The sequence below is a fragment of the Vipera ursinii genome, assembly GCF_947247035.1.
Source record: "Vipera ursinii genome assembly, chromosome: 6".
NCBI lineage: Eukaryota > Metazoa > Chordata > Lepidosauria > Squamata > Viperidae > Vipera > Vipera ursinii.
In genome coordinates this window covers 60134723-60423080 of record NC_139515.1, presented here as the reverse complement: position 1 = coordinate 60423080, position 288358 = coordinate 60134723, and the positions used below count along the sequence as shown (strand labels likewise).

At 38.7% G+C, this 288358-nt stretch overlaps 7 protein-coding genes across 14 annotated transcripts; 4 read left to right on the top strand and 3 right to left on the bottom strand.

Moving 5' to 3' along the window:
• The first annotated feature begins 16544 nt into the window (after positions 1-16544).
• On the top strand, positions 16545-42675 carry ADSL (adenylosuccinate lyase). Its single transcript, XM_083366404.1, has 13 exons — positions 16545-16850; positions 26955-27158; positions 29046-29090; positions 30434-30513; positions 31529-31700; positions 32700-32746; positions 33298-33388; positions 33927-33996; positions 34535-34682; positions 36489-36579; positions 40426-40515; positions 41263-41439; positions 42536-42675. Exons 1-13 carry the CDS (start codon positions 16689-16691, stop codon positions 42620-42622), a joined length of 1464 nt encoding a protein of 487 aa, XP_083222530.1. The 5' UTR covers positions 16545-16688; the 3' UTR covers positions 42623-42675.
• Positions 42676-53600: 10925 nt separating this feature from the next.
• Positions 53601-86806, top strand: SGSM3 (small G protein signaling modulator 3). Of its 2 annotated transcripts, XM_083365690.1 has the most exons (21): positions 53601-54988; positions 62158-62243; positions 63885-63955; positions 64963-65164; positions 65244-65351; positions 68042-68185; positions 68689-68884; positions 70228-70373; positions 71916-72140; positions 72843-72897; positions 73686-73813; positions 74045-74200; positions 75502-75556; positions 75653-75702; positions 78270-78422; positions 79232-79302; positions 80142-80190; positions 80442-80527; positions 81798-81920; positions 84818-84878; positions 85110-86806. In XM_083365690.1, exons 1-21 carry the CDS (start codon positions 54982-54984, stop codon positions 85191-85193), a joined length of 2256 nt encoding a protein of 751 aa, XP_083221816.1. In that variant the 5' UTR covers positions 53601-54981; the 3' UTR covers positions 85194-86806. The 2 variants fall into 2 exon arrangements, with proteins under 2 accessions (XP_083221816.1, XP_083221815.1); XM_083365689.1 differs by lacking the exons at positions 53601-54988; positions 62158-62243; positions 63885-63955 and having other exon boundaries at positions 64696-65164; positions 85116-86806.
• A 209-nt stretch (positions 86807-87015) lies between these two features.
• MRTFA (myocardin related transcription factor A) lies at positions 87016-156537 on the bottom strand. 4 transcript variants are annotated; one of them, XM_083365686.1, is made up of 17 exons: positions 156397-156537; positions 142740-143001; positions 130038-130088; positions 117817-117882; positions 110682-110737; positions 109804-109879; positions 100898-101059; positions 99886-100061; positions 99074-99232; positions 98086-98339; positions 96842-97010; positions 94891-95991; positions 94347-94442; positions 94059-94223; positions 91030-91212; positions 90671-90731; positions 87016-89918 (listed from the first exon to the last, which is right to left on the bottom strand). In XM_083365686.1, the coding sequence occupies exons 4-17, from the start codon at positions 117821-117823 to the stop codon at positions 89422-89424; spliced, it is 3162 nt and encodes a 1053-aa protein (XP_083221812.1). In that variant the 5' UTR covers positions 117824-117882; positions 130038-130088; positions 142740-143001; positions 156397-156537; the 3' UTR covers positions 87016-89421. The 4 variants fall into 4 exon arrangements, with proteins under 4 accessions (XP_083221812.1, XP_083221811.1, XP_083221813.1 ...); XM_083365685.1 differs by lacking the exon at positions 130038-130088; XM_083365687.1 differs by lacking the exon at positions 130038-130088 and having other exon boundaries at positions 99886-100058.
• Positions 156538-162849: 6312 nt separating this feature from the next.
• SLC25A17 (solute carrier family 25 member 17) lies at positions 162850-184976 on the bottom strand. Its single transcript, XM_083365692.1, has 9 exons — positions 183972-184976; positions 180614-180674; positions 179344-179410; positions 177590-177741; positions 173160-173276; positions 167254-167399; positions 166996-167091; positions 164702-164784; positions 162850-163247 (listed from the first exon to the last, which is right to left on the bottom strand). Exons 1-9 carry the CDS (start codon positions 184023-184025, stop codon positions 163100-163102), a joined length of 924 nt encoding a protein of 307 aa, XP_083221818.1. The 5' UTR covers positions 184026-184976; the 3' UTR covers positions 162850-163099.
• Positions 184977-190313: 5337 nt separating this feature from the next.
• On the bottom strand, positions 190314-221824 carry ST13 (ST13 Hsp70 interacting protein). The gene is made up of 12 exons (XM_083366402.1): positions 221579-221824; positions 214777-214834; positions 212804-212873; positions 212614-212684; positions 212038-212104; positions 206298-206382; positions 202958-203068; positions 202573-202675; positions 200369-200485; positions 197572-197623; positions 197044-197132; positions 190314-191646 (listed from the first exon to the last, which is right to left on the bottom strand). The coding sequence occupies exons 1-12, from the start codon at positions 221686-221688 to the stop codon at positions 191518-191520; spliced, it is 1062 nt and encodes a 353-aa protein (XP_083222528.1). The 5' UTR covers positions 221689-221824; the 3' UTR covers positions 190314-191517.
• A 476-nt stretch (positions 221825-222300) lies between these two features.
• XPNPEP3 (X-prolyl aminopeptidase 3) lies at positions 222301-242251 on the top strand. Of its 4 annotated transcripts, none has more exons than XM_083365196.1 (10): positions 222301-222537; positions 224898-225014; positions 229026-229424; positions 231551-231753; positions 232272-232334; positions 236762-236875; positions 237365-237450; positions 238001-238184; positions 240130-240250; positions 240862-242251. In XM_083365196.1, exons 1-10 carry the CDS (start codon positions 222477-222479, stop codon positions 241026-241028), a joined length of 1515 nt encoding a protein of 504 aa, XP_083221322.1. In that variant the 5' UTR covers positions 222301-222476; the 3' UTR covers positions 241029-242251. The 4 variants fall into 4 exon arrangements, with proteins under 4 accessions (XP_083221322.1, XP_083221323.1, XP_083221321.1 ...); XM_083365197.1 differs by having other exon boundaries at positions 222346-222537; positions 224884-225014; XM_083365198.1 differs by lacking the exon at positions 222301-222537 and adding an exon at positions 226704-226843.
• A 4844-nt stretch (positions 242252-247095) lies between these two features.
• Positions 247096-257397, top strand: RBX1 (ring-box 1). Its single transcript, XM_083365541.1, has 5 exons — positions 247096-247255; positions 248651-248729; positions 254857-254927; positions 255456-255541; positions 257249-257397. The coding sequence occupies exons 1-5, from the start codon at positions 247178-247180 to the stop codon at positions 257259-257261; spliced, it is 327 nt and encodes a 108-aa protein (XP_083221667.1). The 5' UTR covers positions 247096-247177; the 3' UTR covers positions 257262-257397.
• Positions 257398-288358: the final 30961 nt, after the last annotated feature.

The following is a 288358-nucleotide window of genomic DNA, read 5'->3' as shown; positions in this document are numbered from 1 at the left end:
TGACACAAAAAAAGATGAAGGGGGTGCCCACATTTATATTTGCCTGTTCAGTATCAAGTAAGTAGGTCAACATAAGCAGGTGTTATGCATTTAAACTTTAGTATCTGCATATGTGGATCTTCAGCATTTTCCCTTATTTTGCTTTTATTCTATCTTGTTTGTCTAAGCAAGATGATTTTTTATTAATCCTGCCAGTTATGTTTCCATTATAGCCCATAAACATGCCTGTTCCTAAAGCAACTATGTTTGTTGCTAGACATTAGCTTTTAAAATCATGCAGGATGAACTATAGGAAAAAGACCCGGAGTTAGAAAAATATCAAGGTGCAGCACCTCATGGCCCCCAAGCATTTTCCATATGTGACATGACACACAAGCAGGTTCACTATTGTGTTGTCATTCTCTCCCAACCTGCCTTTTGATCCCTTTACCTGCACTTTGGATTTGTTGAATTCATTACAATATTATGGTGAAAGCCAGGTGCTAGAGCCCCTCTTGTTTACAAGACATAATGAGGGAACTGAAATATTTTTTAACAAATGAAAAGCTAAAATGTTCTTCCATCACAAGCTTAAAGGGAAAAAAAATTAAACATAAAAAGACCAAAAAGTGTGTGCGTGTGTGGGCATGTGCACATATGTGTATCTCATATAAATATTCACACACACGCACACATATACACACACACTCATATGTATGTATGTATATCTCAATGAAGATTAACTCTGGGAGCATTTAACAGTGTTTTGAGTTTAACATTTATTTTCCTGCTTTACCTTTGCAAGCATTCTCAGGAATTCTAGGGTAGGAAGCCAGTTTTTCAAGATGGTTTATTTAATCTTTACTTCTACTAGATAGATGGCTGTTTCTTAAAATTTTACAGGTTCCTGATCACTCAGAAAATGCAAGGTTTTTTTTCTTTAAGAAAAGCAAAAAATTGAAAAAATACCTAACAAAAACAAATTCCAGTCTTCAAAACTGTGGATCGATCTTTTAAGCTACAACTCAATTAAAACAGAATTCTCACATGTAGCAGTAAAAATTCATTGTATTCTTAAAAGTCCATTTTGTGAGAAGATTTATACTTGTAGAGCTTAATCTCAAGTGGGACTGTATATGCCATTGAATAGGAGAGAGGATTGTGTATGAATGGATTATAATCATCTAGTTATTTCTCAAAGAACATAATCTTCTCCAAGCACCTTTTTTTTAAAGAAAAATTTAAAAATAAAAAATAAAAATGTTACTTGATTATGTAAGTAAGCCACAGATAACAGAAGATGGTGGGAGTAAGGGTTAATGCTTCCTGAAATCTGTTTGCAAATTGACAGAATGCTTCAGAAGTGCTGTGTCTTTATTGTGTCCCAGCAGTGAAGCAATTTTAGCATGTGTGTGTTTTAAAAGAGGAGTGACTAAGAGAATCCAGTGAAATGTGCATTGTAAAAGATTTGGCTTGCATGATTTTAATACTAATTTTGAAGTTCACTTTTTAATTTCTCTGCCAGATTTGTGTAAATGATAAAGTTTGGAATTTTGGAAGAGATAAATTAGCTGTTGATGCCAGATACTGATATTCCCCTGTTTTAGAATAAGTCTATTGGTGCCGTGCTTAGAATGATTAGATCTTATCTTCCAGTACAAACAGGAAGGGCTTAATTGGCTTGATGCTTTTAGATGGAATAAAATTACAAACCATTTTAGTGCCTTTGTAAAAACATCCATATATCCTAGAAAAGGACAAATGTAGTCTAGTACTTGCAAGGATATAAGTGACCCATTGAAATAATTGTTCTGAGCATGCAGAGAAGCCTCAAACACCTATCATTTTAAGAGTTATATGCACATTTATATGTGTTTTCATTGACTAAGGCAATTTTATATTTCAAAACTTTTTGTTTTGCAGTATTCTTCATATTAAAAAAACTACTAAAATGTGTAATGAGAATTCATCCCCATTACTATTATTCAGATTTTATATGATTTTTAGAGGCAAACACAATAATGGTTTCTCAAAGTAGGGAAATACTAAGTTGTAAACTAGTGTTTGGTAACATCAGTTCTTTTCTGTAGCTATTGACTTGTTTCCTTCAAGTGCATATGTAAATGATGTATCAACTGGAAAATATTATGATGGGGCCAGTTGGGCAGTGTGTGTGGGTGTGTGTGTGTGTTTGGATATGTGCTATCTGAATACTTGAGTTTTGATTTATTGTTGACAGATTCTTCAAGGACAATTAGTGAACAAATCAATTTTTTTAGAATATCTTATAGAAACATTGACCACTGCTCAAGAAATTATAACGGTATACAAACAAATTACATTACACAAAATATCTTTTACCTCCAAGCTGTGCATATGAAAGCTGTCAAAATTTTAAAGAGGTTAATTAAAAATATTAAAGCTTTAGCAGACTTCTACCTTTTAATGTATAAAATGTTTCATTTCTGTTGTGGAGGAATGGGAGGATGACAATAAAATAGTACTGCTTTAAAAGCTGCATGCTCTGTCTCACCGGTAGAAGTGATCTATTTGGATACCAGAAGCACCTAACCATACTCAAAAGAGATTTCTGTAGGCAAAAAGAAAATTGTGTCAAGAGAGGAAAAGATAGTGAGCAAAAAAGATTTTCAGTTAATAGCTTAATATAGATTTTGTTACTTTCAAGGATTATGGAAACAACAATAATCAAAGTATTTTAAGCTGTTTTGTGGGCCACGTTATTTTGTCATATCATTTGACAAAAGTCCAAGGGCTACAAAAGATTCTGACAGAATTGCTGGTCTGTACTTCACGTTTTAAAGCATTTTAATGTGCATAAAAATATCCTTTTCACCAAGAAAGGGAAAAAGCTCATATAACATCTGTTTGATTTTGGGGCCATATAAACTAATAATAAATTAATCTACAAAGCTCACTTAAATCAGGTTTTAAACTCTTTAACAGTCCTGATATTTTTCCTTACTTTCTTTAAAATGTGCTCTTAAGCATGAATTATTTAGAATTTGGTTTTAATAAGTTAGATATTAGAGGGTTTTAGTCTTGTCCTAAGGAGATTTTTTAAAATTCAGGATGTTTATTTTAGAACTTTCCTCAATATAACCTCAGAAGAAGATATAACTCAGAAGAAGAAGCAGGCTTTCCCAATGCATCTGTATAGAATTGCTCTTGATTTTTTTTAAATTGTTGGTTACTTTTGTCAAGGGATATCTGAAAGCAGGTTTCTCCTCTACCATATATCCTCAATATAGCTACTAATCTTCTTTATAGCACCCTTAACAGGAATTAGAAACCCATTTATTGTTGTATGATTGGACACTTTCTTCAAATTTTATTTTTGAAGATTTTTTTTTAAAAATAGTATAGGTAACTGCATATATAACAGAAGTTGATTCCTATTCAAGATAACATTCATTTTTATTGCTACAGTGGAAAGTGAAATAGTGTAATTCTGGCTTGCATATTTAAACATTGAACATCCAAATAATTACACACTAGTATATTTTTATAGTAAACGCTGACTAAGAATTCCAGAGAAGGTTCTGTTTAGTTTAGCTATATTACTTGTTTATAAATATACAACAAAAACATTCTATTCTTAGTACAAATTTATTCAAAATTAAGCTTAAATGATGCTTTCTCAATTTAATGCACACTCTCAGGAGCATGCATTGATTTGAATCATACTTATTAAAGAAATTCCAAAAAGTCTTTGGAAAAGTCTTTGTCAAAAAGTCTAGTTGTTTGTGACAGTCTTCATATTAATGTCAGCCATTGTATGGCTTGATAGTATGCTAAAATCTTGCAGTTGGACCTAATGTACAGAAGGGATTGGATCTGGTTTTAAAGTTGTGAATCTTGTTATGTTAGTTTCAATGTGATTTTATTGTAGGTATGATTAAATTTGTATCCAACTTTGTTTTACGTCCTAACGCTCTTGCATTCATGTATTCCAGGAATATATTGCAGAATTTCCTACTGTACTGTTTCATCTCAAAGCTTTAAACTTCTAAAAATGCAATAGCATTAAGTCCCTATAATAGGGCTGTGCAGAGATCATAATGTATTTAGACATATACGTAGCATCTGCTAGGAACAATTCAAATAAAGCGTGATTTTTCCCTGAATCATGTGCCAGCTATAGAGAATGGCTCAGTGAGCCCAGGAAAAGATACCACTGCTTTAAAGTCTTTCTGACTATGTGTACGTCAGTGTGAGCTCTAAGTTACATATGCCCTTCAAATCTGAATCAACTTTAATAATTTTTAATTTGTTGTGAACATGAAAAGTTCTAAAGAAAAAATCCACATTGCTATAAATACCCCGAGTAAATGGTCTGAAGTGAATTTTGTGCTGAAGACGAGAACACTACTGTTAAAATACATACAAATAGTAACCAAATTAAATTCTTTCCCTGAAATTTTTACCTAGATCTGATTGGCAGGCCTAAAATGGTGGCAGTTACCAGACCAACATAAGTGTCCTTTCAAAATTCTCTGAGTCATTTGGGGTGCTACATTTAAGGAAGAAGCCCATCTGATTTGCTTTAGTTTACCAGTACTGTAGATTTACCTATACACAATCCCTAGCTACAGCCATATGATAGGCATCATAACAGAAGTAATCATAAATGCAAAAATGTCAAAATATTGACTTAATGAATTTGTGCAGTATAAGAGGCATTTGGAAACCTCAAAATGGGCCATAGAAGGATCAAAGGAAACAAACTCAATTAAGAGCCAATTTTGTTTCATGCAATTGATAATGGTGATAGCTAGAGATGCTTATATATGTATTATTTTTAGCCATAGAGTTGGAATGTTTTTACTTGAGTGACTGCCATTAATGTTAACATAAATCCATGCACTTCAAGCTATTGAAGATAAAACATTGTCCTAGGGTGTCTGTGTGTGTGTGTGTGTGTGTGTGTGTGTGTGTGTGTGTGTGTGTAAAGATGTTCCATGGATATAGAACACCACAGATGGGCAGTGTTGAGGAAAAGCTGTTTTTAAACGCTTAGTGCCTCATCTTAGGTATTAGTATATCAATCAATGCATTCAAATAAGAGAATTGCTTATTTCTTGCAATGTTTTGACCATAAAGAATAAATTGATTTTTCTGAATTTAAAGAAAAATACAATTTTTAACTGAGTCCTTATAGATTGCTTAACTTGCCGAATGCTTTTTTTTTTAAATGTGGTTGTGAATATCAAGTGCTTTTCTTATCCCATCCAGATTTACTCACCCTCCCTTTTTATAAACATGCAGAGACTTCTGTAGTTTGGGCCAGAGGGGACAGGGAGATAAAGGTAATAAAAAAGGAGCCAAGATAGAGCAGCCTTACTTTAGGGACTAGCCTTACAACAGAGCTTTATAGTGAGAGTGTGGTGTATTCCAAATTGTGTAAGCCAAAAAAAGTTTTAAAAATTATGCAAAAAGAGGTGTTAACTTCTTAAAGAAATATGAACCTTCTGAAGGTAGAATAGACTTCCACGAAATGATATATTGTGATGCTTCTTGCTGGGTCAGTAGGTTTGGGATCTGGGATATAAGCGCTTAACATTCCCTTGTGGGTTCTTTGGTTGTTTTTGTTTTTATTATTTTATTTTAAACTAGCAGTAAGTTAAATGCGGTATCGTTGAATGTGCCTTTTTGAAGATGTGACCGTCAGCTCAAGATGAACTCTGGAGCTTGACAGGGAGTGGTGGTCAGTTTGTTCTCTTTAAAGGTCAAGTGAAAGATTCCAGCCTGTGGATACCTTTTAATGAAAAGCATCTTTTGTTGCTGCATCATCCGCAGTCGAATATTGCAGATGTTTCCAGGTGCAGATGGGTTGTAATTCACATAAATTGATATTGTTTAGGCTAGTTCTCAGTTGGTGGTTGCATTTGTATTTGTATTATGTATCATTACATTTGTGTATGTGGCTTGCTTTAATTTTTCTTTTAAAGCACTGGAATATTGAAACACAGTGAAGTTTGAGATACATTTATGCATGTAGAGAAGAAGGTATTTTGTAGCTTTTGCCAGTTATGTTGTAGGCACATTTTTGCCCTCTCTGTCAGTGTCTTGATGATGGAAAATAAAATCTACCCTATAATTTCTAGCACACTTAATGTTGCCATTTAAAGGAACAGGGTATTATACAAGAAAAGATGTTTTTGAAATGGTGAGAAAGAAGTGTTGTGTGGTGTTGTTGTTTTTTTTTAAAAAAATAATTGTTTTCCTTGAAGCTGTTCTTAGTTAAACATGGGAATCTGCAGTGTCTCTTTTCATTTCACATATATTCCACCTCTTCTCTTCAGCTCAAAAGCATGGTGTAAAAAGAGCTGCTGTAGCCCCACTGGCTCTGTTCCCAAATGAAAGCAAGCTCCAGCAGGCTCTCTTCAGCTTCATTCAGGAAGACAAAGGGAGGAGAGATGCTGCAGCTTCCTTTGCTTCGCTCTCATTCCTCTCTAATGGCCTTGAATTGTATTATTATGCAAATGTGAATTTTGATACTAAACTTTAAGAAGAGGTTGTTTCTTTTTCAACAAAAAGGTCCCATATGTGGTCAGCATTGCTTCTTTATCTTGTAAGTGAATTGTAAACTATGCATTCAATAAGAGATGGTTTGGGGGAGAAAGAGAGCCCTGCTAGTTGAAACAGTTTCTGTGTCCATGGAATTCCCACTTACCTATAGGAGAATAAAGGCTGAGTTCATGGGAAGACTACTTAACAGGCAATTATTTTTAGTATATTTAAAAATTATTCAGAAATAATTGATTTATGCCTGTTAACACAGGACTATACATTCTTGCCATGCAGCATTACACCAGAGACAACAGCATGACGTGAAAAGTCCCCTAATTTTTCCACTCAGTCCCTCCAGAATCTATGAATCATCTTCTCCATCTTCCTTTCAGCCTCAGGAATTCACAAATCAAGCACTATCTTTAGGGGTTTATTGTTTGCTTTCCATTAAAATTGTCTTTGTCTTGAAGTTGCAGCGTATTTTTTCCTTACGGATTTCCATAAATTTTGCCCTTACATTTTCCACCATTTCCCATCACAGATGCAATTGAAGTAGCAATGCCCACTAGGAATTGCTCTACTGTAGAATATATACTGTACTGGCTTTATTTAATGGCTTGTAGTGATCTTTAAAATTGGGCTACTAGCCATCTATGGCGTAATAATACCACTGATAAATGGAGGACAATAATTGTAGTGATAAGTGGGAAATTTATATAGAAGTCCTTTTATATTAAACTATTACTTTTACTGTCAAGTTACTTTAGAAGACAAGCATTTCACATGTTTACCTCCAAAATACAGAAGCTGCTTCCTGTGTTAATCGAGGTATGTTGCCTTGGGTTTGTGAACTTTGGTCTACCTTGGTTCGCTTGGCATTATCTTGGATGCAGTATCATAGCCAAGAGATTCTCCTAAAATTCAGTGTTTTCTCATGCAGATTCTTTTTGTTGGATTTCATAGTACTGTAATGAATAATAGACTTGATCACACATTTTCTTGTGCATACTAGCCTTGCAGATGTCATCTGATCAGGATTTTACTCTGATAGATGCCTTTTTTTAAAAGGAAAAAAGGAGAAAAGGTTTTAGCTCTTTGTTGCAAAATACCTCGTGGTGCTTATTCTCCTTTAGTGTAACCAGCCTTTTGAAAAATCTTATATTATCTTTAATACTGAGGTTATAGCTTCCTGTAGTGATTTGAAGACCGGATTGAAAGAATAAAAGCCCTAATCCTGGCCTGTATTCGTCCTTCTTTTTGCCTTATGCAAAAGTCAGTTAACTTTGCCTCTGTTTCCTCCTCTGTAAAATGAGGTAGTAATACTTATTTCTGTCACATAGATTTTGTGAGGACTGGGGTTTTATGAAGTGCTTCAAAGAGAAAGTACTTTCTCTAAGTATTATTATGTGGAGCTGTAATTAACAAGTCTTTTCCCATACTGTTCCTGAGAAAATGGGAAAGGACACTCTGTGATCCTTTACATTTTAAGTTGTCATATATGCTGAATTAACTTTTACAGTTAAGGCAAAATTAAAATGCTGAACTGTTCATATTGCTTTATTATCTCTTATGTTAGAGCCTCCATATTTTATACACACACACACACACACACCAATCTTTTAATAGGTACATTTTTTAAAAAAAATACACTCTTGAGTTTAACTATGTATAATTTGCCATCTTTTATGTATTCTATTTACAATTGCTTTTATTAGACATGGGCTTTTTGCTATATTGACCATTCAATGGTATAGCATTTGTCCCTTCTATTGGGAGAGGAAACCTCACTTGCAGTTTGCAAGAGGATCACAAGATAACAATACTTGTTTGAATGATCTGCTTAAGGATGAGGATGCTGTCTGATTTTCTTACCTGTTTATGTGGTTAAACATAATGCCGCCTCATTCCCAACACACACAAGCCATTGTTTGCCAATAGAACATGGAAACACAGTAAATTTCATAAATACAAGTTGCTTGTGAAATGCCTTACAGCCTTCTCAAAATCTTTGGGACAGAAAGAGAAGAAGTCTGGGGTAAATTCTGTAATTGTCAGGGAGCTTTTGCTTCTTTTTCTCTCTTCTGATCATATTATTCAACTGTAGGCATGCATCTCAGGAATGTGCATATTGATCCCAGATGTTTGGATTTGAATTTGGTTCTCTTTGATTCCATTATATATTTGTTCCATTGTATATTCTTTTAATTGTATGAATTCTTCTAATTATGCAGTCATCTGAATTTTTCCATCCTTTACTCTTCAAGAAGGAGCTCTGGTCGAAGCTGTTGTGATCAACAAATCTGTAAAATCAGACTGTCATGGTTCCGACTAATGAAACACTTTTTGCTTTGACAACAGACTCCATGTGATGTGGATGTAATTAGAAGTGGATGTATCCCTCCCCCCAAAAATCTCAATTGCTTGTCTGTGTTCAGTATAGATTCCAGTTTCCTAGTGCTACAAACTCATTTGTTTTATTAATAATTACGCACTGGGTTGGGGGGGGGAATATGTAACATTTAAAATAAAAAAGCAACATTGGGTGGGACAGGACAAAGAAAACTAGGATAAAGAGGATAAAAGAAAAAACTACTACAACTTCCACTATTTAGAGACAGTTGACATGCTGCTTTAATTTTAGCCCTCCTGTGGGGCTGTGTTTACAGAAATGATTGGGAAACTATTGATGTCCAACTTAGTAAATTTTGCTTCATTTCCATTGAGCAGACCCTCTAGCGGAAAATATTTTATCAGAAAATGGAAGAAGTTAATTCCATCTAGCCTTATTTATAAAGCAAATTACCTTTATGTCCAAACTATCTGGAATAAAATGGCAGCTTTTCTGCTTTGCACATAAATATCTAACTTGAAGGTACAGTTAAAATGCTAATCCCTAAAACACTGTCCCTTCATGAAGCAGGCATAATAGTGGATACATGTATTGAGGCTCTTTGCAAAGATACCTATTAGTATTTTTCCTTATACTTGAAATAATGTACCCATCTTCTTTTGTCTGTTGGCCAATTAAACAGTGTAGGACAATGGGAATTAGGAAGAGGCACGCTATATATTATCATACTAGGGTTTATTCTTAATTTCCTCCAGTTTCACCTTCATTTCAGTTTACTTTTTATCCCTGGGATTCATGTGGACACAGAAACTTGGCACTTTGTGCTGTTGCATGGCATGCTGCCCTCCCCCTCTCCCTCTCTTCTTTATTTTTAGTATAGTGGTACTTAAAATCACTGGTTCACTTAAAGACAATAAAATGTTTAAACTCTATTAATGTACAAATAAGCTGAAATGTTGCATTTATATGTATTTTGCCATAGCAGGGTACTGTATTTCTCATGCTGGATTTCAAACCAACAAAAGGGTGGTTTTATTAGAGTGTAACAAGTTGAGGGTAATAAAGAATCAAGTCGTCGTCATTTCATTGAAATTGAGAGATGGTAATAAAACATATATTATGTTTTCTGAAGGTTGTTTTGCTTTTAAACAGCTTTTGTTTCTATTTTGTTTTATTTTTTTAAAGATATGATTGTATTATGTGCAACTCAGTTGCTTACATTATAACTACAAAATATTTTTGGGTTCCTGGAAAAAGAAAGACTAATAAATGTGTTTGGCTGCTAAGCATTTAAACTGGTGATCCATGTCTGTCTTTTTTACATTATTAATTAGAGCTACATAATACTGCCTTGCAGAATACACCTCTTCTGGGTTTTGTATCACTTCTACAAGACATCACACTTTCATTATTTTTTTGTTTATTAATTGCAAAGTCCTGTTTATTACTGGCTTTACCTTCTATCCCAATTTTCTCAATCATGCAGATAAGATACATTTCCAGTACAGCATTATGCAGGTAATGTTCTATAGCCAATCATTTGCAAAAAAAAAGCAGACTCTTACAGTGTTTTAAAGTTTGGGAATCCTTTGAATTTTCAATATTTCTGCATAAATATGATTTCAAACATGATTCAAATTTGACAAATTTGTATGTATGTTTTATTGCTCTATTTTATTTGATGTATTTTCTTTCTACTTGAGCAAGTACTCAACACTGTTTAAAAATACAAAAGGATAAAAAAATCAGTTAAAATCACAACTAAAGTTAATCAACAATTAAACACCTGGTGAAGGATAATGCATCTTTGCAGATTTTCTAAAATGGCAATGGGAACTCCTAAAGAAATGCATTCCATTGCCTGGATAACAAGATTTCCCATACATCAGGTAAATGAGCCTCTCACCAAGGCTCATTAAGAAGGGTCCCTTCAGATCTTGAGAAATTTGGTATGGGAAAACCTATCTGTCAGTACTTGAACTCTGAGCCAATGTAGTTTTAAATATTAGCACAGCTATTGTCTGCATATAAGGATACCTGACTGTCCTTTCAGAGGAAGTGCAGTCACATCCAAGAATTCTGCAACTTAACAGTAACTTCAAAAGCTGCTTTAGTGAGTTTTGAGCAATGACTATTTTCTGAATTACAGTTCAGTGTCAAAACTGTTCTAAATTCTAGAAACTGACAGGTGTTCTGAATGTGGTACTCATGAACACCAAATCTTCACAACTTCTTTGCCAGCCCTCAGTTGATAAAAATTGTGAACTTTCAAAGCATTATTTGGTGTAGTTAGTTATCCCTATACAAGAGAGGACGACATTTTATTCCCATGTTAGCACATGGACTAATTTCCAGCCAATCTAACACATGATTTCTTTACTTTGTATGATTTATCCAGTGCCCTTAGAAATGTCCACATTAATGTGGAAGTGTCAGTCCTTCAAGGTAGATCAGACTAGGAAACTAATATCATTTTGTCTTGATAGAGGCTCTTCTTCCTATCATTTAAGTTCATTCTCTTCAATAGGAAGTGACTGTTTTTTATTCATATACACTGAACTACATGTGGATTTAATATAAGTAATAATATACAGAAATCAATATCAAATCCTGCTTTAGGAGAGCATAAATAAGATGATTCAATTTCCAGAATCCATCATTGAGTATATGATTTGGAATAGTTGACAACCATACAACATCTAAAGAGTCGTACTTTCCCCATTATATACTTTGATTAAAAAGGAAAGAATATAACCTAGACTCCTACAGTGATGCAGGTGCTGATAAAAATAAGCATGCTATAATGAAGTTCATTGGGTGTTCTTGGATTGCTACTGCTGCTTCCAACTTGATAAGGTAAGGCTAAAATTATTGCTCCAGGCTGCTTGGTGAAGAGAGTTGTGACTATTCCATGATTTTGCTGCCTGTCATCTCTTGATCATAGATCAGTTCCTTGGCTTATTACATTGCTGCTGAATGAAAAATAAGCTAAGCATGGCCAGTGAAGACCTCTTAAAAGAATGAAGACGCTCCTGAAATTACAACCAACGGTCCTAAGATATGAAAGAAATTTCAATATATTCTGAAATTCCAGTAAATAAAATCACACCAAGAATCTCAACCATCTATTGTGCAAAAAAGAAATGAAGCAAAACAGCAACTAAAACCTGATCCAGAACTACTGAGAAGTAGAACATGCCATCTGATGAAGAGCATCCTAAAACAACCTCTATGCTAACAAAAGGCTCTAAGATTGAGTTGATTGGAAAACCTCTTTCTGATCTACTTTGTTGGCTGCTGAAAACCCACCACTTTGGTTCCAAGATGGGTTGGTTATTTTTTCATCCTCTGTTCCAAGCATAGCCCTAGAATTCAACCAAATTAATCCTTTAAAAACTATAATAAATGTCCCTATTACAGGCACTGACCAATTATATCACAAGCAAATTTTTAAAAATCTTTTCTAAAAACAAAATTCATAATGTAACCCTATAAATGCGATAATACAAGGAAATCTGAATACTAATGCTAATTAACAATAACATTATCTGGTGAATAAAAGGTTTACATTTTATTTATTTCATTAATTATGGTTTCTCAGTCCAGCAAATTCTTGGCAGCTTACAATATATAATATTAATAATGTGAGAGTGGGTCTGGTACAATACAACAGGACTAACATAAAATAATGACATTTCAGAAAAGGAAAAAAATGAATTATATATTAGTAGAGTTCTGTAAGTCAAAATAGTTTCCTATGTAAGGCAATAATAGCTGAAAGAAATGTTGCAATTCTCCAAAAGACATTAGTGCTCTTGTCTACCGATAAGCAGCAAATGGAATTGTTCTTAAACACTAGTGAGATTACAGAATTATAAGAGTAGAACACAAGATGATCTAGAAATTGTCTCTAAGAAATATATGGGCTAGGAATTTTGGTTTCTCCAAGTCACAGTGACAGGTTTGCATTGCAAGAGAGTTACTAGACCTGCTCTCCAAAACTGCAAAGAGGAAGACATTAAAGCTGGCTAAGGGAAAGGTTCTGCAGTGTGTTGGGGAAATAACAATGAATAGTTAAATTGCTGGCTTGAAAAGTTTCAGATTTATATGTTGCGAGTGTCTGTCTAATTTATCCTGCTTTACCTGGAGAGTTATGTCAAACATCCACTGCCAGACAGTTTTCGATAACCCTATACTGGACGGCTGAAGTCATACATTGGCATAAATTATTCTAGTTTTTGCTTTCTAGAAAGAAGAAAAATATCCAGAATGTTCATGGCAATCAGGGAGCTTGAGCCAAAAATAAAACTGGCATATGCAAGCATTTGATTTTAGTGGAATTAGCTCAGTTTCTATTTCAAGTGGTGCATTTGAGATTCAGCAAGGTACTTAGAATAACATTCTTAGAAATCTGGATTCTCTAAAGGCTTTAAGTTATACACATGTATCTGACATAAGTTTAGTACTAAAGAATTGTATGGCTGCAGGTATGTTCTTAGCTCTTTAGGTGTACAGGAGAATGAATTCTGGTTTATGAGATTACCTCCCAAAGTTTTTTTTTTTTACATCACCAGAAGATTTAGGCTATGTACATTAAAGGGGTAGCGGGTAATGACCTTAATAGAGAGAACAAGATCCATTACATTCATCTGTGGTTTATCCTAATGCAACCTCTTTAGTCTGGTAGCGTCAGCCCTTTGAGCCATTTGAAAAAGATTAGGCTGTTTGGTTTATAGTTTTTTAGATCTTGAGATTTCACTCGGAACCTTCCTTCACTAATTTTCATGTACTTATTCTAGGTTTCAAGTACAATATTTTTGAGTTCTGTGAGTAGTACAAGTACCATAAGTGATATTCAGAAGTAGTCTAGGACATACGTACACTTACTGTTTTAGAAGCTCCTGTACTGCACTTATACCAACTGACTTCTAAACCAGTTTACGAAACCTTCTCTAGACTTGCACATTGTTAAATCTCAACTGCTGGCTACATATCCTCTAATTCCCTGCTACTATGACCTACATTTGTATTTTAGGAAAGCAGTGGCCAACCACTTTCTTTCTTATGCACATTTCTTTTTGGACTTAGCTTTTCTTCAACACACACATACACAAAATTGCTAAGTGTATATTTACAAAATTAAAACATCAAAATGCAAAAACATGAAGGCACATTATTTTAAAAAATCCTTCTTTCCAATATGTGTGTGTGTGTGTGTGTGAAGTGTTTGTTAATTATTTAGAATACCTTGCTAGGCCCCAAACATCTTATTTCCTGTTTCAGCCTAACTCAAGGCCATCAACAGGCTGTAGTCACACAGTGACAGCTCATATTTGTGTAAATTTTTTTGGATTGCTAACACAAGAATTAAAGGGAGACTGATAGTTTGAAATAGCTATATCAGTCTCCCTTTAATTCTTTGTTAGCAATCCAAAAAATTTACACACATAAATATACACACACACATACTCTAAAGTACTATACCTCTCTTTATTAGCACTTAAGAACCAGCATAGTGGTTAAAAGGAATAATAACTTTTAGAGCAGAAAAAGATGTAGAAAGGATCAATATTTCTGCCCTTTAGAAATGGTTACCAGCCAGTTTTGACAAAGAAGCAAGAGATAAGTCTAAATGCAGTCTCAATATGATTGTCCCAATTTTTGCAGCCCAGATATGGTAGCCATAATGTTCCAGAGACAGATTAAAATCATACAAGTGCTTGTACAGATAACAAATATAAATCAATATAACATAAAGGTACAAAGAAGGGAAGTTTGAATTAATGATATCAAAATAAATAATACACAGATGCAATGCCCAAGCTACTGACCCGAACAATTGTATTTATCTTCCATGCTAATAAGATAATAGTCATGATTTTGCAACTTAGAACTTAAGAATGCAAAGAATGAGAATTTCTATAGAAGTAGAAGTTTGTTTGAGAAAACAGAATAGCCAGGATCATACTGTAAACATCCAATGGAAGCAAAGCTAAGCAAAAAAATAGCTACTCACATTTTTCCTTTATTGACTATAAATTACCAAGGATTTTGTCTGCACAACAAACTGCAGATAGACTCTACGAGTCTACGTACTTTAAAAAAGGCCTCTCAAGAAATTGCTGGTTAATGGTAAATCCAAGCAACTTAAAATGTCTCCAGATGTATGTGGTTTTGAGAAAGCTGGCTATACCAGGAGCCAATTCAGGTGCAGCCACAAGCTGCATTATACAGGGTTGGCCAATGGTGTGACCTGTTCTTTCCTCTAGAAAGGAAAGTGGTGGCTGAGATGACAGGCTACAGAGGCATCTGCGGTGTGTGTGTGTGTATGTGTAGACTACTCCAAAATGAGTCCAAATCTGAGATTCAACAACAACATTAGTCATTCTGATAAAAGCAGAAAGATTCTGCGGGTACCACTCCATGCCACACAAGCCTGAAATGGCCAACTAATCCTGCCCCTGGGAATGTGATTGGCTCCCAGCCTCCTGGCCTGCCACAAGAGCTTGAAGACCTGGTTCTCCCAGTTGGCCTGGGGGGCTCCTATGGGGGAGTGTCATGCTGGAGGTGGTTGATAGATTAATAACAGATTCCACACACCCCTGCTCATCCCATTCCCTCCCCATCTTTTAGATATAGTTGATAATTTGTATTTTTATAGTGTTTTATTGTATACATGTTTTTTGTATTTTTTTTCTTTTTAACATGGTAAGCTGCCCAAAGTTACCTCATGGCAAGATGGACAGCAAACAAATTTAATAAATAAACTAAAAATAAAATATATGCCAGGATACTTTACTGTGCTGTGGACATAAAGGACAATTTATGCCAGGTAGAACTTGATGTATGGCCACAATTGAGCTCAAAATTTATGTTGCTAAGTGAAGCATTTGTTAAGTGAATTTTGCCCCATTTTACAACCTTTCTTGCCACAGTTGTTAAGTGAATCACTGCATTTGTTAAGTTAGACACATGGTTGTTAAGTAAATCTGGTTTCTCCATTGACTTTGCTTGTCAGAAGGTCGCAAACGGGGATCACATGACCCCGGGACACTGAAACCATTATAAAATATGAGTCAGTTGCCAAGCGTCTGAATTTTGATCATGTGATCACAGGGATGCTGCAGTGGTTGTAAATGTGAAAAACGGTCATAAGTCACTTTTTTCAGTGCCATTGTAACTTCAAACTGTCACTAAATGAACTGTTGTAAGTCGAGGACTACCCGTATTTCTAATGAGTTAAAGGCGAGAGAAGGAAGGAAACTTTGTGGAGATATAACAGTTGCCTAGGTAATTTCATATCATATTCAAAGACAAGCGAGACAAGTGAGGGGGGGAAAAACCTATCACTATACACAAATGAAAATATATTCCCCAAAGACACAGTTCTATCATCTGCTTTGAGTAATAGCATCTCTCTTCAGAAAGCAGGGATAGAAATACGGCGGATTCTGGATTTACCTTATTTCAGGGAGAATTTGGCAACTTTAAGATGTGCGGGCTTCAATGCCGGCTGGGGAATTCTGAGAACTGAACTCAACGCATCTTAAGAGTTGCCAATTTTTGACAAACATTGCTTTTATTCGTTTCCTCGCACCCCAAGGCGTTCGGGAGCAGCAATACCGAACGCGCCGCCGCCCAAGCAGCAGGGGTCGCTGCGGCGATCGCTCGTTCCGGACCAATCTCTCGCCTTGAGGAAGGGGTGGGAAAGGTAGGAGGCCAAACGGAGGGCGGACTTTTGCTGCTCTTTTTATTCCGACCTTCAGCGCACTTCAGCCTTTCCGCTGAGTTTTTGATCGACGGGTCTTCTCGGCTGCAGCCCGTCCGGATGGCTTCTTTGAATCCCGCCGGCGAGGAAGACGCCTTCGGCCGCTACCGCTCCCCTCTCGTCTCCCGCTATGCCAGCCCCGACATGGCGTATAACTTCAGCGAGAGGAAGAAGTTCAGCACCTGGCGGAGGCTCTGGCTTTACTTAGCCCAAGCTGAGAAGGTGCGGGGCCCGCATGGTTGCCAGATTAGGATGATCTAGACTGGGGCTTAGAGGTTTCAGGGTCGCTTTGCTGTTATTGAGCGGTCATCAATCATCGGGAGAAATGGCCCTAATGCTGTATGCCAGTGTTTAAATGGCGAGGCAGACAATCGCTTGGGTGGCGGGCAGCGTAGGCTTTTGGACTGGCGTTGCTGTGCCGATCAGCGTTGCTTCTTCCGCCCCTCTTTGCTCCATTCATGCATATTTGCCACTCGAAACCCTCAGAAGCGAATACTGTAATCACATTTCTTACAATCCGGTAACTTCTAGGCCTGATGTTGGGCTTCGGGCCAGAATTTCCTGCCAGCCGGGTAGGCGATACAGAACCTGGGGTCAGTATATTTTGGTGAAGATTGTAGAAGTTGACCTGGAAGGCATCAGGTATGGGGGAAAAACAGCCTTACATTAGGCACAAGGCACTCCAAAATTTTTGTACACCTTCTCATTAATTTTGTTCTGCTTCCCTGTATTGATTACTCTCTTGACCATATCAAAACAATGGGTATTGGCCACAATAAGTCACAATTAAATAAGGTAAGGTAAGATACAATAAAATAAGATAAAATAAAAAAGAGATAAAACAGTGTACAATTGAATAGAATACAGAGACATACAATGAGTACTAAAATATAAAACAGAACGTGTTTAGGTGAATTAATCAGCTTTACATGCAAAGCAGCATTTGCATTTCTTGCAGAGGAGGAGAGCACATCTTTCTCCTTCTGTCCTGGCCATTTTTTACAGAGGGATGATTGAAAGCATTTTAACAAACTGCATCTCTGTTCGGTTTGGCGGTAGCAGTGCCTCAGGTAGAAGGTCCATACAGAGAGTGGTAAGGACAGCTGAGAAAATTATAGGAAGCTCGCTTCCCATTATTAGGATACCGCTTAGAAGCATTATGTGTTTAGAGCTCGAAGCATTTTTAGAGACCCCACACACCAACTTCATGGTCTGTTTCTGTTGCTCCCCTCTGGGAGGAGGTTTTGAAGCATTTATAGCAGAACTAGATTCTTTAACAGCTTTGTTCCTTATGCCATCTGTCTTGTAAATTTGCAGGATCCTTTTTTTGCCATGTATATGTATACTTTCAAACTAGACTGTGATGTTTGTGTCATGTATGTGTGTGTATGTGGGTATATGCATAATGGTATTTTTCTGAGAATTGAATGCAACAAAATTTAATTTTAATGTATGCTGAACAGTGTACATTTAAAGTGACAATAAAGGTTTTATTCTATTCTAACTGCAGTGTGGTGTATAAAACATATTCTCAGTTGGACAACCCTAACTATAAATTTAACAGTTCTAATGACTATATAAGATTGTGTCATAAAGGAAATAAGACAATCTTTTGTAATAATCCCATTAAATAGTTCTGTCAAGTAGAGTTGTTAAGTCCTGAGCTCTTGCTGGGACTTCCTGCTTAGTAAAACAGTTACAACTCTGCAGTTAGGTCCTAGTGTTCTTGAACAAAGTATCATTCTTTGCTATGCATGATTGCTTTTCTTCTTGTCTATCGCTTCTTAAATTTTATATTATGTTCCTAAATTGTTTCACTTTTTTATCTTTTGATAATTCCACCTGCGCTGAATTGTCTGTTCCTGTCATAATTTTACTGTGTATGTAATGTTTAAAAAAACAGTGACAATTGGGACCAGAATTGCTGTTATTAAGCAACAAGGTTGGAAAGGGTGACATCATGTCATTGTGCCACTTAGCCATGGTAATTCTGACAATCCAAAATGCCATAATTAAATGACCACATAGGTCATTAAGCAAGGACCTCACATGATACTAACTTCAGATTTCCTGGTGGACTTTGCTTGTGGGAAGCTGGCAGGAAAGCTCACAAACGACAATCACATGACCGTGGGATGCTGCATTATAATCATGAGCTGGGTGCTGAGTTCCCAGATCACAATAATATGACTGTGGGGACACTGACAGCCAGAACTCTGAGGATAGCTACCACTCATTCAGCATTATCATAAACTTCAACAGTTGCTGGACGAATAATTGTTAAAGAACCGCCTGTATAAAACAACCTTTATTAGAATAAGAGAATATATCACTAACAAGCATATTGTTTAAGCAATACTTCTTATGTAGCCCAAAGATCTCTGAGCAGAGACGTTTTGTAGGAATTCAAAGGCATACATATAGTTAGGAAATATTAACTGGTTTTATCTGTTGGTTCTCATTCTTCCCCATTTTCGTTCTAGGAATTTTTAAAACTTCAGTTAGCCTTGGCTAAGTATATTGTCCTTAATAAATATTTTTTCTACCCTCTTTCTCAAACTTCTAAACAAGTTTGGAAAATCTGTATTATGTTCTTTACCATCATTACTGTAACTGGAGAACAGTTTTGACGTAGCTACACTTTCTAAATACATAAAAACAGATTTAAGCAAACAGATTTCATATGTAGCTGCGAGATAACTTGATAATGGTAAGTCAACACTCAGAGTTGCAGTCTGTGAATTGCATCACCCGCAGCAGTTTCTGTTTTCCCGGCCTGTGTTCAGATTAATCATTACAATGTCATATTAGAGAATGGTTTGAAGCAGATGTATTTCAAAATAGTTCATTTTTTTGCCAGGAGGGTAGTAACAAAAATCTAAACATAATTTCCCCTTCATGGTTTACTGCCTTGTGGCGAAGGGGCTTGCGTAATTCAATGAAGCTATGAGCTATCCTGTGCAGGGCCACCCAAGACGGACAGGTCATAGCAGAGAGTTCTGACAAAACATGATCCACTGGAGAAGGAAATGGCAACCCACTCCAGTATCTTTGCCATGAAAACCCTATGGACAGTACCAAAAGGCAAAACGATATGACGCTGGAAGATGAGCCCCTCAGGTCAGAAGGCATCCAATATGCTACTGGGGAAGAGCAGAGGGCTAGTACTAGTAGAGCGAGAAAGAATGAAGCGACTGGGCCAAAGCCGAAAGGACGCTCAGCTGTGGATGTACCTGGTGGTGAAAGGAAAGTCCGATGTAAAGATTTTTTCTCCATAGGAACCTGGAATGTAAGATCCATGAATCAAGGCAAGCTGGCCATGGTCAAACAAGAGATGACAAGACTGAACATCGACATCTTAGGAATCAGTGAACTAAAATGGACAGGAATGGGTGAATTTAATTCAGATGACCATCAGGTATACTACTGCGGGCAAGAATCCCTCAGAAGAAATGGAGTAGCATTCATAGTCAATAAAAGAGTACGAAAAGCAATACCGGGATACAATCCCCAAAATGACAGAATGATCTCAGTTCGAATCCAAGGCAAACCATTCAATATCACAGTAGTCCAAGTCTATGCCCCAACCACTGGTGCTGAAGAGGATGAAATTGACTGGTTCTATGAAGACCTACAGCACCTTATAGAACTGACACCAAAAAATGATGTCCTTATCATCATGGGGGATTAGAATGCTAAAGTAGGAAGCCAAAAGATAACCGGAATAACAGGCAAGTTTGGCCTTGGAGTACAAAATGAAGCAGGGCACAGGCTGATAGAATTTTGTCAAGAATACGATGGTCATAGCAAACACTCTTTTCCAACAACCAAAGAGACGGCTCTACACATGGACATCACCAAACGGTCAACACAGAAATCAGATTGACTATGTGCTCTGCAGCCAAAGATGGAGAAGCTCTATACAGTCAGTAAAAACAAGACCAGGAGCTGACTGTGGCTCAGACCATGAGCTTCTTGTTGCAAAGTTTAGGCTTAAACTGAATAAAGTAGGGAAAAGCACTAGGCCATTCAGGTATGAATTAAATCATATTTTGCAAGAAAGCAAAATAGCTGTCTGAGGAAGCTTTGAAAATAGTTGAGAAAAGGAGGGAAGCGAAAGGCAAGGGAGAAAAAGAAAGATACGCCCAATTGAATGCAGAATTCCAGAGAATAGCTAGAAGAGATAAGAATGGCTTCTTAAATGAACAGTGCAAAGAAATAGAAGAAAACAATAGAATAGGGAGGACCAGAGATCTCTTCAAGAAAATTGGAGAGATGAAGGGAACGTTTCATGCAAAAAATGGGCATGATAAAGGACCAAAATGGCAGGGACCTAACAGAGGCAGAAGAGATTAAGAAGATGTGGCAAAATTACACAGAAGAACTATACAAGAGTGAGCTTAATGTCCCTGATAACCACAATGGGGTGGTCACTGACCTCGAGCCAGACATCCTAGAATGTGAAGTGAAGTGGGCCTTAGAAAAGCTGAGCAACAACAAAGCTAGTGGAGGTGACAGTATTCCAGCTGAGTAAAATCTTAAAAGACGATGCAGTAAAATTGCTACGCTCAATTTGCCAGCAAATTTGGAAAACTCAACAGTGGCCACAGGATTGGAAAAGATCAGTTTACATTCCAATTCCAAAGAAAGGCAGTGCCAAAGAATGTTCAAACTATCGCACCATTGCACTCATTCCACATGCTAGTAAAGTTATGCTTAAAATCCTACAAGCTAGACTCCAGCAGTATGTGGATCGAGAACTACCAGAAGTACAGGCAGGATTTCGAAGAGGCAGAGGAACTAGAGATCAAATTGCCAACATATGCTGGATCATGGAGAAAGCTAGGGAGTTCCAGAAAAACATCTACTTCTGCTTCATTGACTATGCTAAAGCCTTTGATTGTGTGGATCACAACAAATTGTGGCAAGTTCTTAAAGAGATGGGAGTACCAGACCATCTTATTTGTCTCTTGAGAAACCTATATGCAGGTCAAGAAGCAACAGTGAGAACTGGATACGGAACCACTGATTGGTTCAAAATTGGGAAAGGAGTCCAGCAAGGCTGTATACTGTCACCCTGCCTATTTAACTTATATGCAGAGCACATCATGAGAAAGGCAGGGCTAGATGAATCAAAAGTTGGAATTAAGATTGCCGGAAGAAACATCAACAACCTAAGATATGCAGATGATACCACTCTAATGGCAGAAAGTGAAGAGGAACTAAAGAGCCTCTTGTTGTGGGTGAAGAAGGAGAGTGCAAAAGTTGGCTTGAAACTTAACATTAAGAAAACCAAGATCATGGCATCCGGCCCTCTCAATTCCTGGCAAATAGATGGGGAAGAAATGGAGGTAGTGACAGATTTTATTATCCTGGGCTCCAAGATCACTGCAGATGGGGACTGTAGCCAAAAAATTAAAAGACGCTTGCTCCTGGGGAGGAAAGCAATGGCAAATCTAGACAGCACACTAAAAAGCAGAGACATCACCCTGTCAACAAAAGTGTGTATAGTCAAGTGTGTATAGTCTTCCCAGTTGCAATGTATGGCTGTGAAAGTTGGACCATAAGAAAGGCTGAGCGCCAAAGAATTGAAGCTTTTGAATTATGGTGCTGAAGAAGACTCCTGCAAGTCCCTTGGACTGCAAGGCGATCAAACCGGTCGGTCCTAGAGGAGATCAACCCTGACTGCTCTTTAGAAGGCCAGATTCTAAAATTGAAACTCAAATACTTTGGCCACCTAATGAGAAGGAAGGACTCACTGGAGAAGAGCCTAATGCTGGGAAAGGTTGAGGGCAAGAGAAGAATGGGATGACAGAGAATGAGGTGGCTGGATGGAGTCACTGAAGCAGTAGCCGTGAGCCTAAATGGACTCCAGGAGATGGTAGAGGACAGGAAGGCCTGGAGGAACATTGTCCATGGGGTTGCAATGGGTCAGACATGACTTTGCAGCTGACAACAACAACAAAACATAATTTCTCAACTGTTTATAATATTAAGCTGTTCTTTTTTTGTATATATTTTATTGGTATTTTTTAACATAACATAAAATCATTCAGTAATTTGTAAACAGTATGTTGTCTGGGTAACATTTATAAGACAATGTTTAACAATTGATTTCTATAATCTATATTCCATATGTAAATTTCATTTGATTTCCCCTTTCCCCAAAGTATCTTTATTTGCAAAACATTAGATTAAGACAATTCTCATTATTTTGATTAACAATAAATAAGTATATAGTTTTTTCAATAATCCTATTTGTCATTTTAGTTGCCTTATCGTAAATCCTGTTACCGTGCTTATTTCAGTTTATTTCTCCCCCCAAATTCTAAATATTCTTACTAGTGACAATTTTTTCAACAATTAACTACATTTACATTGGTGGATTTAATTCTATTTTTTCCATATAAGCCCTCTCATACTTTTATATTTCTTAATCAATAAGTAAAAAAGTAGAAAGAAAAAGGAAAAGAGGAGAGAGAGAAAAACGAGGAGAAAAAAGAAAAAGACAAAAGCACTGAGATACAAAAAATAACATCTTAAAATATTTATCCCTCCTAATTTTATATATATTTATTCCCTCAATTTCTTATTCTTTTTGACCATAGCTGAGAATGTATTTAATTTATTTAAACTTTAAGCATTCCATTCAGTAGATCTAATCCTTTAACTCTCATTCAAAATACATTTTTATGCTTTTCTTATCATCACATTTAAATAACTAAAACGTTTGCTTTATTCAAATCATATATATATATATATATAAGGGACGCGGTGGCTCAGTGGGTTAGGACGCCGAACTTGTCGATCGGAAGGTCGGCAGTTCGGCGGGTCGAATCCCGAGTGCCGCGTAGCAGAGTGAGCGCCTGTTACTCGTCCCAGCTTCTGCCCACCTAGCAGTTCGAAAGCACGTAAAAATGCAAGTAGAAAAATAGGGACCACTACGGTGGGAAGGTAACAGCGTTCCGTGCTAGCCATGCCGGCCACATGACCACGGAGATGTCCTCAGACAAGCGCTGGCTCTTCGGCTATGAAACGGAGATGAGCACCGGCCCCTAGAGTCGGAAACGACTAGCACGCACGTGCGGGGGAACCTTTACCTTTATATATATATATATATATATATATATATATATATATATATATATATATATATATATATATATATATATATATATATATATATATATATATATATATATACCGTATATATATATATTTCATTTCAGAAACAAATTTTGTAAAACAGAAGTTAATAAAGTTAACTTTATCTTCTATTCCAAATATTAAATATTAAATAGTTGAGCCACTGTTAAGATAAGTTCCTTTGCCTGAAATCTTCATAAATAGTATATTTTCCTTAAATTCATGGAGCATTTGTTTTAGATGGGCAAGTTTGGGGGAGTCATGGCATCCTTTGCAGTCTAAATTCCCCCTCCCCTCTCTACAGATTCATTAAACTTTCTGATTGATCCATTGTTTATTTTCTGCTTGAGTTTCACCCCTGAACTGTCCTAAAGTTGCAGTAAGAGTGTAATGCTGGAAATTTAAAGGATTCTTCAAAACAAAGAACTTTGCCAGCAGTTTTAGGGATATATAATGTAACAAAGCAAATGAGAGCCAGACAAATCCTCCTCACGCTATTCTAGCCTTCCATAATATAGTTTTTTGCTTGTAGTATTACCCTGCTTATACTTCCCTGTCAACAATTGAGTTGTAAATTGAGATGTTCAGTGGGCACCAGGTTGGGAAAAATTATACCAGACTCCTACAGTTTCTGTTTAGCATACACTGAATGCAGTAGAATTTAGGAATTCTTTATTTCTTCCATACCCTAAGTCAGAAGGCCTTTGAGAGCCCGTTTCAGCTCAGTTTTATGTTACCTATTTTATTTGTCCTAAAGCACCATTGCTTTATATATTGTGCCCCAATTCGAAAAGGGAATCTGTTATTTTTAACTATCTGCATTCCCAAGAAGTCACAACTCTGGTCTTGATCTTCAGATTCAAACTGAGAAAAAAACACCATGTGCACCTGTTTGTTCCAACAAGGCTCTGCTAAATTGTTAGTAAAAGTTGCCCCCTTCATTTGTCATTGGAGAATGTGATTTCAGTTATTGGGGAGGGGAGTTTCTTGTTATTCAATTTACTGCCAAGAAAATGCCAGGCAGAAAGAAAACTGAACTAAGCTAAAATTCTTATCCAGGAACAAAGTATTTATGTTGCTGGGTCAGAAATGGACTTCTGACCTTAAATGCAGGATAACAGAATTTGGCCATTGCTAAGGATGTAGAATTCTATTGATGAGGCAGCAGTAGCTTAATATAAAAGCAATCTGTGCACCCTAGAACAGGGGTAGGCAACCTTGGCTCTTTTATGACTCATGGACTTCAACTCCCAGAATTCCTGAGCCAGCTATGCTCTGGGAGTTGAAGTCCATGAGTCATAAAAGAACCAAGGTTGCCTACCCCTGCCCTAGAATGTCAATTAAAAAGTTTCAATAATTTCTACTCTTTATAAAAGAGGCTATATAATAAAATATGACTAGGTTTAAACTGCATTGTGGATACATTGTCATCTTCTCTGTCATTCCTCTGGTCTCTGTAACAGCATCCCCTCCCCTTAAGAAATATATATAGCACCCTCTTAAGATCTATGGAATCCTTGTCATTTTTTTTAAAAAAAATTGCTTTTTAGACCAGGTGGTCACATTTTGTCTTATGGTTTTTGCTGTTTTAATTGTATATTTGTCTATTATAGGCTACCCAGAATCTTCTGGACTATGTGGCCATAATATATTTAATAAATAAATGCAACATGTAATAAATACAACATAATCACTTGTTACAAGGTGGTCTTTCCTCCCAGGACAGCAAGAGGCAAGGTGTCAATAGTGAGTTATGATGAACTAAGTTATGAGTTATGATGAACTAAGTATAGGAGAAAAATGTTATCTTGCTATCAAGACATCAAGGAATATCTTATTTCCTTTTACATATGAGAAACATTCCAACTTAATGTAAAGACATTTTGGATGCACCAAATCTGAATGGTAGCATTAACTATTTTAAGAGAAATGCTAAGTTACTAAAATTCTTTATATGTGATGGTAAAACGAAATTATTCATACATTTCTTTTCCTTTATTATTTTCTTTGTTCCTTTTCTCTTTCTTTTCTGCAGCTTCTGTTTTTCTTTTTATTATTTTTGTACTTTTACTGTTGTAATGGCAATTTTCAATAAAATTACTAGAAATCCTGGGATATTTATATGGTAACAGGTCATATTGATTTGGGATAAATAAGAGTCTTTTCTGCCATGGTTCCTGCCCTCTGGAATATTATCTCCCCCCCCCCCAAGGTGAGACCCACATCTACCCTTTTGGCCTTCCAAAAGGTCCTGAAAATTTGGCTCTGCCAACTGGCCAATGGGAGCATTTCATTCTGAAAGTGGTTATTGGACTAAGTGAGGACCCCTGACCTCCCTGTGTGCTTCTTGCCCCCTTCCTTCCCATCTTTGTTAATTTTTATATCAATTTTAGTGTTCTATTTATTGTTTTAATGTTTCATATTGCTTTCATTGATTATAGCCTGCCTAGAGTCACCTCTAGGAGAGATGGGCAGCATTTAAGTTTAATAAATAAATGTTCTATGTCTGATTATTAGCCACAGGTAGTCTTTGACTTACAACCACAATTGCACCAGAATTTTAGTGACTAGGCAATGCAGCCATTAAATGAATCATCATATGGCCAGATTTGATAACCATTTTACCATAATTGTTAAGGAAATCACCGCACATTAAGTGAATCATATGGTTATTAAGTGAACCATGCATCATTAAGTGAATCTGGCTTCTTCAATTTACTTTGCTTGTTGGAAGCTGGCTGAGAAGGTCATAAAATGTGGTCATGTGTCCTTAAGACACTGCAACTGTCGTAAATACGAGACCATTGCCAAGTACCTGAATTGTAATCACGTGACCAAGGAGATGGTGTGATGGTCATAACTTCAAGAATGGGTTGCAATTCACTTTTTCTGAAGCTATTGCAACTTTGAACCATTATTAAATGAATGGTTATTAGAAGAGGGTTACTTATATTACATTAAATTATATAAGTAGAAATAATACTCAAATTGTAAAGTAGAAGGGCTGTCCTCTGCTACTTGGTAATTTGTAGCTAAATTATGATTTCTTAGTTAATTTTGAAAATTGACAAGTTATTTCTGCCAGAAAATAAAATTCCAAAGTAACTACTTTCGTTCTGTTGGCTGCCTTAAATTGAGGATCATACACCTTCTAATTTAAGAAACTTTTTTTCCCCTTAGTCATTGGGCCTACCCATCACAGATGAGCAAATAAAGGAAATGGAAGCAAATCTGGACAACATAGACTTCAGAATGGCAGCAGAGGAAGAGAAACGATTGCGTCATGATGTAATGGCTCATGTCCATACATTTGCCCATTATTGTCCAAAAGCTGCAGGAATCATTCACCTTGGAGCAACTTCTTGTTATGTGGGAGATAATACGGTAAAATAACACCCCAAAATAAATATATTTATTGAATCAATCTGTTTATTGATGGTCCAGAAGTTCCTTGAGACTTGGTTATGATACTAGGCCTGGGGGTCCCAAGGAACCAGATTCTTGTTTATATGGCTTCACTATTGAGGAGGATGTACTTACTCCTTCTGCTTGGGGTTGTATTTATTTTAGTTTCAATTCTCAATTTTTAATGTTAATTTTTATTTTTAAATACCTGTTTTTATATATGTATTGTTTTCTATTGGGTATTGTATGCCACCAGAGTTACTTCTCCTGAGATGGACAGCTATATACATTTGATGTATTGTGTTAATACATCTATCCAATATGCTTCATGGCATGGAAGGATCTAATGCTAAAATATTAATACTTTATTAGCAAGTATATTTCCTACTTGAAAAATTTTACTTATTACATCCCTTTTGAACTATTTGTGTTCAAGAGTGACTGGAACTATCTTGAGTTCCAGTTCTGTTGAACAGAGTTGAGGCAGAGGGAATGGCCTTGAGGGATGGGAAGAAGAGCCAATAACCAGGAGATGGCCAGATAAAAGGAGTCTGATTCTGGGGTAGAAATGTAACTTGAGTAAACATCTCAGATAAGCCCCCTCCCTAATTTCCACAAAGCTAAAGAGAGGGAGGAGGGGAAGCACATTCAGACTTGTAAAACTGTTGTGCATTTTTCCAATGAGAAAATCAGCCTCTTTAGTTCTATTCTCTATGTTCTGTTCTTAAACCAATTACTAGTTCAGCATCAGTCCTTTTCCTCCTGGTTGCTGAGTTTGCTTAAGGCCTTTGAGGAGGGACTTTGGCAAAAGCTATTTGAAAGTCCAATATGTTTTGGATTGGCTCTGTCTGCTTCCTTGTTTGGAATGTTAATGGGACCTGTTCACAGAAATTATGTTGGCTGCTTTTCAGAAGACTCCTTTTTCAAGAAGCTTGATTACTTTTTTCGTTCTCTCTATCATTTATCACTACTAGAGTTATGCTGGCTATTTTCCAGCTATTAGGCGCAAATTCCAGCTAAATATAAATTGCCTACAGGTAGTTCTGGGGTTGTGACAGTTGCAACTGGAACTTCCATTGCTAAGTAAGGTGGAGTGAAGGGAATCGCACCCTATTTTATGACCTCTTTTGCTGCAGTCATTAAACAAATCACAGTAATTGTTAACTGAATCTAGCTTCCCCCATTGACTTTGCTTGTTGAAAGCCAGCTAGGAAAATCTCACATGGAGATCACATAACCTGAGGATGCTACAACCATCATAAATGCATGCTAGTGGTCATATGACTGGATTTTGATCATGTGACCATGGGGATGCTGGGATTACTGTAAGTTTAAGGACCAGTTGTAAGTCATTTTTTTCAGCACTATTGTAACTTTGAACAGTCTCTAAATCAATGATCTTAAATTGAAGATGACCTGTGCTTTTTTTACTTAGCCCGGAGTGTTCATTTTTTGCTAGTTTGTCAGTTCTTTTGCCTTTATTTGTCTCAGTTCATCTGCTCCTATTCCTGAAGAATCCAGCTCAGATATAGGCACCTGTCTATGTCCTCAGAAATGAATTGATTAAGTTCTTTGGAGTTCCCATTTTCTCTATTTAGCACAATTTTATCCTGTTTTTTAAAATCCCATTAAATCTAATTTAAATCTAAATCATTTGGCAGTTTGTTAAGTGCTTATACTGCAATCTTATTCACACTAGATGTATCAATATTTATCTGAGCATTTAAGTTCATTGAAATTTTACATTTTGTAAAGATATTTATTGTTACGGTAATTATACAGTTGCAACTCACACTGAAAAGTAAATTTCAGCAATCACATTGAACAAAGTTGTATCTGACTTTCTAAAATTTTTCTTTCTATTAGGATTTGATAGTACTTCGAGATGGATTCAACCTGCTTCTTCCCAAGGTAACATGCATTTTTTCATAAGGCAGGTGCTATAGATTGACTAATGGCTGTTTGCTGAAGTTAACTCTACAAATAGAAATAGAAACAGATTCTAAGGGAATGGCAAAACATTCAGGAGAAAAGAGCAGATTCAGGACATTTCTTGATTTTCTATGAAGTACATAAGGGGAATAGAACCCTACTTTCTGACTTGAGCCTTTACTAATTAGTACTAATAATTGGTTAAATATTTTATGCTCTTCTCTATTTGTTACACCTTAATGCATTTGATACCCATTGGGGCCCCTGCAGATTTGTGTTCTGCTTCATGGACTTGTAGGAGAAAATATAGATAATTGAAGTTGTGAACCAATAAATTCATCCTGAAGGCACACTAATTCTAAGGAGTTATTCAAACTACTCTAAGCATCCAAAACTACAGTATTACACCAGATGCAAGAGGGATTATTATTATTTTATTTGTTAATTTATTTGCCTCCTCTCACCATGGGGCTACTCTAGGTGGCTTACAACGATAAAAAGAAAGCAATGAAAAAAGTGTGAGCAGAACAGAAGATAATAGAGTAATAAAATAAACAATGAAAAAGAACACAAGAAATACAACTATGTGATTACCAAAAAAGAAAGATGGATGAGTAGAGAGCAGAGAACAAGGAGAAGGTTGGAGTCTTCCATCAGTCTAGCAACTGCCTCCAGCATAGCCATTTGGATCCCAGGCCGATGGTCAGAGCCTGGTTTTTAGCTCTTGTGGAAGGGTTGAGGGCCAGGGGAGATCTTACCTTAGATTTATAAGAGGGTTTGATCCATGCTGGCATTGAGATTTCCAAGAAAACAAATGACAGTTGAAATTCCAAGCAGTGAGATACAAGTCAATTTAAACCAATGTTTCTAGCAACTGTTTAAACTTCTGATAAAGGTCCTAGTAGTCATCCCTGTCCAAGGTCAGCCAATATTCATTATAATTTTTATTCTGTAGGATGATTTTTCTCTCAAGAAGTCTGACTTGCAGCTGGGAACTCTCGAACGTTCAGTCTTCCACTCAGCCTCTACTTTCTGACTTGAGTCTTTGATCAAAACAGCTTTATTCTCATGCTCTGACATCTCTTCTTCTAAGCAAAAACTTTGTTGAACACAACAATGTTGAACTATTCTTTTCATTTCCAGCCAGCGTGGAAGGCTTAAATTTGGGGAGAAACTATTGTGCAAAATGATTTAAATGGCTTTTCCTCGTTGTCCATATACATAGTGAAGATGAACCATGTAGGCTGCCTTAAATGAGATGATGATGATGATGATATTGCTTCCCTTATTTTCATGTATGTTATTCTTCACTTTCATTATAGCTTGCCACAATAATCAATCGTCTGGCAGATTTTGCTAAAAAGTATTCCAACTTGCCCACTTTGGGCTTCACTCACTACCAGTAAGTAATTATTTAGATTTTTATTACTTAATAATATGACTGCTACTTTTTCTGTTTCATCTATTTTATGCATCAGTGGCTTTCAACTTCTATGGGGCATGATTAAGGACAGTAAAGTTTATGAGTACATCCCTAATTTATTGAATTTCAATAAGGGCAGGGGCTTTCAACATAAAGATTTTATCTGTTTGCAAAAATGCTGTAAATCATATTTAGTCTGATTAAAATATTTGTAACAAGAATATAACTCATCTAAACACAATAAAATCAGCCATGCTTTTATTTCCTTCACTAAATTCCAATTCAGTAATCTGTTATGAATTGCCATTTTTTCTATAACATAGTCTTTTGCTGCACATGTTCTATAATTCTTTAATTTTTTCCAATATGTTTAAATCAGTGGCATATAAAATATGCTACTGTTTAATTAGCAATTATGTAAAATACTTAATATCCCTTCCATAAGTCTTCAAATCTAGAGGTTCTTATTTAATTTAAAAAATAGCTGTTATTAAGTTAAAAGGTCATGGTTTGTTTTTACCAGATCCTATAACTAAGATAGGGACAGGGTGGCTCAGTGGGTTAGAACGCTGAGCTTGTCGATCAGAAGGTCGGCAGTTTGGTGGATTGAATCCCGAGTGCCGCGTAACAGAGTGAGTGCCTGTTACTCGTCCCAGCTTCTGCCAACCTAGCAGTTTGAAAGCACGTAAAAATGCAAGTAGGAAAATAGGGACCACTACGGTGGGAAGGTAACAGCGTTCCGTGAGCCTTTGGCTTCTAGTCATGCCGGCCACATGACCACGGAGACGTCCTCGGACAAGCGCTGGCTCTTTGGCTTTGAAACGGAAATGAGTACCGGCCCCTAGAGTTGGAAACGACTAGCACGCATGTGCGGGGGAACCTTTACCTTTATAACTAAAATGGAACTGCTCTAGGAAAAGCAAGTATAGTCATTTTGTAATAACATTAACTTTTATGCACTTGTCCTTAAATAATTGTCTTTGTGATGTTTTAGGCCTGCTCAGCTAACCACTGTAGGTAAACGTTGTTGCTTATGGATTCAAGATCTCTGCACAGACCTTCACAATCTTGAAAGAACACGAGATGACTTAAGATTCCGTGGAGTGAAAGGCACAACTGGCACCCAGGCCAGCTTTTTGCAGCTTTTTGAAGGGGATCACAGTAAAGTAAGTAAGGATGCACTGGCCTTTCACTTAAATGTGTTCTAATTAAGTATTTATATGTTAAGAATTATATACTGCCTTATAAACATTGATAAAGGCAATATATAAACCCACTTACAAGCATGGAAGAAAACATTGAAAAACAATGTCAGAAGCAGCAAAATGAATACTATCAAGATTAGTAAAAAGAAAAAGAAAAAAAGATGAGAATGTATTCCCAGAGGAGCACTGAGCCGTGGGGCTGGTTAGGCCTCTGACCCACGTTTTATTTTATTTTTTCATGTTAAATTTTAAATATTGTTGCCTCTTACATGATTTTTACATATCATTTTTATGTTTTTAATAATTTGTACACCTTCCAGAATCTCTGTGAGTGAGCTGAGCGGTTTCTAAATTTGATAAATAAAAAGTAAATAAATAAAAACTGTGGATTCATTCTGGCCACATCCCAGAACCTTACGGTCTAGGATAACGTTTTCTCGGTCTGGAAATGCTACGGTGAACCAGAAGTGCAGGCAGTAAAGGAGTTGCCTACAAGATAGTACAGGTAGTCCCCCACCTTAATTGAGCCCAAAATTTCTGTTGCTAAGATCTTTGTTAAGTCAATCACTGCAGTTGTTAAGGTTAGTAACAGGGTTGTTAAGTGAATCAGGTTTCCCCATTGAGTTTGCTTGTCAGAAGGTTGCAAAAGGAGATCACATGACTCAGGGACACTGCAACGGTCATAAATACGAGTCAGTTGACAAGCATCTGAATTTTGATCACATGGCCATGGGGATGCTGCAACGGTTGTAAATGCAAAAATCTGTCATAAATCACTTTTTTCAATGCCGTTGTAGCTTTGAACGGTCATTAAACGAACTGTTGTAAGTCAAGGACTACCTGCCACTTCATCTATAAAATATTAGAATGGTGTTAAAAGGGAAACTATCTGGGTAGCATAAACATGATCTTCTTTTCAGTCACTGTATTCTGAGGTTCCTGTCTGGTTTTTTTCCTAAGGTGGAGGAGCTGGACAGACTTGTGACTGCAATGGCGGGATTTAAGCGGTATATATATATTTTTTAAACCCCACCCTTTAATACTAAGGATATGTTTAAGCATAACTTTCTAAGGAGTATAGGAGACTTTCTTAACTGGAAACAGAGCAATGCATGGCCTACACAGATTGCTGGAGGCTTTTTGAAATTTCAGACAAAATCTTCTCTTGAAATACTAAGACCTGAATCTGGGATTTTATATATATATATATTCTATTAATTAGCCAGGACCTTTTGCTTTCTAAAAATTAGCAACCGTGCAATATGATCATGTTGTACAGCTAATAATTCCTACTAATGTTAGGCCTTGTTTTGAAGTATACCTATAAATAGTTGTTACAGCATTCTAATTTTATGTTTAGCTGCTGCCTATTGCGTTCAAATTTGAATTGTACAACCAGACATTTTTTTCTATGTCATGTCATGCTTATTCAAGGCTAATATAATTTAAAAATCAACTAACCAATGAATCTGGTATGATATTCATGCATTTTTGCATGTTCAGTCTTCCATAGGCATAGGTCTCTTTGAACTTCATATTACTTTATATTTGATTTTAGGGCTTATATCATCACAGGACAAACATATAGTCGCAAAGTAGATATTGAAGTTCTCTCTGTTCTAGCAAGTCTTGGGGCAACTGTACATAAGGTAAGAACATGTACAATTATTGTAGAGAGAAGTTCTAATGTATGGATAGCAAATGAGTAGCTTTGTGATTTTGCTGAATTACAACTCATAGCAGCACCAGCCATGGTGACCAGTAGTGAAAGACATTGGAACAAATTATGGATTAAGTAGCTCCATCTGACAATAAAATACTAAACTTTGGTAGCATGATTTTGTTTGCTTCTTTACAAGCCTCTAGAAAAGTTCATTGAGCCTTGGAGATGCACCAATTTTAGTGGACCTCCCCCATCCTCCCCAAACATGGACTAATCATTGTAGTATTAGTACATTGCAGATATCACTGTGTCATTTCATTTGCCAGGGCCCCTGAAGATGATGATAAAGCACAACCTCTGAGCTTTAAATAGTTTCAATCTTATAAGTCCAATAAATAAATAAGATACAGTTTAAGGTCATTTGCCTGACTCTTCCCTCTAAAAATGTAAATGTCCATCAGTGGAAATGGTACTCCTTTTAAGATTATTATTATTGTGAATTTATATTAATTATTATTTTCTAGATATGTACTGATATTCGCCTTCTGGCCAATCTCAAAGAAATAGAGGAACCTTTTGAGAAAGAACAAATTGGTAAGCACTGAGTAAAAATAAGATTTTGTTCTCCTTACTTTATTTAACTTGCTCAGCACTGTTTAAATTGGTCTATCTATAACATCTTTATTTAACATAATCAGAAGTTTAAAATAAATTATTACAGTACTTAGCAAGTGTTAGAAATGATTTCCTGACAATTTAATTTTATAATTTTTATGTAAAAATATTGCAGAGAAGAATACAAATATGTTCTACTGAAATTTAATGGAATTTACATTGCCATTTAATATATATCTAAACTTACTGCTTTATTGGCAAGTTGTCAAAGGAAAAATTATATCTCCCCTGAAAATCTGAAGTTTATTGATTTATAGCTTTGAAGCCATAAGTATGCACCTTTAAAGAATGCTTCTTTCATTCTTTGAACACAATGATTCCTTACATCCTTTCCGAAGAAAAAGCAAACTGTGTTCCATATTTGCACTGCAATCAGCTGAGGCTTTTAGTTTTTACAGCGTTTTACATTTTCACTGTTCTGTCTCATGATGAGCAATTATTTAAAAATGTTTTAAAGGTTCAAGTGCCATGGCTTATAAACGGAATCCCATGCGTTCAGAACGTTGTTGCAGTCTAGCTCGCCATCTTATGATTCTTGTCCTGGATCCCCTTCAAACAGCCTCTGTACAATGGTTTGAGCGAACATTGGATGACAGTGCAAACAGGTACATACTTAAGAGATGCTCTTGATGTATTTGAAAGTTATAGGAGGAAATTAATTACAAGAAAAATATGGTTGACTGTAACATGCTCTATGCCATCCAGGCCTGAAGGTAAAAGTAGCCCATCCTTCCAACTGGACTACTTTTTCTATAGCACTGACTACTTATTAATATATTATAGTAATTAATATAGCAATAGCATTTAGCATTTACCACCCCAAAGCACTTTATACCACCTTCTGAGCGGTTTACAAGTAGAAGCATTATTTGTATATTGTTCCCAACAATCTGGGTCCTCATTTTCCTGACCTCAGAAGAATGGAAGGCTGAGTCAACCTTGAGCCCAGCCAGATTCAAATTTCAGGCTATGGCTAGAGTTTGCCTGCAATATCACAGTTTAACCACTGCACAACCAGGGCTCCTAAAATATGCAGGGAGTAGGGCAAAATAGTACAGATCCTTGACTTACAACCACAATTGGTATCGGAATTGGTAGCGGAGAAACTCAAGCTGCTGCTGCTCAAATCTCAGTCTCTCTCACGTCTGGGTTTGGATAAAAAGCGTTTGAGGAGCAGCGGCTTGAGTTTCTCTCCTTCGTCCCAAAGGAAAAAAATGGAGACACAGACCAGGATTGCTCTCAAGAATTTGTGGGTGCGCTGCTTGCTTGTGTGCACCAGCCTCATTGAGAGCAATCCTACTGTACGCCTGTGCTCATTTTCACTTGGACAGAGCAGAGAAACTCAAGCTGCTGCTGCTCAAACACCTTTTATCCGAACGGAGATCTTGGGGAGATGAGGAACTCCATCTGAGTGTGAATGTAATGCTTGAAAACGCAGTGATTTGCTTCGTTCTGAACCACCCTTCCATCTGAGTGGAGGAAAGCGGAGGCACAGCAGCAGGATTGCTCTCAATAAGGCCAGCACACACAAGCAAACAGCGCACCTGGGTCTTATTGTTTGTGAGAAATTTTCCTGCTGCGCCTCCACTTTCTTCTACTCAGATGGAGCTCAGAAATCCAAGCTCCTGCTGCCACTTGAATGAGGAGAAGAGCGGTGGGTTTGTGTCTGCTGGCTGGCCAGACAAAAACTAGGTCAGGCAAGGTGGCTGGTTGGCTGGCTGGGAGGGAGATCATGGCTGCTCAGGTGGTTGCTGCCACTCCCGGCTTGGATGCGGGTGCAAGGGACCTGACTCCACAATGCCTCCCCACTCATTTGAAGGCTTCGTTCCTGCCCTCAAACTAAGTCCGGCTCAAACAGCTCAGCCGGGCCACTGACCGTATTGGTTCCTGCACCCAGCCGACTCTGATTCCATGCTTTGCATAGGTGTGTAAATGAAGCAAACACTTCTCTCCCCGCCCCCGGAGAATGGAAGCTTCCAGGGCCATGATCTCTTTTGCAAAGAATGGGTGTTTGAACTCGCGCGATATTACGGCACCCAGGAGCTTCCATTGTCAGCACGAAAAGCATTTGCAAGCTTTTCTCCTCTCCCTCAAAGAAAAGAAACCGTAGCGAGAGGAGACAGATTTTGCAAGGTAAAGGATTCCAGTGTGGCAGGAAGGGAGGAGGAAGCAGTTGTGAGGAAGAAAATAGGGTGAATACTGTACTGCAGAGCCTCTGCGGTCACTCATAAGGGCAAACGACTGCTGTGGTGCTGTAATAGTCGTAATTTCAAGAATTGCTCGTAAGTACTAGGGGACGCTAATCATGTAACTTTGAACGAGCGTTAAGTGAATTCTTGTAACTCGGGGATTACCTGTAACAAACACTGAGCTGTTGCTTTTTGTAATCCTTGTACTGTTTTTTTCTACAGGCGTGTGTGTTTACCTGAGGCTTTCCTCACTGCTGATATTATACTCAGTACCCTGCAAAATATCTCTGAAGGACTTGTAGTATACCCTAAGGTAAGAAGTAAAAGCAGCGGGACAGTGAACACTCACTTTTCCACTAAATGAAATATGTAGAATTTAATCCTCCATGCCAGATGCCATTTGTGGTGATTATAACTATAATCCAGATACAAAACAGGCCTATCCATCAAGAACCATTTCTCTTTTGGAAGACTGACTTCCAGAAGACCCTAGAATACTCCTGAAATAGCAAGATCAGTATGCTCCAGAGGAAGAACTGATATGGAAAGAATTTCCTAAAATAAAGTTGTACACCATCATCCCATTTACAGCATTGGGCTATAAGAAATCTTTAAAAACAATGTTACCAAATTCTTTTATTATGTTATTTGACAACCTTAATTAGAGATGCAGCAATTGTATTGCGTGGTAAGACTGTGAGTAATATTAGGCAGATTCCAGATAGGATTCCTTACCAAATCATCCAAACCAGGGCTTTTTTTCTCATAGAACGCTCAGAACGGTGTTCCGGCACCTTTTTTTTCCCAAAAAAAAGCTCCCTCTATTGGCTTTCAAAAGCCTATTGCAGGGATAGGCAATCTTGGCTCTTTTTTATGACTCATGGACTTCAACTCCCAGAAATCCTGATCCAGCCACGCTGAGGAGAAAGAGAGAGGTTTTCAAGCTGAGCCATGCTGACTCAGGAATTCTGGGAGTTGAAGTCCTTGAGTCATAAAAGAGCCAAGGTTGCCTACCCTGCACTAGAGGAGGATATTAAAATTATTTACAAGGTTACTTCTTTAGAAACTAAACTTTTAGAAACTAAAACAGCTAATTCAAAAAAGCCAACAGGAAAGAACCTCACATTTTTCATCTCCTTCTGTCTTTTGGAAGGTAAAATTAGATAACAAAATATATTTCCTATGTTAACATCTCTGCACTGAAATCAAAAAGGTAACAGGGAAGAAATGAGAAACATTTTTCTCAATGTAATATGTCTAATTTAGCTGATGCTAGGAAAAAAAAATAGTATCTTTTGTACATACTCTTGAAAACTATTTTGAATCTATAACCATGTATTACAACTAAACCACTTTAAATTAAACAATTCTTAAGAATGAAGTATTCTTAATTTGGACTTTACTTTTACTGTTTGGACTGTTGTGTGTTTTGAAAAATAGATTATTTAGAATCTAGTTATGTTGCACTTCAGTCTTTAATTAATTAACCTAGTATATACATAACAATATATGATGTTTTCCATGGTGAGCTTAACATCAATAACAACATTTATTAAAAAGGCTAAAATAATTTCTGGTGGTATTATCTGTACATTAAAATTTTGTTTAGTCACAATCTTTCATTTTTCACATTCTGGAAAAGCAGTGGTCATGTATCCTAGCAAAAGATGTTACATATGTGCATAAGTAGCATATGCCTTTTTAAAAATATCAAACGTGCAAAGAAACAAAAATAAGTCCAAAATATCTGTATTACATCCAGAAATGCCAATTTTGCAACCAATATTTTTCATCCATAATTATGGCACTCTAAGGATACCTGCATACATGCAAATGCTTCTCTGGGATCAGTAACACAGCAGGGATTGCTTTTTCCTTCCAGTAACAGATTGCTGGGAAATACCAAACATGGCCTTGAGAATACCAATGTTTGTAACAAATTTTTCTGGATGTGGTTGGAAAGAGGCCTAGAAATGCCAGCACAAATACATCACACTTGCTGAACGTGCACACGCAACTAATTACAATCTTCAATTATATGTGATATATCTAAAATGAAATGGGGTGTCTCAACTGCAACTTGCAAACCATTCCGTTTTGTGGCAAAACAATCCAGGACAAGCTGATCAGCAGAGCTTAGAGAGGACTCATTAACACAATTTTTGGGAAGGAAAGAAACAGAAGGACAGTTTAACATCTCCCAGTTGATGTTATGTTATGTAATATGATCTGGGAGTTGAAGTCCACGAGTCATAAGAGAGCCAAGGGTGCCTACGCCTGGCCTATTGGCTTTTGAAAGCCAATAGGAATTGCTGCTGAGCACGCCAAAAGACCCGACCGGCAAACGTTGCACAGGCAAGTTGTCTGCAGCGAAGGCAGGAACTTTGCACCTCTCCCTACTGCCCAACTATACCATCTCAAATAGGATGGCAATAAACAATTTAGGCTTTTCAACCTTTTCAGAATTGTACCACTTTTAGGACATGACAATATTCAAGCACCACCAGTGCTTAACAAGGTATCAAAAACTTGATGACTAAAAAAAGGGGGGGAGGGTATTTTGGGTTTCATTGGTTAGATTCATTTATTGTTATAGAAATGGCTAGTTTATTATAGAAAAGCAAAAAGTTGAGGTTCAATGTTAATGCTTCCTTCTACTCCTGTAACAGAGGAAGTCAGAAGTCAGTGCCTTTTCTTTTTCCCTTCTCCCCCTCACTTTTCCCTTTCTCTCACCCTTCGCTCACAAAAGCCCCCCCCACTCACTCACACTTTGCTCACAAAAGCCTCCAGTTGCTCTCACTCACTCCTACATCTCTTTCAAAGGCACCTCGTTCAGTCTCTCCCCCACTCACTCCGTCTCTTTCAAAGGCCTCTTGCTCGCTCACTTACTGCCTCGTCGCTTCCAAACGCCATTTGCTCGTTCACTCACTCATTTACTGCCGTCGCTTCCAAACGCCATTTGCTCGTTCACACACTCACTCACTGCCTCAGTGCTTCCAAACACCATTTGCTCGTTCACTCACTCACTTACTGCCCCATCGGTTCCAAACACTTCCAAACGCCACTTGCTCGCTCACTCACTTACTGCATTTGGAAGCAACGGGACAGTAAGTGAATGAGTGCCGATGCTGGAGGCCATCACCTGTTTGGCGCCGGAGACCGCTGCCACAAGGAACACAGCTCTGGATCGGGGTTTGGAGCAGCTCCAGGTGGGGGCTCAGCATGGGCCGCGACGTGGCAACTGTGGGGAGGAGAATCCCCATGGCAGCTGTGGGGAGGGGAATCCCCGCGGCATGTGGCTCTGAGCCGCAGGGGCGGGGGTGCAAAGGATAGGCGGCGATGCCGTAGCAAGACACCGGCATTGCTCCCAGTGACAGCACCTCTGAGTTCCAGCACCTTTTTAGAAAAAAAGTACTGATCCAAACAATGACATTTACTAAATTGACTTTTTATTTAAATGTGTAAAATAATAAATACAAGTATATGATTTCAGGTATTTTAAAAGGTCATAGAATTCAGTTGAAGTATGAAACTATCTCGCTGAGACAAAAATAACAACTGAAGCAGTTTCTGAGTTATTAATTTCTGCATTTATCATGTACATTTCAAATAGAGGGAAAGCTGGCTTGTTGCATAGAAACAACCTGTTATTTTTTGCTTTGAAGAAACTATCTGCACCTATTCTGTGGTTAATTTTCTAAGCTTGTATTGAGGAACATGTTATCTAGAAATATAATCATTATCTAATATTCTGCAGTTGAGTGGCATGGTGGCCTAGACGTGAAGGCGCTCACCTCCCACTCAGAAAGTTGAGAATTCAATCCTAGGCAGTGGCAGATTTTTCTCTATCAGGGCGCAAAGAGAAAATATCTGTTGTGAACTCCGCATAGGTGTCAGGAAGGGCATTTGGCTAGTAAATACTCAGCTCCACTCAGTCGCCCCGACTCCACCCCAAAACAAAGGGATTAAAGGGTCATAAAAAGGGAAAAAAGATCCAAGACTCTGCAGTTTCCTTCCTACCCACTGAGATCCTCTGCATAAAAAAAAAGAATGTGTTTTATCATAGGGCTATGTTCCATCTGCTGAATAAGTAAATAATTAAGAATAAGAAAACCATATTAACAATCCAGTATATAAAGATTTACATCATATTTTTTAGGTAATTGCAAGGCATATAGAACAAGAGTTGCCTTTCATGTCCACAGAAAATATCATCATGGCTATGGTGAAAGCTGGGGGAAATCGCCAGGTGAGTAAATTATATGTGCTTAGTTATTAGCTCCTAAGAAACAGACATACAAGAAACAGAGAAGTTATAAAAAGTTTATGGAAATCAGCTCTTAAATTACTATACTTGGTTCAACCTATTTGATACCAGTAGATCAAATTATTCTTCACCCTTGTTAATATAAATAACCACACTATTTCTTCATTTTTCTTCTCTATCAGTTCAAAACATCTATGTGTATTGCACATAGCAAAAGATAAATTATCCTAAAAATACTTGTTTTTTTCAGAGTTTGGTCGATAGGTAAGTTCATTTTGTAATCCCTAAAGATAGATAGCAGTCTGATGCCAGGAGCACATAATTCTGACTTTCAATCTCCATTTGGAATGAGCTGCAGAATTATTTTGTTTCTTCTCTATCCTGTTTTTTTCTAATATTTGCCTACTGATATGGTCTGGAAAAAACCTTGCACACTGTAAGTTTTTGACTGGTTTTTAACTTAAATTCTTCTAAAAAAAACAATAAAGAGTTTTAGAAGTATTTTTACTGTCTCATTGCACATTGTAAATTAAAAAGAAAAATATATTAAATCTGATAACCATTTGGGATATCACTGGAGAGAGAATATAGCAATAGCCTTCTCATACTGCTCAAATCCTGTTTGTAAGATGAGCTACCTAGGATGAGCTTCCTAAACTCTGTATTAATAATGGGATGTAGCATTTTCCTAGCTTAGGACTAACACTTTGTCCATTTTTTACCTTTTAGGAATGTCACGAGAAGATAAGGGTTCTGTCCCAGCAGGCAGCTGCTGTTGTGAAGCAAGAAGGAGGTGATAATGACCTCATTGCACGAATTCATGCTGATCCTTATTTTAGCCCTATCCATGGGCAATTGGAAACTCTCTTGCAGCCCACATCCTTCACTGGTCGTGCTTCCCAACAGGTAGGGAAAAACAGAAAAAGCTAGTGTCCTTACTAGATTGCTCTTAATTTTAGCTTTCCTAAAGAAAGCTTTTTTTTTAATCCACGACTGTTATGTCCCAATTCAGATTTACTCTTACTCTTATTAAAATTGATATGCTAATCTGTTTTTTTAGACTAGCCAAATCTTTTTTAGCCAAATCTCCTCCTCTTAAGTTCTTGGGTAATCTATTGCTATTTCATTTTATCCTAATGTATTTTGGACTTTTTATTCTAAATTACTTATTCTACCTTGCTATACTGGCTTAATACAGATTGATAGACCAAAAACAGCCTACTGTATACTTTCTATATAAAGTCTTATTTAATAACAATGAGCAATATTGTTGTTACTTTTTTATTTATACAATTTTATATATTGAAATCATTTCTCACTTTTCAACAAAAATAGCAGTTAAGGGACTAAGAATAAAAAAGAATGAAAGCTGAAAAACTTACTTTCAAAAACAATTAAACTGTAATTAGAACTCATCAGTAAAGTGGAAACAGACACTGGTCCAACCAGTTAAAATCCAAATCAGCAGCCAAAGCAGTTTATCATAGTATAACTGTGTGAATAAAATTGTCTTTGTCTAATGATAGAAAAACAATACAAGTTAATTTTCCAAATTTTAAAGCAGCTCCAAAGTAGTTGCAATTTGTACTTCCCCATATATGTCTCCAATGATACCCAAATTCAAGAGAAGGATCTTTTACAAATATCTTAAATCTTAAGATATCTTTGTATCTTTCAAAAAGCTTGCTTCCAAGTATTGTTGAAATTTAGTTCTATAGAGGTTTATTTTAGAACCAGGAGTTTGAATTGTATCTGTATAAATAAGCCAGCAGTCAGTGAAACTGCTCTATCGGAGTTGCTCAGCTGTTCTATGACTGCAAAATTCTGGACCACCTGAACTTCCAGGACTCTTTAAAACATGCTCCTATAGAATATATAAGACAAAGTAAAATGTCAGGGTGGTCACTTCTAGATAGTTTTCATATGGTGATAAAAACATGGCAAATTGTAAAAGGTTATATATTCATTGGATCTCAAACTAGATCTTGTTTCTTCACAACAGGTGGCAAGGTTCCTGAATGAAGAAGTCAAACCAGCACTGATCCCTTATCAGAGCAAAATGGATGTGAAAATAGAACTGTCTCTTTGAATCAGTAGTTTATGGGTGGCTTGTGCAGAAAGAGTAATAAAATACTTTTAAGAATTAAATCAGTTTAACGTGAACTATTTGATGGTTCTGCTGTAGGGCTGAAAATTATTGTGTTGCAGACTTCTGAAGACATATGAAGATGAATTAATGCTAACATTGTAATTACAAACTTTCAGATGTTTACAAACTTGTCAGGCCAAAATAACACAGCTAGTTTTGCATTTGCAAGTCTCAAGCAAAGTAAGAAGTCTGTCAAGTGTTTCTTGATACATAATCTATTCAGTTTGTCAGCCACAAGATGAGAATGGCTGACGTAAACAATAAGACAGTTCCAGCAAGGAAACAGTTAAAATTACAATTCTTGATCTTTGGAAAAGCATAGATTCAACTCTCCAATTTCTTCTACGTGCTGGTGGAGAAGCTTCTGTCTTTTGTAGAAGGCTAATGATTGATCAGCACACTTTAGGAAGACTTTGCATCTTCTTGTAACAGAACCCTACAAATTTTTCAACATATGTTCAGAGCTGTGTAAAAACTATGGTAGCCTGGAACTTAGCATTTCCACCTCAGCTGCCATATAGTTATCTGTGTGCAAATACACACTTCTGCTTTTTAAAATGAGCCCGAATGACTGAATGTATACTTCACTCTTTGTTACATTTTAGGTGATAAACTCAGTTCAGGAGATTTATTTCTTTATAATATTTTATTAATTTTCCAATTTTACATTTAAGTATTTAAAAAGCAATGTGGTGGCTGGGTTAACCAACAGTTTGATAACAAAATCTTTAGTACAAATCTCAAGTTACAACATCAAATATTTCCTCTTTTTTCCCTTAACATTTATTGTCTCATATTTAAGCTAATATAGTTCTTATTATAGCAACTCAGTAAAAACATCATTATTACATTTATCAATAAATTTTAGCCTATACATATCTTATTTTTACATTCAATCTTCATAAACAATCCATATCCTGTTATTAATTTTTTCCCATTTTACTTTCCCATCAATATTCCAATTTAACCTTTAATATTTATAAATTTCAGGCTTTAGGTAACCAAGATTTCCTTATCTCAATTCATAACAAAATCTAATATCCAAAATACACATTTTATCTATTTGAATATAATCTTGTTCTACTTCCTAAAAGTTATCTATTTCCCACCATATTAAACAATCTACTTAATAATACAAATCAAATAAATAAATAAATAAATAAATCAAAACCATTATATATATTACCTGGGTTAATCAATAAATCAAACATATTCATAATAATTTTTTTCTTTTAGGTCTAATTTTTAAATATTAAACAGATAAAATCCTTATTTTCAACTAATTTACAAATATTTTAAATCTAATGACCAGAATTCCCCTTATCTCAACTTCTCCATCTAACCCTCTAATTAATAATATGAAATCCCCTCTAATAAATAAAACCCCCAATTTTCTTCAGCCTTATTCTGGCTTTCTTCCTTTGCCAACTAGGCTTCCATATCAATGCCTTTAGATAGTCAAATAGATCTCCCTCTATTATATATGTTACCGTATTTTCCGGCGTATAAGACGACTTTTTAACCCCTGAAAATCTTCTCAAAAGTTGGGGGGTCGTCTTATACGCTGGGTCGTCTTATACGCCGGAAAAAAAACAAATCAGTCGAGTATCCCCGTTCTTGCAAAGCCGGGCCGCCCCGCGGAACTGAGCTAACTCCGGCGCGGCTCCGGGACACGGCTGGGCAGGAGCGTCGGGCGGCTCTCCCCACGCGAAGGCGGTGCTGCCAGTTGGATCTTGGCCCGAGGGGAGGGCCTCGCGCCCGCCGGACTCACCTGTCACCAGCACCGCTCTCCCCCCCGCGGGGATGCGTTTCCACCGGGCGGTGCTGTCAGAGAGGAGCCAGCCTGGTGGCCGGGATCGGAGCTGCGCGCCGGACTAAGAGGCCGTTTCGTGAGGTAAGAGGGCGGCGGGAGGGGGGAAGGAGGAGGAGTCCCCAGAAGTGGCAGCTCTTCCCGCCGCCCGTGGAGCGAGGTCGGTGTCCTCATCAGCCACCTTTGCCTTGGCCAGAGGGATGCAGGGTGGGCACTTTAAGAGGCAGGCAGGCGCGGCGTCCCAGGCGGGGCGTGGGCGCGGCAGTCGCTCTCCCGGTTTGGCAAGTTTCCCGGCGGGTGACCGAAGAGCAGCCTCTGCTGGCGCTTACTCCAATGCACTGCAACTAGGAGTGAGAGCCGCCAAGGACGGGAGAAGCAGAGCCAGCAGGCAGCAGGCAGCCGCCGTGAGCGCGGCGCTGAGGGGCAGCGGCAAAACGGCCAGAAGCCCCATGCGCAGCAGCAGCTGCCGGCTCAGCAACAGGTCTGAGCGCAGGAGCCGCACCGCCAGGCTGCCCAGGAAAAGCAGCCACAAACCCGAAGGTAACAGGTTGCGCGCACAGTGGCCGCGCAGATCGCTCTGCCAACGTGCCGGTGCTCGCTCGTGTGTCTACGCACGCCCTTGCTGTTGCAGTCGGTTCTTCTCGGGATGCACGTCCTTCGAGGGTGGCTTGCAATCAGCGCACCGTCGAGCCCATCCTATTTCTCCCCCGCCACGGCGCTATATCTTTGCAAGCACGCGTCTTCAGCCGCGCCAACACGAATTTGCGCCCAGGAAAAGCAGCCACACCGAGAGGCTGCACGCCCAGTCCAGCTCCATGAGGGGCAGGGCGGGAAGCCGGCCGGGAAGAGGGACCGGGAGCCCGGGCCGAGCACGCCTCGGCCGACAGTGAGGGAAGCGCACGAGTTCTAAAAAAGAGGCTGCAGGCGGAGCTGCCCTGCCCTGCGCCCAATGGGAGAAGTTCAAGGCCTGGGGGGGGAAGCAGAAGGGGCACCGGCCGTGGCGGGGTGGCAGCTGCCCTCCGGCGCTGCATGCCGCCTGGGAAACGCTGCGCCTCGGGGGCTGGCAGAAGCGCGGGAGCAGCGGGAGGGCCAGCGGGGCCAGTCGGGCCTTCGCCTCCTCTGCGACGGGCAGGGCATATAAGTATTTTCCGGCGTATAAGACAAAACCTTCAAAATCTTCTTAAAAGTAGGGGGTCGTCTTATACGCCGGAAAATACGGTATTTGAAATAAAGGAGACCATTTAATTGCCATTTTTTGGAAGAACTACTAGCCCATTTGTATTCATTAAGTTGTCTCCCTATTATTCCAATTCCCCATGATTGTCCTGATATGTTCCATTCAATCTGTTCTTCTTTCCCAAATTTCTTCTGATTTATATAGAAAGTTTTTTTCCATTTTCAGTGTTGTCAACTCCACTTCTTCTGTTATCTTCTGCATTGTTAGTTCTTTGGTTGTAGTCAGAGTTTGGGTTTGTGTATCTAAGCTGGCATCCTGATGTTTTATGTTAGGTCTTATTTTATCACAAGCTGAAAGAATGGTTTTATGTATTGCTTTCAACATGGAAAGGATCTTTTCCTGGTCTTCATCCATCTCTTTCATGTGTTTATAAATAGTTTTTATAGTAGAAATCATTTGTCAAACAAGATTTTATAGTCCAAGTTATTTCATCATCTTATATAGTAACCAATATTCCTCAAATAAAGAGATAGGAAGGCAATTCCCTACATAAAACTCTGAAAGTCAGTACAGGTTTACATTCACAGTTCAAGTAGGCCAGTTATGCTGCCCAGCTGTTCTCTTATAGCTGAGTTTCTCACAGGTGGTGCCAGGGCAGAAGAGTCTTATAAGGTCTGAGCTTCGAGCAAAGTCTCTTTTAGGAAATAACAAGTGGTAGTAGCAACCCTCGCCACAAGATGTCACCGATGCCATGTAAGGTTTTTTAAGTCCAAAATTTTTATAATCCTTTTTCCAATTTTATTTCCTTTTTGTAGATAAAAGGAGGTCTCCAATAAAAATAGGAAAATTTTTGGTCCCCAAGTTTCAGGAACATACAAATCCAATTAAAGTTGTTCTTTTATAGTGCTTTAATTTCCCTGGGTAGTCAGTTGCCACTATTCTTAGAGGGTGGGATAGAAATTCCTTCCCTCTTTCCTCACGGGGAAAGATACTTCAGGCAGCTTTTACAGGAAAATAAAGTACTTAGGGTAAAGAGAAGATCAGATCTCACCCAGTTTCATTCGCGTTGCCTTCTAAGTGCATGGTGGTAAGTTTCACTTCGGCTGTTTGCAGCCTAGTGATGGGCCATATTACAATGGCCGGTCTTTCCTCCGCCTGTTTGGAGGGCTGCCACCCTCCAGCGATCAAGCGGGGGTCCCCTCCTTGTTCATTGCCCCTACAGGCAACTTTCGACCCTTTCCAGAGTACCACAGCAGAGAGAAAATGAATGCGGAAGATGGAGCTCACCTTCCAGCATCTGCGGTGGCCGCGATGGGAAACCAGAATAGGAGATTTGATCTCTCCTGAAAAACATTGAATGTGAAGGATGGTAAATAGTACACTGGAGGCTGGTGACAGGGTGAATGCAGATGAAATCACAAAGCAAATATATAAAGGAAAAGCAAATACAGGAAAAGGAAGAGTAAAAAAGTAATGGCTAGAGATCTTAAAATAGATTTAAAGAATAAAGTGAATTAAATAGTAAATGGATGGAAGCAAAAATGGTTTGCAAGGACAGGTAGGCAAAGGAAAATTGTACTGAATGATGTTAATATCACCTAGTTTTAGCTATGTTATCATCTATTTATCTATCTATCATCTAGTTATTTACTTTTTTCTGTGCCCTGTAATGTTTTTCATGCAGAAAGACATATTGTCTATGTATGTCTATGTATCAAATGATTCAACAGTGGCAGAAGCCTGCTCCAGGTTCTAGAGATGTACAAATAGAATTTCAGAATCGAGCTGGAAGGGACCTTGGAGGTCTTCTACTCCAGCCCCCTGCTCAAGCTGGAGATTCTATACCATTTCAGACAAGTGACTATCCAGTCTCTTCTTAAAAACCTCCAGTGATGAAGCACCCACAACATCTGAAGGCAAGCTCTTATACAGGTTAATTGTCTTTGCTGTTAGGAAGTTTCTCCTTAATTCCAGGTTGGTTCTCTCCTTGATTAATTTCCATCTGTTGTTTCTTATCCTGCCTTCAGGTGCTTTGAAGAATAGGTTGACTCCTTCCTCTTTGAGGCAGCCTCTCAAATACGAGAATACTGCTGTCATGTTCCACCTAGTCCTTCTCTCTAGACTAGCCAAACCCAAATCCTGCAACTGTTCTTCATGTTTTAAGTCTCCAGGTCTTTTAATCATCTTGGTTGCTCTTCTACTTTTTCCAAAGTCTCAACATCTTTTTTATAATGTGACCAAAACTGGATGCAGTATTCCAGGTGTGGTCTTACTAAAACCTTATAAAGGGGTACTAATACTTCATGTGATTTTAATTGTATGCCTTTTTATACAACCAAGGATTGTATTTTTTGGCTGCTGCTGCACGCTACTGGCTCATGTTTAAGTGATCATCCACTAGGATTCCAAGCACCCTCTCAGAGTTATTGTTTTTGAGCCAGGCCAGGTTTCGCCCAATCTGCACTTATACCTTTGGTTTTTCCTGCCCAGGTGTAAAACCTTGCTTTTCTCCACATTAAATTTCATTTTGCAGGATAGGGCCCATTGTTCAAGTCTATCAAGATCATTCAAAATAAGAAACAACAACATAACATACAAGAGCTGGGAAAACGTGTGAAGTCTTAAACTTGCCTTTAATAGGATGTTTAGAAGGCGAGATAATAAAGTTGAAAGTGAAATCGGATTAAATCCATTTAGGATTTTAATGGGAATCACACAAAACACTGAAATCTATTGTCATTTATTTCCCATTTTCAATGCAGGAATATCGGATTTTTTCCAGGCTATCGTAAAGGAGTATTAACAGTGGGCTATTTGTGCCAGGTTGTCTTAAACGCTGCCAGATTTAGAGTGCGTTGTCGGGAGCTCTAAAATTATAATCTCCGCAGCCCGTTTCCTCCCTAAATCGCAGGATAGTAGTACTCTTGAGATCTATTAGAATCGACCTTCCATAATTCCCAACACACACACTACCACTTCTATGAATGGAAATCAGGGCACCGGATTGGACAAGATTTTGATGAGCGTCGACCACTTTAACCTCCGACAGAAAAGGGGAAATGACGTCAAGAGAAATTTCGAAACGCTCTCCTCAAGCGAAGTTGCTAGCGCTAGCGCAGCGTTTTCCAACCTTAGGAACTTGAAGATACGTGGACTTCAACTCCCAGAATTCCCCAGCCAGCGGGAGTTGAAGTCCACGCATCTTCAAGTTCCTAAGGTTGGAAAACGCTGCGCTAGCGCCTAACCTACACTTCCCGTCATGCTCTGTGCTGGCCGCTCCTTCCGCCAGCCTCAGATCCCGCGCATGCGTGATGATTTAGGTAGTGCTGACGAGCCTGACGGGGCGGGGGCTGCTGGTGGGCTGCGAAGTCCGCCCGGGCGTCCCAGGTAAGGGTCCGCTGGGAGCGGGGAGGGCGGGCGCGTGGGATGTTCTTTAGCGAGTAGCAGCGCCGTTCAGCAGCGGCACGGAGCGAGGCTCGGAGGTAGTTGAGAGCCCGGGAAATGGAGCCCGTGGAGAGAGACCTACGGAGCAGGTTGGTGGGCAGCATAACCGAGGGCCAGGTCTCCGTTCTTGTGGCAGATTGAGGAGGGAAAGTGGAAGAGTAAACCGAAGAATTGGCCAACCAGATCGTTGAGAAAAAAAAAAACTATGGGTAATCTACGGCAGCGTTTCCCAACCTTAGGAACTTGAAGATGCGTGGACTTCAACTCCCAGAATTCCCCAGCCAGCATAGCTGGCTGGGGAATTCTGGGAGTTGAAGTCCACGCATCTTCAAGTTCCTAAGGTTGGGAAACGCTGATCTACGGTAGACAGGTTTGGCAAAGCAAATATGGGTTGGGAAGTCGTCGGGCTGATCCAAGATTTCATGAATGACCTGATACATCCATTCCTCTCTCCATCAGCGTTCAGATCTGCTGGAAACTGGAAGGAAGCAGCGTATTACAAAGGGTCGGGACACTGCTGTAGGGAGAGATGCTGTTCCCTGAAGCAAAACTAACAGGAAGCATCTGCTTTTGCTTACAGACCATCATAGGAAAAACCTGCTGTCATTTTCACCTTGTTGTTGTTGTTAGTTGCGAAGTCGTGTCCGACCCATCGCGACCCCATGGACAACGTTCCTCCAGGCTTTCCTGTCCTCTACCATCTTCTGGAGTCCATTTAAGCTCACGCCTACTGCTTCAGTGACTCCATCCAGCCACCTCCTTCTCTGTCGTCCCCTTCTTCTCTTGCCCTCGATCTTTCCCAGCATTAGGCTCTTCTCCAGTGAGTCCTTCCTTCTCATTAGGTGGCCACAGTAATTGAGTTTCAACTTCAGGATCTGGCCTTCTAAAGAGCAGTCAGGGTTGATCTCCTCTAGGACTGACCGCTTTGATCGCCTTGCAGTCCAAGGGACTCGCAGGAGTCTTCTCCAGCACCAGAGTTCACCTACCTTATAGATAATAGAATAGAGAGCTGGAAGCGACCTTGCAGATCTTCTGGTCCAACTCCCCAACCCCCCTGCTCAAGCATTTCAGATACATGGTTGTCCAATCTCTTCTTTAAAATCTGTTAAGGAGCACCCACAACTTTTGAAGGCAAGCTGTTCCACTGGTTAATTTTTCTAAGTTTCTTATTTCTAGGTTGTTTCTGTCCTTGATTAGTTCCCATCCTTTGCTTCCTGATTTGCCTTCAGGTGCTTTGGAGAATAGTTTGATCCCCTTTTCTTTGTGGCGGCCCCTTAGATATTGGAACTACTATCATATCACCCTTACTTTTTCTTTTCATTAAATTAGACATACCCAATTCCTCCAACCATTGTTTATATTTTTTATTTTTTATTTTAATTCCATTTATATCCCGCCCTTCTCCGAAGACTCAGGGCGGCTTACAAGCTTAGCAGTAGCCTTCATTCTATGTATATGCCTGCTTATTAGGGCTTTCACACACACCCCAAGCGGCATTATTACAAAGTCAGCTTAATTGCCCCCAACAATCTGGGTCCTCATTTTACCTACCTCGGAAGGATGGAAGGCTGAGTCAACCTTGAGCCTGGTGGGATGCGAACCTGCACTAATTGCAGGCAGCTGGTTTGTTTAGCCTCTGGTTCACTAACCATGTTTGTTGCTCCATTCTGCATTCTTTTTATAGTCTCAACATCTTCTTTATATTGTGACGGCCAAAACTGGATGCAGTATTCCAAGTGTGATCTTACCAAGGCATTATAAAGTGGTTTAACACTTCACATGATCTTGATTCTACCCCTCTGTTAATGCAGTTTAAGACTGTGTTGGATTTTTATTTTAAACAGAATTAGAAACAGCTAAGTCTTTTACTTTTAAGGTTTGTGCGTCTGGTAATGCCTTATTCAATCCAATAAATTATTAGAAAGTTGTAAGCAGTTCTTCATTACTTGTTCTGGTTCTGGATGTTAAGCTAAACATAGGGGAGACAAAGTGAGGTAACCATTTTCTCTTTATAACCAATGAAATGTTGGTTATGCTATCCAATGGTAATTACATTTTCTCCCAACAGCCATAATTTGATCAAATTAACTGTTAGCTACATTAACTTCTTAGCACTTCTGAATGTTTTCTGATCTCAATACTGCTGTTTTGTACGTATTGTACATAGAAATGGGTTAGTCAGGTGTGCACCTTTCTGTTGCCAGTTTTCTACTCTTGCTCTCTGCAAAATGCAAATTTGCATTACATTATTTATTATTACATTTATATCCCGCCCTTCTCCAAAGACTCAGGGACATTAGGGATTAGGTGATATTGTCTAAGAAAAGTTCCTATGAAAACAAATTATTGACTTTTTGAGGACAGTGATAAGGGAGTAATAGTTGCAAAATTCCCCCCTCCCCCATAATGTAGAACCAATATTATTGTGCAGACAATTTTAATTCATGTTATGATGTTACTCTCAAATGCAGTATTCTCTGCAGGGTTGTTTCCCTCTCCTTATTGCTTGAGGTTTGAGATTCAAAATTTGCCAGAACTATACCTATTTAGTAGGAATCCCAATTTTATTTCTTTTTTAAAAAATCAAAGCTATTATTTCACCCAGGATACATTCTCGTAAAATAATCTGTTTATTGCAGAGAAAAACTGAGAAAAGGCAAAGTAGCACCAAATTACAATATGTTAGCATATTGGTTTCTCTTTAATCAATTAAGAATCTATGTTTACATTTTTTTTTTACTTTTTATTCCATTTAGTGACTCATATATCTCACTGCAGTTTTCTGACTCACTTGTTTAAAACATTCAGTGCTGGTTGCATACAGATAGTCCTCAACTTACAACCATTTGTTTAATGACTGCCAAAGTTAAAATGACCCTGAAAAAAGTGACTTATGACTGTTTTTCCCACTTACGACTGTTGCACATCACCATAGTCATGTGACCAAAATTCAGATGCTTGGCAACTGATTCATGTTTATGACAGTTGCAGTGTCCTGGATGTCACGTGATCACTTCTGACAAGCAAAGTCAATGGGGAAGTCAGATTCACTTAACCATGTTAGTAACTTAACAACTGCAATGATTCACTTTAACAGCTCTGGCAAGAAAGATCAGAAAACAGGGCACAACTCATTTAACAACTGTCTCACTAAGCAACACAAAGGTTGGGTTCAATTGTGGTAAGTTAAGGACTACCTGTACTGTTGGATTTTAGTTTTGGTAATTTGCTGTTTCCCTCCCACCCTCCTTTGCTTTCTTTCTCTTTCGCATTTTCAACTTTTGCTTCCTAAAAGGCCATCTGTTTTTTCATTTTGAAGTTATTGGTGACTTTTCATTTTTGTTTTTAAAGTTATATTTTGATGTGTTACTGATATGGAAAAATATAGATTAGGGAAAGCATCCAGAGAAAATCTTTTTGAATAACATGAAAATATTTGTGTGGCCTAAGTATCAAACCTTCAAAACACTCTGAATTCAGCCATATTTCTTGGTTTTTCGGTGGCCACAGAGATTTATTGAGATTTTACCGGGAGCAAAATTACCCCAACCAAAAATGTATTCAATGAAAGAGCTGAGATTATACATTGATAAAACCTTAGCAGGGATTTATCCAACCAGCAAAATCCCGAGTAGTAGCCCCAGTACTGTTTAAAGAGAAAAAAGATGGGTCGATGAGGCTCTGCGTAGATTATAAAGGGTTAAATTGTGTGAGTGTGGAAAACACGTACCCTCTCCCCTTGATGAGGGATATGTTGGCCCATTTAGCGAAAGGAAAAGTTTTTACAAAATTGGACCTAAGAGAGGCCTATTACCTAGTAAGAATCAAGGAAGGAGATGAGTGGAAAACTGCTTTTAACAGCCCCTGAGGAAGCTTCCAATTCAATGTCATGCCTTTTGGTCTGCAGGGGGCTCCTGTGGTATTCATGCAATTGATAAATCAAGTATTGCATAGTCACCTATATAAGGGGTTTTTAGTTTACCTTGACAACATCCTCATCTATACCGAGACCATGGCAGAGCATGTTAAATTAGTACTCGAAGTGCTAAAAAAAGCTGTTAAATGCCAAACTTTACGCAAAACTTTCAAAATGTGAGTTCCATCAAATGCACCTGAATTACTTAGGATATAGGATTTCCAGTGAAGGTGTTGAAATGGACCCAGCTAAAGTGAAAGCAGTACTGGAGTGGCAACCCCCATGAACCCGAAAGCAGCTCCAGAGCTTTTTGGGGTTTGGTAACTTCTATCGGCAATTCATCCCCTCCTCTGCTGAAATTGCCTTGCTACTGACCAAGCTGTTAAAGACAGGAAAAATGGGTGGGAAGCCGCAACTCTGCCAACCACTCCCATGGTCCATTGAATGCCAATCTGCTTTTGAAAATTTAAAAAGACTGTTTGCAGCAGAACCCATTCTCAAACACCCTGATCCTGAGAAACAATTTACCATTCAAGCTGACGCCAGCAATGTAGCTGTGGGGGCTGTTCTTTTGCGAAGGAATGACAGTGAAAATTTACATTCCTGCACTTACACCTCCAAAAAGTTAACAGACACTGAACGAAGGTGGGTAGTCTGGGAGAAAGAGGCTTTCGCTGTGGCGTCATTTTCTTGAAGTGAGCGACTTGCTCTTTGAAGTATGAACTGGTCACAAAAATCTAGAGGCACTAACAACCCCTCGCAAACTATCCCCTAATTAAGTCCGATGGACACAGTATTTTAACCGTTTCAACTTTACATTAAAGTACATCCTGGGAGGAAAATGGTAGTAAGGAATCACTTTCTGCTCTGGTAGCACAATCTTGATAAAAAGTTGCGGTTGCAGTTCTATATTTACATTCTCATCCCAAAAAGGATTTCTATGCCCACTTAATAGAAATAGCAAGTACTTATAAATTGCAATTTAAGTAGCATTACTAGAAAGCAAGTTTTGGCTCTGTTGCTCCCTTAATTTTTAATACCTAATAAAATTTATTTCACACACTGTGATTTTTTTATGCTCTTCTTCCATTTTTGAATAATAATATATTTGACCTCTGTTTTTTAAGTAACTTCTTTGCTGTTCAGGTTTTTTAATGTAAGCTTCCTGGAATCTATTCGATTAGGCAGGACATAAGTGATTGAAAGAACTTCAAAATTTGTATATGCTTATACTTTTATTAATGATCAAACAAGGTTTACAATTCTAATTTTACTATATATTTTGTTTAACCTAATATTATGTTGCAGAAATAAAAATGTTTTAAAGAAATAAATTACTATGTTAATCTACCTCTCCTTATAATTTTTTAAAACTTCTGTTCAATTATGTCTGATTCTCGTAGACTGCCTGGAAAAGTCCCTGCAATTTTCATGATAAGGTTTTTCAGAAGTGATGTGACTTTGCCTTCTTTTCAGGGCTGAGAGAAAGTGACTAGCAGTAGTCACCCAACTGGCCTTGTGCTTGAGGTGGGACTAAAACTCACAGTTTCTGGATTTCTAGCTTGATGCTTTAATTACTATACCTAATTAGCTCCAATTATTTTTTAAAATGCATTAATTTGACTATAACTACAACTTCTTGGGCTATCGAGAGATAGGGCGGCATATAAGTCCCAAAAATAAATAAATAAATAAATAAATAAATAAATAATCAGGATATAAGTTCAACACTTGCCAGATAAAAATAGTATTTAGTAGCATATGGACAAAGTATGTGTTGGAGTTAGAAATTTAATATAATTTTAGTAGAGCCTCTAAAAGTTAAATGGGAGTTATGATTGTTTGGTTCTAGGAATTAATTTGCTATTTCAATATTATGTCTGTATTTTGCAACAGAGTAATGACTTTCTGCAGAGTCTAAGAACCCTCACTGACTATATTCCTCCATAAAAATGTCAGGTAAGCCTTTTATGAACATTGAGTATTTGTGATTTAAATCAAACCATTGAGACTATTATCAAAAGTTTTACATTTTAGCACTGCCTTTTTTTTATTGAAAAGTTTTATCATACATTTTATCTTTAACAATCCCCCCTAACCCTCCCCTATCCCTCCCTCCCTACCCCTCCCCCCCTCCCCCCCCCGACTTCCCAGAGCTAAGTACAAGGTATAAAGAACAAAAAAAAACAATCGTAAACATTCATATGCTAACAACCATAAACTCTGAAATCCATCTCTCTCTAGCTCATATAGGGTAATTACAAACACTATTAATATAAGATATATAAAAAAAGGAAAAAAGAAAAAAAGAGGAGAAAAAAAAGGAAGACTTATTCAAATGCTACATGAAACTTCTTAGTCCCATATTTGTTCTGGATATACTCAATCCATTTTTTCCACTCCATAACATAACGTTCTTGCGAGTGATCTTTCAAATAAGCCGAGATCTTTGCCATCTCTGCCAGGTCAGAAACCTTTAAAGTCCATTCTTCTACAGTCGGCAGTTCCTCCTTCTTCCAATATTGGCCTATTAAGAGTCTTGCTGCCGTAATTAAATTCAATATCAGCTTAGTGTCCACAACCGTAGCATCTGTAATTATACCCAACAAAAAAAGTTGCGGACAAAACTTTATCCTTTGCTTGAAAATCTTCTGCATATTCCATCAAATTTTTATCCAAAAGGCCTTAACCTTTTTACAAGTCCACCACTTATGAAAATATGTTGCATCTTCTTCACCACACCTCCAGCATTTAGGCTGATAGTTCGGATACATACTTGCCAGCTTTTTAGGATCTAAATGCCATCTATAAAACATTTTATAAAAATTTTCTCTTAAATTTTGAGCTTGTGTAAATTTTACGTTCCTCACCCAAATCCTTTCCCATGTGTCCATTGTAATAATTTCTTGGATATTTTGGGCCCATTTAATCATACAATCCTTAACGAGTTCTGTTTCTGAGTCAATTTCTATCAAGGCAAGATATATCCATTTAATATGTGCTGGACCCTGATTTCTGATTTGCTTTATCAGATTTTCATCTGACACTGTAAAACCATTTTTCTGATCTTCTTTCCACCTGGCCCGTAGCTGAATATATTGAAACCAAGTCTGAACAATCTTCTCATCTCGCAAGAGACTATATGGTTTCAAACACCAGACATTTCTTTCCAAGCTTAGAATCTCCTTGTACGTAGTCACATCATGTTTGAAACCAGCATGTATATTTTCTATTGCGTGTTTTGGGATTGCCCACAATGGTATCTTACAATCTAATTTATGTCTGTACTTCTTCCAAACCCTCAACAATGCCTGTCTTAAAATATGCACTCGAAAAACATTATCTACCTTCTTATCATACAACAAATATGCATGCCAGCCAAACAACAAGTCATGGCCCTCAAGATTTAATAATCTCTCTTGTGTCAAATTGATCCAATCACTTATTCCTGCTAAAGCAGCAGCTTCATAATATAATTTAAAATTAGGCATTTTAAGACCACCTCTTTCACGAGTATCCTGTATTATCTTTAGTTTAACTCGTGGCCTTTTCCCTGCCCATACAAATTTATTGATACCTCGCTGCCATTCCTCCAGATTAGAATCTTTCTTAAGAACCGGTATCATTTGAAATAAAAATAAGAATTTAGGCAGGACATTCATTTTCACTGCTGCGATTCGCCCCAACAAAGACAATTGCAATTTTTCCCAACTCTCCATTTCTTTTTGAATTTCCCCCCATAATTTTTCATAGTTATTTTTATATAACTTTGTATTAGAGGGCGACAAAAGCACCCCCAAATATTTAACCCTTTTAACAATCTCAAATCCAGTTAATCCTTCTAAGAGAGCCTTTTGCGAAGCTGTCATATTTTTGGCCAGAATTTTAGTTTTTTGTATATTAACTTTAAATCCAGAAACCTTCCCATATTGTATTATTATCTCCATCAGGTCCACAACAGAGTTCTCCGGCTGGGTCACTGTAACAACCAGATCGTCTGCGAACGCTCTCAATCTATAATCCTGATCTCTAATTTGTATACCCTTAATTTTTTCTGAATTCCGTATTTTAACCAACAATATCTCCAATGTTAATACAAATAACAAGGGCGATAACGGGCACCCTTTCCTTGTGCCCTTCTCAATATTACATGCTTCTGTCAGGCTGTTATTAACTATTATTCGGGCCGTTTGTTTTTGATATAATGCCCTAATTGGTTGCAAAAAATTATCCCCAAAATTCATTTTATCCAAGACTTTCATCAAAAATTGCCAATTCAATTGATCAAAAGCTTTTTCAGCATCTAAAAAAATTAGCGCCGCAGGGATCTGGTTATTCCTTTCCAAAAACTCTAACACATCAACTATATGCCTCACATTATTTTTCATTTGCCTACCACTAATAAACCCCGTTTGGTCCCCATGAATCGTCTGTTGCAGAACCCTCATCAATCTATTAGCCAACACCTTAGCAAATATCTTGTAGTCTGTATTTAAAAGCGATATCGGTCTATAATTTTTAACTTGAGTAGCATCTTGGTCTTCCTTCGGAATCAAAGAAATAAAAGCAGTTCTCCAAGACGGAGGCACCTTTCCCCCCCTCTGAATTGTCTGGAACAGTTCCTTTAACGGTTTTATCATCTCTAATTGTAGATTTTTGTAATAAGCCGCAGTCAAACCATCCATACCTGGCGCTTTGTCCACCTTCAATTCCTTAATTGCTATAAGAATTTCTTCTTCTGTTATCAATTGATTAATCCCCTCTTTTTGTTCTTGCGTAAGAACCGGGATGCTAGCATTCTCCAAGTATATATCAATGTCTTTTTCATTAATCTTCTCCTTAGCATATAATTTAGAATAAAAATCCACAAAAGCATCCTTAATAAGATCCTGTTGAAACACAACCCTTCCCTTATGCTCAATTTTATCTATATTAGAAGCCCTTTGCTTTTTCCTCAGTCTATAAGCTAACCATCTACCTGGTTTATTAGCATTGCAAAAGGTGTTGTGCCTGGCAAACCGCAAATTGGTTGCCACTTGGTCAGCCATTAATTTGTCAAATTGTCCTTTTAATAGCTTAATAACCTCCTTAGTCTTCACATCCGCTGGATTCAAAATCAAAGCCTTTTCTTTTTCCTTAATTTCATTCTCCAATTCTTTCCTCCTGGCTTCCAAAATACGTCTATGTTTATTGTTCATATATATCAACACCCCTCTCATATAGGCCTTGCTAGCATCCCAAACCATGTCCATAGAAGTGTCTTTATTCATATTAATTTCAAAAAAATCCTTCATCCGCTGTTTACATTCTTCCACATTTTTCTGATTTCTAAACAAATTCTCGTTTACGCGCCACGAGCGCCTATCTCTCTTCTCCTTATTAATCTCTAGCCAGACTGGGCTGTGATCAGAAATAGTTCTTGCACATATCTTCACCTTTTTAATCCTTGAAAAAAAGTCATTAGTCAGCAAAATAAAATCGATCCTGGAAAAAGATTGATGTCTGTCAGAAAAAAAAGTATAATCCTTTTCATACAAATGTATTTCACGCCAAATATCTCGCAGTTCCAAGTCATCCTTCATTTCAAAAAAGGATTTAGGCAGTCTAGCATGACTTGGAACGTGTTTAAAAGAACCAGCCTTATCCATCTGTACATCCAAAACACCATTCCAGTCCCCCATAAAAATAAACGATTTATAATCCAACTGAGTAAGCTTTGTGTGAAGTAAACTAAAAAAAATCAGCTTGTTGTTGATTAGGAGCATATAATCCAACTAAAAGCGTCTTTTTACCTTCTAACAGCAACTCTATCATAACGTATCTTCCATGCTTATCTGCTTCAATTAAGTCCACTGTTAAGGCACTTTTAACATAAACAACCACTCCATTTTTCTTATTCATTGCAGAAGCAACAAATTGCGTGCCCAACCTTAAGTTCAATAAATACTTTTGGTCCATAGCCCTAATATGCGTTTCTTGCAAACATATAACATCTATCTTGAATTGTTTTAAATATTGAAAAACTTTCTTCCTCTTCTGTGGTGAATTTTGTCCATTAACGTTCCAAGTTAAAAATTTAGTCGCCATGCATGTCATCCCAAAGCTGTTGGAGCACATCTTTAATAGGCTCTCCTTTAGGCCATGCTCCTCCCACTGCTTGGCTGTAAGTACGTTTTGGAAGTTCCATAGACTTCTGCTGATCTTGTTCTTTTATTTTTTTTTGCTCGTTTTAAAGCAGCACGCGTCACCCTCTGCTCTCCAGGATCAGCCAAAGAAGTTGTAGCTTGATCTCCTCCAGCACCATTCTCCTCTGTCTGTCCAGCTTCAGCCTCTTGAAGTTTTCCTTCTCCAGATAGCTTTGCAACTTCCAGAAGTGATAGTGGGGTTGCTTTTAAAACATTGTTATAAAAATCCCGCGCCTGTGTCACAGTGACCAGACGGTACCTTTTGCCTTCATGCATCGTCACCAATCCAACTGGAATCTCCCATCTGAATCTTATATAGCACTGCCTTTTTATATACTCCTTCCTAATAATATTTGTTCCATCAGAGAATAATTTTTCTACTTTTGCTATTATCTAAAATTGCTTATAAGATGGGATACATAAGATTATAATGAACCACAAATCTATATTTCACTTGTCTTTATTTTACTCTGAAATATAATATTCAGAAAAATATTATAAATTATCTTCTCAATGACTTGATAAGAATTATGTTGGCATGAACTTTATTGGAGTAATTTTCTATATCTCTTTCCTCAACCACTTTCTGGAATAACAACTTTATGGCATTCCAGTTTAAACGAATTTCACATGTTATTTCAGCTGTTTTATCTAAATCAGTTGAGATCCCTGTAATATTTTCTGTTTCTATTCTCAAACCATGTCCATAGTCTCTGAATAGGAAATAATAACTTGCAAATTAAATTCTTAATAATGGAGAACACAATGTTCATGTCAGCTTTTTAGGTTTCAGTTTTAGATTTATTTTTGTAATTTGTAATTCATGTGAATTTGACAGGAGTTGTGGTGCTTGATTTAATGTGTTTCACTGTTGCTTTTACCTTCTGTGGGTTCAGAAACTAAACAGCCTCAGGCCTGGTTAGTACTTGGATGGGAGACTTTCAAGGAATACCAAGGTTACAGTTTGGACTAGAAATTTGTAAAACATCCTGGGAGAGAGTAGAAACAAGCCATCATACTATTTCTAAATAAACTGTGTGGATGCATCCATGAAGTTACCAGATGTAAAGATTAACTTGACCAGTCTTTATCATTATTAACCTTGGCAATACATTAGTATGTTAACTACAGTTTGATTATAATACATATAGAATATTAGTTATTTTTAAGAGCAGCAGGGAGAGAATTTCTCAAGTGCGTTTTTCATGTTTCTTCACCTGATCTATCTTTCCAATATTTTTGTGAAATGAATTTCAGATATGGATATGGAAACACTTTTTCATGTCTTCTTCCAGAATTTTTTTTTGACATCTCAGTTTAGCTTAGAGTGCTGGTTTATTCATGTTTTCCATCCAAGTAGTAACTAGGTCCAAATCTATTTAATTTCCAAGCCCAGACAAGATCATGAAATCACAAGGAATCCAATTTATCTCAAAGAATACTTCTTTTATTTAGTAAAGTTTATGTAGAGATGATGTCATGGTTCCGATTAATAAGACAGATTAATTATACAATTAGTTGAAGTCCTCAAGCTTCTTTTATTTTTCCAGTGTAAATATTTAATACAGACATCCAGCTATTTCTATTGCTAAAGTATCTGTGGAAGACAGTTTTGACATACACAATATGCAAAAACATCACTGGATAGAAAATTGCCCCCCACAATGTCAAATCTTGACTTGCATCTCAAGAAAACCAGATGGATTTGACCAGCCCCATGCAAAATTGGCAATGCTGAACCGAATTCATATTGGCCACCACAGCTGTCCTAACGCTCCCTACCATATATGTGGGGCAAAATACCAATTGTGACTGTGGAGCCCAAAAACAAATTATCCAACATATGGTGACAGAGTACCAAAATAGAGCCTATAATGGAGACTGCTGATTTCCTGGCTGCAACAAATGAAACAAACATATCTGTAATCTAGATATATGTTTATAATACTGTAGATTTTATATTTCATATTTTTATCTTTTGTGCTTTTTTGAAATGTGATGTAAATGTGTCATACAATAAATGTGATATTACATATATAAACTGAATTATAAAGTCAATATGTAAAATATTGACAAATAGAAAGTAAAGCACTCATGAAGCTTTCTTTTGGCATTATAATTATGTTGGATATGGTTTCCATATCTTTGCATTCTACTGATCCCTAATACAAAAAAGACAATAAAAGCAGAAAAATTAAGAATATTAATTGCGTGATCAGATGTGATTTAGAATTATCATGACACAGCAGGTGGTAACACCTACCTTACCTTTTCTGGGTTTGAGATTCAGCTGAATTAGGTCTGGTTAGTAGTTGGATCGCCAAAGAATTGAGGCCCTTGAGGCCTTTGAACTATGGTGCTGGAGAAGACTCCTACAGGTCCCTTGGACTGCAAGGCGATCAAACCAGTCAGTCCTAGAGGAGATCAACCCTGACTGCTTTTTAGAAGGCCAGATCCTGAAGTTGAAACTCAAATACTTTGGCCCCCTAATGAGAAGGAAGGACTCACTGGAGAAGAGCCTAATGCTGGGAAAGATTGAGGGCAAGAGAAGAAGGGGATGACAGAAAATGAGGTGGCTGGATAGTCACTGAAGCAGTAGGCGTGAGCTTAAATGGACTCCAGAAGATGGTAGAGGACAGGAAGGCCTGGAGGAACGTTGTCCATGGGGTCGCGATGGGTTGAACACGACTTCACAGCTAACAGTAGTTTGATAGAAAAGCAAGACGAATTCCATAGTTGTAGGTTAGACAACCATTGGTTAAACATTTTAAAAAAATCCCAGAGGAAGGCAATGTTTCCTTACTGCTGTGAAGAAATGAGTATATCCATTTACTCATCTGGAACTGAATTGAAATATCTTTATCTTAATATTGGCTATCCTCTTACAATGTTTTTGGTCATTTCTGTAATACTCCTGTGTATGCTTACTCTTTTTGTGTATAGGAAGCTATACTCCCTCCACTGGTGGGCCCTTCTCTGCTCTCACTCCCAGCATATGGCCTCAAGAGATTTTGGCAAAATATGCTCAGGTACATAGATAGCAAAGTGAAAATCTGTTTTGTCCTTATTTTTCTTTTGCAAGAATCATTAATATCAAGTAATGATAATGAAAGTGTACAAGAATGGTATAAGAATGCTTTGTAGACTTTGCAAATCAACTCATACTAACCTTTCGGCAGTAAATGAAGAACTGTTTTGCTCCTGCAGCACCACTCTGCCTTTCTATGATGAATGCCAAAGCTCAGCCTGACTCTCCTCTTAGTCATCTGGTTTTTCACCCTTGGAAACGAGGAGAAACCAGCCTGTTCACTATCCTGTAGAAGGTTCTATGCAGTTGCCTGCATACAAATTCCTTCTTTATAGCTGTCAGGAAAGTGCTTAAATACAAGGCTTGTTTAAAGCATGAGCACATTTAATTACTGGCATAGTCATATTATTATGAACTCATACTTGGACAAAAAGATTACAGCCAATAGGTAAGTTATAATGGAGGAATAAATGGCATACATCTTACTTGAAACTAAGAAAACAAAAAAAAGTAAAAGGTCAGTAACTAGTTAATTGCCTCTTAAAATAATGTCTTACATCTGAATATAGAGAAAGTATAAAAGACAGACTTCCCTTATGTTTAAAATGTACATAGATTCTTTTAAAAATACTTTGTGGGATGGTTGACAATGATAACCTATTCGGATTGGCTTATATACGTAGTAGCTACGCCTATTGATGGCTAAAGTGCGCTCCCACAGAGAGGACCTCCTCAGGGTGCCTCCGATCAAAGAATGCCGATTGGTGGCCCCCAGGGGGAGGGCGTTCTCTGTGGGCGCGCCAGACCTATGGAACCGCTTGCCGGTTGAGCTCCGGACGGCCCCCGACCTTCGCTCCTTCCGGCGCGACTTAAAAACATATCTATTTTAGCAGTCTGACCTGGTCTGATGGGTTAGGGTTGGGGTTTTAATATGTTTTAATACTGTTTTAAACTGGGCTAAATATTAATCGTTTTTTAACTTTTGTATTCCGCTTTTTTATATTTATTGCCCTGTACACCGCCCTGAGTCCTTCGGGAGAAGGGCGGTATAAAAATATAATAAATAAAAATAATAAAAAATAAAAGGTTGTCATGGGTCCATTTGTGTTAAGTCAGTTAATCTATTTTAAATTAAATATGATTTGATAGATTTTTTTCTTCTTAATGAAATTGGGACAACTGTAATATAATACAATAGTAATAGTTCATACTACAGCCTCACTGCTTTAATGAATTAAATAATGTATAAGTTAAAGAACTGATGATTGCTAGGTTAGAAGAATGGCTGAGACAAACAACCATAAAAATGTATGCACACCACAGATGGTGAAACACTAGCAAGATTTTTGGTAAGAAATATGTTGGGCAAGGAACAGATGCTAATTTGGAGCAGTGAAAGAACATGTGGTGGTAGAAATTTCATTTAAATTCTTGATTTATGTATCTTGGAGAAATAGATAAGAGTGTGGAGAAATAGCCTTTCTGCTCTTAAGGTGTGTTGGCTGGTGATTAAGAATGAGGGAACCATGTTGGAGGAGACATTTGAGAGCAGTCACTGCTCATTTTGGATATCAGCAGTGTATAAAAGTATTGCATTCGACCATTGCATTAAGTGACAAATAGCATTTCTTTTATTTTCCAGAAAGAAGAGTCTGTTGAACAGCCAGAGATCCAATACGATGAATTTGGTTTCCAAGTTGGAAAAGAAGGCAAGTTCTTCATTTCTGAAAGGCTTGGCCTGTGATCAGATCCCTCTCAGTTTCTCATTCAGAAGTTTTTATTCCCACTAACACTATTTCATTTCTTTATTTTTTTTAATATTTTGAAAGAATATCAATGAAAAAGATATCTCAGACAATAAATATAAAATAGATATGCCCTATGTGATTTCTTGTTTTAGGACTATACCTTAAAATTACTTTGAGTGTGAAGAAGAAAAATGCCATCTTTAACTATGAAAAGTATGAATTTGGGATCTTGTTAGTTATGAGGGCATCCTTATATGTGCATGAATTTTGTTTGAAATGCCCATAAGTGACAGCCAAAAAAGAATCAGATATGCAACATCTTCAAGGATATATCAGGATTTGTCCTACAAATGTGGTTTTGGTGTGTTGTTTTTTTTTGAGAAATCAGATTAATCTGATTCAGTATCTACGTTTTCAAGACAACATTGGTGGAGCAGTGGGCTAATGCCTCCTTAAGTAACACCAGCTGCCTGCAATTAGTGCAGGTTCGCATCCCACCAGGCTCAAGGTTGACTCAGCCTCCCATCCTTCCGAGGTAGGTAAAATGAGGACCCAGATTGTTGGGGGCAATTAAGCTGACTTTGTAATAATGCCGCTTGGGGTGTGTGTGAAAGCCCTAATAAGCAGGCATATACATAGAATGAAGGCTACTGCTAAGCTTGTAAGCCGCCCTGAGTCTTCGGAGAAGGGCGGGATATAAATGGAATTAAAATAAAAATAAATAAACATTTTTCTTTTCCTTTCATTTGAATTCATGGATGCGCATAGGCTTTATTAGGAACAGCTCACATTCTGTTTTTACTTTTGAATTCCTACATCCTTGATTCATCCAATTGTGAATTAGGAATTAACTCCAAATCAAAGTTCAGAAACTTGTTCTCCAATTATCTTTTGGAATACCTAAATATTTAGAGACTTGTTTATTTTTCCGGTGTTATTTTTCCCCCACTGGTTAGGATATACTACAGATAGTGCAGAGCCACTCAGCAAACTTTTGGGGATCTCGCTGATTGAAGAGCCACAGCAGAGACTGAAATGGCAAGCCCATCTGGAGTTCACACACAATCATGATGTGGGAGACCTCACATGGGATAAGATTGAAGTCACACTTCCACATTCAGACAAGCTACATTCTCTGGTTTTGGCCGGCATTCCTCACAGTATGAGGCCCCAGGTAAGACTACTCAGGAAAGAAAACTTGCCTATAAGAATTTCTGACTACATTCAACACTTTTTCAACAATTTTTCCTCAGTTATGGATGAGACTGTCGGGTGCTCTACTGAAAAAGAGAAATTCCGAAATGTCTTACCGAGAAATTGTGAAAAACAGCTCCAATGATGAAACAATTGCTGCTAAACAGGTGAGTACTTCTTAGTGTTAATTCTTTGGGAAATGAAAAGTAACAATTCTGTTCTTGCACAGGGCAAGGGCTTAAACCATGTGGACCCTGAGCTTCCTTTGTGTAGTTCTCTGAACTTTTCTGACCATGATTGCTGAAAATTGCCAGCATAGTTTAAATAGGCATACAATTAAAAATACAATTAAAAACAAATCAAAGAAAGTTCTCCAAACTACTCCCCCCAATACCCAGGCCACATTTGTGCTTTATCCAGTTCACAGTCCTCAGCACTACAAAATGTTACCGATTTCAAGCTTAAAGAGGTAAGCAAGCTCAATCATCTTTCCAGGAATGAGTGGAAAGCATTTGCCAGCAGATTTACCTTTATAGTCTAAAGATCAAAGAGGAGTGATGTGCATATATCATATTATATAAAAAGTGTAATTAACCAAATGTGGGAATATACAGATTTAAATATAGAATTCTGTAAGCACCTGCCTTTATCAACACAGATCTATTTGCTGTATAAAAAGGTAAAGGTAAAGATTCCCCTGCACATGCGTGCTAGTCGTTTCCGACTCTAGGGGCCGGTGCTCATCTCCGTTTCAAAGCTGAAGAGCCAGCGCTTGTCCGAGGACGTCTCCGTGGTCGTGGCCGGCATGACTAGACACCAAAGGCGCACGGAACGCTGTTACCTTCCCACCGTAGTGGTCCCTATTTTTCTACTTGCATTTTTACGTGCTTTCGAACTGCTAGGTTGGCAGAAGCTGGGATGAGTAACAGGCGCTCACTCTGCTACGCGGCACTCGGGATTCGATCCGCCAAACGGCCGACCTTCCGATCGACAAGCTCAGCGTCCTAACCCACTGAGCGAGGCTGAATTCTCTGAGAGAAAGATTTTACATAAAAGATTCTTATGCAACAGCTGAGATTACGATGTGTTAATAAATAGTGATGAAGCACTTTGTTGTTGAATTAAACACTGAGCACTGTTGTAAAATAATTATTCATACTGGCAGAAGTGAGAATATTTTGCAAAAGTGTATAGAGGTTAGAAACAAATAGAAGTACTACCTACCTTTGCACCTTCAACATCTCCAGATGAAGCATTGCAGAATGATTTGTATAGTATCTCTCATTTTGTTTAACATTTACATAAAACAAAATCATCGAGTGAGGTCAGCTGCCAGTTTGGGGTCTGGTATCAGTATGCTGATGATACCCAGTTGTATTTTGCCATCCCAGGCTGGCCAGGTAAAGCTGCTGAAGTTTCCAGTGCCTGGAGTCTGTGCAGACCTGGATGGGGAGAGACTGACAGACTCAATCCTTCCAAGTCCAAGTGGCTTTAGCTGTTGGGACCCACCCAGATCTGGGGATTTTCCACGTTTAATCCTGAATTGGATGCACTTCCCTAGTCAGAGTGGTGCACCACTTGGATATTCCTTTGGACTCACTGCTCCTGCCCAGAGTGGGTGTAGTCTGCGTCCCCATTATTAAACAGTGTCATCTTTCAGACTAAGGAGATACCTCTTCTTTGTAGCAGTGCTTACTCTCTGGAAGGAGGTCCCCTCTGGGCTCCATATGGTTAGGGTATCCTGACTATTTATCCAAGCTTTAGAATAGGGTGGATGGGATGCATGTGTTTGTGATATTTATATTTGCTTTTTTGTGGATTGCCACCTTGTGATTATTTTGTAGTTATTTTTGTATTTTTTTTATCCCACCTTTATTACTTTTATAAGTGACCTAAGTTGGTGAACATACTTAATACTGTTTCCTCCTCCTCCTCCTATTTTTTCCACAGCAAAAATCCTATGAGGTGAGTTGGGATAAGAGAGAGTGACTGGCCCAAAGTCACCCAGCCAGTTTCCCTGCTTAAGGTGGACTAGAATTCACTGTCTACTGGTTTCTAGCCTGGTACCTTAATCGCTAGACCAAACTGACTCTTTATTTTTCGTTAGGGTTAATAATATGTATCTTCTTGTTTTTATGTTTTTTTATTATAAACCAACCAGAATTAGTTGCAGTTGATTGGCATAATGAAAGGAAGGAAGGAAGGAGAAAGAAAGAAAATAAAGAAAAAGAAAGAAAGAAATATAAGAGACTTCTATACAGGGGTGACATGAATATTTATAAGTTAACTTTTACTTTGTGAGCTGTGCAAAATGGGAATGTTCCATTTTGGAGGTGGCTAGAAGATTAGGAGAAGATCCCACCCTCCACCCTATCTATACATTGGTCTTTTTAATTCTTTTAATATTAATGTTTTAACTTTTAATGTTTTAATCCTATTCTAATATTTATGGTATTGTGAGCCACCTATAGCCACTTGTTAGAGAGATGAGTGGTGTACAAATAAAGAAAACTCACAGCATACTGTGAGCTAAATAATATGAAATTAGAGTTAGAACTGTGAAGACCTGAAAAAGTAGTTGGCAAAATTAGGAGAAAAAAGTACATCTTAACTATATATTTCTTAATTTTCTACACCAAACATATTTTTGAATAAACCAAGATAAATATAATGTATTTTGTAAAATAATATAATGAAATAATAAAAAAGGGGGTGAAAAAGTTTTTACATTTTTCTGCCAAAAGAAAGCCAAACATTTTTTTGTCTGGGAAAATTTCTGGGAATGTCTTATCTCTCAGGGAAAAGCTGAACAGTCACTGATTTTAAGTGCTTATTTTTGATTCTTGGTATTTCTCAGATTGAAAAGGATTTACTCCGCACTATGCCCAGCAATGCCTGTTTCTCCAACATGGACAGCATTGGAGTACCACGGTTACGCAGAATTTTACGTGGCTTGGCTTGGTTATATCCTGAAATTGGGTACTGTCAAGGCACTGGCATGGTAAAATATTTTTTCTGATTATGAAATGTATTTGTGTTATGGCCATTTGCTTTAAGAATCTGTTCACAGAAAGGTGAGAAACAAATTCACTCTCAGTGTAGCTCTTGAACTAATTACAGAAAATCACAGGGAATCAAGCTTTTGTCAATTTTTCTTAGTTGGCACTCTATATTTAATTATATTTCAAACTTGCTTATTTAGGTAATATGTAGACTTCCATTTAGCAACACCTGTTAACATAATCACATTGAAATTGTGGCACAGAGTTGTGGATATATCCCAGGGAATCCCAACCTAATGCCACAACTAAGCTCTTCAAGCCTCCAAGATATAGGAGGCAAAATTATTAGAATTCTAATTTTCAAATGCTTCCTTTCTATTCTGCCATTGTACAGATAAGACTGTCTTGTATTTAAATAGTATTCTTTAAGCAGAATGAATTCCTTTTTGTGATCACAAGTGCTTTAGTTCTTACTTTTAAATCTTCTTTTTCTTCATGCTAGGTAGTGGCTTCCTTACTTCTCTTCTTAGAAGAGGAAGATGCCTTCTGGATGATGTGTGCTATCATTGAAGATCTGGTGCCAGCCTCCTACTTCAGTACCACCCTGATGGGGGTCCAGACTGATCAACGTGTCCTGCGTCATCTCATTGTGCAATACCTACCACAGCTGGACAAAATTCTTCAGGAACATGACATTGGTAAGGACCCTTTATCTGCTAACTATTTTGGTTTGCTGAGATGAGGCAGTTGTAATAGATTGCAGTTTAATGGAGGAATAATCACTTGTTAATAGGAGACCATCCAAATTCAATCTTTAGCATAACACATTGTCAATTTTTAAAATCATTCTCAGGCAGAAGATTTTGGAGACCCATTATCAGTTAAAGAAAAACATACTTGATATGCTTTAAAGCAGACATGTCAAACACAAGGCCCGGGGGCCAGATCCGGCCCACAGCATGGTTTCATGCGGCCCGTGAAGCCATCCTGGAAACAGTGAGGGAACGGCCCCCACTGCCTTGGCCCTGGCCCAAAGACCTTCCTTCTGCCAGAGACCCTCAGATCTGTCCCACTCCTGCCCAGGCCCCCATAGGCACCCTTGATGCGAACGTTGTAGAGCTGGCCATGCCCACCCAGTAGGCCATAAGTACTCTAGCCACGCCCACCCAGTAGGCCACGCCCACCCTGGCCATACCCACCCGGCCCCTTGAGGGCAATCGCAATGCTGATGCGGCCCTCAATGAAATTGAGTTTGACACCCCTGCAAAGCAATTCCTAAATACAGTTTCTGTTGTATGTATTATGATAGAGTTCTTTGGCTATTTTACATTCTTCCTATAAGCAGGTAATTTCATTTTTAAAGAAGCCTTCAGTTCAATTTAAGACTTTAACATTCAGTTCTGTGAGCAACAGCATACTGAACAGTGATAACAGTGCTAATAATATAGGTCAGAAATTTTAATTGAAAAATCTATTAGGTCATTGATTGTCTAAAAGATTGTATCTTAAAACAATTAGAATATATGTAAACTAAAACCTATGGATATATGTAAGAAAGTTATTTTTTATGTGATAGGATAAAACTTGTCTTTAAATCTACAAATAGACAATATATATGAAAGGAAAAAGAGAGGAAATATTTATGGTAGCGATTTGAAACCTGTACTAATGATATCTATATGTAATTGATTTACTACTACCCAGCCATCACGTTGCTTTTCAAATATGTGAATGTAATATTAGAAAATCAATACAATTTGTAAAAAAAAGTATAGGTCAGAAATTATTTCCACACAATTTATTTCTGTAAATATGTGTCTGTGAATTCAAGAACATTCTGGTTTTTGAACATTTCATCTATGGAAAAAATAGTGTGTTTAGTTGCTGGGAATGATATATGTTAAGATGACTTAAGAACAGTGTATTTTCTTCTACATTGTTTAAAGCAATAATGTTAATGCTCTTGTTTATGTTGGCAATGAAAGGAGCAAGCATGCAATTGAAAGATCAACTGATGTTATATACTTATTTCTATTCACAGAGCTCTCCCTCATTACCCTACATTGGTTTCTTACATCATTTGCTAGTGTGGTGCATATCAAGCTATTGCTACGTATCTGGGACTATTTTTTCTACCAAGGCTCCATTGTTCTCTTTCAGGTTACACTGGGTATGCTCAGTTTGAAGGTAACTAACATTTTATAAAATTTCTCCAACTCCCTCTTTTTCTTCCTCTCATGGAATGGAATGGACATACTACATGGGGTGGATAGAATTCAAGACTTCTTAGCACTCTGAGGATCTTGGGAAGAAGGCTATCATTTCAGGAAGAATAAAAAGAATGAAAAGTTATCATATTTTGCTCACTTAAAACTCAGACAGTCTTTGGATTCTCAACATCCCCATAGCCTTAACATTTCTCTTTTCGGCCTTCTGTAATAGTGCCACTAGCCTAGTTTATAAACAAGACATTAAATACTATTTACATTTTAAAATATGTGTATTTCTGGATAGAGCTAGAAAAATCAGTAAATGCACATTTCTAACACCAGAATTAAGTATGTTGTTATCTTGGTTTATCTTGACTGCACGATAAGTAGACGCATGCATATTCAATATTAATAGATTAGTGAAACCCATCATTTTATGTGTTATTTTGTAACCTTGAGTTATTCTGATAAAGAATTTTTTTGAAGATTTGAATTTTTTTTCTCTTGGACCAAAACATACCTTTTCTTTTTTGTGCATTCATAAGAATCTGTTACCTGCAACGGGGCTTATTCCAGGTTAGGTGCAGGCAGACTGCAGACAGAAAAAGCCTGTATTTTGCCCTGTATAAAGTATTCATTTGTGTAGTAGTCCTTGCCTTGCAGTTATTTGTTTAGTGACCATTCAAAATTACATAGGCATTGAAAAAAGTGACTTGCAACCGGGTTTTACACTTAGGACTGTTGCAGCCATCCCCATGGTCACATGGTCAGAATTCAGGTACTTGGCAACTGGCATGTATTTATGACAGTTGCAGTGTCGTGGGATCGTGGGATCACCATTTGTATCTTTCCCAGCTGGCTTCCGACAAGAAAGGTCAGTTGGGGAAGCTACATTCACTTAATGACCATGTGATTCACATAAGTGCAGTGATTTGCTTAACTGTGGTAAAAAGGTTGCAAAGTGGGACAAAATTCACTTAACAATTGCCTTGCTTTGCAATGGAAATTTTGAGCTCAATTGTGGTCATAAGTCAAGGACTACCTGTAACTTGTCTAGAGTGGCTGTTGTATATCACTTGTAAAGAAGTGGCTGAAAATCTGGGTATTAGTGAGAAATTACTTTGCATGCAACTTTCATCTAAAGTCAGGAAATATAAGAATTCATACAATCTACTTAAAACAATAGTTTATTTGTTCATCAAGTTAAGCTTAGCCAGAGTTTACTAGAAGTAGTTCCCAAATTCCTGAGAGGAACAGCATTAATAAGACAACATAACTACTTCCAAGATTTGAATATTTGCCTCTGAGAGTAATATATCTTTATCAAGTATCTGCTCTAGGCATCATTGAGTAGCCAATGTGAAATGAGCAAGCAAAGCAGTGACTGATTTTATCTTGCTTTGAACCTCCCTCACCATTCCCCCATTGGATTAGGATTAAGTACAACAAATGGGAGCAAAAATATTCTATAGGATGATTCAACTGAATCATACAGAATAACTTGTCCATATTAACACAGGAAGATGAACTCGCCCAATCTGAGAACTCTGCATCTATCTTCAACACCCTCTCGGATATCCCATCTCAGATTGAAGATCCAGATGTGCTCCTACAGGAAGCTGTACGTGTGGCTGGCTCACTGACAGATGTAGTAGTAGAAACTCAGCGTTGCAAGCACCTTGCTTACCTCATTGCAGACCAAGGGCAGCTACTCAGCCCTGGTGCTGTGGTAAACTTATCAAAGGTATGTTTTTAAAGTCTTATATGTGGCTCAGTGGGTTAGGACACTGAGCTTGTCGATCAGATGGTCGGCAGTTTGGCGGATCGAATCCCGAGTGTTGCGTAACAGAGTGAGCGCCGTTACTCATCCCAGCTTCTGCCAACCTTGCAGTTCGAAAGCATGTAAAAATGCAAGTAGAAAAATAGGGACCACTACAGTGGGAAGGTAACAGCGTTCCGTGCGCCTTTGGCGGCCACATGACCACAGAGGCTTTGAAATGGAGATGAGCATCAGCCCCTAGAGTTGGAAACGACTAGCACGCATGTGCGGGGGAACCTTTACCTTTACCTTTATGCTTCTTAAGTTCAAAATGCCCTGTACACCGCCCTGAGTCCTTCGGGAGAAGGGCGGTGTAAAAATTTAATAAATAAAATTTAATTTAATAAATAAAATATATTTGGCCTTGGTTTCCATTGTCTTTGATAGTAATGATGGTGGGTCACAGTCTTATATACTCTGTGAAGAAATGCTCCCAGGCTCCCCAAATCTGTTACCACTATTTCAACTATATCACTTTTGTCACCTGTATTTCCTCCCCCACACCCATTTCTTGACCATAATTTTAAAAATATACCTTAAAATTCTAAACAAAGTGTAATTGCTCGGTAAAGGTTTTTTAAAAATACTTTTCTCCCTTTTTATGCATTGCTTTTCCATTTCACTCAGATTGTGCGACGCAGAACGCAGCGTAGGAAGTCTGGAATCACATCACTCCTTTTTGGTAATAATAAAAATTACATAAAATATTTAATTCCCTGGAAAGCATAGTTGAAAGTTGCTAATGGCTTTCTGTATTTATTGCTAAACCATGTATTTGCTTTCAGCTAGGTTAAGCGGAATAGTGCTTCTTTGTGAGCCCATCCCTAAAAGCAATTAGAAGTTGCAGCTAATGTAGAACATATGAACGTTTAGACTCTCAATAATATGTTTGAGCTCTTAAATAGTTAGGACCTTGAACTTGAAGAAACGCCTCCTCCAATAGGTGCCTTCTCAAACACGAAGCTCTGCAAGTAGATCTCTTTTCAGCATCCCAGAATTGGGAAGATCATCTACAAGGAATGAACTCTTTTCTGTTGTGCCATCCCAGCTTTGGAATTACAGATAGTTGTCAGAATTGCTTACTTTTCAGTGCTAGATAAAGACTTGAATTTTTTACATTTGTGATTTAACAGCTACAGCAGCCTGGTCATACTATATTTTCTCTTATAAAAATATGTGCCCCTTTGTTATTGTGGCTGTTCAATTAATTTAAAATTTTGCTTATTTTTTGCCTCATTTTACTGTTTTATCATAGATATTGTATAGATTGTAACTCACCTTGGGATTGTTAAAATGTTGGGCAAACTGTGTATTTTAACTCATCTAAAAAACACGAGTTAATATTCTAACACTAGTGACTGCACAACTTAATTCCTTCTGATTTAAATGAAATGATGTTCATTTGAAATTTTGTCAGTACCTGCAATGAACCAATTTTTCTGCTTCATAGAAATTATTTCTTACTTCTAGGAGAAGATGATGTGGAGGCACTGAAAGCCAAAAATATTAAGCAAACAGAGCTAGTTGAAGACTTGCGTGAGGCCATCCTACAAGTGGCCCAGCATTTCCAGTGTGTGGATCCCAAGAGTTGCAGCATAGTGAGTATGAAGCTATCCTCATGGACACATCTATATATTCTGTTAATAACATAGCTACATTTATGTTTCCAATTTAAGGGGAGGCATAGTTTTGTATGATTGTCATGGAGAAAATTTATCCTATGTGGTCACTGAGAGATGATACCAGCTTGATGGCACATCAGTACTAATAGATTTGTATAATATTAGAATGGAAGAATATAGCTTACTGCTGTCCACCCTGCTGTCCAGGACTTGACTCCAGATTATACCATGGAAAGCCACCAGCGAGACCATGAAAGCTATGTTGCGTGTTCCCGTAACCAGCGACGACGTGCGAAGGCATTGTTGGATTTTGAGCGTCATGATGATGATGAACTAGGCTTCCGCAAGAACGATATCATCACGGTATGGTGGTCAGGACCGACACAATATGACATTAGACAGCGGGAAATTGAGATGACCTATTACTATAATATTGTATGAATAAGGAACAACAAATGTACTGAATTTTTTAATTTGTTTTGTTTGTGCTAGACAAAACTATAACTAAAAAACCCCAGAAAATCATATTTACATATTTACATAAATGAGGAATCCTTGGTGCTCTTTGAACTTGGTTATTTTCTTGCAGCCATTTCATTACCCAAACTAGTTAACATCGTCAGTGCTAGGAAGGAGTGGGATTTGCTCTCCATTTATATAGTAACTTGCCCTCTCAGTGTTGGTGGGGGTGGTCTTAGAGGTTCTATGTTTGGGCTGTTTCCTATTACCTTGTTTGGCAGTTCCTTGATTGGGATATTGATTACTTCTTGATTGTTGGTCTGATGTTAATTTTGGAGTTAATCTATGCTCACCTGGGCTTTGATTGTCGGTGGGGAGATGTTTTGATCTTTTTGTTCCCTTTTTGGATTGTCTCTTTTGCACAGTAGTTAGATTTTGTTTATGTGTATGTGTCTATTTGTAGCTAATTTGTCAGAGTGATGACTTCTAAAAATTCTCTAGTGTTTTTGGGCTTGGCTTGGTCTAGAATTGTCACAGTTTCCCATTGAAACAAATTAGGCATCAATAGACATATGGACATGAATCTCAAAATCTGCCTTTTTCATTTTTCCTGAAACTTTTTGTTCTAGAGCAGGGGTCCCCAACCTATGGGCCATGGCCCAGTGCGCTAGTGCGGCTATGTGGGTGCTAGCGGTCCCGTTAGTGCATGTGTGGGGGCGCTAGCACCGCTGCTAGTGTCACACAGGTGCCAGTGGCCCATTTGCATGTGCATGGGCGCTAGTGGCCCGCATACACATGGGTGCCAGCATGCCGCCAGTGGCACTGTGGGGGCTGCTTGTGCATGCACATGGGCCACTTGTGCTTGTGTGCACACTAGCACCACAGTGCATACGCCTGTTTGGGCATGCATGTGCGGGGTCACACAAATGCACATTTCCCTGTTCCTCCCTTTCCTTCCGGGCTGCCAAGCTGGAAAGGTTGGGGAGCTCTGTTCTAGAGTACTCTGGAGAATTTAGAGAAATAGCTGGCTGAATCTAAATTAGCTTTTCTCTTCTTTATGGTCTTTCATAATTAAATAGCAAAGTTGATCCCAATTCATGACAGATACACTTGAATTCTCTTCACCTCTCATTTCCTGTTCTTATTTGCCATTTTTTCTGTTTTTTTCTCTGTGTAATTATTATTTTTCCTTTCCATTTCTATAGATTATATCCCAGAAAGATGAACACTGTTGGGTGGGTGAACTGAATGGCTTGCGAGGTGAGTGAAAATGGGACTTGCAAAGTTCTTTTTTTTTATATTTACCTTTTTTAACTAGCTGAAGTTTTATCCTTTTACTGCTTTTTTTAAAAATAGGTTGGTTTCCTGCAAAATTTGTAGAGGTCCTGGATGAACGGAGCAAAGAGGTAATCTTGTGTACATACCTTATGGCTGAATCTTGGTCAGTCTCTTGGCTCAACACATTCTATTATATTTTGGCCCAAATGCAAATCAAAATGTAAGAACACCAGGGAATTAATTAAATGTACTGTAAGAGCTAATTCGAAATTAGTAAGAAATCTTTTAAGAATAGCAAGTGAAAAGGCAAATAGAAAATTATTTAGAAATACTGTAGCAGCTTTACCCATACATTTTTGGGTTTATAACAGAGTTAGAAGGGACATTTGAGGTCTTCTAGTCCAACCCCTGCTCAAGCAGGAGACCCTATACCAGTGATGGTGAACCTTTTAGAGACTGTGTGCCCAAACTGCAACCCAAAACCCACTTATTTATCGCAAAGTGCCAACACAGCAATTTAACCTGAATGCTGAGGTTTTAGTTTAGAAAAAACAACTCATGTAGTAACTTCTTTTGTTTTAAAAGAACACAATAACAAAGCTTTCAATGATACAAGCAACTTTTTATTGAAAGGTAAAACTTGGCATTTGGCATGCTTTTGAACAATTAATGTGATTTTTGCTGTTGTATGCATGCTGATAATTTGTCTAACCTTGGCTCATACTTTGTAAGTTTGAGAGCAACATATGCAGCACTCAGGTCATCTGTTAGTCTGTTTCTGGTGTCAGATTTGATATAATTCAAAGCTGAAAACAGCTGCTCACAAGCATAAGATGATCCAAACAAAGTAAGGAAAGCAATCCCAAGTGCTTTCATTGACTTAAAATTATTTGGCAGAGAATTCCACACTTTAAGGATTTCATTTTCAGAACTAACTGTGCTGTCCTTTGTCATCCTTGTTTTTGCAGGATTGCTCTCAATAAGAGCAGGGCGTGCTTTGGCTCCATTTTTGCCAGAAAGGGGCTTGGGAAATGGCTTTTCTTGGCAAAAACCAGCCTCCGAGCCCTGATGCTGGCAGAGTGAGGCAGCAGAGGCCAGAGCAGACCCTTCACTGTCTCTCCTCACTTCCCCAAAGCCTCCCTTCACTAACCTCCTTTCCAGCTCTGTTCTCCGCCACCGTGTGCAGGGTAACAAAAGAGGCTTGTGGGACTACCCATTTAAAAAAAGTTTAACCAGACCTTCCAACTTTGCAAGATTTTTTTTTCACGAGAAGTTGGAAGGTCAGATTGATCTCTTTTTTTAGTCCCATGTTGCCCTGCACACGAAGAACGTAGCTGGAAATCAGGTTAGTGAAGGAATGCGGTTGCCCTGGGGTGGGGGTTAGGATTTGACATTGTGGATGCCTTGGGGTGTGTGTGGGGGTTAGGGTTTGGCTTTGTGGATTGTGGAGTGTTCGTGCTCTAGTGGGGCTATTCAAAACGGAGGGATTCCCTGCGTTTTGAAGCACCCTGTGTGACTGCACAGAAAGAGTGCTCTGTTTCTCAAGCACCCCATTCCAGGCAGACAGAGCTTGCCGTCTCTGCCAGATCTCCACTGGGATAAAGTCTTTTAGCTCCTATAGAGCGCTTTCAAATGCAGCCAGTCCCTGCGTTTGGAAGTGCTCCATAGGTGCTGAAACATAATTTGATCCCAGTGGATATCTGGCATAAGGCTCCATTTCTCAAGCACCCCATTCCAGGCATATGAGCTTGCAATCTCCGCCAGATCTCTGGCAGATCTGGCGGCAAGCTCCACATGCCTGGAATGGGGCGCTTGAGAAACAAAGCCTTACGCCAGATACCCGTTTTGATAAAAAAATGTTTCGGCACCTATGGAGTGCTTTCAAACGCAGGGACTGGCTGCGTTTGGAAGCACTCTATAGAAGCTAAAAAACTATCCCAATGGAGATCTGGCAGAGACTGCAAGCTCTTTGGCTAAGTTTTCACAGGAAAAAGCCATTTCTCAAGCCCCTTCCTAGCAAAAATGTGCATTGCTCTTCTTAAGAGCAATCCTGCGAACACTTAGCCAAAGAGTGAAGCATGCTCAGTCTGGACGCTTGATAGGAAGGGGCTTGAGAAATGGCTTTTTCCTGCAAAAACGTAGCCCAAGAGCAAGGCGCGCGTGCACACAGAGAGGGTTCTGAGTGCCCCCCCCTCTGGCACGCATGCCGTTGGTTCGCCACCACTGCCCTATACCATTCCAGACAAGTGGCTGTTCAGTCTCTTCTTAAAAGCCTCCAGTGATGCGAGGGTACTCACAACTTCTGAAGGCAGGCTTAACCAGGTGATAGAACTTGCTGACAATGCATTTGATCTCACTGCACTTGTCACACCTCGACTTAGTGCATAGGAACCAATTGCTGTGAAGTTGTTTTCAACTCCTAGTGACCACAAAGATAGATTTTCTTCGTGACCATCTAGCCCTAATCTGATCTTTCAGGTTTTCCAATGAAGCAATCATTGTTACCACTTTGCTGCTTGTCTTCTTTCCTTTCCTTCTACCTTTCCCAGCATTAGAGGCTTTTCCGGAGAGCTAGGTCATCATATAATGTATCCCAAGAGCTATAATTTGAGCTTCATTATTTTTGCCTTGAGAATCACTTTCTTGGCTGGGCTACCTTCAGGTAGTTAAGAGGCTAAAATCTCATTCCTTTCAGTACTCTATTGCTGGAGACGATTCAGTAACAGAAGCTATCACAGACTTGGTTCGAGGGACCCTCTGCCCAGCTCTCAAGGCTATATTTGAACACGGACTGAAGAGGCCATCTTTGTTAGGTGGTGCTTGTCACCCCTGGCTCTTCATTGAAGAGGTAAAGAAAGCATTCACTATTTGCAGGATCTTTAAAAATAAAAGGGACGCGGTGGCTCAGTGGGTTAGGACGCTGAGCTTGTCGATCAGAAGGTCGGCAGTTTGGCGGGTCGAATCCCGAGTGCCGCGTAACAGAGTGAGCGCCTGTTACTCGTCCCAGCTTCTGCCCACCTAGCAGTTCGAAAGCACGTAAAAAATGCAAGTAGAAAAATAGGGACCACTCCGGTGGGAAGGTAACAGCGTTCCGTGCGCCTTTGGCGTCTAGTCATGCCGGCCACATGACCACGGAGACGTCCTCGGACAAACGCTGGCTCTTTGGCTATGAAACGGAGATGAGCACCGGCCCCTAGAGTCGGAAACGACTAGCACGCATGTGCGGGGGAACCTTTACCTTTACCTTTTACCTTTAAAAATACTGATAGTCCTTGTTTAGTGACCACCTCATACAGTGACCATTTGCAAGTGCAACATTGGGGAAAAATAACTGTGTGACCAATCCTCACCTTTACGACTGCAGGTTTGTAAAGAAAAGGAAAGTTGAAGTAAGATCATAAGCACAGTTGTCGTTTCACTTAGCAACCGCTTTGCTTAACAACCAAGTTCCCAATTGTGGTCACTAAGATAGTATTGTGTACTAGAGTATATCAACTCTGTATTTCTGGACTGCAAGGCATTTGAATAAACTTGGGGACTAGATGTAGCTAATTTTATGGGGTGGATATAGGTCTAAATTAATGGTCACCTGTAAGAGAAATAAAACCCAAGATTTAAAATAAAGTTAATATATGTGTGGGTGGTTCTCGTCTTTAGGCTGCTGGGCGTGAGGTGGAGCGAGACTTTGATTCTGTGTATTCTCGGCTTGTACTCTGCAAAACCTACAGGTAAAGTTTCTCCTCACTGAAATGTTCTATATTTACCAAGGTTTTTCTTGTAATATTTTCATAAGATTCTGGCCTAGTAAATGGTGGAACAGAATATTGCAGCATATATTCCTTAAACAGACAATTCTCTTAATTATTATTTTGGGGCAATCCAATCAAGTTTCAGGAAAACAGAAAATAGTATCTCCCCTACCATCACCATCTTTGTCTGTAACAGCCCCTGTGCTATCATCTGCCATAAGCCAAACTCAGAAGAAAAGAATACTGGTCTTTATATTATCCAGGAAGTAATTTTAGATGTATCACTAGGTAAAAATTTATTTCAGTAAACCACTACCATCTTGTCTTTTAAACCCAAACATGCCTAAGATTTTTTTTTGAAATTGCACTGTAAATGTTTGGCTGTTTTATCTTCTTGCATTTTGTTAATGCTATTTTAGGATGTTGGCCATTGCCTATAAATTGCCAGTGAATGGGACTATGTCCTTGATTTATGAAACCCGTTTTTAGATTGCAGAAAATCATCTTTATCTGGGAGCAGTCTTCAGCGTTGGACATCTAAATATGTTATTTTTGAAAGCACATAAAAATCATCATGGTTCCAGTTACAGATTATTTTGGAGGGTGGGGACCAGAATGGCTGTCCTTTTTAATCCTATATTTTATCTCCTACCCATATCAACATATGACAGCTTCTAAAAGTATCTGTATGATGGAAATTGCAAGGACTATTGAGACTCTATTTAAGAAGAAATACTATTAGTTTAAAGGTAGAAATGGCACTGGGCCTATTGCTTTGGCATAACTAATACATAAAGCAAATTACTTTACTGTTTTAGGTTAGATGAAGATGGAAAAGTGCTTACTCCAGAAGAACTTCTTTATCGAGTGAGTGTACAGTTTGATCCCTAAAATAGACATGGAGAAACTCCTAAATAGGCTGATGTGAGTGACCAAAATCTGTTATCCTACGAGACTGTGGAAAAGCCATTGGTACTGTCAGTGTCAGCAGATGGCATTTTAAGATTTAATCATCCCAGTTGCCTCCAGAGGCCCTAAATTGAGAATGTGAAGTTTTGGTATTTTCTGGTACCAAAGGGAGGAGGGTTATCCACGTATCTTCATTTTTTTTCTGGAAGGCAGTACAGTCTGTGAATATGTCACATGATGCCGCCCATGCTCAGATGGATGTAAAGCTTCGGTCTCTCATCTGTATTGGATTGAAGTGAGTCATACAATTTTGTTTCAAGCTTGCATTTATTAATAGTAAAGAACAACTTTGGATTTCATTTTATTGAAAAAGCCATGGAATAGCAGTTCAGGGTGTATTTGTCAGCTCATCAAGGTAGATCAGACTAGGAAACCAATGTCATGTGGATTAATGCCACTTTTATTATAAAGCTATATTAACATAGCCTTGCAGGTCTGAATGTGCTTCCTCCCTCCCTCCTTTGTGTGAACTATAGAGGGGTTTGCCTGAGATATTTTCCTCATGTCACACTCTTGTCCCAGATGCAGACTGCTCTTATCTGACCCATTACCTTGGTAGCAACTCCTCCTCCTCTTATCTTTCAAGGTAATTCCTTCTGCCCTCCACACTATTGTACCAGTTTATGTCTTTAAGCATGCCAAATGACTCAGGCTGCTTCTGTTGAATGCTAGTCTGTTTAGCTTGCCCCTCCATAAAGTGATAGAGGGGATGGGACAGCAGACTCACAATCTATCGTCAAGACATGGCTAGGTGAGGTTGGAGGGTTGCTTACATCTGAAATCTGTCTTGCTGGATTTTGTATGGCATACAATCATAACTTCAAGACAGAGGAGGAGGGCGGTATTGATGTGGCCAAAACTCTTAGCTAGATGCCCTATTCCTCATGGCCAGATTTGAAGTTCTTTATGAGCAGATGGGTCCAGTGACAGGCTGAGAGTTTTTGTGGTCTCTTCCCCCCAACCCCTTAACTCCTTCCTAGGCTCCTGAATCTGATAGCTGAGCTAGTGATGGATATTCCCAGGCTCTGTGTGCTAGAAGATTTCAATCTGCATATCTTGGAAATAGGGCCAGGGGAATCTAGGAGTCCATGGATACCATGTGCCAAAGCACCTTCTCAAGGGGAGGAGATATTGCCCTGTATCTGGGCTTCACCTCAAAAGCAATTAATATGTAACTTGACAGTGGAGGTGATTCACATCAATCTGTTTTCATGGTCAGGTATGTTACTCAGAATAAATTCTTTAGTTTAGAATTCATGAATTCTGGCTGTAGGTTGTAGTGGGTGGAGTGAATTAAAATAGATTTCATACATTACTTATTTGCATGGCTGATCTAAAAAATCTGGCATTCAGTTCTAATCATTTCAGGATTCTGTTATTGTAAGTTGCATAGAATTGCAAAAAAATAAACTAATGAACAAGATTTCTTTCTTCTTTTTTCACCTGTTATCCTGGATTGCCTAATATGATGGAAGTTGTAACTTGATTTATAACTTGATTTTTAGTGAGCAGGTGCTACACCTGTGGCTTGAGGTACTTTGCTCAAGTCTGCAGTCAGTGGAGAAATGGTTCCATCCCTGGTCATTTCTGCGCAGTCCTGGCTGGGTACAGATCAAGTGTGAGCTCAGGTAAGTGGCTTTTTTTTCTGCTTTCCATATTACTGTACTGCCAGATTGTTTTCTGGAAACTGCTCTCTTATCTAAATAAATTCATACCAATTTGATGCAATGAAGTTAAGTATATTGTTTAAATATCTCACACTCTGATGTCCTTGAGATTCTCTTGTGCTGCCCTTCTCTGTAGAGATTCACAACTCTTTATGAGCAGATGGGAGTGGAATCCTGGTTAGGAGAGCCCTTGCACAACTCCATGTTGTGCACCAGTTGTGCCTTTCTTGAATCAGAAGTTCCTACACACAAGTCACTCAAGCCCTGATCCTCACTCAGTTGGACTGCTGCAATGTGCTGTATATGGGGCTACCCTTGAAAACTATCCAGAAGCTTCAGCAGGTGTGGAATGCAGCTGCGTGGGCAGTTCTTGGGGCCTCTAGGATGGTCCATGTTACATTGTTGTTCCGCAAGCTGCATTGGTTGCCAATTTGCTTCCTGGTTCAAGTCAAAGTGTTGGTCATTATCTATAATGCCCTTCTTATAGTATGGGTCCAGGTTATCTAAGGGACTGGCTCATCCCAACGGGATTAGTTTGCCCCACCTGCACCAACAGAGGCAGCATGCTGCGGACCCCATCAGTCAAGGAAGTTTGGTTGGGAGGGTCCAAGAGAAGAGTTTTTACTGCTGTGGTGCCCGCCTTCTGAAATATCCTGCCCGTCCCCTCTCCCCGTAAGTTCTGACCCACCCTTCTGACCTTCTGAAAGGGCTTGAAGACTTGGCTCTGCCAGCTGGCCTGGGGTCCCAATGGGGGAATGGTATTTTTGAAGTGGTTAATGGATTAGTCAGACCCCATACCTCCCCATTTGCACTTTGCTCCCTTCCCTTCCATTGTAATTAATTGAATTTTATCTAAATTCAGTTAATTTAGATAAAGTTAAAAGGGAACTGCTGAGCATTTGCCATGAATGGCAGAGTTTGATTGATAGGTAATTTGATTAGAGGCTCAAGGCTGCATGTTGACTACCTCCAATATAGATATAGGAAATCTGACAAGAAGCTCATTGTAAGTAAAAATGCTGCACATGTACAGTCAAATTAGAATAAAATACATTCACTTTCAGTGTGCTGGGTGTTCCAGTTTACCTTTTCCTTTGTTCTTTTCACAATTAAAACCATTTATATGAATATCTCCAAAGCAACAGTTTATTGTGAACTGGGCTTTTTTGTTCAATCTTGAGCCATGGTAGTGCAGTGGTTAGAAAGCAATAGTGCAGGCTAACTCTCCCCACTGCCAGGAGTTTGATCCTGACTGGCTCAAGTTTGACCCATCCTTCCATACTCCCAAGGTCAGTAAAATGTGGACCCAAATTTTTGGTGGCAATATGCTGATTCTGTAAACCACTTAGAGAGGGCTATAAAGGACCATGAAGTGGCATATAAGTCTGAATCCTACTGTGATCTGATTGGCTCATTGCCAAAACAAGATGACACCTGATTGGCTCTCTAAAAACTCATGCTCATTGGCTGCAATCAGATAAAGGAAAGCTACCTGATATCAACCTAAGCAAGTTGTGCTTCCTTTTTCTGGTTACCTGGCTATAACTTTGCATAGAATACAGTACAGTTAATTGAACAAACTTTGTTGTATTACATTCTTGATTAAATTATCTTTCCATTGATATATAATTTTATGGTACTACTCCAAAGTAAGTGGTGTTATTAGCCATCAAACCTCAAAAATACATTTTTCCCAAAAGATTTCCACAATTTTGGCCACTACTGTACATGGCACCATCCATCGTCTCTTTGATGGGTGAAGTTGTCCTGTCCCCTTAGCAGAAAAACACCCCCAAAGCATGTTTCCATCTCCATGTTTAACGGTGGGGATGGTGTTCTTGGAGTCATAAACAGCATTTCTTCTCCTCCAAAAACAGCAAGTCGAGTTGATGCCAAAGAGCTTGATTTTGGTCTCATCATCTGACCACAACCCTGTCACCCAGTTCTCCTCTGAATCATTCAGATGTTCACTGGCAAACTTCAGACGGGTCTGTACATGTGCTTTCTTGAGTAGGGGAACCTTGCTGGTGCTGTAGGATTTCAGTCCTTCACGGTATAGTGTGTTACCAATTGTTTTCTTGGTGACTGTGGTCCCAGCTGCCTTGAGACCATTGACAAAATCCTCCCATGTAGTTCTGGGCTGATTCCTCACCGTTCTCATGATCATTGAAACTCCACAAGGTGAGATCTTGCATGGAGCCTCAGACCGAGGGAGATTGAGAGTTATTTTGTTTCTTCCATTTGCGAATAATCACACCAACTGTTGTCACCTCCTCACCAAGCTGCTTGGCAATACTCTTGTAGCCCATTCCAGCCTTGTGTAGGTTATAATCTTGTCCCTGGCATCCTTGGACAGCTCTTTGGTCTTGGCCATGGTGGAGAGTTTTGAATCTGATTTGATTGATTGCTTCTGTGGACAGGTGTATTTTATACAGGTAACAAGCAGAGATTAGGAGCATTCCCTTTCAGAGAGTGCTCCTCATCTCAGCTCATTACCTGTATAAAGCATACCTGGAAGCCAGAATCTTGCTGATTGATAAGGGATCAAATACTTATTTCACTCATTAAAATGCAAATCAATTTATAACTTTTTAAAAATGCGTTTTTCTGGATTTTTTTGTTATTTTGTGTCTCACTGTTAAAATTAACCTACCGTTAAAATTATAGACTGATCATTTCTTTGTCAGTGGGCAAACGTACAAAATCAGCAGGGGATCAAATATTCTTTTCCCTCTATAAACCCCAACCTCAAATAGGTCTGCTACAAATTCAGACTGTAGCAATGTTACCTAATTTCATTGTCTATATTATATATAGTTTAATCTTAAATCCTAATTACTGGGTATATTCTATCACAGGGTTCTCAGTAAATTTGCATTCAGCCTTTCTCAGGACTGGGAACTCCCAACAAAAAGAGAGGTGAGTATGTTACCCTGAAACTACCTGGATTTTTTTTTAGCACAGATCAGAAATTTCTTACTATCCTTGGCCTTGAATAGGAGTGGGAGGTGCATGTGACCGTATCTTCCTGTCCTAGCCCTCAAAGCCTTTCTTTCTTAGGGACCAACTGTCTGAAGGCCCCAAATGATACATTAACAAGAATCACTAAGGTTGTACACTGTTTATAAACTCTCTGCTTGCTTTCTATAGGAGAAGGAGAAGAAACCACTGAAGGAAGGTGTTCAGGACATGCTTGTGAAACATCATCTCTTCAGCTGGGACATAGATGGGTGATTCCTTTATGAGCTCCTGTTTGGACTTCCTGAATGGCAAATGAATGTGACATATATCCTCTCTTCTCCCAGGCAGTTTTCTGGCCCTTTGTGTGTTACATATCTTTCTGTAACCTGCCTCCCTCCAGTAAACGTCTACTAATTACTATTAACATTAGGCAGCCATTTGCAATAGAAGAGGATCGAAGACCCTGTTGTTCACGCATAGTGCGAACTATAATCCAAGTAGCCTACCTAATGGTGAGCAGTGTTGGCCTTCTAAAGGGCCACAGATTTCCCATTCGATAGCAAACAGGAGCAGCATTTCAAGTGACCCAGGTTGTTCAGTAGTGTTACTTTTCTTCATAACTTATGGCTACAAAGAAATGTGACTTTATATCACTTGGGCCCCCGTACTTGTTAAAAACAAACACTTTTACTGACTCATAAATGTATTAGAAAATGAAGGATTCCCCCAAGGTAATCATCTAGCAGTTACATTTCTTCTGACCAGGAGAGCAGAGCGATGGTGGAAAAGTTCTGTTGAAATTTGCCTCCTTCATGGAAGAGGCTTTATTTTGCAATGCAAAAAATGCAAGCTTGCTTTACTAAGAACTTGATAGTGTGGAAATGGTTTTTCTTTTCTTGGTGCTAATATGCACAAATGGCTTTGGTACTGCCATAAAGTGCCTAAAAAGACTGTCCGGTGATTGAGGCTGCCATGGGTATTATAAAAAATAATTGCAATAGCAGTCTGTCCTTTTCATTCTGTTTAGCTGTGATCCAAGCCTAATTATTTTACCTAGATCATTTTTTAAATTATTACGAGAGAGCTATATTATATTCAGAAATTTATGTATATTTTGACATATCTCTAGAATGGGAAATGGATTCAGGCTTGAGCTGGCTCAGGGGATAACTTCAGCTTCTATCTGTGGGTGTGAGCAGAGTGCAGGGCAGAAGCACACTCTTTGCTTCATGGTATCTGTATTAGTCCAAATAAAAGAAATGAAGAGCACTATTGGAGAGCACAATCAAACCATTAAAGGAAGATTAATCAAAATTGTATCATTTTTGGCTTATAAATTGATGGTTTATCTTGTAACTGCCTATGACAGGCTAAATAGGAGTGAAATTTTATATATACTAGCCTGTTGTTCTTGTTCTTCATATGAACTACAGAGTATTAAGTCTTACTGAGTGGGTCTGACACTTTTGTACTTATATCTCTATAGACACTGTATACCACGTATGGGATGAATTATGTGTCTAGATGCAGTGTTTCTAATTCCATAAACAGTACTCTTACAATCAGTTTTTTCCACCCTTTCTCTTCCTACTTATGGGAACAGAGGCAAATTCTATTCAAAAGTAAGATAAAACACAGGTACAGCTAATGCTAGTAGTAGAGAAAAACTTCCCACCTAAATTTTGTGTCAATAGCAATACTGTGAAGTAGTTCCATGTTATTCATGTGCTGAATGCCTTTGTCTGTATTTTCACCATGGCAAATACATGTTATTGATAATGCCATGACCAAAGATAAGATGTACAAAAATGCTAGAACACAATTTTTTTAATAAAATGGATTTTTCAGATATCTGTAAATGAAAAAATAAATTTGATTTATCCATTCTTTACCCTTCCCCAATTTCTCATTACATATCCTTTTCCAGTTGCATGTTCATTCTATGTCAATCCAAAAGCCCTGCTTAAGACTCCTTACGTTGCTAATTATTTTTGTTGATGGATACAGGAAGAAAATGTGCATGCTGATCAAATACATGTTATTCAAATATGATTTTCAGCAGAAAAATGTGTATATTTAGACTAGAGGCAAATTCTTAGTTGCTGTATGAAGTAAAAGGAGAATTTAGAGAGGATAAATGACAGATACTATCTTATACATTGGAGAAAAATGGATGTACACCCCAATTCCCACTTCCATGACAAGTAATATCTCAAAAGCCTTTTTAAGTTCATTAATAGTGTTCTGTCAAAGCTTTTCATTTTATTTTTGTATTTGCTTATGGTGAATAGCTTCTTCTTTCAGAGACAGGCAGTTGTCATAGCACCCTTTGAGATAAAGTCCTCTTGTTTGATAGCTTGTTTACTGTTCTCAGAATGAGGGGAAAATGCAAAAATGCTCACACTGATCTCCCTCCCACTGATATGGCCCTAATGTAGGTTATACAAGTTGTATTATCCAAACTATCCAAAACTAGCTATCTTTGCAAACTAGCCACTAATCTATATGATTGGTTGCATGTCCTGTAGAATATAAAGGATGAATACATTCAGCAATTCTAACAATCTGATTCCTGCAGATTTTTACAGAAATCAGCTTCACTTGCAGTTAGCTACTCTAGGACTCTGGCTAGTCACATAACCGCAACTTTTCAAGATGAGGCTGTTCATCATGAACGGGTATTAGGATGATATAGACTCTATAAACTGTTAGAGAATCGGAAGTAAAGGAGTTTTTGGAATTCTGTGAAACTAGAGAAGTCTTTTAGTGGGGAAGAAACTCATGCCAACAGATCCATGAGTTACACATTCTTCTCTATGGAAAGGGAGATTGACTAATAATATTTAATGGCATATGCAAAAAGGTTAAACTGGTAGTTCAAGGGCAAGGTATGTGTTCCAACTCCCAGCCTAAAATGATTGCTTTGTAACAGTTTTACAAAAAGGAGAAGCTAAAGGAAAGCATCACCTAATAATGATTAATTTCATTAGCTTTCTAGAACAGTTTTGTAGAGATATGTACAAGTTTACTAGGTAAAAAATAAAGACAAGTTTCAAGAGGAAAGACTAGGATTTACAACCACATTTCACAGTAGCAGGGGTTATGGCTACGTAAGTTTCCTCTGTGTAATAGCACGTGCATGTGTTCCTCGAGGTTCTTATGAATTGAATTATGTAAACTGTTAAAATAAGCCCTAGTTTTGGGCGAGGCACAAACCTAAAAATCAAGCTAGGGCAAGGATGGGGGTATGGAGCTGCCTACGCGCCCTGCACCCTCTTACCTTGTAGCCAGGCCTCTCCACGCCAGCCCACTTCTTCCGTGGCGTCCCCAGGCCTACATTTTGCAGTCAGAGACCTTTCCTTTGCAGCTGAGAACCCAGCCATGGATTCAACCCATAGCTCAGGTTCTTGGCTATAGTGGCCTTCCAGAAAGGCCTTTGACTGCGAAATGCAGGCCGGAGCTTCATTCTCAACTGCAGAATGAAGCTGCTCCATTGGCCGCAGAGGTGGGCTGGCTGGGCTGTGCTATTGGTACCGGAGGTGAGTGGAAAAGATACACACATACATACACCTGCTTCTTTTGGAGGAAAAAAATAAAAAAGACCGGGTCTTATTTTCGGGGAAACACGGTAAGTCTGTGAATAGTAGGAAGAGCAGGGCTTACAGCTCAAAGTGCTGATGTTTAAGACTGCCAACCAGTCAGTTCAGAACTCCATTTCCTCAAAACAGCACTATATTCCATAGCTGGAACCATTGGAATAATTTTTAAAGGAATTACAGGAAGCTGAAAATACTGTACTTTGTACAACTGTCTTGATTCATTGCAAATCTTAGCTCGTAAGATACTAGAACCAGAATAATTGGCCCTCTGTTTATTTTACACTGGGGCAATCCAGAACTCTTAAGTTATGATATAATATGGATTTAGCTTTCTTAATAGGCAGGAAGCACATACACTACAGCATTATCAAGAAAAAGGTTATTTTAACTAGACTGTAACCCTCCGAACTGACTGTAAACTTCAGTATGAATTCATCCTAATTCCCCACTTCCTTTCCCAGATGAGTCATATTCTAAGTGAAAATCTTTACAGTGTGGACAAATCAACTTTTTCCAATTTTTTTATGCTTTCCAATTAATCTCCAGCAAGGAGAACTGTGTTTGCCAATGATTTTTCTGGATCCTTTGCCTAGAACTGCTCCAGCTTCTGCAGGATGTTGAAGTATCTGCAGTCACCCATAGAACTCTGATGCAATTGCTAAATGTTTGAGGAAAGAGCCCCATTTTGACAAACCACTGGAAAAAGTGGCAGCTTTCCTGAGATTGAATTTTCATTCAGAAAACATCATGGGTACTTGCCCTTGGCTCTAGCTTTACAAAAACTGGTCAAAATTGGGAAGGGGGGGAGGAAAAAAGAAGGTTCATTAGATGCATTGTTTACTTAAATTCTTGCTCATCTCCTACACCCACCTGTACTCCCTTCAGTTTACTTGGTCAAAAAGTTATAAGCAAGAATCCCAGTGCAGCTGCAAATCATGTCCATCAAGGAAATCTGTGGAGAAGAGGCTAGGGGTTGCAGAACTGAGGGGTGTAAGGCTCATCACTGGCCCTCCTGACAGCTCCAACCAATCCATGCTGTCCAAATTGGGTTCTGCCAAGTCCAAACCTGGTCCCCCAGCAGATTCAGGGGCAAAGTGCAATTCTGATGTGTCCATAGGTGATGATGGATGGTCCAGGATAGCTGAACTGCTTAGCATCTCACTGTAGAGATCAATTAGGGGCTCGGTTCCATCAGGGACTGCTGTCAACAAAGAGAGACCAGTGGTACTCTCTAAGAAGTCTTCCAGTCTGCCTGGTGGATTAACGGAGCTTGGGTGACTCACAGGCCCCTGCAGAGAAAGCTCTGAGGAATGATGATTGCTGGATGGAGACGGGCATTTTGGGGTAACAGTGGGATCTTTCTTTGCTAAGGGAGATTCTTTGAATTGAGCCGAAATCTCTGTTGGGAAAAAATGCAAGTAAATTACATGCACTCTAACACTAATGATATAGCCATTAACTCACCACTACTGCAGCACTTCAGGAATTACATACATCCTTACCACCTTCAGAAGATAATGGTGGTTTCATATCAGTGACAGGTGAAGCTTTCTCTCATGCATCCATTAGCCATTTCCTCATTCCACTCACTCACTCACTCACTCACCCTTTCATCCTGTTATGCTTCTTCAAGGCACCATCACTTACCTCAAATGTTCAGCTTTCCACCTTTTGGGGAAAACTTTAAGTTTCTGTTAATTGACTCTAATCATCAGGTATCTATTTCCCCCAGTTCCCACACACGAAGTAGCAACCAAACCTCAGAATGTAACCCAGTATGATCTCAACAGCTTCTGCAGACTCCATACACTGATTGTATTATGTTTGCACCTTACAACATTTCCTCCCTTTTTCTTCCATTAGCACCAGCATTATGTGGGAAGCCTAAATTTCATAAGAACTGGAGTACTTGCAGACTGCTTCATTCTGACCCAGCACACCTGTTCCTCCAGCAGCCTCATAGTAACGAGGAATGGAATACTAGGAGGGGGGCGGATGGCCCAAAGGGCCTCCAAGGGTATCTTCCACTGGTGGAATGGCCTTTCCTCTTTGATTTGATAAATAAAGCTGATAGGCACACTCTTTTAAACAATTGGGCTAAATGCAGTATAAGCCATCAGAATGATAGACCAGAAGATCCTCTCTTCATACCTCCATGTTCAATTAAAATATCAAACAAATCATCCATCTGCTGACTTGAGCAGCCATTCTCCTAAAAAAGAAAGGGAATAGGTTTGTATCACATTTAATAGTAATGCAGCAATTTATACATTATAATCATCACCCTGTGGCCAAATAATATAAAACATGATGTGCTAACCAAAAGTTTTACCCGTATCTTCCTTTCTGGTATGAAGAGTACATATGAAATATGGCAGAACGTAACCTTCAGTGGTGCAAAGTGGATCGAGTCAATAGATGAATTCCAAAAATTTTAAGATAATTTGCAAAAAGGATAGATCCATACCGAGTACTTTCCTAATTTGTCACAGCAAAGCAGTTACTCTCACCTCAGAGGACTTGGGTTGCTGCTTCACAGCCTCCTCATAGCCTGGTGGTTCTTTCATCACAACTGAGGTGGCAGGGAGAAGCAGTGGTGGCAAAGTGCCAAAGAAGGAAGGGCTCTGCTTCTGCTGCTCAAGGTCCACCTGGGGTGGAGAAGGAGGAGCTGGAGAGCTTGGCTGTGAGAGAAGCTGTGAAGGAAGAACAAGTAACAGGCGGCTGTAATTCTTTTGAGACCAACTCCAGAGCAAATTTTCAACAAAATGTTTGATGATGAACTCTGGCTGCTCTAGTTTATACTTTTTTCCTCTTCTGAGCAGGATGGCCCATTGTTATCACTTGTCCTCGATGCATTCTATGCATCATCCAATTCCTGATGGATTTCTTTTATCTCAGGAAGCTCTGTATTCTTTTATATATTAAAAATAATTTTCTCTTACCTAAATAAAGTTTATATAATAAATTTCCTATTAAAGGGCTAGATAGAATTTCTCTCTAAGAAAACTCTTAATAGGATTCTTATTTCCACACCATGAGACACCATAACAGTAACATCCGTTTGTTTTTAAAATATGCACAAGCCATCAGAAATATATAAGATTAAACCCATTCCTCAAGTAGATATTCCTAATGACACAATTGCATACACCCACCTTCAAGACAGCAGGCCTATTTTCTACATGCTTAATATGATGCCTATTCAAGAAAGTTAAATAAAGAAAAATGCAAGAATCAAAAGAATATTAGTGTATACCCATATTTGTATCTGAAAGCTAGAAACCCATAGGCCAAAGTGGGCAAACTGGAATGCCTTAAAATGTTCAGGTAGCCCTTGAATTACAACTGCATTTGGGACAGGAACTGCCATTGCTAAGCAATGCGATCTGCAATCATAAAGCATAACATCGCATGACAGCATAGCAACAGTAACCTACAGGCAGTCCTAGTTGTCCTAATTCCACATATGCAGGTCATTTAGCAGGAAGTGGAGGAAGTCACAGGAAAAAAAGTGCAGAGGTGCTGCAAAGGTGTGAGGGAGACCTTGGGTGGCCCACCATCAGCCATGTACAAGTTGGGGGAGGGGAGGAAAATTAAGAGGGATATTAAAAAGCAGCCTGAAAAATTAAGCCATGTTTTATGGGAGATTTCAACTAATCTCAGTTTCAATCTACACACTGACTGGAAATTTTATGTTCAAACCATGGCAGAGAGATAACAATCTTTGATTCAATAAATAACCGTAAACTGGAGTAACTGGTTTTGGAACTAATGGGGGGGGAGCAATACTAGACCTCTTAAGCAATGCTTATTTTTTTTAAAGAAATATATGTAATTGAAACAACAGGGAATAATTCAACATTCAAAGAAGCAATAACATAGCAATTCCAACACAGTCATAGTTGACTTCAAAAAGGAAACGCCTCAAAACTGAGAAAATGGGTGAAAAGGAAAATCAGGCATGGCTGAAAGGGCAAACACAAATACAAAATACAGATACTCCACTGAATATTCCACTAATCCAGATGGAATTTTTACCAGGAAAGTTAAGCTTTTTTTCCTAGAAAGGCATCACTTGGCTTAACAATGCTTAACAGAAACAACTAAATTTCATTTCAATATAAAACTACGCCTGTTTTCTGAGAACTGACCTATAGTCTCTATTCGATCCTGCTTTATTCATGTACCCAGCCACACACATACTCATTTGACTTTGGCTCTCCCTCCCACTCTCCACTGATTCTAGACAGGTTAATGTAAGCAACCACTCCCCCCACTAAAACAAAACAAGTTAAAAATGCAATAGAAACAATAAACAAGATGGAGCATCTAACCATCCATCATGTAAAATATATGCAGCAACGAAGTCCATTCAACCTAACCTAAGACGGGAAAATAGCAAGATCTTTAGCCTTCCTGAATGCCATTAGGATGGAAGCCACCTTGAGTTGAGGAGCAATCCTTTCCAGAAGCCACCTGGAGTTGAGGAGCAACCCTTTCCAGAGAACAGACATTGTGACATAGAAGATATGCTTCCTAGATTCCAACAGATGATATTACTTAATCAAGGGGACCAACAGTGTGCCCACTGTTGGCCCTTGCTGGCTGAACAGAAATCAGGGGCAATAAGACAGTTCTTCAAATAGGTAGCTTCATGCCATATAGGGCTTTATAGATGATAACCAACATCCTGAAGCATACTGGCAACTAGTGCAGTTTGTAAAGCAGGGGTGTTGTCTGGACATACTGATACAAGCCCATTACTGCCCATGCTGCTGCATTCTAGCCTGGGTGAACTTTTGAATGGCCTTCAGGGGAAGCCTCTAGAATGTATCACAGTAAGAGGTGGTTAGGCACGAGTGACTATCTGAAGGGCCCCTTGATCCGGAAAGGGGCACAACAGGGATCACCAGATAGAACTGCGCAAAGACCTTCTTGGTCACCTGACACGTGCTCTTCAAGCTGGAAGTGTGAATTCAAAAAGATCCTGATACACACTGCTTTTGAATGGGGAAGTGCAACTCCACCAAAAGCAAAGATAGAAGATCCTAAGATGTAAATGTCTATGGAGATTCTCAGTCATCAAGGTCATGGTTGTCCCAAAGGTGCTTTTTCAAAAGGCAACTGGACTTTTTTTCCCTTAAAGATGTTTTGCTTCCCATCAAAGAAGCTTCTTCAGTTCTGAACTGAAGAAAGCTTCTTGGATGAGAAGCAAAACGTCTTCAAGGAAAAACAAAGTCCAGTTGCCTTTTGAAAAAGCACCTTTTGGACACCCTAAGATGTAGGTGGTCCCAGCAGCTATTGCCACTCAGTCTTGGTAGGAATGAATCAGAGAGAGTTCCTCCCATCCAGCCTACAGGCATCAGGACTAGACCTAGTTGCCTCACTTGCAGAGGCTGGGATCAAACGGTGTAATTAAGTATCATTAGTGCACTTGACGATACAGGACCCCAAACTGCTTAGATGACCTCATCCAGTGTTTTTATGTAGATATTGAACAAGAGGCTCATCTTATGATATTGGGACCTGCTGAGAATACCTTTTTTGTCTCACTGGACTGGCCAGTTTTATCAGGAACTCTGGCATTCGGCGGTCCTTTGTGGAAGCCGTTCAGGAAGAACGGCTGCAAGTTGGGAGATGCAGAAAAAGATAAGATTGTTTGTGGCAGCTGTCCAGTGACCATTTGCAGACCTGACTTCTGATGCTATATGAGAGATAAGAAAAAGAATTCAAGATCAGATTCTGATTGGTCCATTGATTTTAAAAAGGAGGAATACCCTTCAGTATGCAAATCAAGCCACGGTTAAGAGTATAGGTGGTTAGCTACCTTCTGGATGGACTCCTTTGGTGGAAGTTCAGGAGATGATGGAGAGTTCTTTATAAGTGGCTTGCTGGGTGCTATTGTAGATGGAGATGACATTCTCTGGAAAAAAATACAGGTTTTAATGCTTGAGAGTTAGGCTGAAAGCCAAATTTCACAGTCACCTGTTATAGATGTCTGGGCAAAAGTTAAAGTAGTAGTGCAGGAGGGGATTTACTGAACAGGGAGAACAAAAAATGGGCTTGCAAAACTAATGAGTTATCTAGAAAGTGTACAAAAAAGGAGCAGATCTAGTTTAACACAAGTGGACAATTTATGGTTGCTATCACAACAGTATGATTTCATTCTGATAAACTGCTTTCAGCAAGAAACATATGAAGTTTTGTTCAAAATGTTTTGTGTGTCAAACTAAATTATTAAACCAATCCCTGTTGTTCTAACATTATATTAGTTTCTTCAACCACTTTTGTGTGCCTCTGTGTGTATGTGCATTTATGTGTGTGAGAGAGAGGGAGGGAGAGAATGCACAAGAGTTTGTGCATTTACTTACTTTCAATGGCAATGAACTGCTTCCCACTTTCTCCTGAGGTGAGGGGTTCTGCCTTTCAGCATTCTGATTGGTCACAGTGAGGACTATGTGAGTGCCTGTGGAATCTGTGATGAAGGTAGGGGGGGAAGCTCCCTTGATGAAATCACTGAAACCTCCAGCTTGTTGTCCAAGGAAAAAACATGAGGTCTGACATGGTGGCTCAGTTTCAGCAGCTAGCACCTCCTGCTTCACCATCACTGCTTTCTTTGGCACTAAATTTGTATCTGATGTCTCCATTTGGCTGGTGGTCTGTGTGGGTCTTAGTTGGTCAATTTGGCAGTTCAGCTGCTCCACAGATTGGCAACTCACAAAGCCTTTTTCATTCTTGACAGAGGGGCCAAAAATAGAGGGCTCACAGACTATAGCTCTGTCTTCTCCAACAACTGTAGCTGACAGTGGTTGTTGAGATCTCTTTTCTTTCTCCAGCTGCAGCTTTAGCATCTCCACCAACTGCTGTTTTTGTTTTAGCATCCGGGTGAGTTCCTCAATCTGCTTATCTTTCTCCTGCAGCATCTGGTCTTTATCCTGGACCTCCATGTCTTGGTTGCTGTTTATGCTGGACTCTACCCTTGACATTGCATTTGTGCTACAAGTGTTACCTTTGGAAGGCTCTTCTTTTACCAAAAATTGGACTGGCGATGCTTGTAGAGTAAGCTGAGTCAGGGGAGAAGTCACCATCTCCCCAAAGGTATCACCACTAGTTGAATTCTCATCTCCAGCACTTATCAGAGAACGTTCAGAGGGAGTGGGTGACACAGGAGGAGTTGAGCCTGTGCTCCCAAACTTCATGACCCCATTGCCCGTGACAGTGGCTACAACAACCTCTGCTGAAGTAAGGCCTGTATTGACAAGTGCAGGACCTGTACTCAGCCGAGCAGCTGGGAAAGTTACCACCACTTCAGTAGTCTTCGGGAGAATTGCTGTGTTAGCCTTCGGAGCAGCAATTACTCGGCTGGTTATACCATTCTGCTCTTGATAAGCCTTGAGCCGCTCAATTAAATCTGTCTTGGTACCCGAAACAGGCAATGCCCTTAGCTTCAACTCTTGCTTTAGCTCTGCCACCTATCAAAGAGTCAGAATTCTATCAGAAGTTGTTTTACCTAAGATACCCTTACTTACTAAGGCTACATCAAGTCACAGTTGGAAGTAAACCTGAGGGGTCCATCCTTTCAATTCTAATATATTTTTTAAAGAAAGGATGCCACATATTATAAGGCATAAAACAAAGAGCACAAAAGTTCCATTTTCAAAGGACAATTCTATCACCACCAATAAATAAAATGTATGGCTAGCATCAAACTCATCAGTTTCAATGATAGTATCACCATCAACTAACAATGCAATAAATAACTTATACCACATTTTTATTAACAAATTTTAAAGGCTAAGGCGACGTACTGTTTAAATGAAATAAAGTAAAGAATCTGTATTATAATTCATAATATTGAATGAACAACTAGACAAGTAATTACAATACATTCTATATTTAGGTAAAAGAAAGCTGATGTAAACATGCAGGAACTATATTATCTTAAATTTGATCCAAAATTACCAGAACTAGTAGTAATGCTATGCAAGTAATTACAGCCTAAATGATGCTTCTGTTATTGCAGTAGTAATGATAACCCATCCAACAATAATACAAATACAAGATGATTCCTAGATGTATAAGGTGGAGTGCCTCAAGCTTAAGAAGATTAGGCATTATATACTTACAATATTTATCTATTTTCTAATATTTTATCCTTGTTTTATAGCTGCTATATTAGCCACCACACCAGAAGATGGAATCTGAAATACATTCTCTTACATTTTAAATATTTGCTGTGCTGCATATTCACAATAATGTTTATTTTACTTTCATTGTATGTCTAATATTTCTTCTCAAAGCAGCTAACAAATGCTTGGTTACCTTCATGTCATCAAGGTTAGTAGGGAGAGCCCCAGGTTTGCCTACTGGAGAATTGCTATTTTGTCGCAAGAGCCCGCTAGAACTAGAAGAAAGAGAAGAGCCGTTTCTGGCAGCAGTGGAAAGATTACGCAAGGCTGGGGTGCTGTTGCCATTCTGTTCTCCTAAAGGCCTGAAGGGGAAAGAAAAGGTGAATTGAATAGCCAGCTGCAAGAAACTAGCAACAGAACCTTTGTCTTCAGTCTTTGCTTCTGCACTTCCCAGAGGAAGCTGAACATTCACTGCTGAGAAAACTTCTTAATCTAGTCTGACAATGCTTATAAAATGCATGGCAAGGTGCCAAGCACTTAGATAAAGCACAATGCAAATCATCGCTGCTGGTTTAGCATTTGCTTTCAGCTATACTTTGTGATAAATCATGAAAACTTCAGATATTTTCTTCAGTACTTATGTTTTGAATGCAGTAGAAACAGAGAAATATGAAGTAAAACAAAAAGATCATTATAAGGACTTCCATCATGCTTTTCAGCAGGACTAAATGAGGAAAAGCAGCCATCTGGGAAATTCCTATTAACCATTATCTTTTTAGTTTCATTCTGTATTGATTATTTATTGATTACATTTTGATCCTACCACTATTAAGTTAGTCAAAGAGGCAAACATGCATAATACTCCTTCCTCTTCCTATTGTCCCCACAACAAGAACCCTGTGAGGTGGACTATGTGTGACTGGCCCAAAGTCACCCAGCCAACTCTCATGCCTAAGGCAGGACTAGAACTCAGGTTCCTGGTTTCTAGCCTGATACCTGCCCAGAGTCAGCAGATGAGGCTGGGTTATGAAAAACATGTTTGCTGAGTTTACGGAGAAACAAGTAAACAAATGAATATCCAATTAAATATATGCATTACTGATTGGGGGATTTTCAAAACCTCTCTCAAAATTATGTTGCCAAAACTTTTATTTACACTTATCTTACACTTATCTTTACACTAAAATCTTACGACATCTTCACTATTACAAGTACATTTACCATTTTCACTTACTTCTAATATTTGCAAGCTATACTTCCAATCAAGTGAACGTTAGAAAGTGAAGAAATATGGCTATGATTGAGTTGATGATGGGTTGACTTTACAAATCTCATACTTTGATGGGAATGGACAGATAGAGAAATAGGCTGCAGCTCTGTTGATACTAAGCTCTTGAGAAATAAAAATTCAGAATTTTAAGAAGAAGAAACCCCTACTTTGGTGGAGCTGGGAGGATGGTTTGATAGTTGTAGTGCTGTTGGTGCTGTTGATTAAGGATCTGGAGCTGTAAAAAGAGCTGTTGTTGCTGCAAGATTTTGGCATAAGATGAATCCATGGGGGGAGCTTCTTCATCCTGTTTTTGGTCCGGTGGAATATATTGGTGATATTTCAGCTTCTTGACTTTTGGTTTCGGCTCCTTGGATTTTTTGCTACGCTGGGACTTCTCACATGAAGATTTTGGCTGGCTTTGCTGTTTGAAAGAAAAATAGGTGGTTCAGGATAGGATGGTGGCATGATAAATATAACGAGTGACATTTTGAGAAATGATTGGTTGGTTTAATATTTTCCATACAATTTCTTCATTCTACTGATCTGCCCTAATAAATGTATACCTATTAAATAAGTATAACACTGCTAGCTTTTAACTAGACCCGGAGTCTCCAAACTTGGCAGCTTGAAGATTTATGGACTTCTGGGAGTTGCCAAGTTTGGAGACTCCTGAACTAGTATAATGTTAATTTTAAGATATAACAATTATATTACATCAATGCAGTGAACCTGCATGCACAATCCTTAGACCAATTAATGGTCTATTGCAGTTTTTTATTCATTAAATTTCTGTATACTTTATACACGCATAAATCCACAGCATTTACGTACATTTCCATATACGTCATATTCCAAACTGACAGGAAAAAAAGGAATGATACAGCAAGGGAAACACATGTCATCAGCTCTGGGTATTTAAGTGAAAATATTTCCACACTGTGTCAAAACTACTAATCTACTAGCAAAGAAAGGATCCTAATGTATCACTTTAGTAACTATTTACTTAATAAGGAATTGAAAATGGCATTGAATGGTTGATTCATGATCTTGATCAAGATCACATTACTCAGTATCTCACCTAATCGTTAAAGGAAATCCTTGACATAATAGATTTTTTGGCTGATAGTAGTACTTAAGACCTAATACAAAAGGTACCTTTATAAGAGTTGGAAGAGGTTTGGCAGCAGCAGGAGCAATTCCATTAGTGAGATTCAGAGGCACTGGAGGTGGCGGCTGTGTCAAGGGGGTTGGAGGCTGTTCAGACACATAAGTTGTCTCAGTGCAGTCTGTGCTGATTTTTAACTGGCACACAATCTACAAAGTAGATGAATATGAGTATGTCCAGGTGAATTTTCAGAAGACAGAATAAGCAGTTAGCAGGTGACTTCTACAGTATCATAAAAAGGCAGACAACTGCTCAGTTACATTTGTGTACTGCAAAATACAGATATGTGAGCAAAGCCAATTTCCAGAATCAATCCCACCATATAATAAGAGAGTTTACTTCTTTCCATGGTCAAATTTTAAGAAAATAGGAATTTATTTTTTCCACAAAGGAAAACAGCATAAGTGATGTTATTAATATTGTTTCAAGATCCAGTTTGAAAACCACTTTGGTGTAGTGGTGAATGTACTGGCCTAGAAACTAAGAAACTGGGAGTTCTAGTCCACCTTAGGTATAAAAGCCAGTTGGGGACTTGTGGCCAGTCACTCTCTCTCAGCCCAACCCACCTCACAGGGTTATTGTTGTGGGGAAAACAGGAGGAGGAAGGAGTATTATTTATGTTCACCACCTAATAAAAGATAGGATAAAAAGAAATCTAAAAAAAGATTCAGGTATCAAGTGTTTTATTGCTAATAAGCACAAATTCCCATAATGAATCTTTTCTTCCAAGGAAAATACCTTTCTTGCTTGAGCTTCTACAATCAAAAAGTGCAACAAGGGGCAACACCTAAGGTGTCCTCACCTGAGCAGGGGATGCCACTGTGGGAGTAGGAACTAAATCACTCATCAGAGCATCCATTGGGGATGGCACAGATGCCTGGGATTCATGGCTAGCCGGTTGTTCTGGAGACAGGGCATCACTGCTGTCCTCATCAAAGGAGGAATTATCTGCTATCTTAGGATAGTCCACTTGACCTACTAAAAACAACAAATACAAAGTTAATTAATTAAAAACAGAGGATCTGGATCACTGAAAACCAGCAGGACATTTCTGGGCCACTATAAAATCCAAGATGGTGAAAAGTAGAGGAACTTTAGACAACTGTGCATTGTACATATACAATTAGATTCACCAATTGACCAGAAGTTGTTAACAAAAACCAAAATCTAATTCTGAATACAATAAAGAACAGGGGAGATTTTTTTAACAAAACATTAAAAATACTCCTATTTTTGTAAAAGTAAAATAAATCCAGAAGAACATATGTGCAATCTTACAAGTTTACAAGTTCTAAAACTCCTTCAGAATGACCAATCAGGCAGTGATCCACAAATCTTTTAAGCTGTTACAATTCAGGAGTAAGAGACACTTTCTATATATTGTGTGAGGCCTGACTCCTTGCAGTGCTTATGCTTTGTATCCATACATTGTATCCATAAAAATATTTCTGCTCATCTTATCCTACATAAATTAATCTGTATTTAATGCTACTCTCCATCACTCACTTAGAATAGGGTTCCACTTTAATATGACTATAAGAAAACAGAATACAATGCCAGAGGCAGACAACTATTGTACAGCATCTCTTCAGTCTTAGATGTCAGCTCCATTTCTGCTTGTAATTTTTCTTATAAACTTGCTCACAAAATTTTAACTGAAACCATTTATGCAGGATAGGAAGTTGAGGGCAGAAATATTTTATGGTTATACAAAACAGCAAATATATTCTGTTTTCCTTATTTTAAAGAAGGGATTAAAAAAAGAAGCTACTGTTTTATCTACTACAAAGCTTCCCTTTTTTTAGCAGACTTACCAATGAGCGCTTCCTTCAAGCTTGATTCCACAGGCAGAATATTTTTCTCCACCAATTCCATGGGGCCTGGTCTCTGGGCAATCTTCTCATTGAGATCATCAGCCAATCTAGCCCGCTTCAACTTCAGCTGCTTGGCCTGAAGAGAAGGTTCAGCAGAGGTCTCTGTTCAACAGAAACAACAAAAACACGATTATTTCTTAACTATAAAACCCATTACAGAAATCAGTTCTGTAGTTTCCTTTTGGAGAATCTCAAGCAGTACATAAAAAGCCAACCCTAACCATACTGGTACTCTTATACCTAAATAATTTTTAAGAATAACAGACCTGCCCTTCTGACTTGTTCCAAAGGCCTGTTACTCCATTAGCTAACCTGAATTTTGTGAGAAGACCCAAAGCAGGACACACAAAAATATCTGTATTTGTAATAACAGCAACTGGTATTTGAGAATATAAAATATTGACATTATCAGTTTAGCTTAATGTCATCTATCAGGACCCCCAAATTGAGCCTTCTCAGCAGCAAGGCCAGCCCTCTGGAACAAGGATCAGTTCTAAACTATTCTGCTGTGGTTTAGAAGAGCTGTAAAGACCTGACTCTTCAACCAGGTCCTTCAGTGAGAAAGAGTAAGGCCCCCTACTTCATCCCACTTGCCATCTTTTATTATAATTTCTTTGTTTATTTGTTAGCCGTCTAGAGTTGAGAAATGAATAGCATACTACTAATACTAATACTATCATCATCATCACCATTCACAATCATGGTGAAATCACACCTGCCAGTTCTTTAGATGGCCTTAATACACATTTGAGTTCTTCCTAAGAACCTAGGATATTGTAATGAATCGATATAGCATATGTGCTGATCCAAGAGGTGTGGCTTTTGTAATTGACAAGGTACAAATTTTGTCGACGCACAGATTTTCTAAGTGCCCTCAATATTTTTGGTTATCATACCCAACGTATCAATAACCACAACAGTTGATTATGTCATTATCTTTCATCTTCGATTTTCAGATCTTGATGCTTTGTGATCTCCAATTCTTTGTCTTCTATTCTCCTATCCCCTGGAATTGCCACATCAATTATCCATACTTCCTTCTCCTCCTCCTCCATTGATAACCTTATTTTAATGTAATTAATCTCCATTTAATATTATCAAAATTGGAGCTATCACTAATTGTAGAAAAAAATTCAATTTTTACTCTTTTTTTAACCTAAAAATCTGACCATTTTGATTTATTAGATATCCTTGGATTTAACAAATACTAGAAACCAAAACATTTTTTATAATAAAACATACATAATTTTATATAATTAACCTGCTTCCTTGCTCAATATTTTCTAAACTAAAGCATTCCACGCAGTCCCAGTTGATTTAATTTTCTATGCAACAACAGAAAAAAGGGGTGTTGCTGTATAAATTAAAGAGACAATAGATTCTAAAATGTTTTATTCAGATGAAGAATGAAGAATTGTGATGGTAGAAATATACTTCTGATGAGAAACTAATTAAGAAAATGTATGATTTTCTATTAACTTTGAAAATGGAAAGCATACAAGTTAAGAAACCATGATAAGATGGGCAAAAAAAATTGGATACAATATAGAATTAGAAAAATTGTGGCTTCCGGTTTGCACGCACGGCGCCGGCAGATGTGTGGGAAAGACACTCTCCCCGCCATCTGGTTTTTCTTCCTTGGAGGACCCTGAAAAGAGTCGAAAGTTGCCCTGGAGGGGTGACCACTGTGAGGAGGCCCTCCTTGTGATTGCAGAAGGGCGGCAGCCCTCTGTTTGATCCAGAGCAGCTCTTCTGGCCCGAAGAAGAAAAGATCAGCCATCAACATGGCCGATCATTAAGCTGTTCCCAGCCAAAAGCCAAAATCACCATCAAGCACAACAAAGCAATCTGGAGGATTAGGGTGAGACCTTACCTTCCTTATTCCCCTAATTACTTTCCTGTGGGACTCTCTTAAAAATCTTCTCCCTTTTTTTTGAAAGATCGGCGACTGCCTACCTGGGGAACTAAAACTCTAAAGCCTCAAAAGAAATGGAAATAACTAAGCTAAATAATTAAGCAACCTTATTTGTACTTCTGGAATTTTTGGGCTACTAAAAGCTCTTACTTCTGCGGGGACCTGCTACCCTATTTACTGCTCAAGCTGTGAAAGAAGGGGAAAAGTAAAAAAATGGATTAATTGGATAAAAGTGTCATATGACTCTGGAAAGATTTTACATGCTATTGAGGACATCTTGTGGCGAAACCTGGCATAGCAAGTAAACTTTTTCTTTATTATGAGAACTGACTGTAACTCAGATTTGTCCTTGACATTATCTTTAAAGACAAGAATTGGAAACACATGGTACTGAAAAACAACTTTTAGGAATAGTGGAGGTGAACATTTACTGACTCTTATTAAAATAGCCTCCACTAAAGATCTATCTCTAAACATCAAAGAAATGGAAAAATTTTATCCACCACTTGATTATAAACTTATACTTGAAACAATTCTGGCAATGACTGAGCAAATAAAAACCAGATTGAAAGACAAATCTGACAGCATAAACTCACCAAATGAGACCCTGACTTCAACTGATGAATTGACAATCCAAAAACCAACAGAAGAGGAGGAAATCAACATCAAAATAGGGGACCCTAAAGACCAAGTACAATCTACTGAGAGCCTTGATGCCCAAACTTCGATTTCAACTATAAAACTTACAATTCAACAAACAACAGAAGCTGAAAAAAGCAATACTAAGGTGGAAGATGCCAAAGGCCTTCAAACACAGAACTCTGAGAATCTAGCCAACCAAATAATAACTATAACACTGGACATGACCTCTTACCTAAGCCAGATGGGATTGGAAGAAGAATGACAACTATACTGTGTCAAACATGGAGATTTGATCTATTAGAGCAACGTTAATGACTATAAAGGGGTCGCTCTCTGAAAAATTGACAACTGGATGGTCTCCCTGGATTTAAACAATGTGTGTAGGAAGAAAGGGAGACACATTTGAGAAGCTAAAGGCACTGATATGGAAGCCTGCTTGGCACAAAAAGAAAGCTAGAGTTAAATTTAAAAAATGGGTTTTTTCTTAATGTTGGGATTTGTAATAATAGAGCTTAAAATTTCTTTTAATGGGCCAAGGGGAATCGGTAAAAGATATAAACTGATTTTATATTTAGGATCTAGATTTCTAAAGGAATGAAAATTAGCTAATAGAACATAACTGAATTATTTTACAGAACTTGGAATGATGCAACAAAAGATACTTTTTTTAATCATTGATGAATTACTAAGATGACAAGTAGAATGTTTTTGAAATATAAAGAAGAATGCACTTAAATGAACAACGTACATATTTCAGAAATGATAATTACTATACAATGAAATAGGGGAAATGTGTGTTACCCAAAAACTACGTAAGTCTTTTAGATCCTGTAGGCTAATTTGGAGCACTGTATTGGAATTAGATAAAATTTAAAAACAGGACATGGATAAGTATATGTGAAAATGTATTGATAATTGCTCTGACTCTGTCATAACTAGAAATGTATTAATTCGATTTTGATATTATAATTAAGGGAATTGGAGAGGGAGTTTTTGCTGATGTACCCTGAGCTATACGTACAAAAAGATTTTCCTATTGGACTTTTGACTACCCAATCACCACATTGCTTCATAAATATTTGGATGTAAAGTTAGAAAATTAATAAAACTTGTTTTTAAAAAAAAAAACTAGAAAAATGGCAAAATTTATGGGTAAGAAATTACAAACTGACAATGTCAACTTCCTACAAAGAAAATTTATATAAAATGTTTTATAGATGGCACTTGCCACCAGCAAGACTAGCAAAAATGTTCAAAAACATGTCAGAGAGATGTTGGAAATGTAAACATGTCAGGCACTTATTATCATGTTTGGTAGACTTGTGACAAAGTAAAGAGTTATTGGAAAAAGATACATGCCTGGCTAGAAAAGATGTTGGGAGAACATGTAGATTTTAAACCTGAACTTTTTAAATTAGGTATAATACCAGAAAAGACTAACAAACAAAGCATGTATTTGATTTTGCATGTCACAACAGCAGCAAGAATTATATTTGCGCAATAGTGGGAAAATGTAGAAATACCACCAGAAGAAGAAATAATTAAAAAAATACTAGAATGCGCAGAGATGGATTGACTGACTATGAGACTGAAAGAAAAAGAAGAAATGGAATATTATCAAACATAGGACTTATTTTATCGATGGCTAGAGGAAAGAATAAAGGATTAGGAATTAAATATGTATTAGCGAATGTAAACTCAAGACAGCATGTTTGTTGAAAAATTATTATTGAATGTATGGGGGAAAAAACCAATAAAAACCTTTACAAAAAAGAAAAGAAAAATCTACTTCTTTCCCAGGCAATCTTTTCCACAGTTGAACAGCTCTTAGACAATTTTTCATAACATCCAACTGAAATCTACATCCTTGTAATTTAAAGTTATTTTTTTCTTGTCCTATTTTCTGGAATAACTTTAACAATGTTGCACTTGCTCCTAAGTGACAAAGTTTCAGGTCCTTGAAAACAACTGTCATGTCTCTTCAATCCTCTTCTCTGGGCTAAAGGATCCCAATGCCTCCAGCCATTTCTCATGTTCTTCCTTCCAGGCCCCTTACCCCTTGGTTGTTCTACCCTGGATACTAGCAATAGTAATAGCACTTATACACCACTCCACAGCGTTTTACAGCACTGTCCACATATTGCCCCCACCAATCTGGGTCCTCATTTTCCCGACCTCGGAAGGATGGAAGGCTGAGTCAACCTTGAGCTGGTCAGAATCGAACTCCAGGCTATGGGCAGAGTTTGCCTGCAATACTGCATTCTAGCCATTGCAACGCCAGGACTCTTTCTATACTTATTATTAAATGTTCTTCCTAAAATGCTGTTTCCAGAACTGCATGTAATATGTTAGATGCAGTCTAACCAACCTAGAAAAGAAAGAAACAATGACTTATCAGCATCCTGGCACTATACTTTGATTGATGCAGCCTAGGACTGCATTTACTTTCCTTTTTTTTTTTTTTTGCAAGTGCTATTGGCTTCCAGATAGCTTATGATTAATCAAGAGAATATGACCCACCACATCCTATACTTATGTCTTTGATTGAAATGGAGGCTTGGGGGGGGCAATGCACACGTCAACCCGGGGCTCCATTCTCAGCTGCAGAGGTCTTTCCTGAAGGCCTCTGCCAAAGAAACGGAGGCTGGGGGCAACACATGCGAGTGGCAGCGAGTGGCTGTGGAAGAAATGGACCGGCGCCAGCCATACGGGCTCCTGCTGGACGGGATTGTTGTTGGTGCCGCTGCGAGGTGAGACAGTGGAAAAAATAAGACATCCCCCCCCAAAATAAGACCTAATGCCTCTTTTGGAGGCAAAAAAAATATATAAAAAAAATAACACTGGGCCTTATTTTCAGGGAAACACGGCATCACTTGGCATCTCTTTCCAGCTTGATGCAGAAGCACCAATGTACATTTGGTGGAGAAATTGTTCAACCAACTCACTATCCATTTAATGCTATTACAACTGATATACTATATTTCTTTACCAGAATCTCATGACTCTGTTGAATATTTTGTTGATGATAAGTACAATAAGTCCACCTCATTTCCACATTCAACTAAACTGGTCATTCTAACAAAAAAGGAAATCAAGTTGCTTCAGCATGACCTGCTCTTGATAAACCCTTGCTGGATTCTTCCAAGCAATATATTCTTTTCTAGATGCCAAGAAAACTGTTTATTAATCAGCTGGACTGTGATGGAATCTGCACCTGCAGGAGTAGTGGGAGAAAAGTTTGGCAACACTTTTCCAAAAAAAAAGTCCAGATTAAGAGACAAAACAGTCTTGAGCTGGATGGTGATGAGGTTCATGGTAGTCACATCCCCATCTCATTTCATTTTTCTTTAGCTACGAACAGCCCTCCTCTTTCTTCTACTATTTTTATCTTTTCATCAACATTTTTCCTGTTGATGATCAACAAAATCACTGAGGAATTTGAGACGTGGTTTCTCCCTGAAGTTTTTTTAAAAAACAGATATCCAAATACTCCCATTATTAAGTCTCTCTGCCCTGACAGTTCTATAAGAAATAATAAGAGCATTATCCAGATCTTGCATTCTTACTCGAATGCTATTGACTTACTCAAAATGTTCTTCAGTCCATGGTCAAATTCCTTGTGTGTGCACCTCCTTTACATATATTTACCTTCTTTTCCCCTTTTGCCAGGCCTATTCAAGTAAGTGATACCTTTCAATTCTGGCATTCCACTCATATGTTTTTTCCTATTAGGTTTCAACAAGTCCTAAGAAATCATTTTTGCCTTCCTGAATTAGGAATTCAGAAGAGTTACTTCTTCTAATTTTTTGTAAAGAAATTATGGAAACCTTTGTTCAAATATCTTGACTTATTCTTTCCTGTCTTTACATTCTCAATTGTTGCCTTCACATCCTGAATACCCCTTTCAGTCTGTTTCCCAGCACTTCACATAATATTGTTTCCCAGATCTTTCTCTCTTCCACACCGAATTCATTGGAGAGCCTGCTAGATCAAACTTACAAGACACTTTCCAGTTATATTTGGGGGGAACCATCTTAGTAATCTTCCATTTTTCAGAGAAAAATGTATTTTCTTTTTTCCTGGATCACATCCTTCAACAGAAAGGTGTGAAGAAACCACCACCTGTGACCCTCCTGCTCCTTCACTCTCCTGCCCAGTATTCCACCTTGCAACTCTCTCCACAGTTGTATTTTCAGTGCCATTTGTTCTCATGAACACTACTAGACAGAGCAGGCTTAAAGAACTTTGGATACCTTTTAGCCTTGTTCCAAATTCATGCCCCAGGAAAGCAACACAGCTAAATGGTCCAGCCAAGATTGCTGCTTCAGTCCCTCTCAGTAGAGAGAGTACCTGATCACCACTGTTTACTACTTCATGCATAGGCAGACATTACTCCCATGGCAAGGTTTGTATAGTCGCCTTTGCCGCTCTGAGGCTTGGCAGGTGCTTTTCATCCAAGGGTTCATAAAGATCATCAATAATGAGATTATGGAAATTGTTCTGAAGCTTTAAAATATAAGAGCTCACTTGACAGACTTGGGCTTGTGTTTCAGATTCCTGTAACTTTCCACAGTTTGGCAGGTTTTAATCTGGGATGGTGTCTAGTGTTTATCTCTTTCTGCAAGCACTCCTTGTATCCAATTCAAAAATTGCCCATCTTCATTGATCAGCTGAGAACTGGATTTTGTCTTTAACTCTTTCAGCTTCTCCTCCAGCAAACATTTAGATCATGTTTGCATATTTTTGTCATCTTTCAGAAGAAAAACAAAGCATATTCCCTGCAGCACCGGAGAGCAGTACTCTCTATTTCCATGACTTCCTGATGAATGAAAACAATTTTGAACTTGTCTTAAACTTCTGTTCTTTTTTATTTGCTTGATCACTGAACTACTTCTTGGATCTATTAAAAACTGTTAAATTGGCCATTTTAATACTCTATTCCCCCAAAAAATCTTATGGATCCATATTTTTTGCTACATCAAATAATTTTGTAAGCATTCATTGGTGTACAAAGTGATTTAGTTTCTCATTCTTCTTCTTCCCAGCAATCTTTAAATCTCTTTTCATCAGCAATAACAATCCAACTTCCATACCAATTCCATCTCTTCTTAGCATACTATTATTAGCAATGAGTACTTTGAAATCTTTTGCATCTCTTGGGCATCTTATGGAAAACAGTGTGTTTTGTTCTCATTTGGCCATAGTCCAAATTTTAGAGGAAGCCATTTTTCCAATAGCTTCCTTGACATTGTTAATCATGCAGATGACCTCTTGTATTTGATAGTACATTTCCTGATCTGCTTATATTTTAGCTGAGCCTATATTACTAACTTTCCTTTCCAACTTCCTTTTTATGAAAATTTTGAGACACTTCTTCTTTTGAAGAAAAAGATGCTTTTTCTTTTGAAGTCAAATATAAAGTGATAGACTGTGGTGAAACATTCCAATTAGGTGTTAAGAGTGGGACCACCTTAGAGTCTTTGCACTGCAGAAAGTGGCATAGGCTACCCTTCCCCAGAATTCCTGAAGCCCTTATCTGACTATTCTCATTGTAAGATTCTTGTAACGTAGATGACTAACAATAAAGCTTCTGCTTGTATCTATTCACAAGCAGTTTTTGTTGCTTCCATCTGACAAAGACGTTCTGGACAATTTTCAGATTTGCTAATGTTGTGAAACAAGATGCTTTAAAATTTTGCAAAAAGTTGTAAAAACTCTTTAATACAGAATAAATTGCTAATTTAAACTAACATTTAAGAAACTATTTAGAGGTTAATAAAAACAGAAAAGAGTTATGCCAGAGGTTTAGCCTAGTTGTCTGTTCTCACAATGACCAACCAGATGTTGATAGGAAGCCCACCAATGGCATCTTCCCCTTCATATTCTTCAGCAATATGTATATAATTATCATCACCGCAGGCAGAATCTGGTAGCATATTACATCTGGCAGTATATTACATATACTGCAATAACCTATTTTTTTCCACTATAAAAACAGAAGTAATGTTTTTATTCTTTAACAATTATTACATTCTTCACAGTCAGCCAGTTTTCCAGGACCAACAGCAATATATTTAGAAAACTACCTTAAAAATCTTATTCCTCAAGTTGTAAGACTAGCACAAAATAACTGATATTGCAAGAGCTACTTAGGCAAGAAGTACTTAGGCCCTAACTTTATTAGCCTATCCATTTCTAAATGAATAGAAGTGATACATGAGAACAATGAATGTCTATAGTTTGTATGTTTTCAAAAACTTACTAAACAACCATACACCAGAGACTGTACCTTCTAGAATGTGCATCCTCACCAACTCCGACCTCTCTGGTCGGGACCGGATCTTCCGTTTCAAGTAATCCTCTGTCTGTAAAACACAGAAAAATACATTCTAAACTTCAATGAAGTCACAAGACTATAAATATGGAATATGCAAGATTTTCCTGTTAAAATTCATGATGAGATTCTTAAGTAGAAGAAATAACACTGCCTCAGATCTCAGCAGCTATGCTGTTAAAGAATGGAAGAAGCAAAAGGTCCACCATATAACTTTGCTTACTTTGCATGAGTGCACAGCGTTTAATCAGAGATTGAAAACCTTGAGAGAAATGAAGCACAAAGTTTCCAACACTGTGGTGTTTGAAATGTTTAGGATACATTAATTGTCTATTTTCACATCTACTAACAGGGACACTTAAATCAATCTTATTCCCAGACTATATACATATCTTTGTATAACAAACGTAAAGGTTTTGATTGAAATTATAATTCCCCACACATTTTAGTTTTAAAACACGTCAAGCCAACAGTCACTCAGTCACAACTCCTCATCAAACTCATTGAAGGTCTTTATGATTGTAGCCCAAGATATGGTGTATTTATTCAATTCAACCAGAAGTTGTTCCACTTAAATTTATATTAGCAGACAGTTAATATCATAGAAGCAGACAGTGGGATCAATCAAATAAATTGTAGGATTACTGAAGGGGGAAGTTCTCTCTCTCTTTGCTATAGGGATCCTAGGCTCTAATTCTATTAATAATGCTACCATTTCCATCATATTACATATAATGTATAAAATAAAATACTCCAGGAGAATGGAGGTCTCCATTTGGAAAAATCAGAGATCAAAGAAAAATGATATAGCTGCTAAGCATTCAAAGACTTACCCTGGCCCGTTCCAAACTTCTTCTCTGTTCATGAAATGCAGCCGGACTTTTCAGAGCTGTTGGAAGAGAATAATTCAATTACATGCCTTAATTTCCCACGTATATAAACATTTATGGTTCAACAATCATCAAAATCAATTGGACAAGATACTGAAGGCAGCTATTTTGACATATGGTGAATTGTATCTTGCACTCATTTAGTCTACATCGTTGTACTTTTCCAACCTAAGCAAATGATGAAGATTACATTCTGATCACTAAAATACCATACCTAAATGTAGGCAGATTAGCAAAGAACACACCAAGGAAAGGAGCTAGTGAAGTGGTTCAGCAAAAAAATATTTTTTTAACAGAGAAATTCACCACAACGTAATCATAAAGTCTTCTAAAAATATTTGATGACAATAGAATCCCATGTATTTGGATTTAATCATTTAAAGAAAGAAAATATAAATGTCTGAGGAATACACTTTATGCATGTTTAACTAGCAAGATAAAGGTGACAGAAAATTTAAGAATTAAGTTCAACAATGAATAATTTTTCCCCAGTGGACAATTGCCAAAATAGCTCCTGTTTTAAGCCACTGAGGCCCATCTACTTAGCAGTACGCAAGTTTTGGAAGAATCCTCTGGCAGGGTTTCCTCTGCCAGACTTTAGTAAGTTCACTTTGGTTGGAAAAAAAATGGTTGGCAACAATTTTTCTCAGTACATTATCATCAGAGTCAGGATAAAATTCAGCTCTCTGCTTTTACCACTCCAAGGAGAAAAGAACGTAGAAGAATTAATTTAATTTAATTTAATTTAATTTGTATACCGCCCTTCTCCCGAAGGACTCAGGGCGGTGAACAGGGCAATACATAATAAAAAACAAGATACAAAGATTAAAAAGTAATTAAACAGCAATGCCCGTAAATAAATTAGTACATATTAAAAGTTAAAACCGATTTATAAAACCCAACCCCATCCCATCAGGCCAGGCCAGCTTGTTCAAAAAGGAAGGTTTTGAGATCGCGCCGGAAGGAGCGAAGGTCAGGGGCCATCCGGAGCTCAACCGGCAAGCGGTTCCATAGGTCTGGTGCGCCCACAGAGAATGCTCTCCCCCTGGGGGCCACCAATCGACATTCTTTGATCGGAGGCACCCTGAGGAGGCCCTCTCTGTGGGAGCGCACTGGACGGAGGGAAGTTGACGCCGGCCGCAGGTGTTGCCGTAGGTAACAAGAATACACCATACAGCTGTTTATTTTGTTGAATAAGCGTGATTTTTATAACAGTAAATTGAACAGCTCCTATTGTTTCGTTATACATAGTGGGGAAAAATCTGACATATACTAAGTAGGTTGATATGTACTTATTCATTAAGCATTGTCGGGGGGGGAACTGACTCGATCTAGCCTGAGTAAAAGGCAAAAAGGAAGACAAAACTATAGAAATCCATTTAGAACAGGTATATTCTCATATGTTCTGAAACAATAATATGAATTAATTAATTAGTCCTTTTATTTAGGTGAAACCAATTTCTGGTTTAGAAAGGCTTGCTAATGAACATAGCTGATGCACTGTGAATGAACCAACAGCTAGGATAAAATTAAGTTTCCTATTTGGAACCAGTGGGGGAAATGTTTATAGTGAAGTAAAATAATAGGATGAGTATTTGGAGGGGGGAATATTCTAGGGGAGAGAATCTTCACTGGATGCTATAATTCAGCTCACAAAAATACCTTCTATTGCAAGTATCCTTTCCAAAATGCTTCCAATATAGAAGAAAGATATTGTAATGGGGTGTGAGAATGATCTTGGGAGAAAGAATGAATATCTGCACCCAGGTCAATGGTCAGATAAGAGGAAGCTTAGCCCACAGAAGGAATATGTGTGTGACAATCTAGTTTCTTGTGCTGTAAAGATGACAGAGGAGAAAGGTACTTTTCAGACATGGATGATTCTGTTAATAAAACTTTACAATAAAATATAGTTGGTTCACTTGAGTCTGCTTCTTGTATGGAGTATCTTCCAAGGCTAATAGAAGTGGCTTGTATGATTGTGTTTGTTGCTGAGGCTTCTGAGTTTTATATACAGGTAATCCTCGACTTACGATCCCAATTGAGCCCAAAATATCCATTACTAAGCAAGACAGTTAAGTGAATTTTGCCCCATTTTTTGTTTTTTCTTGCCATAAAGAAAAGCAAGTAAATCACTGCAGTTGTTAGTAACACAGTTATTCAGAAAATCTGGCTTCCCCATTGACTTTGCTTGTCGGAAGTTGCAAAAGGTGGTCACATAAACTTTGGACACTGCAACCATTGTGAATACATACTAATTGCCAAGCATCCAAATTTTGATCATGTGACTGACTTATGACTGCAACAGTCATAAGTGTCACCTTTTTCAGTGTCGTACTATCTCTGGTCACTAAACAAATGGTTGTAAATCAAAGACTACCTGTAGTTGATTTGTAATGCTACGTACTGCTTGGAGTCACTGTATGCCACATAACTCTATTTAGTAAATAAACAGACAGACACATTCTGAACTAAGAGGTGAGAAATGATGGATAATGGATGGATATTGATCCTGGAGATGGCTTCCTTGCTATTGAAGGAAGAAAGACGTGTAGTTTCTGAAGTACATGAGCATAGCCAATTTGACTCCACTATACAATACATTTCCTACCTACTTGGAAACTTTTTGTTATCCTGAGATTGTATACAAAATTTGTGGGGTGAGTGACGGCCAAGGCAAGCTGAAGAATAATGCAATAGGCATAGAATCATATCATAAAACAGTCAGGATTTCCCAATTTTTTCCTGGGTTTTTTTTGGTGGGGGGGATAGAAAAAAACTTCTATCATAGTTTTGCCATGATTCTCATCCCAACCCTTCTAATTTTCAATAACACCACCACTGAAATTTGGCAAAATGATTCCAGAGGTTATAGAAAAAAAGGAGATTCAAAGGCCATATGTAGTCATGGGGCTGTGATCCCATATTTTATATACAAATGGATCTCAGCAATGCAGCCTGTTCATTTTTCCAAACCATCCAGAAGAAATGATAGCTAACTAGCAAACTGCCATTTAGCAAACACTCCGGAGGGAAATGCTTTCATATCCTCATGAGAATTTCTTTGGAAAAACACTCTGGTTTATAGTTCTTTCTAGTGCTGGCACTGTGACAAAGAAAATTTCATACTTGACTTTTGAAAATGCCAAAAATGAACAAGTTTCTCTCTATTTCTCCCATAACATTTTCACAAATGAAGGCAGAATTTGAAAAGAATCAGTGAATATGTATTATCAGTTTCCATCCATTTTTCTTGGCTGTATAAAAAGGACATAATAAATGGCCCAGAAATGTCAAACAATTTTACCATGTCAGTTATAAAGCTGAAAGGCTTTTTAAAAGCACGGCTTTAATATGTTTTTTAGTTATAAGTAGGAAGTTATGAACTGTAGTAACACCCATGTTTGGTTATTCTAGAAGGATGATTTAATTTTTTCAAGTTTAATTTTTTAAAAATGCTTCTTTTTTATATAAATAAGAAGAATATATTTTTAAATATGAATCTTTCAAACATTAAAGTGCTTTGATTTCCCAACTTTGCTCCCATATGATGAAATATAAAAGGTTTACTTATACATTCAATCATTAACCAAGAGGTTCGTTGTTCTAACTTGAACAAGTGAAACATGTTATCGCAATAAGATTTAATATTTAGAATTCCAAGGCCTCTTTCACTGGGATTTTGAAGGAGGGTCTTTGAATATATTTTTTTGCTTTTTCTCCATTATGTATAAATTTATTAATCATTTTCCACCTTTTTTCAAATATTTGAGGATTATACATGTAAATCCTCAAAGTCAAAACAAACTACAAACAGAAAAATACAAAAAAGGGGGGAGTTGTATGAATAAGGAAAAGAAAGGAAAAGAGGGGGGAAAAAGATGTAACTTTCCCCTTCATTCCATAAGGTAAAAACAATTTTAAGAGCTTATCGTCATCTTAAAAATGAAATATAATCTCTCTTCTCCCTGTAGCTCATTTCTCAAATAAGGAAAACAAAGTCCAAATACTCGGCCAATCAATCTTTGTCAACAAAAGTCCAGTAAGGGCAATATTATTTTTATTTTATTTATTTTTAATCCCATTTATATCCCGCCCTTCTCCGAAGACTCAGGGCGGCTTACAATCTAAAGCACAAATCAATGTGCTTAGCAATAGCCTTCATTCTTTTAACTCTGATTGAGCAAGCCAATATTATAAGCCTTCCCTGATTTTTTAAAAGTATTCTTTTACACCTTCAAAAAAAAATCCCGGAGGTAATTTGCTGCTCATCTATGTTTCAAAGCAAAAAATCCTTTCAAACTTCCAATAGATTTCTCTTGTATAGATAAGTAAAATTTATCCTTTTGTTTGTCAGCTTTTAAAAAAGTTCTTACATATTGAGAAGAAAAAAATGATCCAAATCAGTTTCCTGATTTAATATCCATTCATCTCCTTTATGGAATAAGTCATCCAGATTCATTTGTATTACATTTACATCCTCTTTCAAATTTATTTCATAAACATCCATTGCAGCTCAATCTTGTTTTACAACTTCATTAGAATATGCTTTGTCAATTTTAACAAGTATCTACCCAAAGGCTTAGTTGAAAGGAATTCAAAAGTTTGCACTAAGCATTTTTGCTCCATTTTCTTTATCATCTGGCTCTAGCGTCCAGCCTTCAAGGTCTCCTTATCATAAAAAAAATGAAAACAATATCCATTTTTCCCATGAGAAAGCATCTTCTAAATAATACAAAACTATAATTCTAAATCCCTCTAGTCCCCTAGGGTCTTAATCTCTCCAATTTGCAAATAATTAAAAAAAAAAACCAACCCAAAAGTAATTAACATATGAAGCTCAATCAAGTTTAGTGTCCATAAAGGCTGTTTTGTGAGTCTGAGCTTGATGTAAATCCCGACTCTGTCATTCCAGTCATAAAGTAAAAGTAAAAATGACAAGTTTTTGCAGTCTACTCATGAGGAACAGCTGTTCAGAGCCACCTGGATAATAATGGATGATCTCAATGATTTCTCCTTCATTCTGGAGAGATTATACTATTTCAAATCAAACATTCAGGGACAATTCTACTTAGAAAGCTATCTTGCTAGCAAGGTGTTTGCTCACCATGGCACTTACAGAAACTCACATTTTACACCATTTTAAGAAATTTTTCATATATATGTATAAAGGGAGGGGGTAATACTTCTCTCCTTGAAAGAAGCAGTGGTATTCCTCTCCTAAAGAAGAAGTCTTTAGACCCAATAATTTTAGGTAACTATTGTTATGTTGTCAAACTTTCCCTTTTAGGTTGAATGTTATAGAAAAGCTGATGGTCAGTCTGCAGTTAAGAATATGGAAGTAATGAATTATCTAAACCTGTTTAAGTCAAATTTAGGGTCAGGGTTTCATACAGAAAAAGTCTTGTTTCATGTTTGTAGCTGACCTGTGTTGGAATAGGAATGGAGATGGCACATCCACCCTTGTGCACCTTGAACTGTAAGTGGCTTTTGATATCATTGACCACAGAGCCTCTAAGAACCCTCAATGACGCATTATTGACAATAACCACACCCCTCCCAAGGTCTTGGCTAGTGCCAAACCTGAAACCCAAGGGGTCATATTTCCGAGCGGGAGAACCTCCCTCTCAGGACACTCTCAGGTCTTAGTTATGCATGCCAGACTGTTACCCTTATCCACAACTAGATTAGATTGTGGATAAGGGTAAATTATTTGCACACCAACCTGGCATTCAAAAGCAGCAGCTGGAGCCTACTTTGTTTCAAGCAATTTAACCATAATGTGATTCCTCAGAGGCTTATGAAAGCCTATTATTAAAAAAGAGACAAGGCACCTGCACACAATCAATAGGTAATTTATCCCTCCAAATTCTAATAAAAGTGGAAAGCATATATGAATACAATTTACAATTACAGCATAAAACAATATTTTAAAATCTGACAATTTTTATACACAAGCACATTCTTTTAAAAAATGTGTGTCCCTTATACAGAAGAGGAAGCAAATCTAGATAAAGTAATCATCATAAATCTAAACTTATTTATTAATATTAAATTCATATGGCCCCCATCTCAATATCCAAGCAACTCTGGGTGGCTTACAATACAATAAAAGCAATAAAACATTTTAATTAACGGGGTGAACAAACTTGAATTTTCCTTTTTATTTTTTAATATTCACAGATCTAAGAGCTATTTTTAAGTACATGTTTGTAACAAATCAATAAACAAAAAACATATTTCCACAATAGCTAGATCTTACAAAACAAAACAAAAATGTGTGCAGTTTAATCTGAAAGAAGGAAATTCTTTCTAAACTGCAAATGAAAGTATGTAGCTCATACTATAAAGTGCAACAAAGTGTAGATGTGTTGGGCACCTGATTACTCAACAGCCCTTAACACCCTTTCTGCAGGCTTCACACCAAACACCAAAACGGAAGAAATTTCTGCTTTACCACTTGCTGAAGCATTATTGCTGCATTTAATACCTAAAATTCTTGCTTTAGTGTTCTATAGTAGTTTTTCGCATGTGAAAGTAATTTTAAAAACATTAATTAATCCTGCATGTATTCATTTCATCATTCTCTTTCCCTGATGAACTAAATGCTGTAGCCGGCCACTTTGCAAAACCTCTGTTATCTAGTGACTCTGATGTACAATAGTTCTTCAGTGTGACTGTGTTGCAAATGCAGAAAAATTAACTTTGTAATTTACCTATCAGCATACTACTAAGCAAGTGTGCAGCCATGTTTACAATTCAAGCAAGACAGCAGTGTATTAAACAGGAAACATGCTAAGGAAATGATAACGTGAATGCAACATTTAAAATGTTTTGAGGATGGCAACATCTTGCCATATATTCTTTTTGTATAGTACTACTTTTTTACATTGTATAAATGTTCAGAAAGCAGTGGCTAGTGTGTTGAGTATCAAAAATTAAAAATGGCTTATGCCTGAAGCTCAGAAATTCTTCACAAAGAACAAACAGATCTTACAAGGCCACACATTTCAAAAAAATTCTTTCATCTGAGTGGAAATGTCTCAAAGAGGAATAACAAACTTGAAGTTATACTTACGAGGCATGATCCCTTGACTAACCAGCTCTTCACGTGTCCGTCGCTGCTGGAGCTTCAACTGTAGCACTGCATAAGGCAGACAAAGAAGTAAATGAGGAGCAAATCACTGTATGATATACAGTGCAGAGCACATTTTCCTGTTCATTTTTATTTTCTTCTATCTCAAGAACATTAGCAAGGAGCAGAGAAGCTGTAATCCCCACCCAACACTTGCAAATTGCAGAAGTGGCCTCAGCAACAAGGTTTCCGTATTCTGCAGCGGACGGTGGGAGAGGAAGTTACAAAGCATTTTAGTAGGCTGATTTTAAAAATCCACAAAGTATGAAAATAGGCCATTACTCAAGAATTCCTATACTAACAAATAGAGTTGCAAATCATGAAACTAGAAAACAAGAAGACACTACACAAAGTGATACTGCTCCAATAGGATGTTATTGAAACAATGGTTGCTAAAATATCACTTAATATAAACATAGTTCAGAAAACCCCTAGAAGATGCCTATTTGGGGTAATTCCCACAATCCTCCCATCTTGGCACCTAGATGAAGCTGATCCATGATGAAACTTAAGTCTGAAAGTTACCAAGATTACCTACTTCTGACATACACTAACACTTATGACGAGTGGATATCCATGAGGCTTATTTCATTCACATCTGCAGATTACACTACTATTGCTATTCCCTCCCTTCCTTCCTTCCTTCCTTCCTTCCTTCCTTCCTTCCTTCCTTCCTTCCTTCCTTCCTTCCATTGTATTTGCATGCATGCATGTTCATTCCAGAAATCTTTTTTTTTTCATTTCAAGAGTTAAGAGAACTTTTAGGTCTTCCTGATTAGGAACATATAGCACAGAAAACATTCTTTGTTGTTTCATTCCTACTATTGTAGTTCTTGGTCAAAGGCAATTTATTCTTCACTGTCAAAGAACAGAAAAAGCACAGATATAAAATATTCCATATATATTCATAGGTAGGCTTATCTAACCCTTGAAATTTTAACCAAAATACAATGAAAAATGTACCATCTGTGGATAAGCTAACTCTCAAAATTTTCATGATTTAATTTTCACAATTGGCTTATCAGTGGTCTTGCATTTTTCATGCTATTTTAGTTAAAACTTTGAGGGTTGGTTTATCCGCAGATGCATTTATCTGCAAACATTCATGGACACTTTTAAAAACTATTACCATATAAAGGTCCATGAGTAGTCCTTGTTACTGACTGCCTGTTCAGTGACCATTCTAAGTTATGACAATGCTGCAAAAGGAGAGTTATGATGAGTCCTCAAAGTTACGGTCATTTGCTCTTTGCAAGCTTCACTGCTGGCTTCCAACACACAAATGCAGTGGGGAAGCAAGCAGGAAGTTACATCATAACTTACATTGTAAATCAGAATAGTTATTTCGCATTTTACTTTACAATCACACTGCTTAGCAACAGAGTTGCTGGTTCCAATTGCGGTTGGTAAGGGAGGACTACCTGTATACTCATAGGTAAACCTATCTATGGATAAGCCAAGCCTATTTGTTGGGGGAGGGTATAACTGGGGATCTAAAATTCTCATCTTATCCATGAGTATATATGGTACCAATATTTCTAGGAAAAGAATTAGAAAATCATTTTTCTTAAAGAATTTCATAACATTAATGTCATTGAAACTATAATGTTTCAACTGTGAAGTTGTGACATTCACAATGTAAGTATGGATGACAAGGAAGTCAGAATTTTTGACTAACCTGATTTAATAGCTTCTCTCTTGGGACAAACAAAACAAAATAGAAGTGTGTATATCTTGCTAAGCAGACCATATTTTTTCTCCTTATGGGTCTAACTTATTCAGGAGCAGATAAGCAGTCATTTGGACATCACAGTAAGGAAGGCACACACATTTTCCAAACCAGGGATTATCCTCATATATAAAGGAAGGAACAGATCAAATAAAACATTGGGACTGGATAAGGAAATTAATTCTAATAATTAAATTAATGAAATACATTTAATGATTATGCCTGTATATTTCTCTTCTGAGACATTAAAAAAATACAAACTAGCAATTTCTGCAGAGATGCTTGGGAAGATACACTCTAAAACTGTGACTAACAATCTACTATTAATATTAATTAATCGGCTATTCACAATTTTTAAAAGTTTGACTTCCTAAGACTTACAAAATTCATTCTCAGATACATTTACACTCTAAGCATATTCTGATTAACTGAACAGACTTAGAAAAATAATTAGAGATGGATAGGTGTAATATTTTCTTTCGGCAAAAATAGAACTTTATAGCAGTGCAAACATTCAAATTTATTAAAGCATATTATTTCCTTATATTTACTCTGTAATCATTTTAACAGCATATTAATTTTATATGTGAAACCATAAAATTATGAAATTACTGATAGTGGCTTCACTTGATTGCTACATTGTACTGAGAGGGTGGATCAAAATTGTAATGACAAACTGTTTGCATAGGAAGTGAAAACATCCATTCTAACCAGACAAAAATATAGAAGACCTGCAGATATGCTGAAAGTAGTTATTACATTAGATATAGATAAAAATTTAAATGATTGTTCTTTTATAGGGGCTATAAGGCTACTGCTTCTCACACATTCTTATTTTACAGTACAAAATTCTGTTACATTCTGTGTTGTTTGCAAAAGTGATTTCTTGGTTTGCGCTAAACCAATATTAGGTGCTATTGATATTATTTTTGCTTTTCATTTTTTGGACAAACAAACCTCCTGGCTGAGATTCCAAACCCTAGTCTTTTAATCAACAGATTGTTCAGTGACCATACGTATCTGGCATTAGATGGGGTGAAACATTTTTTTCACTGAATAGTTATGAACAGTCGCTAGCCCTTCAGATTTTTGCAACAGTCAACTGCAACAACTCAAAATCTATTACAGCACCTTATTTGGGAAGTATAGGATTTGTTCAAGGAGGCAGGAACATTCCAGGTTTTTAGAACCTCTCTATGTGAATTTTCAGAATAGTGGGCAGTGCCTGTTCCTATTTATGTTCCTATGTTCCTATTTTTGGCAAAACATGCAAATGGGATAATGGATCTCTTTCTGCAACCATCAGCAAGTCCTGTACAAGAAGATGGCATCATAAAGTAAGATAGGATGGAACAGATATACATCTAGAGAACAGTGAGTGCTTGCAGAATAAATGGAAGTCCAAGACCACCTTGGAAGAAAATATTTTTTTTATTAAGGTCCAGCTTTTCTTTTTCAGCACAGAAAGCACGAAGTCCACTCATTCAAAAGCCAGTTGTGACTGCAATCAAAATAGTTCCCTTCCAAGTGAGAGTTTGGACAATATGGCTGACCAATGGCTCAAAAGATACTGTAAAATGCTAAGAAAAGAACAAGAGGTACTATGAAATGTGAAAAACAAAAGAAGAGAAATATATTGACTTTCAAAATTGATTTAACCAAAGTTCAAGAGATAAAATAAAGCTACTGAAGCTATAAGCAAGGTTAAATTTTTAATGACAAGCTTCTTCATTTTAATTGCAATAGGAATTTCATAAATATGGGAGACAGAACAATCATAAGGAAGAATCCCTCCTTCTACACAAAGGATATGAAATAGTTCACTTATAATGAAAATGTTAACAATATTGAGAATTTGAAATGTACATTATGCCAGAAGCTTGAGAATAAATTACAGTCAGATACAAAATTGTAGTGTTGTTATATGGACCAAAGGTCCTACCTGATCAGAAGCCAAAGAACTGAGAGAAGAGGCAAATGTACATCTACATCTGATACAATCACTACAGAACTAATCGGGTGCTGTCTGTACAGTTGTGAAAGACCTTGCATAATAAAAGAGGCATGGAACCTACAGTTTCAGCTAAATAGAAAGTATCTCCCAATAATCTGGAACTAAGCTTGCCTCTACTGATGCAATTATGCTAGCAGAAGGCATTAGAATGAATGACCAAGTACTTCTATCTAGACTCTCTTTCAAGCACCACTGTAGAAGAGGAAAGCAAGGACTTCCACTTGTTCTCACTTGAAGTGAATTGATGATATCTGACTGAGTGCATCTATCTTTCCATACATCTTGGATGACTCCCACAGGAGAGGCAGAAATGAACTCTAGGCCATAGCCAAAGGCTATTAGGGAAAGAACTCAACAACCTATTGTTGAAGTATCCCCTTTGAGGAGGAACAGTTTATCCAAGAACGAGTCAGAACTAAAGCTGCATCTGCAACCCTGTGCTGATCAACAACAGAATGATCCAGTGGAATCTTAATAGCTGGGGAAATGGATGCTAAAACAAGATGCTAAAACAGAAAAACATCTACTTCTGCTTCATTGACTATGCTAAAGCCTTTGATTGTGTGGATCATAACAAACTGTGGCAAGTTCTTAAAGAGATGGGAGTACCAGACCATCTTATTTGTCTCTTGAGAAACCTATATGCGGGTCAAGAAGCAACAGTGAGAACTGGACATGGAACCACTGATTGGTTCAAAATTGGGAAAGGAGTCCGGCAAGGCTGTATACTGTCGCCCTGCCTATTTAACTTATATGCAGAGCACATCATGAGAAAGGCAGGGCTAGATGAATCAAAAGTTGGAATTAAGATTGCCGGAAGAAATAGCAACAACCTAAGATACGCAGATGATACCACTCTAATGGCAGAAAGTGAAGAAGAACTAAAGAGCCTCTTGTTGCGGGTGAAGAAGGAGAGTGCAAAAGTTGGGTTGAAACTTAACATTAAGAAAACCAAGATCATGGCATCTGGCCCTCTCAATTCCTGGCAATTAGATGGGGAAGAAATGGAGGTAGTGACAGATTTTATTTTCCTGGGCTCCAAGATCACTGCAGATGGGGACTGTAGCCAAGAAATTAAAAGACGCTTGCTCCTGGGGAGGAAAGCCATGGCAAATCTAGACAGCACACTAAAAAGCAGAGACATCACCCTGTCAACAAAAGTGCGTATAGTCAAGGCTATGGTCTTCCCAGTTGCAATGTATGGCAGTGAAAGTTGGACCATAAGAAAGGCTGAGCGCCAAAGAATTGAGGCCTTTGAACTATGGTGCTGGAGAAGACTCCTGTGAGTCCCTTGGACTGCAAGGCGATCAAACCGGTCAGTCCTAGAGGAGATCAATCCTGACTGCTCTTTAGAAGGCCAGATCCTGAAGCTAAAACTCAAATACTTTGGCCACCTAATGAGAAGGAAGGACTCACTGGAAAAGAGCCTAATGCTGGGAAAGATCGAGGGCAATAGAAGAAGGGGACGACAGAGAATGAGGTGGCTGGATGGAGTCACTGAAGCAGTAGGCGTGAGCTTAAATGGACTCCAGAAGATGGTAGAGGACAGGAAGGCCTGGAGGAATGTTGTCCATAGGGTCGCGATGGGTCAGACACGACTTCGCAGCTAACAACAACAACAACAGTATTTTATTAAGCTGATTTCTGACTGATGTCATTGGGTCCTTTGTGACCACTTTGTATGCATTAATGTCTTCAAGTAAGGATTGAGCCTTATAATTGTATTCAGATTTATCCATGACTACAGTGCCCTGCCCTTATCTGCTGGTAAAATGACAATGGATTTGTCCCTACGTAGTTCTTCTAGTGCCTCCCTCTCCATTTTTGATAGAATATGGTGTGGTCTATCGGCCATGAGTAGTCCTGTGATTCGTTGCCTAATTGAGTTTTTAATCTCTTCGTTAATTGTAATACATTGTAGTGTTGGTTCTATGGCCGCCACAAAATCAATTGGACATGCATTCATAAAGTTGAGGCCCGTGTCCCATTGTAGCAGTCTGGTTTGTTTGTTTGTTTGTCAGGGTTCTTGATGATATATTATGAACAAGCCTGTTGGCATTATTGTGGTTATCTGCTTTTCTCAAATACTCCATTTTTTAAATGCAGTATTTCAGTCTTGTGTTGGCGTTATCCATATAACCTGTCAAAATGCTGAGGCAATAATGTGGTTTGGCAGAATTCTTGGCGTTTCTGAATCTCTATTGTCCAGGTTTTAATGCGTCTGTGATGATCGTTGATTAAAGCATGTAATGTCCACCACTAGAACTGCCGGATTATCGCCTGGCCTTCTATTGAGTCAACAACTGATCTTCTACGAAGCGATTTGGGTGGTAGATCACTGCGAATACAGTCATGTAAAAATCTTAATTTTTGATAGCAAATAGTCTCTTTTTGCAAGTTTTTCCCACCTTCTAGCTTGGAGCAATACTGCTCGTTCATAGTCATTCTTAATAATTTTAAAAATATGAATCCCAGGCATATTTACTTAAAGTATAAAATCTTCGAACACCGGGATGGATAAAACAGTCGTTTATTGCTAAAAGATCATAAGCAATAAAAAGTAACTGTTTAAAGTATATCTACCTAATCTAAGCTTTCGCTGGTCCTCTGCCAGCGTCATCAGAGAAAAAACATTGAAGGTTTGAAAAACTGTTGGTAAGCCTGTTTGGTTCCGTGCTCTGCTCATTGGCCGTTTTGTTTGGATGTTTCTCCGATATAGCTACATTGGCAGACATTGCATCACACCCTAGATATTTTTCTTTTTCAGATAGATGTTCTTTTGGGCGCATCAACTTGGTACGGAGTGTCTGGTTTGGCCGGTGTGCCACATTAATGTTAAGCGGTGCATGGTGACCCTATTAGACCATGTGGAATAGGCAGATGTAGCTGAGAAATAGGCAGATGTAGATGAGAAATATCACCTCGGGAAGCCTTTTTTTGGAAAAAAATGATGGTGAGGTCAATGGTAAAATAATATACTTTAATCAAAGTGAACCTACCCTCAAGGACAAAGAAGAGTTGAAGCCAGAAGCCCACACCTATCATTGGTTTACATATTTACACTGGAATGTTTAGTCAAAAATGTTAAAGGTTTGACTTTGTAAAAAATGAATTTGAAACTGCACTGTTTATAGTGATATAATAATGAAGCTCTAGAAGAAAATGAACCAAGCTCAGAGACCACCAAAGATCCCACATATTCATTCTCTAAATTTATTTTCAGTAACATACTCTAAATTGAATTTAGAGTATGAATATGTGGGGTCTCTGAGCTTGGTGGTTTTCTTGCAGATATTTATTACCAAACTAGATAACATCATCAGTGACTCTACAGTTCAACCCTAAGCTGCAATGGTTGTGTGAAAAATGGTCATACGTCACATTTTTCAGTGGCATTGTAACTTCAAACAGTAACTAAATGAATGATTGTTAAATCGAGGACTACGTGTACTTTCATTTTCATTTTGTACTTTGATAAGTTGAATAAAATTTTAAAAAAGAAACAGTACACTGCAACTATCAATGAACTAATTTTTATTTCTTTTAAATACACAGGTTGACTGAAAAATGTCTCCACTCCTATAATTTTAAAGAGATTTTAATAAACAAAGCAAAAAAAATCTTCGAAATAAGTTCTCGTTATCTGCATTTACTTCTCCAAATAATCACTATCATTTGCCATACTCTTCTGCCAAAGATGGGTAATGAATAAAAGAACTGTGCACTTTTTATCTTCAACCACATTGTCAAGTTCTTTTCACTTTTTCATTTGAGTCCATGTAGGCACAATATTCCTTCAATTTGGGGACATAGCATTGTACCAAATCTGGACTGTTTGTCAAATGGGATAAAACATTAAGATCTTATTTTGCAATTGCTTCTTGAGCAGCTCATGAAGTGTGAGGCCTGTTGCATCATAATAAAAAGTCTGTGTTTTTATCACACACACACACACACACACACACACACACACACACACACACGAGAGACAGACAGACAGATGAAGTTTTATTATTATATTCTATGGACTGATGCCTCAGTCAGCATTCTTTTGTCAGAATTCATGACACTGTGAAAAAACTCTTCATCTTCATTCTCCACGTATGACAGGAATTGTTGGCAAATTTTAACCCTTGAAGCTTTCATTGTTGCCATCTGCATCTGAGAAACCATATCACACAATCGCCAAGATTCGAACTTAACTGAACAGGTAATATTATCATTATATTTCAAATTGTTTTGTTTTGTATATGAGTTGACAGTTCATCAGGCTTATATTTACAACAGAAAATTGCATATTTTGAAGGAAGTAATTGGCTCTGCTATAATAAGTTACCACTTACATTCCATTCTTGCATTAATTTAACATAGAAACAGTTATTGCTACAAAATGGAAAGTTATGTTTATTTTGCTTAAAATGTGTTCTGGTTTTCATAAAGAAGATATTTGGTTTAGTTCAACAGTAGGCAGCTACTGTCATCCAGTTATTTTAACTTTATCGACTTCAACCTACATAAGCCCCATTTATAATGGTAAATAGCAAATCGAGTTACAGAACATAACATTTCCTATCACAGAATGTTAGTACAACACAAAATGGATCATTTTCTATTTGAACCAAACACAAAAGCAGACATGAAATAACAGGTATTACCTTCTGTAATCACAACCATGACAATCAGCTCATCCCAAGATTTATATAGCAACCATGGCATGTTCAATGTTTTACTAGAAAATGACTTAAAATAAAACTGGAGACCTCCTTAGACAAGGCTTGCTAATTCTTGCTAATTTCATTCTATTAGTATGAAATTGCCATCACTCTATGCTTTAACTAACTTCCAAATACTTGCCTTGGCCTGGAGCCTATGCAGGATTGCACTGTAACTTCAGCTAAGAATTCTGTACTTTGCAAGTCGGTTGTTCACAATGATTTTTAAATGATTTTGACATAACATTTACTCCTGTTATGTGTGATGTTTTATTTTTTCCTAACTAATTCCCATAAATTGCATTATATTAATCCTTCTGTTCTGAAGAAAGTCACTCTGCTTTAGCTCTGGAAATATATGAACACTCACATATATGCAGGTCAATTTTCCAACAGCGTCTTCATTTTGAAATGTTGTTCTTCCATTTTTGCTGGCTATATAAAACAACTGATCAAGCCTCAACAAAGCTGCAATTCTCCCTACAAAGGACAGCAATGCTACTTTGAGAAATAAAGTTTAATCAGGACTTGCTTAGCAGCAGTTCATAGATGATAGTTCCCATTTGGAACTCAGCTTTATGACTAAGAATCTGTAAACCACCCTTTCTCCACTCGGGAGACTGTAACTGAAGAAGTTTGTATATGTTTTCTGATTTTTATGTTGGGGTTCCCTAAGACCTGAAAATTATCTTACAAGTTCCTCCAGGGTAAAAAAAGCTGGGAAAAACTAATGTCAGTTAATAGTTAATTTGTAGATATCCATTTTTAAAAAAAAATTATTCATTTTAAACTTTCTAAAACAATATTTAAAAGGCATTTGTGAATAAGAGACATAAAGACATATTTATTGAAACAATTCACTTTTTCACTTCCCTTTTATTACTAAAGGGACGCAGTGGCTCAGTGGGTTAGGATGCTGAGCCTGTTGATCAGAAGGTTGGCAGTTTGGCGGGTCGAATCACGAGTGCCGCGTAACAGAGTGAGCGCCTGTTACTCGTCCCAGCTTCTGCCAACCTAGCAGTTTGAAAGCACGTAAAAATGCAAGTAGACAAATAGGGACCACTAAGGTGGGAAGGTAACAGCGTTCCGTGCGCCTTTGGCGTCCAGTCATGCCGGCCACATGACCACGGAGACGTCCTTGGACAAGCATTGGCTCTTCGGCTTTGAAACGGAGATGAGCACTGGCCCCTAGTCAGAAACAACTAGCATGCTTGTGTGGGGGAACCTTTACCTTTACCTTTATTGCTAAAGAAGTGATATAAAGTTACTTGATATTAAATAAGCTGTTGATGACATGATTCAAAACCAGTATCTTAAACTGACTCAGTGCCAAATTTTCACAAAAATACTTGGAAATAGCCAAACTAAAATAAAGATATGGATATAATCTGGTTACAATCTGCTATTTTATCCATAAAACATAAAATGAGAATTGCATTAGCAATTAGAATTTTTGATAACTTTCACTGAAACACAATCAAATATATCATCATATACAATGTTCCTTAAATGACAGACCTTCAAATATAATATTATCTGTGGATAACTTCGTTTTAATTCTTCCAAATTAAGCTGATTTCAAAAATATGGTTGTTGTCCTTAATAACATAACATTCAATAAGCAACTGCTACTATTTAAATCTATCCAATGTAGAAAAGGGCACTTTTTGAAAAAGTTGGGCAATATTTGCATTTTTATAGAGGATATATATAGTATGCCTTATAGCAATAAAATCTGGCAGAAACATGTTTTTACCTAGTAATACTTAATAATTACAAGCTGGTTAATCTTTTATAAGGAACATATGTAGTTATTTGAATCATGAATATTTAAGCATCAAGTTACTATTTTATTCCACCGGGTCTGAATCAGAACTACAGTATTTAAACATAATGACTTAGATTTGGTGAAGCTCACCCTCGGGTCTGGGACTGCTTCAAAGCCCTGTCTAGGGTATTTCTGTTCCATCAAATTCCCCATTTCATTCCAATGAATTTATTTTTAGCTAACACATACGACAGCAGTCTAGATTTCTTGCACAGCTATTCCAACTATTTCTCTCAATGTAGGCTTTTGGGTTGCTGTCATGAGGTTCTATCATCCATCCCCGTATCCCTAACTGCCATGAATCATCCACTGCAACACCCCCAATTAGATGAAATTAATGTTCGTTATCTTTTACTATAATTATTTTTGTTTCTTCCTCTAATCAATATCCAAACATCTTGTATCACTTCTGTCCCTTACTACTGAAACAGAAAGCCTTGTAAAGACTAAAGGGTATAACCTAATTTAGATTCTCACATACACCCGCTCATAAGAGATTACGATAAAACTGAACAAAAAGCATCTTCTAACAGAAATTAAAAGACATCTAAGCACTACCAATACAAATAAATTCACTGTAAAGTATTATAACAAACTTACAAGAAGACCCTCAATAGACATGAATGGTAAGTTTTAAGAGTCCTCCTAATATAAGCAAAACAGAGCTCACTAACCTTCCCTCAAACAGTGGTAGGAGTCCTGACTCAAACCTGCATTCTTTACATCCTTTAATACAATCTCTGCAAATGGCACAATTCCACCATAAGTAGGTTGGAGAGTTTTTATTTTGTCCAGCATGTTGAAGAAAATCCCAGGATCAGAATATTCCCTCAGGGTTGTGCAGAGTTGTTAAACTTAAGTAAAGGCCAATATATATGGCTCAAAATGTCCAGTTGAACCTTCGCTCTTGAGTGCCAGTTTATAGCTTGAAGCTGAGCTCACGCAGGGGTTAAGCAGATAAAAGAGACAGATACATCTAAAACGTAGACATCTAAAGATCAGAATCAATAAGCTTCTGGCCAAACTCTTGTCAGCAGCAAGTTCAGGCAGAGAAAAGTCTTTCTTTCATTATGGAATGAATGTATATGCATGCATGCAGTAATGAGACTGAGGCTCAATCTTCACAATCAACACAATGACTGATGGAAGCTGTATGCACTAATAGCTAACCTCATTCACCCAAAATAGTATGCAGTTGGTTTCTCTACTCAGAGCTCAAACATTTGTCAAGCCAGCAACACTACGTGATACAGTTCCAGCCTTCTTTGTTTCCAAATCTAAAACTTCTATGTCCACAAACATGACATGAAAACATGGGATCAACAAACATGAAAACTCCTACCTAATCCAAACTTAACTAATATTAAATTATAGCATCTGGAGTAAAGTCACTAAACTAAGTTAAATAAAAACATAACTTACTAAATTCTTTGTACAACTATTGTGCAAAGAATAGTTTACTCTTAAACATTACAATGCAACTGAGCCATTGTATCAGTAATACATTAATCTACAACAGTGTTTCTTAATGTGTGGTGCTAGGACCCTGGGGGCAGAGTCTCTCTTGGGGGTTACAAAATCAAAATTATTTGCCTGCCTATGTTGAAAATAGTATTAAAATCTCATCAATCATGAGAGCACCAGCTAATGTATCAATTTTAATATGGTAAATATTGATAACTCAAACAAAAGCTCTTCTGGAGTCCTCCATAATTTTTAAAAGTTGGTATGATCTTGTGGGGAAAAAAATTAAAGAAACTCTAATCTATAATAACAGAATGAGTTCTAAATTTATTTCAGACCTATTAAGTTCCACTTATGGAATGCTTCTGGACATGAAAAACAGAATTGCAAGCATCTTTACATCTTTCAAGTTTTCACCTTTAATAGTTCCATGAATAAAAATATTACACTCCTCTCCTTCGGGCCAATCTGTAAAATAAAAAAATAAAAATAAAAGCTCTACATAATTATTTAGCCTAAAAGAAAATAATCATATATCCAGAGTACTTTTAAATATTCCTTACAACTTTTTTTTTTAATTTCCAAAGAACTATCTAGTGCACTCTACTTTGGCAAAGGTTGTCATTAAATCTTTGCACAAATATATGTAGGCTTTTGAGTTGCTAGGTTTGGGTTACAACATTTAGCAGCATTTCACTTAGAAAGTAAGAAATAATTACTACAAATATAATGCTCCAGCAAAATAATTTCTTAAACAACTGCCTCTACAAAGGAAAGAAGGGAGCAATTTCATCCTTGGGAAATTTCCAGTTTGTCTCTAGGGACAAAAAGATCTTACTGCTGAACAAGAACAAAGCATTTGCCCCTTTTAAATTTCAGGTTGAAAACCCCAAATATATAAGGCTTCTCCAAATAATTACACTCTGATTACTATGAAAACAAGAGGGAATACATGTATTTCTCACTGAACAATCACAACTGGGACAGCAACTCAATCATTAAATGATCACTAAGTGAAACTGGGACTATGCTTACGAACTTACTTCAGTATTCCTTTGCTTTACATATCTACGAAGATCATAATTTTTTAGGACTGATAACGTTTTTCATCACTCTGGTCACTAAACGAGGCAGCTGTTAAGCAAGGACTACCTGTACAAGTTTAAAGGCTTTCACTCTATCTTCATAGGAATTATTTAAGCTATCAGAAACTATTTCAACTTGGAACTTTTTCATAAGTCATTTGGTCCTGATAACCTTTAGAATAAAATATTTAATATAACATTTACTGTACATGCCTGCACAAGAATGTGCAGTTTATTCTTCCTGACAACTGGCTGCAGCTGCTCAAGCAGCTCAGGAGTTTCCTTGCAATGGTGGACAGATGGCCAAAAAGAAATTTCTCTAAAAGCAGAAAAGACAATCAGCTTGGGAATCTGCATTTCGGCCTAAACACTGAAACGCTCTGCAGCAGTTCCTACTCTCCTAACACAGGGCTTTTCAACCTTTTCACCAATTGTACCACTTTTAGGATATGGCAACATCCGAGTACCACCAGTCGCCTAGCAAGGTGTCAAAAACTTAATGACAAAAAAAAAAAGAAAAAAGGAAAAAAGTGATGAAGTACAGGTAGTCCTCAACTTACAACAGTTCACTTAGTGACTGTTTGAAGTTACAATGGCACTGAAAAAGTGCCCCCCAAGCCACAGCTGAGCAAGACATTTGCCTCCTGCCTGCCCAGCGGCGCTCCTGTCTGAGGTTTCTATTCTTGTGAGCATTTCTGTTGAGGATTGGCAGTAGGGATGGGGTGGGGGGTGTTTGGTTTTTATTCCCCCCCCCGTCTGCTGGGTGGTTGCAGCAGGTTTTGGTCACTTCACATGACCCTGGGACACTGTGACCGTCATAAATATGAATCAGTTGTAAAGTATCTGAATGTAAATCACAAGACCCTGGGGATGCTGCAACATTCCAGCTGATCGGTGCTTCTTTTGGGCTCAGCAGAAGCGCCAGGATCAGTGCTGAGCTCCAGCTGGAGCCTAGCGCTGATCCTGACGCTTCTGCTCAGCCCTGACAGCCCTGCAGCTCCAGCCATCTCTCACTCAGAGTTGTGGAGTGCTGCCATCGGTTCAGCTCATTCCCTTCCCCCGCTACCACTTTTCTAGGATGGTCGCATACCACCTGCCAGGTGCCAATGTATCACAGGTGGTACTGGTACCACTGATTGAAAAGCCCTGTCCTAACAGACTTGCGTGTACAGACCATATATTTTTACAAGTGTCTGTTGCTTGTGCATAAACTTTGCTATACCATGAAGTATAGATGCAGGAATAGAAAATGAAGGCTGGAGAAACTATCAGAGTTAACCACAGTAATTACTACTATAAGCTTGGGGAGGGGAGGGGAAGAGAAGAGAATTATATTCTGGAGGCAAATGGCTTCCCTATCTCATCCCAGCACTGTACTTGTGATTACTAAAAATATATCTAATAACTAGTAAGTTGTTTGAGCAATCTAATAAATTGTCAAAAATTCAATGTTCAAGTACACTATGTCCAATGAAGATGACAATCAATTAAGAAGTCACTCTGAATTACTGTTCCAGATTCTGCCAAGAACATTTGGATATATAAATGCTTATTAAGTCTCACAGATACACACAATTATATGTGAAAGTGCAGTTAAGATCAACCGGCGTGAAGCCAAGAAGCTGTATTTGAGGACATATCTCCCCCTCTCTTGAGAATTTAACAAAGTTTTGCTTTCAGAATGTACCATTTTTTTCTTACAAGATAGTAGAGAACGTAAAAACAAGCAGTAAAAACCACATAGTTAAAACATTAAACATGGTATTAGCTATTCTTAACCAATCTACTTCTTTTATTTCCCCCCGCCCTCTTCTGAAAATCACATAAATAGCATTTTCTACCTTCACATGCTACCTAGAAAAATGAAGAAACATGCACCCCTTGCGCTTCTTCTCTGGCATGATACTTTATCCAAGGAGGCCACCAATAAAGCTTAGCTTGCCTATGGTGGGGAGGGGATCAAAAGTCACTTTCAGAATCTCTTGGTTTCTAGGCCAGACCTTCACCACTACACTAAACTGATAATTCCAAGAAAAGATGCATTTCATTAAAGGAGCTGCAAACAGATCTATGTTTCTACCTCTGGGCACTTCAAAATCCCTTTTTATTTTCAAACTCAATACAACAATAATTTTTAATATACAGACCTCAATACCTTGCAGAGTAAATAAATCTGTTTTCTGCATGTTGTAAACACACATTAAAAATAATACGTATGTACAAATTAATTACTCGGGATCCATTCCCTACATTGCCCTATTATCAGACTATTAACGTCATTTCCCCTAAAGATTTCTGATATAAGTCAATTCTATTAAGAGGCTTCAGGAATATTTCCCACAGGTAGTGGATTATGCTCTATTTAGTGATTCTTCTTTACTTCCTTTTTTTACAGTTTCGGGTCTTTAGGGAGATACAAAATTCTGCTCTTGCTCTTTTGGCGGTCTCAATCATTATTAATTGAAGTTGTTACAGAATGTCTTTGATGTTTTCTTCATCTTCCTCTGAGTCTGTCTGCTGCTGTTCTCTGACCTTCTCTTTTTGTATATGCCTTGTATGGTATGAAATCCCACTCCAGGTGAGCAAACCAGTTTATTTGCTGTTTTTGTATGTAATTAAAGATTGCCAATTTTTTTCTCTTCTGGTCTCATTTCTGATTTTATCTCTTCTGGTCACTCCAGCAGCTGTCCTCAAGCATCTCATTTCTGTGGTGATTAACTTTCATTTACGTTTTGTTGTAAGTGTGCATGTTTGGTACTGGTAACATAGAGTGGGGATGAATATGCTTTGTATGAAATGCTTCTCTGTGCTGATCAGTACTGCCTTATATTATGAGTGGAGCAAGGTGTCCTAATACTTGGTTTGCCTTACTGCATCATATGTTAATCTCTTCATCCACTTAAAACAAGCACTAAATTGTTGGAGAAAATAGAAAGCTTTGGAGAAATGGCAGGTCTGAAAATAAATAGAAAAAAGACTAAAATATTGACAAAGAACCTAACAGATAAACAAAAAAGTCAATTTACAAAAAAGACAAATCTGCAAATAGTTAGTACTTGGGAATCTATTTAACACTAAAAGAAAATAACTATGAAAGATTGTTAAAACAAATAAAACTGGATTTGAAAAACTGGAAAAATCTCCAACTGTCAATGTTAGGAAGAATAGCTACAGTGAAAATGAATATCTTACCGAAAATACTCTTCTTATTCCAAAAGATTCCTGTAAAATTGGGAAAAGTTTTTTGATGACTTGAATGCAACAATATTGAGATTTATCTGGCAAGGGAAAAAAGCACTAATTAAAATGAAAATGTTACAAGAAGCCAGAGATAGTGGAGGATTTGGACTCCTGGACTGAAGACTATTATTATTAAGCAGCTATTTTAACACGACTTAAAGAATGGATAACACTTATATTTATATTAAGTTACCTGAATGGCTTTCAACAATGGAAGCTTTTGCTTACCCAAATTTAATTAACTACGACAAAGTCGTGACTTATAAAGATATCTTGGATAATGAAGGAAAACTGAAAGATAGACAAGATTTACAACGACAAGGTATTGATCTAGCGTGGTGGCCATATTTGCAAATTCAAACGAGATATGACAAAGATAAGAAAACAACAAGATTTTATAAAGAACAGAGAATTTGATCAAATATTGCTAAAAACAGATGAAAAGTTGATTAAGAAACTTTATAAATTTCTGCTAAATTTAAACATGGAACAAGTAAAAGAAACAATGATAAACATGGGCAAAGAACTTTGGATATTCTATAGATTTGGAAGACTGGCAAAACTATGGGATAGAAATATTAACTAAAGCAGTGCCATATAAGGAAAACCTCTACAAAATGTTTTATAGATGGCATATGACACCAGTAAGATTAGCGAAAATGTTTAAAAATACTTCAAATAATTGTTGGAAATGTAAACAAAGGCCAGCTACTTACTATCATATCTGGTGGACATGCCCTAAAGCAAAAAAGTTTTGGGTTAAGATACACGTATGGTTGGAAATGATGATTAAAAAACAGATAGAATTCAAACCAGAACTGTTTTTGTTACGAATATTAGGAGCTAACTATGAGGAGAGCAAATATTTAATATTATATGTATTAACAGCAGCGAGAATTGTATTTGCCCAATATTGGAAAAATGAAAACTTACCAACTAAAGAGGTACTCAAGAAAATTTTAGAATGTGGAGAAATGGATAGATTGACTTTAGAGATTAAAGAGAAAGAAGAGTCAGTTTACTTTAGAACATGGGATAATTTTTATCAATGGTTAAGAAAACGAACTAGGAAGAAAGGAATGTGATATGTTATTTTGAATACATATTAGTAAGAAGAATGCTATACATTGATTAATATTGTCTATGATAACTAATCATACTTACTATTGTTATCTATTACTATATTAATTATTGTTAGCTAAACATATGTAGCAATATTTAGCAAACAGAATATTCTGTTTGCTAAATATTGAAAATGTTACTGAGGGATAACCCCAATGTTGACCCCCACCCTGTCCTAATCTCAACCCCGATCCCAACCCCAACCTAAACACCAACCCCAATCCTGACCCTATTTTTTTTTCCTAATCCTATAAAATCCAATAAAATTCTTTAAAAAAAATGCATATATTCATGAAATTTTCATGGGACCAAAAGAAAAATGTCACTGCTTTTGAGTATAATTATTTTAATTTACCAATCTAAACTATTATTCCCCAGTAATGTGACATCCTTCTAATAACTAGGTTCAACCTTGCTTAACATCCAGACCTAAATGATCAATTGATTACTATCATGTAGTATAGTGAGGCAACTAGAAGTAATGAAGCTTCTGACATTTCACCGGTAATCAATGAGTATCCAGCAGTTAGTTTCCTTTTATGCGGTTATAGGCAAAATGAAACTGAACAAATACAAAGCAAGCAAGTGATAAGGGGGGATGGAGGAAAAAGGGTCAGGCACAGGAGACATTGCCTATATGGCTTGGGTTTTTTTTCTTCCCTCTCGTTGCAGAAAAAATTGGAGTGGAAGGAATTACAAAAGAATAAGCAGGCACATTGTGCAAAGTGCACTGGGTTGTTTGGGTATCTCATTCATAGCTGACAGTGTCAGCACTTTCCTGTAATATGAGCCTACTTGCTCATTTGCAATCCCTTCATCTCTAATCTCTCTGCTCTGCAAGGCTGGAGAAAAGAATAAATGTTCCGGCACATGACAACATGTATTGGCTGTAATGGCAATCATGTGACTGAAAGACACAGTTTGTAAATGGTTGCAAATGCAATTATGGTTGCAAATGCAATTATGTTTTTAGCACCACTGTAACTTTGAATGGTTACTGAACAAGGTGGTTGGTAAGTAAGGACTGCCTATACAGCCATTTCAAACAGAATATATCCAGAATTTCTCTGCCATGTTTGATAGAGTGCTATACAGTGAATAGTTGACAGGAAACTCCCCATTAACCTCTAACATTAAGTTCATCTGCCCCAAGACTAAAATTCCACACATTTCTTTAAACCGAATTTCTCCAAAATGTATTTTTCTTCTCACAGGAAAAACTGCTTAGTTGATGTGTCCATGCAGATTAACAAGCTACTGCAAGTTCTAGCCAACCTGATTTGAAGTGTGACCCAGAGAGTCAAGTTGCCAGGAATGTGAAATAATCAAAATCAGACCAAAACTGATAATAATCACAGCTTTGGAGGCCTTGGGGTAGATGAAAGATTACTGCTTCAGTTAACTAAAGATGTGCTGGGGACGAAAAGCAAAAGCATTATATGATGATTGATTGTAAATGACAGCAAAATTTGCGAGTAAAAAAGTGATTTTTTTTAAAAAAAATTATTAGTATGAAATCCAGCCTATAGTACTAGAAAACACTCATTACCAGCTGCTCACTAATATTTAAATGCATACATATGCCAAAAACAAATTAAACTATCATAATTAACTGGAATATTTATCAATGAAATTATAAACACAGGAAAGTTTTAAACAATACAAGGGAACTTTTTAAAATAGTTCAGGAAAATTGACAATTAGAAATCATGCTATGGTGGGCTACCTAAGATTTGAATAAAGCCAAATGATCTAGTACACGGATTTCAAACTCGCCGCGTCACGTAATATATCACGACATATTGTGACTTTTTTTGCATTGCTGGAGCAGGGGTAGGCACGGCCTTCCAATGATGCAACCGGCCAACAGGCCAGCAGTTTGACACCCCTGCTCTAGTATGAACAGTCGATCACATTAGCCCCCCACCAAATTCTTCCTCATGGTTGTTATTTCTTCACAGAAATCTCAAATATGAATACTAAAGTTTTCACCAGCATGATATAATCAAATATATACAAAACTTTCAGATTGTTCCAATTGTGGTCACTAGACCGTTCTATAAGTACCTGACAAAAAACATAACAGCTTTATATTTCTCTGAAAAGAACTGTCATAGCAGTCCAAAATATGAAGGAAAAGTATGCATTGAATGCAGTGATGGGATTCAAATATGTGAACAACCGCTTCTCTGTGTGGATGCCACTTCTGAAAGTCCATTCTGGGCTTGGGCAACAAAAAATTAGCTACCAGTTCTGCTGAAGTGGTGCAAACCAGCTGAATCCCACCAGATTGAATGTTTCAATAGGCTCAATATTAAGACACTGATCACAATGAAATAGCTATCCTTCACAACATGACAGTGGTTATAGGTAGTTCTCTGTAAAAAAAAAAAAAAGGTGCCAGAACTCACACACATCATACAACCCACCTTGCCTACCCTACAAGGTTTACTTTTGTACCCCTTCAATTGTTAGTGTATCTAAAAGACTAGGGTTTTGTTCCAAGGTAAGTTAATACTATTAATGTTACCATGCACTGTGTGGCTTTAAATTACAAGAAGGCATTTTATTAATCTTTTGGGACATTTACCACTGGCATACCCATTAAGTTTAATGAGTGGAAATGTCAGCTTTCTATGTGGAATGAAATTGGCCCATTAAAACAAAATTTGGTTGCTTGTAAAAGATTGAATTATTTTTAAGAAGTTGTCAAACACGGTGGAAAAATTTGCATTTGGAGTTTAATATGGATATTGACTTGAAACAAATTAAAGTTGAAACTTTGTCAGTGAACAGATTACTTTTAATTTACCTTTAAGTTCAGCTGCCTTTCTTTCCTCTTGATTTACCTCTTTTTAACCTCATACCCCGCCTTCTGTAAGGGAAGGCAAAAGGCTCACTCACCCTCCTGTGAAACATGGCCTCCATGTTTATGTGTCTCCCACCGCCACCATTGGCTTTCACACCACATGGTCTGACCCAGCCAATCAAGCCACACTCTGGCTGTGGTGCTCTGGCACCTCATGACTCCTCCTAGAGGAGGCAGACAGTGGTAGAAGGGACCGTCTCACACCGTACCACCAGCGGGGCATTTTCAAAAGCAAATGAGGGCAAAAATAGGAAAAAAACGCAACTCTGGAAAATCTGTTGAAAAAAAGGTGTCGCAAATCTGTTCCGGTGCGTTCTATGACAAAAAAGCCCTGGTTATAGGCAACTTTTAATACCACCATACCTGCACTAAAATAAATAGAGAAGGAAATGATGTCTCCCCTTGGAACAGCATTCATCATTTCTCTCACAGAAATAGTAAGCTAATAGCTAATGGAAACTGGATTTTTGTGCTTTTGTATTGTCAAAAATTATTCTTTCCACGTTCAGTGAATTGAAGGTCTTATGTTACTTGCAATAGTTAAGGTACCAGGCTAGAAACCAGGAAACTGTGAGTTCAGGTCCCACCTTAGGCATGAAAACTGGCTGAGTTGACCTTAGGCCAATCAGTCTCTCTCAGCTTGACCCACCTCACAGTGCTGTGATTGTAGGGAAAATGAGGAGTAGTAAGGAGTATTTATGTATGTTTGCTGCCTTGAGTTACTATAAAGTAATAAAGGCAAGATTTTTAAAATCTAAAATCTATGAATAAATTTCTAATAAATAAAGGTTATATGCAGATGATTAAAATAAAATATAGTCATTTTTATTGAAACTATTTGTAAGGTTTTACATATTCATAAACACACACACACACACACACACACACACACACACACACACACACACACACATATATATATATATATATATATATATATATATATATATATATATATATATATATATATATATATATATATATATATACCGTATATATATATATAATGAGTAGCACATATATTTATAATATTTTGGGGGAGTTTTCTTTTTTCTATTCTATTAACTGAACAAAAAAGTAAATAGCTAGTTGGAAAACTAAGTTAATCTTGCTAATGTGCATAAAACAGTAGCAATCATCATAAAAAGTAATCTCACATAAACAAACAAGATCTATTGATATCAAACATTTTGAGTCCAAGTTTAATCAAGTTTCAGGGAAATTTTAGGGATAATATTACCTGAAAACACCTATGTAAAGATTAATTATAAGTCTTCAATTTTCAGATAAAATTATTTGGATTAAATTATATAACTTCAGAGTTTGATAGTTTTTATATATTTTGGGGAGCATAGGTCATTGGGACTAGGTATTTTCTCTTTTTTACAGTATGTCAAAGTGGTTGAAATTTACATGAAAAACCAAGCTATCAATGTAAGTGCATACAATTATTATGAAATTGCAGACCTGATATGTGCATGCCCTAGATTTGATTTGTGTAGTATTCTGAACTACTTCTAAAATATACACACATTTATAGTCCACCAAGAGTTAACCTGTTCTGAGCCACTCAGGACAATTAACTTAGTTGTGACTCAGTCTGTGCCTTAAACTGGAAACAGAACAAAACCTCAGTAGTAACAAAAATCAGACAATATTTTAATGACTCCTTCCTATTGTTCCAAGTACATTTTCTTCATCCCTCAATGTAAAAAATTAGTCAGGTGTGGTCTATTCCATTATAATATTTCTATTTTGAACTCATCATCAACTCATTTTCGGGTTTAACAAAAGGGCTATTTCAAACAACTAAAATTTAAAATAATTTTATAATTTAATATCCTACAAAACAAAATTTTAAACAGTAAAAACCCAATATTTTAGGAAAAAGCTATTCTCCAGAATTAATTTGGTAATGTCAAAAGAATTTAAAAAATGAACTCAACCTCAACAGCACTAACAGATATTTATATCAATGTTTGAAATGAAAAGGAAAATTATTACATCTAAAATATAAATACTACTGCTGGTAAAAAACTATTAAACATCTATTTTCAAAATATCTGTTTTCCATATAGCAGTTTAAGATCTCAACTGAAAAGATATTCTAATATAAAAACCACAAAATATTGCTAATGTATATCTAGATACCTAGATTATATATGTTATTAAAGTGATTACACATTGTAGCCTTCATCTTCAAAAAAGCATACATTGTTCCACAACTAATACCACACAATTGTATTTTTATAGTTGTCATTGTTGAATTAAAAATCCCTTCTTAAGTCCATAAATAGTCACATATACAAAATGATAGTACATATAGGAATCTATTATTTCAAACAACTGCAATATAAGAATTTACAACATAAAATGTTATAGTTGATGAAGTATATTTTTAATTCAGAAATAAGATTCTTTCCTTCCATTTAAACTCAGGCATATGATAATGTGGTTGAATAAAAGTATTCAGCAGGTATACAATAACTTTTAAAATAAAATAGGGAGTGACTGAAATAGAATAGCAGTATTACAAATGTGTATGAATTTACATCTGTGAAAGACTGAAGAACAGCCATGCAACTGCATTAGAAATATATTTAATTAAAAAATAATAATTTCAATTGTGGAGCAACATAAAAAAGTGACGCTGTTCATTTATCTACTCTTACAAATGTGCAAAATAGTTTTCCACAGCTTAATTTATAACATTTTTTGTAAATATTAAACATCCAATAAATTTGGGGGGCCCTTCAAGTTACCATTGGCTTTTGGTTTCCCAGTTTCTAGCCTGGTGCCTTAACTACAATACCAAATTGGCTCTCCCAATTATATTATTGCCCATAAAATTACTTGGTAACTGTCATCTAGGGAGATACATAGACAGCCAGATACTTTATTTTGTTTAGTAACTGTTAAAAACTTCCAAGTGCAGTACATACAGCTAACTACACTCAAGAGCTAACATCAAATCTTATCTTCACCGTACTTAATATTGTAGAATAAATTATATTGATATGGTGAAATCTATTAAGTACAACAAAAATCACATACAAAAGGATCTAATTATTTTCTCCATAAAATATGGTTATTAAAATACTTAAATGCTATAGATATAGGTTAGTTCTAAGATGGATCTCTCCTTGATAAGTTTCCATCTGTTATTTATTGTCCTGCCCTCAGGTTCTTTGGAGAATAGATTGACCCCCTCTTCTCTGTGACAGCTCCTACAATATTGGAAGACTGTTACATCAGCTCTTAGTCCTTCTCTTCGTTAGACATATCCAGTTCCTGCATGTTCTTCATATGTTTTAGCCTCCTAAGTCTTTGTTGCTCTTTTTTCCATTCTTTCTAAAGTCCCAATATCTTATTTGTATCATGGTGACTAAAACTGGACATATGCAAGCGTTGTTTTATCAAAGCAGTATAAAGCGGTACTAACACTTCATGTGATCTTGATACTAGCCCTCTGTTGATGCAGCCTAGGACTGCACTGGCTTTCTGGGCACTTGCAGAACACTGCTAGCTCATATTTAAGTGGTTGTCCACTAGGACTTCTTGATTCCTCACATAATTACTACTATTGAGTCAGGAACCATGTGTTCTATAGCTGTGCATTTGTTTTTTCTTGCCTTAGTTAGAACCTTTTCTCACCACTGAATTGCATTTTGTTTGATAGGTCCCAGTATTCAAGTCTGTCAAGATTCTTCTGGAGTGTTAGTTATTCTCCCCAGCTTGGTCATCTGCAAATTTGATGAGTTCCCCTTCTATCCCCTCATCTAAATTGTTTATGAAGATGTTGACGATTACTGGGCCTAAGACAGAACCATGATGTACTCCACTGCATGCTTCCCTTTGCTAGTCCTCTAATAATTCCCCAGTGCTCCAGGATATATGAAAGGTATGTTTCAGTAGTTCCAAGGTCACATCTGTCAGCTCCTTCAGAACTCTGAGATGTAATTTATCTGGTCTTGGTGATCTGAATTCATCTGCAGTGGATAAGGGTTGTCTTACCATTTTCTTGCCTATTTTGACTTGATTAATTTGACTTTTACGATACTGCTTTGTAGGTTAGACTGTTTTTCCTTTTGTGTAAAGACAGAAAAAAAGAATAACTTAAGCAGTTCCCTGCTGCCCATCACCTCATCTTCTCCATTAATAGATCAATCATTTCCTTTACTTTTTTCTCATTTCACTCATGCTGAATAAACTTTTTAAATTATTTTTGACATTTGTTGCAAGTCTTTGTTCATTCTCAGCCTTAACTTTCCTGATCCTGTATAAAATCTTTGTGCATAGTACGAATTTGTGCAGCAGTTTATTTCTTTTGAAAAAAAATAGATTTGTATTTTACTAACATTTTGAGGGCTACTTTGCTGTGAACCACAGCTCACATACTACAAGTCACACAGGACATAAAGCCCAATCCAAACAAAGCACATTGTACTCCATATGGTTAGTTAAACATAAATGAAATAAGAAATGCAACTATTTCTAGCTAATGGTCTGCTACTCAGTTTGTCTATGTACATCAATAATATAAATGAATGTAAACATTCTTCAAGATAAGAATCATGTCCCTATGTAAACCAATTAACGTAACTTTTCTTAATTTAAAACAGAAGCAGACAGTACATTAGGATAGTTTATACTATACCTAGTAAGATGTCCATATGTCTACTGAGAAATTAAAAACTGTTGTGCAAAAACCAGTATAATAGTGTTTTTACAGTACAATTCATTAATGATAGTTAGATTTCTATGTACCACGCTCATTGTGACAGGCCTTATTATTTCACTTACCATTCTTCCTCTCACTAAGAGGAGGAAGATTGGGGTTCCGGCCAGGATGAAGGCCTACAGTCAGCTCGGGCTGCAAGGAAAGTTCCTGCAGTTCATTGGCAACAGCTTCACTTTGTGGGCTTGGTGCAGCCGAAAGAGACACTGAGAGTGTTTCATCTTCATTCTCGCCAACCCCTCCTCCGTCCAGCCCATTTCCAGCAACGACGGAAGGGGGCAGGCACAGGACGCCGGAGAAATCCACTTTGGCTTTCGTGATGACAACCTGAAGAGAAAATAAAAGTTAGAAACTAAGAAACACAGACACATACATATATGCATTCCTACATTCTCCTATTCTCTCTCTCTCTTTCTCTCTGTCTCTCCCTCCCCCCTCGTGGACACTCAGGACAGCCTGATAAACCACAGAGAGATGGCAATGGATCCTTGCCACGGATTGACTAACACAGCTAAATAACCATGATAATCAGTGATACAGAGGGACAGATCGGACCGGCTATGAGATCAAAGCGAACTAGCACGACTGATGCTGCAAATGCGACTGGGAGGCCACCAACCAGGTCAACTGCACAAGGTGGCAATAACACGCTGGACCGTAATAGGGAGAGCGATGGCGGGATAATGCCTAACAGTTTGACATCATGAGACAAGTGTACACAACCTAGGAAGCAGGCAATGGGAAGCAGGGCTTGGAGGACTATACATACATTGACCAATACAGCTGAGCTGGATGTGACGCATCCAATTACATGTGGGTGGCGAACCAATGGACCTATCACATGTTCGATGGCTAAATTATTGATAGTTAAAGGACTATAAAAACAATGTCTCTCTAATGTTGGCTTACTCTCTGATAATGTTAGCAGCGGCTAACAAAAGCTCAGTGCAAAGTATACTTTCCATCCTGGAGATCAATATGTCCTCCTTTTTACAAATAAATACACCTGGTACTCGGACTTTTATATATATATATATATATATATATATATATATATATATATATATATGTATGTATGTATGTATGTGTATGTATATGTATATGTGTGTGTATGCATGTATGTGTGTATATACACACATATATAAATTGTGTAAATTACTAACAAAGTAATTTACACAAATAATTTACACAAATAATAATTTACAAATAATTTACACAAATATATGAGCTGTCCGGTGTGACTACTGCCTGTTCGATGGCCTTCAAGATAGGCTGAAAACAGGAAATAAAGATTTGCCCCATGTTTGGGGCCTAGCAAGGTAATCTAAATAGTTAACAAAGTATTTGACACATATATAAATGTATATACACACATATGTATGTATACACACATACATACATATATATATATATATATATATATATATATATATACACACACACACACACACATACATATACACACATACGTACATGTGTATACATATACACACACATACACATACACATACATACATCTGTGTGTATACATATACATATATTCATATACATATACATATGTATGTCAAATGCTTGTTAACTATTTTTAGATTACCTTGCTAGACCCCAAACATGGGACAAATCTTTATTTCCTGTGTCAGCCTAACCTGAAGGCCATCGACAGGCAGTAGTCACACCGGTGACAGCTCATATTTGTGTAAATTTTAAATTGCTAACAAAGAATTAAGGGAGACTGATATGCATTTCAAACTTATTAGTTTTCATCAGTCAGCCATACCCTTCTGAGATTCGAACCTGGGCTGACTGCAGATATGTATGTATGTACACACACACACACTCTACAATTTCATTGATAGAAAAGGACTAGATGACATTTTTGGACACAGTCACTTCTTTGTTGAGAAAAAGCATGTGAAACTTCCGATTTAGCAATTAGTGGGAACTTCTTTAGCAATAGTGACATTTACCTATTGTTCTTGTGCGCACACCGGGGTTTGGGGGTCCAGCCGGGCTGATCACCCTGATACCATGTTTCCCCAAAAATGAGCCCTAAGGTGTCTTTTGGAGCCAAAAAAATTATAAGACCCGATCTTATTTTCAGGGAAACACAGTAACTTTTAGAGATTTTGGTTACACTGTAATTAGTTTTTAATTTTTTGTATTTTGTTTTATGTTTTTAAGTATTTATATTTTTGTGAGCCTCATAGTTTTTAATTGGGATTGGTGTCAGTATAAATTTTGTAAAAAAAATCAACAGCGAGTTCTACAAAGGTATCTTTTGATCAGTACGATTCATTTTTATAATTTGTGATATGAACAGCAAACTCCAACGATGACAATCAAAATGTATGCTCTTTTTTAAGTTAATGAACCATCAAACTCATATCTAATTGTGATCTCACTAATTGGAACATTTGACTAAATTTACTCTTCTTAAGGCTAATTGATCTAGTTCTTCACATACCGTATTTATCAGCGTATAACACGCACCTCATTTTAAAAAGGAAATTTCAGGAAAAAAACCTTAAATTATATCGGCGTATAACACGCACACATCATTTGCCCCCTATTTTCAGGAAGAAAAAGTGCGTGTTATACGCCAATAAATACAGTACTTTTTCTAACTAAGATAGTGAATAGGATGTCTTCAATAAAGTTATGTCACAGTAAAGTTTTCTCAAATATTGAATCTATAAAGGAGAATATCTGTAGTTTAGGGTTGAAATGAGGGGTCTCTGATGCTTTCTGAGCTTGGTTGTTTTCTTGCAGACATTTCATTACCCAAACTATGTAACATTATCAATGCTAGGAAAAGAGTGGGGTTTGCTCTCAGTTTATATTCTAGTGGCTTGCCCTTTCAGTGTTAGTGGAAGTGGTCTTGGAGGTTCTTTGGTTGGGCTGTTTATTGTTAGCTTGTTTGGCACTTCCTTGATTGGGGTATTGTTTACTTTTTGATTGTTGGTCTAATGTTAATGTTAATCTATAGTCATTTGGTTTCTGGTATTGTCTTGCATTTTGTTAAAGTCAAGGGACTAATCAATAGAAGTGAAATAATTAGTGCACTCTTTGGAATGTTTGCTTAACCATAATTGAGCTCCGGATGGCACCAGATCTCCGCTCCTTCCGTCGCGGGTTAAAGACCCATTTATTTGAACAAGCTGGCCTGGCCTGATGGGGAATCACTTAGGGTTTTAATATTTATATATGTTTTTATTGTTTTTATTGTGGGCAATAATTTAATTCTTTTTTAATTTTTGTATTTTTGTAGTTTTAAGATATGCCCTGTTCACCGCCCTGAGTCCTTCGGGAGAAGGGCGGTATAAAAATTTAATTAATAATAATAATAATAATAATAATAATAATAATAATCTGCTTATGCATTAGCAGCACTTAGATGGAAGTTTTTCATCTGTAGAACAATTAGGGATCATTTCAACTCATTCCAACAAAATGAGTTCCAATGTAGAGAAAAGCAAGTTTTACATTTAGGCAAGAAAAATCAAAGTTACAAGTACAGATTAGGGGAGACCTGGCTCAAAAACAGCAACTGTGAGAGGAACCTTGGAGTCCTACCTAGACGATCACTTGACTATGAGCCAGCACTGTGCAGCAGCAGCCAAAAAAGCTAATACAATCCTGGGTTGTACAAACAGAGGCATAGAATCAAGATTACACGAAGTATTAGTTCCACTTTATAAAACCCTAGTAAGATCACACCTGGAATACTGCAGCCAATTTTGGTCACCATATCACAAAAAAGATGCTGAGAGTTTGGAAAAAATTCAGAGAAGAGCAACTAAGATGATCCAAAGCCTGGAGACTAAAACATATGAACAGCTACAGGACTTGGGTTTGGCTAGTCTAAAGAAAAGAAGAAATAGGGGAGGACTTCCGGTTTTGTGTCGTGGTGAGATGGATTTTGTTATACTTTACTATTATTTTGCTATTGTTGTAAGACCCCTTGAGCATATATACAAATGCAAAAGAGTATAAATTAATATAATTATTATATATATAGTTCCACTATAGTTGAATTAAGGAAGGGAATTTTAAACTGAAGTGAATTTCCATACTCAACATGCCTATTTGATGAAAGCTGTCAACCTGCCTATAAATTCAAAATGGAAATTTTAATTTGCCAATCAGGAACTATGCTAGTATGCAAATTGCACATCAATATTATAGATGTACATAAGATAATTTAAACCTCCAACAGACAAAATCATTTATAATTATCCAGTGTTAGGCATTAAAGGAGATGTGCAATTCTTTTTCTATCAGATCATGTGTTAACAACTTTTTGCTTAAATAAAATCAAGGAGAAAATGTTTATTTTTTTACTTTCCATTTTCCATTCATACTTGTTTCGTGTGTAAATGTATACATACCTAATTTTCATTCAACTCACTTTCAAAATGGACAAACAATTTCTGAGGGACAAAAAATTAGGGTTACTTTTAAGTCATTCTGCTTACTTTTAAGCCATGGTAACTTTTAAGCCAGACACAAAATCGCCACAAAACTATTTTAAACTGTTGCATTTCAGCATTAGTAATCTAGCAACAAGAGAAGAATAATTATCCTGCCTGTACTTGAGCCTTCATATTATTTCTAAAAGGTCCACAGAGAAACAGATACTTTAGAAATTTCCAATTTTGTGATATGTTTACAAGTATTCCTTGACTTTTAACCAGTCATTTAGTGATCTTTCGAAGTTACAATGGCACTGGAAAAAGGGCTAATGCCTGTTTTTTACACAACTGGTGCAGTGTCTCGACCGTCATGTGATCAAAATTCGAGCTGTTGGCAACTAGCATGTATTTATGACAGTGTCGTGTGACCACCATTTGTAACCTCAGCTGACTTCAAGCAAATAAAGTCAATAGGGGAAGCTAGATTCGGTTAACAACTGCATGATTTGCTTAACAATTGCTGTGATTCACTTAACAATTATGGCAAAAAAAGGTGGTAAAATGGGGCATGCAAAACTCATTTAACAACTGCCTTGCTTAGCAATTGAAATTTTGTACTCAGTTGTGGTAATAAATCTGTATTTCTTTTCCAAATTTTAAAAACTGCAAAGGAAATAAATCTGAAAAATGCTCTGACATTATGAATCAGGAATTCTCATACTCTGGGTTACAATACCTCCTTCCCCTCTTCCCAAGCAACTTATCAGGTTGTGCAGGCAAGGCAGGTACACTTTCAAACTTGCTTTAGGCTTTGCTTCCCACTTTGTTTGCATAAGCTAACATTTTTAAAGTTTTAATAGTGTTTGTACTATTCCCTGCACAACCTGATATCAAACAACTACTCTTAAGGTTTAATGACTGTACTATTAATTTAATTTGAATCACATTGTGGTTTGACTGATCGCTCATGTTTACATACAAAATAGTGCACATCTTACAAATTCTGCAAAGGGAATATAAACTTACAAGCACAACTATAGGGGGGAGGGGCTCTTGCTAAACAAAATCATACACTATTACAGCAAGATTTTTAAAGGAAAATATCCCTTTGTGCTGCTATGAAAGGTCTGGAAGCATTCTGCTAAGAAATCATTCATTTTTGTTCAAATCCTGATTGCACACTGAATGTAAGTGGGACAAAGTATTGGATAGTTATCTGAGATTCAATTGTAATTAAATACATTTTACCAGAGATTGCTTGCTATAAAGTCCCATTAGAAGCCCAATGACACCTATTAGAAGCCCTTCAGAGCCTATGGGAAAGATAGCCCAAAAAATTCCAAAAGTTTTAGTAACATAAAAAGTACACAGAGCCTAATGTGCAGCTTTAAATCTTTACAAAACTAATATATACTTGAAACTACAGGAGCAAGTCTACATATGGCACAGCACATATACTTGCCATACGCTAAATAAATAAACAGCACATATACTGGACACATGCTGGAAAGAGCAATAATAGTTTTATTTCTTTATTTCTTTACTTACTTACTTATTAAATGTATTGGCTGCCCATCTTACCATAGGGTAACCTGGACAGCTTACAGTTACATATGCAGTTACATAAAATTAAAATCAGACATTAAAAGCAAGGACACAAGGGGAGGGCTGGGGCATAGGTGGGATCTGTTGTTATTCAACCATCTCCATTGCGTTGTTCCCCACTGGGGTCCAAAGCCAACTGGCAAAGCCACGTCTTTAGGCCCTTACGAAAAGATAGGAAGGTTGGGGCCAATCTCACATTGGAGGGCAAGATGTTCTAGAGGACAGGAGCAACAGCAGAGAAGGTCCTCCTCCTGGACCACATCAACCGGCAAAATTGGGCTGACCCAATTGCATGCTTCCCCTGCCGGCGTGAGTGGTACACACTGGTATGGGCCAATCCCAGTAGGTGAGATGGTCCCTCAAGTAACCTGGAGCCATGCCATGAAGGGCTTTAAAGGTGATCACCAACACCTTGAATTCCATCCGGAAGCAGACTGGTAGCCAATGCAGCTCACAGAGCAGTGCTGTTACAGGGGCCATTCTTGGGGCCCCCAAAACTATCCACACTGCTGCACTTTACACTAGCTGTAGCTTCTGAATGCTCTTCAAAGGTAGCCCCATGTAGTCCATTACAATAGTGCAGCTGTGAAATGATTAGGGACTGAACAACTTAGTACACGGAATCCTGATCCAGGAAAGGCAGCAACTGGCAGACAACACAAAATTGTACAAAGGTTCTCTTAGCCTCAACTGTCACCTGCTCTTTGAACAGGAGTCGCGAGCCCAGGAGAATCCCCAAGTCGTGGACCAGGTCTTTCTGGAGCAGTGCCACCCCATCCAGAGTCAAAGATGACAAAGTCCCAGATCCTGGAGCCCCCCCCCCAAATACCCAAAGCCATTCAGTCTTATCAGGGTTCAGTTGAAACCTGCTGTCCCCCATCCAGGCCCCTACAGCTTCCAGGCATTGCAAAAGGGTGGCCACAGCATCACTTGGATCACCAAGAGTGAAAATATATAGTTAATATATTACACCTAATATTATATTGATAGGGATATGAAAAAAGGAAAAGGTAAAGGAAAAAATGCTGATACTATTTTATTAACATTAGATATGGGCTGCAAAATATCATATCGGAATGGAGATAAATGTAAAATGATTTCCAGGGGTGGAGCTAATTGCAATGTAACTCCTATGAACTGCCAACTCTAAAGTGTGAGAAATGAATTTATTAAGTGTTTATGGCAACCAACTCCCAGAAACTCTGGGTGGTTCTCATTTAGTAATACTGATATATAGTATCTCAAATACTGATTGTAATTTTGTGCCATAAAATTTTACAACCATCAATAAAATTGCACACATTTGGTAAAATGGTAACTAGCTGTAGCAGTAAAAATAAAATTAGAGAGGTATCTAAAAAAGAAGTAAAATAACAACAGACTATTTCAACAGACTCCCACAACTAGAATACTATTGGTATAATAAAGATACCAACTTTTTAGATATTCTAAAATACTGTGCTGGGTCAGAAAAACAATACTACACTGAATGTTAAAATGTTGTAATATCCAGAATTTTACTCAAGATCTAAACATACTTGAACCAAGTGGGAATAGTGATCATAATGTTACACTTTTTAATGTTTAAGGAAGCATTGCTGAGAAAGTCTAATATGCTGAATGAAGGTTCTCAATCATCCAGATAAGAGTTGTCCAGAAGTTGAGACATGGCTACTGGACATTTTCTTTTTGGTTTGAAACATTTCACTACTTATCCAAGTAGCTTCTTCAGGCTTCTTCAGATTGAAAAAGCTACTTGGATAAGTAGCAAAATGTTTCAAACCAAAAAAGAAAATAACTCATTTTCATGACTCAACTTCCAATCCAATTTGATTTGACTTCAGGAAAGGTAATAACAGAATCTCAGTTAGAATGTATATCTAAAATGAAAAACATCTATGAAGTCCAAGAAGACACTACAGTGGTTAATGAGCAGCATCACAACTATTAAAGGCAAGTAAGCCTTCTTTAAAAAAAAAACCTGAAGTTCTATCCAAGTGAGGTAAAAATACAAAATGCCATAAACTTGGGCAGAAATGCAATCTTTTATCAATGAAAGACGCAAACCCCCCTTGTCTCAATGCTCTTTGCTGTGTTCTTCAAACAACAAATGTATCTGAAATAGGAATCCAACCGAGAGGCCACTGAAGAGAAAAGGTAATAAAAAAATGCTAAATGAGAAGGGAAAGAAACTAAACACTTCTGCTTTTACCATTGAAACATAAGACAAATATCCAAATAAGAAGAACTGTTAAAAGTAACTAGAAGTCATGCTATATGCCAAATTGAGAAATTCAAAATATATAAAATCACCCAATTTAGATATTACATATTCAAAAGGTGTATTGGCTGTCAGGGATGGATGTGCTCATCTCAGCTGTGAGTTTTGAATTTTGTGATGTGGTTTTTTATATGCTTTGATCATGTTTTCATTGTTGTATTGTTTTGCTGTTTTTATATTGTTTTTATTTGTAATAAAACTGAGAGTCATGTATTGAGAAGGATACTATATAAATGGGGAGGTTAAATTGTGAATTTTAACTGTGGACTTTTAATTTGTGTTATCTGAGTTGGGCAATTATGTAAATTTGTTTAATAAATACGTTCAATTAATAAAGTGTCAAACTGTTAAATATGAAACTTCTAACCTTTTTACAAAAAATAATTTCCCCTTTAACACTGGCATTTGTTCTCCGCCACTGAAAAACAACCAACCAAACAATTCAGAATAAAATTAAAAAAGTGTCCAAATTGGGTGATTGGACTTCAAATGCAGATGCATTTCAATATAAATCTACACAAAGTAATGGATGCTGGGACAAAAGAATCCAAATTTGTTCATGGAATTATACTGGACTCTTCAAAGATATGTCAACCCATGTGTTCTGTTGCTGTAAAAATGGCAATTTTCATTGTTAGGATCATTAGGAAAGAAACTGAAACTAGAACTACCACCTAAATAATGCTCTTATATAAGTCTGTAGTAAAACTTTGTTACACTAGTCATTGCATTTCAAGAAGTATATTATAGAGCTTGCAATGGTTCAAAAAAGAGTAAGTAGGATAGGCCTATGGCCTGGTCCAGCAATACCCTTCCGGTGTTCTTAAAGACAATGTAAACAACTGAAGACAGCCAAGACAAATACTTAGCCTATTTTTTATTTGCCAGTTTTATCAAGAATCATACATTTATGCTGATCTACATCTCAGAAATTTTACTAAAATTCCCCAATATATTTTTTATTTCCCTATCAATGCAAAGGTACTATTTTTAAATTATATGGATTCCACTAGCAAATACTAAAATGTGCATAAATTTCTCATTCCTTGACTAACAGTTGATAACAGAACAGAGATATTCTGTTTCCCATCTATACAGGATGAGATGATGGGAGGATAAGAGGGGAAGGGAATTTGTTCTTCTCAGAACATAACATCATCTTGAAAAGATGTAGAAGTCTTGTCTTGCTAATAAATTTCTCAATTCAGTGGAAATGTTTATAGATCAGTGTTTACATGTCCAGGCCAAACTGTTGCTATTTCAACAATTACAATGCGTTATCTGCCTTCCACTACTTGTGAGTCACAGCTTCAGAGTAGCTGAGCAACATGGAAAGTCTCCAGCTGGCACTCAAAAAAGTCTCTGATCTCAAGACAGGAACTTGGATTTTATTCATCTTCTCCCCACTCATAAAACAAAGAAAAGTGACAAATTGTTCAAGGAAATTCTCTTCAGTTAACTCAGTAAATAAAAGTTGTGAGTTCCTGTTGCGGTTTCAAAGATTCTGTACTTTGCTCTTAAAACCAGCATATTGTAGTCTGTATGATTTTTGCTTTCTTGATAGCCAAACAACAATAACAAATCAATAGTTGATGCTCTAGAAATGTAATATATAATTAATATCAATGATTTTCTCTAAGCAATTTCAGCACATCTTCAGAAATTAATGTATACCGTATTCTATTAAATATGTTGCAGTTCTACAAAATATAGGAAATATTTTTAATTTTATCCATTCAAACTACCTATAGATGAGTTATTAAATCAATTAATGGTCAAATTTTAGAAGGATTAATATCTGAAATATTGAAACTAAGTGACTCGTGCAACTTTCTTTAAAAAGTGCATTACAAATGAGGCACTATCACCTTTATAGAGTGAAACATCCTGGTGGGAATAGTAAGTGTGCACAGGAAAGTGTTTCACTTTCAGATGTTTTTAAATTAGTTTGTAATTCTCTGACAGTCTTTAGCTGAAAAGTAATGGCTACATTCAGACATCATACTGTCATTAGTTTAATGTGATAAAAATAATAGCTTCATGTACTCAAGACATTCCTTTCCTTTATCACTCAGAATTCATAATGACAATAACTGTCATGCTATTAAACAGAAAACTGACATTTTCTGACTAGAATTAATAATTTGAAGCATACCTGCTTAAAAATCTAAAAAGCAAAATATCTAAAAGCTGCTAATATACTTCAAATCAAAGAACAATGCATAATATTTTCAGCACAATAGAGAATGCCTGTAGATATTCTCAAGTATCTATTCCAAAATTTCCCTCATTAGTAGATTTTTAATCTAAAATTCCCCAAATAACTTCTTGCTTCAATAATTTTGAATCAACTTGGCTTCAACTGCAGCTTGCTTTCTACATAAAGGAATGCTGTATCTAGTTTTCTTAATTACAAAACTTCAGAAGCCTCCATGTTTGTCTAAACATGAGTTTCTTTACATCAGTGTCATAACTGTGAACAGTTGCTGTCTGAGGCAGTCGCCAAACAAGGACTACCTGTTTATGCATGCAGCAGAACACCAGATAAGCTTATTTGGAAGTAAGTTCTACTGAGTTCAAACTTATTTCCACCTATATTGCTGCAGTATACATTTTTAAATATCTCCCTATAGTTTTAAAATATAGTAAAAGAGAAAAGAAGAGGAAGAGAATAAGCTATCTAAAGTTGACTCCAATGGATAAAATATGGAATTGATATAAAGAAAAATAAGTTCTATGCAACAGAGAACAGAAAATAAATAATCTAAATAAATTAAGGAATGCATGTTGTATTTAGTTTCTGAATTCCATGGCTAAGAAGAATGCTGAATTCTGAATCCAATACCAAACTATGCACTTTTCTGTAATTTTGCACAAATATTGAAAACAATTATAGACACCTAGATAATTGCAGAATAGTAGTTACTATTAGTTTTACCAACTTCCTACAACTAGTGGTTAGAAACTACTAGCATACGTGGTTGCATTCACCATTAATTCACAAATCATTTTTCTGAAAACTTCAAAGGTTATGTTATACTCATTATTTCTGCAGATCTTACAGAATCTTTGCAATATGTCAAAAATTGAAGATATAGTTATGACTGAACATATAAACTGCTAACATAATTTTAATATTCTTATTGCATATAGCAGTGAAACCATGTTTTCCTTTTTTCACAAATATATAGTAAATACCATATACCAGGGGGTGTCAAACTCGCAACATCACGTGGCGTGGCGTGGCATATCACAACTTTTTTGCCATTGCTGGCAATGAGGTGGGCACAGTTTTGTATGATGCATTCGGCCTGTAGGCCGGCAGTTTGACCTCTGCCATATACTGTATAATTCAAAATATTAGCTTGTACCTAATTTAACAATGAAAATTCAGGAAAGTATACCTTTTATAAGCACTTTATAAGTACTTTTATTTACAAATTTCCTTTATTTCAATTATTTTAGGATTCAAAACAATAATATATGCCAGCATGTTCATGCACACTAATTATGTATAATCAGTTGCTGCTGATGTTCACATGAATGCATGGTCAAGATTTAAAAAATATTATGTCCATACCAAAGAGGGATGTTGAGAAGATATATGAATCATTCTTAAAACACACGTTTTGAAGAAGTTGCAGAATACAACAAAGAAAACATTTATTATGCAGTCAAAATCACTGTTTTGTCTTTTAATCCATTATAACTAACAGATAATTCTCATTTGTTTAATTCCAAAAGATATTATGTAGTTATCCATTTCTGCATATAAATCAATTTCTTAATCAGAAATATGCTAATTATGTTTCAGGTATCTTTCATATTTAGGTCATCACACTATCATAAGATGTGTACAAATGAGCAAGAATGGCTGAACAACACTGTTTAGATGAGGAAAACTAAATTATTGAGATGGAACAGAGAATGGCAATCTTGGTCTTGCTTTCTCAACTTGCTAGTATCAAAATCATTTAACTTTTTATTTAGTATCTAATCCAAAGCAATAATTAATATATCATTTTCTACTGCTGTGCTCATTAAAGCACACTTTAAGATAGTTTTCATGGAAACAAACAACTACAGTCAATATGTAGTTAAGTTTCTTAATAAATGGAACCTTAGTCGTATAATTTAAATACAGAAATATTCTGAGAAACCATTCCAGCAGCAGAAGCAAGTAGAAATATGCACTTTTAAGAAAAGCATGTGTGGTATTTCAGGGGAAGAATTCATATCAGAAAAGCTAACAAATCCAGTGGCTTAACAGTCCATTTTAGTATGAGTACATAGTATGAATAATATGAAAGTACATACTACAATAAATGTATTCATATGAAAGCAGCATAAGACCTATTTTTACAAAAACAGCCAGCTACTCTTTTTTTTTTTTTAAAAAAAAGTAATGCTGGAGTGAATTCAAAATGGGAAACTTAGGAAAGCTGTCATGTCTTCTGTCTGTAACACAGAACATACTTTTATTATGGATTATTCAAAACATATTCTTATGGTTATCAAGGTATGCAGCTACAATGGGAGTGGTATTAAACAATGCCTAATAGTCTGTAGCCCATTAAACCAATCATAGGCAATTTTTGCCTACTATATTCCAATATACAGAAAAACATTCTTCCCAATATATTTTTGAAACTGAAGCCTCAATGTGGTATTGCACAGTAACCATACTGTATGTGACCTGCAAAACTCCAGAAAATATGGCAGCAAATGGCATTTTTGGTATCTCTTCACTTGCAATCCATTGGCGTTGTGAATTTTAGCATGCAGGTACGGTACTCCTACAGAATCAGCATATTTCAACGCCTACATAAATGTCGGGGAGGGGGCGTTAAAACAAGACCACTAAGGAAATCTTTCTTGCAGCCAAAGTTTGTTAAAGAATTCTTTCCTCGGTCAACGAACCCTAAGTTCCGTTGCTCGCAAAAACCCTTTTCCCCTCCAATGGCGTAATCACCAGAAGGAAACGAAAAAGAAACGCGTTCAGAAAAAAAAAACGCAAAAGCATGGAGCGACACGATTGCAGGCGGCGTTACAGCGGAGAGCAGAAGCCTCGTAGCTCACCAAGAAAAGCAGGAAAGAGCCCCGGCTTCACCGACGGAGATCCATGGGAAAAGAGAGAAGTCTACTCTTTGATTAGGACAGGGGGGTCTTCAAACTCGGCCCTTTTATGACTCGTGGACTTCAACTCCCAGAATTCCTCAGCCAGGCATGCTGGCTGAGGAATTCTGGGAGTTGAAGTCCACGAGTCATAAAAGGGCCGAGTTTGAAGACCTCTGGATTAGGAGGTACTACTGCAGCAGAGGGAAGAGGGCGAGGGGCATCCCGAAGTCAAGCTGATTAAGAGAACTGGTGAAGAAGGCCGCCGCCCCCGCCGCCGCCGAGGGAGGGACCGCACGCCTGACTCACTGGAGGAGAAATTAAAGAGTGTCCGCCGGCAGCGGCTGTTCATTCGGGAGGTTCCCAGGACGAAGGGCGGCGGCTCACCACGGTCCTCACATCGCAAGAAACGGAAGGACCGCGGCGACCCCGGCTAAACCCCGAGCAGCCCCGGGTTTGTGTTTTTTTCAGAGGGGCGGTTCCCTGCCCCATACATGGAAGAGTCCAAGAGTGGGAGGGATAAGCAGTCGGTCCGTTCTCTTCGCAGCCTCTTTCCACTCACCTGATCGCTAATACATCCTAGCGGTCGCCCTTGCCTTCCAAAGTCAACACCTCCCCCGACGAAAAAGTTGTCTGAAGACGCAGAGACCGCTCTCGCTAGCACCACCGCTGCCGCCGGTTCCCAGCCTCGCCGCCGCGGAAGCTTCCGCCCATCGATTGCCGGAGTCCCAAATTGACAAGCTTGCATAGCCAATGAAAACGAGGCACAGCAATGAATGGCACCAGTTCCCGTCAACGGTTGTGGAGTAACTAGAAATGTTAACGGCCTCTGGGCGGCGAGTGAGGGAAAGGGATGGGCGGGAAGGCAAAAAGTGACTGAAGCAGAAAGCAGCCAATTAGAAGATAGGAATTATGTCATCGCCCCTAGGTGAAGTTAAGAGTATTCAAATACTGTCATGGCCCTGGGAGGAAGGAGATGGAGGAATTCTTAAAGGGATAGCGCACCAACATGGGTATTGTAGAGGTATGTAACTTCCTTGGACATGTTTTAATATGGTCTGCTTCTGATCCTCCAGAAAGTCTCTTCTTAGATTTCTTTGATAAATGGAAAACAGTTGATCTCAATTTTGGTCATGTTACTGGGATAATTTTGTCAATTTAACTGAAATCCTCTTTATTATAATTTCAACCACTTAATCTGGTTCAGGATTTACCATCTGCATGCTCTTCTTGGTCCTAATGCCTTTCATATGAATTGGACTACAGCTCCCATATTTCTCATTCAACATTGCCAAATGCAATATAAAACATATTTTAACAGATAGTCCTCGACTTACAACAGTTTAATGACCCAAGGTTACAACCACTCTTAAAAAGTGACTTATGACCATTTTTCACACTTATGACCGTTGCAGCAACCCCATGGTCATGTGGTCAGCTGGCTCATATTTATGATAGGTGCAATGTTCCAGGCTTATGTGATCGCCTTTGACAACCTGACAAGCAAAGTCAATGGGGAAGCCAGATTCACTTAACAACTGAGTACCTAATTTTACAACTGCAATTGATTCGCTTAACAATTATGGTAAGAAGGGTCATAAAACGGGGCAAAATTCACTTAAATACCTCAGTTAGCAACATAAATTTTGGGCTCAATTGTTGTAAGTCCAGGACTACCTGTAGACAAATTATACTCGTGATTGATGGACCAGAAAAAAATATTTACAACGAAGTAGAATATTAGTTGGGGAAGAAATGGAGGTAGTGACAGATTTTATTTTCCTGGGCTCCAAGATCACCACAGACGGGGACTGCAGCCAAGAAATTAAAAGACGCTTGCTCCTGGGGAGGAAAGCCATGGGAAATCTAGACAGCACACTCAAAAGCAGAGACATTTATTTATTTATTTAGACATCACCCTGCCAACAAAAGTGTATATAGTCAAGGCTATGATCTTCCCAGTTGCAATGTATGGCTGTGAAAGTTGGACCATAAGAAAGGCTGAGCGCCAAAGAATTGAAGCCTTTGAACTATCGTGCTGGAGAAGACTCCTGCGAGTCCCTTGGGCTGCAAGGCGATCAAGCCAGTCAGTCGTAGAGGAGATCAACCCTGACTGCTCTTTAGAAGGCCAGATCCTGAAGTTGAAATTCAAATACTTTGGCCACCTAATGAGAAGGAAGGACTCACTAGAGAAATGCCTAATGCTGGGGAAGGTTGAGGGCTAAAGAAGAAGGTGACAACAGAGAATGAGGTGGCTGGATGGAGTCACTGAAGCAGTAGACGTGAGCCTAAATGGATTCCAGAAGATGGTAGAGGACAGGAAGGCCTGGAGGAACATTGCCCATGGGGTCCCGATGGGTCAGACACGACTTTGCAACTAACAACAACAGAATATTAGTAGAAAAATGGATAAGGTGGTTAGGAAGAGAACTGCCAAAATGTCTTTGGAAGACAATTTTATATAATAAGTCAAGATGGTGAATAATGGTCCATACTGTCAACCTGGCTTTTCTCCATAACATCTAACTAATTTTAAGGAATAGAGAAACCATGCATAAACCTTTTAGTCTTTGCTCCTCTTTGCCAATCTGTTGGCATCTTTCCAAGACAGCACTATTGTTGCAGATTGTATTGCAAATAAAGTATTGCTACTATAATTCACTTGATGTATTAGATTACTTTAGTCTTTTTAGTTGTCTTACATTGCAGACCCATGTTAACCTTTGTCTACTATAAATCCTTAAATTCTTTCTAGAAATGCTTCTATATCATGTTAAAAATATGTTTTTATCTATTATCTATCTTTATATTTTTGTTTTGAAATTCAGTTTTAACCTGTCAGCATTAGCATGATATGATTAATCTTTCAGTGGATATTTATAATTTGTTTCAATAATGCTACATAAACACAAAAAATCACAACATCCTCAATTACAGTCTGTTTAAATTATATATAGTCCATATATTCATTCACTCGTGCAATAAGAACCATGGTGTGGGGAAAAACTTGTCAGCTAATCAAACTTTAATCTCTGTATTTGTCAGAACAGCAAAAGTTGAAACAATGTTAAACTAAACATCATTAATTTATTAAAGGTAAGACATATTGTAAGTAGTTTCTTAGGGTATTTGTTTTTTATTATTTTCTGGAATCTACCCTGTTTTTGGTCGCATTTTTTTAGACTCTCCAGCTGGAGCCTGTACAAAAAAAGTTACTTAAATAATTCTGAGGGAAAAAAATATGTTTTGAATACCAGAAATGAAAATTTACATTCCTTTGAAACAAAAACCAAGTGGCCACCAGAATTGGTTTTCATTTTAGCACTACAAATTATACCATATAGGAGGGATGGAATCATTTTGTTGTCATTCTGATTAAGTAATTAGGAAAGAGAATTATTTGCTGATGTAGTGCAGATCACCCAGAGACCTGCAGTAAAGATATACAAATGTCTGTTACTGCTACACAGTGATGCACAGCATCATTTATTTTCCTAACAGCCTGTGACCTCTAGTGGCTGTACTACTGGTATATCACTTATTCTCTATTATTTATACTAAAAGCCTTCATAGTAATGGCTATATGAGCCCCTCCCTGCCAACTCAGTATGTTGGACTATCTTTTTTAATTTTTCTGTTTAAAGACTGATCTCTTGTAAAACAACTATAATGCATCTTTTTGCTGAAGCTCAGTGGCAGAAGCCTTAAGGCAGTTTTCAATTAATCCAAAATGACAGAATACAAAAAACAAAAGAAACAAGACATAGAAATATATGTGGTATATATTGCAGAAGAACAGGGTAGAAAAACGGCTTATGACCCTCTTTTACCGGTCTACTATAGAGAGCGTCCTCTTATATGGTATTGTGGTTTGGTATGCTGATCTGACAACCACAGATAGGAAAGCATTACAGAGGGTGGTGAGCACAGCACAAGACATTGTGGGCTGTCCCCTGACACCACTGGATGACATCGCCAGGGCTCGCTGCCTTGGAAGTGTGAGGAAAATTCTCAGGGATGACACACACCCTGGACCGTATCTCTTTACTCTCCTACCATTGGGTAGGAGATAAAGGAGTACAGCCAGCCGTACCAACAGGCTGAAGAACAGCTTTTATCCATGGGCTGTTAGGCTTTTGAACAGGAAATAATTTTATAAACTTTATGCATGATTGACTTGTGAGGCCGGTGCGTTGTGCAATTAGCTCACATGGTGTAATAAGATGGAGGGTTTGTGTCACTGTAAGTTGGGGGTGGGGGCACGAAAGGAGGCTCAGCCAATCTCAAATGTATATATGGTTGTACTTTGACAATAAAGGTTTTCATTCATTCATATGTGATTGCAATAAATAGCTACAATTCTATATATATATTGTCTAATATAAACATTTTATACACACACACTTCTAATACACTTTTATAGCTATCATGGGTTTTTTAACCTACTGTGTTATATAAATGGGTCTCATATTTCATTATATTTATCCAAACAAAGTTTATGTCTCTATGCAATCTGCTCATACATAGCAGGTTTAATCAAAACTTCAATCCATATATTTATCTTCCCAGTATTGCAGTATGAGTCTTTTAAACATAGTAATAGCTCAGGAAAAACATTTATATTGTTCAGGTCAAGTTCCCTATAGTAGGTATGTAATTCAAGAGAACATTATCCTCTGAAAACTTTAGCTTTTGTCACACAGTCACGTTTATATAAGCCACTACTTTCTCCCAAAGCCTAGTAAAGGCATTGTACATAGGACATTGTACAGATATATTTTAAGGAAGCATTGTCCTTCTTACATCTCCAACATAATGCTGTTTTAGACAAACCTTTACTATACAAACATAATGGAGTCCAATACATTCCAAATATTATTTTTGTTATAGAAATCAGTTTAAGAGCAATTGACACTCTTGCCATAAGGTTCAGTCTCTCATTGTCTACTCTAAGCAATATAGGAAGCTCTAATTATTCCACTCATCTTTTAACTTCTGCATAACAAATTGATTTATTGGTAACAAATGCCTGTAAAACTAATGGTAGGATTTTTTTTTAGTTTCAGAAGATTTACCCAGTTGTCTCAGAATCTAAAAATGCTGCTGATTTGAGCATTAACAAATGTTGTAGCTGTAAATATAGCCATTGAGTTACATCTGATAAATATTGTTTCTCAGCACAGCATATGTTAAAATTACCCTCATCATCTATCATCTGATCTTCTCTTTTATCCAATTTTCCATATCACAATTTTAAGACTTCCATGTTGGTTAATATCTTCTTGTGCATTTTTCTACTATTTAAAGAACACCAAAAGTATGACAAGCTTTTTAAAAATATTGACATTCCATTCTTTTGCATAAACTTACACAGAGAATACATGTAGAAGTATACCATGTAAATGTATGATACTGGCCTAGTCTGCTTTCATAATTTCAATTCTTCCTAAAATATATAAATGGTTTCATTTCTATTTTAACAGTTTTGCTTTTTCTTGATTCATTGTCACATTTTTTCAATTACTATATGCATATACTTGTTAATTGAGGTACTATTATTTCAATAATCAATAACCAACAGTCCTTAAGACTTTCATTTTGCCACATGCTTAACTCCAAACTGATCTGTGGAAACTGATGTTCTTCCTATGTTTTCCAACCTAGACTTCTCATAATCTCCATCCAAATTTATTTAAACATAAAAACTATGTTGGTACAGTTTCATTGACAACAGTACAGATATTTGATTTCATGTTCATTTGAGTTTGATTTAGGAGTTCCTTCTTCTAGATGGATGGCTTTCCTCTCATGCCTTCAGAGCCCATTTTCCTCATCCCACTGTGGATTATGCTTATAGCTCCCCCCCATCAAGTTTATTAGTTCCTATCCTGCATCTGCATTACTCTTAGGGTCTACTGAGGCTGCTTGGCCTTCCCACCATGTCAATAATAACTTATATGATTCATAAGGTTTGGCAGCAGATTAAGAGTTACTGTGACCTAACATTTGGCAAAACTACAGTAAGAATCAATCCAAACAATGTTTCTGTTTTGAAAAAATAACCAATTTCAAAACAGGTTTATTCTTTATTAATCAATTATGGATCTGAAGTAATAATACTCTTGAATAATTCTTAGTCTTTCATTTATTACAGTTACAATATGGAATGTTTATTATTTGCTGTGAGTGGTTCTTTTTTTCAAAATTATAATTTTAATAATAGGGTATATGTGCATTTATTTAATATACAGATAGTGCAACACTATGGTTTATCACAATACGAATCATAAACTTGCACATTCCATCTTTATTCTCTTATTCCAGCATGCCTGCAGTAACTAATTTTATCAACCCTAAAAAATTATGTTAAAATGGTTCATATGATAGAAGAGGGAGAGGAATATGTATGGAATAATTTTAATTTCTTAAATGTCAGAAATATGACATGATTAACATTCTATATTTATGTATATTATCCAATTTTATCATACTAGGGAAGCCTGACACAACATTTGATTAAGCATTAAAATGGTAATAAAATTGATGCTTATAACAATTTCAAATGCATTCTTCAAAATTCTTAGGTTGCTGCACAGGAAGGCATAAGAGAATACAACTTAACTATTCCAAGACAATTTTAAAACATTCTTAGTCAATTAAAGCTTATCTTCTAAGGACAATGTTTAATAAAATCTTTACTGGACTGATTATTAAAATGATCATATAACACCAAATATATGAAATACCATCCGACAGCAAATGGAGAATTAGTGGTAAAAGTTTATTTTAAAATATATGAAAAATCAAAGAATGCCCCAATCTTTATGTAGAACTGAATAGAGGAGATGCCTTCTAGATACTTGAATGTAGATACATTCAACAGTTGTGTTTGAAAACACAAGCACAATAAAATAAAATTTTGGCCTTGGGATAAAATTGTTTATGGCACCCAATCATTTGTTAGGTATTCTGGGTTTTTTTCTAAGAGTTATATGCTTTATAGTCAAATATTTTAGTTCTTCGATGGATGCTTTAATCCCATGACTGTGAAAGTAATAGCAGTAAGTTTTTCGTAGACAAGGAACATGAGTGCAGCAGTGAGGACGGTCTGGAGTAGCTTTGCTTCTAGTCCTTTATAGAGTCCTGCCAATCCAAAGCGCCTATGAAAAACATATTAACATATTTATTAAAAAAGAAAAGGCAGATAATTCTTCCTTCTACAGCAAACATACATCAAATTTGCTATCTTCTACTCTTTGTATGCCATTGTTAAGTCACTAAGGATTTAAGGATATGATGTACTCTTTGACCATATGCCAATAAGACCAGTGCTCTATTAGCTTTATATAAATGAGCAGAATGAACTGCAGATTCTGTCTTCCACTGGCTTCTAGATGTAGCTACTTCTTGGAAAAGAGAATAGCATTTCCAATACATAGGTTTTAATTAATTATCTCAGAATCATTAGGTATTGTGTGGAATACAGACTATATATATAATCAGATATATAACCCGCCTTTCTAGTCAAATTGAGTACTCAGGCAGCTAAAAATAAACATACTACCATAATTAATAAAATACAAAAAGAGGGCTTGATCATGTCTTCTGCTGGCTGGCGGCAAGAAATATTATAAATTCTTCTTTTCCTGCATGCTGCCAGATGAAAATAAATATTTATGTTTTAATAAACAGGGAGAACTAGAGAGTCAGGAAAACAAACAAGGTGTATAGGCTTCAATGAAACTTGGTAGAAACTTGTCCATGACCATCAGATAATATTGGATGGCTACAGTTTCTTCTAAAACCACAGGCCCAGTGAAAAGCATATGGACGGTGCCCTGTATATAAATATAAAATATACTTGCACAGAAATTTATGAACTACTAGAGCATGGAAATCCTGCAGAAAGTATTTGGTGAAGAATAAACAGAGAGAAAGAAAAATGGGAGTTGTGGGGATTTACTATAGACCACTTGAGCAGGCAAGACATAAATGAGGCCTTTATGTATCAGAAAAGCAGTCTTTCAAACAGGCATGCAATAGTTATAACGGATTTCCATTATCCTGACATCTGCTGGAAATTTAATTCTGCCAAGAGTCAAAAAGTCAATAAATTCTTTTACTCTCTTGCTGACAACTTCATTTATAAGAATGTGGAAGATAGTAGATCTTCTATCCTGGATCTAATCCCCAACAAAAGGGAGAAATTGGTTGAAGAACTGAAGGTTATTGACACCTTTTCTCCAAAGAGGAACTATATGAGCTGTCAATCAGTGAAACAGGCTTCCATATAATGTTATGACAACTCCTTAATTAGAGGTCTTCAATCAGAGGCTGGATGGTCATCTCTATATAGATGCTATAGTGGATTGTGCACTAAGCAATAAGTTGAACTAGAGGATCTCTTGTATCCCTTTTAATTTTAAGATAAAATGAATACTTTAATCATAGGATAATTAATGGATTTTTATTCTATTATTAAAATTTAATATGTTTTGTGTGTATAACAAATATATATCTCTATTTATCCATTTACAAAGTGTCCAATTTACAGTAATCTAGTAAGACATTAAACTGTGTTAAGTAGAAACCAGGTTAAAAATGCAAAGCTTACTTTATTCTTTGTTGAAGAAGGTAGAGAACATTTTTAAGACTACCTAATCTCTTGTTTTCAGGGTTTAGTCGGTGATGTCCAAACTTAAAAGGAGACAAAATGAATAAATGAATATTTTTTCTTCTTAATTTCCAATTACAGAAGTGTGCAAAATTATGGAATAATACAAAGTATTGTGATCAAGCTTTTATAATCTTGTACATAAGTTAACCATAAGTTAAACTTATTATGGCCTTTGGGCCAGAGAGCACAATATTGAAATATATAAACCTGTAATTGTTATTAAAACAATTAGAACAACCCAAAAGTTAGCAATAAATTGTTTCATTTTAAGTGACATGTGAAGTATAATAAATTGTTTAAAAGACACTAAGATTCATTTACTGCAAGTCAAACTTGGGAGCCACTCAAACAAGCACAAATATATTTGGAAGCGAAGAAGCTGTCCCAGAGAAGTTACAATTGCTCTTTTAGACCAGGGCTTTTCAACCTTTTCACCAATTGTACCACTTTTAGGATATGGCAACATCCGAGTACCACCAGTCGCCTAGCCAGGTGTCGAAAACTTGATGACAAAAAAAGGAAAAAAGTGATGAAGTACAGGTAGTGCTCGACTTACAACAGTTCACTTAGTGACTGTTTGAAGTTACAATGGCACTGAAAAAAGTGCCCCCCAAGCCACAGCCAAGCAAGACAACTGCCTCCCTGCCTGCCTGGCAGCGCTCTTCCTCCTGTCCGAGGTTATCATTGTTGTGAGCATTTCTGTTGAGGATTGGCAGTGGGGGTGGAGTGGGGGGTGTTTGGTTTTTATTCCCCCCATCTGCTGGATGGTTGCAGCAGGTTTTGGTCACTTCACATGACCCTGCGACACTGTGACCTTCATAAATATGAATCAGTTTCCAAGCATCTGAATGTAAATCACAACGCTTCTTCTGGGCTCAGCAGAAGCGCCAGGATCAGCACCGGGCTCCAGCTGGAGCCTGGCGCTGATTCTGGCGCTTCCTCTGAGCCCTGACAGCCCCGAAGAAGTGCTGATCCTGGCACTTCCACTAAGCCATCTCTCGCTCAGGGTTGTGCAGTGCTGCCGTCGGTTCAGCTCATTCCCTTCCCCTGCTACTTTTCTAGGATGGTCGCGTACCACCTGCCAGGTGCCAATGTACCACAGGTGGTACTGGTACCACGGGTTGAAAAGCCCTGTTTTAGCCCCACTGACTAGAATTAAGGCTGTGCAATGAAGAGCAACCTGATTTAATTGCAAGGAATAGGGTTTGATGAAGTAACTTCTTTAACTGCTTGCAGGCCAGAGTCAGCACACTGACATCTTTATTGGCTTATGATTTATTATTACTCAATCCTAAGCGTTATTGTTTAAGTTGCTTAGGCATGGGTTTCAATAAAGGCAGAGTGTCATTCTATATGTTTTTGGGCAAAAACTTGCACAAAAGTTGCTTTTGCACAGATCCAAATTTTTAATGAGGACTAATTGCTTGAACATTAAAATGTCAGTCTTTGCTGTGAACAAACATTGTTTTGCCATGAATTCAATTGAATCATTCTATGACAGGAGCTTGTCCCAGTGTTGAGGAAGTCTTCTTATTTTCATTAGAAGCTGGAGAGCTAATGGAATGGACTGAAGAAAGATAGGGAAGAGGTAGCATAGAATCAGACCAGTCAATTAAACTGTATCTAAGAAAAACAAGAAAGCTCAAATATTTGCTGTTTTTCTATTTCTGTTTTTTAAGTCCCATTCAAGAACCTTAATTTTTTTAGAAATGGAAAATTTGATTAGTTTACTGTTTCTTATTGTCAGAAAAGTTCATCAGTGTTTAGTTGTTGGCTATCTTGGAAGAGTGCTGTCAGCCACTCTTCTTCTACTTCGTTTTCCCCATTCTTCCAAATCAGAAATAAGTGTAAATTTTGGCATATAACTTGAGCTATAGTGTTAATAGAAAGGATTTACAAAGAGAATATGAAGCTACCAGATTTACCTCACTATTACATGATGTCATGCAACATTTTATGCAGAGAGGCAAAGGAGAAATCCTGCCTAACAGTATCAATGCAGCCTAGTGTGCTAATCTATTGTTGGAAAAGCAGCATCCATTATGGGAGCCATATGCTACTATTAATTCACAACATTCTAATTGTGAAAGTCTGAAAAATAGTCGTTTAAGAACTTTGTTAGCCTCAGTTAAAAGATATGCTTGTTTAATAACAAATTAAAACTATTAAATGGAACAAAGGTTTACAAGTTAGGGTGTGAATGAAAGTGATTTGGTATTACTCATACATACCCGCAAAATTGACTGCACTGTCTGCATAGGGTAAGTGAGGGTAGTGGCAATTGCTTTGGCTATTGCTCCAATAGCAAAGGCGTCCAGTGAAGACAGCTAAAATAACATGAAAAAAATTAGTATCTGGATGCGAAAACAAAATTAAGAACCTTCAAATCTATCCTAACCCTAAACCAAAATGGTAACAATTTAGTTGAATGGAACAATTTCTGAGAGCAAAGTTAAAAATCATCTTTCTTGTAAGCCTTGGAGTCTCACCTGCAGTTGTCTTTTTAAAATTTTCCTCTTAAGCCCTTCATAAAACATGAATTGTATGGCAGGGTTAAATACTAACAGCAGTGAGGGGAAAGTACCATTCCACAAAGCCAAGATTCCTTCCTCTCGTATTATCTGATGAAAGGCATCTGATTAGAAAAATAAATAAGGGAAATAAGAATCTTACAGAGGATGCAGAATTATACATTTGATCAGTCTGGCAGTTTAGCATTATTCATAAAGTTCAACATTTACTTTGCAATTTAGATCAGAATTCAAAAAATTAATTTTGTATGGATTCAATGTAGCAGATTTTACTCTATTGCTCAGTATTGATCAAGCACAATTGGAAGTTTGAATGATTAAAATCAAGGTGAAAGAAGAGTGAGGTTCTTAAAAGTGGACAGACAAAATTACAGCACACAAAAGTTGTCTTATGAACCAATTCAATTTTTTTTCTGTAATTGTGACATAACTCAAAGATTTATTTGTAATGTTTCTCTGCCACACTAGTCCAAGCAGTCTTGATTTTTCTTTCAGCAATGCAAGGCTGATCAAATAAGTAGCATTTAGGTAAGGCAGAGTAACCCTTCTGCCTCTCAAATTAACTTTAAAGAGGTTTGGCATGCAGAAATTACTTTTTGACTCACTTGCTTCTACCATTAATTAATTAGCTGACTGCAAAGTAATTCTTCTGATACCATGTCATGTGTGTCTAACATAAATTAAATGTAAGTGTATATAGTTACTCCTAAATCTCCCCAGTGTTTTAATTATCTTAGCCAGCAATTGCCTAATAGAAATACTGATCTTTTTCTTGATTTTACCATTCATTTCAATTCCTTCTACTCTTCAGCATATATTGTTTCCATCATCCCAAGGAGAAGCAATGGAAAATTTAGAGATTCAGTGATTAATGGGAAACAAGTTTCTGTTGAAAATATTTAACCCTAATCCTTAGTTTCAGATGAGACAAAAACAATTTTTTTAAAAATTCCATTTATATCCCGCCCTTCTCCGAAGACTCAGGGCGGCTTACAAGCTTAGCAGTAGCCTTCATTCTATGTATATGCCTGCTTATTAGGGCTTTCACACACACCCCCAAGCGGCATTATTACAAAGTCAGCTTAATTGCCCCCAACAATCTGGGTCCTTATGTTCACAAGACTATCAATTAAAAATCACCAGTTTGAAGAATGGACTATTATCTATGTCATTTGAAATCAAAAAAGCCTTTTCAATATTACACAACTCAAATAGGCTCTCCTGAAAGCCATGTGAATGTCAAAAATATATTTGTAATAAATAATGCCCAAGGCATTTGCTTAGTTCATTCCCTGCTGAAATACCTGAATAGGCACAATTCATTTTGTTTGTCCCTAAAGCTTTTTTAATGTAATCATTTTTATTCAATGGCACAACTGCAGGAAACCAGACACTGCCTTTATTATTCACACATCAAATCATTAGGAAGATTCTCAGCTGTTAAATACTTTTCTGGCTGGACCTATGAAAATACTAACTCCATTCAAAGAGAATGGCTTTTACTTGTCCTCTGCTTTCTATCAGAATCTAGATAATCTCCATTCCTTTCAGCAATGAATTGTGAACAAATTCTACTCTGTAAGATGTTATGCAAGCTGTAATATTAATTTAATTAGGTTAACAGTAAAGATTTTATTTAGAACTGTTATGTTCCTTATTTTTCCTGTATAGGCATCCCCAGGTTAAGAACATCCAACTAGACAACCCCTAGGTAGAAATGCCCAGCTATTACTAAAAATGGCAGACAGTGTTCTTATTCCTTAAGCCAATGAATTGTTGAAGCCGCACAATGCTGAAGCTGCATATTTTTAATATACAACCTATTTTCAGAGGTTCCTAAAAACATTGTATCATCAGCTTAAGGAAGGACAATGCCATCTGTTATTTTTAGTAATAGGCAGTGTGTTTATGAGTTCCAACTTACATACAAATTTGGGTTAAAGACAGAGTTAAAAACAGTGTATTCCCTTTTTCATATCTGAAGATCTGGCTTCAATAATTGTGTATGTGAATTTCTCATTAAAACCTTCCCTGCATGCAAAATTGTTTGCTTACATAGCTATTCCTACACAAATGAGGCACAAAGTATGATAAGTTTGCTACTTTTCTGATTTGGAAAAGATGATCCAAACTAATTTCCTTTCTATTTTTCCTAGAGTCAGACTAGAGAGAGAAATCCTCATTAGAATAATTCTCTAGACAGACTAAAAAATTTCAAAAGATACAACAGTAGCAGACGTGGGGAATTTCTGGAACAAGAATAAGAATTCTGTAAATAAGACTTTAAATTATTTCCTTCCAATTGTAAAAGTACCTATATATCGTTTGAAAATTGCTACTTTGAAAAGGCTAGTGCTCATTGCTCACTACTTTACTCTTTCCCACTTTTACTACATTTCCTCCTCCTGCTCCTCCAACTACTACTTTTTATGAGTGCTACTGCTATTAAACAATATCTCCTTCTATCTGTTTCAGGCTACTTTACACACATGCCACCACATCCAGCTGCCTCTCTGCTCAGCTTTTATAGTCAACAATTGCTGTGCTGGCTAGAGAAAAGACTTAAAGGAACAGAACATCAGCAGCACAGGTGTTTGGCCATTTTGTAGTCAGCCTGTCCTCTCACATATTTCATCCCTTTTAATAGTCTTTTTTATTAAAATATTTTTTTTCATATCTGCATACTTCCCATATTTCAATTGGAAGACAGCGATAACATTTTGCTATCCTGCCCACTGTATAATAATGAAGCAATATGGTTACAATGTCCGATACCACCCATTTAATCAGGAATTTGTAATGCTCAGCTAGTTCAATAATCCTTTGATCTGATTCTTGGTTGTGTTCTTGCACCCAAAATCTCTATTTAGTAGGGGTACTTGTAGAAATTGCTCTAAAATTACCTCCTCTACCACTTTGCTTTGCTTCTTTCATCTGGTTTCAATTATTTCCTACCTAAGTCTTCCAACCTTGCCCTCAATTCAAGAAACCCTGCATGTTTGTTGTAGGTGTAACTCCTAAACCTCTGCTTATAAGCGAAGGGAGTGACATTGTACCTGTATAAAATTATCTCTTTGACATGAAGTAATCCACTACTTTTCTTGCTGGAAGGCTACTGTAAGCTCTCAAAGCTTTCCTTGTTAAACATGGGGCTAGTCTGACTCTCACTCTCAGGCCACTTGCAAGAAGTAGCCACTTTTTCAAATATGGTAAAATAGGCTTCTACATCTTCATCCTCTGACAACTTGGAAATTTTTATGTCTTTGGGACCACTTCCACTCTCAGTTTTATAGTCAGTGTCCTGTGCTTAACTTTTACATCCCACCCCCCCCAGAGTGTAGAGTTTGAAGAGGAAGGGACTGCAACACAGAAAGCTGTTTGTTCTTTTCCACATCAAAAATAATGGTGGGATCTGTGGACGTGCTGCCCAAACAGTTTATTCCCTTGAAATCCCTTCCTTCCAATCTGCTCTGCGTGGGGGCAAAGAAAAAAAGCAAGCAATTTCTGTAGGCAATCTCTCCTTTGCCTGACTCTTCCCACCTACCCCCACAGAGAGATTGGAGGATGAGATTTCAAGAGAATGCTACCATATACTATAAGCTGCTTGCATAGCATGCCAGCAATTGCTTTTGATGTGTAGAAGAGTAAACAGCTTACTTTCTCACAGACTTACTGTTAGGGCACGGTAACAACCCCTCCATAGCCCACATGCATTCACTGCAGCACCCAGCCTCTCACTTCTAATACTCAGCTACCCTTCCATCTGCTTGTGAACTGCCAGATACTTGCAACTTCCCAACCAACTTCCCCATTGACTTTGCTTGTGGGAAGTAGCAAGGGGTTGCAAATTGCAATCATGAAAGATCCTCATTTAATAACTTTAATGATTTGATGGTGACTGTCAGGATTGCCACTGCTATTTGATATTACATTTGATGTGTACTGAGGGAAATTCCAGTCCCTATTATTATGGTTAAGCAAAGGTTGCCTATAGATTTATGGGAAAATCTTTACAGGTAGTCCTCAACTTACAATTGGTTGTCCCAAAGGTGCTTTTTCAAGAAGCAACTGGACTTTCTTGTTTTTCTTTGAAGACGTTTCACTTCTCATCTAAGAAGCTTCTTCAGCTCAGAGCTGAAGAATCTTCTTGGATGAGAAGCAAAACATCTTCAAAGAAAAACAAGAAAGACCAGTTGCCTCCTAAAAAAACAACTTTGGACAACCATGACCTAGATCAGGGGTCGGCAACCTCGGCTCTTTTATGACTCGTGGACTTCAACTCCCAGAATTCCTGAGCCAGCATAGCTGGCTCAGGAATTCTGGGAGTTGAAGTCCACGAGTCATAAAAGAGCCGAGGTTGCCGACCCCTGACCTAGATGACTGAGAATCTCCATAGACATTTACAACTGATTCCTTAATGACCATTTGAAATTAGGACTGCCTTGGAAATGGGGTTTTATGGCCCTTAAAGCACTTCTGGTTGTTGTAAGACACTGTGTCTCCCCTCTGCTCTGATCTTGGTTCTTGGCAACCTGCTCACACTTGCAGCCAGTTGCCAGTTGCCCTAAAATCATATGATTGTCATTTGCAATCTTCTCTGCCAGCTTCCCAAGAAAGTCAAAGGGGAAACTGGAAGGGAAGGTTGCAAGCTGCTACCACCTGCTGTAGAGCTGAAATTGCTTACCAGAAAGGCATCTCAGCTGGGAGCGAATCTCAGCTCCATGTTTAAGGATTTTGTTGTTGTTTTTTTAGTGTACCATAGTATTTTGCTTATATTTTACATTTTTCTCAAATAAAAAGAAAAAAAGAAATTAATCTGGAATTTCCTTCTCATACAGTTGATATGAGTTACTGCTATACGCCTGAATTCACTTTTTAGAAATAACTTTTTTGAAAGTTAAATGATAGCTGGTAGTTTGTTTTTTACAAAATGACTAGGCAGAGTAGTGGTTAAATAATCCACCTCATTTTCCAGAATGCAACAACCTGTAAACAAGTCTATTCCATGGTTACTAGAATAAAAAGCAAGTACATAAAAAGTATACTACCATGTTTCCCTGAAAGTAAGACCTGCCCCGAAAATAAGCCCTAGTTTTGGGGTGAGGCACACATCTAAAAATCAAGCTAGGGTGGGGATGAGAATGCGGAGCTGCCCCATGTACTATGTACCCACTTACCTTGCAGCCAGGTCTCTTCTCGCTGGCCCACTTCTGCAGCACCCTCAGGCCTGCATTTTGCAGTCAGAGGCCTTTCCGGAAGGCCACTGCAACCGAGAACTGAGCTATGGAAGGTTCTGGAATGCCTCTGCAAGGCCTTTGACTGTGAAATGCAGGCCGGAGCCCCATTCTCAGCTGCAGAATGAAGCTGCTCCTTCAGCTATAAAATAAGTGGGCCGGCTGGGTGGGGCTATTGGTGGGGGCAGGGCTGTTGGTGCCAGAGGTGAGTGGAAAAGACATACACACCTCCGAAAATTAAGATCTGGTGCCTCTTTTGGAGGCAAAAAAAACAACAACCTGGAACTTATTTTTGGGGAAACACAGTATACGTTAATAAAATTAAAGTGAAGCTGAAATTTCTGGAGAATGTAGCTCATGTGTGGGAGAACATGAAATACATTGCATTTTTGTATCAGTTCTTTTTTCACACAATTTGTAGGATATTGAGAGCACAGCAGCTTTTTCAAGTCTATCAAAAGCACTGGGTGTTTAATAAGCATGGAAAACTATGCCAAAATGCTGCCTCAAAAAAGGTGGAGGTATGTCTTGGTATTCTGAGTTTGAAAAAGAAAGTAGCTTATGGCTGAAAAGCATAATTTATATATATTACAATAGATAAGGGCAACCCCCCTCTCCCCAACAACCTACCTACAATGCCTTTGTAATTGGTTGGTATAATATCTTCATTTCTAAATTTTGCCCCCTGGAGTTTAAGACGGGTGTTTACCACCCAGAGCGGAGTAGTCAACAGTACATTCACTATACCTAAGGAAACAGAAGCAAAATTCAGTAAAAAGAGGCCTCAGATAATTAAAATCAAAATTAAATTTTTAACTTTAATGTATAAATCAGAAAAGGTACCATTTGAAATACTTCACAAAATCTAGACTGAATTTATTCTAGAGGAAAAAATATTTAAAATGGAAAGTCAAGGGAGCTTTTCCAAAAGGGCAACTGGACTTGGTTTTTTCCTTGAAAACACTTCTCTTCTCATCCAAAAAGCTTCTGTAGTTCACAGGATTCCATGGAGCTTGCTTTATTTTAGTTCTTTACCAATTATTACACATGTCATTGAGCTAGGCAAGAAAAGCAAGCTTCTTTTTCACAACAGGTGCACACCTAATTATTTCCAAATATTTGTTCTAACTTGATGCAAACTTCCCACATGAAACTTCATTATGAAATCATGCACTGAGAAAATCAGAAGTGCTAAACTGTTAGGATTCAAAAGGCATATCTCAGATAACCTTAAGTGGCACATAACATCAGAGAATAACACAAGTTAGAATAAATAATACAGATCAAGAAATATGTGGCAGTGCTGGCAGCCATAGTAAGATACACATTACATCTCTGCTCTGAGAGTTGTATTGGTTGCTGGTTTATTTCCAGGTTCAATTCAAGATGCTGATTTTTTGAGGGGCTATCTCTCCCCAGTTACATCTACCTGTCCCATCAGGTCTGGCAGAAAGGGTGTGTTATTTCTGCTAAAGATTTCCATTTGACAGGAACCCAGAGGTAGGCCTTTTCTACCATGGCACCCACCCTCTGTGACATTATTCCTGCTACTTATTGGCCTTCAGGAAATAAAAACAAGTTCTTTCAGCAGGCAGAGAATCCCATGAAAATTACTGCAATAATTAAGTTCGCAGTAAGTGGTGGGTCTTATTACAGGTGGGGATGAGACAGCATACAGGGCGGAGGTACAAAAACTATCCATATGGTGTTGTAACAACAACTTGCACCTGAACATCAGCAAGACGAAAGAGATGCTGCTAGACTTCCAGAGGAAAAAGGAGGAACCTGCCCCACTTTACATCGGGGAGGATTGTGTGGAGAGAGTTTCCTCCTTTAAATTTCTGGGAGTCTACCCCTGCGAAGATCTTACCTGGAAAGTTAATACAACCCAGGTGGCCAGAAAGGCCCAACAGAGACTTCACTTTCTCAGGGTCTTGCAGAAGAACAGGGTAGAACAACGGCTAATGACCCTCTTTTACCAGTCTACTATAGAGAGCGTCCTCTCATATGGTATTGTGGTTTGGTATGCTGGTCTGACAGCCGCGGACAGGAAAGTATTGCAGAGGGTAGTGAGCACAGCACAAGACATTGTGGGCTGTTCCCTGACACCACTGGATGACATCGCCAGGGCTGGTTGCCTTGGAAGAGTGAGGAAGATTCTCAGGGATGACTCACACCCTGGACGGTATCTCTTTACTCCGGTATCTCTTTACTCTCCTACCATCCGGTAGGAGATATAGGAATATAGCCAGCCGTACCAACAGGCTGAAAAATAGCTTTTATCCGTGGGCTGTTAGGCTTTTAAATGGGACATAATCTTATGCAGAATTGATTTGGGAGGCCGGTGTGTGGTGTAGTTGGTTCACAAGGTGTGGTAGGATGGAGGGTTTGTTGTCACTGTGTGTTGGAGGGAGAGAGCAGGAGGGGGGGAGGCTCAGCTAATCTCAATGTACACATGTTGTACTTTGACAATAAAGGTTTATTTTTATTTATTTATTTCAAGAAAGAGAAACATTGGTAGTTTTATGAAGAGAAAAAATATTTTTTAATTCATGCAATGCTAACAAACCTGTCCTCTTTTATCAAATGGCTCCATCAATTAAAGATGCACACTTAACTATAGCCTTCCCCCACTTCATCTTAGAGTGCCAGGAATGAATTAGAAAACAGATTTTTGGTTCCAACTATATCTTGCCATATATCATATATATATATATATATATATATATATATATATATATATATATATATATATATATATATATATATATATATATATATATATATCATATATATCATATATATCATATATATCATATATCATGACAGCTGTGGATAGGAAAGCATTACAAAGCATTACTATTAAGAAATAGTGAGCACAGCACAAGACATTGTGGGCTGTCCCCTGACACCACTGGATGACATTGCCAGATGTGAGTATACACATCAACTAAGCACATGCTCATGTTCTAAAATAATATAATAAAATGAAGAGAAATGTTCAGTTATACAAAAGTGAAAAATCTACGGGGGACTTCCAGTTTTGTGTCACAGCGATGCAGGAAGGCAGGGCTCTGCCTTCTGCACCCGATTTCTCCCTGCTGGGGGCCCTAAAAGGGCCTAAAGTTGCCCCAAAGAGGCGATGAAGAAGGAGGGGTGCCTTGTCGATCACGGAGAGACCGCAGTCTTTCTGTTTGATCCAAGCAAAGCCCTCCAAACTGGACTGGACCCATATTCTGGAACCTATTGGATTATAAAGGCTACACATAAAGACCAGAAAACTAGATGAAACTTTGTTCTACTCTTATTAAGATTGGTGATACTAGATGATCTCCAGGAATGATGCCTCAAGAAAAAATAAACACCTTTCAGAAGGAAATATACTTTATGCTTGTTCACCAAACAATTGTTGCACACAAAGAGGACACAAAATGAAACCATAATGAGACTAAAAATAATTTGGATAATATAAATGAGCAAGTCTCCAAATTAAATCTACAAGTAGAAAATTCCCAGACAATGACTACAAAGTATGAACAAATAAACCAGAAAACAGAAGATTAAGCAGAGGAAATGGACTTAGAGATGAAAGAGATATAAGAAGGAAAATATAAACTACCATATACAAATAAAATACTGATAACAACGAAAATGGAAAAGAAGCTTTATCCCTTAGGTCTGCAAAATATACAAGATGATAAGGAAGATTTTAAAAAATGGAATATAGAGCTGTCAAGGGAAATGTCACAACTTGGGAGACAAAAAATGAAAAGAGAAATTGAGGGAAAAGGAAAGTGGGAGTTGCTTAAGGAATATAAATGGGCAGAATTTATACCCTACCTAAATTGTCTTCCTCATGCCAAGCAAATTTTATAAAAATAGAAAGAAAATTTCTGGGTGACTTAATTGCCCTGGCTTGGAAAGCTACTTGGCAAAGAAAGAAAGAAAGAGTTAGATTTAAAAAACAGAAGATTTGACCGATTAGAGGAGGCATTATGTGTTTAAATATTTGTTTGAATATGATTAAAAGAACAGATGACCCTTAGATATAATTAGACTTTATAATGAAAGATATATTTTAGAATTAAAATAACATTCTTTTTCTTTTTTTGATATGGGAAATATAAAAATAAGAGGATGGCTGTCATGACTAAAACTTTTAGCTATATAAATGTAATTAATATTGAGAAAATCATAACTGACAAAGTATTTCAAATATTGATGGGAAATCAAATCTTAACAAGAGCATGAAAAACAGATTGATTTATGAATTGATATTATTGTTATTTGTTATGAATTGTTATGAATTGTTATGAATTGATATTATTGTTAGGACACTGAGCTTGTCGATCAGAAGGTCGGCAGTTTGGTGGATCAAATCCCGAGTGCCGCGTAGCAGAGTGAGCGCCTGTTACTCGTCCCAGCTTCTGCCCACCTAGCAGTTCGAAAGCACTTAAAAATGCAAGTAGAAAAATAGGGACCACTATTAGGGAAGGTAACAGCGTTCCGTGCTAGTCATGCCGGCCACATGACCACGGAGACGTCTTCAGACAAGCGCTGGTTCTTCGGCTTTGAAACGGAGATGAGCACCGGCCCCTAGAGTCGGAAACGACTAGCACGCATGTGCGGGGGAACCTTTACCTTTACCTTTACCTATAATATTACTAAAATATGATGAGGATGTTTTTGTATACATCAATAGTAGCAAGAATTGTAACTATGTAATGAGAGGAAAATGGAAAAAATATGGGGAAGAAAGGAGGATCAGGAAAAAAAATACTGGATTATGCAGTACTGAACAGATTTATATTAAAGAAGTTAAATATGTGAACCCAGACAACACATTGTTTACTAAGCACTAAAGATTGTAATTCTTAAAAATCAATAAAACATTAAAAAGGTGAAAAATCTAAGACAATTAAAAGTATAAAAGAGTACATGAGACAAATCCTTTCAAATTAAAAATATATTTAACACTTTATTTCATTATTTTAAATTGCCTACATGGATAAATTAATTCATATCCCAAATTCAATAAATTTGTGATAGGATTTTATTACCTGCAACCACACCAAGAATCAAGTCCTTTCCTGTAGTTGAATGATGACCCTTGACCCAAAGAGTTTTTAAACTATTAAATGTATAGAAATAGACAAAGTTGGAACAACAAAGGCTGGAGATAACAGGGAACCACCCTCGATATGGTGCAATGCTAAGGAACAAAATAACAAAAGCAAAAAATGAGAATAATGCAATCATCATAGCTAAAAACATATCTGCATCCCATTCAAAACCTAATAATAATAATAATAATAATAATAATAATAATAATAATAATAATAATAATAATAATGTAAAGTTGGAAGGGACCTTGGAGGTCATCTAGTCCAACCCCCTGCTCAGGCAGGAAACCCTATAGCATTTCAGGCAAATGGCTGTCCAGTCTCTTCTTAAAAACCTCCAGCGTTGGAGCATTCACCACCTCTGGAGGCAGGTTGTTCCACTGGTTAATTGTTCTGTCAGGAAGTTTCTCCTTAGTTCTAGGTTGCTTCTCTCCTTGACTAGTTTCCATCCGTTGCTTCTTGTCCTGCTTTCAGGTGCTTTGGAGAATAGCTTGACTCCCTCTTCTTTGTGGTAGCCCCTGAGATATTGGAACACTGCTATCATGTCACCCCTCACCCTTCTCTTCATTAAACTACACATACCCAATTCCAGCAACCGTTTCCTATATGTTTTAGCCTCCAGCTCCCTAATCATCTTGGTTGCTCTTCTCTGTACCCTTTCTAGAGTCTCGACATCTTTTTTACATCGTGGTGACCAAAACTGGATGCAGTATTCCAGATGTGGCCTTACCAAAGCATTGTAAAGTGGTATTAGTACTTCACTTGATCTTGATTCTATCCCTCTGTTAATGTAGCCTAGCACTGTGTTGGCTTAAATCAATTAAATATATCTACTAACTGAAGGATTTTGGGTTAACTGTTCAAGAAACCAAGTGACAAAATAAAACACATTTAAATACTATTAACTATATTTAACAGAATATAATTCTATACTCAGGACTAAATTTTACTGAACATATTTATTTCTGCATAACTATGAACATAACCCAGGAGGATATATTACTGGAAAAATTAAAAGGATTAGAATTCCAGTCTGAAGGCAAGAAACAACCAATTCAAACACACTGTTTCTTGTTCAAATATTTCCTTTCAAAGACAGTAGTATTTTATGGAGGCACATTTTAAAAATTAACACACTGTAATTATATAGTTAACAATATTCTGTTCATACCAAAGGTATCACAAATATTTTTATGTGACAAATGTTTTTAACTACATATAGGTCAATTTATTCTAACAAGATTTCAGCCAATGTTATTCCTGCCTAGAAATTTTTCTTGAAGAAGAAACAATGTTGTAACAAGTCCCTTAGTATAGAAGATTATACCAAGGGCTTTTTTTCTCATAGAATGCTCAGAACGGAGGTCCGGCACCTTTTTTGGATGGAACCTTGTAGGGTGGGCAAGGTGGGTTGTATGACATGTGTGAGTTCCGGCACCTTTTTCTTTTACAAAAAAAGCACTGATTATACCCACCCTTTTAATTTTTTTAACAGTATTTTGAATTACAAAGAAAAAGTTCATCAATTCTTTTTTTGTCGTTTTTTTTCTGTGCTTTCTAAAAGATCCTTTAGTTTCTAATGGCTTTTTAAAATTATAACTATTCAAATTACTTAATTGAAATTTAGGAAGAGCAGTATTGCACACATTTGTCCTCCACTAATTCTCCTAGCAAAACAGCCCTGTACTTACATGCCTTCTTCTTTAATTATCTCCAAAAGAACTGCGTGTGTGGTTTTTGATTTGCGTTTTTCATCCACTGGAAAACAAAACAAATGTTTTTTAATGATTTAATCCATTTCAATACTGCCTTGAGAGCATCTTCTTATGTGATGGGGAAGGTAGGGCAGAAGTAAAAGTGCATTGTTTATTTAATATTCAGGTTCACTGGTTCAGTCTAAAACAGAACAGTCCTTCATGAATAGGTCTATAACTGACCACAAATTAAGAAATAGGGTTAAAAAAAGTTTGCATTTGTACAAATTACAAAAAAAGAAATGCATAGAATTGCTTTTCCTCACTGGAAAGTTTAAGAATACATCAAAAGATTATTTTATATCTGCTGTAAGAATAACTATATTGGTTGCCGGTTTTCAGTTTTAAACATGTCTTCTATACTTAACCACCAAATCCTAAATGGTGAATAAAATTAATTTTTTGAAAGGATTTCTTCAGGACATCTACATTTCTCAAACGGAGCTTACTGAATTTTCCTAAAATGTACATTTGCCACGTGAATATAACCTTCTTCCATCTCTAGAGTATTGAGAATAAAGAATAATAAATAACTTTTAGAACATCCAGATTATATCTTCCTGCAGTTTAGAAACCCAAAATAATATAGTTGTTAATGAGTCTTTTCTCTAATGACTCTAATAATATCATACTAAAGAGATTCATCAGCTTAGTTAGGAATCTGAAAGGTTTCCAAGGTAGCAAAAATTTTGCAAGTTCTATTTTCTGAAGACTATCACAACAGAGACATGATGTACTCATCAATATACTTTGCAAAACTATTACACATCTGGGACTGGGTTATTGCTGAGTACACAGTGTCTTAAAAAACAAGGGAGGGTTGTGCTTAGAAAGAAAATACAAACCATAGTTTTTGGCATCCCAAGTATTTTGTAATTTGAAATCAATAAAAAGCCCTGATCAGCCACAGGCTGCATCGGCTGCCACTTAAAAGTCAATAGGTAGTAGCCTAGCATCTCTCCAAAAATTATTGGATAAAACAGATCAATCACTCAATAATATTTATTTGGTCAATGACCAGCAAAATTTAAAAGAACAAAAAGAAACAAAAACAGAGTGAACTAAATAAATAAAAAATATACTAACAGCTAGCAAAATGAAGATCAGTTATTACCCTGAACAAATTTTAAGATATAAATGCAAAACCAAGTTGGTAAGTTATATATAATATTCTCAAAGGCTAAATGTAAAAAAATGTGTTGCTCACCTTGAAGTCTTAGTCTAGCTGTATCCAGAGGAAAAAACACAGTCATTGCTGTCACACTACCCTAAAACATTTAGCACAAAAAATTAACTATGTAGAGCATGTGGTTTTTGGTTTTTTTGCAAAGCTACAATGACCTATATTAAATCAAATCAGTTTATGACAGCCATTTGACTAGATAAAGTAAGGCCACACTTGGAATACTGCATCCAGTTTTGGTCACCACAATGTAAAAAAGATGTTGAGACTCTAGAAAGAGTACAGAAAAGAGCAACAAAAATGATCAGGGGACTGGAGGCTAAAACATATAAGGAACAGTTGCTGGAATTGGGTATGTCTAGTGCAAGGGTAGGCAACCTTGGCTCTTTTATGACTCATGGACTTCAACTCCCAGAATTCCTGAGCCGCTGAAATCCATGAGTCATAAAAGAGCCAAGGTTGCCTACCCCTGGTCTAGTCTAATGAAGAGAAGGACGAGGGCTGACATGATAGCAGTGTTCCAATATCGCAGGGGTTGAAAGAGGAGGGAGTCAAGCTATTCTCCAAAGCACCTGAAGGCAGGACAAGAAGCAATGGATGGAAACTAACCAAAGAGAGAAGCAACCTAGAACTAAGGAGAAATTTCCTGACAGTTAAAACAATTAATCAGTGGAACAACCTGCCTCCAGAAGCTGTGAATGTTCCAACACTGGAAGTTTTTAAGAAGAGACTGGACAGCCATTTGTCTGAAATGGTATAGGGTTTCTTGCCTGAGCTGGGGGTTGTACTAGATGACCTCCAAGTCCCTTCCAACTTTATATTATTATTATTATTATTAACAGGGATGCGGTGGCTCAGTGGGTTAGGACGCTGAGCTTGTCGATCTGAAGGTCGGTGGTTTGGCGGGTCGAATCCTGAGTGCCGCGTAACAGAGTGAGCGCCTGTTACTTGTCCCAGCTTCTGCCAACCTAGCAGTTCGAAAGCACGTAAAATGCAAGTAGAAAAATAGGGACCACTACGGTGGGAAGGTAACGGCGTTCCGTGCGCCTTTGGCGTCTAGTCATGCCGGCCACATAACCACAGAGACGTCCTAGGACAAGCGCTGGCTCTTCGGCTTTGAAACGGAGATAAGCACCGGCCCCTAGAGTCGGAAACGACTAGCACGCATGTGTGGGGGAACCTTTACCTTTACCTTTATACACAATCTATCCCTGTAGCTTTCTATCTATAGTTTTAACATTAATCTTTATTATACATATCAAAGAAGGAAAGGAGGAATTAATACAAACAATATATTGCATTCCTAATATATGGAACAAGTATATAGTTTTTGACTCATTTGTTTAATCAAATTCTATTTAGTTTTAGAATTGTGTGGCTAACAACTCACATTTTACGTAATATTTCAAAACTATTAGGTCATAGCTAAGCAAAATATTGAAAATAAAAAAGGATTCACAAACTTTTAAGCATCGCTTTATAACATGTCCAAACAAGCAACTAGATACGGTCTAATTTCTTATTTGATTATCAACATTATCCAGATATATAAGAAATATGAAACTTATTTAGCAATCCAATAATCTTAAATCCATGAGCTAGAAGTCAATGAGCACATGAAATAATTCTAGGGCATTCTCATTCCTGTTCCACCTATGCAGGTCTAAACAAGTTATAATAGACTGAGCAGTTAAAGACTGTTTATATTTGCTTTCCTACACTGAGCAACTACCCTCACATATAAACAGATATAAAATACAACATAATCAATTTGTATAATTGTATAATCTAATTTCTCTGTATGGAACTAGAGCCTTAGAGCCTTACAATAGTCAATAAAAGCCCTTCCTTTCCTTTTTTTTATCCAGTAACACCCTCCCACACCTTTAAGACAGCATGAGTAGCTGGGCCACACCTGTGCTCTAAGAGAAAGATGTCTTCAATATTTAGATATGGGTGTATACTGTATTTTGAGCTGGGCAATTGCAATTATTTGGGACAGCAGGAGAAATTAAAGTTACAAGTGAAAGAGGGGGAAATGCCAGACAAAAATGGGTAAATGATAAGTGTAGGAAAGGGGTGTGTGGAATTCAGACTCAAAAGTAAAAACACTGACAAGTAACAGCCATCCAACAGCTGGTAAGCAACTTTTCCCTTCCTAGCAAAAAATTATGAGATGCTTAAATTCCAAGCGGCCAGGATGGCAGCAACTGGTACTTGGCTGAAAATATTGAATCATAAGCCAGCAACAAAGCCAGCTAAATTTTAATGTACGTAAAGATTGGTTAAGAGGTGGCTAGAACTGGAACTAAGGAATTTGCCCAGCTGAGAGCACAGCCAAAGATACAGCTAACTAATCCTGTTATCTTTTCACAGATATAATTCAAATATGTCTAACACAGAATATGTAAAAAGAGGGTCATAGGTAAGAAATAAGGTTTGATAAATTCTGTTTAAGGATCACTGTGTTTTGGTATAATAACAAAATCCTTTGTAACAAAGGGAAAAAATGATCCCCCTTTTTTGGATGTAGCATTTACCAAAAAGAACTCATAATAATAAATAGCATATGAAAATGACAGCATGCTTTATTTAAAGTTCTGAACTTACTCAAGTAGAGAGATTATAACAGGATGGATTTGGGGAAAAACACCTTTTTCAAAAATTGGCTTCCTTTTGTTTGTTAAGTATAATTTTATGAATTCATTTGTGTGTGATTATACTGGTATATATAATACTAAGATTAGACTTTTTATTCTGACATTCTGATAGATATGATGAGCAGGGGCTCCTTAATGAAATAATATTTTTTTCTTGATTTATACTAAATCCCTGCTTATGTTTTTAATTTGGATCTCTGATAATAAAGAGAGGTAGCATCTATGTTGATTTTTAGATTGTACACTATATGTTTCATTACAATGATCCAGATATTAAAACATTCATAAACAACTGTGATCCATTTAATCTACAAACTGTTTGCAGTTTGATTGTTGTATCAATGATATATATTACAAAAAATCCTTTTAACAGGCATGGTGATGACGTGTATCAAACAACTAACCATAGAAGCTATTAAGACAAAACAAAACCTAAACATGCTGAATCGGATAATTTTGATACTCTTCAGAATTTTAGAAACTAAGGTTCCTAAACTTTTTTTTTTAAAAAAAAAGAATAGGATGAGCGCTCGATTTCGAAAAGTAACGGCAGTTTTTTTTTTTTAGCCCAGTGCACCTAAACCAGGGTGAACAAGTCCAAGGTCCCCTCCATCTCCACGCCTCCCTTCAATCCAGCAATCCAGCCTTCCTTCAATCCAACAAAATCCTGTCACCTCACTTCCGGGTCTTCCTCACACTCCCTCCCTCCGCAATCTACTCACCACAGCTCCAGCCATGGCATGGACCAAGCTCTCGTAGGAGAAGACGCCGACCATAGCTGCACCTTTGGCAGGGCCCGATCGCCACTGCTGCGATCTTCCCCGGCTGCATGAAAGAGAGCACAGAAACGGAGAGGCTAGAGAGGGAAGCAACGTATAGCCGACACCACCCCTGGCCAGGCCGCTGCCGTACTAGGTGACGTCGCTATCAAACATTTCCTGCACTCCGCCAATCACCCGGCGGCACGGATCGGGAAATATATCGGAGAGGAAGAGGGCTGGTCAAGTTTGCGCCCTGCTTATCCCGCTCGCCCCCATCCTACCTCCCCAGCAATTTAAGCCCAACGACCTCAAGTTGTTCTCTTAGCGACGGTTTGGCCGTATTTTTGTTTGTCTTATCACCTTTGCTTTTTTGAGAGTTCTATCGATTTGGCAGAAGCGCAAAGCAAAATAGCTTTCTCCTCTCGTGGCCTTTTTATTTGCGGGATAGGTACACATCTGACAATTAGTGGTCATTAGCAGAGGACAGAATAGCGCATAGGTCAAAATTGTGCCCAAGAAGGATGGATATACTTCACGTGGAATTTAAAGCCAAAAACGAAGAAAAAGCTACTTTAAAATCAAACCTGTTGCGAAGAAAATAATCTGGGAGGGGAATATCTTTGGAATGTCACTCAACGGCACTATTAGCTTTATATCAAATGCAATATGAAGTGCGGGTAAAGGCGTTCCTCAAGCCAGTATTTCTTAAAGTGTAGTCCGAGGGTTCCTGGGGGTTTCTCAAGACTCAGGTCCAAAAATCAAAATTACTTGCCAGATATTGAAGATATTTGCAAAAATTTAAAACAACTCTTAGCTTCATTTTTTTTGGTTAAATATAGAGGATTTTTCATGAAAAATGTTGTGTTCGTATCTAATAGGTATAATATTTATTTTTACATGATTCAATAAATGTTCCACAAATGTGTAGATTTAAGAATCATTGCTGTAACTTAAGTTATGGTAGCATCCTTTGCTATAATGGTTACCACTAATTTCATATTTTGCCTATTGTGCAACTGTACAAGAACAACAGATAAAATTAGGCAGACTCAATATGCTCATTTGAAATTTCACATAATAAAATGGCTAATCCTGACAATGATTTATGAAACTTCAATCAATCAGTCATTACAGCAATAAATTCAGTGGTCAAATACAAATAAAACATGTATGTATGTATGTATGTATGTATGTATGTATGTATGTATATTAATACAATTCTTGGTTAAGGAACAAGGCTAGAAACCACAAGGTTATAAATTCTAGTTTTGCCATAGTAATGAAAGCCAGCTGGGTGATTTTGGGCCAGACTTTCTCTTGACCCAACTCCACCTCAAAGGGTTGTAATTTAGGGAAAATGAGAGGAGTATTAGGGATTTTCACTGCCTTGAGTTATTTATAAAATAATAGCCTAGATAAAAAAATCTAAAATCAACACAAAAAAGGATGGTGTATATGTGGAAGTAAAAAACTGAGCAATCCTAGAAGCTATAGAAGAATACTGATGAGACAGGAGAAATGACAAATAGATTTTTTTTTAATCCCATTTATATCCCGCCCTTCTCTGAAGACTCAGGGCGGCTTACAATCTAAAGCACAAATCAATGTGCTTAGCAATCCTATTCTTTTCCAGGGAATTTCTTTAGGATAGGAAGTATGAAAATCAACTGGGATTTCCTGAACAGATGTGGGGGGGGAAGCATATGGCTCAGATACTACTGAGCCATCCCCACAGGGTCATATGCTTTGTTGAAAAGAGGTATTTCTAGTGCTCCAATAGAATGGCAAGACAATTATCCAGTTTGACCAATGTGAAACCCCACACTTAAAATAATTTAAAATCTATATCCCAGACCCACTGCTTAAGAACACTTCTGGCATTTTCAGAGTCTAGTGGGCAGAGGCTGTTCAGTGCAAACCCTAGGGATGGAGCTTGCCAATAACTTTTTTTTTAGCCAGGTTGACTTAAAAAGTTCTCTTAAGAAACCTTTTGCTAGGGAACAAAAATTAAAGGTTTAAATTAAAGGTTTAAAAGGCTGTGAAACATTCAGACCAAGCCTGTTTCAAAATGTAGAGCAATATTAATTCATGTTGATGTTATTCTAATAAACTTAGACCAGACAGGTTAAATATCAAACTTTGTAGAAGTACAGACTTGAACACTACAGAGATGAGAAATGATGTTGACTATAAATGCTTTGCAAGTTGCAAGGATGAAGACCACCCTTCAAATGATTGTTGGCTACATATAAAAGCCCTGGGACCACTCAAGTTAATACATGAGTGAGGCGATGTAGAAACCAAGAGTACCTGAAATACTGTGCAAATATACACATTAAAAAGTACAGGAACTAAAATATAACCTTGCCTTATCCTTGAGGCATAATAGGTGGAGGATACAGTGACAGCTCCAGGGAAAATAATCACAAACTGTCCACTTTCAAAGCTTGTTAGAATAAAGAAAAGCGGCAACCCTTTCATTTATTCCAGTCTCTCCCTTGGGATTAACAAAAAAATCTGATTTGAAATCAAGGACTGTGAAAATATCAAGTCTGGGGTAGGAAGAATATTTCCTGGCTAAACAAGAGTCCCTTCTAAAACCTGCCTGTTGCTCAGCAAAGATGTTTTCACTTTTGTTACAACTGGATCAACATAATTCAACTGTATATAGCAAGCTGATGTATTTATCAGTCAAGATAGTTTATTTTATAAAATGGGGTCACTGTCACACCACCAATTGGTAGGGAAAAAATGCTGAACTGATTAATAGGGGCAAGCAAGATAGCCAGACTGTTTTATTTATCCATACTAGGTACACACTCAATATGCTCATTTGTTTTAATAACTAATAATTTATGAAATGCTTGTTTTTCCTTTTTTCTTTAAAATAACTTTAGTAACTACTAAATAAGATACCATCATCCACAAAAACATTGATTGTTGTTTCCTTGTTGGGAAAATACAGAGTAATTGATTTTTTTGTTTTGCTGTACAAGATTTATATACTATGTATACTAATTTGTGTTCTTAAATATGTTTCTCAATCTGTGTACATATGTAAAATCTGGGGTAAATTTTGTAAAACAGTTTGTCTCTAACACACGTTTTTTGAGTTGCCTTAGCCTCAAACCAGTTTTTCAGGTATTACCTGCTTCAAATAATATAGTTAACAAGCCAAAGGCTGCAACAGTGGAATTTTCACAAGCAGTAGCAGGCAAGATCTACAATGCAAATGGCATCACTTGTTATATTAATTTCTTATACAGGTAGTGCTTGACTTACAACCATTCATTTAATGATCCTTTAAAATTACAATGGCCCTGAAAAAAGTGACTTATGACCAATTCCCACACTTATGAGCATTATAGGATCTCCATAGTCAACATAATAAGACTTTGGGTACTTGGCAACTGCCATGTACAGTTGCAAGAAAAAGTATGTGAACCCTTTGGGATTACGTGGAGTTTTGCATGAATTGGCCATAAAATGCGCTCTAAACGTCATGTAAGCCACAATAGAAAAACAGTCTGCTTAAAATAATACTACACAAACATTAGCTGTTGTCATTTTTTAATTGAACATAACAGGTAAACATTCACAGTGCAGGGTGAAAAAAGTATGTGAACCCCGAGCCCACAGGTCTGCAACCTGCGGCTCCGGAGCCGCATGCGGCTCTTTTCAGCCATTTCCTGTGGTTCGCAGTCCTCTGCCATGTGCAGTCCAAAAAAAAGTGGGGACTAAAAAAGTTCAATCAATTCAAATATGCAGGGTAGGTGCATATCTCGCCTTGGCTCCACTCTTCAGTGAAACCCTGTTCTGCGCATGGGCGCATGTATACACATTTTTTGCGGCTCCCAGTTTTTCCTTTTGTGAGGGAACCGGTTCTGAGTGGCTCTTTCACTGTTTCAGGTTACTGACCCCTGCCCTAGCCTAATGACTTCTCCAAGAGCTAATTGGAGCCAGGAGTGAGCCAACCTTGACTCCAATCAGTGTGATGATATTGGATGTGTTGCTAACAGCTGTCCTGCCCTTTAAAAACACACACCTCTTTTGGGTTTACTGGTCTCAAGCACTGTCTGATGTGAACCATGCCTTGCAGAAAAGAGCTCTCAGAAGACCTACGATCAAGAATTGTTGACTTGCATGAAGCTGGAAAGGGTTACAAAAGTATCTCCAAAAGCCTTGATGTTCATCTGTCCATGGTAAGACAGACTGTCTACAAATGGAGAAAGTTTAGCACTGTTGCTACTCTCCCTAGGCGTGGTCGTCCTGTAAAACTGACTGCAAGAGCACAGCACATAACGCTTAATGAGGTAAAGAAGAATCCTAGAGTGTCAGCTAAAGACCTACAGAAATCTCTGGCACATGCTAACATTTTTGTTGACACATCTACAATAAGGAAAACATTAAACAAGAATGGAGTACATGGGAGGACACCACAGAGGAAGCCATTGCTGTCCAAAAAAAATATTGCAGCACGTTTGAAGTTTGCAAAAGAGCACCTGGATGTTCCACAGCACTACTGGCAAAATATATTGTGGACAGATGAAACCAAAATTGAGTTGTTTGGGAAAAACACACACTGTGTGTGGAGAAAAAAAGGCACAGCACACCAACATCAAAACCTCATCCCCACTGTAAAACATGGCGGTGGGAGCATCATGGTTTGGGGCTGCTTTGCTGCCTCAGGGCCTGGACAGATTGTTGCCATTGATGGGAAAATGAATTCGAGTTTATCAGGACATTTTGCAGGAAAACGTACGACCATCTGTCCGCCAATTGAAGCTCCGCAGAGGATGGGTGATGCAACAGGTCAATGACCCAAAGCATACAAGTAATTCAACAAAACAATGGCTTCAACAGAACAGAATACGCCTTCTGGAGTGGCCCAGTCAGAGTCCTGAGCTCAACCCGATTGAAATGCTTAAGAGAGCGATTCACACCAGACATCCCAAGAATATTGCTACACTGAAACAGTTTTGTGAAGAGGAGTGGTCCAAAATTACTCCAGATCGTTGTGCAGGTCTGATCTGCAACTACAGGAAACGTTTGGTGGAGGTTATTGCTGCCAAAGGAGGGTCAACCAGTTATTAAGTCCAAAGGTTCACATACTTTTTCTACCCTGCACTGTGAATGTTTCCATCTTATGTTCAAGTAAAACATGACAACAGCTAATGTTTGTGTAGTATTATTTTAAGCAGACTGTTTTTCTATTGTTGTGGCTTACATGACGTTTAGAGCGCATTTTATGGCCAATTCATGCAAAACTCCACGTAATCCCAAAGGGTTCACATACTTTTTCTTGCAACTGTATTTACAATGACTGCAGTGTCCCAGGGTCCTGAAATTGTCATCCGCAACCTTCTGAGTTTCTGACAAGCAAAGTCAATGGGGGAAAGTCAGATTTGCTAAATGACATTATTCACTTAACTGTAGTGATTCGCTTAACAAACATGGTAAGGTCATAAAATGGAGCAAGATTCACTTAACTGCCTTGCTTAGCAATGGAAAATTTGGGCTTAATTGCGGCTGAAAGGCAAGGACTACCTGTACATTTTCTTAAGGTGAGCTAAATAAAACATTCATACATTTTTGCAAGTTAAAAAATTAACTTTTGCAATATACTGTTCCAATATATTAAAAATAACTAATTAGGAAAAAGAATTCCTACCCTGTAACCAAGCTCCAAATTACATCTGAGTTGCTATTGCTCTAGTTATCATAAATCACCAACTACCCTGAAAATAGTTTAGAGAAGTGAAATATTCTGAAAATTTTTAGAAAACAGTGTATCTTGCATATAACTACAATAGGCAAGTAGTCATCCATTTACAACCAGCCATTTAATAACTGTTCAGTTATGACAGCCTTATAAAAGGTGCTTTATGGCCTATAAAGCACTCATGGCCTTCACAAAATGTTGTACCATGCCTCCTTAACTGCATTTACAATTGGTTAGTGTCCTGTGTTCACATAACTGATTTTCAAAGTTTTTTACCAGTTTCAGGTAAAAAAAACCATTTGGGAAAATGAATTTGGACTTACCGTATGTAATTCGCTTAATGATCAATGAAAAACAGTCTAAAAATCAGACCTAGTCATGTGGTGCCTTATGATTGCAATGATTTATTACCAAAATTCTGGTCCTAATTGCAGTCATAAATCAAGGACTACCTATACTCATTCAATTACAGTCCAATTACATCTTACTTAATCAAAAGGAAAATTTCTCCTGATCCATAGAATATATAGATTGTGAATTTTACCTCTCATTAAATGTTAAAAGATAAACCAAGAAGATTCTTCAAAACCAGTCTTTATTATTTTAAAGGCAACCAGAAGTACTTCCATAACTATTTCTTAAGCAAAAATGAAGTCATGTTTCCTTTAATTTGACAAGATATATGGATTTTATTTTTAAGAATATATTGAATTTCTAAACCAGTTGAGGTTTAATTAAAAACAGAAAACATACATCACTTATGGATTCAGACAAAATTACAAGAGCACAGAACTGGAAACATTCAAAAGCCCTAGAAAAAAAACAAAACCTAATTATAACAGGCCCTCCAAGACTGAGCAGATAATTAAAAAGGTAGAGATTTGTTAGCCATCAGTAAATATTTCATAGCAAGGATTTCAATGAATAGTTTTTTGTTCTTCCTTTTGCACCATATGTATTCATGACATGACATTAGAGATAGATGGTGTATATACCTTTCTAACTTAGTATATAGGTCATTACCATTTATCATAGCTATATTTTTACCTATATTCTTAACTGTATAATGAATATTACATGGTAATGGGAACCACTTTGCTTCCCTGCCTCAAAACTTAAGTCATATTCAATAGCAAAATTAGTACAAATAACTAAAGGGCTCCGAATCATTCAAGTAATCAGCTTACTGGTGTTGATAAAACATTTGCTCACTGTGATATAGATAAGTAGCATGTTAATCTGCTCAACACGATTGCAAAGTTTCCAGCCTCAGTTTCATTTGTACCAATATAGTTAAAGCCAAAGCATGCAACATTTAGGATGCTTCTTTCTAGTGCAAGGATATGATCCAAGAAGAGTTGATTTTCTTGTGAATTTAAGAATTGAAAATGAATTCTTCCAATTAAAATAGTTAGCCTCATTTGTGTTAGAAATTAAACAGTCCAATTATCCCAAACCATCATAAACAGAACCATCATTCCTCCACTCCAAACATCATCCCCAATCACTCTATATTTTTGGATATACTAAGAAATAATTATACAATTTAAAAACAAACTGTTTTCAGTAAGAAAATTATGGGCATGGTAGAAAGGTGGGATGAGGTGATTTTATGTGAACCTTGAATACAGTTAACTAATATTTATTTTTGAAACAAAGAAGAAAATGGATTTTTTCCAAAGCACCCTAGTTCTCATTTGAGAATTAGCAGTACAATGGCTTGTGTTATTGCGATATATAATAAGCGATCAATATTTCCCCCATGTCTTGCAATGAAAAGAAATTTTATGGTTGACTTCCAAATTTGGATGAAAGTTTGCCAATGAGATTCATGACTTTAGGGTTATTCTGATATTTTGTCATATTTGCTGGATTCTGGGCAACATCTTGAAAAGCTGCCATTACTTCTGGATCCTGTAAAACAAGGAAAGATTAAAATGTATCTGTCATCATTCTGACTGATGAACCCAACCAAGCAAACATCTTCAAGACATTCCAATTTCTTAATGCAAAACTGTATTGAGTACACCAATCCAGCACATTATGAAAACAAAACCAGCTCTGGCAAGACCCCTCCCAAATCCACATAGTAAAAGAACTGAATTCTCCCCCTCCCTCTGGGTCCAGTCACCTTGCCCAATCAAGGGGAAAATATTATTATGAGAAAGCTCTCTAGGTCTGGTGTTATGTCCTTGACTCTCTGGCTTCTTAATCTTTGAAGTCTGCATACCAAACTGATTCTCTTCCTTCTCAGAGTTCACTGGCAAGTTGAGAAGCAATAACTGTTGCAGCAGGAAGAAAAAAGTGTTTCAAAACTTGACAGTATCACTAGGATAGTATGATGTGAATTTCTATGGACATTTTGCACTTCAATCCATCATAAAATATAAAGTAGAAGAATTACAGTAAAATTAATGGGTACTAAGCACTATATTAGATTTTATCTAAATCATTTCATAAAGTATGATCTGAAAAACAAAAATCAGTATACGAAACTATGATTAAATACAATATGCTGTTTTGGACCATCTATCAAAATTCAACAAAGACCTAACAAGTGCACCCCACGATTGACCTGGACAGTGATGTCCTGTATGATCAGAGGGATTACCAAAGAAACTACCACACAACATGAAGGACTAAGAGGAGAGGAGGTGATTAAAACCAGGAACAACAAAAGCTAGGGAGGGATTTATCAAGGACAAAGGATTGAAATTGGTAGCTTCTCAGTGGCTACTAAATATAAGGATGAAAGCACCAATAAAATAAGCTGGCATGAAAAGCACCAATAAAACAAGCTGGCATACTAGCAAATATGTACAACTAAAGATGTGCAAAGTTGTTATTTTATAGCTAGGCATAGAAGCAGGAAAAATACTATACCCCAGCAAAAGAGAATAGTGAATACTGCTACAATATGAATCTGTCCCTCAGAAATATATGCAACTTATTATTCTAGTTTGGGTATTGTAAAGTTTTAAATTGAGTGCAACTATCACAACCAAAGCCTATTCTACTTATAAATCATTCATTTGCATCCAGTGTTTGGAGTCATTGCTTTTTACTGAAGGTAGGTAACAGAGTATGCTGTCTTGTGACATGCTTCTAATGCAAGATTCAGAGATAATGTTGGTATCCATTAAACCACAGATATGCATTTGCTGCTTAATTCAATTTCTGGACTTGCTGGACTAACATGCGACAATATACTAGCACGGACTTGCTCGCCCTCAGGGGTGCCCCCCTCGCCTGGGTGCGACCCGCCTCTTTAAATTCTAACCTCGATGAAGGGCCCGAGTTTTGGGTCTCTGAGAGATGGCTGGGCAGGGGCAGGGGCCGTCAACATAAATTTAATAAGAGGCCCCTGATTATGTTTTTATCAAAAATTTTTACGGGGTTGGGGAGAGGGGTGGGAGATAGGGGTTGTCTGGCTTTGGGGGGCGGCCAATCAACCATAGTTCAGGCCAGACTTGGGTCTGACCGCGCGGGGGGAGAACGAGGGGTCGTTGTCTCCGGGGCTCATGAGCGGGTCGTGGGATTACCAATTCCCACGACGGGGAATGGCAGCAGGCGGATAGACAGGGGGCCATATCGTTACCGGGAGCGCCGTCTCCGCTATTTGCAAGCGGTGGGGCGCTCCGACCCTCTGCTTCTTTCCCGAGGTTCCGGGAGCGAGGATGTGCAGCCTCCCGAGCTCCGGCTGGTGTACCTGAATGCCAGGTCCGTGGTCAACAAAGCTCCCCTTGTTAGGGATTTAGTTGAGGGTGAGCATGCGGACCTGGCTTGCATCACGGAGACTTGGTTGGGCCCAGAGGGTGGGGTCCCTTTGGTTGACCTTTGCCCACCAGGCTTGCGGGTGCTACACCAGCCTCGAGCTCAGGGTAGGGGTGGGGGTGTGGCGGTGATCGTTAGGGAGACCTTATGTCCGCGGGAGACCACCGTTCCTCAGATAGTCGGGTGTGAGTCTCTCTTTATGAGATTTGGCTCTGGGGCGCAGTTGGGCTTGCTGCTCGTGTACATTTCGCCTAGTCGCGTAGCGGCAGCCCTGCCCGAGCTGCTCGATATCCTCTCGGGGTTGGTGGTTGAGTTCCCCAAACTTATAGTTTTGGGAGACGTCAACCTACCATCCCTGGGAGGTTCATCTGAGCTTGCTCGGGAGTTCATGGCTTCCATGACGGCCATGGACCTGACGCAGGTAATTTCTGAGCCAACTCATGAGGGAAGCCACACCCTTGACCTGATTTTCTTATCTGGACGGTGGTTGGATGATCTTGGTGGGGGCTTTCCATTTATTATGCCCCTGTCATGGACCGATCATCACCTCCTGCGGCTGGTCTTCCATTTTGCCACCCCTCGCCGTGGGGGTACGGAGCCAACTAGATGGTACCGCCCCAGACGCCTAATGGATCCTGATAGATTCCAAGCGGCGCTGGGGTCCCCACCTGCCTCTATTGCTCACAGCTCGGCGGATGCCTTAGTGGAAGCCTGGGAAAGGGCAGCCACTGAGGCACTCGACCGGGTTGTACCCTTGCGGCCCCTGACCCGGCGCAGATCCCAGCGAGCTCCATGGTTCTCCACGGAGCTCCGGGAAATGAAGCGTCGGAAACGGGGCCTAGAGAGCTGCTGGAGATCCAGCCGATCTGAACCCGACCGATTGCGGTTAAGAACCTACATTAGGTCTTATCTCGCTGCGATGAGGGAGGCGAGGTGTAATTACTTCTCCACCCTCATCGCGTCCGCAGATAATCGCCCGGCCGCCTTGTTTAGGGTGACTCGCTCCCTTCTTAATCAGGAGGTGAGGGAGGATCCCTTGCAGGGTCGTGCCGAGGAGTTTAGTCAACATCTGTCGGATAAAATCGCTCGGATTCGGACCGGTTTGGACTCCAGCTGGGCAGAGTCTGGCGATCAGGACGCGGGCGGTCTTGTCAATGTTATCTGGGAGGAGTTTGATTCTGTGACCCCTGATGAAGTGGACAGGATTATGGGGAAGCTGAGTTCCACCACATGTTTATTGGACCCGTGCCCTTCTTGGCTGGTTTATGCAGCTAGGGAGAGGACACGAGGCTGGCTCCAGGCGGTTATATCTGCTTCTTTGAGCGAGGGTTATTTCCCCACCATCTTGAAGGAGGCGGTGGTGAGACCTCTCCTCAAGAAGCCTGCCTTGGACCCAGCTGTATTGAACAACTTTCGTCCAGTCTCCAACCTTCGCTTTCTTGCGAAGGTTGTTGAGAGTGTGGTGGCACATCAGCTCCCTCTGGTCCTGGATGAAGCGGATTATCTGGACCCTTACCAATCGGGTTTCAGGCCCGGGCACAGCACGGAGACGGCATTGGTCGCTCTGGTGAATGATCTCTGGAGGGCTCGGGATAGGGGATATTCTTCTGTCCTAGTCCTATTAGACCTCTCGGCGGCTTTCGATACCATCGACCATGGTATCCTGCTGCAGCGTCTCAGGGGATTGGGAGTGGGAGGCACGGTTTTTCAGTGGTTCTCCTCCTATCTCCTGGGACGCTCGCAGTCGGTGTTGGCAGGGGGGCAGAGGTCGACCCCTAGGACTCTCGCTTGTGGAGTTCCTCAGGGGTCGGTCCTCTCGCCTCTCCTGTTCAACATCTATATGAAACCGCTGGGTGAGATCATTCGTGGTTTTGGAGTTGGGTATCATCAATATGCTGATGATACCCAACTTTTTATTTCGACCCCAAACCACCCCAGTGATGCCCTCGCTGTGATGTCCCGTTGCCTGGAGGCGGTTCGGGTCTGGATGGGGAGGAACAGACTTCAACTCAATCCTGACAAGACTGAGTGGCTGTACATTCCGGCTTCCCGGGACACCTGGGATGTTCCACCTCTTTCTATGGGGGGTGAGCTTTTACCCCCTGTGGATAGGGCTCGCAACTTGGGAGTCCTCCTAGATTCACGACTCACTTTGGAGGATCACATAGTGGCCGTGACTAGGGGGGCTTTTGCCCAGGTTCGCCTGGTGCGCCAGTTGCGGCCCTATCTGGACCGGGAGGCCTTATGTACGGTCACTCATGCGCTCGTGACCTCTCGCCTAGACTACTGTAACGCTCTCTACATGGGACTTCCCTTGAAGACTACTCGGAGGCTCCAACTGGTACAGAATGCGGCCGCGAGAGTTGTCTTGGGAGTTTCCCGGTACTCCCATGTTACACCTTTGCTCCGTGAGCTGCATTGGTTACCAGTTGTCTTCCGGGTAAGGTTCAAGGTTTTGGTTATGATCTTTAAGTCCCTACATGGCATGGGTCTGCGATACCTCGAGGACCACCTGCTGCCGGCGTCGACTGCCCTCCGCCCTGTGCGCGCCCACAGAGAGGGCCTCCTCAGGGTGCCTCCTGTCAAGGAATGTCGACTGGTGGCCCCCAGGGGGAGGGCCTTCTCTGTGGGTGCTCCGGCGTTATGGAACCAACTGCCGGTTGAGCTCCGGATGGCATCAGACCTCCGATCCTTCCGTCGCGAGTTGAAGACCCATTTATTTGAACTAGCGGGTCTGGCCTGATGGGGGTACATGGGTTTTTATAGGCTTGTTTTATTATTCTTGTTTTAACTTGGGCATTGATTTAATTGTCTTTTAATGTTTGTATTGTTATTTATATTTATGCCCTGTGAACCGCCCTGAGTCCCTTTGGGAGAAGGGCGGTATAAAAATCTCAATAAATTAAATTAAATTAAATTAAATTAAATTAAATTAAATTAAATTAAATTATATATTACTATAGCCTTCTTAAAAGATACCTCAATTATGGAATGCATTATTAAAGTGGAAAATTATTGCTGCTTTGTAAAAAAAATCTGCATACTGCAGAAAATTTTAATAACCAAACTAATAGGTATTTAGAGCTGATTATTTATTCTAAATCATACTAGAATTGTTGGAAGTCAAGTTGCATAATGATAATGAAATGCACCATGAGCCAATTGCAAAAGGCAGCTTTGCTTGGAATAGCTTACATCCTGCAATGATACCCTTAACAGGATCAAACAAGAACATCTGCCTGTCCCACATCTTTAGGAGACTCAGTAGGTGGGTAAAAATGCCAAATCCACTGTAAACATCTGCCGAGTGTGTGAACAATTTGTAAGAAGTGTGCACCTTTTTTTCCAGTTAACTTTTGTTTTCAGGATCCTACAAATGCTAACTTAGTTGAATGAATTAATGAAAAACCAAAATAAAAATCTCTGGAAATAACAGATACAATCATGCAAGAATTTATAGCAATTGGGGCAGAAGCTCTTAAAAAGGAATCAGAATTTTTATGTTGTAGCAGCATTCCTTTCTCAATTATTCCTCACCTGCATGGCCGCAAGAACTTCAGGGTCACTAAGAATTTCATTGAGACCAGGCATGCTTCCCATTCCAGGCATGCCTCCAGGAAAACCACCTGAAAATATAAGGAATATTGTTATAGAAAAAGTATTACAGTCAAGCTAAATTTTATTTCTCTAAAAGTAGCAAAATTTTGCTACATTATTTATATTAATCACAAATGGTTGCTAATAGCTCGTTAGAGAATAGTACTGTGTTATTTATTTTATTGGTTGTATTTTTATTGGTCAATGACTGAAATAAAAGTTATGTCTATTTTCCTGTTTTGTGTACTAAAATCCATGTTGCACTGTTTAATATCACAGCCAAGGATGATTGATAGTAATATTAGAACATTACATACAAACATCAGAAATATAGCACTTCCATATTTGTTTGATGAATCCAAGTACAAAACACATTTTCTTTTCCCCCCAGAAGTTAAGCAAAATATTATGATCCCAATTCATATGAAGCTCAAGTTTCTTCTATAAATACTCTAGATGAATACACACCTGGGAAACCACCAAACTGAGGTCCTCCTGTCTGTCGGCGAGCATCTTCCTCCTGCAAACATGAAAATATGTACTTGGTCTCCAATAAGAATATGTAAAATCCACCATTTCAAAGATGAAACCTATTTTTCCTTCAAACCTATGTCAACCCAGCCATTTAGGAGTGGTTCTGGAATTCACTGGAAATAAATCTTCCAACCCCATTTGTTTACATTCAAAGAAACCAGCATATGTTAAATGGGAAACTGTTTTACAGGCAGCCCTTAACTTACAACCAGTCATTTAATGAACACTCAAAGTTACAACAGCTTCAGAAAGGGTAAAATATGGTGCCCCCACAAGGCAATTATTTCAGTGCTTGGCAACTGGCTAAGATTTACAACCAGTTGCCAAGTCCACTGGCGATCATGTGATCACCATTTGCAATTTTCTGTGTGAACTTCCCCAGAAAATCAGTGAGGAAGCCAAGTTGTCTGTAGCCCACTAAAAGATTTCCTCTCCATGCATGGAGGGGAGCTGAAATCCTTGCACATTTGTTTTAATTGTGGCTTGTTCAATTTGTAGGACTGCTCAACTCTTCAAGTGACCCTGGGCAGCAAACAATTTTTTTTAAAAAAAATGCAAGCATTAAAATACATAGCAGCTAAGAATAAAGTTCCCATCATGACTAAATTAACCATGAAATAGGTCCCTGCACCATTCAGGGCCCCAAGCTTAGGCCCAATGGCTTTCTAATATTACACCACCAAAATGCCTATTAAACCATACATAGTTTATACCTATAAATTGTTGAGTTTTCTCATTATGTTAATTTACAACTGAATAAATAATCTTGTAATATTGTGTGAAGTGGAAATCTGACTACTGTTGGGTAAGAAGCCATTTTTATGATGTTTGGGGAAACACAGACTTGTACAATATGAAATTAAGTACTTTTCATAATGTGTTATTCCAGTAGCTGGCACAATCTGCCAGCTCAGACCTAAATACAGATAGTACTCAACTTACAACTGGTTGCTTAATGATTGTTCAAAGTTATGATGGACCTCCCGAGAGCTACTTACAATTCATTTTCAAAATTACAACAGCTGCATTCCCCACAATCAGATGATTACATTTTGGATACTCGGCAAGGCTCACCTTTATGGTCATTTGCAGTGTCCTGCACTCAAACAACAGCAATTTGCAATGTTTTTTGCTGGTGTTTGGTGTTTACTTCTGGCTTCCAGCAAAAAAATACCCACTGGGGGAAATGGATTCATTTAACGAATGCAGCACTTGCTTAATGACCACTGCAAAAAATGTTGACAAATCAGGTGCAGTCACATGATACAACCATATGACTGCAATTCCAGCCATAAATTGAGGACTGCCTGTACCTGTATGCATTTTTCAGGCAGGCTGCAGATATCATTAATCCACACCAATCTCTAGGGGTATGGGCAAAGAAAAACTTTAGTTGTTGTAAATCTTCACAAGCAAATCAGGAGGTTATGAAGGAAGAACAACTGGGTACCAGAGTTAAGAAATGAAGAGAACATGCACAGATCTCTTGAATTTCTGGAGAAATTATAAAAGGATTTGGAAAAGTACAGTATATGGAAGCAGAGAGAGGATTATTGCTTCAGTTATCTTTTTCCCTACATATTCTTTAAACTCAAATCATCTAGCCATGAAACTGCATTAGATTTTTTTTATTAGTCTGTAAGGTGCTAGTTAAATTTTATTGTTTCATGGGTTAATTTAAGCAGTAAACTTTGCTCAGGCTTTTTTTTATTCCCACCTCAGGCTGTATCCAAGATTTATTTTCTCTAGATACAATATAAAAACATTTTTGAGGTCACTAATTACAGAAGAGCAGCAGCACCCTGTGGTCTGTCCAAAACATCAAATATGTTTAAATTAAAACTGTTTTTAAACTGTTGCTCGTTTAAATCTATTTATAGAAACTTTTTCATTTTTCCTCCCCTGAATTTTACCCTTTTAATTATCAGAAGACAGCACAGCCCTCTCATACATCAGGGCTAAGGAGAAGATGTCAGGTGATGGGTCTCTTGGAAGACAGGTGGTGGGTGTATAGATTACTAAGTTCCTAGGTAGAAGATGTGTCAGGGTATGAACTTGTTTGACAACTCTAGTCTTCCCATCTAAGGACTAGATGGTCTACATGGGGCTGCCCTTGAGGACCACTCGGAGGCTTCAACTGGTGCAGAATGCGGCTGCACGAGTTGTGATGGGGGTTTCCCGATACTCCCATGTAACACCTCTACTCCATGAGCTGCATTGGCTTCCAGTTGCCCTCCGGGTGAGATTCAAGGTGCTGGTAATGACCTATAAAGCCCTAAATGGCTTGGGTCCAGGATATTTGAGGGAACACCTGCTGCCAGCATCAAACTCCCTTCGTCCAGTGCGCTCGCAGAGGGAGGGTCTTCTCAGGGTGCCGCCAGTAAAAGATTGCCGGCGGATAACACCCAGGGGGAGGGCCTTTTCTGTGGGTGCGCCTGCCCTCTGGAACCAGCTGCCCGTGGAGCTCAGGACTACCCCTGACCTACGTTCATTCCGCCAAGACCTGAAGACTTGGCTCTTTGAGCTCTCTGACCCAGGTTGAGAATTTTAACTGGGGTTTTATTTTCAGGGATAATTTAATCTTTTATTTGTCTTTTAACTTGGTATGATTTTAAAATGCCCTGTAAACCGCCCTGAGTCCTTCGGGAAAGGGCGGTATATAAATCTAATAAAATCTAAATCTAAAATCTAAGGACTCAACTATGCCACTGTATGTTTTTGAAGCTCCTACCCTTTGAGCTTTCTCGTGTTCCTCTCGGGCTTTTTTTACTCTTTCCATTCTTTCTCTAATGTCTTTTTCTTCACGCTTTCGTTCGTATTTCCTTCTGTGTTCTGCAATCTTCTGAGCCTGAGATACAAGATGAATAAAATTTGTCACATGTATACTATAATTTATACAATATAATTCTAGCATTCTAGAACAACTGTTTAGTTTGTATTTTGTCAATTCTCAAGAACTGTAGGGTTATAATCTACACTAATTCTTTCCTTCAACACTGTTACAGCTCCAAAGTATCTCACAGAATTGTCTAAATTTGGCAATACACTAGTCTTTTAGGTGAAAATCAGTTTCAGTAGAAAAAGTTAACTCTCCCTTAAGATTTAAATAAAAAGAATTAATGAGAAACAGCCTGCAAGTTTATTGGCAGAATGAAGAAATAATAACTCCAGCAAAACTCTTCAAAAGAACTTCTGGGACTGTGTTAACTTTTTGTTTTCTTTCATACACAACACATAGACAAGTAGCAAAGCATTAGAACCAGCAATGCTTTGAGATCTATAACAGTTAAAACAAAAATTTGGTGAAGAGAAACTTTTTATTTAAGAAACTTATGGCATTAAATATATAAAACTGATAAATATTACAAGCTTACAAGCTTAAACTGAAGTAGTTTAACCAGCATGTGATTTGAAGCGGACAGCCACACATAAGGCAATCATTCTTATTTGAATAATTTCAGTTCTGTGCTTTTAAAACACAGAGGAGCATAAACCAATATCCACCTATTTTGAGTAGTATAAGTACATGAACTGACAATTCACAACAGGACAAGAATTATAGCCTTAAGAGTATAATTATGCAGGCCAATATGAACATCCATCTTCCTCAAGGAATTATGCTATAATTGCTGCATGAAAATATTCAGAAAATTTCTTCTAAAGTTCCAGCCAAACCTTAGGATAGATTTCACATTTGTATTGATCCTAAAAAAATCACACTGAAACAACATTATAGAGTAGATGCCTCAGGGTAAGTTACTGGGATTATCATGCTTTCAATTTGCAGTTTCCAATGCAAAAAATGCTTAGCTGAAATGGTACTTCTCTGTCTGAAGAAATTATCAGTACATAAGATTTTTTTCACATGTAGTTCATTTTGTAGAGGTTCCTCAGTACATTTTGTTGCACTCTCTATAAATACAAGGTAAAAACATGCCCAGGCTAGTTTTATTTGTGTCTCTGAAATTTATAATTTAGGTTCAGAGATGTAAGGGAAAGAGGGGATATATCTCAAGCAAGACAACACATTTGCAAGAACAGAAATTTCCTAGGCAATGTTCTTTTCTTAATGGGAAAAGCAAGAAAGCAAAAGCCATGAAATCAGCAATGCTGCATCAGGATTTTTCTTTTCAAGAAGTTTTTTTTTCTTTTGCTTATAAGAACTAAGTAAGATAAAGCTAGAGAAAAAGCTACATTCCATTCTGTAATAGTTTTCAATGATACAGGTAGAAACATAAATGGTTCAGGGTTACTTGATCCACATACACATCCTGGGATAACATGACACTGGAGGAAGCATCGTAATATACACAAAAAGCAAATGAGAGGGGCTGTGGTTATAGAAATTTCAACTATACACATTCTCATTGTATATAAAATAAAAAATTACTGAACCATTATTTCTTTTGTATAATACTAAAATAGAGATCAGGACTGGTCAAATGCTAAAGCTTTTAATGTTAGACCAGAAGTAACAACACAAATTAAATTGTCAAAGCTAATATAATATGTAATCATCCAGTTTATGATGTAACTAAAAAGAGGATAGTAATTTTTTGAATTATGTTATTTATAGTATTCCCTTGTGGCAGACTAGCAAAACATTCAAGCAATACTGTATTGCACCCAATGTGCCATTTTCAGAACCTATTCATATTTTACTTATCTACAGCTTGTCCCGTGGTAATAGGGAGGTAAATGATTTAATCAAGGCTTTTTTAAAGAGACTTACAATAAATTAGTGGCAAGCTTGCAGACCATGACTTTGTGGTAACAATTGTCAGAATTACAGAACTATAATATCCTTACAAAACTGGAGTTAAGAAAAAATCACATAAAATCAAGCTAGCATTTTAGCACAAGGTCTATAAAATATCATAGAAGTGAAATCATCAGCTAAGCAAGAAGTCTTCCAAATTTTCAATCATTACTTACGCGTGGCTGTACTTCCTTAAGCATGGCACTAGCTTCTTCATCATAATCCAGTTTACATGCCAAAGCTAGATCATGTGCAGCCTCTTCCCAATGACCCAGCAGCCTGGCAAGAAAATTATCAATTCCAGTCAGCATCATTTGAGACAATGTTAAAAACAATTTTAAGTCATGGGCATAAATAAGAAAACTTTTAATAATATCCAAATGTCCTTTATTTTCAAGTTCTGCATTTTTAAAAATTGAATAAAATTAAAAGTTACTGTGTAACATGTAGTGGAGATAAAAGCAATACATCTTAAAAGTTTTCTATTTAACCTAATCTTTAGGTTAAGATAAAGATTAAAATAAAAAGAATATAAGAGGGTAGCTTTGCTTTGGTTTTTACCTGTGAGCTTTTCCTCGCCATTTGTAGGTCTGTGCCGAATCGGGATTTATCTGAATGGCTCTATCACAATCCCTAATGGCAGCATTTGGCTTCTGCATTTTCACAAAAACACTGTCAACATGAAAAGCATACATCCTTAACTAAAATAAATAAAATACCATTATGCTTTGCAGCCTAATACTTTTAGCAACTGAGTTAAAATACTATTCAGCTCAATACACTGATCACTTTCCACAAAATTCAATACATTTTGCATTTACCCTATTTAAATATATCTGAATTATCATATGTTATTATAGAGTACCATTATATAATTCCTGTTTAATGTTCATTAAAAAATTTTGATTTGGGATCATTAATATGTTTTTAATTACATAATAATTACGTTTAGCTTTAACTTAAGTTTCAACAAAGTTATGCCACATGAAGTTCATTCCCATTTTTAGTAAGCCCTGAACGCTATTGTATCGCCATTTAATAACCATTACTTGGAGGTATACAGGCTCCAAAACTGGAGATAATATATAGCCACTGGGAGTAGATACCATAAACAGTTATTGTAAAGAGTTAGAAAAAAGCAAGAAGCAAAGATATCAAAACATTCCTGAAGTCCTGACAAACAAGACAGTATGTGGAAGAGATTTTGGCTGGCTCTTCCCTCATTCATCGGAATGTAAGAAAGAGGGTAGGTAAAGCACAATTAGTCTTGCAAGGTTTGTTATTATAGCCTAGCTAACATACAGCAGGGCTTTTCAACCTTTTCAGAGATTGTACCACTTTTAGGATATGGCAATATTCGAGTACCACCAGTCACCTAGCAGGCGGGCGTGGCTTGCTTGATGCCACTCACTGGACACAGCTGATTCGAGACAGCAGGGTCAGAACGGAAACAAGTCGCATCGGCTAACTCGATCTAGGGACAACTCAGTACCCCACAAACTCGCCTCCCCAAACTGCTAGCAGCCAAGCGCATGCGCACATGCCCCGCATTCCAGGTTTGGGGACTTTTATACACAGAAGGAGAGGGCCTTCTCCCTAAGCCCAGGCATGACTGGCAATTTGCTAGCTCAAATGTGGATACAAGTCTGGAATGTTTTTGTGTGCGTTCGTGTGTATAGCACGCTAAAGAGATGTTATTTTCCCAATCCCAGACATCGTTGGTGTTTTCATATCCAGTGCCCCCTCCCGGCAAGGCAGGAGGTGGACGTTTGTAGGAAGCAGTTTCCTCCGAATCCAACTTGACAGATCTCTGAAGAGCAAGAGGAGGCGGCAGGGGAGCAGCACTCCTGGGTCCTGCACAAGGGAGGCTGGCCCTCTTGAAAGGGAATTCCCATGTCCAATGCTAAGGATGCTGGTTTGTTGGGGCAGCCTTTCCTCACACAGCTTCCCTGCCACCCACTCCTCCTCTCCAGAGATCTGCAGGGGAGACAGAGATCTGGAGGGCAAGGTGCAGCCTCCATATTGGCCACTTCTACTTCTCCAAGCCCTCCTCGATTAAACATACATTATATATAAATTAATTAGCAGGAAAAATAATCTAGCACTCCTGAATTCTTTACCCAAGGGGAAAGTTCACAGCCTGCAGGTTGTTAGCAAAGTCGTCAAAGAATGTAGTTATTGCTGCTAAAGACAAGAATAAATAACTAATCAAATTTGCAGCTCTCTCCTGTTACTACATCCTCTTACCTCCAGAATGTAGCCTGGGATTGTACAAGGGGTTACGGCTAGGCTAAAATTCGGCTGAGTAGTTTGCAGCCAGTACAGACCTTGCCAATGTGATTTTAATAGCCCAGGAAGGGATAGGAAAACCCGAGCAAAAATTTGGAATCAATAAATCATGGTGGACTACGCTTGTTTTGCCCTATTTTGATTCTCCTCCCTAGCAGCAGCCCATTGATTTTAGAAATGCATGGCCAAAAAGGTACAGGCCTTCAGCCTCCCAATCTCTGCTTAGAGAGGAATTTGCATTTTGGCGAGGGTCAGGCCATACACCTGCAATCAAAGGAAAAACCCAAATCCAGCAGGCCAGAACAGAAGGCAGCCATTCACCGCACCCCTCTGTTTCCTTCTTGCCCCCTGGGCCCAGACGCAGTCACTGCTCCTCGCCATAGTTGGGGTGAGGCTTGCAAGTACCTCCGTCCGCTTCGTCCTGCAAAGCGCCGCTCACCTGGAGCTCTTGCCTGCTGCCATGCCGGCAGACTCATCGGCATCAGGAAGGCTCCGAAGAAGGTAGCTGCGGGGGAGGAGGAGGCTTTCCAGCAGGTGCCGCCATGCCTGCAAGCGCGGTGCTGCCCCTCCACTTTCCAACCCCAAAATTCTGGAATAAAGTTGGGCAGCCTTTGAGCGGCCCTGACAAGCTGCAGATCTGATGTAGCCTCGGTTGCTGCCTGCTTCCTTGCCTGGGCGAGGCTGGAGCTCTTAGCCTTTAGTCGGGGTTGCTGGATGGCGGCAGGAGGGAGCACTGGGTGAGCGCCACTTTGTAGGAAGAAGCAGATGGAGGTACTTGCAAGTCCCACCCCAGCTATGGTGAGGAGCAGCAACTGCATCTGGGCCCAGGGGGCGAGAAGGAACCAGAGGAGCATGGTGGCTGGGCTGCCTTCTGGCCCGCTGGATTTGGGTTTTTCCTTTGATTGCGGGCTGGGGTGGGCTGGCCCTCATTGTCTCCAGGGTGGCCCTGGGCCAAATGTAAACACCCCAAGGGCATGTCTATTGTATAATCCTCTCCTCTCTCCCCCTCCTCTTGTCTTCAACTGACTCCTTTCTCCAGTCAGCTGGAGCCTGGTGCGGATCCTGGGAGCTCCGCAGAGCCCCAGCAACACCGCAGAGCCCCAGCAACACCGTGGCTCCAGCTGACTCTCCTACAGGCCTGTGCTACGTCGCTGCCACTTCATCTCATCCCCATGCTACACTTTCACACTTTTTTTTACAGCGCTTTTCAACCCTTCGTTAGGATACTACCTGCCAGGTGCTGACATACCACTAGTGGTACACATAGCACCAGTTGAAAAGCCCTGCCATATAGTATTAGTCTTCCCATGGAATTTAAAGTATACAATTGCACTAGTATTAAACAACAGAAAAAGTAACTAAGGTAAAAAAACACAAACTTAAATATGGCTATCAAGACAGAAAGCAGGCTAAAAATGGCTAAAAGTACCCAAAATGACCATAAGAATTATAAAAAATATCCTCTTATTTCAGAATAAATCAGTATAACAGATTCTTAATCATTTATTCAATAAGAAACTTTTAAAAGTCTATAAAATAATTCATAAACATAGTTCAGATTATACTATGTTATGTTATGTTATAGCAGAAACATTCAAATGTAAAGTCTCACCTGGCTCTTTTGGCATACAGGATAGCCAAATGAGGATTCAATTTGATGGCTTCTGTGAAAAGATCAATGGCTTTTGGAAGTTCACCTGAAAATATAAACTTTTAGTGAAAAAGCAAATCATTTTAAATTTGGAGGCCTAGAAATGTAGAAGAGAAGGAGCGTTGTCTTACCTGAACGCCTTTTCTCAGCATGGCAATGGAGAATCACAGATGGGTTGATCTTGCCTTTCTCCCCTAGAGACTAAGTCAATCAACCTTTGCCACACCTCTCTTCCTCCGGCTAGGAATCCCCAGTCACGACGAAGGTGCAGCAGTTGATTTTTTCAAAGTGGTGGCCCAAATTCCCCTGACACAGGATCGGATGGACCCTAGGGGGAGAGTGGATTCTCCATCGTCATGCTGAGAAAAGGCGTTCAGATAAGACAACGCCCCTTCTCTAGCATGACGAATGGAGAATCCAAAGACGGGACATACCAAAGCCTCACTGTCCCTATGGTCAGGAAGAAGTCTGGGCCTGTGTCCCACTATCTGTCACTACTCTTTGGAGAACTCTCCTGCCAAATGAAGCGTCTGCTGAGGCAAACTTATAATGTCTCACAAATGGGAAAGGGGACGACCATGTCGCTGCCTCTTCGATGCCTGTGTCGCCCATGCTGCTGAAGTTGCCGCACTGCAAGTGGAATGTGTGGTGATGTCTTGGAACTGGCAAGGAGTGCGTCTGGTACACCCCTGCTATGCAAGCCCTAATCCATCTGCCGATAGTAGAGGCAGTCACCTTCTGACCCATTGAAGAGGGCTGGAATGAAACAAATAGAGCTTCAGATTTGCAGAGTCAGTTCGCTTAATATAGCGATGCAAGGCTCTACGAACGTCCAAGGTGTGCCACTTACATTCCAAATTGTGGGACGGCTCAGGACAAAAATCTGGCAGCACAATCTCCTGTGAAACAATGAGTTGATTTTGGGGACGAAGGAGGGGTAGGACCACCCTGTCATTATGAAAAATACATGTCATCTCTATTTGAAAGTGCTGCCAATTCCGAGATGCGCTTAGCCGATGTGATGGCTACCAGGAAACCTTGAATGTCAAGAACCGTAGAGTGGAGATTCTGATGGGCTCAAATGGAAGTGAAGTGAGAGCCTGTAAGACCTTGGACAGGTCCCAAGAGGGATATCTGTGAACCACAGGTGGTTTGCTGTTGATTCCTTCCCTGATAAAGGAACATACCATGGGGTGTTGAGCGAAGGGTTCTGAGTTGCCATATGTGAGCACCGTAGACAGGGCAGCAACTTGTCTGCGGATTGTGCTGGGTGCTAAGCCCTTCTTAATAATCCAAAATTCTTGGAATGGGAATTGTAGCTGGATCTAATTGTTGTCTCCCACACCAGTTACAGAAATTCTTCCATGTGGAATCATAAATTCTATTAGTTGCAGCCCTTCTTGAAGCCTGAATCATGGTAATCACGTCTGATTAGTAGGTCTCTTTTGTTAGGAGTCTCCTTTCAAATGCCAGGCAGTTAGCTGGAGCCACTGAGGCTCTGGATGTTGTAGAACCCACTGGCTGAGGGAGATGCGATCACGGAGGAGAGATCGAGAGACCTATCAGGTCGCCATACCACGGCCATCTTAGCCAGTGGGGAGCCATGAGTATCAACTCTGCCCATTCCTGCAGTATCTTCCAGATAACTTCCTGGATCAGAGGGAGAGGAAAGAATGCATACAGGAGCTCTTTGGGCCATGGGCTGCGGAGGGCATCTACCCTTTCCGCCCCTGGAGACAGGAACCGGGAGAAGAATCTCGGGAGCTGGGAATTCACTGGGCTAACGAGCAAGTCCAGTGCTGCATGATCGAACCTCTCCGATATCTCCCTGAAGAGATCCGGGTGCAGGCGTCACTCAGTGGTCCACTGTTGCCCTGCTCAAGAAATCCGCTTGCCAATTCATCTCTCCTGAGATGTGCTCCGCCTTGAGGGACGAGAGGTTGGTCTCTGCCCAGGCTCCTAATAATTGAGCCTTGGCCATGAGACCTGGAGTGGGGTACCCCCTTGCCTGTTGATATGGGCTTCCACCGCCAGGTTGTCCGTGAGGACTAGAATGTGTTGCCTTGCCACTGTGTTGCAAAAGTGGTGTAGAGCCAGATGTATAGCTCTGAGCTCCAACCAGTTTATGTTGTGCTTCAGATCTGACCAGGACCACCAGCCCTGGGCCAACTGGAATTGCAGGTGTGCTCCCCAGCCAAACAAGCTGGCATCCGATGTTAGGATGAGTCGGTTGGTTGGGATCCTTGAGTAAGGTTCCCCTGGCCATCGCTGGGGAGACCCACCGCTGGAGGGATTTCAGGGTCTGTGATGGGACCCTAGCTTGTGGTTGGAGGAACTGGTGCCTAGTCCCTGGAATGGGAGCAAGAACCATTGGAGGGTTCTGGAGTGGAGCTGAGCCCAAGGAACTACTGCTATACAGGAAACCATCTTTCCTAGCAGTTCAGAAAGGATTCCTAAGGTGACTACTTGCTCCCTTGGAATCTGGGTGACTAAGGATCGGATACTGTCCCGACGTTCCTGAGACAGGTAAACCTTGCACTTCCTTGTATCTATGACCGTGCCCACGTGAAGCAGGCAGGTGGATGGAACTGTCTGGCTTTTCTGAAAATTTACTGAAAACCTGTGGCCCTGGACGGTCTTGATGGACAATGCCAATTCTGACTGAGCCAATTGGACTGAGGAGGATTGAATGAGGATGTCGTCCAGATAACACTGGACATGCACCAGAATGGTCCTCAGATGCGCGGCCAGCGCCGCTAGGACCTTTGTGAATGCTCTGGGGGCAGATGACAGGCCAAATGGTAGAGCTCTGCACTGAAAATGGTGACCTGAATAGCAGAACCTGAGGAATTTCTGGTGTCCGGGAAGGATGGGAATGTGTAGGTAGGCCTCCATCAGGTCAATGGACATCAGGAGGTCCCCCCTTCTGATGCCTGCTAATATGGATTGGAGCATTTGCATTTTGAACTTCTTGTACGCTAAATGGATATTTAATTTCTTTAAATCTAGGATTGCCCTCCACCCTCCCGAGGCCTTCGGAACGATGAACAGAATGGAATAAAAACCCCGTCCCTTCTGCCCTGCCAGTACCGGTTCTATGGCCTGGATCTCCAGGAGATGTTGAATGGCCTCTTTCATGAGGCTTCTTTTGACCGGATTTTTGGATGATGGTCAAGAGACGAAATGCCTCGGGGGGGGGGGGGGAGGGTAGAGTTGAACTCTAGAGTCAGGCCAAATCTGATGGTGTTTAGGACCCAGAGATCTGTAGTGGTGTTCTCCCATTTGTGTGCAAAAAGAGCCAACTTGCCCCCTATGGGATAGGCACCTTTGCTGTCACTTGGACTTTCTGAAAGGATGGCCTTCCACGCCTCAAAAGGACCTTTTGGCCTGAAATTGCTCTCTGGGTCTGTCCCTGTTACCAGATCTGTCGAACTGACATTCTGGGCTGGGAGGATAAGGGCGGGAGTAATGAGTGAATTCCGACCCTGTATCGGTTGAGCAAAAGGACTGCCTGCGGGCGTAAGGGGTAGCTCTCCTGTCTGCTCTCCTAATAAGATGGGACATGACCTTACGCTTATCCTTGTTCTCAATTAGATAAGGGTTTAGTACCTCTCCAAATAACTGGCCTCCCATGTAAGGGGCTGAGGCCAACCGCCACTTGGACCTAGCATCCACTCGCCAGTGTCTGAGCCACAGAAGTCTGCGGGAGGTAACATTAGATGCTAATGCCCGGGAGGAAAAACTGGCCGCGTGTAATAATGAGTCAGCCATGTATTCTGATGCAGCCACTAATTTGTTTAAACCTTGGTGCATCCGTACCTCTTCTGGTGGGACCCTAGCCTGCAATTGGCGAAGCCAGAGGAGTGAAATTCTGGCGAAAAAGGAAGTTGATGTAGCTGCCTTTACTGCCCATGCCAAGGCTTGATGGGTCCTGCGGAAATTAAGCTCTGCTTTCTTGTCCTCTGACTTCAGAACCTCTGCTATATCCCCAGACACAGTGAAGGAAGAAACTAATGGTGCTAAGGGCTCATCTACAGTGGGGACTGCTAGCACCTCTGACAGTGCTGGGGCCATATTAAATAACTTTTTATCAGTCCTCCCGGGGGATGGAAAAATACCTGGCATTCCCCATTGTCTTTGGACTACATTGAGGAAAAGGGGAGGACAGGGAATGTCCTGCTGGGTAAACGTTGGTTCTTGAAAAGACCTTACTGGTAAGTCTCTGGCTGGTGGAAGTTTCAGCCTGAGGGACACCTTCAGGACCAAGTTGAGCAGTACTCCTGGCCTTGTGAAGTAAGGATTTAAAGAGGGCCGGATTAAACAGGCCTATAAAAGGAGGGGGATTAGGAGATAACTCCTTAACTTCTGACATTCCCTGCTCTCTCTGTTCCTCATCCCCCATGACCAACATTCTACTCCTGGAGGAATGGAAGCGGGAAACTGACCCTTGGTATGCGGCTGCTTCCGCCTGGCAGAGATATGACACACTGCTGTGAGATGGGATCCCTGATGCTATCGACTCAGGTCGAGCTCTCTGGTGTAGGGTCGAAGCTATGGCTTGGGCAATAGCCTGAGAAATCAGAAACTTCATTCGTTCTGATAGTTCTGTCTCCTGAGCCTCTGGAGGGTGAAGCCCTGCCGCTGTAGGAGTGAATGTGGCCTCTGGGCGCATAGGTCTACCTGTACTTGGAGGAGCAGGGATCTGAAGGCCAAGCCCCTCATTGGAAAGGGGAACCATCTCCACCTGTTCTGCCATGGGAAAAATGAACTGACCTGTTTCCCCTGCTGGAGACCAGGCACTTGGAGAAGCAGAGGTTGAAGGAGCGTGTTGACGGCCAAAAATCGATGCCTCCATGGAAACAGGAGTAATCTGACCAACCTTTGCATCTTTCTTTTGCTTTGCAGCTTTGAAGAATTGTTTTTCCAATGCCTGGTACCTCCTGCTTGCTTCTTTCTCAGCAGCTTTGGAAGACCTTTTGCCAGAGATAGCTTTGGATCTGAGTTTCCCAGCAGCCTCATGCTTGGCTGATCTGAATTTCTTGTGCCTGGAAAAATGGCAACTGCTACACTTCTGCCCTGCCTAGAAGCTATAAATAGCCTGAGGCTTCAGCCGAAGCCTGCAAAACCGCTCTGACTCTCAGCGGTTTGAAATGTAGCGCTGATGTCAGCGCAGGGAAGGGAAGGGAAGGGAAAGGTAGAACCTGGGAAAATCCAACCGTTTTGTCTTTGGTAGAAACAAGAGCCAATCTTTACCACGTCTCTCTTGGGCTAAGACTAAGTCGTGACTGGGGATTCCTAGCCTGAGGAAGAGAGGAAGAGAGGTTGATTGACTTAGTCTCTAGGGCAGAAAGGCAAGATCAACCCATCTGTGGATTCTCCATTCGTCATGCTGGAGAACTGATTGGACATGAGGTATAGATTTAGCAAAAATGTCTTAGAAAAACAGACACTTAAGTGGTGATCTTCCCTGGTGGCTTCATCACTAACTTCTTATGGGAAACTGGTAGAAGTCACAAATGGTCATCATATGACTGGAAGATGCTGCAACTCTCCTAAGTACCAACCAGAACTTTAAGGACTAGTCTTAAGCACCATTCAGTATCATCGTAACTGAACAGTTGCCAAATGAGGAGCTGTAATCCAAGAACTACCTCTATAGGTGTATCTAGTAAAAAAAGTGATGTAGTATATATACACTGACCTTCACTTAATGCATTTATAGCTTCCATCTTCTTTTCGTTGGCCTGGTCCATCATCTCTTCTGTAACCTAAAAACAAAGGCAAAGAAACCAGAATACAGATCAAAGCTATAATCCATTCACGATACAGTATCTGGATTTAAAATCAGATGGAACATTCACATATTACATTTAACCAAGAGCTGATTAGTGCACAAGTGTCTGCTTTTGGGCTGCAAACCAACTGCATGTGATTGTACAGTTAAACATGTCATCTGAACATAGGATAAAAGATACTGCTGCCCCAAACTGGCCAGACAGCATTGCTTCAAAAAAAATTAAGTCATGGTTACATCTTTTGGTTAATTCCAGTTAGACACATTCTTCATCCTGTCAATAGCAAACATATATATATATATACATACACACACACACACACACACACACACACACAGCTTAGCTGACACAATTAGCTAAAAACCATGAAAACTCATTGCTAGCTGAACCAATAATAAGGAACTAACAGTCACACGCAGGCATGTTACACTGCTTTTTTGTTTAAGTGTGACACATAAATTCAGAGTTCCAGACATTATTACCTCAACATTTTCATCTCCCATTGCCTGAGGTTCATCTTTGTCTGGTTCAATCACTCCTTCATTATCAATTTCTGCAAACCAAAATAAAATCACAAACATATATTTCAAACAAGAAGAATTCAACTTGGTTCATGTGACACAGAAGAAAAAAAATAATTACATCAAAGGGACTTCAGTACTGGTAACTAACCTAAATCACTTTCTTCACTTTCAGGCTCAGGTGGTTTTGGTGGTTCTTCTGCCTTTTCTTCTGCTTTTGGCTAAAAAAAAAGAGTCACTGATTAGTAACATCCTCTTTTTCTCATAAAATGCTATGTATATTTAAATATAAAATAATCAGGGAGTAAATCTGGTAACTATTGATGCAGTGACATTCTTGTGGAAGATTTTAAAATAACCACAGGTGAACTCATCCAAACTGTGATATATAGTTATAAATATCTGCTTGGCAAAGGATAATGAAAACTCAAGAATTAATTTAAAATCTGTGTGGATTTGGAAACATATATAAACACAGAATGAGAGGGAGCATAAAAAAGCACCTCTGACCAATAATATATTAAAATATTGTTGTTCTGTGAAGGTTCCTCTCTCAGAATCTCCTTTTGCCAGTGGCTGAGAGTGAAAGAATTCAATTAATAAATCTAAAGAATGATGGGCGTTATTACTTCCAATGGTTTTTGTAGGGAAAAAGACTTTCTGTAAGCACACAAAATATGGTTAACAGGGAGTGGAGAAGCAGGAAAAAATAAACCAGGGAATGAAGTGTTGCTGTGGAATGCGGTCTATTAGGACCAGAAGAATCTGCTTGGCCCATAAATACAACAGTATGTTTTAGCGGAACAGGTATTCCAAGCAATAGTTACACTTCCTGAGCATTTCCAGAATATAGGAAGTGTATGCTATTGGCCAACAGAGCATAGTTTTGCAGTACAATACTACATTACAGCAATGTGTTTACCTGGAAGATTTTTCCAGAGTACTATTTTATACAGTGCTGTGTGACTATAGGCAGAATAATAGACACAAAATCTAATGGCTGGCATTATTTACCTATTTTGCCAGTATGGGAAAGATAAAGGATCATGATATACAACAAAATGCAGGATCACAGGAAGCAAATAGTTTCATGAACTACACCAAATCCTGAAGCTAAAAGTGAGATTGCAGGAAAAAAAAGAATTCTTATAACATTTTCTGCAGGGTAAGATTACATCCAAGAGAAAATAAAATGGAAAACGTAGTCAAAGCCATCTAGAGGATATTGTATTAGTTATTATAAATATCCCACATTGTGGAAAATTGCTCTTTGTAAATATTGTGGTCTGCTTCTGTCTCTTTAGAAGTTTCCATAATGCTATTCAGGTGAGATTCAAGGTGCTGGTGATGACCTATAAAGCCCTAAATGGCAAGGGTCCGGGATATCTGAGGGAACACCTGCTGCCAGCATCAAGTTCCCTTCGTCCAGTGCACTCGCACAGGGAGGGTCTTCTCAGGGTGCCGCCGATTAAAGATTGCCGGCGGGTAACACCCAGGGGTAGGGCCTTCTCAATGGGCGTGCCTGCCCTTTGGAACCAGCTGCCCGCGGAGCTTAGGACTGCCCCCAACCTCCGTTCATTCCTCTGGGACCTGAAGAACTGGCTCTTCGAGCTCTCTGGCCCAGGCTGAGAATTTTTAATTTTAATTTTAACTGGGGTTTTTATTTTCTCTCAGGGTTTCATTTAATCTTTTTTAATTGTTTTAACTTTTGTATTGATTTTCTTTTAAATATCCTGTAAACCGCCCTGAGTCCTTCGGGAAAGGGCGGTATATAAATCTAAATAATAAATAAATAAATAATAAAATAAATATTTTCATATAGATAGGTAGGTAGATAGATAGAAAGAAGACATATACATATACCTCTTTTGTTTGTATTTTACCTCTGGTCTTATGGCTACAATAAACATTGATAGACTTTCCATTACCCTTATTTTTGAAGTAACAGGAAATTTGAGTTACAAGAGTTCAAAGCAAGACATAGGGAGTGAAAATAAAAATGAAGTTACTTATCAACCTATCAGAACATGTGAAAAAAACCCTTCCCTTGCAGAGATAAAGGTGGGAAAAGAACAATATCCCCTTTTTGAAGTATTGTATATTGTGGCCAAGCTTCTTCCTTACCTCAGGAGTTGTTTCTGTTGAAGTTTTGCAAGGAGCCGGTGGTATTGCACCTCCCATGCTTTATAATAAAAGAAAAAAATACCAATTAAAAGACACCATTAAATATCAATATAAACATTTTGGCTTAAGTTAAATAAAGTAATATTTGGAATCCATAATATCTTGTAGCAAAGATCTGTTTATGAGCTCAAGAATTAGCAGAGCAGATTTTTTTTTGCTTTGGATATACTGGATCTAGTTTTCTAAACTATTTTTCAGGAATGCTTTAACCTTCAATATTAAACTGTTAGGACAGTGATCTTCCTACTTTAAGAAGGGAGAATGAATATTATCATTTGCAGCTTTCTGATCTAGGAAATATGAAAATATGAAAAAATATTTAGGGATGTTTAAGAGGATCCTATTCTAAGCATAACTTTCATAATATAGAGATAATTATCGTGAGCACAGAAAGTTAGTATCCTTAAAAGTATTCAATTCTGAACTATAAAGTACATGATAGGGGGAAATACTATTAAAAGAAAAATAAAATACACATCAATCCCAGGTACTTTTCTAGAGCAAATGGTGCTGATGCTCAAATACATTTAATGTTTCAGTATTTATCCCCAAAACCTTTACTTTGCCTATCTGTTTGCCCCCAAAATGCCCAGCAAAAATGGAGTGAAATTGTATCTGTACCTTATTAAATTCATGATGGCATACTACATTGCATCATCCAGAATCACTGACTGAATTCTATGAATATTTTCTAAAATAAAAAGATTTGCTGTATTGCATTATTTTCCTTTCCCTTTAAAATATCATATCTTGAAACTTTTGATTCAAGACAATTTTAGAAAAATGATTACAAGTGCAAATATTTAGTATTAATCTTTGATTTGCTCATTTTTAGCTCAACATTCATGTTTTTATGTTTATAGCTCATTCATATGCTAAATGAGGCACATTTAAGACTGATCATTGGAAGCAGGAGTCTACAAAAGGCTGATAATAACTATAATAATAATACGTTGGAAGGGACCTTGGAGGTCATCTAGTCCAACCCCCTGCTCAGGCAGGAAACCCTATACCATTTCAGACAAATGGCTGTCCAGTCTCTTCCTAAAAACTTCCAGTGTTGGAGCATTCACCACTTCTGGAGGCAGGATGTTCCACTGGTTAATTGTTCTGTCAGGAAGTTTCTCCTTAGTTCTAGGTTGCTTCTAATTCAGAATTATCTCACAACCTGTCCCAAAATCTTAAATCATGTTTGTCCAACCTTTTAGCTTGTATCAAGTGAAGAGGAATTGTCTCAGACCACATATAAAATATGTAATATAGTTAATTTATATAAACAAACTTTATTTTTATTATCTTATAGGGCCATATTACTAGCTGTCCAGGGCCGTGGCTTGGAGACACCTATCTTCAATGATCTAGATTTGTTTTCTACTAGCCAACAACCTCCTGAATATTGCTCATCATAATGGTTGGCAATTACACAACTGAAACCCAACAGGTCTAGAAGCCCCTAGATGGGAAAGAGTGAACTAGTTTCATCACTTTAGCTACAGCCAGAAACATAATGGAAAGCCTCATCTACAGCCTGCCTCTTCAATGCCACTTTGAAATAATTGCTTTTGCAATGTCATGGCGCCACTAAAGTCTGCACTTGCAGTTTCATTCTTTTTGCAGAACCAATTTAATGAGGTTTGTTACTAGAATATGAAAGTGTCCTTGTAATTGGCTGTATAAAGAAGTCTGACTGCTCTCTAGCTACATATGAGACAACTAAGAGATAAGAATCCTGCTGCTGCAGGCTGTAAATCCAACATTCTATGTTGTACAGAAGTGAATGGGATGTATTAGCAAGTTCATAAATCTAAACTAAAATGATGGCATTCTTCCACAATTGATTTCCAGCAATCGGTACATAAGCCATGCAGTCTAAGATACAGGATAGAACAACTGGCAGTATTAATGGCCTCTAATAGCATGATCCTCCATGAATTCATCCAGTGTTCTATTAAATATGCAAACTGTCATTACATAAATAGTGAATTCTGTACTGAATTCTACAGTCTTTCCTTACAGACGAGCTATTCTAACCCCTTAATTACTGTCACCCCTTCATGGATTACTGCCTTGTCGTGGCGAAGGGGCTTGTGTAATTCAATGAAGCTATGAGCTATGCCGTGCAGGGCCACCCAAGACGGACAGGTCATAGCAGAGAGTTCTGACAAAACGTGATCCACTGGAGAAGGAAATGGCAACCCACTCCAGTATCTTTGCCATGAAAACCCTATGGACAGTACCAAAAGGCAAAACGATATGACGCTGGAAGATGAGCCCCTCAGGTCGGAAGGCGTCCAATATGCTACTGGGGAAGAGCAGAGGGCTAGTACTAGTAGCGCCAGAAAGAATGAAGCGACTGGGCCAAAGCCGAAAGGACGCTCAGCTGTGGATGTGTCTGGTGGTGAAAGGAAAGTCCGATGCTGCAAAGATTTTTTCTCCATAGGAACCTGGAATGTAAGATCCATGAATCAAGGAAAACTGGACGTGGTCAAACAAGAGATGACAAGACTGAACATTGACATCTTAGGTATCAGCGAACTAAAATGGACAGGAATGGGTGAATTTAATTCAGATGACCATCAGGTATACTACTGTGGGCAAGAATCCTTCAGAAGAAATGGAGTAGCCTTCATAGTCAATAAAAGAGTAGGAAAAGCAATACTGGGATACAATCCTCAAAATGACAGAATGATCTCAGTTCGAATCCAAGGCAAACCATTCAATATCACAGTAGTCCAAGTCTATGCCCCAACCACCAGTGCTGAAGAGGATGAAATTGACCAGTTCTATGAAGCACTACAGCACCTTATAGAACTAACACCAAAAAATGATGTTCTTATCATCATGGGGGATTGGAATGCTAAAGTAGGAAGCCAAAAGATAACTGGAATAACAGGCAAGTTTGGCCTTGGAGTGCAAAATGAAGCAGGGCACAGGCTGATAGAATTCTGTCAAGAGAATACGATGGTCATAGCAAACACTCTTTTCCAACAACCCAAGAGACGGCTCTACACATGGACATCACCAGATGGTCAACACAGAAATCAGATTGACTATATGCTCTGCAGCCAAAGATGGAGAAGCTCTATACAGTCAGTAAAAACAAGACCAGGAGCTGACTGTGGCTCAGACCATGAGCTTCTCCTTGCAAAGTTTAGGCTTAAACTGAAGAAAGTAGGGAAAAGCACTAGGCCAGTCAGGTATGAATTAAATCATATCCCTGTTGAATATACAGTAGAGGTGACAAATAGATTTAAGGAATTAGATCTGATAGACAGAGTGCCTGAAGAACTATGGACAGAGGTTCGTGACATTGTACAAGAGGTAGCAACCAAAACCATCCCAAAGAAAAAGAAATGCAAGAAAGCAAAATGGCTGTCTGAGGAAGCTTTGCAAATAGCTGAGGAAAGGAGGGAAGCGAAAGGCAAGGGAGAAAAAGAAAGATACACCCAATTGAATGCAGAATTCCAGAGAATAGCTAGAAGAGATAAGAATGCCTTCTTAAATGAACAGTGCAAAGAAATAGAAGAAAACAATAGAATAGGGAGGACCAGAGATCTTTTCAAGAAAATTGGAGAAATGAAGGGAACGTTTAATGCAAAAATGGGCATGATAAAGGACCAAAATGGCAGGGACCTAACAGAGGCAGAAGAGATTAAGAAGAGGTGGCAAAATTACACAGAAGAACTATACAAGAATGAGCTTAACGTCCCTGATAATCACAATGAGGTGGTCACTGACCTCGAGCCAGACATCCTAGAATGTGAAGTGAAGTGGGCCTTAGAAAAGCTGAGCAACAACAAAGCTAGTGGAGGTGACAGTATTCCAGCTGAGCTATTCAAAATCTTAAAAGACAATGCAGTAAAAGTGCTACACTCAATTTGCCAGCAAATTTGGAAAACTCAACAGTGGCCACAGGATTGGAAAAGATCAGTTTACATTCCAATTCCTAAGAAAGGCAGTGCCAAAGAATGTTCAAACTATCGCACCATTGCACTCATTTCTCATGCTAGTAAAGTCATGCTTAAAATCCTACAAGCTAGACTTCAGCAGTATGTGGATCGAGAACTACCAGAAGTGCAGGCAGGATTTCGAAGAGGCAGAGGAACTAGAGATCAAATTGCCAACATACGCTGGATCATGGAGAAAGCTAGGGAGTTCCAGAAAAACATCTACTTCTGCTTCATTGACTATGCTAAAGCCTTTGATTGTGTGGATCATAACAAACTGTGGCAAGTTCTTAAAGAGATGGGAGTACCAGACCATCTTATTTGTCTCTTGAGAAACCTATATGCGGGTCAAGAAGCAACAGTGAGAACTGGACACGGAACCACTGATTGGTTCAAAATTGGGAAAGGAGTCCGGCAAGGCTGTATACTGTCGCCCTGCCTATTTAACTTATATGCAGAGCACATCATGAGAAAGGCAGGGCTAGATGAATCAAAAGTTGGAATTAAGATTGCCGGAAGAAATATCAACAACCTAAGATACGCAGATGATACCACTCTAATGGCAGAAAGTGAAGAAGAACTAAAGAGCCTCTTGTTGCAGGTGAAGAAGGAGAGTGCAAAACTTGGGTTGAAGCTTAACATTAAGAAAACCAAGATCATGGCATCTGGCCCTCTCAATTCCTGGCAAATAGATGGGGAAGAAATGGAGGTAGTGACAGATTTTATTTTCCTGGGCTCCAAGATCACTGCAGATGGGGACTGTAGCCAAGAAATTAAAAGACGCTTGCTCCTCGGGAGGAAAGCCATGGCAAATCTAGACAGCACACTAAAAAGCAGAGACATCACCCTGTCAACAAAAGTGCGTATAGTCAAGGCTATGGTCTTTCCAGTTGCAATGTATGGTAGTGAAAGTTGGACCATAAGAAAGGCTGAGCGCCAAAGAATTGAGGCCTTTGAACATTGGTGCTGGAGAAGACTCCTGCGAGTCCCTTGGACTGCAAGGCGATCAAACCGGTCAGTCCTAGAGGAGATCAATCCTGACTGCTCTTTAGAAGGCCAGATCCTGAAGCTAAAACTCAAGTACTTTGGCCACCTAATGAGAAGGAAGGACTCCCTGGAGAAGAGCCTAATGCTGGGGAAGATCGAGGGCAATAGAAGAAGGGGACGACAGAGAATGAGGTGGCTGGATGGAGTCACTGAAGCAGTAGGCGTGAGCTTAAATGGACTCCAGAAGATGGTAGAGGACAGGAAGGCCTGGAGGAATGTTGTCCATAGGGTCGCGATGGGTCGGACACGACTTCGCAGCTAACAACAAAAATTACTGTCAAAGAACAAACTGGCATTTTGAAAAAGTGGCTAAATAAAGTAAAATGGGTAAACAAGCAGAGAACATTTATAGTTGTGAGGAAGCTCATTTCCATAGCATTATAGACAGCCTTTGACTTATGATCATTCATTTAATGACCAAAGTTAAAATGGCACTGAAAAAATGGCTTATGACCCACTCAGCATTCCCATGATCATGCTATCAAAATTCCAGTGCTTGGCAACTGGCATGTATTTACCATGGTTGCAGAGTCCCAGGGATTGCCATTTGCAACTTTCACAGCAGGTTTCTGATGAGCAAAATGAATGGGGGAAATTCCCTTAACAACCACATAATTTGCTTCATGACCACTAAAAAGTGTGCAAAATTGGCCACAACTCAACCTCATTGCTTAGGGACAAAAGTTATGGGCTCAATTGTTATCATACGTTGAGGAGAACTGTATAGCATTTGACCCCTAAATTCTATATTAGGCTTTAGTAAAGTTTTACTGCTTACTATGGAATACATAATTTGAGAAAACTACTTTCTTTCCACATAGGGAAAATAAAGTCTTCTAACGTTAAGCAACTTTAAAGTTGTCTTTACCACAGAGAAAGGATTAAAAATAGGAGGGGGGGAAAACCCCAAGAAATGTACTTGTCACTTAAGATACCAGAGTTTGTGTGAACATGTGGGAGCACTAACCCTGACAATCACATCTATAGCTCCAGCAACTGACACACAACTCCAATATAATTGTGTGTATAGATATGATACAAGAAAGGTTTTAAAATATCCTTTCCTTCACATAAAAGTATTCTTTCTCAGGCAAAGAGACTAGGCAAGTTAAATCACGCGGAAGACCCTTGCGAATCTTAAACCTTCCTAGATCTGGGGTGTGTGGCGTGAGTTGAGTAACTGAACAGAGGCCAGGTTTCAATCATTCGACTAGTCCAGGGGTCGGCAACCTCGGCTCTTTTATGACTCGTGGACTTCAACTCCCAGAATTCCTGAGCCAGCATAGTTGAAGTCCACGAGTCATAAAAGAGCCGAGGTTGCCGACCCCTGGACTAGGCCTTACCATTAAAAACTCGGTATTACGTTCCCCAAATCGTTTCTGATTTGCGACAGAGACAAATTAAAGAAGGCGCCTGACAACGTGAGATCAATACAAACTGTCGCCCTCTAGAATGACTTATTTAACAAGCACTAGTAACCTCTCTGTAATCCCAATGAGCCTTGGTTTCCCAACTTCTACAGGCGATCCCCCGAGAGACATAATTCATGCCGCCCCTTAAAGGAAGATCAAAATAATTTAGCCCCAGATATTCACCATCCCAGGACCAACTTCGACAACTTTAACCACAGGTGGCGGGGGTGGGGAGGGGAAGGAGGAGGGAGCCGAAGGGGCAACGGTAAAAGAAGCGGGAATAAGCAGCACCACCTGCTTTCCGCTCGGGCTCGCCGGGGGCGGCTCCAGGCTTACCTCTCTATCCACTCGCGGAAGAAGCTCAGCTCTTCGGAGTGCAAGATGGCAGAATTCTGCTTGCAGAGTTTCACGAAGCTCCGCAGCTCACTCAACTTCTGCGGGTCCATGGCCGGCCCTCCTGTCGCGTCGCTGCCGCCTCGCCTCACAGCTTCTCTCCGGGAGAAACAGCCGGAGCTCCCAAGCTGCTCCTCTTTCCCCCCCCCACCCCCTCCCACTTGCAGGCCTTGCAGTCACGCGCCGCACGGTGCAACGGCTCGGCCAAGCCCTCTGGCACCCTCCTCTGTAAGGCGACTCCCGCTCTTGCCGCTCTACCCTCCCCGCGCCGCCGAAGCTCCTCCTCCGACCCCGCCTTCTCTTGAACCGCCCCGATTCCCCGCCTAGGTTTTGGCAGCGGGGTCCAGAATCTTCTAGAAATGAAAGTTGGGTTGCCCTCGATATTGCCTCTTTCCGTGGCCTTTGGACTCACGCTTTTCTCTTTCGATTCAGCCCATGAGGTAACGCCAGTTAGAGTCAGGGCAATGAATTCACCGGCTCTGGTCTTGCCTAGCCACGATGGTAGGAAAAAAGGTGCGAATGAAGCACTTTAACAAGTAGGCATTTATTTAGTCGCCTAAAGTAGAATGGTCAATTACTCGCCGAAACTCAAGAGGCGAAATACAAAATAGCGGGTTACGCTTGATGGTGACGTCATTGTGTGCCGACCCAGTGGAAGCAAGGTCCTTCAAACGTGCGAACTCAAATCGAGCTTAGTGTAGTTGGCCATGCTTCAGGGTTGGGAGGCAGGAAAGAGAGTGTTAGGGCGAAGTGGAGGAAGATCAGGACTTGGGGCGTTGCGATTGCTTTCAAGATCGCCCCGTAGTGTTGATTACTGTCTTTACAGGCAGGGAGCTCAGCTATGGTGTGGTTGCCAGCTCAGAGACTTATCCAACCTGTAAGGGTCAAATGCAACTTTTCAGGTCAGAGACTTAATTTGATTATACATAAGCGAACAATTCTAAGGAGTGCGAAAGCTAGTTATTTTAGGTACCCCCTCCACTTTGCATATTTAAAAAGGTATTTTTACTGTCTCGGTTCCGTGTAGAGTGAAAAAAAATATTCTGAAGACCACGGTAGTATTATGGAAATCTCTTATAAAAGAAACGTTTCTTCTGTTTAAAATAGAAGTTCAAGAAACTGGTCAATTTAGGTTTCAAAATTGCTAATAAAATATTACCAGAAATTTAAGCTGAGGTTTTTAATCTCAATAAAGAGGAGGAAAAAAAGGCGGTTGCACATTTTCCACTGGGAATCAGTGGGATTGGTTCAGCTGAAATGTACCTTCATGTGCCTTGTGAAATGTGTTATAAGATATAACGATCCCTAAGTTTATTTATTTTTCCAAGGTTTAATCTTGGAGTTGGGTTGCATAGCCTGAGCCTATGCATGCTTATAGTGGAGAAAAACTGAAGGCCTAATTAACATGTAAGCTAAAATATTTAAACTTAAGCTAATATAATTTATTCATCAAAACATATTTTTTTAAAAAAGGCCTAACTTAGGGATAGGTGTGAATTGGGCTACTGCGTTGAATCCTAAACATACTTCCAAGTAAGTATGAATAGGATTGTAGTCTAAAAATATTTTTAACACACTTCACTTGTATTAGCCTTATACTGCAATCCTTAGCTGTAGATCCTTTTCATTCTGTGGCATTTCTTTGGATTAACATCTAAAAATAAAATGCATAATTACAAATTATATTTATAGTTCAAGCATTCTGTGATTTTTTTACCAAATGGATTTTTTTTACATTCAATCATGTCGGATTCTTGGAGACTGCCTAGAATAAATGAATAAATGTTGCACTTTGAAAATTGGATTGACATTTTTTTAGCGTCAAATAGCAATCCTGTTTTGTACCAAAAAACAGAAACACTGCAACTCTTTCACCACTTTAGGATTATTTTAACAGTAATTATGAAAAATAGGATAAAGTTGCTATAATTAAAAAGCTATTATTAAGATCACTGTTTTCGTATATATTGTTATCCTTATTAAATGTCATTCAATGGATCAGAAATCATTAATTATTAGAAATATAATTTCAGTATGTGATATTTCGTTCTCTGGGATATCTCAGTGGTTCATCATAAATGTTTTAGCAATATTTAAACTGGAGATTGGGTGTATAAATGTATAAATGAAATGAAATGAAATATATGAATGAATGAATGAAAATATAATCAGTACCGTATTTATAGCATTTGCAACCTTATTAAAGGAAATAAATGCCAAGGTCAGAAATATTTTTATTTTTAAATTTAAGCTTTTAACAGACATCTAGAAAGTTTATTTATTTATTTTATTTATTTATTATATTTGTATACCGCCCTTCTCCCGAAGGACTCAGGGCACATAAAAAATACAGAATACAAAAATTAAAAAAGAATTAAATAAGAGCCCAAGCTAAAAACAGTAGAGTAATAAAAATCCCCAATAAAAACCCCAGCACATCCCCCATCAGGCCAGGCCGGCTTGCTCAAATAGGTAGGTCTTCAGGCCGCGTGGGAAGGAGCGAAGGTCAGGTGCCATCCGGAGCTCAACCGGCAGCTGATTCCATAAAGCCGGGGCGCCCACAGAGTTAAATATACAAAATAAGAAAGAACAACTACTGATAAACCATGAGTAAAAGAAATTATAGAAATACTTTATAATGATACTTTCTTCCCTTCTCTTCAGTTTGTTTTCCCATCTGCTAATCTAAATATTAATACTTTGCATTGAACATTAAACATTGAAGGTTATTGTTAGTATCTAAGTAATTTTTAATGTTATTTTTGCTTGGTTTAATAACTGCCTAGAAAGCATAGTGTATTCCAAGTATATACATTTATTTTGCTGTGTGATTTGTAGTGTTTTAGAGAACCATTCCTGGAAAGATTTTTTAAATTTTATTTCCAATTCTGAACTTTTTGCAAAACCATCCTATCTTGACCATGTTATTTATCAATGTTTGTAGTTATTGCTGAATGTATACCTCACTATCTATCCCATAAGTGAAGGTTACTTACATCAGTAAAAATGCAAAGTATAAGACAAACAATTTGAATCAGCCAATGAAATACATTAAAATCTTATTCTAGAACTTTCATTGCTTTTTAAAGTATTCACAGTATTATTAGTGGGAAAGTACCTATGAGTATTGTTGGATACATCTTTATCTTTAAAGCAAAAAGAGATGAGTAGTGTTTAAGAATGGCAAACTTCATTTTGGCTCTATCACAGATTCAAAGGGGGAAACAATTCAGTTTGATGCTATTCAGCCGTTTCATTTTAGGCTGCAAGTTTTGTTTCTTTCGGAAATTATCCATTCAACCAGTTCAACAAAAGAAGATTCCAAATCGATATCTAGGTCAGCCTAGCCCTTTCACACATCCACATCTTCTTAAGCCAGGTAAGGATAACAGTAATGCAACTCTAAGCACATTTACTGTATGAGAAATAAGTGTTCAGAGACATTTAATCCTAGACAAGTTTGCATAAAGCTCTACTACTCACGCTGTCCTTTAACATCTCACTTTTTAATAGTTTTCTTAAAGGACAGCCTGGAAAATAAGAATTTTATATCCTTCAAGGAATTCCTATTTAGAACATTTTATGTTGCAGATAGAAAATACTTCCTAAAATTCTACTTATGTTCTTTTGGATATATGTATTTGTGACACAAAAGTATCATATAAATAAGGGGTCCCCAACCCCCAGTCTGCAGCCCGCGAAGCTCCATCTGCTCATGCGCAAGATCCAGGCAGGACATGAAACCACACACCCTAGGTCTGTGGAAAAACCGTCCTCCATGGAGCGTCCCTGGCACTCAAAAGGTTGGTAGCTGCTGATATAAATCACCCAATTGCAAGTAAAGCTAGCAAAAATGTCTGTGTTTGCAACAGCTGGAAAAGTTACGATAGTTGTTTTTCATCAGAAGAATTGCCTCCTGTCATAAGAATTACTCCCAAAGTTAGAAAACCTTCCTCTCTCATCAAGAGTTACAGAAGATAGACATGAGACAGAAACAAGTGTGCTGCTTAGGCATGGAAATACTGAGAAACCCTGGTCATTCTTTACTGGCCTTCAGATGGCCTGTGAATATAATTTTTCTTCCATGAAGGTTTTGTTCATCAATATATTTTATTTTAGCTAAGCATTTTGAGTGATATTTTCTATTTGAACAATCATTTATTATAATTAGACAGAATAGCAGATTAAAATTAGTTAGAAGTAAATAACTGTAGTTGCTTGATTCACATTTGTAAATAAGACCCAGGACCAATTAGAAAATAGAGAAAGCATTCATCGGTACCTGAATTTTGTTTTTGTTTTATCCAGCATTTTTCTGAACTCAACCTTTTACCCTATGTATAATTATTTTATGACATTATTAGTCAATAGTTTTGTCTCTCTCTCTCCAAACATGTAGCTTGATTTTATGCATGTTTATTAGTTATTATTTTAGTCAAATTTATTGTTAGTTTTCTTTAATATGTTTATACAGAATGCTGTGTTTTTGGTTGATGTGCAGTTTTAATTATCTTTTCAACTGTTAATTAGATTTATGCTTTTGTAAAAGTGTATGTGAGTACTGCTAACTAGCTTTTCTCATTTCAACTGTTAAAGTTCTTCTTAGATTTAGTTATACTTTGTCAGATGCAGGGAACCAAATAATTCCATGGGTTAGGCCAGGGGTAGGCAACCTTGGCTCTTTTGTGTCTCGTGGACTTCAACTCCCAGAATTCCTGAGCCAGCCATGCTGGCTCAGGAATTCTGGGAGTTGAAGTCCATGAGTCATAAAAGAGCCAAGGTTGCCTACCCCTGGGTTAGGCCAAAGTAATTCATTGTAATTCCTCTAATCTTTTGCCAGAGTAACTCCATTCTCTTGGAAACTGGCAGATAAAGGCTTCATGTGTCTTGCCTTTGTCACTTCCTATCACTGAGAGACTCCAAACTAAACTGCCTCTTTACTCCTTCCTCTGCTCTAGCCGGAGATTCCACCACATTTTTAATATTTGAAATGTGTGATTCTTTATGAATATTGATTAGGTAATTATAATGGTATATGAATGCCATTCACATTTTATTTGTATTACAGAAAATTTCAGTAGCTGGTATCTGAATAGATAATGTGCCCAGCATTTGTCTTTCTGCACAGTGGAAAAAGTCTTATTTTCATCTTGGCTAGTGATGCTGCTACCCAGCAACTAGCTTAGGTCAGCAAATTGCTTATTGCAAGTAGGTTAACATTTTTAAATTAAATTATGTACTGTGATATGATTTATAGAAGAAAAAAGCTAAGCAATTTTTTAATTTAAAAATTTATCCCATATTTTTAAATTTTTGCTTCCTTTTGAAAAGCATTGGATAACTGTAAAAAATGGATAATTATCAGGTAACATTAAGTTGCTATTAAAGATGGGAAACCACCTGGTAATTAGTTGAACCACTATCTCTTTCTAAAGAACACAAGAAGTCCTACAAAAACAAACCAAAATCCATCATTATGTTTCCCACAGTAGCAAGCAAAATGCTTTTAGGGAGATCCATGTTTAAGGCATAAAGGCAGCAACCTGTCCCTGCCATTTCCCTGCAGTCAGAATTCACTATCATATTCTCTCTGTGTGCATTTGTAATGTGTGACAAATTTACAGATACCCTCACTGTCAACCAGTTGTATTACTGCCTACTGAATTAGAAGTCCCACAATCCTCTGCAATTGTTTGGAGGACCATAGTCTAGAACGGGTCTGCAACCCCAGGCCTTAGCCCACTGCTGGACCTTGAGCCTTTCGGAATTGGACCGTGAAAGTGTGGGGGGGAGGGCGTGTGCACATGGAAGCGTGCATCCCCACTCGTGCAAGTGGTAGGTGAACAACAGCTGTGCGTGCCCTCGTGCGAATGGAGCTGCATCTGCACTTGCTTGTCATGGAACCGTCTCCTCTCCCCACCCCGCCGGTCTGCAAAGCCAAAAAGGTTGAGGAACTCTGGTCTAGAAAATATTGCTTCTCTTTTTTTCTCTCCCCTCAATTTTAAAGAGGTGTTTTTATAATGGGCAGAATATGACTCGGGGTGTCTAGCCAGAAAAATATAAACAAAAACATTTTAAAATACAGGCTAACAACCTTAAGTACATAATATGTCCATGTTTTAGGCAGATATTTATATTTTTAAAAGATATCTTCAAATGATAGGTAAAGGTTCCCCCGCACATGTGTGCTAGTCGTTTCCGACTCTAGGGGCCGGTGCTCATCTCCGTTTCAAAGCTGAAGAGCCAGCGCTTGTCCAAGGACGTCTCCGTTGTCATGTGGCCGGCATGACTAGACGCCAAAGGCGCACGGAACACTGTTACCTTCCCACCGTAGTGGTCCCTATTTTTCTACTTGCATTTTTACGTGCTTTCGAACTGCTATGTTGGCAGAAGCTGGGACGAGTAACAGGCGTTCACTCTGCTACGCGGCACTCGGGATTCGACCTGCCAAACTGCCAACCTTCTGATAGACAAGCTCAGCATCCTAACCCACTGAGCCACCGCGTCCCTTCTTCAAATGATAGGAGCATATAAACCACCTAGAGTAGCCCCATGGTGAGATGGGCAGCAAATACATTTATTAATAAAAAATATTCATTATTTTATGTGGAACTAAGTCCTTTTCATTCCCCTAGAACATTCTGTTAGATTCAATTAAGATTCAGAAAGTATAATTCTCACATTTTTCAACTGATAGCTCTGCTCATTTTAATGGATTGGCTTTAATGGCTTTAATAAATGCAAACCTGATTATAGATTATACAAAGAAAATGTATAATCCATTTGCAATCAGTTTTTTGGCATTTGATCCAGTTTTGTTAAAATATTTTTGTTTTCTGCACTTTATATTCATTATAGATAAACTTAGATTGATTAATTTTGAAGTTCTGAGAAAATTCTGTATTCTAATCTAATTCTTAGATACACAGCTGATTAAAGATCCTTTTTGAAATTCAGTGTTTGAGCTGTGCATTTCATGAAGAAGTTATTGCTAGGTAATGAAATATCTATACTGATATCAAAACACAGAGTGCAACAAGCTCCGCTGTCTTCCATTCAATGTGCAAATGGTATAAAAGGGTATTCAAGTTTACTTCTCTTTGTTCCTCTCTCCCAGGAATCATTTTTAGTTATAATCCTTACGTTAGTATTAACTGTAGCTTTTAGAATGCCTTGTGAACTCAAGTTTATACAAACAATTTTTGTTATTAATAATAGAGGAAAAATAGTTTAGAGTTGAACTAAGAATGTGGAGACGTAAGTGCAGAGAAAATGAATAGAAAGGAGATGAACTGGAAAAATGCGAGACTAGTTTCAAAAATTGTAAGGGTTCAGCAGCATGAAAAATTGTTTCTGAAATAGAAATTGTGTTTTTGAATTCTTTTCACAGGAGAGGTAACACCAGGATTATCACAAGTGGAATATGCTCTCCGTAGACATAAGTTGATGGCTCAGATACAGCAAGAGATGCAAGGGACAGATCACACAGTAATTCTGCTTTCAAATCCGACCTATTACATGAGCAATGATATTCCATATACCTTTCACCAGGACACTAATTTCCTATATCTGTGTGGCTTCCAAGAACCTGATAGTATCTTAGTGTTGCAAAGTGTGCCTGGTAGACCTTTGCCATATCACAAAGCTTTACTATTTGTTCCAAAAAGAGATCCAAGCCGAGAGTTGTGGGATGGGCCACGATCTGGCACTGATGGAGCAGTGGCCCTCACTGGTGTAGATGAAGCATATACCATGGAAGAGTTTAGACATCTGGTATCTAAATTAAAAGGTATGAAAACAAAATAGATTTTGCATGCTATAAAATAGGATATTAAATCATTTAAGCAATTTACTGTCAAGTAAAGGGCATAAAAGAGATGATAGCTGGGTTCATGCGCTGCATTATAAGTAGTCCTCAACTTATGAGCAAAATTGGGCCTGCAATTACAGTCATAAGTTAATGGCAGTTATTAAGCAGGTCATCATTTGCCTATGCCCAATTTTACAGCCTTTTTTGCAGCAGTCATTAAGTGAATGTTGCAGTTGTTAAGCAAAACCATTGTTCATTTTTTGCTGAAAACCAGAAGTGCTGAGGTCTGGCAAAAGTGTAAATCATCACATGACCACAGTAAAGACTGTAAATGCGGGTCAGTTGCTGAATGCCCCAAATGCAGTCAGGTGACTGGGATGGTGGTGTCAAAACTTCAAATCCAAGTACATTTTTTTGGAGTTGATCATAACTTTAAACAGTTAACCAGTCGTAAGTTGAGCGCCACCTGTAAGTCTTAGAATGGTTTGGATTTGGCTTAGTGTTTGAACCCAACAATTGTGTTCATGGTAGGCATGTTACATGAATTGCACATCAATTATTCAGTGACCTATAACTAAGAAAATCATAACTTCATGTGAGGTTTAAGCTTGCATTCCTAGCTCCCTACTTGCCTTCATAGAAAAAAACTGAAAAATCATAATTTCAATAAAGAGGAGGGCAAGTTAGTTTTTGGATTTTAATGCAAATATTAACATGCAAAGTTCATGTTTTCTGAAACTGTACGCAACCTGAAGAACAGAATTAAGTGCCCAACTAAAGTACATTTCAGAAATAGGTACAAATGTTTTTTTAACATTATTTTTAAATTGCCCCAATCCCAAATGGCCTTCTGTATCATAGGTATATTTAAGGGCAAAATTTGTAAAATTAGGATAGAGACAGATTGGAGAGTCTTGCTTTGCCCAGTCTGTGACCACATGATAGCTGTTATGCAATAGTGAAAGTTTTCCAAGTTTGTTGGGCTTATATATCTTTGTTACTTGTGAATTACACAGAAGAAACAATTACTACAGAACTGTAATTAATTTTACTGGTCGTTTGTTCCAAATTTTGTTCCAATATTTAAGTTCTACTTTCATACATGTAGCATATTGAAGGAAGTAGGCAACAGGGCTTAGAAACAGTTGTTTGGAACTTATAATAGCCTCTCCTGATTAGTGCATGAAACAAAATAGGTGCCCATGCACAAGGCAGCAAAAATAATTGAGAATAGCTTCCTAATTAGCTACTCAATTTGGAAACTATTTATTTAATAGTGCAAAAGTATATGCTTCCAACTCTTTCAAAGGATTTGCACAGTGGTGCTAGGTACTTTGTTTAGGCTGCATTCTTAACACACTTAGTGTAAAAACATTACTTCTGTGTCCCCATGAGTGAGAATGCATTCTGAAAAGAAGAAGCTTTGTTAAAATTATAGTATAGAGATTCATAATTTATAGCTCCATAGCCACATGTGGCCTCCCATAGCCATGGAAGTGTCTCCAGAGTCCTATTAAAAGATCTTATTGCTAACCTGAAATCTTTAATGCAATGGAAGTGGACAATATTAAATACTATGTGAATAATAAGTTTTATTAAGTCCATTGAGAATAACTAATAATTTAATTTAATCAATTTACATTAACTCTAGTTTAAATTACTTTTTATATATTTAATCTTCTCCATTTTTGCAGGGCAATTCTTGGCACTCTGTTCAAAGAGCAAGTGCAGTTCTTGATCCAAAAGAATTGTGTATTCCTATTCAAATGTACTTGAAATCTACTTTTTTATATAGAGGATGATGCATGGGGAAAACACATGCCCTCTTTACTCAGTTAATTTAGATACATATCTTTGTTTCTGAGGAGCTGTCTATTACAAAAAGTAGCTTCACCAATTTTTCTTATTACTGATTCCTTTCAGGAAGATTTAAAAATACTATAAAATCAAAGTAACATCTCTTGTTAAAAATACCAGTGTTGACCCTTAATTTGAACTGTTATCCATATTTGGCTGCAGTCTGATATTTACCAAAAATATGCAAGCATCTTTCCAAAGAAGTGTAGTTAATTAAACTTAAAGTGTAATTATATTCTGTTTCACAGATGATTCTAGCACAGTTTGGTATGATTTTGCTAAACCTGTGCATCCACAGCTCCATTCTGATTATCTGCTGCATCTGACTGAGGTCAAAACTAAATGCAACAACCGTGTTCGAGCTGTCCAGCATCTAGTGCAAAACTTACGGCTGATCAAATCTGCCACAGAGATTGAGAGGATGAAATTTGCTGGCAAAATCACTTCACAGGTATTGATCAAAACATTTATATTGCACAAGGTGTTTAGAGAAAAAAAGGCACGACATTGGAATTCATGCCAAAAGGAAAATGACATATAGATATAGCTAGCATCTTTATGCTGGGATGTTTCCGGAACTAATGCTGATGATTTATTCAGGAAATAAAATATGGGGTCCTTGTGTTTATGGAAAGCCTTCTGTCAACAACTACCACTGTAGTCCCCTATGTTTCACATAATAAGATTATCATCATATGAGTTAGTATGAGAAATAACAGTGAAGAAGAAATCAAACATACCTGATCTCTTTCTATAATAGATCATAATCAAAAGTGTACATTTACAACTATGATCCAATTTCTCATTTGAATCCCAAAATGGTATATTCACCTCCTCAACCAACTCTTCCTCACTGGTTAGAATCAGATCTAGGAGAGCTTATCCTCTTGCCTCTTCTTTTGGAAAATATAACCATATTTTGGAAACTAACATATTCATTAATAGTTTTGTATTACTGTATTTCAACAGGCATTCATAGAGACTATGCTTACAAGTAAAGCTCCGGTGGACGAAGCATTTCTATATGCTAAGGTATGTGCTTTTTTGCATTGTGGAAAATAGTCCCCTACTGTAACCTGACAGCCAGTTTTTAGGTTGTATTCACATGTAATGCATATGCTCACATAATGTGATAGGTTTCTGTTAATCCTTATATCGATCCTTAATTTAGAACTTGCAGGATGGGTACCAAAGAAGGACAACATCAAGATAGACACCAGGATTTTAATAAAGTGTAGAAAAGATTTATTAAGAAATCGCCTCAATACTTACAGATAGTAAATCCCGTTGAACTTAATAAGATATACTTTTGAATAGATGTGTGTAGGGGACAGGTGGTCAAACAAGAGATGACAAGACTGAACATCGACATCTTAGGAATCAGTGAACTAAAATGGACAGGAGTGGGTGAATTTAATTCAGATGACCATCAGGTATACTACTGCAGGCAACAATCCCTCAGAAGAAATGGAGTAGCCTTCATAATCAATAAAAGAGTAGGAAAAGCAATACTGGGATACAATTCTCAAAATGACAGAATGATCTCAGTTCGAATCCAAGGCAAACCATTCAATATCACAGTAGTCCAAGTCTATGCCCCAACCACCGGTGCTGAAGAGGATGAAATTGACCGGTTCTATGAAGCCCTACAGCGCCTTATAGAACTAACGCCAAAAAATGATGTCCTTATCATCATGGGGGATTGGAATGCTAAAGTAGGAAGCCAAAAAATAACCGGAATAACAGGCAAGTTTGGCCTTGGAGTACAAAATGAAGCAGGGCACAGGCTGATAGAATTTTGTCAAGAGAATACGATGGTCATAGCAAACACTCTTCCAACAACCCAAGAGACGGCTACACATGGACATCATCAGACGGTCAACACAGAAATCAGATTGACTATGTGCTCTGCAGCCAAAGATGGAGAAGCTCTATACAGTCAGTAAAAACAAGACCAGGAGCTGACTGTGGCTCAGACCATAAACTTCTCATTGCAAAATTTAGGCTTAAACTGAAGAAAGTAGGGAAAAGCACTAGGCCACTCAGATATGAACTAAATCATATCCCTAACGAATATACAGTAAAGGTGACAAATAGATCTGATAGAAAGAGTGCCTGAAGAACTATGGACAGAGGTTTGTAACATTGTACAAGAAGTAGCAACTAAAACCATCCCAAAGAAAAAGAAATGCAAGAAAGCAAAATGGCTGTCTGAGGAAGCTTTGCAAATAGCTGAGGAAAGCGAAAGGCAAGGGAAAAAAAGAAAGATACACCCAATTGAATGCAGAATTCCAGAGAATAGCTAGAAGAGATAAGAATGCCTTCTTAAATGAACAGTGCAAAGAAATAGAAGAAAACAATAGAATAGGGAGGACCAGAGATCTTTTCAAAAAAATTGGAGAGATGAAGGGAACGTTTCATACAAAAATGGGCATGATAAAGGACCAAAATGGCAGGGGCCTAACAGAGGCAGAAGAGATTAAGAAGAGGTGGCAAAATTACACAGAGGAACTATACAAGAACGAGCTTAATGTCCCTGATAAGCACGATGAGGCGGTCACTGACCTTGAGCCGGACATCCTAGAATGTGAAGTGAAATGGGCCTTAGGAAAGCTGAGCAACAACAAAGCTAGTGGAGGTGACTGTTGAGTATTCCAGCTGAGCTATTCAAAATCTTAAGACGATGCAGTAAAAGTGCTACACTCAATTTGCCAGCAAATTTGGAAAACTCAACAGTGGCCCCAGGATTGGAAAAGATCAGTTTACATTCCAATTCCAAAGAAAGGCAGTGCCAAAGAATGTTCAAACTATCGCACCATTGCACTCATTTCACATGCTAGTAAAGTTATGCTTAAAATCCTACAAGCTAGACTCCAGCAGTATGTGGATCGAGAACAACCAGAAGTACACGGAGGATTTTGAAGAGGCAGAGGAACTAGAGATCAAATTGCCAACATACTCTGGATCATGGAGAAAGCTAGGGAGTTCCAGAAAAACATCTACTTCTGCTTCATTGACTATGCTAAAGCCTTTGATTGTGTGGATCATAACAAACTGGCAAGTTCTTAAAGAGATGGGAGTACCAGACCATCTTATTTGTCTCTTGAGAAACCTATATGCGGGTCAAGAAGCAACAGTGAGAACTGGACACGGAACCCGATTGGTTCAAAATTGGGAAAGGAGTCCGGCAAGGCTGTATACTGTCACCCTGCCTGTTTAACTTATATGCAGAGCACATCATGAGAAATTCAGGGCTAGATGAATCAAAAGTTGGAATTAAAATTGCCAGGAGAAATATCAACAACCTAACATATGCAGATGATACCACTCTAATGGCAGAAAGTGAAGAGGAATTAAAGAGCCTCTTGTTACGAGTGAAGAAGGAGAGTGCAAAGGTTGGGCTGAAACTAAACATTAAGAAAACACAAGATCATGGCATCTGGCCCTCTCAATTCCTGGCAAATAGATGGGGAAGAAATGGAGGTAGTGACAAATTTTATTTTCCTGGGCTCCAAGATCACCGCAGACGGGGACTGCAGTCAAGAAATTAAAAGATGCTTGCTCCCAGGAAGGAAAGCCATGGCAAATCTAGACAGCACACTAAAAAGCAGAGACATCACCCTGCCAACAAAAGTGTGTATAGTAAAGGCTATGGTCTTCCCAGTTGCAATTTATGGTTGTGAAAGTTGGACCATAAGAAAGGCTGAGTGCCAAAGAATTGAAGCCTTTGAACTATGGTGCTGGAGAAGACTCCTGCGAGTCCCTTGGACTGCAAGGCGATCAAACTGGTCAGTCCTAGAGGAGATCAACCCTGACTGCTCTTTAGAAGGCCAGATCCTGAAGTTGAAACTCAAATACCTTGGCCACCTAATGAGAAGGAAGGACTCACTGGAGAAGAGCCTAATGCTGGGAAAGATCGAGGGCAATAGAAGAAGGGGACGACAGAGAATGAGGTGGCTGGATGAGTCACTGAAGCAGTAAGCGTGAGCTTAAACGGACTCCAGAAGATGGTAGAGGACAGGAAGGCCTGGAGGAACGTTGTCCATGGGGTTGCGATGGGTTGGACACGACTTCGCAACTAACAACAACAAGTGTAGGGGACTACTGATAGCCTTTCATCTGAACAAATAGAGGGTTTTGCTCTTTAGCACTAATTATGTTTCACTTCCTGAACGTTATCTTTCCTTAAGAATACCCGTTATGGAAATGAAATTTCAAGGGAAAATAGTGCAAATGCAAAGTATAATTTAATGTATTAGTGCATTTTAATTTAGAAGTATTTTTCTCTATAAACATTCTCCTACACATGTATTAGTATCCAAAAAAAATGTTTTGGTTCTAATTAACAGTTGAGAGTGCCAACAGCCACCCCCTCAAACGTAAGGAAAATGTGAGAATAAGTACAGACTAAAATCTCTCTCTTCAAAGAAACAAAATTGAGTAGGAAACAGCCTATCACAAAAAAAATATTTATTGAGGTTAGTACCGCCTAATGTTTCATGTCACTTTCATTTAGTAAAAGAAATCCTTGCTTGGTTTGCTGTTCCTAAGAAACCAAGTGTTGTCTGTGGACATGCACCCAAATCAGGATAAATATAGGTATAGGGAGAAAAACTGGATATAGGTAGAACCACACAAAAGAAAACTACCTTTGGTTTTGCTGTTTCAAAACAATCACCAGACATATTATACTTTTGCTTCCCATAGTACACTAGGTTTCTTTAGTTCACATACTGCAGAATGGAAGAGAAATGTATGGCTTTTCAGATGGTGCTGAACAACGTAATTCCTCTCCACTGACTGCAATAGCTGAGGCTGTTAGGTATTTTACTTAAGCAGTAGCTTGCTCTGTGGGTTGATATACTATATTTTCTTCAAAGAACTACAAATACCTTTTATATGGTTGCTCATTTTTTTCCTGACAGCAAACTATGATATAAATCCATTAAAGATAGTCCTTGCTTTACAACTGTAATTGGGATCATAATTTCCATTGCTAAGGGACACAGTTGTAAAGAGTGGTGACACCTGCTTATCAATGGAAATTGTGGCATTTTCAGTTGTTGATAAGTGAATCATCGCAAGTCATTAAGCAAGGATGTCTTGAGGTCCCCTTTTGTGAACTCCTGCCAGCTTTCCCATTGACTCTGTAGGAAGTTGGCAAAGAAGGTTGCAGATGTTGATTATGTCACTGAGGTGATACTACAATTGTTGTAAGTCCAGTCATAAGTACCATATTCATTCACCACTGTTGTAAGTTTGAACAATCATGAATGAGTGATTATTAAGCAAGAACCACCTGATTTGAGAAAGCTGAATCAAGTCTTCCTATTCAAACATACATAAAGTATCCCATATACTTTGCTAGTTTGCTAGCCCAAGTATTGGCATTGGCAGAGGCTTTCTGAGATAAAAGCTGTGCATTTATTTCAACAATTAATGGATTATTTTATTTCCAGTTTGAATACGAGTGCCGGGCTCGTGGTGCTGACATTTTAGCTTATCCCCCTGTGGTTGCTGGTGGCAACAGGTCCAATACATTGCATTATGTGAAAAACAATCAACTTATTAAGGTAACTGAACTCTGCAACATAATAGTGTTATTATCTACTGAACCCCTCCAAAAGAAATAAATCAAGATGGACTGCGGTAATATATTAACTAAGCCATTTAAGAAGATTGGAATAGAACTATAGTTTTAAAAGGATACAATCCTGTTTCTGAGTACCTCCTTAAGCTAAGTAGACCATAACCAGTTCTACTGCATTCTAGTATGTTTCTGACTGTTCTGTAGTTCTGGGGAAAAAATCTACTTCCTCATTCTATGGAGTAGAACAAAGACATTTAAGAATAATCTTAATAATTATAAATAATGTTACAGTTGTACTGCAGATGAATCTTTTAATGAAATATAGGGATTTATATGAAGACTATAAAAGCAATCTATCTCTGAATAGGTGTTACAGCATGACCCCCGATAATATTTGTTTAAAAAACCATTTTACAACACTATTTAAATGAAATTCTTAAGTGCCAAGTAATTGCTTTTTCTTGTGCTCTAGGATGGAGAAATGGTTTTATTGGATGGAGGATGTGAATACTCTTGTTATGTGAGTGACATTACCCGCACTTGGCCCATCAATGGCAGGTAGGTCTTGTTCCCAGCAAAGGAACATCATGGTTGCATTTCCAGGTTTTCCTGAAAATGTTCCATTATTGTCATTTCTTCATTTCATTATACTTCAGAAATTGTCCTTGCCTAGACTGTAATTGCAATTTTTAGTGCAATGTACTACAGTCATCCTCCTCCCCCTGCTCTAGAGATGAGGTACGCTTTAGTTTTTGGTAATGCAAAACCAGATAATTCAGAAAAGTTTGCATGTCATTATTTCATTTCAAAATGCTAATGGAGAAATTTTATTTATCAAATTCACCTTGGAAAATATAAGGTAAAATTTCCAATTTATGGGAAAGTAGTTCTGGCTTCCTTAATAAACTGTTTTTGATTGTACAGAAATGTTTGAAAACGTGAGGTGTTCAGGTGGGCAATCTTCCACCAACATTTTGGAGTAGAACAAATCCAAAGGACTGTACTGTCCTTTCTTAATTATTTTGTACATGCATCTTAGCATTTAATTTTTGGGTTTTTTCTGATTAAATCTCACTTGAGCTGATATGTGTTTTTCTCTTATTGTCAGGTTCACTAGTTCCCAGGCAGAGCTGTACCAGGCTATATTGGAGGTCCAGAAGTCATGCCTAAGACTTTGTTCTTCAGGTGTGAGCCTAGAAAACATCTACAATTTAATGCTAACTCTCATTGGACAGAAGCTGAAAGAGTTGGGAATCCTAAAGGATAGCACTAGTGAGGGTCAGGTCTTCAAGGTACTTGGTTTCTTTGCATATCTGTTTAGCCTGTTATTTTACCTGGCTAAAAAAACAGCGAACAGTTATAAAAAAAAGTGAACAATCCTTTAAATCATCCCATTTTTATTTTGAAGTTGTAGCTTTCTGCAGATATGCAGGTCTAAAAGAAGTACAGGTAGTCATCGATTTACAACCTTCCCTTAATACCATTTAGAGTTATGATGGACCTCTCCAGAATTACTTAACAAACTATTTTTGGTGTTAGAACAACCTCCATGGTCTCATGAACACATTTTAAGTTCTTGCAATTGCCTCTCCTTTACTTCCAGTTTTTAGCAAAAAAAACATCCATTGTGGGAAATAAATTTCCTTAATAATCACAGCATTCACTTAACTGTTGTAAAAGCAATTGTAACTTCAAATCTGGTCACATTATGCCTCAATTTATGACTGTAATTCCAGGCTCAATTCCTGTCATGAATCGAGAAGTACCTGTACTATTTGGAGACAAGTCCCAAGGTTATCAGCTGTACAGTATCTCTTTCATCCAGCAGATGGCAGACTATTTAGATTATGTATATACACCAATTGTTTTAATTCCCGACAAGTATTAATTCAAGAGGTAGAGATCTGTGGTGGGACTCTTCTAACTTGTCAGTAAGGTTATTAAATATGATTGCTAAATTGGGGAGAAAAGTGCCTCGTTTTAAGATTTTGATAATAGTTACGGAAGATATTTTCACATAATTTTTTTGTCATGTACATGGGAAAGTGCCTATTCTAGAAATCTGTTAATGACTTACTTTGATTCAACTTACCTTCCTTCATCTTTCATAGACACATACAAGCACTGATAATATTTCAGTACAAGCTTTTTCTACCCATCAATCCCAGGAATGTTGGAACAAATAAAAAATGCATCAGTATAGCAGCATTTTGAAATTTGGTGCAAATTGTGGGAGACAACAGAATAAACCTTAAATATCTATTTAGCCCAGAAATCCAGTATTTGTCTGCTCAGTATCTCTAATGGGGCAAGAAAAAAAGAGCTGCAACCTGTTGGCATAAACAATATTAGATGGACAGAGAGTTTCGTTTTGTGTAGTGCAGCTTCCAATAAAATTAGCTTAAACCAATGGATATTTTAAAGCAGTATCAAATTCTGTTTCAATTGGCAAATGTAGGAAAATATTTCATACTAAGTAAAACAGAGTGCTATAAGATATGCTACCCTTCCAAGTTATGTATTGAGAACATTTTAAAATGGAAAGTGGACCTGGGCTTTTTCTTTGTCACGCTCTTTAAAGAACATTTCTCTGTAATGGCTTCCATAATATGTGCACTTCCACAACATAGACAAACTGCTTAGCAGAGTTAGGCATATTGCTGCTTCTTGAGATCCTTGCCTACTCTGATTTGTGAAATTCATAGGAATTGAAAACTTTCAAAACCCCAGTAAAAACGACCTGCTTGAAAAATGGTAATTTTCATGCTGGTCTGGAAAAAATGATGAGATTTTGTACAAGAAACCAAGGTTAGGTCAAACGGTTTTGAATAAATATTGCATAAAATGTAGGCAAGGTACTGAAATGTGATAGCCTCACAATTCCACATAATATTAATTTTTACCCACAGAAGAAACTGCCAGCTAAAAGATCAAAGGTACCTTGGAGCTCAAAACAGACACTATTTGCCTTTAATACCAAACTGATTGTCATTTGTATGTTTTGCTTAACGACCAGAGTGTGTTGCCTTTACAACAAACAACAGATTTGATAGAAACAAGGCAGAAGATGATGCCTACACAAAACATATTAGTTGTATTTATAAACAAGAACAACCAATTAATATTATATTTCCTTTTCTCTGCATGTTTCTAGCACAACTTGTGCTGAAGACATATCCATCCAACATTTCTCTAAATTTTGCTTGTTTTAGGAATATATTATTTTTTGTATCATAGGCTGTTCGGAAATACTGTCCACATCATGTAGGTCATTATCTGGGAATGGATGTTCATGATACACCTGATGTATCTCGATCAACTCTCCTCCAGCCAAGCATGGTGATCACCATTGAGCCAGGTAAAATGCACCAGTGAAAGCAATATAAAAAGATGTATGTCCATGTGTGGTATCTTGAAAAGAAGAATGCCCAGTCATTTATGCAATGATTGCTACAATAATTTCTCAAAAGTATTCTCAAAAATTTATTTTCAAAAAATTCTTAGAAATTTCAGTGCAATTGTTTTTCTATTTAGTTTTTAAATAGCTTCAGATTCTTAATATATCCTATCTCCATTTCTATTATTCACCCCCATAAATGTGAGAAGACAGTCATCTTAGAGGCATTGAGAACTATCCAGAAAACACTGCCATTTGCTTTATAGATTTAATTACGAAGAAGAAACCTTCATGATCTTTAGTCTGTAGGAAAATAATTTTAAAAGAGTGCTTAATTGGACTTATATCAGGTTAGAGTAGCTTGTAAAACTACTCTTAAAAGTTTGGTCCGGTATTTCTATTATTGGTACAAAATGAAGTTGCATGTATTACATTATATGAATTGGATTGAGATGGAGGTACACTTATTTATGGAGATAAAACCTGTGCTATGCCTTCTAAACCTGGAAAGAATATACTGTATAATTTGCAAACTGGATCTACTAGATTTTGATCAATACTTTTATTTCCAGGCATTTACATACCTGAAGATGATACAAGTGCCCCTGAACGATTCCGTGGCATAGGAATACGCATTGAAGATGATGTGGTGGTGACAGAGAATGTACCATTAATCTTGTCTGCAGATTGCCCAAAGGAGATCTATGATATTGAACAGGTTTGCAGCTGTAGCCTTTGATTGTTCTTTGCTGTCTTTCATACCTTGCTCGGGTTTAGATTGGAAAATACACACTCATATATAACACATTTTTCATAACTCATTTATAGGATTGCTTAACTAAGACAGAATCACTACTAGAAAAATATTGCTTGCAAGAAACTGTGTGTACATATTTTGCAGGAGACAATTACACTATTTAAATGGGAAAATGTACATTACTGTTCATCTTTTTAAAGTTATGCTAATACTAAAACAAAGCCGATGAAACAGAATTAGGCATCCCAGCATTTGGTCTATTTCTTTCTGTGTTTATACTGTGTTATTTACAGAAATGAACTGAATATCAGCTGTACTGATATTTCTCAAACAGTGTATATGTTTGTTCATAATGATTAAATTTCAGTTTTAGTCTTTTAGTTGTAAGAGCTGAAAAGGAAAAAAAAGTATTTTTCTGGATACAATAATTTCCAGTGTATAAAAGAAAAGCAAAAAAACCCCTCTCAAATTTGAAATTAGAGTGTTTTTCCCCCTTTCAGAAAATACAAGGACTGTAGTGTTGGGAAATCCATTAATGTGAAAATGGGGTTATTAAATATAAAGGACAGCTAAAGACAAATCCCTGTGCAGAATTAGATGTCACAAAGCTAGTGTTCACAATTTGTTTAAGCACACATAGTCCTGTATATATTGATGACTCGACTTTAGTGATTAAAAATGTCAGTTTTAAGTTAAAATAATGTGAGCTCATTTGATAAACTCAGTGAATCAGACCAGATTCAAGATGTTTATCAATTGAGTTGTGACTACTGTATTTTCCTTCTTTATGTATTCAACCTCTCATGGGTGATGTGAACATAGAGGCTCTTTGGGATCCAAACTATGAAAAATACTGCATTTATATTAAATTGCCCTTTTCCTTGACTAAATACGAGTAGTCCTTGACTTACAACTGTTTATTTAGTGAGCATTCGAAGTTACAACAGCATTGAAAAAAGTGACTTATGACTGTTTTTCACACTTTCAACCACTGCCCCATCCCCATGTCACATGATCACAATTCAGCTACTTGGCAATTGACTGATATGACTGTTGTGGTGTCCTGGGTCCTTTTGTAACCTTATGACAAGCCAAGTCAATGGAGAAGCCACATAAACTTAACTGTGTTACTAATTTAACAGTTGTAGTGATTCACTTAACAACCACGGCAAGAAAAGTCATAAAATGGGGCAAAACTCAATAAATGTCTCAGCAACGGAAATTTTGGACTTAATTGTGTTCGTAAGTTGATGACTACCTCTACACAGAAATGGTAACCCAGAAAGTAGTAACACTTCAATTCTGTATATTGTAGTAAAATCTAACAATGGATATAAGACTATTTCTGAAGTGATGCAAAGCATCAGGGTTTTTTAATTTGAAATTTGTACAGAAACTCTTTAAGGTTGAGGTCTTAATGCCACATATTATCAGAAGATCAAAGCAACAGTTAAATTGAGAAATCAACAACTCTCTTATAAACAAACATAAAAATAAATACACTAATAAGTTCACAAATGTGATTAAAGCATGGTACTATTCTAGTTGGGTCAAATCAAATTGTTTACCAAGGAAATTTTATAAAAGATGAAATGTTGCACAATTATCTGGTGAAATACTTTTTGTGAAGTACTTTTTGCATTTTTGAAAGAAAGATGCTGCCTATAGTGTAATTATTACAGATGCATAATATACAAAAGTGTTTTATTTTTTCTAAAAAGAAAAAAAAATCTGTATTGGTGAAAGTATAATTTCAACAATTATATTTAAAACTCAGCTTACAGAAACCTTTTCTCCTCGTTAGTTACCCCTATTTTCTTCAATACCTTTTATCAATGATAGCCAGTGAAGATATGAATCTCCTTTTAGCATATACTAAATAACCCATGACTTATTGGATCATTGCTTCAGACATATTTACTTACCTAAACAGAATAACAGAATGACCGCTAGTGGCCAAACAAGCAACTGGAGTAGAAGCAACTTCCAACTTCCTGCCAGCTTTCCCATTGACTTTCTTCATAGGAAGCTAGCAGGGAGTGTCAGAAATGATGATTGTGTGACCACAACTGACTACAGTGGCACACCAGCATGGCTGCACTGAAGTAGCCACTTTACCAGAATTCAATCCCATAACTGTTGTGGCTCCCGGATTTTGGACACATTCTGTAAATTAGCCCATTTGATGTGCATTGATTCAAAAATTATTACCATATAATATACCAGCAGCTCCCAACATTTTGGGAACCAGGGACCAGTTCCATGGAGAGTGGTTTTTGCACACTGCCTTCATCCTGAACATGCAAGGATGGGGCTTCTGTAACTTTTACAGCCCAGTGCCTGGCGGGCCATGGACCAGTGCCAGGCCATGCCCCTGGGGTTGGGGACCTTTATGATATACCATTTCATCCCATTGAAGGTTACAGTCACAAGAGTTTTAGTAGTATAGGTAGTCCTTGATTATGACTATATTTTGATGGTTCGAAGTTACGATGACCTTGGAAGAAGTGACTAAAGACCACTCCCCAAAGTTACAATTGTTGCACCTTCCCTATGGTCATATGATTGCAATTCAGGTGATTAGCAACTAGCTTGCATTTACAATAGTTGCAACATCTGTGGTCATGTGATCGCAATTTGCAACCTTCCCAGCCTGCTTCTAACAAGCAAAATCAATTGGGGAATCAGGATTTGCTAAGTGATAGCATAATTCACTTAACAGCCAGATGATTCACAAAGCAAATGCAGTGATGGGCTTAAGGACCAAAGTAAAAATGGCTATAAAATGAAGTTGTCACGTGATAATTCACTTTAATTACCACATAGCTTAAGAATCCAAATTACTATTCCAATTGGGATCATATGTCAGACTACTTACATATAGATAAAATAATGCATATTTTTAAGAAAGAATGACACCTAAATTTAACCACACATCTTTTGAAAAACGTTTGCTTTCATAGGTAGAGCCAGTTCATGTTCTTTCTGCTATGTAACCTTGACATACACAGAATTCCCTTTGATCCATTTTTATGGATGCCAATGAACACAGAAAGGCCAATTGCATCTCTTTAATAACTAACCTGATTAGTACCATATATAAGTAGTCATTATACTACTTGGTTGCATCCTTTTTGTAATAGTTTTTTCCTATGTCAACTGGAAGAAGGTTGGTAGTTTATCCCCATAGAATATTTGGGTTTTGAGAAAAATTATGGGGCTAATGTAACGGCAGCCCTTTATCAAAAAGCACAATTCCTTTGAGATATCATATGAAGATTTTACTCAGTTATAATACTTTCAAAGTGAAAAGGACTGGAGAACCTTTTCTTTTTTTTAGTATCTAGCAAAATAGTAGTTTCTAATATGCTGGAGAACTACATAATCTATACTGCTAATAAAACTAAACTTTAATTTTAATTAACAGTTTGTACAGATAATCAGAAACTTAACGATACTCTACATTGAAAAAAGTACCTTCCAGGTAACAAAGAAAGGGGCGCTATAAACTTATTTCAAGGAGCCTTGCCTTCTTTTCCAGGCCATTTTCATGGCATTTCCATTGTTTTAAAAGCAGGAAAGAATGAAATACTTGAGAGTCCTTTTATTTTCTATTTAATACACATTTCCATGGATCTAAAACAGTGTTACTTCTCTTCAAGTATTAATTCTTGATAAGCCTTTAAAGTCTAAAAAAAAACCCTTGAGTTGTGAGTAACTTGGGTCTATAATTCTATAATAACATGACACTTCTTAAATCTGAAGTGGCTACAGTATGGCTATAGTCTTGAATTTATTTCAGGTTTAGACATAGCCTTTTCTTTTTAAAATTTAGGGCCACAATAAGTAGACAGCAGCAGAAGAAAAATGGCTAGAAACCCCCTTTTCTATTTCCTTCTGAGCTACTTACTCATCCTCTGACTGTCAGTTTTCAAATTTTAAAGGAAAAACACTTTCATCACTGAGATCCAAACTGACCTCTTTACAGAAGACTATTAAAATTAGGCCATGAGCCATATACAGCTTTAGAGCTGCACTAATTGTTCTATACTAATTGATATGTTAGCATACAACAATCTAGGTGAAATTTCTGTGCATGTTTACTTCAACATACTTGTTGAGTGATTATTCACAGAAAGGTTTATGTAAAGCAGGCATGTCAAATTCGTGCCATCGCGCAAAAGTATTGTGACTTTTTCCCAATGCCAGCAATGAGGTGGGTGCACTTTCAGTATGATGCATCTGTCCAGTGGGCAGGCAGTTTGACAAAACTGATGTAAAGGATTGCATGCCAATTTTGGGTAACTTTTTTTCTTTTTTTGCTGGCTTTTGCTCTCCCTCCTCAAAGGTTTTAGCTAATTTAGTTGGGAAAGCTAAGATTGTATGCCTATTAATAGTAATTACATTTTTAGGCACGGGTGTTATTCCAAGCCTAAAGTATGTAGAGGTTAAGCCATGTAAGTACCAAAGAAGCAGTTACTTGAGAGGAAAGATTGATATATGAAAAAATAAGTTTCAAAAAATACTTTTACATAGGTTATGATTTAATGATTCAGATAATGTGGAAGTTGGTAAAAAAACATTTTGAGTTTCCTCAGTTTCCTCATTTTTTAAAAGGAAAAAGAAGTGTCAAGGAAAAGTAAAGATTCTTTTTCAAATGCTGAAGTTTTTCTATATTATGTAAAAGGTATAATTCAGTCTTTTTGCGTTTGAAACAGGCCTCTCTATACGCCTTAACAATTTAGATCCATTTTCTTGGATGTAGCTTCATGAAGTCAGCCATGCAGGCTGCTGATAGAGGGGGAAGCAACTGAGAATAGTATTCATAGTGGAATTTTAATAATTTTAATTACCTGTATAGGATTTTAATCTTTGGTTTATTTATGACTGTGACTTTTAAGCCCCTTCTCTCTTTTTTGGCTCCCTTGTTTTATTTCGCTTGCTTGGTAATCAGAATCAGGGGCAATTTCAAATTATTATATCAAAGTCAAAAACTGAGAGAACAAACGAGTTTTTATGGATATGCCAAGATGCCATCTCTACAGGGACGATACAATGCAAAGACCAAGCGCGGAGTTCAGCGAGACTTGTTTGTGATTTAGCATGTTGAGAAGACGGACAGCTATATACGATTGTCGTCCTAATATTTAGTTCGTTGAAAGTGCAATTCAAATTAGTAGGGCTTTTCGAGGACGGTAACGTGATTCTGCTGGCTTGGGCCGCAAATGTATTTTGCACGCGATCGACTGAAACCAGATCTTGGGACACATTTGTGCAAAAATCTATTGAAGGACGGAACAAAGCATCCGGGGAGACGGCGGCTTAGTGCCGCGGTGCAATGTTTTGAAATCGATCGTAGAAAAAAAATCAGTTTTGCAAACCCTAGTTAAATCAAGTTGCTAATTGGGGGTACAGCAGACAGGATGCACGTAAAACATTCAGGCAGTAAGAAGAGAGTTCCGACGCGGGCTGGGGCGGATTTTGCAGAGACCAGATGAACTGCCAACGCTGCGACTCACTCGAAATTTATAGGGGCGACTCTTAGCACTTGGTTCTGAAGCTCCGAGTGGCGTGACTTGGCCCTTCCTTAGCGCTATAGATTTGGGCTACTGCACCTTCTATTTTATCAGCCTCCCTCTCGCTTAACCCCCCCCTTTAATTATCCCCATGTGTTTATTTCGGGCCGCGCGAATCCCGACAATCACTAGTTGGCAACAAGGAAATAAAAGGTAGGGCCACCAGATTTGGAAAGCCTGCCTTTTCTGCGGCTGAGATCAACTGACGTTGAGTAATTCGGGAGTATCTCTTTAAACGAGCGTCTACGAGGCTCTACCCCGCTTCCTCCACCCTCCCTACCAGCGTCGGGCAACCGGCGATGAGCGACAGCGAAGAGTACGCGAGGGCCTGCGTAAAGGGCCCCGCCTTGGCCAGCGCCTTTAAGAGGGAAGTGGGACGTGATCAGGCCCCACCTCGCGCTCCCTTTTCGTTCACACCTGCTTGTAGGAAGGGGAGGGTGTCAGCCACCGAACATTACAATATTAAGGGGGGGAGGAAGCTATCGCGTGGCTTTTATATTTAGTCACGCGCATGCGGGTTGAGGGTACACCGCTGCAGGGATTTCCTCGTCCAAAATGGCTGCCGCGATGGATGTTGATACTCCAAGTGGGACAAACAGTGGTGCCGGTAAAAAGCGCTTTGAAGTAAAGAAGGTGAGAAAAGGGAAAGCGATTTGACCTGTAATGGTAACGAAGCCGAACGGACTAGAGAGGGTGTCGCTTCTTTATTATATGTGAATGGGCAGATGTTTAGATTAGGCAGCATCCTCCTGGACCGAGTTTGAGAAGGGGCTGTCATGCGTGGGAATGAGCCGCCAAGTGTTGCGTGGCTCCGTGCGAAAGGCTATGGGAAGAAGAGAGGGATGATACGAAAGTGAGGGACAAGTTTACCGGTGGACTAAACTAGTCACTAGGCTTTTTAAAGACGGCATTTCGATTACCAGCTCTCGTAGTTCTTTGATTTGGGATGCTTGCGGGGGGCGGGGGGACGGGACAGTCAGATCTGTGACCAAAAAAATACTGGATAAATGATACATCAGGGAATTGGCCCTTCTTGCTCCGTTCTAACGTCATACCAATCGGTCTTCCTAACCTACATGTATATGGCAATGTTTGTAAATATGAACATATTAATTTCCAATCAATATATGTCCTTATGACATAGTCCCACAACTTAGTTCACTAGAAATGAAAGTGTTAGGTGTGTATGAGACTACAGGTGATTTGTAAGGATACTTGTAGCTGTCACTGTGGTTGGCTAATTGGAGTAAAAGCTAAAGACAAAGATGTATATAGGACCATCTCCATGGAACAATAATTCTTCTGAAATTTCATAGTAAAGGAAAGTGAAATGCTTAAAAGTAATCTTTGCTAACAGAGACTGAAAGCAACTGCAGCAAAATTTAGTTATATTTACTTGAAATAACATTTTTTCAATTTTGAGTTACAAAACAATCTTTTCTAATTGGAGGGCACATTGAAGGAAAAAAGTCAAATTTAATTGCTATTAAAATGGATGTAACTAATGTGCGTTAAATTATTAAAACATTAAATATTACTATATTGTAGCTTTTAGCATATGTATTGAGTCAGACTGAGAAAAAGGTACTGGCTCAGCTTTAATGATCCACTGGTTATTGAAAATGTTTTTTTGTTTTATATTTCTTGTATGGGGTTCACATACACATACCTTATTTGATTTGGATTAACATGATGTATTAATATGGTAATTTGGAAACAGTAGTTTGAAACTTTAGCATGTAATCCATAGTTAAATCAAGTATGGCTTAATATGAAATATGAATAAGGCTTTGGGGTTTTTTTGTTAATGAGAACAATAGAATACATTTGTACAATAACACTAGTGGTTGGGAAAAATCACTGGGACTGAATGAAAAGTGTTAATAAAATAACTAGATACGATTGATTCTGTGTATTGCTGTTCAATAAAACATACTGAATAAAATATTGGGTCAGGGATGATGGAGGAAATAGGCAAAATTTATTTTTTGTAGATACTTATATGCACTTAAATGTCTCTTTTTATAGTGGAATGCAGTTGCTCTCTGGGCTTGGGACATCGTGGTTGACAACTGTGCAATATGCAGAAACCATATTATGGATCTCTGTGAGTACTTGTAGAGAGAATATATGTGTTTGTGCATTGCAAGTCCTATAATTACAGATGTGCAAAGACTAATAGAAAAGTCCAGTGACATAATGAAAAAATAACTTCAAATGGAAACTAGAAGAACCTTGTGAAGTGTGACATAAAGCCTTCTGTTAATTTACTGAAAATACTGGAGATCTGCTGTAATGGATTTCATAAATTCTGTCAAGATAACAATTTGATGCAGATTGTAGTAAAACATCTCTTCCTGTATCTTTTCTGTGTGATCAATTTTCCTTCCCTGCTTCAGAATATTGATAAGATTCTTGAAAAAAATATGCCCAGATTGTTTCACATAATATGGCATAAAAAAGCTAGCTGAAAGGAATGGCTAGATGCATCCAGGATTTGTTACTGTATCAGGAATCCAGAGATTATCTGTTTTAAATGGACATATATTGTATTTCCACTGCAGGAATACATACCTTATCTGGCAGTGCTTGTAGATTTACTGAAGGAGCATATCATCTTGGAGGCCAACACCATTCTTGGGCTGATACATCATATATGTTTTCCTTAGGGACAACCCTGGTACTCTAATGCTAACCTCAGATTTGTAATATTGCTATATACTCTGTACATCTTTCTTAAAGAGTAATCCAAAGATGAAATTTAGATCAAGAAGCCACAAATATATTACAACTAAGCTAAATGCATTATACTGTCTGCCAGTTGACTGCTGAGCCATTTATAAAATAGTGGTGTTAAATGTTAATGTGAAACTGTCTGTATGCATATCGCCATCCTTTTTACACTTAGGAAGGGATATCCAGCTTACTAGGATTGCAGATAAGAACTAACCAGTGATGCATATAAAAATATGAATGTCCCAGAACTTTGAAATAAGAATAGAAAACCTGTTTTTCTAGGTGAAAAACAAATTTGGGAGGAAATGGAAGAATAGATCATTTTTAAGGATTTGACAGATTATATCAACTTGGTTTGCTTATGAAACTATGAATAGAAAAATGAAAAAGGTTTATTCAAACGGTAATTATAAATACATTGATTGTGTTTACTTAAAATGCTTAATTTCTGTCAAACCAAAATATAAGCTGCTAAAATCTAACAAATGTAGTACCTCTTCATTTTTCGCTTTTTTGATTAGATGCTTCTAATGTTGAAAACAGAAAAACCATTTACAGAACAATAAAATAACCTTTCAAATTGACAGAAAACAGGAAAAAATGAGAAAGGGAAGAAACATGACCCTGAATATACATATTACCACATGAACAAGTATTGTGAGGATATTTTTGTGTTTCTAAATGGATTCATATAGATATACAGTGAAAACTAGATCTGTGCCTGTTTGTTTCAAATCTATCCTTTGGTGTTAAAATGGCCATATTATGTATATTCAACCAAATAAATGAAATTAAACCATTCTGCAACCGTATTCCAAATGTACATTTGTCTATGTTCATCACAGAAGGAAAGAGGTAAACATGATAAAACCTACCTTTGCTGGTATGACCCTGATTACTTCCTTTGAGAAAATGGGGATCTCAGATTAAAAGGGCTCTTCATTCTTAGGTTAGAAAAATCCTGGTGTATTTAGGTATCTAAAATCTGATTTTATGGTTTTTAGGAAATAGCTAGTTAAAGATTATATACATATACAGTCAGGTCCAGAAATATTGGGACATCAACACAATTCTAACATCTTTGGCTCTATACACCACCACAATGGATTTGGAATGAAACAAACACAATGTGCTTTAATAGCAGACTGTCAGCTTTAACTTGAGGGTATTTACATCCAACTCAGGTGAACGGTGTAGGAATTACAACAGTTAGCATATGTGCCTCCCACTTGGTAAGGGACCAATAGTAATGGGACAATTGGCTTCTCAGCTGTTCCATGACCAGGTGTGTGATATTCCATCATTACCCAATTACAATGTGCAGATAAAAGGCCCAGAGTTCATTTCAAGTGTGCTATTTGCATTTGGAATCTGTTGCTGTCAACTCTCAAGATGAGATCCAAAGAGCTGTCACTATCAGTGAAGCAAGCCATCATTAGGCTGAAGAAACAAAACAAACCCATCAGAGAGATAGCAAGAACATTAGGCGTTGCCAAAATAACTGTTTAGAACATTCTCAAAAAGAAGGAACGCACCAGTGAGCTCAGCAACACCAAAAGACCCAGGAGACCACGGAAAACAACTGTGGTGGATGACCGAAGAATTCTTTCCCTGGTGAAGAAAACACCCTTCACAACAGTTGGCCAGATCAAGAACACTCCAGGCGGTAGGTGTATGTGTGTCAAAGTCAACAATCAAGAGAAGACTTCACCAGAGTGAATACAGAGGGTTCACCAGATTAGAGTTTGCCAAATGACATCTAAAAAAGCCTTCACAGTTCTGGAACAACATCCTATGGACAGATGAGACCAAGATCAACTTGTACCAGAGTGATGGGAAGAGAAGAGTATGGAGAAGGAAAGGAACTGCTCATGATCCTAAGCATACCACCTCATCAGTGAAGCATGGTGGTGGTAGTGTCATGGCGTGGGCATGTATGGCTGCCAATGGAACTGTTTCTCTTGTATTTATTGATGATGTGACTGCTGACAAAAGCAGCAGGATGTAGTCTGACGTGTTTCGGGCAATATTATCTGCTCACATTCAGCCAAATGCTACAGAACTCATTGGACGGCGCTTCACAGTGCAGATAGACAATGACCCAAAGCATACTACAAAAGCAACCAAAGAGTTTATGAAGGGACAGAAGTGGAATGTTATGCAATGGCCAAGTCACTCACCTGACCTGAATCCCATTGAGCATGCATTTCACTTGCTGAAGACAAAACTGAAGGGAAAATGCCCCAAGAACAAGCAGGAACTGAAGATAGTTGCAGTAGAGGCCTGGCAGAGCATCACCAGGGATGAAACCCAGCGTCTGGTGATGTCTATGCATTCCAGACTTCAGGTTGTGATTGTCTGCAAAGGATTTGCAACCAAGTATTAAAAAGGGAAAGTTTGATTTATGATTATTATTCTGTCCCATTACTATTGGTCCCTTACCAAGTGGGAGGCACATATGCCAACTGTTGTAATTCCTACACCGTTCACCTGAGTTGGATGTAAATACCCTCAAATTAAAGCTGACAGTCTGCAGTTAAAACACATTGTGTTTGTTTCATTCCAAATCCATTGTGGTGGTGTATAGAGCCAAAGATGTTAGAATTGTGTCGATGTCCCAATATTTCTGGACCTGACTGTATATACATGATGCCCCAGGTATGGCACATTACAGCAATCTTAACTTTTTGATATTATCTACTGTCTCATTGTTCTGAAACCCCTATATAAAACTGGGCAGTAGAAATGGTATAAATAACATGGTTTTTAGAATATAAGTGGACTCTAGAATTTGGTTGCGAAATTTTCAACTCCATAAAATATTGCTACAAGATGCTACAAGTTTTTATTGGTTTAAAATTTACAATAATTGCTGAGAAAAATCAAATAGTAATTTGGAATTAAGTTGCTTCTAATGGAATCTAGTTCTCTTTCTCTTTTTCAGCTTAACTAGTGCCCTGAATGAATGGTTACTTGATAAAGGCTAGGAAATTAAAGCTACAAAAGTAAAATGGAATTCACAGTGGTTTATGACACAAATATTGTATTATAAATACTGTAGCTTGTTTTTAATAGCATTTGATTGTCCTTAAGAATCAGAATCATGGATTCAAAATGTAGTTAAATTTCAACTCTGCTTGTGAAGACCCATATGCAATCCTTAGTTTTCTGCCAAAGGCAGTTCATATTCTTCCTATGAACTATTTTGGTGAACATAATTTGCCAAAAATAAATTGATAATTTCATTTCATTTCATTTATTAAATTTATATACCGCCCTTCTCCCGAGGGACTCAGGGCGGTGAACAGGGCACATATAAATAGGAAATACAAAAATTAAAAGAGAATTAAATAATCACCCAGATAAAACAGTAACAATATAAAAACCCATTAAAAACCCTAACATCCCCCATCAGGCCAGGCCAGCTTGTTCAAATAAATGGGTCTTCAGACTGCGCCGGAAGGAGCGAAGGTCCGGTGCCGTCCGGAGCTCAACCGGCAGTTGGTTCCATAAAGCCGGAGCGCCCACAGAGAAGGCCCTCCCCCTGGGGGCCACCAGCCGACATTCTCTGACCGGAGGCACCCTGAGGAGGCCCTCTGTGGGAACGCACAGGGCGGAGGGAAGTTGACGCCGGCAGCAGGTGGTCCCCAAGGTACTCTGGAGACCATAACCAAAACCTTGAATCTCACCCGGAAGACAACTGGTAACCAATGCAGCTCGCGGAGCAAAGGTGTAACATGGGAGTACCGGGAAACTCCCAAGACAACTCTCGCGGCCGCATTCTGTACCAGTTGGAGCCTCCGAGTGGTCTTCAAGGGGAGCCCCATGTAAAGAGCATTGCAGTAGTCCAGGCGAGAGGTCACGAGCGCATGAGTGACCGTACACAGGGCATCCCGGTCCAGATAGGGCCGCAACTGGCGCACCAGGCGAACCTGGGCGAAAGCCTCCCCTAGTCACGGCTACTATATGGTCTTCCAGGGTAAGCCGTGAATCTAGGAGGACTCCCAAGTTGCGAGCCCTATCCACGGGGGGTAAAAACTCACCCCCCATAGAAAGAGGTGGAATATTTTGAATGTCCCGGGATGCCGGAATGTACAACTACTCATTCTTGTCAGGGTTGAACTGAAGTCTGTTCCTCCCCATCCAGACCCGAACCGCCTCCAGGCAACGGGACATCACGTCGAGGGCATCACTGGGGTGGTTTGGGGTCGAAATGAAAAGCTGGGTATCATCGGCGTACTGATGATATCCAACTCCAAAACCACGAATGATCTCACCCAGCGGTTTCATATAGATGTTGAACAGGAGAGGCGAGAGGACCGACCCCTGAGGAACTCCACAAACGAGAGCCCTTGGGGTTGACCTCTGCCCTCCTGCCAACACCGACTGCGAGCGTCCCAGGAGATAGGAGGAGAACCACTGAAGAACTGTGCCTCCCACTCCCAATCCCCTGACACGCTGCAGCAGGATACCATGGTCGATGGTATTGAAAGCCGCCGAGAGGTCTAATAGGACTAGGACAGAGGAATGTCCTCTGTTCCGGGCCCTCCAGAGATCATTCACCAGAGCGACCAATGCCGTCTCCGTGCTGTACCCGGGCCTGAAACCCAATTGGGACGGGTCTAGATAATCCGCTTCATCCAGAACCAGGGGGAGCTGATGCGCCACCACATTCTCAACAACCTTCGCAAGAAAGCGAAGGTTGGAGACCGGACGAAAGATAATCCCAATTTGCCTTGAGCACCATTTCTGAATTTTGAGATTTGCAGTAAATAACCATTCAAAATTCAAATTAATGATTCAAATTAATAAATTTCCTTTGCCATTTGCAAAAAAAAATCATTGAGTCTGAAATATTGTTATTCCTCTTGATTCGTTTTCTTTTTACTTATTTTATCTATTTTTAATGTCTTGATATTAAATTTATTGTAAACTGTTAAGAGATTTCAATAGCAAGTATACCACATTAAATAAATAGAATTCGTTTAAATTACATTAGCTAAATGTAGATAGCATAATTATGCCAGTGTTTTTACTAATTTTCCCTTTCTGTCACATTGCAAATTATTATTTGATGGCAGTATTTGAAGGCATTTAGGGCTGCACTCAGCCTTTGGAGAGCTATCAGTTACACATCCATGAAGTATATTCTAGTAGAAGGAATATTTTTATGCCCAGCCCCCCCCCCTTTCGGGGGGGGCTTTAAGACTCATTCCAGTCATGCATGGACACATTAGTCCATGTCACTATGATTATGAAAATCAAGGTTGTATGCTTGGTCTGTTGGCTTCTATAGCTTCTTATGATGTAATGAAAATAAATGGAGAAATTGTCTATTATGTCTTATTAAGCCTTTTTTGTTACTCATGCAATATAGCTGTCTCATTTCTCCAGTCCCACATTTAGCAGAGAACATACTTGTTGTCACAGGTTCTTGTTTCAGCTATTCAAATAAATAGCTATGAATCCTAACATTAATGTTGTTCTTGTTCTTGCAGGTATAGAATGCCAAGCTAACCAAGCATCAGCTACCTCTGAAGAATGCACTGTTGCGTGGGGTGTTTGTAATGTAAGGAATCTATTTTTATACTATTTAAATACATTTATTATTCGAATTACTAATAATTATTTCCAGTAATAAAAAGATTACAAAGTCTTAAGCAAAATATGTACAACCAGCTTCTAAATTTGGAGGAATGCAGTGAACCTAATAGCATTCTCCTTTGTAACATAATTGAAACTTGTTTACTCTATTGTATTTAGTTGAAACTATTGTATTTATTTACTATTTTTTTTATGCTGCCCATCTCATTGATATAGTGACTCTGGGCAGCTTACAATAAAAAGGTAAAAAACATAATACAAAGCAATTAAAATTAAAAGGATTAAATAGAAAGCTAAAAGCTGAGAGGATGGGTCACATAGAGGGTGGAGATCTATATATCAGGCTTTGCCTTGTAATTCCTGGTGATAATTTTTACCCCGAATATGCTGCTGATCTCATCATCCTCTGAAGCAATTCTACAAAGTAAAAATAGAAATAAAAAAGTTTACAGCATGCTATTTTCATAACTTTCCCCCCCCCTTTTTTTTTTAGCATGCTTTCCATTTTCATTGCATTTCCCGCTGGCTTAAGACTCGACAGGTATGCCCATTAGATAATCGAGAATGGGAGTTTCAGAAGTAAGTATCATACACTTGCCTAAATAACGGAAATATTGTTAACCACAGCATATATCTAATTTCAGCTAGGTGTTTTGATTATAGGTAGAGTTACATTAAGAGTGTTTTGGCAAGCTGAAATTGGCACTTCCATCTGCTTTAAAGGGATGTAGATGAAGTACAACATTACCACATTTGCTTAAAGGGAAAATGCATGAGCATGTATGAATTAACCCTTTAGGCAGCAAAAAATTGTCATTGATAAAAGTATAGCATATACTTGTATGCAGATATTCAAGATTGCACATATATTTCATTACATAAGTAGAATGATTGAGTACAAGTCCTCAGGTTAAAAATTCCCTGGTTTAAGAATAACCCACAGTTAAGAATGGAGCCTACTGCAGCAAAATTTGAGTTAAATATACAGTGATTCAAGTTAAATAATGGTTCAAGTGCATTATACAATATTACCTATACAATAATATTGTTCCAGCTTACATACAAATTTAACTTAAGGGTAAAACTTGGGAACGGTAGAGCTTAAAATAGAATCCTGTACTCAGGATTAAGCATTTTTGGAAATAAAGTTAGTTAATCTAATGTCTATTAAGATACCAATAACAGTATAAAGTATATTTGTAAACTTAATTTGATAAATACAGATTTGGAACCAAAGAATGGGGCAGATTTGCAACTACATTAGTAACATTTATGGCCAAATGACTGTTAAATCTGATAAAGTATCAGTGTTTATTTATTGTAATAAGCAGCAATACAATCTCTGTAACATTGAGAGATTTCTGTTGACCTTAATTAATATATAAAGAATAAAATCGCAGCATCATAAACAAAAGAGTCAATAGAACTTCAGAGCAAGGTGATAATATTGCTTAAGATTCACAGAGATTTTGAACATTCTGTGTCATGTAATGTAAAGTGTGCAATACATTTCATATCAACTGTGCCCATCAGTTAAATATGGTATAAGCATGACGTTTCATTCCTTTTTAAATGGCAGAACTGGCAGCTTGTGCAAAACAGCCATTAACAAGCAGTGTAATTTTCTTACCAACCAGAAGTGATTTACTTACACTTTCTTGTACGTTTTTTCAAAACCAATTTAGCTAACTTTCCTGCTATTTCCTATTGTTCTCCAATCCAAGTACTAACCAAATAATGCACAGGCCAGGTTATTTGCAGGAAATCCCTGAGAATATCTGCCCATCCCACTTTGTTAGATATGCGCACTCCAGGTCCCCTTCCCTTAAATGTTGTCATCTGATGGGACTTCAGAGACATGTCTTTTTTCTGGCTGCCCCAGCCCTTTGGAGTAGACCCCCCATCTGAAATCTGAGGGATCTTACCCTTTTAACTTTCTGTTAGTCCATGGAGACTGACTTTTCCTTTATGCTAGGATGGGAGTTTTGTTGGGAAGCTGTTTGGCCTGGTGCCAGAAGGAGGGGTGTGTGTGTTTGTGTGTGTGTGTGTGCGTGCGTGCGCGTGCGCACGCATGCATATATACACACACATGTATATATGTATTATTTTCAATGGATTATTTTGAACCAATTAGAATCGTTACATGAGATAAGCAGTTCTATAAATAAATAAATTTATCCCTGCCATAAATTATAAAGCTAAATAATTTTTTTGTAGCTTAGAAAAATGATTGTATTCTGACATAATTGCTGGTTAGTCCTAAAAGGAAAATACTTTTTTTTCTAGGTATGGACATTAGCAGGAGAGCCAAGATCCCCACGTTTATTCTGTCTTAACTTAAGCCTTTCACAGTGCAAGTGGGCTGATTTTGTTATGCCATTTTTGTTTTTTCTTAATGCAGTCATTGTGAGTAATAATAAACCTTTTTGGTCTCCTGTTTGAGTTGCTTCTTGAATTTTCATAACTTTAATTATTTTAGTCATCAATTCCTTGCAATTACATATTCTGAATAATTATTTACACATAATCCATAATTTGCATACAGTTGACTAATGCAACCTATAAAAAGCACATGGTCAAAAACCCTTGTGTAAACAAATGAAGCTGTCATCAAATCATAACACTTAAAACTTGTAGAGATCAGCAATAAGAAGCCACTTTTCCATTTCTTACAAAAGGTAAGTATACTAGAACATGTTTCATGATCTACAACAGCAAAACCTATGCTAAATTAACTACATCATTCCTATGGGGAATTAGAGAAGTCCAGTAAGGTAGGTTTTTCTAAGTTAAGACAAGATGCTCATATAACAAGTAAAGAAAACTGGTAATTTCAATAAGCAATGAGCAATTCAGCTTGAATCTGATCGTGGGTTTTTCTGATTTCAGAAATAAATCCAGATTTATAACAGTAATGTTCATACATTAAAAAGAGCCTTGGTGGAGCAGTGGGCTAATGCCTCCTTAAGTAACACCAGCTGCCTGCAATTAGTGCAGGTTCGCATCCCACCAGGCTCAAGGTTGACTCAGCCTTCCATCCTTCCGAGGTAGGTAAAATGAGGACCCAGATTGTTGGGGGCAATTAAGCTGACTTTGTAATACTGCCGCTGGGGTGTGTGTGAAAGCCCTAATAAGCAGGCATATACATAGAATGAAGGCTACTGCTAAGCTTGTAAGCCGCCCTGAGTCTTCGGAGAAGGGCGGGATATAAATGGAATTAAAATAAAATAAAAATACTGCCAAAAGATGATACAAAACTGATCAGAAGTTTATAATTTTTCACAACTTCTCAATACCCCTACAAATGCATATATAGCCTGGTTGTAGGAATTTTTAAACAATTTTTAAGCAAATAGTATAGTGGCATGTAATATCTCACAGACTGGTGAATATAAAATATTTTAATTATTCTGATCCACAGGTATCCAGACTGGTGCAGAGCAAAATGTTTGCAGGGCAGAAATTTTAGTAACATTATTTGTTCTTGTCCTATATATGCAGAGAATAAGAAAGCACTCAAAAGCTTCTAAACACATTTTAAGGCATATTTTATACAAATTTGTATAATTGAGTCTTAAATGTTCATGAATCTCTAATAAAAATAGTTTCATTTGACAATTAAAGGGGGGGAGGTGCTTGGGGAGGGGAAGGGTGGATGAATCCAAAAGGGATGAAATCCAATCCCTTATACTTTCAGTTCTTCCAGTATCACCCCTATGCACAACATCTTTTCTCAGGGTCTTCCTTCGGCTTTGGATAGGCAGTTGTTGCTTTATTGGTTGTTCCTATTAACACCAAAGAGGGACGCGGTGGCTCAGTGGGTTAGGACGCTGAGCTTGTCGATCAGAAGGTCGGCAGTTTGGCGGGTCGAATCCCGAGTGCCGCGTAACAGAGTGAGCGCCTGTTACTCGTCCCAGCTTCTGCCAACCTAGCAGTTCGAAAGCACGAAAAAATGCAAGTAGAAAAATAGGGACCACTCCGGTGGGAAGGTAACAGCGTTCCGTGCGCCTTTGGTGTCTAGTCATGCCGGCCACATGACCACAGAGACGTCCTTGGACAAGCGCTAGCTCTTCGGCTTTGAAACGGAGATGAGCACCGGCCCCTAGAGTCGGAAACGACTAGCACGCATGTGCAGGGGAACCTTTACCTTTACCTTATTAACACCAAATGAACTATGAATTATCCAGTAAGTAGTAGTTTAGAGTGCCTCAACCTTTTCTGTTATCACATACATATTTTGTCATAATATCAAGTAATGCTAAGCATAAATTAACAGAGAAAGTATGCAGTGTACCTTTTTTCTAGGAAAAATTCAAGAAGTTTGGATATAAACTAGATAGTTCTTTATAAAAGGAGACATTCTGTAGCTGATGCCACATTGAAAATACTCTCTTACTAATATTCGTGCAAATGAATTGGATACCCAAAATTGTGAGGTTTGAATGAGTAGCAATGGGAGAGGAAGACCTATGAGATAAGCTGATCCCAAGGTTTTAAATACAAATAGAAGCATTTTAAATTAAAGTCTACAAATAGATTGGAGTCCTATAAATTAGTAAAATACTACAATAATGTTCAAGCTTTGTTTTTAACAAGCTGCAACTTCTGAACTATTTTTAAAGATAATTCAGAGCACATCTTGTAATAGTTTAAATGGGAGGTTATTAGAATTAAAAATATTATATTAGCCTTTAATTATGTTACATTCAAAAGGATGTGAAATCTTTGGTTTCTTCCAGAGCTTAGTTATTTGCTTGTAAATGTTTCGTTACCCAAGTTGGTAACATCATCAGTGCTAGTGAGTATGAGATTTACTCCCTGCTTATATATAGTATCTTACCCTGCTAGTGTTGGTGAGGGTGTTTCTTTTTCTTGGTAGTGTCTATCTGGGTTTTGGCTGCTGGAGAGGGTTTTCTGGTCTTTTTGTTTCCTTCTTAACTTTTATTGTCTTTTGAATGGTATAAATATGGTTTATTTCTGTGCATCTGTTGATGGCTGATTTATCTGAATGTCAAACTTCTAGCTTTTCTGGATTTGGCAGGTACTAGGATGCTTACAGTTTATTAGCTGAAATTGTGGCAGAGTCCATGTGTTATAAGCTTAAGGAGATTTCATTGTGTCTTTTTACTGCTGGTTGGTATTCATGGATGTACTTTGCTAGTCTTCTGCCTATTTGTCCTACAGGCCAGCTGTTACAGCCCTTACACTGCTTAGTATGTTGTAGATGACTCCTGTTTTTTTGTTCTTGGGGTCTTTTGGTTTACTTAATATGTTTTGGAGATCTTTATTTGATTTGTGTGTTACAATGAAGCTATGTGGTTGTAGTAGTCTGTTGATTGTCTCTGAGATGTTTTTGATGAGTGGCAATGTTACCATTTTGATAGCTTTGTTGGTTGTGCTTGTAGTGAGTTGTGGACAAGCACTTTTTGATAAAGTTAAACTCCTCTTTCCCATACTGTACTACTTTTCAGATATGGGACAGAATTCGTGAAGCTTTTTTAAAAAAATTAAGTCACAAATGGCAATAATTAATCACATTAAGACACTAGCTAAGTTTGACTCATCAGTTTAAAGTTTTTCTTTCACAAACTTTCATAAAGTTAAATCAATTTTATGAATACATTATTCGCCTGCTCAGTCTAACATTTACAGTACATAATAGAAGAGGCATTTGTGGGGGTAGGGTAGGGTGGAATTACTGTAACAGAAAAATAAAGAATTGGAAGGGACCTTAGAGGTCTTCTAATCCAACCCCCTGCTCAGGCGGGAAACCCTATGCCATTTCAGACAAATGTTTCTCCAATTTCTTCTTTAAAACTTCCAGTGTTGGAGCACTCACAACTTCTGGAGACAAGTTCTTCCACTGATTAATTGTTCTAACTGTCAGGAAATTTCTCCTTAGTTCTAGGTAGCTTCTTTCTACCCATTGCCTCTTGTCCTACCCTCAGGTCCTTTGGAAAATAGGTTGACTCAATCTTCTTTGTGGCAACTCCTTAGATATTGGAACACTGCTATCATGTCACCCTTAAGATCTCTTCATAGGATCTCCACTCTCTTAATCTTTATACTTGACTTAAGTATAGCAATATCTTAGTGATAAAGCTCCACCCAGGCACGTAGCTTTTCTTTAGAAATGAAATATCACCTCATCTGAAATTTGGATGGAGTGAAAAAGCAGATTTTCCCAGTCTGATGGAGCATAAAGATAAACTGGCTTAGACATTTTTGGATTGTGTGATTATTGCTAGAGCAAACCTAACAGTGGCATAACAGAAATGAAATGTTTTTATTTTATTAAAAAAAACTATGTAAGGCATAGATCTATAGACCAAAACTAATAATCATGCAGTTGTAAACAGATACAAGAGCAAAAATAAGTACAATATCTACAACTGAGCAAAACAGCACTGAAAAAATAAAATAACCCTGACATATTTTTTCTGCCCCTTTTATCTCATTGGTTCCATTTCTGCTACGGCTTTTAAGAGCCTGTATCTTAGGTCCAATAAGGAAAAAATGTGTTTATGTATCCTTTGAGACATTCCACGTACTGTGAATTGTTTCTAAGAATTTAATAAAACACCTGTTAAAAATTACTATAAAATATAAAAAATAAAGTGGAGAAAAGAAACAATACCATCGACTTTTTCAATACTTGTACTTCTATTTATTATTGATATTGTTACTTATTTCTCACTTTGAAAGATGAGTATCTTAAAAGGTGAATTAGAAATAATTGTAATAAAAGAATAGATTTTTAGAATTGTATGCTGAAAAAACCCCACCTTTAGTGTAGAATTAAATGGTTAACTAACTAATCCAACAAAACATTAAATATAAATGGATTGAATAATATCACTGCTTCCCATTTTTAATTCCAAACTGATTAACAACTTTGGAGTTGCTGGCCTTGGGTGAGTTGCCAGATTATGGCCATTCTTCCTCAAGGGCTGGAAACCTTCTATTCAGGACAGTCCCTTAGCACAGGGGTGTCAAACTCAATTTCATTGAGGGCCGCATCAGCATTGTGGTTGCCCTCAGGGGACTGGGTGTGTGTGGCCAGGGTGGGCGTGGCCTATTGGGTGGGCGTGGCTAGAGTGTGTATGGCCTACTGGGTGGGCATGGCCAGCTCTACATCGTTCGCATCAAGGGTGCCTATGGGGGCCTGGGCAGGAGTGGGAGAGATCTGAGGGTCTCTGACAGAAGGAGGGTCTCTGGGCCAGGGCCAAGGCAGTGGGGGCCGTTCCCTCACTGTTTCCAGGATGGCTTCGCGGGCCACATGAAACCACTTCACGGGCCGGATCTGGCCCCCGGGCCTTATGTGTGACATGGAAGGATACTCTCCTTCCATTTTTAAGATCCTCCCTTTTTATTTATTCGATCTGGGTCTGTTTTTGCTGTATTACCCAATTTTACCATGGTTTTGAGGTACTCCAGCACGGTTTTACTCGCTCTCAGGGGTGCCCCCCCATCCTGGGAGCGACCCGCCTTACCTTTTAATTTGCCTCTTGATGACGGGTCCGACTGTTGGGACCCTGAGAGATGGCCGGGCAGAAACATGGGCCTAAGATATAAATTTAATAAGACGCCCCTGATTACTTTTTTAGCCAAATTTTTTGTAGGGTTAGGGAGGGGGGAGGGTTGTGGTTGGTTGGAGAGGGGGGGGCAATCCACCAACTGCTGTTCAGACCAGGCCTAGGATAGATCGCGTTGAGGGGGAGCCGGGGTCGGTCATCTCTGGAGCTCCGGAGTGGGTCATGGGATTGCCAATTCCCACGACGATAGGGAATGGCAGCAGGTGTAAGATCAGAGGGCCGTATCGGTCTCCGGGAGGGCCTCTCCGCTACCTACAAGCGGTGAGGCGCTCCGACCCTCTGCCTTCGACCCAAGGTTCTGGGAGCGGGGATGTGCAGCCACCTGAGCTCCGACTGGTGTACTTGAATGCCAGGTCCGTTGCTAATAAGGCTCCCCTCGTCCGGGATCTAGTCGAGGGTGAGCAAGCGGACCTGGCTTGCATCACGGAAACCTGGTTGGGCCCAGAGGGTGGTATCCCCCTGGTTGATCTTTGCCCACCAGGCTTCCGGGTGCTACACCGGTCTCGGACTCAGGGTAGGGGTGGGGGAGTGGCTGTGGTTATGAGGGAGACCTTATGTCCGCAGGAGGCCACCGTTCCTCAGATAGTCGGGTGTGAATCTCTCTTATTGAGGTTTGGTCCTAGGGCGCAGTTGGGCTTGCTGCTCGCGTACCTTTCGCCTAGTCGCGTAGCAGCAGCCCTGCCTGAGCTTCTCGATATCCTCTCAGGGCTGGTGATTGAGTTTCCCAAACTTATGGTTCTGGGAGACTTCAATCTACCATCCCTGGGAGGAGCATCTGAGTTAGCTCGGGAGTTCATGGCTTCCATGACAGCCATGGACCTGACGCAGGTAATTCATGGACCGACCCATGAGGGAGGCCACACCCTTGACTTGGTTTTCTTATCTGGTCGGTGGTTAGATGATCTTGGTGGGGGCTCCCCAATTGTTATGCCCCTGTCATGGACCGATCATCATCTCCTGCGGCTGGTCTTCCGTTTTGCCACTCCCCACCGTGGGGTTGCTGAGCCAACTAGATGGTTCCGCCCCAGGCGCTTAATGGACCCTGAGAGGTTTCAGGCAGCGCTGGGGTCCCCACCTGCCTCCTCAGCTCACAGCTCGGCAGATGCCTTAGTGGAAGCCTGGGAAAGGATGGCCACGGAGGCACTTGACCGAGTTGTACCCTTGCGGCCCCTGACCCGGCGCAGATCCCAATGGGCTCCATGGTTCTCCGCGGAGCTCCGGGAGATGAAGCATCGGAGACGGGGCCTACAGAGCGTTTGGAGGTCCAGCCGATCTGAATCCGACCGATTGCGACTAAGAACCCATATTAGGTCTTATCTCGCAGCGATGAGGGTAGCGAGATCTAACTACTACGCTGCCCTCATCGCGTCCGCAGATAATCGCCCGGCCGCCCTGTTTAGGGTGACCCGCTCCCTCCTTAACCAGGAGGTTAGTGGGGAACCCTTGCAGGGGCGTGCCGAGGAATTTAGTCAACATCTGTCAGACAAAATCGCTCGGATTCGGACCGGTTTGGACTCCGACTGGGCAGTATCGGACGATCAGGACACGAGCGATCTTGTCAATGTCACCTGGGAGGAGCTCGATCCTGTGACTCCGGAGGAAGTAGACAGGATCATGGGGAGGCTGAGCTCCACCACATGTTTATTGGACCCGTGCCCTTCCTGGCTGGTTTATGCAGCCCGGGAGGGGACACGAGGCTGGTTCCAGGCGGTTATATCTGCTTCTTTGAGTGAGGGTAGTTTTCCCACCGCCTTGAAAGAGGCGGTGGTGAGACCTCTCCTCAAGAAGCCTGCCTTGGACCCGGCTGTTTTGAATAACTTTCGTCCGGTCTCCAACCTTCGCTTTCTTGCAAAGGTTGTTGAGAGTGTGGTGGCGCATCAGCTCCCTCTGGTCCTGGATGAAGCGGATTATCTAGACCCGTACCAATCGGGCTTCAGACCCGGGTACAGCACGGAGACGGCATTGGTCGCGCTGGTGAATGATCTCTGGAGGGCTCGGGACAGAGGATACTCCTCTGTTCTAGTCCTATTAGACCTCTCAGCGGCTTTCGATACCATCGACCATGGTATCTTGCTGCGGCATCTCAGGGGATTGGGAGTGGGAGGCACGGTTTTTCAGTGGTTCTCCTCCTATCTCCTGGGACGCTCGCAGTCGGTGTTGGCAGGGGGGCAGAGGTCGACTGCGAGGCCTCTCGCTTGTGGAGTCCCTCAGGGGTCGGTCCTCTCGCCCCTTCTGTTCAACATCTACATGAAACCGCTGGGTGAGATCATTCGTGGTTTTGGAGTTGGGTATCATCAGTATGCTGATGATACCCAACTATTCATTTCGACCCCAAACCACCCCAGTGATGCCCTCGACGTGATGTCCCGGTGCCTGGAGGCGGTCCGGGTCTGGATGGGGAGGAACAGGCTTCGTCTCAACCCTGACAAGACGGAGTGGCTGTGCGTACCGGCATCTCGGGATATTCAGGATATCCCACCCCTCATTATGGGGGGTGAGTCATTACCTCCTGTAGATAGGGCTCGCAACTTGGGAGTCCTCCTAGACTCACAACTCTCCTTAGAAGATCATATTGTAGCTGTGACTAGGGGGGCGTTCGCCCAGGTTTGCCTGGTGCGCCAGTTGCTGCCCTATCTAGACCGGGATGCCTTGCGCACGGTCACTCATGCGCTCGTGACCTCTCGTCTTGATTACTGCAACGCTCTCTACATGGGGCTACCCTTGAAGACCACTCGGAGGCTCCAACTGGTACAGAATGCAGCCGCGAGAGTTGTATTGGGAGTTTCCCGATACTCCCGTGTCACACCTTTGCTCCGCGAGCTGCATTGGTTGCCAGTTGTCTTCCGGGTGAGGTTCAAGGTGTTGGTAATGACCTACAAAGCCCTTCATGGCATGGGTCCAGAATACCTTGGGGAGCACCTGCAGCCAGCGTCAACTTCCCTCCGCCCAGTACGCTCCCACAGAGAGGGCCTCCTCAGGGTGCCGCCGGTCAAAGAATGCCGACTGGTGGCCCCCAGGGGGAGAGCGTTCTCTGTGGGTGCACCGGATTTATGGAACCATCTTCCGGTTGAGCTCCGGATGGCGCCCGATCTCCGCTCCTTCCGGCGCGACCTTAAAACCCATCTCTTTAAACAAGCGGGCCTGGCCTGATGGGACGGGGTGGGATTTTTATTAATAACTTCAATTTTAAATTTGTATTATTTATGGGCATTGTTTAATCATGTTTTAATAATTTTAATTTTAATTTTTGTATCTAACTTTTATGTATTGCCCTGTTCACCGCCCTGAGTCTCTTGAGAGAAGGGCGGTATATAAATTAAATTAATAAATAATAAATAATAAATAAATAAATGTCTGCCTTAGCAGGTAATGGGCCTTTCCTTCAGTACCTCTCTGTGCTTCTAATGTCCTTTCCCTTCTACACACGCAAAGGAATGGAGAGATTGGCCCTCAACCAAAGAGTATATTTGTAGCTCAGGGTTGAACTGTGGGGTCCTTGGTGCTCTCTGAGCATGACTGTTTTCTTGAGACATTCTCGGTACCTAGTATGGTAATGAAACATCTGCAAGGAAACAACCTCAGAGAGCACCAAGGACCCCACAGATTGGTCTTCATTCAGCAGTCATCTTTTTGCTTTCAGGTGAGGACCTTGTGTGGTTGTGTTCACACAGTATACTTCTTTAGTTAATTATCCTTTTACTAATGATAAATTTTCTGAATTAGCAAGATACATTGAACCATATTATTTAGCACGCTGACTTAAAAGATTTTGGCTAGTTTCAGTGTGCTACACACTTTTTGAATTGACATGTCATGTACCCACAGCAGATATGTTCAAACAATGCATTTGAGCCACATTTCAGCAAACATGTTGCATGAGCACAGGCAGTACAGTAGTGCTTCTGCATGCAAACCCAGACAATTGGAATAACTGATCAAGCTAAATTTATTTTAATCAGAGATAAACATGCCATGAGAATTAATCATACAGAAATTCCTTTTCAGCATTAACTTTTAGTCATCCATCTGTCTTTTAGTAAGGGTTATTTTTAAGCTGCATTCACACAACTTGCTATATCATCAATCATTGTTAACAAACAATCTGTTCTAGGATATAGTGTGAATGGCGTTATGCTAAAGCATAATGTATATTTTTAACATAGCTATTATAAAAAATAAATGTGATTTTGATTTTTGGCATTTGAATAAGCTTTATAGGTAAACCCTTTATTAGCCAAATTCAAAGTAGGCAGTCATCAGTTAAATACACACAACCTTCAGAAATATTGATTTTACGTTTATATTAAACTGCAAAAATACTGACATCAGTAGATGATTTTATAACATTCCATGATTGTTAGTGCTCTAACTTTTGCAACTAATTCGCTCTGTTGCTATGGAGTAAAAGATATTTACTCAATCTATCCCTGTCTGCATTGCTGCAACATTTTATTACTTGCTGGTTCTTTCTTTACAAAAGTAGATAGTTTATTCGGTCTCCACAGGCTTAAAAATTAACTCATGCTGATATATTGGTTTCCATACACGTATGGTGATATGCATTTAACATTTCATGCTTTTCTTTTTTATATACAAAATGAAATCTCTATAATGGGGCAGAGTAGGAAAAAAATAAAATCCAAATTAAATTATATTTTTTGAAGAAAATAACTATATGTATGGTAACATAAATGAAAATTACAAACATTAAATAAAAAACCTCACACAATTTCAAATTGTGAAATATAGAAACCATGGAGAAAAAGCAAGGTTAACCTTTTTAAAAGGGGGTTTGACTAGAAAATTCTAAAGCTTGGGAAATGTCCTCCCACTGTGGTTTGCTTACCTATGGTTTATTGAACAAGCTGATGTGGCTGTGTATTAGCCAAATACTAGTAAGGAAGGGTTACCACCATCAGGCAGCATGGTTACCACCAAAGCCTTCCCCCAGCAGCTGAAGCAGGAGCTGCAAACCAGTGCATAATTTGGAGCTCACCGGAGAGAGCTAACCCTGAGGGAAGGGTTGGTGTGGAAGTGGGGACAGCTTGCAGCTACAAATTTTGCAGCATATCTACGATGCTAAGCAAGCTGGCCATTTTGGGTTCTTAAAAACTTTGCATCTTGCCAATCGCCAGTTCTGGTGGCCAAAGATGATAAAGGACATTGAGAGCTATGTGAAAAGCTGTGTAATTTGTACATCCAGCAAGAGACTGCCAGGGAAAAGCCCAGGGTAATTGCACCTGGTCAGACCCTGCACGGGATGCCCAAGCACATCATCTCTGACCGAGGGGTCCAGTTTACTACTAGGTTCTGGAAGGAGTTTGTGAGGATGGTGGGTCCTCCCAGGGGCTTAGTTTGGCTTTTCATCTGAATATGAACGGGGGCCACAAAATGAGCCAACGCAATAGTGGAGCAGTACCTGCGTTGTTATATCAACTATTGGCAAACTAACTGGGCAGGACTCCTGCTGTTTGTGGAAGTGGCATATAACAATGCAGTACACAGCAGCATTGGTTTCACCCCTTTCAGCTACCCATGGGGGTGGAGTTAGTGCCCATGACAGAATGCCCTTAGGAGCCTCCCTCCTCAGGCACCTGAACTGAGTGGGTAAATTTGTTCCAATATGTTTGGAGCGATGCAAAGAAAGCTTTAGCCAAAGCAACAGAGAGGCAGAAGAAACAGGCAGACAAAAAGCAAGCACCCCAAGGGACATTCCATATAAGCCCCCCTTCCTATTGTGAAAATCATAAACCTGGTGACAGTAGAACTCAAACTGCCTAAAATACTGAGTAAGGTACATCCAGTATTCCACTACAGCCTACTGAAACCATTTTGAGGCTCTACAATGAGACCAGTGGGGAAGGCAGTCCCCAATCCAGTAATTGGGGAGGAGACACACTATGAGGTCAAGCGGAAGTTACAATACCTAATTCAATGGAAAGGTTATCTCATCTCAGAGGCTAGATGGATAAAGACTCACAATGTGAAAGCAGATCGCTTAGTAGACCAATTCCATAAAAGCACCCCTGGAAGCTGAGGGCATTGCAACAGAAGTAATGGGTACTTAAGGTTTCAGGGTTCTCACCAAGTTTTAGGGGGTTCAGCCTGTCAAGCTTCAAAATTTCTTATTTTGTTTTAGCAGTTATTTCTTAGACTGCCAACAGACGCAGATGGGAGGGGTATGATTGGAATGTGTTTGGAGCAGCTTAGTCTGGGAAGCAAGGTCATGCTAGATTGTTGCTAGGAAATGAAACAGTTTTCTCATAACAATTATCTGGTGCTTAATTGGGGAATGTAACTTATACCGTCATGGGGAAGGGGAGTTCCTATACATTTAAGTTGCTATTCTGGCGCCAAAAGGCCAGAGCAGTTTTTCAACTCATTAGTGCCGGTATGCTTTGCCTAATAAAGTTTTTCATTAAAGATTAGAATGTCTCCAGGGTGCTTACTTCGTTGGGATCTCTAGCCGGAACTATGACAGTAAGATATGAGCCTTAGTTAACAAGTTACATGACAGAATAAGATTTAGGCCTCTTTAATTGCCCCCTTCATGGATTACTGCCTTGTCGTGGTGAAGGGGCTTGCGTAATTCAATGAAGCTATGAGCTATGCCGTGCAGGGCCACCCAAGACGGAAAAGTCATAGCAGAGAGTTCTGACAAAACGTGATCCACTGGAGAAGGAAATGGCAAACCACTCCAGTATCTTTGCCATGAAAACCCTATGGACAGTACCAAAAGGCAAAACAATATGACGCTGGAAGATGAGCCCCTCAGGTCAGAAGGCATCCAATATGCTACTGGGGAAGAGCAGAGGGCTAGTACTAGTAGCGTCAGAAAGAATGAAGCGACTGGGCCAAAGCCGAAAGGACGCTCAGCTGTGGATATGTCTGGTGGTGAAAGGAAAGTCCAATGCTGTAAAGATTTTTTCTCCATAGGAACCTGGAATTTAAGATCCATGAATCAAGGAAAGCTGGACGTGGTCAAACAAGAGATGACAAAACTAAACATCGACATCTTAGGTATCAGCGAACTAAAATGGACAGGAATGGGTGAATTTAATTCAGATGACCATCAGGTATACTACAAGAATCCCTCAGAAGAAATGGAGTAGCCTTCATAGTCAATAAAAGAGTAGGAAAAGCAATACTGGGATACAATCCTCAAAATGACAGAATGATCTCAGTTCGAATCCAAGGCAAACCATTCAATATCACAGTAGTCCAAGTCTATGCCCCAACCACTGGTGCTGAAGAGGATGAAATTGACCGGTTCTATGAAGCCCTACAGCACCTTATAGAACTAACACCCAAAAATGATGTCCTTATCATCATGGGGGATTGGAATGCTAAAGTAGGAAGCCAAAAGACAACTGGAATAACAGGCAAGTTTGGCCTTGGAGTACAAAATGAAGCAGGGCACAGGCTGATAGAATTTTGTCAAGAGAATACGATGGTCATAGCAAACACTCTTTTCCAAAAACCCAAGAGACGGCTCTACACATGGACATCACCAGACGGTCAACACAGAAATCAGATTGACTATATGCTCTGCAGCCAAAGATGGAGAAGCTCTATACAGTCAGTAAAAACAAGACCAGGAGCTGACTGTGGCTCAGACCATGAGCTTCTTGTTGCAAAGTTTAGACTTAAATTAAAGAAAGTAGGGAAAAGCGCTAGGCCAGTCAGGTATGAATTAAATCATATCCCTGTTCAATATACAGTAGAGGTGACAAATAGATTTAAGGAATTAGATCTGATAGACAGAGTGCCTGAAGAACTATGGACAGAGGTTCGCAACATTGTACAACAGGTAGCAACCAAAACCATCCCAAAGAAAAAGAAATGCAAGAAAGCAAAATGGCTGTCTGAGGAAGCTTTGCAAATACAGTAGCTGAGGAAAGGAGGGAAGCGAAAGGCAAGGGAGAAAAAGAAAGATACGCCCAATTAAATGCAGAATTCCAAAGAATAGCTAGAAGAGATAAGAATGCCTTCATAAATGAACAATACAAAGAAATAGAAGAAAACAATAGAATAGGGAGGACCAGAGATCTTTTCAAGAAAATTGGAGAGATGAAAGGAACATTTCATGCAAAAATGGGCATGATAAAGGACCAAAATGGCAGGGACCTAACAGAGGCAGAAGAGACTAAGAAGAGGTGGCAAAATTACACAGAAGAACAATACAAGAATGAGCTTAATGTCCCTGATAATCACAATGAGGTGGTCACTGACCTCGAGCCAGACATCCTAGAATGTGAAGTGAAGTGGGCCTTAGAAAAGCTGAGCAACAACAAAGTTAGTGGAGGTGACAGTATTCCAGCTGAGCTATTCAAAATCTTAAAAGACGATGCAGTAAAAGTGCTACACTCAATTTGCCAGCAAATTTGGAAAACTCAACAGTGGCCACAGGATTGGAAAAGATCAGTTTACATTCCAATTCCAAAGAAAGGCAGTGCCAAAGAATGTTCAAACTATCGCACCATTGCACTCATTTCTCATGCTAGTAAAGTTATGCTTAAAATTCTACAAGCTAGACTCCAGCAGTATGTGGATCGAGAACTACCAGAAGTACAGGCAGGATTTCGAAGAGGCAGAGGAACTAGAGATAAAATTGCTAACATACACTGGATCATGGAGAAAGCTAGAGAGTTCCAGAAAAACATCTACTTCTGCTTCATTGACTATACTAAAGCCTTTGATTGTGTGGATCATAACAAACTGTGGCAAGTCCTTAAAGAGATGGGCATACCAGACCATCTTATTTGTCTCATGAGAAACCTATATGTGGGCCAAGAAGCAACAGTGAGAACTGGATACGGAACCACTGATTGGTTCAAAATTGGGAAAGGAGTCCGGCAAGGCTGTATACTGTTGCCTTGCCTATTTAACTTATATGCAGAGCACATCATGAGAAAGGCAGGGCTAGATGAATCAAAAGTTGGAATTAAGATTGCCGGAAGAAACATCAACAACCTAAGATATGCAGATGATACCACTCTAATGGCAGAAAGTGAAGAGCAACTAAAGAGCCTCTTGTTGCGAGTGAATAAGGAGAGTGCAAAACTTGGGTTGAAACTAAACATTAAGAAAACCAAGATCATGGCATCCGGCCCTCTCAATTCCTGGCAAATAGATGGGGAAGAAATGGAGGTAGTGACAGATTTTATTTTCCTTGGCTCCAAGATCACTGCAGATGGGGACTGTAGCCAAGAAATTAAAAGACGCTTGCTCCTTGGGAGGAAAGCCATGGCAAATCTAGACAGCACACTAAAAAGCAGAGACATCACCCTGTCAACAAAAGTGTGTATAGTCAAGGCTATGGTCTTCCCACTTGCAATGTATGGCAGTGAAAGCTGGACCATAAGAAAGGCTGAGTGCCAAAGAATTGAAGCCTTTGAACTATGATGCTGGAGAAGACTCCTGCAAGTTCCTTGGACTGCAAGGCGATAAAACTGGTCAGTCCTAGAGGAGATCAATCCTGACTGCTCTTTAGAAGGCCAGATCCTGAAGCTAAAACTCAAATACTTTGGCCACCTAATGAGAAGGAAGGACTCACCGGAGAAGAGCCTAATGCTGGGAAAGATTGAGGGCAATAGAAGAATGGGACGACAGAGAATGAGGTGGCTGGATGGAGTCACTGAAGCAGTAGGCATGAGCTTAAATGGACTCCAGAAGGTGGTAGAGGACAGGAAGGCCTGGAGGAACATTGTCCATAGGATCACGATCGGTTGGACACGACTTCGCAACTAACAACAACAACAACAAATTCTAATTGCTGTAACCCTTTCCTTTGGTTTTGAGTACTGTGTGAATGTAGCCAAATAATAGATGTACTGGTTTAACATACTTTGTTCCAGTTATGTGATTTATCATTTGTAGCATAATCTTAGCATATTTATTCAAAGTCCTACTGTATTCAGTGTAGTTTATTGCCAGGTAAGTGAATATACTATTGAAACCTCAACTGAATTGGGGAAAAGGGACAGAATTTAAACTTATCTTGAGGGCGGAGCCAAGATGGTGGAGAGGCAGCAAAGGCTGTAAAGAGCTCCTCCAAAAGTAAAAGTTTTATTTTATTTTACTTTATTTTTATTTTAACTTTTTAATCTTTTTTAATATTGTATTTTAACCTACCTCTTTTAAACTTTTTAAACCCATTTTTAACCCATTTCAACCTTTTAAACCATAGTTTTAAACTTATTTTTAAACCTGTTTTAACAAACCTGAATGGGGAAAAGAAGGAAGAGACAGCACTCTGCAGCAGAAAGTATATCCAAGCCTTTGAAGCAGCAGAAAATGGAGGATTATATTGCAAACAGACAGTCTGCTCCAGTAAGTAACTCATTCGCAGGCACCTTATCAGATAAAGTTAATTTATGTGACTCATTGGAATGGGACTTACAAACCGAAGTGGAGAGCAGACGGCGTGTGGAGTTGTCTTCCTCCCTCTTGGAGAATGGCTCCCCTCCTTGGAATCTGGCAACAGCCTCTTTTACACAGGAGGGAGATGTAGCAAATTTGAAGGGGGAAAATGTGACAGACTTCCTCTCTAGACAATGTTTGCTTACAGCTCAAACTGTAAACTCAATATATAATCTCTTGTCAATTGTCATGGATAAGGTTGATTGTCTGAAAGAGTCTTTTGCAGAGTTTGTTAGGAGCCACCCAAATACTGTGGAAGGACTTGGGAGGATAACCATGGACAGACATGGGATGGCTAACTCAGAAGGTGAAAGTAGAGAAGGACCTTGTTCTCCTCCCAAAAATTTGAACACCTACAGAGAAAACACTCAATCAGGCAAAGGTCTAAGAGATGACCAATATAACTACAGTCTGCAAACTAACCAGGTTACCTTGCAAATTTATGACAAGAGAGTAAATAGAGGGCGTTGGAGCAACAGAAAAGCTATTAGGCTGTCTCTGAGCCAGCTGCTCCGCTGTGAATTCACTCTGATAGATCTACTACACGCAGAGTGGCTGCCAGCAAGATCACAATGTATGAGAATTCTCCTATCATTCAAGCAGCCCACAATTCCCTCCATGCTCTTCAGAATGAAGCCCTTTCTGAGCTTTTTCTCAATATTTCCAATAAGGGTCTTTTGCTCAGAAAAAGTGTGCCCACTCCTGAAACAGCGTCACCAAGAGGGAACTGTCGCTTTAAATCTAGGCTGCAACAGCCCTCACACTACTAGGCCTGAGGCTGCTGCAACTGAACTGACCCTGAGAAAGCAAAGAAGCAATATACGAACTGTTTTTAACCACAGCTGCAGGAACTGCTGAGGATGTGCCAGAGGAAATGTTGATTGACCTATTCAGTGCATTGCCAGAACCTGAGCAAGTTAACATCATTCAAAGACTGGACGACCTAAAAGAGGCACTGACAATAACCCAATCTACAGCAAAGCCTCTATTTAATTTGGCTCCACTAAACACGCAACCTTGTGACAAGATATTTAATCAACAATCTGCCTTTACCTCAACAGTAAAAAAAGGTGTTGTCACACAGGCTGAGAGTGGAGTAACTGCACTGACTGACCCAGCCTCTGAGAAACAACCGAAAGACAAAGGGCTTCATCACACAGTGCCCCCTAAGCTGACAAACACTAAGGACATAATCCAGCTTCCATCCTCATTTGATTTAGAAGTTCCCACAACATCTTTTCACAAGATGAACCCTCAGCCAAGCCCCTCCAAAAATGGACATAAATCTACATTCATAGACTTAAGCCAGAGGACCTGCTCTTTGGAAAAAAAATCATTCTTGGAGCAAGAGCAGAGGCACACTGGCAACGGAGATATAGAGGAGCAACAACAAGTTCTGCAACCCACGAGGAGAAATATCAATCCTCACAACAACTGTGTTTATATGGGAAGCTTAGATGATATTGACTCAGCTCCATTGTCAAGTTGACATCTGGCATTTCCACCATCTAGCCAATCAACCAAGTCAGACCACCTTGCCTCTGAGAACCCCATACAGTTGATGACCTGGAACATAGCTGGCTGGAAAGGGATGGTTGATAGTGGACTAATGAGCTTTCTCTCTAGATTTGACGTAATAGCCTTTCAAGAAACCTGGCTAACCGAAGTGGATGAACCAGTACAATTGCCAGGCTTTCAGGGATGGGCCTCCCCAGCCCTAAAAACAAAGAACAAAGGGAGACCCTCTGGTGGGCTATGCATTCTTATAAAGGAAGAGTTGCAATGGCAGGGAGAGAAATTATATAACGAAGATATGTATCCGTACTTTCTAGCTGTCAAATTTGAATATGACCAGTTTGAGTTAATATTGGTAAATGTGTACATTCCTCCAAGCACATCCCAGCACTATAATTTTGAATATTGGATGGGCTTGGAAGTTATCTTAGAAGATATATCTATATTGTACCCTCGGTCCATAGTGGTATTATTAGGAGATCTGAATGCTAGACTGGGTCCCTCTCTGTATGAGCTTGCCCAGAAGAAGGGAATCCCAGGGGAGTTCTTTGATAACCATCCTCAGTGGCTCTCGAGAGACTGTAAAAGTAATGCCGCTGGCCTGCTCCTAGTCTCCTTAATTTTTAAGGGTAATCTCCAAATTTTGGGAGGTAAGGACAAGAATTATACATACCCTTATACATACCACTCAGCCAATTCAAGTAGTGTACTGGATCTCTTTTGTGTGTCTAGAGATAAGGCTGACCTCTTCTCAGAGGTCACAGTACACCTTAGCGACAATAGTGACCATCAGCCTGTAAGTGTGACATTGCGAGGCCGCTCAGATTTAAGACCATATAACATGGCTGACAGATGGCTCACCAAAAAGGTAGAGGTGACCCAAAATAAAAGGTTAATTTGGGCCAAAGTTGATACTAAGGCAATATTAGAATGCCTTAAAACAGAGAATGCTACTAAGTGGGCTAGAACAATACAGTCATCTACTACTGACTGGATGTCAGCCTTCAATGCATTCTCCAATCTTTGCAACATACTGAAGAAACACCTAACAGCTAAACCTACTACAAAAAGAGCCCAAGTGGGTAGACCTCGCTGGTTTGATCCTGATTGTCAGCGACAGAAAAAGAAATTGAAGGCAGCCATGAGGCTTGCCCAGAGGAATCCTACTGCCCATACACAAGCTAAGATGCTGCACACAAGAAGGGAATATAAAAAAACTATAACATTAAAGAAAAAACGTTTTGCCATTTCAATCTGGTCAGAACTTGGGTTGGCTGCCAGAAGTCATAATTCAGTATTATTTTGGCACTCTGTAGCAGGTATTCTGAAGGAACGGAGATTTGCATTTGACATACCAATCTCTGCTGCGGACTGGGAGAATTATTATCAGTGCTTGTTTGCCCCCACCGAACCGGTAAAGAAATTATTTTTAAACAGTGATTTGGTAAATCCTAGAACTCTCCCCCCTTGGCCACCAGTCTCAGAAAAGGAGATACAGTCCATCATTAAAAGCTTAAAGAGCAATAAAGCCCCAGGCGAGGATTTTTTACCAGCAGAATTATTTAAGAAATTTCCCAACTGGTGGGGCCCTGTATTAGCAGGTCTTTTTACACACATAAATAACACCTGCCATATACCAGATGGGTGGAAGATGGCAATAGTTGTCCCCATATATAAAAAAGGGAGTAAAAAGGATCCTAGTAATTATAGGCCCATCAGCCTGATTGACATTGTAGCAAAAATATATGCTAGGTACCTTTTGAACAGAATTGAAATCTGGGTAGAGGAAAACAACATCCTCACAGAAGAACAAGCAGGTTTTAGACAGAACAGATCTACTATTGATAACTGCTTTGTTTTGAACCATCTGATTGCCAAATATGCCTATAAGAGGAGACCCCTGTTTGCTGCTTTTATAGACCTTACAGCAGCATTTGATATGGTAAATAGAGACGTACTATGGAGTAAATTGACATCTCTTAAAATAGAACCCAGACTTCTGGCTTTGATTAAAGCCCTTTACACAAGTACCTGTTTGAGGGTGCGGTATGGGGTTAATGGGGCCCTGACTAACAGGATTCACACAAATAAAGGGATAAGGCAAGGGTGTATCCTGGCCCCATTATTATTTAATTTATACATCAATGACTTGCCAGGGTTAATGAAGGATACCATGGTACACATGCCAATGATCCTAAATACTTACTGTAACAGCTTGCTTTATGCTGATGATATGATTTTATTATCATACTCACAAGTAGGATTACGTAGGCTATTAAGAAGATTCAGCTCTTATTGCCAGGATAACTCCCTAATTATTAGCAAATCCAAATCGAAAATAATGGTGTTTGGAAGAAACCATCAGAGACATAAGTGGCAATTAGACGGTGAACCAATTGAGCAGGTTAATACCTTTGTATATTTGGGAGTAACTTTTTCCAAGACTGGATCTTGGGCCTGCCATCATCAACGAAGTACATTTAGAGCAAAAGCCCGTTTGAATTTATTGCTCAAACTAAAGAACCATAGTTACCCAGGGTCCCTAGCTCCACTACTCAAAGTTTATAAGGCTAAGGTTACGACAATGCTCTTGTATGGAGCAGAAATTTGGGGTCTTTATTCAACCACAGCTTTAGAACAAACACAGTCCCAGCATCTGAGATGTATTTTGGGTGTAGACCCAAGAACATCTGCTGCAGCAGTTAGAGCTGAATTGGGAATTCATACAATTCAGGCATTATCTAAAATTAGAGCTTATAACTACTGGTGCAAAGTTAATGAAATGGAGACTGATAGACTCCCCAAATTATGCCTACTAGAGCAAATAAAACTGCAATCACAAATCTCCTGGATCACCAAACTAACAAATTTTGTAAGAAGCTGTGGCCTTCCTGTTTCTTGCGTAACAGGAGAACAATCTAAAAAAAGAGTTGCCCAAAGAATTAAGGATATAGAAGCCCAAACTGATATAGCTATCCTTAGTAAGGTGGGTAACTTGAAATGGCTGAGTAAATACAAATGTACTTTTCAAGTGGACAGTTATTTGAAGTCACAACTCCCAAAACATCTTAGGGAGATATTTACGAGAGCGAGATTCGAACAGCTTGATACAATGGTCAGATATGGGAGATTTCATGCTATACCGTACAATGAGCGTCTCTGCATTTGCGGAGCGGCAGAGGTAGAGGACGTGGCTCACATCCTATTTGACTGTTGTTTGTATAAGAGGGTGAGAGACAGGTATCTTGGTCTATATACCAAACGAATGACCCATTGGGATCCCCATATTAAAATAACTTACCTTATGTCCGGCCAGAACTTGAAAAGAACATTCAACGTAGCACAGTATTTAAACAAAATGATCCAGTTAAGATCTGCATATGTGGGACTGATTGGGGTAGATTGTAAGGGCGACTCCGAAATATAATGTTACCATATTTTATCTATATCTTAAATTTGTATTTTATTACTATTTTAACTTAAATTGTATTTTAATTCCATTTTAAATTGTATTTTATCAAATTCCATTTTGGATTGTTTTTATCTAGTTTCGGTGACGGTTTGTTGCTGGAACTTTGTACTTCGATATGGCCCAAGGGCTAATCAATAAAGTTGTTGTTGTAATAAAAATACTTATCTTAAATCAGGATTCTGTCAACTAAACAATTGCTTGTCAATTGATAACATAGTTCATGTTGATAACATATTTTAAAATAGGAAAATCCATGTATTTTGCAAAAATATGGATATGAAAATATTTTAGAGACAAATCTATACTTACCAACACATTGGAATATGTAGTGCTCTTTATAAATGTTGCACCATTTATTTTAGGTACATATCTACTGATGGATATTTGACACTCTTCTGTCTATATGAACTCTGCAATGCAAATTTTGCATAGTTTATTGAGCTCCAAAAACAAAAATAATACAGAACAAATAATTTAAGAATTCAGTTTTTTGTATTCAGTTTTTTGGTTTTGTTTCCAGGGATTTTGCAATTTTTGTTGTTGTTACGTGTTGAGAAATAAATAAAACATTATAGTCAGCACTCATTTCAGAAAGTAATATAGCTAGTTAACCAGAGAAAAAGTTCTCAGCATGAAGTAACACATTGTTTTGACCACTACTAACATGGTGTTCCTCAAACGTGGCAATTGGAGTTGAGCTCCACATATCTTAAAGATGCCAAATTTGAGAAACATTGTACAGATAGTCCTCAACTTACAACAGTTCATTTAGTGATTGTTCAAAGTTACAATGGCACTGAAAAAAGTGACTTAAGACCATTTTTCACATTTACAACCATTGCAGTATCTCTATGGTCATGTGATCAAAATTCAAACACTTGACAACTGACTCACTTGGCAACCTTCTGACAAGCAAATCAATGGGGAAGCCAGAATCACTTAAGAACCGTGATTCTAATTTAACAACTGCAGTGATTCACTTAACAACTGAGGCAAGAAAGGTTGTACAATAGGGCAAAACTCACTTAACAACTGTTTCACTTAGCCATGGAAATTTTGGGCTCAATTGTAGTTGTAAGTTGAGGACTACCTGTAGTAGCATATAATTAACAAGCTTTTCTATGAGAGTTGGTATTGCAGGGTTTAATCTGATTGGCTCAGATAGCCTTCAGCAGCTGTCTGCCTAGCTAAAAAGTGGCTACTGTCAGAAATTTTAAATTGCATCATTTCTTTCTTCAGAAAAAAAGTCACTACTAACTGAATGACAATCATATCAGATTCCCTATCTTAGCATGTAAAAACTAAATGAAGACAGGGATATATTTTACTTTCTGACATCACCCCAGCCTTTAATTATTACATACTGTAGCATTAAAAAAAATTTCATAAAAAGCATTACAGTGGTACCTCAGTACTCCGTGTTAATTGGTTCCAGGAGGCACAATGAGTACCAAAAATGATGAGTACCAAACAAATTTTTCCCATAAGGAACAATGTAGTGAGTCACAAAGCAGCTGATTCCGACAGGTTCTAGCTTGTGCGTTGAGTACCCAACAAACGATAAGTAACAGGACAAAATGTTCATATCAAAATGCATTAAGTACCAAATTTGATGAGTTTCAAAGCAGTTAAGTACCAAGCTACCACTGCACCCAGATATTCAAAATATGCACACTGAACACAAAAAGTAGTTTTCCTGCTTTAAAATAGTCTGCACAAAGATTAATAGAGATTTAAGCTTTATTGTCTGTGTGCTGAAACAAGTAATCCAACAGCTGATAAGAAAATGTTTAGAAAATGAAACGTCATACAAAATGGATAATTATAAAACATATCAATATTCTCCAATCTCCATAGTCATATTCTCCATTCTAAATAAAACCATATTATTAAGAAACCATTTCTAAAAAATAAGGGTTAGAAGGCAACCCATGCTGGATTTATTTTTTGCCTTGCCTTAAACCAGCAGGCTTGGGGGGTTGGTGGTAATTCGCTCAAGAAAGAGAAAGTGCATTTTGTGTACGCTTATGCTTATAGAAACATGCTTATGAAATATATACTTATAACCTATATCAGACATGTCAAACACAAGGCCCGGGGGCCAGATCCGGCCCGCAAAGTGGTTTCATGTGGCCCGCGAAGCCATCCTGGAAACAGTGAAGGAACGGCTGCCAGCCACTGCCTTGGCCCAGAGACCCTCCTTCTGCCAGAGACCCTCAGATCTGTCCCACTCCTGCCCAGGCCCCCATAGGCACGCTTGATGTGAACGATGTAGAGCTGGCCACGCCCACCCAGTAGGCCATAAGCACTCTAGCCACACCCAGCCAATAGGCCACGCCTACCCAGGCCATACCCACCCGGCCCCCTGAGGGCAACCGCAATGCTGATGCGGCCCTCAATGAAATTGAGTTTGACACCCCTGAGCTATATGCTTATAAAATGGTCCAATCAATAAGAATAAAGCTGGAAGGGACCTTGGAGGTCTTCTAGTCCAACCCCTTGCTCAAGCAGGAGACTCTATACCATTTCAGACAAGTGACAAGTCTCTTTTTAAAAAACCTCCAATGATGAAGCACCCACAACTTCTAACAGCAAGCTATTCCACTGGTTAACACTCCTCACTGTTAAGAAGTTTCTCCTTAATTCCAGGTTGCTTCTCTCCTTGATTATGTTCCATCCATTGTTTCTTGTCTTGCCTTCTAGTGGTTTGGAAAATAAGTTGATCCCCTCCTCTTTGTGGCAGCCTCTCAAATACTGGAATATTGCTATCATGTCCCCCCTCGTCCTTCTTTTCTCTACACAAGGTAAACCCAAATCCCGCAACCGTTCTTCACGTTTCAGTCTCCAGGACTTTAATAATCTTAATTGCTCTTTTTCCAAAGTCTCAACATCTTTTTGTAATGTGACCAAAAGTAAATAAAATATTCCTTACTAAGTCTTTATAAAACAGTAATGATACTTCATGTGATTTTTATTCTGTGCCTCAATTTATACAACCAAGTATTGTATTAGCTTTTTGCCTGCTGCCACACACCGCTGGCTCATATTTAAGTGATCATCCACTAGGTCCCTCTCACAGTTACTGTGTCCTGGTTCCGATAGATGAAACCCATCAAAAGAACTTCGAGGCAAAATTCTTCCTTAAAGAACATTTATTTGGGAAACAAAGTATCGGCACTACATAGTTGAACCCAAAAACTAAATTCCCTTCCCCAGTTACAAAGTAACAAATCAAGATCACGTGAAGTATTAACACCACTTTACAATGCCTTCATAAAGCCACACTTGGAATACTGCATCCAGTTTTGGTCACCACGATGTAAAAAAGATGTTGAGACTCTGGAAAGAGTACAGATAAGAGCAACAAAGATGATTAGAGGTCTGGAGGCTAAAACATATAAGAAACGGCTGCTGGAATTGCGTATGTCTAGTTTAATCAAGAGAAGGACTAGGGGTGACATGATAGCAGTGTTCTAATATCTCAGGGGCTGCCCCAAAGAAGAGGGAGTCAAGCTATTCTCCAAAGCGCCCAAAGGCAGGACAAGAAGAACGGATGGAAACTAATCAAGGAGAGAAGCAACCTAGAACTAAGGAGAAACTTCCTGATAGTTAGAACAATTAATCAATGGAACAACCTGCCTCCAGAAGCTGTGAATGCTGCAACACTGGAAGTTTTTAAGAAGAGACTGGACAGCCATTTGTCTGAAATTGTATAGGGTTTCCTGCCTGAGCAGGGGGTTGGACTAGATGACCTCCAAGGTCCCTTCCAACTTTACTATTATGATTATGATTATGATTATGATAAAGTACAATTCCCACCTCCACTAAACTGTCATAAAGCACATTCCCCAATTAACTTAAAGTGTGGGCTTTCTCCTCAGCTCCTCACCCTGCCAAAACCTTATCAGCTTGTCCTTGGGTTCCCACAGCAACGTTATTATTATGGCTAGCTGAGCTTACATCCCAACCCCCAACCCCCGCTGCACCTGATTTCTAAAAACAAGAAAAAGCATGTTAAAGGAGAAGAGAAAATGGCTGCATTTTCATCAGTTGTCAGAGCAGCAACATCCAATGTTAGCAGCGTTGACATCCGGCCCTCCTTACAAAAAGGACAAATCCTGTAATTCAAACAAAATCATAGGTTAGGGGTTACCCCTTGGTTTGTTGGGGTGTTTTTCATAGAATTTACTAATGAGCCTGTCAGCTTTTACATCACTAGAATTTACCCATGTGGCTTTAGACAATGGATATCCTTTCCACTGCACTAAGTACTGTAACTTTCCCTTAAAAAGTCTTGAACAGGGGTAGGTAACCTCAGCTTTTTTATGACTCATGGACTTCAACTCCCAGAATTCATAAGTCAGCATAGCTGACTCAGATGTTAAGACTACCCCTGGTCTAGAATCAAAAATACACTTCACTTCATAATGAGTCTGTCCGGCTACCACAAGAGGCCCAGGTGCCTTCTTAGGGGGAGGTTATAAGGTGGAACCCCGAAAAGGTTTCAGTAGGCTACAATGGAACACACCCATCCCCCACCCTCCAGTATGTACTTCAGGGTGAAGTTAAATTGGTTAAAGTATTGCGCCCAACGTACTTGTTTCGGGGACAGCTTGTGGGGAGTTTTCAGTGCCTCTAGGTTTTTGTGATCAGTCCATATCTTGAAAGGCACCTTGTTCCCTTCTAGGTAGTGTTGCCAGTTTAATAGAGCCCAACAAATTGCGAAGGCTTCCTTCTTCCACACTGCACATCTTCTCTCACAATTGGTGAACTGTTTCGAGGTGTAAGCACAGGGCTGTAGGACTCTGTCATGGTTCTTTTGCAATAGTACAGCTTCGATGGCCACGTTGCTGGCATCGGCTTGAATCACATTGGCTTTAGGACTGGCTCGACCACAGATAGTCTTTTCAAATTCTCAAAAGCATTTTGACAATTCATAGTCCATATTAGTGGCTGGCCCGGTCACGGCTTTCCCCCCTCTTTGCCTGTTTTCAATAAGTCCGTGAGGGGTAAAGCAATTTCGGCAAAGAAGGGGATGAACTGTTGGTAAAAGTTGGTGTATCCCAGAAAGCTCTGAAGCTGTTTGCGAGTCTTTGGGGTTTGCCATTAGATTACAGCTTTCACTTTAGCAGGGTCTATTTCAATGCCCTCATTGGAAATTCTGGAGCCTAGGTAATCCAGTCGGGTCTGATGGAACTCACACTTTGACAGTTTAACATATAGTTTGGCATTTAACATTTTTTTAACACTTCTCGCACTAGTTTTATGTGGTCAGCCATATTTGTGCTGTATATCAGGATATCATCAAGATACACAAAAACTCCTTTGTACAAATGATCATGTAGTACCTGCATTAAGACAGCTGGAGCCCCCCTCTAGTCCGAAATGCATGACTTTCAACTGATAGCAACCCATGGGGCAGTTAAAAGTGGTTTTCCATTCATCTACTTCTCTTACCCGTACTCGGTAATATTCCTCTCTTAGATCCAATTTAGTGAAGATGCTCCCCTTTGCCAGGTGGGTTAGTAGGTCCTTCAGGAGGGGGAGGGGGTACTTGTTTTCTACACTCACAGCATTTAACCCTTTATAGTCTATGCACAGACAAATCAACCTGTCTTTTTTCTCTTTAAATAACACTGGGGCTCCCACCTGAGATTTGGCCACCTCAATAAAACCTCTTACTAGGTTCTTGTTCACAAACTGTTACAGTTCATCCATTTCGAGGGGGGTCATGGCATACATCCTCAGCCATGGGAGTTTAGCTCCTGATAACAGCTCAATGTTGCAATCATTGGACCGATGGGGAGGCAGAATGTCGCATTCTTTCTCATTAAACACCTCCGCTAGATCTCGGTATTCTCTGGGGATGAATGGCTCGCCTGGTTGAGACAGGGTAGTTATCTTTGCTAACTCAGTGGGTGGCCTGGACTCCCCAGTAATGTTGGCCAAATTATGGGGGGGCTTGGATCCTATAGGTAATCTCACAGTCCTCATTCCCTTTTCCCACCAAATAAACAGTTTCCATTTCTCCAACCAGGCTAGCCCTAGAACCACAGCCTCAGTCATCTTTGAAGCCACCATGAAGCGAATGAACTCCCAGTGTTCACCTATTTCTAAGCATATTGGCTCAGTCAATTGTGTGACTAAAGTTCCTCCCATTAAAGAGCCATTGGCTTGCTCAAATCTCACGGATTTAGAGAGCAACTTTGCTTGTATACACATTTTAAGGGCAAGTGGCAATCTAATAATGTACCGGGAGCACCCCGAATCCACTAGCACTTTCATATCTACTCGTGCACCAATCTTAGGGACTATGAGCTTGGCAGCGAGAGAAAAAGGTGGAACGGGTCGACTCACCATCAGATCGTTCTCCCATTCATTGTCACTGTCATAGGAAGCCAGAGCAGTGGCAGGTCCAGCTTGGGCCTCGGCGCTCTCCTGTGTGGGCGACATGACTTGGGCAGTGGGTTCTTCAGTTTGACCTCTCTTTCGCTGGCTGCTGGGCTGGTTTCTTTCTCACCGGTGGTCCCGATCTACTTTGCTGTTGGGGCTATGGGACTTGCTGACTCACCACCCGGTGTCCTTGCTGCCCACATCTGAAGCACTTGATCGGTGGACTGGCAGGTGACCTGGGGGTTTCTGTGGCCACAATGGCTGGGAGGGGGGGCGCCTGGTCTGGTCTGGTTTCTACCTGGCTTCCTGAGGTGGTGGCTTCTTATTACAGGCAAGCTCAATGTCTAACCTTACCACCACCTGATACCACTTCTGCAATAGGTTAGGGACAACTCAATAGACTCAAGCCTATGAAAGGTGATTATCTAGTCCTTCCTTGAAGTGATGAACTGGAGACTGCTCAGGCCACCTCTCTATTCAGCCAGCTACTTTGCAAAACTATCATACATATTCCAATGCAGTCCTGCCATCTTGTTTTATCTTATGAATTTGTTTCTCTGCTTTGGGGGCTATGGATGGGTCCTCGAACCTGGCTCTTAATCCAAGGAGGAAGAGGTGGAGGTTCCCCAGCTCAGGTGCTTGCTTGTTGTACAAATTGTTTAGCCACTCAGATGCTTCCCCTTCTAAATTGGCCGTGACCACATCGACCAAAGCAGCTGGATTTGGGTAGAAATTATCATTGCGATTCATGTGGGAGCGTACTTGATTGAGGAAGAAGATCAGCCTCTCTGGGTCACCATCAAAAGTTGCTCTAAGAGGTGGTGCCACTATGGGCTGCTGCCCCCCAACTCAGTGTGGCTGCATTCCCAATGGTTGCTGGCCTCCCAGCTGTGGTTGTTGCACCAATGGCCGCTGACCTCCCAATGGTGGCTGCAGCGTCCACTGTTGCTGCAGGTCCCCCAGCAGTTATATTTATATATTTTATATTTATTAAATTTTTATACCGCCCTTCTCCCGAAGGACTCAGGGCGGTGTACAGGGCAATAAATATCAAAATATACATACAAAAGTTAAAAAAAGATTAAATAATTATGCCCAATATAATACAATAATTAAAACAATGTTAAAACCAAATCCAAACCTCAAACCCATCAGACCAGGCCGGATTGTTCAAATAGATAGGTTTTTAAATCGCGCCGGAAGGAGCGAAGGTTGGGGGCCATCCGGAGCTCAACCGGCAAGCGGTTCCATAGGTCTGGCGCGCCCACAGAGAACGCCCTCCCGCTGGGGGCCACCAATTGACATTCTCTGATCGGAGGCACCCTGAGGAGGCCCACTCTGTGGGAGCACACTGGACAGAGGGAGGTTGACGCAGGTGCTGCCGTAGGTAATCTGGACCCAAGCCATGTAGGGCTTTATAGGTCATTACCAGCACCTTGAATCTCACCCGGAGGGCAGCTGGCAGCCAATGCAGCTCGCGGAGCAGAGGTGTAACATGGGAGTATCGGGAGACTCCCAACACTACTCGCGCGGCTGCATTCTGCACCAGCTGAAGCCTCCGAGTGGTCCTCAAGGGCAGCCCCATGTAGAGAGCGTTGCAGTAGTCCAAACGAGAGGTCACGAGTGCATGAGTGACTGTGCGCAAGGCATCCCGGTCTAGATAGGGCCGCAACTGGCACACCAGGCGAACCTGGGCAAAGGCCCCCCTAGTCACAGCTCCTATATGGTCTTCTAAGGAGAGCTGTGAATCTAGGAGGACCCCCAAGTTGCGAGCCCGATCTACAGGGGGTAATAACTCACCCCCCATAGTAAGAGATGGAATAATCTGCATTTCCCGAGATGCCGGCATGCACAGCCACTCAGTCTTGTCAGGGTTGAGCTGAAGCCTGTTCCTCCCCATCCAGACCCGGACCGCCTCCAGGCAATGGGACATCACGTCGAGGGCATCACTGGGGTGGTTTTGGGTTGAAATAAAAAGTTGTTGTACATTCACCCCCACTGCTGCTGCATTCCCAATGGCTGCTGATCTCCTGATGGCTGTGGCATCCCCAGTTGTTGCAGGCCCCCCAGCGGGCCTAGCGGCAGCTGCTGCAACATCCCCAGGTGCTGCCGGCCCCCCAGCGGTTGCTGCACATTCAGGGGCTGTTGCCAACTCCACTGCTGCTGCGCTCCCACCTGTTGCTGATCTCCTAGTGGTGGTGGCTGCTGCATCCCCAATTGCTGCAGGGGCCCCAACAGTTGTGATGTGCAGGGCTATGTGATCAATAGTCACAATGGTCAGGGCTTTCACGGTACCTGTGGTGATTGGGACTTCGGCTGCCCCTGATGGTGGCTCAGCTCTTGTGTTGTAAATGGCACTCTGGAGTTCTGGAGGAGTGACAATGTCACATAGCTCTGCGCATCACCGTTAGTGCCACCTAAGCCCAGGACCTACTCAGGAGGGGGACTCAGATGTGAGCATTCAACAAGGTATAATGCAACAGCTGTGTGATCTCTTGGCTGGGCAGCAACAGGTGGGAGCGCTGCAACTGTTGGAGCCCCTGCAGCAATTGGGGATGCTGCAGCCATCACCGCTGGGCAGTCAGCCCCTGAATGTGCAGCACCAGCTGGGGGGCCTGCAGCAGCTGGGGATGAATATGTAAAAAATTGCTTGTCTTTTGTTTGGTGGTGGTGATGATAGCAAAGTCATGGTAGGCATTTTCCAAATTTTTGACATGCCAAGCCCAAAAGGTTCACCACCACTGCCCTTAAATCAGGGAGAAGTGACTCTTAAAGAAGAGACTTATCTGGAGTCTGTTTATTAGGGCCCATATTAATTTGCTTTCCAGTAGCATATCATTTGGCCTTGGAGTACAAAATGAAGCAGGGCACAGGCTGATAGAATTTTGTCACGATGGTCATAGCAAACACTCTTTTCCAACAACCCAAGAGACGGCTCTACACATGGACATCACCAGACGGTCAACACAGAAATAAGATTGACTGTATGCTCTGCAGCCAAAGATGGAGAAGCTCTATACAGTCAGTAAAAACAAGACCAGGAGCTGACTATGGCTCAGACCAGGAGCTTCTCATTGCAAAGTTTAGGCTTAAACTGAAGAAAGTAGGAAAAAGCACTAGGCCACTCAGGTATGAATTAAATCATATCCCTGTTGAATATACAGTAGAGGTGACAAATAGATTTAAGGAATTAGATCTGATAGACAGAGTGCCTGAAGAACTATGGACAGAGGTTCGCAACATTGTACAACAGGTAGCAACCAAAACCATCCCAAAGAAAAAGAAATGCAAGAAAGCAAAATGGCTGTTGTGACTCAGGGCCAGCCTGTGGGCCCGACAGCCGGGTCCGATGTATCGGAGGACTCAGATGTGGGGGAGGAGGGAAACGAACCGGCTGATGATGATTTGGAGACTTTGCAGAGTCCTCAGCCGGGAACCTCTTCTCAGCTGTGTGAGCCCGAGAGTGCGGAGGATGATGACCCACAGCTGGCCCTGTTCAAGGACGCCCGACGCAGGAGGCAGACGAGCAGGGACAAACAAAGGAAGGCTATGGGACTCCTCGGGAGGAGGCACAGGGAGACCACGCCCTGAGCTCTCTATAAAAGAAGTGTTTGGGGAGGGGCTAGTTGCTGAAAGCAACTTTTTCGTTTGAGAAGTCAAGCTCTTGTATTTTTGTAACAGTGTAATTAAAACTTGGCAGAAGCCTTTTGATCTTGGACGCTTTCCAGACTCTTCCTTTGATTAGGGGTGCGAGAAGAGGGCTGGTTCAGAACAGTTTGCTTTCAGCCACCCACCCCTTAATACTACGATGGAGCAGCTTCTTGCCGAGAATGTCCAGCTCAACCAGCAACTCACCTTGCTGGCCACTCAGGTGGCACAACTGCAGGCTCAGGTACATGCTGCCCCCCCACCCAGGAGGAAATGTCAGATAGCTATGCCGGATAAATTCGCTGGTAATCCAGAACTGTTTCCTGCCTTCCTGGGACAATGCCAGCTTTA

Excerpts from the sequence above, each read along its gene's own strand:
- SGSM3 (XM_083365690.1), top strand. Across the intron at positions 74,201-75,501 it reads GCAAGAACGATATCATCACG|ATTATATCCCAGAAAGATGA; the intron begins GTATGGTGGTCA and ends CCATTTCTATAG. Across the intron at positions 84,879-85,109 it reads AACTCCCAACAAAAAGAGAG|GAGAAGGAGAAGAAACCACT; the intron begins GTGAGTATGTTA and ends TGCTTTCTATAG.
- MRTFA (XM_083365686.1), bottom strand. Across the intron at positions 100,062-100,897 it reads CTTGAAGGAAGCGCTCATTG|TAGGTCAAGTGGACTATCCT; the intron begins GTAAGTCTGCTA and ends TGTTGTTTTTAG. Across the intron at positions 97,011-98,085 it reads ATCCTCCCAGCTCCACCAAA|GCCTTTAGGAGAACAGAATG; the intron begins GTAGGGGTTTCT and ends TTTCCCCTTCAG.
- SLC25A17 (XM_083365692.1), bottom strand. The coding sequence starts at position 184,025 with ATGGTCGGCGTCTTCTCCTACGAGAGCTTGGTCCATGCCATGGCTGGA. Across the intron at positions 177,742-179,343 it reads ATAATTAAAGAAGAAGGCAT|CATTGCACCATATCGAGGGT; the intron begins GTAAGTACAGGG and ends TTTGTTCCTTAG. Across the intron at positions 173,277-177,589 it reads GATTCTTGGTGTGGTTGCAG|GTATAGTGAATGTACTGTTG; the intron begins GTAATAAAATCC and ends CTGTTTCCTTAG.
- ST13 (XM_083366402.1), bottom strand. The coding sequence starts at position 221,688 with ATGGACCCGCAGAAGTTGAGTGAGCTGCGGAGCTTCGTGAAACTCTGC. Across the intron at positions 202,676-202,957 it reads TGGCGAGGAAAAGCTCACAG|GCTGCTGGGTCATTGGGAAG; the intron begins GTAAAAACCAAA and ends TTTTCTTGCCAG. Across the intron at positions 191,647-197,043 it reads AAGTTCTTGCGGCCATGCAG|GATCCAGAAGTAATGGCAGC; the intron begins GTGAGGAATAAT and ends CTTGTTTTACAG.
- RBX1 (XM_083365541.1), top strand. The coding sequence starts at position 247,178 with ATGGCTGCCGCGATGGATGTTGATACTCCAAGTGGGACAAACAGTGGT. Across the intron at positions 248,730-254,856 it reads AAACCATATTATGGATCTCT|GTATAGAATGCCAAGCTAAC; the intron begins GTGAGTACTTGT and ends TTGTTCTTGCAG. Across the intron at positions 254,928-255,455 it reads TTGCGTGGGGTGTTTGTAAT|CATGCTTTCCATTTTCATTG; the intron begins GTAAGGAATCTA and ends TTTTTTTTTTAG.
- XPNPEP3 (XM_083365195.1), top strand. The coding sequence starts at position 224,816 with ATGGCAAACTTCATTTTGGCTCTATCACAGATTCAAAGGGGGAAACAA. Across the intron at positions 225,015-229,025 it reads TCCACATCTTCTTAAGCCAG|GAGAGGTAACACCAGGATTA; the intron begins GTAAGGATAACA and ends TTCTTTTCACAG. Across the intron at positions 232,335-236,761 it reads AAGCATTTCTATATGCTAAG|TTTGAATACGAGTGCCGGGC; the intron begins GTATGTGCTTTT and ends TTTTATTTCCAG.
- ADSL (XM_083366404.1), top strand. The coding sequence starts at position 16,689 with ATGGCTTCTTTGAATCCCGCCGGCGAGGAAGACGCCTTCGGCCGCTAC. Across the intron at positions 30,514-31,528 it reads TTGGGCTTCACTCACTACCA|GCCTGCTCAGCTAACCACTG; the intron begins GTAAGTAATTAT and ends GTGATGTTTTAG. Across the intron at positions 31,701-32,699 it reads TTGAAGGGGATCACAGTAAA|GTGGAGGAGCTGGACAGACT; the intron begins GTAAGTAAGGAT and ends TTTTTTCCTAAG.